At 44.7% G+C, this 215,954-nt stretch overlaps 2 protein-coding genes across 4 annotated transcripts; one reads left to right on the plus strand and one right to left on the minus strand.

Annotated features, from left to right (window-relative positions):
- The first annotated feature begins 62,100 nt into the window (after positions 1-62,100).
- PICK1 (protein interacting with PRKCA 1) lies at positions 62,101-147,758 on the plus strand. Of its 3 annotated transcripts, none has more exons than XM_030208218.1 (13): positions 62,101-62,179; positions 67,491-67,573; positions 74,490-74,601; positions 81,643-81,771; positions 99,372-99,438; positions 100,259-100,348; positions 105,153-105,206; positions 110,561-110,623; positions 112,077-112,210; positions 131,940-132,032; positions 141,337-141,387; positions 143,134-143,278; positions 144,818-147,758. In XM_030208218.1, the coding sequence occupies exons 2-13, from the start codon at positions 67,533-67,535 to the stop codon at positions 145,033-145,035; spliced, it is 1,197 nt and encodes a 398-aa protein (XP_030064078.1). In that variant the 5' UTR covers positions 62,101-62,179; positions 67,491-67,532; the 3' UTR covers positions 145,036-147,758. The 3 variants fall into 3 exon arrangements, with proteins under 3 accessions (XP_030064078.1, XP_030064095.1, XP_030064085.1); XM_030208235.1 differs by lacking the exon at positions 62,101-62,179 and adding an exon at positions 62,320-62,340 and having other exon boundaries at positions 67,494-67,573; XM_030208225.1 differs by lacking the exon at positions 62,101-62,179 and adding an exon at positions 64,392-64,413 and having other exon boundaries at positions 67,494-67,573.
- A 7,789-nt stretch (positions 147,759-155,547) lies between these two features.
- SLC16A8 (solute carrier family 16 member 8) lies at positions 155,548-189,901 on the minus strand. Its single transcript, XM_030190046.1, has 4 exons — positions 189,676-189,901; positions 187,989-188,132; positions 179,721-180,569; positions 155,548-156,183 (listed from the first exon to the last, which is right to left on the minus strand). Exons 1-4 carry the CDS (start codon positions 189,899-189,901, stop codon positions 155,810-155,812), a joined length of 1,593 nt encoding a protein of 530 aa, XP_030045906.1. The 3' UTR covers positions 155,548-155,809.
- Positions 189,902-215,954: the final 26,053 nt, after the last annotated feature.

Here is a 215,954-nt window from a genome sequence, read left to right on the forward strand (position 1 = left end):
CATCCTAATCCTTTATGGGTTAGAATGGGAGCTTTATTCTCAGAGAAGTGTGAAGATTCAACCATTATACAAGACACTTTACTGGCTAGTAAACATCTGGATAAATTACAGAAACCCCCCCAATCTTATTCACAGAGTCTGCTCCACTTTGGGCCAATCCTTACATTATAATTAACAAAACCCCAATTTGGTGGCACTCTTGGACTAAACTGGGTATTCTCCAATTGTCAGATATTATAGAGGATAAACATATAGTTAGTTTTAATACCCTTCAAACTAACCCCCTTGTTTACTAAGCCATGCTATTGGCTGCGGTGCGGTAATGCTGACACAGCCATTCATTTTGAATGAGCTGTGTTGGTGGCAGCCGTTAGCGCAGCTTTGTAAGCAGGGGCATAAATTTTCACTCCCAAACTTGCAATTTTTAAAATACCTTCAGGTTAGATCAGTAATATCTTGTTTTATAAATGATCATAATCTTCAATCCACCCCCTCCTGACATTTTCAAAATATTCAAGGAAGCTTTACTTTAAAGTAATTCAGCATCCTGTTATTATAATTTATTTTTATTTATCTATGACAATTGCAATACGTCCCTTTAACACCTTTGGTCAAAAGATCTTGATGTACCACTCACTGATGACCAATGGTCCTTTCTTTGGACTAAAACAAACAGGCCTCTATAATGTATTTCATTATGCACAGAATTTCTTGGATTCCTATTAAGCAAACTAGAATAAACAGTAACCTATCTAACCTGTGCTGGTCTTGTAAATCTGGTATAGGCACATTTGAGCATATGTTATATTCTTTATTTTTATTATTTTTAAGAAGTATTTATTAAATACCAAAAAGGCAGAAGTTAATACAAACAGCCAGGATAATGTAACAAGTCAATCAAAGGCAGCAATGGTTGGAAAAAAGTTAAAACACAGAAAAAAAAGGGGCAATAAAAGGCCCACTTCCATCCTCGGTAATAATTGGAAAAACTCATTTTGACAGCGCCAAACCACTCCGAGAAAAACTGCATTGGTTACCAATCAAAGAATGGATCACTTTCAAAATCTGCACGACTGTTCATAAAATTATTTACGGCGAGGCACCGGGATACATGACAGACCTCATCGACCTACCAACCAGAAACACCACAAAATCTACACGATCATAGCTAAACCTCCACTACCCAAGCAGCAAAGGACTCAAATACAAATCCACCTATGCATCCAGCTTTTCCTACTTAAACGCACAACTATGGAACGCACTGCCAAAAGCAGTAAAAACTACGCTCGACCACCTAAATTTCTGGAAAGCACTAAAGACAGACCTGTTCAGAAAAGCATACCCCAATGACCCAACATAAAATACCTGAACATTTGTAACACAATATAACCAAAGACCGTAACGGACATTACCTGACTCTTCCTCTCCTCTCCCTCTCTAAGTTCCCCCCAATTACCTACCATACATGTACCTCATTCTACCACAATATCACTTTGTAGTCATTCATACCATGTATTTGTTCAGACCTGAATTGGCTAACGCCATTAACAGTAAAATGTAAGCCACATTGAGCCTGCAAAAAGGTGGGAAAATGTGGGATACAAATGCAACAAATAATAATAATAATAATAATAATCATACAAAAGTAAAACTTCAAAACTTTTCATAGATTTTAAGAGAAAATTCCAAACCCCCCAGTCTACCCAGTCCCAACCCCATCCCTCCCTCAAAAATGACCAGGAATGAGGACGCCCGCTAGAAACTAAGAAAAGGAAAGGAAAACGCCCCCCTCCCCCTGTCACATTCAGGTTGAGCAGTTTCTTAGAAAAGGTTCCAAAACATATTCTTGCCCTAATTTAACATTCTTCTGGAATTCAGTTTGGCACTGAGTCTCTGAAATACTTGACTTACTTTCCCAACTCGGCTTCAAAATTGTTATTTTTCATTCCTCTGCTCTACAAAATCATCCCCTCTCTCCTGAAGGACGTAAATTGTTAGATGTCCTGTTATCACTTGCACTTAAAATTATAGGAGTAGATTCTATATATTATGCCTACAAAAATTGGCACCGAAATAAAATACACCTAGGTGTATTCTATAAAGTACACCTAGATTTAGGTATACTTTATAGAATAAGCCTAAATTTCGGCACAGTTAATAGAATACACCGAGCGCCTGTCCGCATGACTAAATTTAGTCGTGGGCCGTTATGCCAAGTAAAACTTGGTGTAAATGCTGACGCCTAAATTACACATGGACCAGGTGTATTCTAAAACAACGTGCATAGATTTCAGAAACACCCAAGATCCGCCCATTCGACACCCCTTTTCAACTATTCAACTTCCAATTTATGCGCATCACATTATAGAATACGTAAATTCTAATTAATGCCAAATAGAGGGGCATTTTCGAAAGGTCGTCCAAGTATGAATTAGGATGCCCTCGCGAAGTCGACCAAAATCAGGTAGGTATAATCGAAAAATAATTTGGACGTCCTTAGACATTCCATTATCGCACTGCGAAACACCCAAATCAGGGACGTCCAAAGTATAGTAAAAAAGGATGCCCATCTTCCAGAACCGCCAAAAGACGTCCCCAATACAAATGTTAGCAAATACATTCACTGTACTTGCCAACATTTGTCAAATGAACGTCCTTCAGTGGTTCTATGAGAAAGACGTCCTTATTACTATACTTTGGTTGTTCCGCAAATACAGTGCATGTAGTTGCAGACATCCAGGTACGGGAAATATAAGGAATATTCATAAGTGCAAAGTACAGTAACAAGGACGTGTTTCTTGCAGAACTGCCGAAGGACGTCCATCTTACTAGGCCCGTGTAAGAGGGACGTCCTTCGGCAGTTCTGTGAGAAACGTCCATTTTACTGTATTTATCACTATGAATTTTCCTTACATTTCCCGTACCTGGATGTCCACAACTACATGCACTGTACTTGCGGAACATGCAGCTATGGGGAAAATAAGGAACATACTTATTTTATTGTGTATACAAGAAAAGGTTTGCACACTTGATAATGATCCATATAAGGAAGACTCCGCACGTGTGAACACATACTCATCCAGATAAGGCCCCACAAGTGTGACGACGGTCCATACACGTCATGGACGTCCATGCACGTCATGGACGTCCATGCATGATGGCCATCCACGTGCAGACCCATTATATATGCCAGGACGTCCACGTGCTGACCCGACCATATATGGGATGGTCATCCATACATGGAACTGTGCATGTAAGGACATCCATATAAGGCGATACACGTTTCCCAACTGTTATTCACTGAGATGGCGCTCAGAAGAGAACCTAACTTTAGTACAGCTGAGACCCTGCTCTTGGTGCACCTCTGTCTGCGGTAACGTCGCAAGTTATTTCTTCACCATCTCCACCTGCCCCCCAGGACTGTCTCTATAAGAGCCTGGAGTCATATAGGAGACAAGTTGCAAAGGTAACTGTTTGTTCCCCCCACCCCGATCCTGGCCTATCAGATCCCCCTTCTGTAGCTACACATATAAGAACTCCCTCAGCAATGTAAGCACTAACTGTAGTCTGCATTCAAGGGTAATCAGTATGTGCACACGCACATTCATTAATAGAATCAATGTACTAGAAAGGAAAAACATGTTCACTTCCCAACAATACTGCATACAAACGCTACTCTCTGTCCTCATGTCCACCTCAATGACATCACCTTTACCAATGTCATGTTCCCCCCCCCCCCCCCCCCCCATCATCAGTGTTGTGTGTCTCTACAATTTGGCTGCCAAATGATTTTATGTTGTGAAGGCAAGAAGGGCCATCCCCTGACTCCTGGTGTACAAACTTACAGAAGTTTTGGCATCAGGAGGGACCTGGAGTCCCTCAGGAGAAGGATCCGCTGTGTACGGCGGGACCACCCTGACATAATCTGGAGCGTGCAACGGCGCCTCAGGGCTCAAAGTAAGTATTATAAACAGGGCACCTGTACTCCTTTGTAAATGTATTTATTTAATAATGCAAATTTCATGTTCAGTTTCCATGTGGCTAATAGGCAAATAGTAAGTCATAACACCTCTGTCCCAGATCAAGGCCTGAGGTTGTAGTTCCCTCCTATGAGTGTGGCTGTAACTTCCAACTAACCTCCTCTGAGATGAATGAGATGTCATGCCTCTCTTCTGTATCCCCCTTTCTGGGGTGAATACTGTTTCATGGTATTCTTGCCTGATGTCCTGCTCTTAGTGGATGTCATAGCATGATTTGAAAGTAATGTAAAGAAATAGTGCTTCCACCCCCCTCCTCCTCACTCCCCCCCCCCAAAAAAAAAATAAATATGGCCATCCAACCATAGTCACAACTCAAAATGCTAACATGCTGCTGAGGAATGAGTGTGCCCTGCCAACACATCTTGTGTACTCCTTTTTCAGACCAGCTTCCAGGGTTCCCTGTCATGTCATCTCATGCATCTCACACCCCATGTGTCTAGCCTAGTGCTCACCACTGACCCCATCTTTCCCTGTTCCTGCCTCATGCCAGCCAGCCAGCTCCTGCACTAAGGAAGTCATATTGAATGTGCTGATCTCAAGAACAATCCTTTTACATACACAGGGCGCCAGCAGCAGCAGGAGGAGGAGGAGGAGGCTGAGGCAGCACCAATGGTGGAAGAGGAGGAGGAGGAGGTGGCGACAACAGAAGGGCCAGACCCCTGGCACGATATGCCTCACCTTGAGGGGGATGAGGGCCCAACACCACCTGCCCTCTCCACACCATCACCAGCCCCAGCACCAGCACAATCCCCATCCCCAGCACTGCACCTCCTGCAGCAACTGGTGCATACCCAAAACCAGTTGCTGCAGGAGGTTCAGTGATGCGGCAGGAGGTGTCAGTGATGTGGCAGGCTAACGAGCAGCACTTCAGGGCATAGAGGCTGCTCCTGGTGCTGCTCATTAGCCTGCTGCACAAGGCCATGCAGGGAGGAGGACGTGGCCTCCCTTGAGAGACTTTGGAAAAAAATAATTGTAAATAGTTCTATTTTTTTTTGTTTTTGGTTAAATACACATTTCATATTTTTTTATATAACAGGGTGTGTCTCTACTTTCTGCACTACATATTATCAAATGCTGGGGTTGATGTGAGAAGAAGCAGCAATCTGGGTTGCATGACAGGTGAAGTGTGACAGAGAAACTTTGGTACATATGTGTCATAAGTGTGGCCATACAGAAGGCCACCTGTACCTTCCAAACTGCATGGCTGTATGGTAAGGGGGGGGGGGAGGATGGGTGGAGGCCCATCCAGCCTCTCCCCCCTTACCATAGAGCCCCACAGCACAGAGTTGTTTAAATAATAGGTATGTTGTCTAGCACTAGTGATCTGCCAAGTACAAACTTGCAGATAACCATAGGTAGCGCATAGACTATGTTTGCTCTCTGATCACCAGACACCCTTACCCAGAACCAAACCACATTGGTGAGGGCCAGGAAGGAGCGACAAACAGCTGGGTCACTTTTGTCACATTGAATATATCAGCAATGGTATATTTAGAATAGGAACTGTAACTACAACCCCTCTCCCTCACCATGACTTAAGGGCTCAAAGCTGTGGTAGGCACACACCTGTGGCCACCTTGAAAATGGTTTGCAGGATAGAATTTAGAAATGTTGTTGTTCCATAACTATGGAGGACTGTAGGACTGTGTTGAATAATGTGGAAAAGAAATTCAGTGCATATATGCTTCCCCCCCTCCCCACTCCCAGCAACCTTGACAATGGGTGGGCACTTCATAAAAGGGGACTAGGGTTTACCAATAAAGAAGGATGGAACCTAGCGTGGAGACACATGAGGTGCAAAGCATTCTTACATGGGCATCCCTGGGATAGTATTTAAGCGCCCTTCTCAGTATTTTCGAATCTTTGCATCGCTTTGTTACAATGGCACCAAAGCAGCCACCCACTTGCAAGGGTAATTTCAGTGACCCTGAAATTGAACTGCTGGTGTAGGAAATTCAGAGAAGGCATACACATCTCTTTGCTCCCACAGGCTAGAGGCTGGCTGCTACAACAAAGCAGAGAGAATGGGAGGCAGTAAGAGAATGGGTCAACGCGATCTTCCATGTTGGCAGGGATGTGGAAGACTGCAAGCGGAAGTAGCGCCGGCTGAGGGGTGATGTCATGAAGAAGGCTGGTGCCAACCCCCCAGCAGATGACACTAGTAACTTGACCCCCCCTAGAGTGCATCATTCATGGGCTGTTGCCCCAGGAGGGGATTCACGGCATTGGGTCCCTGTACACATCAGCACAGCCTGAGGGCTCAGCTAGGTTGACCATTAGGAAGCTGAGGTGTCTGTTGTGCTGCACTACACTCTGTTTTGCACAAGAGGGGGACAGTGTGGTGCTCCTAAGTAGGGGATGGGGTGAGAACACCACATGCAATACAAATCACTATATTACAGACCATGACACAGGGAGTAGCCGGGGGGAGGGGGAGGAGGGAGGGGGAGGGTTTCCAGCTATGTGTGTGTAGGTTACCACTGTTTCACAGCTTTGGGGGCCTTCCCCACTCCCTCCTCTTTTCCCATTACCAAACTATGCATATCTCATTCCCACACCTCTGTGCTGTAGCCACTGTGTCCTCTGCATTCCTTTCACAGTTCTATGTCTACCCACCTGCCTGTGTGGCTCTCTTGCACATCAGTCTCTGAAGTGCACTGCGCTCCTTGTCTCCAGTTCTGTACCACATACAATGACATCTGTGGCTTGCCTGCCAATCCCATTCCTGACCATCTCTTTGCTGGGTCTTTGCATGTGGGGCTGTGTATATGAATGCCGAAAAACAAAAGTGGGTTATTTTGACCAACACACTTCCTCCCCTTTTGCTATGCAGGTGATGACAGCCAGTCAGAGGAAGAAGCTGGCCGTAGTGGCCACCAGCCCCAGCACACTGAACAGCACACAGAGCAGTGAACTAGTGGGCCTGGAGGTGTGCCTGCACAAGAATGCATGCAGGACCAGTCACATGGGGTGGAACCACAGGACCCAGCAGCAGCAGAGGCTCTCCCTCCACCACCCGCAGCCTTTGCTGATGGTGGCACAGAGGAAGAAGATGCAGAAGGGGGGACACCTCCTCAGCCATCCAGCCAGAGGAGGCAGCTACTGCGCCTCGTGACACAATTGCTGGGCCACAATGTGCACCTGGAAGATTACTGGCACCAGAAATTGGAGCTGCAATGGGAAGCACTACAGGTGCAGAGGGAAGCGCTACAGGTCCAACGTGAAGCGGTACAGCAGCTCCAACGGCTGTAGCACAGCATTGAGGGCCTACACCGTGACCTGAAAGCACCTAGTACAGCCCTGATGCAGCAGCAAGTGGCATCTACTTCCACCACTGCACAGCAACCACCCGCTAAGAAGAGGAGCTTGAGATCCTCAGCCCTCCCCCCGCCAGCCATGAGTCCAGCAGCCACCACACCAGCTCCCCTTCTGGGTCCTGTGCCCAGGTTGCAGGGCAAGCCACAGACCGCAAAGTGGCCGCACTTCCACAGGGCAGTCGAGGCAGCAGGCTGCTTTCTTGACACAGAGGACAGTGGGACGTCATCAGGGGAGAACTCTCAATAGAGTTCCCCAGCAGCACCAACTGCAAAGGGACACGGTGGGAGGGGTAGGAGGGGATGGGGCGGGGCCAGGGGAGGGGGTGGGGAAAGTGATGGGACATGCTGGTGGGGGGGGGGGGTTTGGGGTGGGGTGGGTGGTAAGGGTTGGAGGGAGGGGAATATGCACAGAGCGGGTGATGGTGGTGGGTGATGGTGGTGGTGTGTAAGTAGTATGTGATAGAAATAAATGTCAACTTACTCTCACACAAAACTTGTCTCGATCAGTCTTTGCCTGGCTCTGACCCCCAGCTGGTGTGCACTCTACTCTGCTCTGTGGGCGGCAGGTAGAGGGGGCTCCTCATCCTGTTCATCTGAGGCCTTCTGCTGTGGTTGCTGTGGCTCTTCTGGAAGGGCCTGTCCTCTGCGCATTGCTAAATTATGTAGCATGCAGCAGACCAAGAATATCTTTGCCACCTATTGGGGGCTGTACAGGAGCTCCCCTCCAGAATGGTCCAGACATCAGAACCTGTTCTTAAGTTGTCCGAAGGTGCGCTCGATGATGCCACCTTTGGGGAGAAGCAGGATGAGAAAGATGAGTGTGTATTGTTTGGAGTGGGTACCTTGTGGAGGTGGGGGGGGGGGGGGGAATAGTGGGTTGTGGAGTTAGCTGGAGGAAGACAGTGCTGAGGGTTGCCTGGTGGAGGAGGTATAGGTTGGGCAGATCCATGCTGCACTTATGTAGGAGCCATCCACCGGTGATCTCCCCTCGGTCAAACCTGCGGAAGATTCCTGAGTGCTGCAATATATAGGCATCATGGGTGGAACCTGGGTATCGGGCACACACATCTAGAATCTCCCCCTGGGCATCACACACAACTTGCATATTGAGTGAATGGAATGCTTTCCTGTTCCTATAAGTGGCCTCTCTTGCCTGGGGGGGAGGGGGGAGAGTCTGAGTGCGACATGTGTGCAGTCAATGGCACCTATAACCGAGGGGAAGCGAGCTATGCCGTAGAAGTCAGCTATATTGTTCTGCAGGGCCTGGGGGGTGGTGGGGAAGGTGATGTACTCAGAGGTATGGGTAAGGGAGGCATCAAGGAACTGGGTAAGGCAGTTAGAAATGGAAGCCTGGGTGAGACCCGTGTTCACAGATAGGACAGACTGGAAACTCCCAGTGGCCAGAAAAGATAGAGAAGCAGTGATCTTTAGGTACAAAGAGATGGGGTTGTTCCTATGCAGTGCATTTTTCCTAGCAAAAAAGGAGCCGGTACTCAAATGCTAGGCCACCCTTCAAGAGTGGGGTGATCACTGAAGGACCCACTCCACAATAGCCAGGCCCCCTGCAACCAGTCACAGAGTCTATGACAAGATTGAATTGGTGAGCTCTTTCATTAAAACTTGGGGTCCATGGGTCAATTTTAACAGACAATGGAAAAGGTGCCGGTACTCAATACCCCCAAGTACCCCCTCAAAAAAAGCCCTGTTCCTATGGGTCCTGGGCTGCAGGAGGGGTTGGAGCTGGTCACAAAGGTGCTGAATGGCAGCCCTATCAAACCAGTACCTAGTGAGACACTGCAGGTCAGTGAGGTCTAGGAAACTGCTACGGGGCCTGAAAACTCTAGGGCGTGAGTACCTCCTGTGGTGCCTCCCCTCTTCCTCCAACATGTAAGCCACCTGTGCATTTAGGTCCTCCATTTCCCCACACTACAGGTACAATGCAGCAGGGGCGTAGCCAGACCTCGCCGGGAGGGGGGGCCAGAGCCCGAGCCCGAGGTGGGGGGGGCACTGTTTCGCCCCCCCCCTGCCGGCCTGCCCACGATCCCCTTCAACCCCCCTCCCGCCACCAACTCTCCCCCGCTGCCGGCGTCGAAACAGCTGATCGCCGGAACTTCGTTGAAGAAAGGTGCTACTCAAGCGCGGAAGGAAGTCTCTCTTCAAAAAAGGTATCATTTGCGGCGACGGGGCGGGCGGCGACGGCGGGGGAGAGTTGGTGGCGGGAGGGGGGTTGAAGGGGATCGTGGGGCAGGGGGCCAGGGCCAAATCTACGGGGGCCCGGGCCCCCTCAGGCCCCACGTAGCTACGCCACTGCAATGCAGTGACACCAGTGCTCACCTCTCCCTACCAACCTGGTGAAACACAGCAGCAACAAACAGAAGCTGACACCCACCACTGACAAACAATGCGGTCACACACAGCAGAGCCACACTGCAAGCACTCTCTGACCCACTAGAAACTCTCCTGCCACACCCTCTAGCCACTCACTCTCCAAGCAGCAAACAACAGTCTTCACAAACATGCTGCAGCAGCACACAGGACAAAGAGACAAACAGAGACAACAAACAGATAAGGGAATGAAATATGAACTTGGGGACAGTGAATGGAGAGGAATAGGGGAGGGGATGGGGGAGATAGAGAAAGAGTAGTGGTGTCTGGGTTTGGGGGCTAGAACAGGTAGGGAAAGCTAAAAAGGTAAAACACAAAAGAGGCAGGTGAGGGTGAAAACGTTCCAACTAGGGGACACAGACAAAGGTAGCAGGTACTGAACAAACTCTCAGCTTTCTCTCCAAACAACAATTCAGCTTTCTCTCCCAAGAACGATCTCGCCTCTCTTCAACTCCACAAAATCGCTAATGGGTCTAAAGACGACTTCCCCCTTACCCTGATCGCTTTTATTTTAGGTCTAACTAAGGACGCCCATGTTCCTGCCCATGCAAAACTATTTCACTAGCCATTATACGTTGGAGGTGCCCATCTCGTAACACTGCCCATAACACGCCCCTAACATGCCCCCTGTGGGGACGTCCATAGATGGGCGTCCTTGCGCTGAGGACGTCCTTATGGCCCTGTTTCGATTATTGGATTTGGACGACCTTCTTTCACAGGGACGCACATGTGCCTTTTGTGTCGTTTTTTGGACACCCTTCTCTTTCGAAAATGAGCCTTCTAGTGTCAATAATTGCTTGTTAAGTGGCAATTATTGGTGCTGATTGGCTTGCTAACTAATTAAGTTGCACACCCAAATCCAGATATGTTGAATATTGTTTGTACTTGCTACATATGTGTTAAAAGCATTCCTCCTTATCTTCCTCCCTATTTGCATATTTGCTGTTCTGTGTTATTTCTTATATCTTTTGTAAAGATAAAGAAAATCAATAAAAATGATTAGAACTTTAAAAAAGTGATTCTTCTTGTTTCTTTGGACCTTTCAGCTTTTGATCTCATTGATCATACTCTGTTACTGCCTCGTCTTTTTGATACTGGTATTCGGGATAAAGTTCTAAAACGGTTCTCTTCCTTTCTTTGTGATTGCTTCTTCCTCTTCACAATAGTCAAGTTATTAGTGGCATGCCTAAGGGATCCATCTTATTCCCCCATATTGTTCAACATTTTCTTAGCCCGTTAGTTACAATAATTCAAGATGCAGGAATTAAAGCTCTATTTTATGCAGATGGTATTCTTCTTTATTATCACACCTCCCCATCACAGCCGGAGATTCATCCATTACAACAATGTTTTTCTGCTGACATGATACCCTGGCTACACCCCAACTCATTATCTTTGATCTCTGGATTCACATTGTATGGTTATACCTTCCACCCTGTTTGACCCTCTATGAAACTACCAACTTTGGAATGGGTTGCCATCTATTGTAAGACAGAAACAATCTCATTCCAAACTTAAAATTCTTTTGAAAGCCTACTATTTTGAGAAAACTTTTGGACATCTGCTCTGAGAGGCCCTTTTACTAAGCTGCAGTAAAAAGGGCCCCGTGCTATCAGTGGCAGCCATTTTTGCCGTGTACTGAAACCCTTTTTACCACAGCAAAAACGCCTGAAAAAAGAAATGGCCATGAGGTAAGATTTCTCTTACTGCGTGGCCATGCTGTGGGGAGCACTTACCACCACCCATTCAGGTGGCGGTAAGGGCTCCCGCGCTTACCCGGTGGTAACTGGCACTGCCTTATTACCGCCAGGTAACCCTCTGCGGAAATATTTTTCAAATATTTCCACTAGCACCGGAAATGCGGCGCACTGGGGGTTGAACTAACACCGGCACCCATGTTGGACCGGCGGTAGTTCCGGATTGGGCTTGCCACCGCTTAGTAAAAGGGCCCCTGAGTCTCCTGTATGCCGGCCCATTCCTGGGAAGCATTTTCATTCTGTTTTTTACTTTTTGTGTGTATGTATGCATGTTTGATTTTTAGCTATCCTATTGTAAATGCTGTTCCTTTTTACTTTCTTATTATTTTTATATTTTCTTTTGTAAACCACATCGATCTACTGGACAGTTAGTTGTGGTATATCAAGTTTGCATAATAAACATAAACATACACTTGTAAATGATGATTCCAGAAAGCCACTATTTAAACTTGAAGATCCACACCGCGCAGATATTTTTAGGAGCTGCAATTTGGGTGTGGCTTGGGAAGGTGAAAACCTACAAGAATATTCCCCATCTTACAAAGAGAATGCACATATAGGGAAAAACATTTCCCATTTGTGTTTTTGCATCTGATGAGAGGCACGGACACATTTTTAAAACATGCTCATTTTGGACAGGGCTTGACATGAGGGATTAAAGGAATAATTCTTCTTATTCCCCCTGTTTATTTCTGCCTCAAAAAAAGAAATAAAAAAAAAGGTAAAATAAAATGAGGAAAGCATGTTTATGGAATTTTTTCCAACCCCTCTGCACGTGAATGCATGTGTTGGAGCAGTTGTGAGTAGTAGTTTTTGAGGATAGTGCAGTTGGTAGGGAGATGGAACAGTTTCAGGGGGACAGCTTTTCAGAGTGGGGGCATTTTGTGGATTGGTGGGCAGTTGCAGGGAGTAGGAGAGTGGAGGAATCATTTAGTGGTTTGAGCATAGGCTGACAACCAAAGAAGCTCAGTTTGAATCTCATTTCTGCTCCTTGCGATCTTGAGAAAGTTATTTAACCTTCCATTGCTTTGGGATTGTAAACCCTCTGGGGACAGGAAATACCTAGTGTACCTGAATGTAACCCACCTTGAGCTTCTGTTGAAAAGTGTGAACTAAATCAAAGTCTGTGATGTTGGGTCAATTGCAAAGGGGTAGGTTTTGGGAGAAGGGCAGTTGGCAGAATGATGAGGCAGTTAGTTGTAGGAGGTACATTTTGTGGGAGGGCAGTTTGAAAGGTGATGAAGTAGTTGTGGGTTATATTTTTGGGGGTTGGGTCAGTTTGCAGGGTGGTAGGGCAGTTGCAAGGGCAAAGTAGCTTTTCAGTTGTGGGGGTACTATGTGGTTGGATTAGTTGTGGTGGGGGGTACATTTGAGGGTTGGGGCAGTTGGGGATTTGAAAGAGTAGAGAACAGGGAGAGGCAGTTTGAAAGGAGGAATTCCCTAACTGCTATGTTTTACTCTATATACATTTCTATGCTGGAGAAACTGGAACTCCTCCCATAAAAATGCACTGCCCCTCTGAAGGGACACCACCTTGTAGTGGTGGAGGGGCTTCCGTGTTTCAGTGACTCAGGGGGCTATGCTGAAGGGTTACCCATATCAGACAGGCCTCTGAGGAAAAACCAGACAAAGAGTGTCCCAAACTAGGGAGAGTGGAAAGATGGCGACCTGAAGCTCGTACGCTCAACGGCCCAGCTATCCTCTGAAGTTCTGTCTTTGTTTACTTGAAATTTCCTCTCTGCATTTGCAGTTACCTTAACTGAGAGGAAGGGGACAATGGGGGGTCAGCTGCCGATGACCAGCGTTTTGTCCCCTGTGCAGCAAGTGTGGGACTGCTGCGCGATGAGCTGCCCACAGATGATTGGGTTGATGAGTCCTTTGATTAGCGCCAGCGAAGGAGCGTCGATGCTCTTGGACCTGGAAACAACTTCATCGCTCCTGACTCATTTAACCACCATGTCCAAAGGAGTGGAGGAGTGAGTTAGGAGTGTATGCTGAAACGGAAGTTGTTTACAGCTGAACCTGTGTCGGTGGAGCCACTCCTAAACCCGTAAGAGCTATCAGCTTGGAGTTTTTGGCTCCCATGGAGGTTACATTGAATATCATCTGGAAGGCGCTCCAGGAACTAACAGTGGTAGTAAATAATTTTGCTTCAGATATAATCTTATTAGTGAGCCACATGGATAATCGAATCGAATCCTTTGAGAATGAAAAAATTGATACAGCAAATGAAGTTAAGATTTTGAAAATGATAATAGACCAGAAAAATGTGAACAAAATGAATATTATTACAGATGATTAATAATGAGATTGTTGTTTTCCCAGAGCTCCAGGTATGACTCCTAAAGTTTTTTCCTCTGAAATGATTCCTCTTAGTATATTAATTCAAAAGGAGTGAAGCCTGTGAAACTGGGATTACCTTAATCAGTGGGAATTGGTAGAGATTCAAGTGTTTGTATTGTTAAATAATTTCTGGTTTTAAAAGAGAAAAAAAATGAAATCAAGTGTATTATTTCCACTAATATTGGACAATAAGTACAGTGGGGGAAATAAGTATTTGATCCCTTGCTGATTTTGTAAGTTTGCCCACTGACAAAGACATGAGCAGCCCATAATTGAAGGGTAGGTTATTGGTAACAGTGAGAGATAGCACATCACAAATTAAATCCGGAAAATCACATTGTGGAAAGTATATGAATTTATTTGCATTCTGCAGAGGGAAATAAGTATTTGATCCCCCACCAACCAGTAAGAGATCTGGCCCCTACAGACCAGGTAGATGCTCCAAATCAACTCGTTACCTGCATGACAGGCAGCTGTCGGCAATGGTCACCTGTATGAAAGACACCTGTCCACAGACTCAGTGAATCAATCAGACTCTAACCTCTACAAAATGGCCAAGAGCAAGGAGCTGTCTAAGGATGTCAGGGACAAGATCATACACCTGCACAAGGCTGGAATGGGCTACAAAACCATCAGTAAGACGCTGGGCGAGAAGGAGACAACTGTTGGTGCCATAGTAAGAAAATGGAAGAAGTACAAAATGACTGTCAATCGACAAAGATCTGGGGCTCCACGCAAAATCTCACCTCGTGGGGTATCCTTGATCATGAGGAAGGTTAGAAATCAGCCTACAACTACAAGGGGGGAACTTGTCAATGATCTCAAGGCAGCTGGGACCACTGTCACCACGAAAACCATTGGTAACACATTACGACATAACGGATTGCAATCCTGCAGTGCCCGCAAGGTCCCCCTGCTCCGGAAGGCACATGTGACGGCCCGTCTGAAGTTTGCCAGTGAACACCTGGATGATGCCGAGAGTGATTGGGAGAAGGTGCTGTGGTCAGATGAGACAAAAATTGAGCTCTTTGGCATGAACTCAACTCGCCGTGTTTGGAGGAAGAGAAATGCTGCCTATGACCCAAAGAACACCGTCCCCACTGTCAAGCATGGAGGTGGAAATGTTATGTTTTGGGGGTGTTTCTCTGCTAAGGGCACAGGACTACTTCACCGCATCAATGGGAGAATGGATGGGGCCATGTACCGTACAATTCTGAGTGACAACCTCCTTCCCTCCGCCAGGGCCTTAAAAATGGGTCGTGGCTGGGTCTTCCAGCACGACAATGATCCAAAACATACAGCCAAGGCAACAAAGGAGTGGCTCAGGAAGAAGCACATTAGGGTCATGGAGTGGCCTAGCCAGTCACCAGACCTTAATCCCATTGAAAACTTATGGAGGGAGCTGAAGCTGCGAGTTGCCAAGCGACAGCCCAGAACTCTTAATGATTTAGAGATGATCTGCAAAGAGGAGTGGACCAAAATTCCTCCTGACATGTGTGCAAACCTCATCATCAACTACAGAAGACGTCTGACCGCTGTGCTTGCCAACAAGGGTTTTGCCACCAAGTATTAGGTCTTGTTTGCCAGAGGGATTAAATACTTATTTCCCTCTGCAGAATGCAAATAAATTCATATACTTTCCACAATGTGATTTTCCGGATTTAATTTGTGATGTGCTATCTCTCACTGTTACCAATAACCTACCCTTCAATTATGGGCTGCTCATGTCTTTGTCAGTGGGCAAACTTACAAAATCAGCAAGGGATCAAATACTTATTTCCCCCACTGTATGTTTCCAACGAAATTAATTGACTATACACCGTCTTGGGTTTGAAGAAGCCAACCAGACGATCAATGTGGAATAATGATTCAGATAAATAATAACTGGGGATAATCAGATTAATACCACATTTTCTTTGTTTACTGTTGTTTAATTGATCTCCTTGTCTTGTTTCACTCTCCCTATTTATTTTGTGGTCTAAGAAAGAGAAAGATTGTATATAATCTATTTATCTAGTTGAGATTGTTTTCCTCTAATATTGTATTAATGTACAGTCATCTCTGTATTACTGTTTGCAAGTGACCCTTGTAAAATGAAAAATTACAAATAAATGATTTAAATTTTTTTAAAAATGCACCGGATCATATTTTTTTTTTTTTTTGGGGGGGGGGGGGGGGGGGGGATGGAGGCTATTCCTCTAGAATCCCTGGTTCAATCTGGCCTATTTTTGAACTTGATGTGTCTTTTCACCAGTTTTCCCCTCATGCCAAGTTTTATCCCATTCTGCTAATTTTTCAGAGTTATTCCCCCCCCCCCCCAGACAGACAGACAGATGGACAGACAGACATTGTTCAACCCTTTTTGTATAATTCTTTTCAATTTTTATTGGGTTGGAATGAAAGAAAAAAAATGTATCCTCAAAACTTAATTGGCAGCATTGTGTCATACATATAGGTTTGTGAAACGGGTTAGCTATATATTTAAGTTGCAAAATCAGCGCATCTACAAGTGGCAGCATATAGACTGCTGTGTTTGTGTCGCTCATTTTTTCCAATCGTAGATTTATAAAATGGTTATTCCCACTGTGGGGCTCATTTTCAACACACTTAGACTTACAAAGTTCCATAGGTTACGATAGAATTTTGTAAGTAAGAGCTTTGAAAATACACCACGTGTGTGCTAGCAAATACATATTGACTGCTGCATGTCCTTACATGCAATTTTACAAAAGGCTCTGCCCTTGGCAGAGCCTTTTGAAAAATACATGAGGAACTGAGAATGTCATGACCAGGGCTTCTCACTTCCAGACCCTATGACCTATCTAAAAAGGGCCTTTTTAATGTGTTTGCCTTATTATATTGTTATGGAGTAGCAGCAACATCGCTAAGTAGCTATTCTCCCTGTAGTCTCTCCTTGAAAACTGTAATATTTCCTTCTTGTTAGGAAAGTTTTGCTCCTTGAAATTCACCACCAGTTCAGTGGGGCTGGAATCCACATTCCCTTTGGATAATCCTGGACTCTTCCAATTTATGTTTTAATTTCAAGCAATAAAGAAGAAGACTGTAAAGTACTTTTGTTTTCTAGTAAGCTAACAGGAAATGATGCCCTGTAACTAGAAGACTATGCAGATAATTTTAGAATGGTTTATGTGTTATGAAAATCTGCTGCCATATACACATATAAAAATATATGTAAGGAGGAATTCCACAAGTATTTTTATATGTGTACAACTTAGGCATTCCTGAGGGTGGAGAGTGGACTTTGCTAAATGCAAAACATGCATGAGTCGGTCCAGAGAGCGGCTACGAAATTAGTAAGCGGTCTTGAATGCAAAAATTATAGGGACAGGCTTATGAACCTCAACATGTATACGCTGGAAGAGAGGCGGGAGAGAGGAGACATGATAGAAACGCTTAAATATCTCAAGGGCATTTATGTACAGGAAGAGAGCCTTTTCCAAATGAAGGAGAGCTCTGGAATGAGGGGGCATATGACAAAGTTAAGAGGGAATAGGCTTAGAAGTAACCTAAGGAAGTATTATTTCACAGAAAGGTTGGTGGAGGCGTGGAATGGCCTCCCGGTGGAGGTGGTGGAGTCGAGGACTGTTCCAGAATTTTAAAAGGCATGGGATAAGCATGTGGGATCGCTTAGGAACAGGAAGAATTAGGGGTTACAGAGGATGGGCAGACTGGATGGGTCATATGGCCTTTATCTGCCATCATGTTTCTATGTCTATGTATAAGCCAGCAGACATACATGTATGTGCTGAACGTACACCTGCTCCAGAGCTAATTTAAATATTCAGGTGTGCCTGCCATTGCTAGAGGCAATTTTAGAAAGGAAGCATATGTGACCAGCTCTGGGAAAAGGTGACTAACGTCACCAAAAACAAAAAATGAAGCTTCTACTCCAGTTCTCAATGTCCTCTATTTCATTTTTCTCCCAAAGCTAGAGGTAACACTGTTTATAGATGTGCCCACAATTTGAAATAGAGGACATTGAGAACTGGAGTGGAACCGAGAAACCGGAATATTGGTTGGATTTGAATGAAGAATCCACATGGGAAATGTATTCGCAGCCACATTGATTTGAGATCAGTGGATATATTGCGCAGTAATCAAGTGGAGCTGTACATCATTTTAAAAGAAAGGAATGTTGCTACTACATTAATACAACAAAATAGAACCAAGACTATTTGCTACTAGTAAGACACATCTAGCAATACTAGAAACCCAAACAATGAGCTCAAAATTATGTCTCTGTTTTTAAAATGTGTTTTCTCAAGGGTTTTTTACTTTCATACTTAAAAAAAATTTTATTTGTATTTTTTTAATTTTTAATTTTTTGAGAGTACCCTCAGCAATAACCACTGCTTTTTAGGCAATACTGTTTTATTGCCGAGTGGCATAGCACCTCTTTCATCGGGCTACTCTCATATTTTTTCAAAAGTGCTATACTTAATGTGCTTAGTGCTACTACACAATTGACTAGAATAAAAAACGCAAAACTTATCTGAAAAACATCATTGACGACTGACTTCACACTCATTTAACCATAAATGAGACCGATGGGCCAGCTTCCCCTGGGAACGCCCGACACTGCGGGTTTCAAGAAATCTTTCATCAGGGACTTGGGTTAAAGCCAAACAGAAAACTCAGCGTGGAGCTGCCTTCTCCTCACATCGCTTCTCTTAATGGTTAATGCTGAGAGTGCTCTCAAAAAAATAAAAAATTTAAAAAATACAAATAAAATTTTTTTTTTTAAGTATGAAAGTAAAAAACCCTTGAGAAAACACATTTTAAAAACAGAGACATAATTTTGAGCTCATTGTTTTGGGTTTCTAGTATTGATAGATGTGTCTTACTAGCAGCAAATAGTCTTGGTTCTATTTTGTTGTATTATTACTATATACCATAGACTGAGGAGTTGATTTGTGATTTATCAGATTGACCTACTACATTAATAACATCGATGCATCACATGGTTTGATAATGATGTAATTAAAAGCAATTACTATAAAGGACAATCCACATAATACTTGAACTGGACATAACTTAACGCTTCCTCCTTTCTATTCCCTTATGTGTCTGTCACACATGCACCTTATTATACCATAATATCACTCTGTATTTGTCATACCGGAAAGGTGATCGCCTCACGGTACCATGTAAGCCACAATGAGCCTGCAAATAGGTGGGAAAATGTGGGATACAAATGCAACAAATAAATAAATAAGACATGTTTCTGATGTCATAGTGGCTAAAGATAAGTGGATACGTTAAGAAAAGAACTTTGCAATTATTATTATAACAGCGATGCATTTGTGGGATATAATAATGATGTTATCTATGAAGCTGGTTGTATGATATGTGTAAAATACAAAACAATTGTAATGTGATAGTGAGTACCCAGGTGGTAGTATGAGAAGTATTAGTGAGTGAATGGTGAGATTGGTATGATTGGATAGTAGATTGAGATCAGAACTGTATACAATTTTATATAAGGTCATCATTTAAATATATAATAAAGATGTGAAGAAAATAATTAAAAGAAGTATGGTAGTTACCGAGGTGCCCTTTTACTAAGCTGCGTAGGTGCCTGCGTGCACCTAATGCACACCAAATTGGAGTTAACACCCGGTTATCATGTGGCCCTTGCGGTAATTTCAATTTTGGCACGCGTCCACTATGCACGTCTGAAAAATATTTTTTATTTTCCGGCGCGCGGCAGCTACACACGTCAAGTGGCAACGCACGCAGACCATTACCACCCGGTTACCGCGTGTGACCTTACCACTAGGTCAATGGCTTGCAGTAAGGTCTCAGACCCAAAATGGACGCGCGGCAATTTTCATTTTGCCGCATGTCTGTTTTTGGCAAAAAAGGGCATTTTTTGTAGGTGCGCTAAAAAATAATTCTGCGCGCACCCAAAACACGCATCTACACTACCGCAGGCCATTTTTCAGTGCACCTTAGTAAAAGGACCCCTTAATTAATATTTGATTTATACCGTAACTAGATTGGAATGGTGATACTCAGTGGATGATTTGTATGCATACTTATTAGGGATATCCTGAAAACCTGGTCTTCTTGTAGCCCTTGAAAATTAAACTTGGACAAGCCTAATACACAGGGGCTTCAGTAGATGCAAATTCAGCTTATGTAGCTTTGTTGGAGATATTCTGGATATGGGGTCACAAAGTCCCAAAAAGCACACAGGCAAGCGGTCTGCAAGATGTAAAACAGCAGAAAAGAAAAACAGACCTGCGTAGTAAAATTGAAAAAAATGTATTCAACGCAGGTACAGAAAATCAGCATATAACTTTCCTCTAACCACCCAACACGGCCATATTTCACCCTGTCAAGGGGCTTAACATGAAACCAGCAGGAACAGTCCAACATTTTCCCTGTTTAGTTAGTGCAGTGTAGCACAAAGAGTAAATCTCCCAAGCAATGAGTTGTCTTTCCCAAGCACAGCCGTCGAGAGAGCGAAACATGGCCATGTTGGGCGGTTAGTGGAAAGTTATATGCTGATTTTATGTATCTGCGTTGAATAAAATTTGTTTTATTTTACCATGTGGGTCTGCTTTTCTTTTCTGCTGTATAGGGTCACAAGAGCATGTTTTAAATCCCTGCACTATCAAGTGATATGCACAGAGCAAATATTTTTGGCTTGCTTCAGTATGTGTCATGAGTTTCAGTCTGTTTCACACATTCATTTTAAGAAATAAAGGTTTAAAGGGAATGGGATTTGGTATACTGCCTTTTGGGGGTTAAAATCAAAGCAATTTATATATTATATACAGGAACTTATTTTGTACCTGGGGTAATTGAGGGTTAAGAAGTCTTTTTACTAAGCTGCAGTAACTGAACCACTTCCGTGTGGCCATTTTGGTGGGGAACACTTTCCGCCACCCATTGAGGTGGCGGTAAGGGCTCCCACACTAACCGAGTGGCGCATGCTGCCTGATTACCATTGGTTAAGCACCAGCGCTACAAAAATAGAAAATATTTTTGCAGCGCTAGAAATGGTGCAGGGGAAGCCTGTTACTTGCATGCCAACCCTTTAATAAAAGGTAAACTCTGTTGAGCAGGGACTGTCTCTTCATGTTCAAGTGTACAGCGCTGCATACATAGTAAATGACGGCAGAAAAAGACCTGCACGGTCCATCCAGTCTGCCCAACAAGATAAACTCATATGTGCTACTTTTGTGTATACCTTACCTTGATTTGTATCTGTCATTTTCAGGGCACAGACCGTAGAAGTCTGCCCAGCACTAGCCCCGCCTCCCAACCACCAGCCCCACCTCCCACCACCGGCTCCGCCACCCAATCTCAGCTAACATCTAGTAGCACTATAGAAATGATAAGTAGTAGTAGTAGTAGACTTGCCCATGGTTATAAGGAGCTGCAATGAGAACCAAGCCCACGTTCCCTGGTTCTTAGGCAGGTGCACTAACCATTAGGCTACTCCTCCACTTTAATGCAAGTTAGAACTTCTTAACATGTGCAAATCGCCTTAACATGAGTTAGTTTGTAAGTTAACGTACCTTAAATAGTTTTGTGTGCACTAAGTGGGGGGGGGGGGGGGGGGCAATTCTATAACTGGGCACCTCAGTTTGGGTGTCCAGATACAGTGTGAGGAGTGTGTATTCTATAACAGCATCTGTGCACACACACAGTTAGGCATGCCTGAAGTTACAGTATTCTGTAGGTTGTAAGCATATGTGGGAGACACGTCCATGCTCTTCCCAAGTGCTCGTCCCCTTGCATTTATGTGCTATGGCTGTTGTGCATATATGTTATAGAACATCAATGTGTGCACAGCTCACACTTCCATGCATATATGTACGGTATCCCCCTAATTCTATAGCCAAAACTTGCATGTGCCCAATTTGAGCACACAATTTAATTGAATAACGAGCCAATCAGCGCCGATAATTGGCTTTTTAACAAGGAATTACCGGCACTAATTACATTTAATATGCATTTACATGGGTAATTTTAGGCAAAGGATCTGAGCCTAAATTTTATACGTGGACCAAAAAAGGGGGCGCAGAAATGGGAGGGTCATGGGCATTTCGGGTCAGAGCGTAGGCATTGTTTTGAGTTATGTAGGTGACTGGGGCAGCATGTGTACATTTTGGTGCGGGCATTTGTACCACCTTTTCGCTGGTGCAAAATGTACATGCGACCCCTGCGCTCAAGCAATATTCTATAAACCGTGTCTAACTTTAATTGCAGCTTATAGAATAGTGCTTTTATCAGCACCATATATAGAATTCCTCCTATATGTGCATATGTGCTAGTATTCTATAACATATGTGCACAAATGGGAGGGAATTCTATATATGGTGCTCATAATTCTGCAACGGAAAAAAAAATCGGTACTAAGCGCAACTGTAGAAAAGGCATGCATATATTTGGTCACGCAAATGTGGGTGCCATGGGGATGGTGCCTAACTTTAGGCTCCCTGTTATAGAATGAGGGTGAAAGTGTTTTAAAGTGCATTAATCAACCGAATGCGTGCTAACAACATTTTGTTCCCTATCAAAATGGACATACTGAAGCAGTCCTGGTTATACCCCATTGTATGCATGTTCTTCTTAGAGGAAAATGAACCATATATCCAGGAAGGGAATGGACTAAAACTAGGATGCGCCTAGCTCCCCCCCCCCCCCCCCTTAACATGGAGCTCTATGGTCATCCTAGCTACTTAAATTCAAATTAGAACTTAATTTTCCCTCAGTGCGACTTCATCTGCTTCTGGAGCTATGAGGATACAAAGACAGAGAGAGAGCCTGATGCCACAAATTGAACAACAAAAACAGCAGGGGAAAAAGACTGAAAGAAAGGGACAGAAGACAGAACAGGGAGATGGAAATGTATAGGGACATAAGGGGAAGGAGGTGAGGCAGAGAATGAGCAAAGGGAGAGAGTGAGGCAGACGTGGAGGAAAGAAAGGCAAGATAAAAATATCAGCAGTCTTCTGCAGGAAAGGGGACAGAGGTGCAAAGGAATTGCATGCTGGGTAACATCACAGAGGAACAATTGGGCTCTGTCCCTTTAGTGGCTGCTCCAGAACAAAAGAGACATAGATACTGCTCAGGCTGAAAATGCCATGAAGCTACCAGTCTCTTTCATCCCCAGAGCTTTAATCATCAAACCCCTTCAGGTCACATAGGTCATGGGGTCACCCTAGTTAAACTACAAGCTGAGCAAAAGTACAAATTTGGAGACCAGGAGCATGGGAGTGAATATTAACAATCAAGCACTTTGGGGGGGAGGGGTGGGAGAGAGTGCTTTATGAGTGAATTTTGTCTGCTTTTAAATTGATGAAACAAGCATAATTTTTGGTGTACTTTATTCATTTTTGCCACTAGACATAACATTCCCAAAAATGTATGGAACTTGATAGGCTAGGTCATTATTTGCCATCATTTTCTCTGTAATTTACTTAGATTTCAGCAAAGCCTTTGATACGGTTCCTCACAGAAGACACATGAATAAGCTGAGAGGGCTGAACTTAGGACCAAAATGGTGAACTGGATTGGAAACTGGTTGATCGATAGGCAGCAGAGGGTAGTGGTAAATGGAATCTGCTCAGAGGAAAGGAAGATGAGTAGTGGAGTGCCTCAGAGGTCAATACTGGGGCTGATTCTATTTAATATATTTTTGAGAGACATTGCTGAAGGGTTAGAAGGAAAAGTTTACCTGGAGGGAGTAGAAACCAAGAGAAGAGATCTCCAAAATCAGAAGAGTGGTTGCAAGAAATGCAGAGTGATGCACTTGGGGTGCAGAAATCCAAAGGAGATGTACCAGATAGGAGGAGAGAGATTGATAAGAACAGCTGAGGAGAGGGACCTTGGGGTGTCTGAGGATCTCAAGGTGACAAAATAATGTCAAAAGTTGGTGGCCATGGCCAGAAGAATGCTAGGCTGCATAGAGAAGGGTATAACCAGCAGAAGAAAGAAGGTGTTGATGCTCCTGTATAAGTTGTTGATGAGGCCCCACTTGGAGTATTGCGTTCAGTTTTGGAGGCTGTATCTTGCTAAGGATGTAACAAGACTTGAAGCGGTTCAGAGAAAAGTGATGAAAAGGAAATGAGGTATGCATCACAAGACGTATGATAAAAGAACTGAAGATCTGAATATGTATATCCTGAAGGAAAGGAGAAACAGAGGTGATGGGTTACAGACATTCAAATATTTGAAAGGTATTAATCTACAAACAAACCTTTTCCAGAGACAGGAACATGGTAGAACTAGAGGACATGAATTAAGGTTGCAGGGGGGCTGACTCAGGAATAATGTCAGGAAGTATTCTTTCACAGAGAGGGTGATAGATACATGGAATGCCCTCCCACAGGAGGTGGTGGAGATGAAAATGGTAGTGGAATTCAAAAATGCATGGAATAAGCACAAAGGAATCCTGTATAGAAGGTATGGAACCAAACAGACTTAGCAGTGGTTAGATGGCAACACCAGTAATTGAGAAGCCACTGCTGGGCAGTCTTCTATGATCTGTGCCCTAATTGTGGCTGGACAGATTTGGATGAGCTGGAGTGGGGCTTCAATGACAATTTCAGTAGTTGGAGAACAAGGCCAGTGCTGGGCAGATGTCTACTGTCTGTGTCCTGAAAATGGCAAGGACAAATCAAGATCAAGTATACATATGTAGTATCACATTATATCATATGCTATGAGTTTATCTTGATGGGTAGACTGGATGGACTGTACAGGTCTTTATGTGCTGTCATCTACTATGTTATTATGTTACTTTTTCTCTGTTTAAGTCTTTATTTACTACATATAAATGAGCGCTACTTAAGGATCCTTCTATTGTACATACTATCACTAAAAAACAGTGGGAACCAGACTCGAGCGAAAGTCGACCACTGTCCATTGATTGCCATCACCACGGACCCTGAAGCAGGTTGGGAGAGAAGAAATACCGAAACCTTGGCCATTGTTGGCCGTGGAAAGATAATGGCAGTTTGAAGATATGCACAAAGATAAGTGCTGTTAATTGAAGAATTTGAGAGATTAAATACAGACACTAACGGAGGTTTTTTAGCCTATGATGACAGCTAGAACTCCTTATACTTAAGAGCTGTGAAGCTGGAAAGTAGGAGTCTGTTGAGGCTTTTCCTCTGATACAACACACAGTATATGTATGGTTCATTGATAGGATTTAAAGTGATAGCAAGTCTTTATTTAAACATGCAATTAAATCTTAGTGATTGAAAATGTTAGCTAAATTCAAATGTGTTTCCCCCACACTTTTTCCAGTTGTTAAATGCTAGCATTGTACAATCGGGGGCATCACTGCAAGAATGTACTTCTCCCTGAATCACCTATTGGAGCATATCACTCACTGACCCCCACACAGAGGCTTCTCTCTTTGCTTGCACAAATTAGGGTTAATTGCATATTTATTGAAAAATTTAAAATAAAATGGGCTGATCCATAGCAGGCATGAACTTGCAGTTCTGATTTTCCCAGGAAATTAGAAAGGTGATACCCGCCAGTGACCCTTCTTAAGAGTGGCCCCCATACCCTGGAACTCACTCCCAGAGGGACTATATCTATCTCTACTTTAGGAAGCAGGTGAACCCTGGCTCTTCTCCCAAGCCTTTAACACATGTGGCGACTGACTAACCAATTACTCTGCATCGGGACTAGCTTGCTGTTCACCCTGTAACTTAGACCAGCTCCTCATATTTTGTTTAACTATACATAGAATTTGCCTTCAGTAGAAGGCACGTACATCATTTGGAATCACCCTCAATAATCAGATCTAATGGGCCACACTCATAAGTAAATATACAACTGAAAATATCTACAGTCTTTAATCACATACAATTAGATGCACTCCACTGTTATGGGAAGATGCGGTTCCATAAGTATAACTTCGTATGAATGGTATGCAGATTTATACAGTCACCCCATAAGGAAGCCTAACGTGGAGGCAAAACGAGCCCCGATGTGTTTGACAACAGCAGATAAGTGTTTGGCTTTTGATAATGACATTTTGAATTGTACAGATATCTCTTTTATGAGAGCTACATAGCTTGTTTTATTCGTTCTGCACAAATTTATTGAACACTTTGCATTCTAGTAAAAAAAAAAATGCTTTTTTAAGGACCGGTGCAAGATATTGGAACCAAATAAGAACAGCTGATAAAATTGATTAAAGCTGCTTTTTCTATTTACTGAGGTCCCTTTCCCATACAAGTGAAGTGCATCTGATTAAACACTGAATATTTTCAGTTGTATTTCCTTCAGATTAGCCACCCATCCAGCGGTTCCCAAACCTGGTCCTGGAGGCACCCCAGCCTGTCAGGTTTTCAGGATATCCACAATGAATATTCATGAGACAGATTTGCATACAGTGGAGAAATGTTGGACATAAGGGTGAGAGGGAATGGAGAGAGGCTGCATGGAAGTTGAGAGAGGGAGACTTGTTGGACATGGAGAGGGGAGGGGAAGAATTCATGGACATAAAGGTGGAGGGGAGGGTGAGAGGCTGCATGGAGGGTGAGAGGGGTGAGAGAGGGAGAAATGTAGGGCATAGGGGTGGCGGGGAGGGAGAGATGGTACACGGGGGAGAGAGGCAGAAATGTTTGGACAAGGTAGTAGACAGGAGGAAGGGAGAAAATGCTGCATGAGGAAGGGGGATGAGAGATTTTGGGCACAATGGAGGGAAAGCGAGAGATGGTGGACAATAGTAGAGAGGGAGAGGTTTTGGACATGGGGATAGATGAGCAGGAGGGAGAGGAGAGAAAGAGGGAGATGTTGGATCCAGAAGCAGAAGGTAGTGATTGAGAGATGCTGGACAGTGAGAGTGAGGGAAGAGAGAGAGGGAGAAATGCTGAAAGAAATGGGGAAGTGAGCAAGAGGGAAGAGAGAAGGGACAGGGAGATGTCAGGCTCCAAGAGTGGAGATGGGAAGAAAGAGGGAGCAGCTGCTAGGCTAGAAGAGTGGAGGGGATGATGGAATCATGCAGAAGAGGCCAGGAGGGGGTAGCAAGGAAATGAAAGAGAGGGATAGTGATTACAGAGAGTAGAAATATGGTAATGGGGATTAAATTAAAGATGAAAGAGAATGGAGGGCTAGGGAAGGTTTGAGATGGGTAATGGGAGAGCTAGTGGGTGAGAGAAAATGGAAATTTGATAGATGTCTGAAAAGTAAAAAGGAGGAGAACAGTGATAGAGGGTGAAATTTTAGTTGACAGAGAGCAAAAAAAAAAAAAGGAGAGGAAAGAGCTAAAAAGGAACAATCAATATGTCAGAAGCAAGTGTAGTGAGGAAATAGGAGAGAAAAGAAAAGACGAATGGACATCAGTCACTTGAAGGAGAATTAGCAGACAACAGACAGGAAAGCAGAAAAGAGAAACCAAAACCAACATAATGGAAAAATAAAATGTCCAGACCACAAAGGTAGAAAAAAAATAATTTTATTTTGAATGCTTTAAATGGAATATGTTAGCTTTAGGAAATGTGAATAGTAAATGTCTTTGTATTGTGTACAGTAGAAAAGGAAATGCATTTCTGTTTTTCTTTCTCCAGTGTTGTAGTACATGCTAAGTTTAAATACTTGGGGTTCCCAGCTCAATTTTTGTCTAAATATTTTAATTTCTAATTTGTGATCCCTTGTTTTGTATTTGGTAAGGGTCTGTCGCTACAGTGCTGCAATTTGCATTCACTGATAAGTGAACTGGTTGCTGTTTTGTTGTCTTTTAAAAACATGTTTGTTGCAGAAGTACATTTTTATGTAAAAAAAAAAAAAAATAAGACATTGATGCAAATGATTAAAAGAAATTGGAGAGCTTTGGATCTAGAATAGCTATGCACTATAGGAGATCCAATAGTTTATTTTAGAGTCATATATGATGCCTCTTTAAAAATTAAATATGTTGATGCAATAAATTGATTCATAGAGGGGTATGATGGAACAGGGCACCCAAGTTTTCCTGAGGTCATCCTTGCAGGACGTCCCCACGAAGGGGCGGGGAAACCCGTATTATCGAAACAAGATGGGCGTCCATCTTTCGTTTTGATAATATGGTCAGGGATGCCCAAATCTCAACATTTAGGTTGACCTTAGAGATGGTTTTCGACGATAATGGAAAGCGAGGACACTATGTGGAACAATGTCAAAATGCTTACTAACCAAACACACTATCAGGCTTATTTTCGAAAGAGAAGGGCGCCCATCTTTCGACAGAAATCGGGAGATGGGCGTCCTTCTCTCAGGGTCGCCCAAATCGGCATAATCGAAAGCCAATTTTGGGCATCCCCAACTGCTTCCTGTCGCGAGGATGACCAAAGTTCCCGGGGGCATGTCGGAGACGTAGCGAAGGTGGGACTGGGGTGTACCTAAAAGATGGGCGTCCTCAAGCGATAATGGAAAAAAGAAGGGCGTCCCTGATGAACGCTTGGCCGACTTTACTTGGTCCTTTTTTTTTACGACCAAGTCACAACAATGTGCCCTAAATGACCAGATGACCACCGGAGGGAATCGGGGATGACCTCCCCTGACTCCTCCAGTGGTCACTAACCACCTCCCAGCCCGAAAAAAACAACTTTAAAAACCTTTGTATGAGTGAAGCACCTCCTTCGCTATGCCTCAGTCCCTGCGACGACGCCCTTCGCTATTTATTTATTTAGATTTTGCTCACATCTTTTCAGTAGTAGCGCAAGGTGAGTTACATTCAGGTACACTGGATGCCTCCATCCCTGTGACGGCAGTTGAAGATGTCCAAAATGTGGATGTTTGTGAGAAGAACATCCATGCCTGGATGTTTCTGTGAGAAGGATGTCCATGCTTGAATGTTTCTGTGAGAAGGACATCCATGCCTGCTATGCCTCTGACACCCCTTTTGTTTATTGGGATTTTGGATCACAAGCAGCAACAGTGGGATTTGAACAGGCCACCTCTGTATTGCAAGACCAGTGCTCTAACCACTAGGCCACTCCTCCACTCCACTCCATTCCCTTGAAATGTGGCCATCCCTGTGGGGGGGCAGTTGAGGACATCCAAAATGTTTGAAAGAAGGAAGTCCACGCCTTCATTATGCCTCCACTGACACACACATACCTCCCCCCACCAGGGAACTGCATACTGCCCCCCCCCCCCCAACAGGGATGGCCAAATTTCAAGGGAATGGAGTGGAGGAGTTGCCTAGTGGTTAGAGCACTGGTCTTGCAATCCAGAGGTGGCAAGTTCAAATCCCACTGCTGCTACATGTGACCCAAAATCCAAATAAATAAAGGGGGTGTCAGAGGCATAGCAGGCATGGACATCCTTCTCACAGAAACATCCAGGCATGGACATCCTTCTCACAAACATCCACATTTCAGACATCTTCAACAGCATATCAAAAATGTCCTCAACTGCCATTGCATGGACAGAGGCATAGAAATATCCAGTGTACCTGAATGTAACTCACCTTGAGCTACTACTGAAAAAGGTGTGAGCAAAATCTAAATAAATAGCAAAGGACATCCTCAACTGCCATCACAGGGACAAAGGCATAGCATTCTTTTTAATTTGTGGGATACAAATGTAGCAAATAAATAAATATCTAACCATTACCTGCAGCTATTTTACTGCAGGTGTAGGCATCATCTATAAACACTTTTTTCAATCCACTTTAATTCAGTTGCCTAAGGAACCAATGTATACAGTGGGGGAAATAAGTATTTGATCCCTTGCTGATTTTGTAAGTTTGCCCACTGACAAAGACATGAGCAGCCCATAATTGAAGGGTAGGTTATTGGTAACAGTGAGAGATAGCACATCACAAATTAAATCCGGAAAATCACATTGTGGAAAGTATATGAATTTATTTGCATTCTGCAGAGGGAAATAAGTATTTGATCCCCCACCAACCAGTAAGAGATCTGGCCTCTACAGACCAGGTAGATGCTCCAAATCAACTCGTTACCTGCATGACAGACAGCTGTCGGCAATGGTCACCTGTATGAAAGACACCTGTCCACAGACTCAGTGAATCAGTCAGAGTCTAACCTCTACAAAATGGCCAAGAGCAAGGAGCTGTCTAAGGATGTCAGGGACAAGATCATACACCTGCACAAGGCTGGAATGGGCTACAAAACCATCAGTAAGACGCTGGGCGAGAAGGAGACAACTGTTGGTGCCATAGTAAGAAAATGGAAGAAGTACAAAATGACTGTCAATCGACAAAGATCTGGGGCTCCACGCAAAATCTCACCTCGTGGGGTATCCTTGATCATGAGGAAGGTTAGAAATCAGCCTACAACTACAAGGGGGGAACTTGTCAATGATCTCAAGGCAGCTGGGACCACTGTCACCACGAAAACCACTGGTAACACATTACGACATAACGGATTGCAATCCTGCAGTGCCCGCAAGGTCCCCCTGCTCCGGAAGGCACATGTGACGGCCCGTCTGAAGTTTGCCAGTGAACACCTGGATGATGCCGAGAGTGATTGGGAGAAGGTGCTGTGGTCAGATGAGACAAAAATTGAGCTCTTTGGCATGAACTCAACTCGCCGTGTTTGGAGGAAGAGAAATGCTGCCTATGACCCAAAGAACACCGTCCCCACTGTCAAGCATGGAGGTGGAAATGTTATGTTTTGGGGGTGTTTCTCTGCTAAGGGCACAGGACTACTTCACCGCATCAATGGGAGAATGGATGGGGCCATGTACCGTACAATTCTGAGTGACAACCTCCTTCCCTCCGCCAGGGCCTTAAAAATGGGTCGTGGCTGGGTCTTCCAGCACGACAATGACCCAAAACATACAACCAAGGCAACAAAGGAGTGGCTCAGGAAGAAGCACATTAGGGTCATGGAGTGGCCTAGCCAGTCACCAGACCTTAATCCCATTGAAAACTTATGGAGGGAGCTGAAGCTGCGAGTTGCCAAGCGACAGCCCAGAACTCTTAATGATTTAGAGATGATCTACAAAGAGGAGTGGACCAAAATTCCTCCTGACATGTGTGCAAACCTCATCATCAACTACAGAAGACGTCTGACCGCTGTGCTTGCCAACAAGGGTTTTGCCACCAAGTATTAGGTCTTGTTTGCCAGAGGGATTAAATACTTATTTCCCTCTGCAGAATGCAAATAAATTCATATACTTTCCACAATGTGATTTTCCGGATTTAATTTGTGATGTGCTATCTCTCACTGTTACCAATAACCTACCCTTCAATTATGGGCTGCTCATGTCTTTGTCAGTGGGCAAACTTACAAAATCAGCAAGGGATCAAATACTTATTTCCCCCACTGTATATTGAAGTTTGCACAGTTTAATTTGTGGGATACAAATGTAGCAAATAAATAAATATCTAACCATTACCTGCAGCTATTTTACTGACCCTTCTTTCTGCATATTGTCAGACAATCATGGACTCAGGCCATGCCACAGCCCCACCCACTTTAGCCTCCCCAAACAGCTGAGCCACTGACTGCCTATGTTGCCCATCTATCTTTCACTAAATCCCTAGTCACGCCACCCCCATTTTCCACCCGCCACCCTCAGTCCTAACCTCTCAGTTCTCATCTGGTTTCTTGACTCTCACCCCCTTCTCCTTCGTCCAAATCCTTTGCAACTTCTCTTGCATTCTATTCTCCCCACCTTCAGCTCTCATCTCACACCCTAGCCTTGTTTAACACCCCAAGCTAATACCTCCTAATATGTCACCCTTCCCCCCCCCCCACACTCATACCCTTAACCTCATATCATATCTCCCACTCACACTACCAGCTCAGTACCCATACCTCTACACTCAATAGTCCTAGCTCCAATCTCACACCCTCTAAACTCACATCCTGGTCCCACCAATCCTTATTTTGCCTCATCTCACTGGGAACCTGTGTCGATTTCCAGAACACTACAAATACTGTTCTCTTTGTAATATCTTGCATTACGGTGCATTGATTTGATTTTTTTTTTTTTTGGCACATAATTGCCTAGAGTGTGTTCAGTGTGCATTTTACCAACAGTAATAGAGATTCTGGGGGAAGGCAGTTTATACACAGTGAAGGGGTCTTTCCCTGCTGTGTTCAAAAGTGCCATCACTGTCCCTTTACTGTTCACATAGGTGTTGCCCCCCACTATGCTTCATCCTACCCTGCCCTAGCACCATCCCAGCTCCACTCCAGTTTAGCCTCCCCAATCAGCAGAATCACCAATTGCCTATAATTGCCCCTCATTCTTCTTCTACCTTTGCCTCATAGCTACCACCACACAATTACGCTTCTATTCTGCAAGATTATTGAGCCATGCAAACTGCCTACAGCTGTAAAATGGCCTGCAACATTTTTTTTGTCTCTAGATTTAATAGAATGAGGGCTTTCTTAATAGCCAGCTGAGATGAGACATCTGATCTGAAAGATCTTAGCAGGGAGATACTGAAAGAGGTAGAGAAAGGAGAATGCCGCAGTGCCCAAGCCAGCTTAACCATTAGGCAAACTAAGCTGGCACCTTTTGGGGAAGCAGCAAAAAGCATTTGCAGTCAAAACATAATAACAGATCCTGACAGCCACACAAACTGAAAGAATAATCAGGACATGGTGTTACCCACAGAGTAAGTAGGTTATTTTCAAATAGACAATTACAAAAAAAAAAAAAAACAACAGGGAGCAGAAGGAGTAAACAATGATAATAACACCAAAACACAATCTGTGTAGAAAAAGGCCAACCAAGGCCTCAACCCATTCATCTATGCAGACGACGTCACAATATACATACCTTACAAACACAATCTGACAGAAATCACCAACGAAATCAAGCTCAGCCTAAACATCATGAACTCATGGGCAAATGCATTTCAATTAAAACTCAACACAGATAAAACACACTGTCTCATCCTCTCATCCCGACACAATACGTACAAACCCACAAGTATAAACACCCCAGAATATACACTCCCTATCTCAGACAGCCTGAAAATCCTCGGCGTCACTATTGACCGTAACCTTACATTTGAAAGCCAAGTTAACTACACAACTAAGAAAATGTTCCACTCAACGTGGAAACTCAAACATGTGAAACCATTCTTCCCGAGGGAAACATTTCACAGCATGATACAATCAATGGTACTGAGCCATGCAGACTACTGCAATGCAAGTTACGCAGGATGCAAAGAACAACTCATAAAGAAACTTCAGACCACCCAAAACAAAGCAGCCAGGCTTATATTTGGAAAACCGCGATTTGAAAGCTCTAAACCCCTCCGAGAAAAACTACACTGGCTATCAATCAAAAAATGTATTGCTTTCAAAATCTGCACCCTGGTCCATAAAATTATCTACGGCAAAGCCCCGGGCTACATGACAGACCTCACAGACCTACCAACAAGAAACACAATCAGAACAACACAAACATACCTAAATCTCCACTACCTAAGCTGCAAAGGACTCAAATACAAATCAACTTATGCATCCAGCTTCTCCTACATAAGCACACAATTGTGGAACGCAGTACCAAAAGCCGTGAAAACAACGTACCACCACCTAAACTTCCGGAAATCACTAAAAACCAATCTGTTCAAAAAGGCTTACCCTATCGACCCAACCTAAGTACCTAAACCCTGCAACACAACGAAACCAAAGCTTGTTACAGACTCTGCATAATTCTTCCTCTCTACAATTCCTAATGTGTCTACAACACATAAACCTTAATCGACCACAACAACTCTTTGTATCTGTATCTCTACCGGAGACGGCGAACGCCTCTATGGTACTATGTAAGCCACAAAGTGGCCGCAGTGTGAAGAAACCCAGCGCTGACACCAGCGCAAGCCACATTTTATCACAGCTTGGTAAAAGGACCCCTTAATACCTTTAAAAAATCACCATCATAGCTTAAAAAATTCCATATATTCACAAATAAATGTTCCAGAAGTTATCACTAGTCAGGAAGTTGCCATGCCTGTTTGAGGACGTCTCCAGCCCTAGATTTTTTGCACTGGATGGTCCCGTTATGGACAGTGGTTATAATATTAATCATTTGTTTTTGAAAAATTGTTTGGAAAGATATGAAGGGTAGTAATGGTGGTCGGCCTTTTTTTTTTTTTAATTAACTTTTACAGTCATTACACCACACATAACATTCTTTGAATAGGAAACAAATAGTTAACAAGAAATTTCAACCCAAAAGTACTATAGGACTTTAAAATAAAAGAGGACAAAAATCAAAAAAGCCACAGGAAGCTGGCTTTGTCAAAATAAATTAAAAGGAAACAAAGTAATCCTTGTTACTTTATATTATGACCTAAAATAACTAACACAAATATGTCTAGCTGGAAGATTCAGTTAATCAAATGGAAACACCTTTACTTTCAAGAAAAAAAACCTTAATTGAGACACATCATAAAATACATATTTGTGATTTTGAAAGGAAATTATACATTTACAAGGAAATTTTAATTGAAAGGTGATCCCTAAAGAAATAACGTATTGATGTAAAATGGAGTTCAGCCTTAGAGGGGCATTTTCAAAAGGTCGTCCAAGTATGAATTAGGACACCCTCGCGAAGTTGGCCAAAATCAGGTATGTATAATCAAAAAAATAGTATGAACGTCCTTAGATATTCCATTATCGCAGTGCAAAACGCCCAAATCAGGGACGCCCAAAGTATAGTAAAAAGGATGCCCATCTTCCAGAACCACGAAAGGACATCCCTAAAACATTCACTGTACTTGCCAATTTGTCATATTAACATCCTTCGCCGGTTCTATAAGAAAGACGTCCTTATTACTATACATTGGACTTCTCTGATGTACCTGGTTGTTCTGTAAGTACAGTGCATGTAGTTGCGGACATCCAGGTACGGGAAATATAAGGAACATTCATAAGTGTAAAGTACAGTAACAAGGACGTGTTTCTCACAGAACTGCCGAAAGACGTCCATCTTACTAGGCCCACCGAAGGACGGCGGGCCTGTAAGAGGGACATCCTTTGGTGGACACTGTTTCATAGTATTCTTGCCTGATGTCCTGCTCTTAGTGGATGTCATAACATGATTTGAAAGTAATGTAAAGAAATAATGCTTCCACCCCTCTCCTCCCACCCCCCCACCCAAGAAATGGTCATCCTACCATAGTCACAACTCAAAATGCTAACATGCTGCTGAGGAATGAGTGTTCCCTGCCAACACATCTTATAGTGTATTCCTTTTTCAGACCAGCTTCCAGGGTTCCCTGTCATGTCATCTCATGCATCTCACACCCCATGTGTCTAGCCCAGGGCTCACCACTGACCCCACCATTCCCCATTCCTGCCTCATGCCAGCCAGTCAGCTCCTGCACTAGCCAAGCCATGTTGAATGTGCTGATCTCAAGGACAATCCTTTTCCATACACAGGGCGCCAGCAGCAGGAGGAGGAGCAGGAGGAGCAGGAGGAGGAGGCAGGACTGCCTGAATCGGTGGTGGAACAGGAGGAGGAGGAGGACCCCTGGCATGACATGTCTCCCCTTGAGGAGGAGGGCCCAACACCTTCAGCCCTCTCCACACCAGCCCCAGCACCAGCCCCATTCCCATCCCCAGCCTCAGCCCCAGCACTGTGCCTCCTGCAGCAACTGGTGAATAGCCAAAACCAGTTGCTGCAGAAGGTGTCAGCAATGAGGCTGGAGGTGTCGGTGATGCGGCAGGCTAACGAGCAGCACTTCAAGGCACAGAGGCTGCTCCTGGTGCTGCTTGTTAGCCTGCTGCACAAGGCCATGCAGGGAGGAGGACGTGGCCTCTCTTGAAAGACTTTGGGAGGGGGGGAGAAATTTGTAAATAGTTTTTTTTTTCATTTAGTTAAATATACAATTTCATATTTTTCATATAACAGGGTGTGTGTCTCTACTTTGTGCACTACATATTATCAAATGCTGGGGTTGATGTGAGAGGAGGCAGCAATCTGGGTTGCATGACAGGTCAACTGTGACACAGAAACTTTGGGACATACGTGTCATAAGTGTGGCCATGTAGAAGGCCACCTGTTCTTTCCAAACTGCATGGCTGTATGGTAAGGGGGGAGGCTGGGTGGGCATTTCTGTTGCAGAAATGCCCATCCAGCCTCTCCCCCCCTTACCATAGAGCCCCAAACACAGAGTTGTGTAAATAATAGGTATGTTGTGTAGCACTAGTGATCTGCCAAGTACAAACTTGCAGATAACCATAGGTAGCACAAAGACGATATTTGCTCTCTGATCACCAGACACCCTTACCCACAACCAAACCACATTGGTGAGGGCGAGGAAGGAGCTACAAACAGCTGGGTCATCTTTTCACATTGAATGTATCAGCAATGGTATATAGTGCTGAGGAGAAAAGGGAAAACAACAGTAAAAGCATTAGATGGATGTTTGCTTCATCACAATTGCAATATAATACATCAGGTACAGAAGGGCACAGGCCAGGGGAATTATATAGGCACCAGGCTGTAGCCACCTGCAGGTAATTTAGAATAGGAACTGTAACCAGAACCCCTCTCCCTCACTATGACTTAACGGCTCAAGGCCGTGGTAGGCTCAGTACCTGTAGCCACCTTGAAAATGGTTTGCAGGATAGAATTTAGAAATTTTGTTGTTCCATAACTATGGAGGATTGTAGGACTGTGTTCAATAATGTGGAAAAGACATTCAGTGCATATATGCTTCCCCCCTCCCCATCCCAGCAACCTTGAGAATGGGTAGGCACTTCTTAAAAGGGGACTGGGGTTCACCACATAAAGAAGGATGGAACCTAGCGGGGAGACACATGAGGTGCAAAGCGGGAGAAAAGCTACCAGGTGTGGATACCCGTGAACCTGGTGAAAATAGAGGTAAGATTTGAATGCAGAGAACATACAGAGAATGGGGAGCCCTTGACCATGAGGGATGCACACATCCATTCTCAGGGCCTATTCCCCTCCCCTCCCCCACCCCACAGGCAACCATAACTGAGTGTGTCTAATAGAGAACAAGACATCTGTACAATGAATTGGGTAGAAACAATCATGGCTTTCAGAGTCCAGTGTATTACAGTCCACTGCTGTCTCTTGCAATCCTCTTGACCAGCTGTCCTGCAAGATGCAAGAAGTGTTTGTTTAGCACCTACATAGCACAAAGGGAAGAGGTGGCTGAGAGATATGAGCTTACCTTGAACTTGTGGTGCAAGAATCTGTTGGCTCCAAGGGACCAGAGGCTGCCTGCTTCAACAAAGAAGAGAGAGAATGGGGGGCAGTGAGGGAGCACATCACACACAGCAAGGAGCTCCTGGAGTGTAGAGAATGAAGACTTGGTCAGATGTAGAAAATGCAGAGTATATGCTAAGCTACCAGCTAACACCCAGTCTGAAACTTTTGGAAAGAAAAGGTACAAAGCACACACACCACTTATCTTTCAAGAATTGGCAAAAAAGTCCTCCCCCCCCCCCAATAAAAAAACCCAAAAAACAAACAGGTGTACAAAAGCATACAGTGGCAAAAACAAGGTTTACTATAACTGAAGCTAAAACGCTTTGAAATACCACCTCGTAATCTAAAGAAAAACCTCTAAAGTGCAAGTACAGAGAAAGCCGTTTTAAAGAGGCGCCAATAAAGGGAATGCAAGCTTCCACATGGGGAGAAGAGCTGGGGACGTTTATCATTTATGGGTCCATAATCGAAATGAGGACGCCCAAAACACAGAGCAGCTGGGGACGTTTAGGGATTTTGTCAATAATCGAAATTAGGACGCCCATCTCAGGGTTGCCCATCACATTCTTACATGGGTGTCCCTGGGATAGTATTTAAGCGCCCTTCTCAGTATTTTCGAATCTTTGCATCGCATTAGTACAATGGCACCAAAGCAACCACCCACCTGCAAGGGTAATTTGAGCAACCCTGACATTGAACTGCTGGTTCAGGAAATCCATAGGAGGCACACGCATCTCTTTGCTCCCATGGGCCAGAGGCTGGCTGCTACATCAAAGCAGAGAGAATGGGAGGCAGTAAAGGAACAGGTCAACACGGTCTTCCACTGTGGCAGGGATGTGGAAGACTGCAAACGGAAGTGGCACCGGCTGAGGCGTGATGTCAGGAGGAAGGCTGGTGCCAACCCCCCAGCAGATGACACCGCTAACTTGACCCCCATCGAGCACATCATTCATGGGCTCTTGCCCCAGGAGGGGATTCACGGCATTGGGTCCCTTGACACATCAGCACAGCCTGAGGGCTCAGGTAGGTTAACCATTAGGAAGCTGGGGTATCTGTTGTGCTGCACTACACTCTGTTTTACACAAGTGGGGGACAGTGTGGTGCTCCTAAGTAGGGGATGGGGTGAGAACACCACATGCAATACAAATCACTATTCATTACAGACCATGACACAGGGAGTAGCCGGGGGGAGGGGGAGGGTTTCCAGCAATGTGTGTGTAGGTTACCACTGTTTCACAGCTTTGGGGGCCTTCCGCACTCCCTCCTCTTTTCCCCATCACCAAACTCTGCATATCTCCTTCCCATACCTCTGTGCTGTAGCCACTGTGTCCTCTGCACTCCTTCTACAGTTCTATGTCTACCCACCTGCCTGTGTGGCTCTCTTGCACATCAGTCTCTGTAGTACACTGCGCTCCTCGTCTCCAGCTCTGTACCATGTAAAATGACGTCTGTGGCTTGACTGCCAATCCCATTCCTCACCATCTCTTTGCTGGGTCTTTGCGTGTGGGGCTATGTATATGAATGCTGAAAAACCAAAAGTGGGTTATTTTGACCAACACACTTCCTACCCTTTTGCTATGCAGGTGATGACAGCCAGTCAGAAGAAGAAGCTGGCCACCAGCCCCAGCACACAGAGCAGCAAACCAGTGGGCCTGCACAAGAAAGCACACAGGACCATGAAGTGGAACCACAGGACCCAGCAGCAGCAGCGCTGCCTCTCCCACCACCACCCGCAGCAGAGGCGCTCCATCCACCACCCGCAGCAGAGGCTCTCCTTCCACCACCCACAGCAGAGGCTCTCCTTCCACCACCCACAGCAGAGGCTCTCCTTCCACCACCCACAGCAGAAGCTCTCCCTCCACCACCTACAGCAGAGGCTCTCCCTCCACCACCCACAGCCTTTGGCGATGGTGGCACTGAAGAAGGGGGGATACCTCCTCAGCAGATGCCATCCGGCCAGAGGAGGCAGCTACTGCGGCTTGCCACACAATTGCTGGGCCAGAATGTGTACATGGAAGATTACTGGCGCCAGAAATTGGAGCTGCAATGAGATGCATTCCAGGTGCAACAGGCCCAACAAGAAGTGGCACAGCAGCTCCAATGGCTGGAGCACAGCTTCGAGGGCCTACGCTGTGACCTGAAAGCACCTAGTACAGCCCTGATGCAGCAACAAATGGCGTCTACTTCCACCACTGCACAGCAACCACTCGCTAAGAAGAGGAGCTTGAGATCCTCAGCCCTCCCCCCCCCCCCCGCCACTTGTCCAGCAGGCCACCACACCAACTCCCCTTCTGGGTCCTGTGCCCAGGTTGCAGGGCAAGCCACAGACCGCAAGGTGGCTGGACTTCCACAGTGCAGCTGAGGTAGCAGGTTGCCTTGTGGACACAGAGGAGGAGAGTGGGAGCTCATCAGAGTAGGACTCTCAACAGAGATCCCCTGCAGCACCAGCTGCAAAGGAACACGGTGGAAGGGGTAGGAGGGGACGGGGATGGGGGCCAGGGGAGGGGGCGGGGAAAGTGATGGGACATGCTGAGGGGTGAGGATTGGAGGGAGGGGAATATGCACAGAGCAGGTGATGGTGGTGGGAGGAGGGGTGGTGGTGTGTAAATACTATGTGATAGAAATAAATGTCAACTTACACAAAACTTGTCTCGATCAGTCTTTGACTGGCTCTGACCCCCAGCTGGTGTGCACTCTGCTCTGCTCTGTGGGCTGGAGGTGGAGGGGGCTCCTCATCCTGTTCATCTGGGGCCTGCTGCTGTGGTTGCTGTGGCTCTTCTGGGAGGGCCTGTCCTCTACGCATTGCCAAATTATGTAGCATGCAGCAGACCAGAAATATCTTTGCCACCTTTTGGGGGCTGTACAGGAGCTCCCCTCCAGAACGATCAAGTCATTCGGAACCTGTTTTTATGTTGTCCAAAGGTGCGCTCTAGCATGCCATGTGTGGTCCGATGTCTGCTGTTGTAGTTCTCCTTCGGCCGTTTGTGGCTGCACTATGGGGGTCATGAGCCAACTCCGCTGTGGGTAGCCTCTGTCACCTTTGGGGAGAAACATAGTAACATAGTAACATAGTAGATGACGGCAGAAAAAGACCCGCATGGTCCATCCAGTCTGCCCAAGAAGATAAATTCATATGTGCTACTTTTTTATTTGTACTGTCCTCTTCAGTGCACAGACCGTATAAGTCTGGCCAGCCCTATCCCCGCCTCCCAACCACCAACCCTGCCTCCCAACCACCAGCTCTGGCACAGACCCTATAAGTCTGCCCAGCACTAGTCCCGCCTCCCACCACCAGCTCTGGCACAGACCCTATAAGTCTGCCCAGCACTAGTCCCGCCTCCCACCACCGGCTCTGGCACAGACCGTATAAGTCTGCCCAGCACTATCCCCGCCGCCCAACCACCAGCCCCAGCACAGACCGTATATGTCTGCCCAGCACTAGCCCTGCCTCCCAACCACCAGCTCTGCCAGCTCTGTAGGGAAAATAAGGGGATCTAGGGCCTTGCTCTCATACCAAATGGCAAACCGCCTCCATTTAAAAGAGTAAACACATCTTAGTGGAATCTTTCCTGTCAGCCAGCAAGACTCGGAAGACATCATCCGAAATACCCAAGGAAGCGAATTCTAGCCTCTCAATATCCAAGCTGTGAGAGACAGAGACTGGAGCTTGGGATGATGCGACTCCTCCATGGTTCTTCGGAGGATATTTCCAGAAGAAGAGGGAACCATAAATGCCATGGCCAGTACAGCGATATCAGAAACATGGTTCCACGGTTTTGCTTGAGTTTCAACAACATTTTTTCAACCAGAGGTATCAGAGGATACGCATACAGAAGACCTGTCCCCCAATTGAGGAGAAAGGCATCTGACGCTAGTCTGCCATGGGCCTGAAGCCTGGAACAGAACTGAGGGACCTTGTGGTTGATCTGAGTGGCAAAAAGATCCACCGAGGGTGTGCCCCGTGCTTGGAAGATCTTGCGGGCTATGCCCATATTAAGAGACCACTCATGCGGTTGCATTATACTGTTTGGACTGTTGGCCAGGGGGAGAAACAGGAAAGATGAGTGTGTATTGTTTGGAGCAGGTACCTTGTGTGTGTGTGTGTGGGGGGGGGGGGGGATAGTGGGTTGTGGAGGAGGTATAGTTTGGGTAGTTCCATGCTGCTCTTACTTAGGAGCCATCTACTGGTGATCTCCCCTCGGTCAAACCTGCGGAAGATTCCTGAGTGCTGAAATATATAGGCATCATGGGTGGAACCTGGGTATCGGGTACACACGTCTAGAATCTCCCCCTAGGCATCACACACAACTTGCATATTGAGTGAGTGGAATGCTTTCCTGTTCCTATAAGTGGCCTCTCGTGCCCGGGGGTGGGGTCTGAGTGCGACATGTGTGCAGTCAATGGCGCCTATGACCTAGGGGACGCGAGCTAAGGCGTAGAAGTCAGCCATGCTGTTCTGCAGGGCCTGGGGTGGGGGGGAAGGTGATGTACTCAGAGGTGTGGGTAAGGAAGGCATCAAGGAACTGGGTAAGGCAGTTAGAAATGGAAGCCTGGGTGAGACCTGTGTTCACAGATAGGACAGACTTGAAACTCCCAGTGGCCAGAAATGATAGAGAAGCAGTGATCTTTAGGTGCACAGGGAGGGGGTTGTTCCTTTGGGTCCTGGGCTTCAGGAGGGGTTGGAGCTGCTCACAAAGGTGCTGAATGGCAGCCCTATTAAACCGGTACCTAGTGAGACACTGCAGGTCAGTGAAGTCTAGGAAACTGCTACGAGGCCTGAAAACTTTAGGGCGTGAGTATCTCCTGTGGTGCCTCCCCTCTTCCTCCAACGTAAGCCACCTGTGAGTTTAGTGCTTCCATTTCCCCACACTACAGGTGCAATGCAGTGACACCAGTGCTCACTTCTCCCTACCAACTTGGTGAAACACAGCAGCAACAAACAGAAGCTGACACCCACCACTGACAAACAATGCGGTCACACACAGCAGAGCCACACTGCAAGCACTCTCTGACCCACTACAAACTCTCCTGCCACACCGTCTAGCCACTCACTCTCCAAGCAGCAAACAACAGTCTTCACAAACATGCTGCAGCAGCACACAGGACAAAGAGACAAACAGAGACAACAAACAGGTAAGGGAATGAAATATGAACTTGGGGACAGTGAATGGAGAGGGATAGGGGGAGGGGATGGGGGAGATAGAGAAAGAGTAGTGGTGTCTTGGTTTGGGGGCTAGAAGGGGTAGGGAAAGCTGAAAAGGTAAAACACAAAAGAGGCAGGTGAGGGTGAAAACGTTCTGAGTAGGAGACAGACAAAGGTAAAAGGTACTCAACATACTCTCAGCTTTCTCTCCAAACAACGATTCACCTTTCTCTCCCATGAACGATCTCGCCACTCTCCAACTCCACAAAATCGCTAATGGGTCTAAAGACGACTTCCCCCTTACCCTGGTCGCTTTTATTTGAGGTCTATCTAAGGATGCCCATGTTCCCACCCATGCGAAACCATTTCACTAGCCGTTATATGCTGGAGGTGCCCATCTCGTAACGCTGCCCCTAACACGCCCCCTGTGGGGACGACCATAGATGGGCATCCTCGCGCTGAGGATGTCCTCACGGCCCTGTTCGATTATTGGATTTGGGCGACCTTCTTTCACGGGGACTGCCATATGCCTTTTGTGTCGCTTTTTGGACACCCTTCTCTTTCGAAAATGAGCCTGTTAATGAACTTTATATATCTCCTCCTTTTGTTTTTTTTGTTGAATTATAAATAGATATACAAAGCACAGTATAATATTTAACGGAATACTGACATATAATGTACTGAAGGATCATTATAACGTGAGTAACACAGGGGGTAATTCTTGAGTTCAATTATCAGAATCTCAGAGCCGGCTAAGTTTGGTGGCCATATTTAGCCGATCTGAACTGAACTGACTGACCAAAACAGAGGAAATCCCTTGCAAACAGCAACAGCACATAACCACATCGAAGGAGACAAAGATCACACGGATGATACTCAAAGTAAGAGTTCTTTATTCACATCCACTGACTCATCATGGGCCTGTGTTTTGGCCAAATGGTGCATCTCAGGAGTATATTCATGAGTTTACAATAAAGGGAGAAAATCTTTTATAAAAAAAAGCATCATATATAAACTGTAAAACCATACTGTAAAACAGTTAATGTAAAGACCTATAATAATTATTATAATTATAGTTCTGTAAAACATATATTTTCATAAAACAATAATATAAACATTTCAATTCAAAATCATAATAAATATCATTACCTCTTATAGGATGTAACTGTAGTGTTTAATGTTTCTGTTGTCCGTAATTAAAACAATCCAGCAAAATGTTTAAAATGTATCAACTTATTTACCAACTAGAAAAAGACTAATAAGAGAATAACCCCCCCCCCTATTTACTAAGCCACACTTGCGACTTCTGTGCGCTAATGCCAACACAACCTATTCACTTTGAATGGGCTGCGTCAGCATTGCTGTGTGGCTTAGTAAACAGGAGAGTAAGAGTATAATTCAACAATCAGTACATTAAAAATGTGGTAAACATCACAATTTACAGTTGAATATTCACAAAATCATACTTATAATATCAGAATATACATAAATATTCTATCCAGAGCACAAAAGGACACACATGGCATTCTTTAATATCTAACAACTACACAATAACCTTAAAAATATTTGGTCGCCACAATAGGTGGAATAACTTTGGCCGGCTCCAACATAACCGGCCAGTTCTGAAAATCGGCTTGGCCAATTAAGGTAAACCAGCCAAAAGTTAAACTGGATATTCAATGGCAGTCACCGGAACCAGCCCGGCTTTGAATATCTGGGTTCAGCGCAGACCGCAGAAGTCAGCCTGGCTATCTCCCATGGTCTGAACATTGGGACCAGGTGTGGCCCGACCATTAGGCCACCTGAGGTGGGGGCCTCAGGTGACACTCTTCAGGAAGCGGCATCTCCCCAATCTTCGGGGAACAGCATCTTCCCCTTCCTTCCTCCACCCCATTCATGGCGTTTACCCGTTTCGTCACCTGGCAGCGGAGGCGGGTGCCGACGGAAGGGCAGGGTATGGGAATTGCTGGTGCTGCCGGCTTTGGAACGTGACTAAACAGGTAAACACCGCAAATGGGCTAGAGGTAGGAAGGGGGCAGCATCTTGACCCAAGAGGGGGAGGCATCTTGGCCTGGGGGGGGCAGCATCTTAGCTCTGCCTCAGGTTGCATCCTGCCTTGGGCTGGCACTGATTGGGGCCAAAATGTATATATAGGATCAAATTTTTAAAATGTTTCTAAAAAATCCTGGAGAAAGACTTTAGTAACCACCATTATCTGTCAGTCTCAACAGTACTGTAATAAATCTCTCAAAATCTACATGAAACTGAAAAGCAGGAGACCAGCTTGACGGATCAGTTATGGAGGAGCAAGAAGGTCAGCAAACAAAGGCATGAGGCCTTTGTTATGTGGTGAGTATTGCGGGGTAAAAATGTAAAGATTGTCCCCTCCCCCCAGATGCTGGAGATCCTTGGTATGCCACTGACTTGGATCTTATCTCCTCTCTATCACAGAATGAAGATCTAGAGGAAAGGGAAAGTGAATGTGACTCAGGACGGGGTGAGAAAATAAGTACATGGGGCTCCATTGTAGAGGGTCCAGAAAGTATGTTTGCCTACTACTACTACTTAACATTTCTAGAGCGCTACTAGGGTTACGCAGCGCTGTACAATTTAACAAAGAGAGACAGTCCCTGCTCAAAGAGCTTACAATCTAATAGGGCCTAGGGCCCAATATAGTGATAATCTAGCTCCATCCCTCTTATGGTCGCCCCCTCCCCCCATGAAATTATCCCCTATGCGCCCAAACCCTCCAGAGTGAAACTGGGAGGACAGGCTTTTAAAGGTTTGTGGCACAATGGTTAAATAGAGCATAGTTTCACACCCCTTCGAGGTGGGGCAGACTTATATATGTCCACCCCAATCTCCAAATCAAAGGCCTATCAAGTAAAAATCTCCGTTACCCCAGGTACCTCAATCTTACATTCCTTCTACTCGGAAGCCCGTCAATCCAAAATTATGCCGTACCAATCTGTTTTTCTCTTTCCTCTCCTTGGTTAAGTGGGAGGTGACAAAGGTTAGTGATACATGGCATTCACTCTGAGGATAAGGGTGTTACCAGTAGTGTGCTGCAGAGATTGGTCCTTGGTCTGGTTTTTTTTTCAACATTTTTGTGAGTGACATTGCAGAAGGGTTGTCAGGTATGGTTTGCCTCTTTGCGATCGATCCTGAAATCTGCAATAGGGTAGACACCTTCAAAGGTTGCATAATATGAGGAGGAATCTAGTGAAACTTGAAGTATATTCTAGAATTTGGCAGCTAAGATGTAATGCTAAAAATACAGGATTATGCATTTGGGCTGCAAAAATCCAAGGAAGTGGTACAGGGTAGGGGATGAAGCACATCTTTGCACAAAAGAAGAGAAGGACCTAGGGGTGGTCATCTAATGATCTTAGGGTGGCCAAACAGGTAGAAAAAGTGATGTCAAAAGCTAGAAGGATGCTTGAGTGCATAGGGAGAGGAATTGCCAGCAGGAAGAAAGAAGTGATAATGCCTCTGTATAAGTCTCTTGTGAGACCTTATTTAGAATACTGTGTACAAGTCTGAAGATCGCATCATCTCGATATGTACACTTTGGAAGAAAGGCAGGAGAGAGGAGGTATGATAGAGGTGTTTAAACACCTCTGTGGCATAAATGCACAGGAGGCAGGCCTCTTTCAACTGAAGGAAGCCCAAGTCCACCCTTGAGCCCCCTACAAATTGGAGGGCTGGCTCTACCCCTGGGCCAAGCACAGAGGATTTCTAAGATAGAGGAAGGGATTGTAGAGCTTATTAGGTGGGTATGGATGGGCAGACTGAGTAGGCTGATTGGCCTTTATCTGCTGTCAGTTTTTCTTTCTGTCTTCTATGGTACTGCCAACAAAGGCGAGGTCTGGATTATAGCTTCTCCATCAGGTAGCTCTAAGTCATGGAGCAGGTCAGATAGTATGCCTCAAGCTATATCTCAACCAAGTAGAAAAATAAATTTTGCTGCAACCTATGTGGCATTTTGGCCATTAATGTGGTGGCAAGGCCTCTCCTTGCACTAGCAAATACATCAGTGCCAGAATCACCTGTACTTGCAGACCAGCAGACAAAAGGCTAACGTGATCAAATGAGGAGAATCTAATAACAGGAACATAGGTGAATGCAAAAAAGTGCAGAGCACAGAGCACCAGTGCATTTGCTGACTACTTGCAGAGATTTTTATAAAGGAGCTTTTCACTGCAGTAAGAAGGTCAAGTAGGGTGAGAACTTCCCTGAGCAGACCTCCTCTATGGACCACTTAAAGTTGATTATTTGGAGAAATCTGCATGGGAGATGGCTGAACCAGCCATTTGAATAGTTACTATAGTGGTTCAATCAGATTGTGATTTAGTCTTGCAGAATTTCTTCAAAACAGAAAAAGAATCAATTTTTGTACTTTATTAACAGCAGGGTGTGCGGTTCTTCTTATAGCCATGTGCCCTACTTATAATCTTGTCCATCCCTAGCTCCGCCCTTCAGCTGTCTGCACTGTAGTCCTGCTTCCTCTCTGTCACCTGGTTTACAGAGATCAGTGGGATAAGAAGGAAGAGCTTTCAAAAACTTTAAACACTGATATTACCATAGGTATAAAGTATAAATCACTTGAAAAGGGGGAATCTTAATGATTTTGTCTAACTGCCAACTACATTTTCTATTAAAAAATGAACAACTTGTGCTACTATTGTTGCTTTGGAATTATAGAGGAAAAGGACCGAAATTGTTAATGGAAAATGTTCCTTCCTATGTTAAAATGGTAAAGCTACGAAATAGGGATGGGCATTTATTCACGTGAATTAAGATGCCTTAAAAATTTAGTGCACACATTATCATTTTAATTTTTTTTGTTACAGTTGTACCCTGCACTTTCCCACTCATGGCAGCCTCAATGTGGTGGGCTATGGAGGGTTAAGTGACTTGCCCAGAGTCACAAGGAGCTGCCTGTGCTGGGAACTGAACTCAGTTCCCCAGGACCAAAGTCCACCACCTTAACCACTAGGCCACTCCATTATCATTTTAATGTGTATTAACCTGCAAGTTAGTACAAGAACAATTGATTTATCTGCATTAAAAAGTTCTAATGTGGGTTAACATTTTTCATTATGTTTTAAAAGCTTCTGCTTGTGCATGTCCCTACTAGAAGACATGTCACCTACCAAAAACCATTCTCTCCACTTAATGCCTATTTTATCAAGTTGAAGGAACCCATTCAAAGTGAATGGGCTTTGTTGGTATTACCGCAGTGGGAAATGCTAGCATAGCTTGATAAAAGAAGCCCTTAATTAAGCATTTTAAAGTTAAGTAGCATAAGTTTCCATATGTTAATACTATTACTGGTTGTTCAGATATAATGACATTGTAATGGTCCAGTTATTCTGTTAGGATCAAAAAGGAACATTTACTTGTGTGATTTAATTGCTAAAAGCTTTGCAGAATTATATTCTTTTGAATTATTGCAAATATGACTGTATGACTGGGCATATTAGACCTTTTTTTTTTATTGTTCCTTTAAGTTAAAATTGAAAGCAAAATTTCATCTCACATAGGAAACAAGGAGCTGCTGTATATCAAGAAGCCACAAGATGGGGCCATTTCTCCATAAAAGACACATTAAGGGGTTGAGTTACTACAAGTCAGAACCTAAAGCAGCAGTGCCAATCATCAATATTTCAAATGTAGGTATTGCCCATTCACACATTTTTAAAAACCATAATTCAATTACCTTATAAAAATATGAAACCTTCTGGGGAATGTGACTATCCAGAGAGGGGAGGGTGAAGAGTGAAAGGGACTTGATATACTGCCTTTCTGTGGTCTTTGTAACTACATTCAAGCAGGGGCGTATCTGGACTTTGCCAGTAGGGGGGTCCAGAGCTGAGATGAGGGGGCATATTTTACCCCCCCCTAATGACCCCCCCCCCCGGCGCTGCCGCCATTGCCACCACCCCCCGTCGCCGCCAGAACCACCTCCGTGGCCCACCCGACGACCGTCTCGACCGCCGCTGACCCTCTGCCCGCTGTCGCCTACCTTTGTTGGCGGGGGACCCCAACCCCCGCCAGCCGAAGCCGTCTTCCTTCATTGTTTCTTCTTTCTGAGTCTGAGTCTGAGTCTGACGTCCTGCACGTTGTGTACGTGCAGGACGTCAGAGTCAGACTCAGAAAGAAGAATCAAACAACAAAGGAAGATGGCTTCGGCTGGCGGGGGTTGGGGGGGGTCATCCGCCAGCAAAGGTAGGCGATGGCAGGTTGGCGGCAGGAGGGGGGTTGCGAGGGCCGTCGGTAGGGGGGTCCAGGGCCAAATCTATGGGGCCCTGGCCCCCGTGGCCCCATTACAGATACGCCCCTGCATTCAAGGTGATTTACATATATATTCAGGTACTTATTTGTACCTGGGGCAATGGAGGGTTAAGTGACTTGCCCAGAGTTACAAGGAGCTGCAGTGGGAATTGAACCCAGTTCCCCCGGATTGGAGTCTGCTGCACTAACCACTAGGCTACTCCTCCACTCCATAGTTTTATCCTTCCTTTCCTAAAAAAGGAAAGGAAGGATAAAAATATGGTTGGAAAGCTGACCTGGCAATTAACAAGTGGGGAAGGGAATAGGGGATGTGACCCTAGAGGAGAGGACAGCAAGGGTTGTGTGCATAGGCACCAACATTTCTAAATGACTGGAGTGCTAGTGGCGTAGCTATGTGGGGCCTGAGGGGGCCTGGGCCCCGTAGATTTGGCCCTGGCCCCCTACCGACGATCCCTTTGAACCCCCCTCCCGCCACCAACTCTCCCCCGCCGTCGCTGCCCGCCCCGCCGCCGCATCAGATACCTTGTTTGCTGGCGGGGGTCCCCGAACCCCGCTAGCCTAAGAGAGTCTTCTTCAGCGCCGGAGTAGCGCCTTCATTCAACGAAGTTCCTGGTGCTATCAGCTGTTTCTGATGCCTTATGTCCTGCACCGTGCATGTAGCCCCGTGCAGGACGTAAGGTGTCAGAAACAGCTGATCGCACCAGGAACTTCGTTGAATGAAGGCGCTACTCTCTTCGGCTGGTGGGATTCGGGGACCCCCGCCAGCAAACAAGGTATCTGATGCAGCGGCGGGGCGGACGGCGGGGGAGGGTTGGTGGCGGGAGGGGGGGTTCAAGGGGATCGTCGGCAGGCCAGCCGGGGGGTCCAATGTGGCGGCGGCAGCAGTTTGGTGGTGGGGGGCGGCTAAACAGTGCCCCCCCCACCTCGGGCTCTGGCCCCCCCCCTCCCGGTGAGGTCTGGCTACGCCCCTGCAAGACACAATATAAATTATTGTTCTCTGAACACAATGAAGGAGTTTTCTCAATATTGGGGGCACTGAGCATCCACTGACACCAACAAATCAGGCTCCTATAGATATGTGCTGTGGGGGTGGGGGGAGAAAGCTGGGGGGGGGGGGTGCCTAGGGCGGAAAAGGAAGAGAAAACTCATGAGGGAGCAGAAAGAGAGAGAGATTGGGGACAGAAAGAAAACTTTTTGGCATGTACAGCTATACCAAGCACGCAAATTCACTAGAGAATTTGGAAGACTATGCCAGAGAATCTACAGGAGTACCATAGTAACATAGTAAATGATGACAGATAAAGACCTGTATAGTCCATCCAGTCTGCCCAAAAGATAAACTCATTTTACATGGTATATGATACTTTATACCCGAGTTTGATTCGTCCTTGCCATTCTCAGGGCACAGACCGTAGAAGTCTGCCCAGCACTGTTCTTGTACTAAGTTCTGAAGCTAATGTCGAAAACCCCTTAAAATTTACACTCTAGCCCATCCATATCTATTCAGTCATGATCAGGGTGTAGACCATAGCAGTGGCGTACCAAGGAGGGGGGGCAGTGGGGGCGGTCTGCCCCGGGTGCACGCCGCTGGGGGGTGCCGCAGCGCACGCCTGTCGGCTGCGAGTTCAAATCGCTACACTAAATTCTCTCGTTCGCTGCAGCTCCCTCCCTCTGCCCCGGAACAGGTTGTTCCGGGCAGAGGGAGGGAGCTGCAGCGAATGAGAGAATTTAGCGTAGCGATTTGAACTCGCAGCCGACAGGCGCGTGCTGCGGCACCCCCCCTAGCGGCATGCACCCGGGGGGGTGTCATTTCACCAGGGGGGGGGCATCGGCGATCTGCCCCGGGTGTCGTCGACACTAGGAACGCCACTGGACCATAGATGTCTGCCCAGCACTGGTTATGCTTCCCAATTACTGGTGTCACCACCTAATCTCCAATAAGATTCTGTGGATCCATTCCTTCTAAACAGGATTCCTTTGTGTTTATCCCACGCACGTTTGAATTCCATTACTGTTTTCATCTCCACCACCTCCCGGTGGGGGGGGGGGGGGGGGCAAGTTACATTCAAGTACACTGGATATTTCTGTGTCCCAGGAAGGCTCACAATCTGAGTTTGTACCTGAGGCAATGGAGGGGTTAAGTGACTTGCCCAGGATCACAAGGAGCAGCAGTGGGGTTTGAACTGGCCACCTCTGGCTTGCAGATTGCAAAACCAGTGCTCTAGCCACTAGGCCACTCCTCCATGCCACTCTATGCTCGTAAATTAGCTGTTGAAGAACAAAGTGAATGTGAAGGCATGTAGGCAATGTTACTTTCAAGTATTTCCTTGTCCCCAGAGGGCTTACAATCTAACAGACTAATTCTATAAAGTGTGTGCTAACATATATATGCCGGTTAGACATGTACATGTTTAGAATATTGGTATATACGTGTGTATGTGCATACACGCATGTAAATGCCAAACAGCTGTCTGAGTGCTATTCTGTGAATATACACATATCTTACATAGTGCCGTTTTGACACCTAGGTGTTCACATGAGTGGAAAATGGGCAGAGCATGGGTGAGACTCCCACTTACACTTGTAACTTATAGGCACCTCCTTTTCTATATAGAATATGTTATCAAAGTTATAGAATTACATCCCACGTGACTTGCCCTAGATCACAAGGATTTGACTCCTGGCTTCCTTGATCCTCAGCCCACTGCTCTAATTATTAGGCTGTTCCTCCAAAATAAAAAAAAGACAAAACAAGGACCTTTCAGCACAGCAAATACTAGACAAAAATGTGTAGTTTCCAGACTGAACTGTAGTTACTCACAGCAACGGCAATGTTCAGACTGCTGCTGATCACCAGTTAGCTTCAGACCTGTCTGAAGACTCTGGTTACACACTGTAAGCTTTGTTCTTCCATGAAACAAGATTGCACCTGGACACGGGGCTCATGACTGGAATCTGAGGTTTAATATATCAGCATTTATTTCATTACACACTTCTTTTTTTCCTATCAGTTTATATCCAACCTTTTCCCCCAGAAAATAACAAACATTAATGTTAAGTACAATTATTGCCCAACCTATCACTTCCCCTCTATAAAAATAGGTTATATTAATGTTAGTATTCCAATGCTATCCAATCCTTCCCTCTCTTGTATAGACGGTTTTTTATAGACACATGTAATAGACAGGTTCACACAACCTAACAAGAAGGGTGGGGGGGAGTCTTTAAGGTAAAACAGTGTAGTCAACAGTGTAGTCAAATTTGATTACAGAACCAGCAAAGAGAGTAATTTTTTTTCACCCCTAGAAAATTTTGAATGCTATTCTGATACTGCCCTCAGGCCTGCAACCTCATTTTCAAAGAGAAACTTGTGTATGATTTCCCTTTGAAAATGCAAATGGAATCCACATCCTGGGTACTTTTTTACCCATATGCATTTCAGGTGTCAGGAATGCACCTGAAAGTATGCATGGTGATTTATAAAAGCAATCAAAGTATACTTTACCATTTCAACCTAGCACTGACCATTTTTAAATACATATCGGGAGAGGGGAGGAGGGAGAAGCAAGTGTTAAACCATGATTTTATGTGGGTAAATGCACATTTACCTGCCAAAATGCTTTTAAATGTTGCCTCCATAGAAGGCAATTTTGAACCACTATGGTCAACTTCCAGGCACTTTGCTCCAAGTCAGAGACAAGCTGAACCAGTCCAGGTTTTGCCCAAACTGTTTGCTCCACAGTAGAGACATGCTGAGCCAGTCCAAGATTTGCCCAAACTGAATGCCAGAGCTTGTAGCTACAGGTTTTATCATTTCATAAATGGAATGGGAACTGCATGACTCAGGTTAATGATCAGAGCCTTCCACTTCTAGGTCATCGGTCCTAACCCCAGCTAAGATGACCCACGTGAAAAAGATTGTCCTCTTGCACCAGTTCTTGGGGCACAGCAGAAGTGTTTCCATTGACGCTGCTATCAGGTTCCTGTGAATCGGTGAATCATGCTGCACATTTTGTCACACTGACTTATGACAAGGACACTGTGAGGCAAATAGATGTTTGAGATTTCAATAAGGACCTCTAATAATTTTTTTAAAAAGGACAAATTTAGACCTGATTCAAGCTGACCCTGATGATCTGGCACCATCTAGTGATCATAGTTGGTAGTTGCTAGGGAAAATACAAACAAAAAAAAAGAAGCCTCACTAGGTGTGGGAGTACCACACAGAGTGCGGAGGTGCACTTAATCCCCACAAAACAAAGTAAGGGAAAAACAAAGAGGGGGGTGGGGATGATAGGCTCTTTTCAAACAATGGAGAAGACGTATGATTGTAAATAAAAAGTAATGTTTATTACAACAACTTGACTCAACACAGCAGTGTTTTGGCGCCGTAGCGCCTTCTTCAGGAGTCTTCCACAGGTTTTAACCGGTACTTGAAAGGTTAACACACCAGAGGTATAAACGTTGCTAGAACAGTTAACACATCAAAAAAAAGGAGGAACAAATGCACTGAGGGGTACACAGTTCCTTCTCTCCAAGAACCATACGAGATATGAGCAAACAGAATCGTGCTTACAATCATACGTCTTCTCCATTGTTTGAAAAGAGCCTATCTTCCCCACCCCTCTTTCTTTTAGGGAAAATATAAAACCTGATCGGCATTTAACACACATTAACACCCGGGTCACCATTTAACACCCGTAAAGAAGAGTTAGCAAGTTTGTTTTAGCAGTGCCCTGCAGACTTTTCCATCAACATATAAAGTTTCTGAATGAGCTGCTACGAGAAAAAAAAGCATGCAAATTTAGCTCACAGCTATAAAGTCTTGGATTAATGTGGCTGTTAATGACAAAGATCAGCTGTATCTCTGGAGCTGTACTTACATATTTTATGTTAAAAGCATGTGTGAACATCATAATTTTTCTGCTTGCTACTGCAGTGCGTCAGTGTTGAATGCTGTAGGATGATCTTTTTCTGCACTGTAATGTAGCAATGCCAATAGGACAGGTATCTATGTGTGTGATACATTAGCTCAGCAGTTCCCAAACTGTGTGCCGCAGAACCCTGGTGCGCCGCAGCGAATTCTCAGGGGTGCCGCGGTACATCGCTCCCTACATTCTCCTTCCGCAGGTCTGGCATCTGCCACTTCCTGCTTCTTCTCCTGTCGCCGCTGCAATGCTTGCAGCTTACATTTTCAGTTGTTGGCAATTCACACAGGCACTGCAGAGACTTCCCTCTGCTGCATCCAGCCCTCGCAACAGAAAGTTGCATCAGAGAGGGCCGGACGCGGAAGACTGGGAAGGCCCCAGAGTACCTGTGTGAATCGCCCGAAAATGTAAGCTGCAAGCATTGTAGCAGTGGTGGGGGAAGGAGAAGGAAGCAATCCTGGAGGGTAGCGATGTGCTGGTGTGAGAGGAGGGGGCTGCAGGAAGGAGGAGTGGCCTAGTGGTTAGGGTGGTGGACTTTGGTCCTGGGGAACTGAGGAACTGAGTTTGATTCCCACTTCAGGCACAGGCAGCTCCTTGTGACTCTGGGCAAGAAACTTAACCCTCCATTGCCCCATGTAAGCTGCATTGTGCCTGCCATGAGTGGGAAAGCGCGGGGTACAAATGTAACAAAAAAAGGTAGTGGTGTACTGGTGTGAGAAGAGGGGGCTGCAGGGATGCAGAGGTGTGCTGGTGTGAGAGGACTGCAGGAAAACGGAGACCCATGTGGCCGGGGGGTGCTGCGGAGACCCATCGGGGGGGGGGGATGCTGCAGAGACCCATCGGGGGGGGGGGGGATTCCGTGAACCAAAAACGTTTGGGAACCCCTGCATCAGCACGTAACTGATCGAAATATCCTGGAATCTGGGTACAATATTATATGGCCCAGAGCATGTTGCATTGCTCTGTCTCACAGATATATGGAGACAGTTTGGTAATGTTTTGAGGATTGACCCCAAGGCCTCATTTGTCACATCTGTATATATATCAATACATTCATGCACTCCATGCCTTACACTAGTAGTTACCAAACCTGGTCCTGGAGGCACCCCCAGACAGTCAAGTTTTCCGGATATCCACAATGAATATTCATGAGAGATATTTCCATGCAGTGGAGGCAGTGCATGCAAATATCTTTCAAGAATATTCATTGTGAATATCTTAGAAACCTGACTGGCTGGGGTGCCTCCAGGACCAGGTTTGGCAACCACTGCCATACACATTAAAGATATTGCTTCAACCATGCAGGTTTAAAGACAGGAGACAGCATGATGTCCAAAGCTGAAGCTGGCCTCCACCCACTCCACCCAAGGAGGTTCCCCAGTGGAGCCACTGCCATCTTAGTACACCCAAAACAATGTAATTGATAGAAACATAAAAACATGACAGCAGATAAGGGCCGTTTGGCCCATCCAGTCTGCTCATCTGTTGCAGGAATTACCACTATTGTTAGCAGAATCTGTGGTACTTCAGGAGTCAAACACCACACACCAGAATGAGAGAAAAGTCTTCTTTATTTGCCAGCAAACAAAGTAGGACATCAGCACTAGGTCTCTTCTTCTCTTTCTCAGCTCTCTGTGTCTTGTGGCTTCTGTCTCAGCTCCTTCTCTTCTGACGTAAGCTGCTTCTGCTCTCAGTTATATAGGGTCCTACACCTCTCTAGCCCCCCTTTCTCACCAGATGGTAAAGAATAGATTGATTACCCTGTCTTGAAATAATTATTACTTACACATTTACTCAAAATATCAGTTACATAGGTTTCAGATATTTCCTAAACTGACCTATGACCTGGGGCCTCTCAAACTAGACAATGTGGCACCTATCTCTTGCATTTTATTATTATTTCTCATATTCAGATTCCCAATCAACTTCATACTAACTGGGTTCTGGCATTCATTAAGGGGTCAAGGGGCCAATCTTGCTTAATGGCACACAGGCATAGTTTGTTATTACTTTCAGGACCAGTCCTACACTTAGCTATTCATCAAGGAGAAGAGAGTTGACTTGTCCTGACCTCTTTCACCTATTAGTTTCATACACAAAACTAGCTAGGACTGTGGATAATTCAAACCAGATGATGACCTCTTAAACTGCAGACAATCTCACTTGAAAAGTCAGCCACTGATGTAACACTGAATTGAAAAGATATTCTACATAGAAATAGAACTTATTAATTACACAGAATAAAACATATTCTAAAATAAGCAGAAATCAGAATTCCTTATAAGACAAAATCTAAATCATTTAGAATTATTTATTCTATCTCCTTCTAAACAACGTTCAATCTAATCCTTTTAATTGCCTGCGAAACTGTCCAGTATGCCTTGCTCATAATGGCCTCCAGATGTGGTAAATAATACCTTTGAACTAACATTAACTCAAAAAGGGACAAAGAAAGTTTAATTTCTCTCTGACCTTTCTAACCTCTAGTCTAGCAAAAGCTAGACTTCTGAGTAAATTAAACCCAGATGGCATTCTTCCACTTTACAGGACTGAAAAGTTAAACACCAAATTAATATGATTTCTTTGCCCAGGCTGCCTCACATCCTCAGTAACCACTAACTCCTTCTTTTCCTAAGAGATCCCACATGTCTGTCCCAAACACTGTGAATGGATGAAATCTCTCTTGGTGGCTCTCTTTATACTTGACACCTACTGATGACCATTTTTCTCTTATGTCATTTGGCAGCTTGGATATCATTTCATTTATGCTGCAGGCTGTATCCGAGTAGTACAGGGAAGCAAACATAGCAGATCAGTCAATAATACAGTTCAAAATTGGATGTTTTTTCTCTTTCAAAAATAAGCCCCTGTATGCCTTGTATGTAATACTAGCCATTGAGCCCATGTAAACGGGCTCGTTTTGGAATGGGGGGGTTCCAAGGCCTCCCCCCGAGGTCGCCGCTGCTGGCCCCCCCCCCCCCCGGCTCGAGCACTGTCTGTTATTGAACTTACATCGCACCACGCAGACGCAGCAGGCACATCAGCAAAGCTGCCATCGGGAAGGCCTTCCTTCTCTGCCTGTGTCCCGCCCTCGTGTGACGTAATGCGGCGAGGGCGGGACACAGGCAGAGAAGGAAGGCCGTCCCGACGGCAGCTTTGCTGATGTGCCTGCTGCATCTGCGTGGTGCGATGTAAGTTCAATAAGAAAGACAGTGCTCTGGCCGGGTGGAGGGGCGGCGGTGGTGGCGACTCCGGGTGGGGGGAGCGGTAGCAGTGACCTCGGGGGGGGGGAGGGCGGAGCGGTTGCGAGTACGTCTGCGGCATGCGCAGTAGAGACTTCCCGCTCTGTCCCGCCCCCTCATCACGTATTGATGCAGGGGCGGGGCAGAGAGGGAAGTCTCTACTGCGCATTTGCGAGTGAGTAAGACACTCGCCTTTTATATGTTTGATATGAACTTAAAGCACCAGGAAAAACCAACAGGGTCCATAAGATAGCATCTATATGGAAACCTCTAGAACAATATTTAGAAATCAGAGTATGAATATTCCATCATTGGGTATTTGTTATTGTAGTCATTTTATCTTTCACTATTTTTTTTCCATTTGGTTTACTTTTTATTTTTCTAATCATGTCATTATTCATGCTCATTGTTCACTACATATATTATTGAATTGACATGGTTAATAGTTATTTTCAGGATGGGAATTATTGTTTTTCTGATTGTATTGGCTAATTCTGCCACTGTTCTATTTGAAAATTCAATAAAAATTGTTTCAACTAAATGACTGGGGGGTGGGGGTAGGAGGGGGTTTGAGGTAAAAGGAGAGAAGAAAGAGTGATGCTAGACCTATGGGTGCAGGGGAAGAGAGACTGGACCAGGAAGAGAAGGTGAGCGATGCTGAACGGCAGAGCTGTGGGGGTATCAGAGCCACGGGGTGGGGGTGGAAGCTCAATGCAAAATGGCTTAGGGTGCCACACTCTCTAGACGAACATGTATTTTATAAAATAGAATACACAGGTATGCAGCTCCACCCAAGAACACCTATGGGCAAACTTCTTAAAAGTACATATGCTCTTTTAGCACATGTAGTAACACATACATATACATCCACACAATTTTATAAAAGCCATTTCAACATGTAGAACTTGCCTCACACACAGAAAAGTGTTGTGTTTACAGATTCAAAGGCAGTAAGTGTGGGAATATACAGTGCAAGTCCATGCATGTGTGCATAAACTTGGAGTGCCATGCAGGAGTGTAGAAGACACTTTGAAGGCTTATGATGCCTTTTACTGGACACATGCAAGGTGGATCTCAAACTGCAGCACTGGACTTTGATGAGACGGGAACGCCCTCCTTAGGGATTTCTAAGGAGGTTTAATAAGACAGGAAGTGGCATGACATCAAAAGACTGAAGCCATCTCCCCCTGCACAGCCGTCATATTGGTGTTACCAAAATCAACTATCACTTGCTGTATCCATATTGTCGTCATTCATTGTTATTTTATCATAGTTATAGTTATAGTTAGAAACATGCTGGCTTGTGCAGCATCCAGATGTACACAGAGGAAGTATCTCAATGGAATAACCTTTCAGCAGCTACAGTAGTAATTTGTTCTAAATCGTAATCATTGTGATTTTTTGAGGGGCTGGTTATAGAAACACCCTAGCAGGCATTGTATTGGTGCTAATATTTTTCACCACCAAAACAGTACATCATGTTCTGAGAATCAGGCGCTCAACATTCACAGTTCTTTTTAATTACAAAGGTTGTTTTAAACTTTAATTAGGTTGAAACCTGGTAACATTTAAAATCTTTTTTTTTCTGTATAAACATTGAGTCGGTCCAGAGGGTGGCTACAAAATTGGTAGGCAGTCTTAGACATAAAACATATAAGGACAAGCTTATGAACCTTAACATGTATATGATGGGAAGGAGGAGATATGATAGAAACATTTCAATATCTCAGGGGCATTAATGTACAGGAAAAGAGCCTTTTTCAAATGAAGTTAAGAGGAAATAGGCTTAGGATGAATCCAAGAAAGTATTAATTTACAGAAAGTGTGGTAGAAGCTTGGAATGACCTCCCGATGGAGGCTGTGGAGACAAGGACTGTGTCAGAGTATAAGAAAGCATGGAAGAAGCATGTGGGATCCCTTAGGAAAAGGAGGAGTTAAGGGTTACGGAGAATGGGCAGACTGGATGGGCCATTTGACCTTTATCTGCTGTCATATTTCTGTTTCTAGAAAGATGGTTTGTGGGACCATGCTCCTTTTGTTTTGTGGAATGCAGTGGTATATTATAAAAATGCACTTGATATTTTTACTACTACTAATTAAAACAGAGGTATTGAATAATAAGGGAAGTACTACCTTCATGCAGGTCTAGAGTCAGTCTAAATGTACCAGCTCTGTTGTATATATTTCTGCTTAAAGTCTGTTTGGATGTAAATGCAAACAGCACACTATTACCCAGCAAGTTCATACAAAGTTACATATTTAGAGCAGTTGCTTAAAACTTTGATGGTTTTGTTTATTCAGACCTTACCTGCACATGATATTGCGTTTTAAACCCAAAAATGAAACCTAAGGATGGTTGAACAATTAGGTATAAAGTGTGTTGTTCTGACTTATTTTGGACTGCTTTGGGTTCTACTGATCTGTACATCTGCTGTCTGGAATTTTGGAAGATGGAAAAAAGGAAATAAAAAGTAAATATTGGACGTACTCTGTTAAAGTTGTTGTTTACTTTTGAAATTTGTGTATGGATGCCTGTTCTGGTGTATGCATGTGATAATGTTTGAATAACCGTCTATACTTATGCCTATGATTTCTGAACATGCAGCATCAACTTTTAAAATGCCCAGTCAGGTATATATGCTAATCTCAACATTATTAAATTTTTCAGACTTATCTCATTTTGGATGATGATGATATCATGGGAGCAAGTCTATAGATAAGTTAGAGTTTTGGCACAGTATAAGTCAATAGTGGTTAGTGCAGTGGACTTTGATCCTGGGGAACTGGGTTTGATTCCCACTGCAGCTCCTTGTGACTCTGGGCAAGTCACTTAACCATCCATTGCCCCAGGTACACATAAGTACTTGTATATACTATGTGAAATGTAGTTGCAAAAAACACAGAAAAGCAGTATATCAAGCACCATTCCCTTTCCCTATCAGAAAACCAACGGACTGCATTATAGCCCATTTAGGGGTCCTTTTACCAAATGGCGGTTAAAGGGACCCTGCGGTGGTGTCAGTGCATGGGTTGGACCCCCTTTTACTGGCACCTGTAAAAGACTTTTTTTCTTTGAAAAAAAGGAAATGGCCAGGCAGTAAGCTTGCCTTGCTGCTGAGGCAGCCTGGCAGAGAAATCATATTTGTTAATTCTGTTTGTTTGGTTCAGTCCTGTAAAGTGGTGGAATGCCATCTGGTTTTAATTTACTCAAATGTCTAGCTTTTGCTAGACTAGAGGTTAGAAAGGTCAGTGAGAAATGAAACTTTCTTTGTCCCTTTTTGAGTGATGGATTGTTCATAGGTATTATTTACCACATCTGGATGCCATTCTGAGTAAGGCATAGTGGACAATCTCGAGGGGATCAGCAAGCAAGCTGTTTTAAAAGATTAGACTGAACGCTGTTTAGAAGAAGATAGTTTAGATATAGATATTCTAGATGATTTAGATTTTGTCTTATAAGGAATTCTGATTTGTGCTTATTTTAAAATATGTTTTATTCTGTTTAATTAATAAGTTCTATTTCTCTATGTAAAATATCTTTTCAATTCAGTGTTACATCTTTGTCTGACTCTTCAAGTGAGCTTTGTCTGCAGTTTAAGAGGTCATCATCTGGTTTGAATTATCCACAGTCCTAGCTAGGTGAAAGAGGTCAGGAAAAGTCAATTCTCTTCTCCTTGATGAATTATAGCTAAGTGTAGGACTGGTCTTCTGAAAGTAATAACAAACCATGTCTGTGTGCCATTAAGCAAGACTGGCCCCTTGGCCCCTCAATGAACCCAGCTCAAGTTATGAAGTTAACCGGGAATCTGATTATGTGAATAATAATAAAATGCAGGAGATAGGTGCCACATTGTCTAGTTTGAGAGGCCCCAGGTCATAGGTCAGTTTAGGAAATATCTCAAACCTATGTAACTGATATTTTTGAATAAATGTATAGAGATAATTAGTTCAAGACAGGGTAATCAATCTATTCTTTACCATCTGGTGAGAAAGGGGGGCTAGAAGGGTGTAGGACCCTTCATAAAGGAGAGCAGAAGCAGTTTACGTTAGAAGAGAAGGAGCTGAGACGAGAGAGACAAGACACAGAGAGCTGAAGAGAAGGAGAGACCTAGTGCTGATGTCCTACTTTGTTTGCTGGCAAATAAAGAAGATTTCTCTCTCATTCTGGTGTGTGGTGTTTGACTCCTGAAGTACCACAGATTCTGCTAACAATAGTGGTAATTCCTGCAACACTGCCATTTTGCAGGAGGCAGCTGGGGCTCTGGCGGTAACCGGGCAGTGATTATCGCTGGGCACACCCCCAGTACAAAAACATAAAAAAATATTTTCTAGTACCAGAATTGGCAATTGGTGGGAGTCGGAAGAACCTCCAGGAGCCTGGCAGTAGGGCCGAATCGCTGCGTGCCAAGCCGGCACTACCTCTACCGCTTTTCTGTAAAAGGGCCCATTAGTTATGTTTCAATAAATGAGAGATCTGAGTGAATCAAAATATTTATTTTTATTATTTTGAATTATAAAACCACATATCCTGGAAACATGCTCAAAACAGAAAAATCCATTTGTGTATCTAAACTGCAAACCTCTAAAAAGAAATGAAGATGTGATTCCATGTGCTCCCATGAAAGGAGAGTTTAATTTTCTTTCCATTTAATTTCAATAGCATCGGGCTTACAATAACAGTTAAGAGGAACCCATCAGGAAACAGGGATATCCTAAGATTTGGCCATGTATTATTGTACTGTACAGAACAGTGTAGAAAAATGAGCACAAAATACAAAGGGCCCTGTTTAGTAAGCCTCGCTGTAGGCGTACAAACGTTTTAGTGCATGCTAATAGAGACACCCATTATATTCTATTGTTAGCATGCCTACAATGTGGCTTAGTAAACAAGGCCCAAGGAGTTTATTATTGCTGATTCTACCAGCTACAATCATTTTTAATGCTGTTTTAGTGATTTTCAATTTTATTTCATAATGTATATTTGAAAAGCTTTCAAATAAATAAAAGAGCTGCCAAATTAAAAACAAAACACATAAGTGTTTGTTATAGTTTTTATATAGAAATATCTTTATTGTCATTATAAGCAAACATAAAGGTATATAGCCCAGCACAGAAATCCAAAATACGGCACTGCAAATAACAAAGTAAACTCTGGAACACTGACAAATACATAGAAATAATGCAAACCCTAGGAAAGTTAATAAAACAACATAGACTTCACAAGTTTGCTATTCTTTAAAATAATGATTTCCACTTTGTTCTGACCAACATGGCGACAAGCTCCGCCCACTGTCTTCAGCCCAGGTAGGCTCATGCCGTCTCCTATCATTAATCCAGGACGCCAATGAGGTCGAAGCAGGTAGAGAGGCAAAACGGAAGAAGCGGCTTGGTGCGAGCGACCGCCCTCTGTAGCTTTGTATCCTTCCGCTTCGCGCGCCGGTCCAGTGTGCCGGAAACAGGAAGCCGCATCAGAGGGGGGTGGGTCATGAGTCCCTACCGAGGGAAGGATGTTTGCGTCAAAGGGGGTGGGAGGCCAGCAGAAAAACGGAGGTGTCGTGTGATTACAGCAGGTAATCTGTAAAATAAGTTTGAAGGTGGGACGAAGGGGTGAGGAGTTTCAGAATGAGGGACAGGTTCCGGACTGCGGACGCGGAATTGGGGGGGGGGGGGGGGGGGAGAAGATATGCTGGACAGGAGGGAGGGGTCCCTGGCTGCGTGTGAACAGGTGTGTGAGGGCTGTCAAATGCGTATCTCTAGGTATAAGGAAATTCTTAGGGCCAGATGCATTAAACTTAACGAGCCAGCAACGTGGTTTTTAAACTGGTTCTAGCCAGTTTAGTGTGTAAGTAGTAAACCGGGACATTTTATTTATTTATTGCATTTGTATCCCATATTTTCCCACCTCTTTGCAGGCTCAATGTGGCTTACAATACATCATGAATAGTGGAATTACATGCACAAAAGGGTTCTCCGAGCCATTTTCCTGTCACGGTAGCAGCTAACGAAAACGGAATGCAAATGAGCTAATTACTGTTATAATGTGAATGCGATGCAATGCACTATCGTTTCTGAGCCCATGCACCGTGGAAAACCTAACGGGAGGTCTGCACCCCTTGTTGGGGCTGCTGTGAGTGGGACCCATGCAGAGGAGGACGCCCATCGCAAAAATTGGAAGAAAAAAAAAAACGTCCACGTGCTCGTCACAGACGTCCTTTCAAGTGCTATCACTTGGGCGTCCTTCACTCAAAAAAAAAAAAAAAAAAAGGATGTCCCTGACGAGGACTTGGATGTTTTTTTTCTTCGGATTTTGTGATGGGCGTCCTTTTTGGACGTGTTTTTCTTACGTGCCCGAAATGACCACCGCCGTGGAGAATTGGGGATCGGGATGTGCGAGGACGTCCAAATCAAAACTATTTGGACGTCCCTTTCAATTATGCCCCTCCAGGTCTCTCTCAGCCAATCACAGCGCGTTTAGCTGTCACTGTTTAGAAGTTAAGGAAAGGATGGTGCTTGGCAGATGTGCTCAAGAGTTGTGAGTTAAGTACAGCTCCTGAGCACATGCCCAGAACACCAGTGGGAAGAAGGAGGCGGACGTGCCAGATGCCCAGTGTTCCATTGCAACAACCCATGGTAAGGAAAAGGGTGGGAGGGAGAGTGGCCTGACCCAGCAGGCAGACCTCTTCCCAGGCACCTTCGACCTCTCCGCTGGTGACCCCTGCTTTTGCCTCTTACTTCCTGGCTGCTTTGAGTTCTGAAGTCACAATTCCTGCTTTGAACTTTCATGTTTGTTTCTGAGTCTTGCATCAAGTTCAGACTATGAAGGTACGTTCGGGGAGGTCACCCTGAGATTTATTTATTTATTTTATTTATTGTATTTGTATCCCACATTTTCCCACCTCTTTGCAGGCTCAATGTGGCTTACAATACATCATGAGTAGTGAAAAGTAAATAAGAAGATTGACATGTGGTATTGCAAAAGGATCTTGGGTAACATGATGATAAAACATGATATTAGTGTAACAAGCAAATATTGTAAGACAATTCTGGATATGTGTATAGGAGTTCACATTTGTTGATCTTCGTGGTATGCCTTCTTAAAGAGATGGGTCTTCAGTAGTTTGCGGAAGTTGGTTAGTTCATAGATCGTTCTTAGGTTGTGCAGCAGCGCATTCCAGAATTGTATACTCAAATAGGAAAAGGTTGACGCATGCATTAACTTGTATTTTAGCCCTTTGCAGTTGGGAAAGTGAAGATCAAGGAATGTGCGGGATGATTTCTTAGCATTCCTAGGTGGTAGGTCTATCAGGTCCGACATGTACTACTACTACTACTATTTAACATTTCTAAAGCGCTACTAGGGTTACGCAGCGCTGTACAATTTAACATAGAAGGACAGTCCCTGCTCAAAGAGCTTACAATCTAAAGAACAAATGCACAGTCAGTCAAATTGGGGAATCTAGATTTCCTGAAAGGTATAAAGGTTAGGTGCTGAAAGCAACATTGAAGAGGTGGGCTGGGGCCTCTCCGTGAATGATTTTATGAACTAGGGTACATATTTTGAACGTGATGCGCTCTTTAAGTGGGAGCCAGTGTAGCTTTTCTCATAGGGGTTTAACACTTTCATATTTTGTTTTACCGAATATGAGTCTAGCTGCAGTGTTCTGAGCTGTCTGAAGTTTTTGATTATTTCTTCTTTGCAGCCGGTGTAGAAACCTGGACAAATGGGCAGGCTGAAAAAAAACACCCAGACCCCTGACAGTCCCCTGAAAAAGGAGGACATGTTTGGGAAAGTCCAGATGTATGGTAACCCTATTACCCCCCTCCCCCAATTCATTCCTTAGTATCGGCATTTGAGGGGAGAAAACATCTCTTCTCTCTACTTCCCACTATGTAGCATTTTCTTTCTCTCTCTCCTCCCACTCGCTCACAGTCATGCTGCATTCCTGGGTTTATGCAGTGGCAGCAGCAGTGGTAAAAATAACAGGAAGACAAATGCAACCATCTCCGTGCACCTGGTGCCACTAGTTCTTTGATGTAAATTCCTGTATTAAGGGGTGGGAACAGTAGAACTAGCGGTGTCACGTGCAGAGAGATGGTTCTGCATGTCTTGTTTGTTTTTTTTTTAATTTGCATGAAGTCTTTATTGTCAAAACAAACAGTACAAAATACAATATGAAATCATTAGATACATAAACACAAGCCAAGGCGCCAGAAGGTACGTCACTTAGTACTGTTCTAATTTGCAAAAGACAACAGGGTATAACTTCAATATTTTATAAATTCCCCCTCCCCCGAATCCCAAAATCTCCAACACCCCCCTCCCTACTACCCCCACCCCCCTAAGCTAAGCAACTCACATCCCAGGCCCCAACTGCCACCGCCATGTGCACTATGCATGAATGAGAAAAGGTTCCCAATTTTTTTGCTATTTATGTGTCTGGTTACGCCGCTCCGCTAGGAGCCTCTCCATCTCGCAAACACACCTCAGTTTATAAAGCCATCTCACTATTGTAGGAGTCTTAGACAACTTCCAACAGGAGGCAATTACAATCCTAGCCGCACTTGTTGCATACTGTGTCAGTGCCTGCTGTTCATATGTAAGGCTTGCCTCCTTGGCTGAAAACAGAAAAAAGGCAGAGTTCCAAGGAATCGGGCATCCCAGCCACTTTTGTAACCTACTCTGGATCGATTTCCAGAAGACCCTGATCTTTACACAGGCCCACCAGATATGCCCCCTGGTGCCCTTGACACCACAACCTCTCCAGCAGAAGCCTGACGATGCAGGGTATATACGCTGAAGGCGATCAGGTGTCAGATACCACCTGAACAAAACCTTTATGGCGTTTTCCTTGAAGGCTACATGAGTGGACACCCCCACCGCTGCCCTTTCCATCCTCTCCCACTCAGCCTCTGTCAGCTCCAGGCCCATCTTCCTCTGCCAGCTCCTTCTATGAAGTGTGTATCGTGATGTTTGCAATTGAATACAACTATATAAGCGGGAGATTAACCCACTCATTGTTGCAGATTCTTCACATACTGCTTCCATAGGTAATTTCTCCCTAGCAACCACCTCCCAAACAGCTCTGGTAGTAAGGAAATGAGATACTTGTCTGTAGGCAAATTCGTCCTTCTCCAACCCCGGGAATCTAGCCACAGCCTCACTAAAAGATAACAATGAGTCACCCTCAAACAGCTGTCCCCACGTTTTCAACCCCTCTCCATTCCATCTGGTAAATACTCCTTTTTCGGTAAAACATTGGGTTATAAGCTAACGGTGACAAGCGTGATAGCACACATTGTTTTCGTGGAAAAAGACTATCCCAGTGGGAAAGCGTTACCAGGATGGAAGGACACGCTCCCTCCCCAAGTGATCTAAACGAGCTGGGAAGCCACATAGGTGTCCCAAGGGTCTCGGCCTACAGATTGCTGCTCAATGTGCACCCATTGCCTATCAGGATAATCCTGGAACCATTCGACTGCCGCATGAGCTTGGGCTGCTCGATAATACCAGACCAAGTTGGGAACCCCCAACTCCCCCCATCTCCTATCTTGATAGAGATATGAGAGCGATAAGCGTGACCTCTTCCCCGCCCAGATGAAGCGCACTATACGATCTTGCAGAGTTGTAAGGAATTTTCTAGGAATCGTTATCGGGAGGACTTGGAATAAATATAGCAAGCGTGGCAGCACATTCATCTTGACAGTAGCTATTCTGCCAAACCAAGATAACTCCAAGTTCACCCACCTGTCCAAGTCCGCAGATAAAACTCTAGCCAATCCTTTATAATTTACTGTAAAAAAAGGTCAGAGAGTTTAGCCGTTAGGTTCACTCCCAGGTAACGGATTCCCTTAGGGGCCCACCGAAAAGCATAAGACAACTTTAAGGACTCCACCAACTCCTCGGGCAAGGTTACGTTCAGGGCTTCCGATTTCGTCATATTCACTTTGAAGCCCGATACCCCTGAGTATTCATTAATAGTTCGCAGAAGGTTCGGGAAGGCAACCAGGGACTTTGTGACAGAGTAACACGTCATCTGCGAACAGAGCCATTTTATGCTCTCTCCCCGCCACATTGACTCCCGGATTATCCCGACTCAATCTCACCCTGGAGGCAAAAGGTTCCATGACCATGGCGAACAACATAGGGGACAAGGGACAACCCTGTCGCGTTCCTCTAGAGAGCGTGAACATATCAGAATTGCCCATATTAGAATTGCCCCCATTCATTCTCACACAGGCCCTGGGGGAGTCATAGAAAGCTCGAATCCAGCCACAAAAACGCGGCCCAATCCCAAATGTTTCCATTACCTTATACATAAACGGCCAGTGGACCCTGTCGAAGGCCTTCTCAGCATCCAAGCTGAGAAGACCCAAGGGCCTCCGATTTCGCTGGGCCAAGTACATTATATCCACCACTCGCCGTATATATGTCTTGTTATTTTTACTGCTGCATCTGGTACCGTTGCCAATCCAGGAAGGCAATAGGCCTGGTGGTGGCGGTGATAGCAGGAGAGAGGAGAAGTTTATGGTTTGGCAATGCTGTGCCAATGGCTTGCAACCCCAAAAAGGATATTATGACCCCAGTTGGGACGTTTTAGGAACCACTGGGCTATTGGAAAAGTTTTGCCTTTCTGCAGATGATACCAAAATCTGTGACAGGATAGACACCATGAAAGTCTTGGATGATATGAGAAGGGATCTAGAGAAGGTATTTAGAGGATTTTCTCAAGATAAGCAGAGTTGGTTATAGTGGTGAGAATGGATCTTGAGTCTACAGATTTCATAGCACCTTGCTATTCCACTGGCAGCATGTGTTTAAATATATATTGTTTTTAATACAACTGAAAATATGAGATGACTGTAACTTTTTGTCTCCAGATGAGGTTCTGAAGCTGGCGTTTTCCTGAGAACGGCAAGATGTTTGCTGACCCAGATTTTGACATTGAGGAAGACAAACTGTGAGTAGACACTTTCAGTTGAAGGGGGCTATCATTGAATTGATACTGGCTAATGCCAGCATGAACATGACTTTCCCATGCCAGACCAGTTCAGTCAAGTGGGTTTATCTCCCTCTGCCCTCGATACCATGGTATAACAAAGAACTGAAAAAACTAAAAACACAAGTTAGGAGGCTTGAACGAGCATGGATAAAAATAAAGGATGAACACACACGCAACGCATGGAAACAAATGCAAAGGAAATACAAGTACGCAATAAGGCAAACCAAAAGGTATTATTACAAAACCAAAATAGGGCCAGACTACAAAGACACTCATAAACTCTACCAACTCATCAACAAATTACTAGATACCACACTGGTTACCACAACCAACACAGACACCCCATCGGCAGATAAACTTGCCAAATACTTTAACGAGAAAATTGTAAACCTACGCAATACGCTACCACTGAACACCAGTGACATTGAAAAATTTACTGACTGTTTGGACCCAATCCTAGGTGAGTACCCAGCAGACCGTATCTGGACAAACTTCGCACTCAACGCTGAAACAGTCACCCAAGCTATTAACAGATTCGCCAGATCCCACTGTAAACTGGACATATGTCCCAACAACCTAATAAAATCTGCCCCGCTACAACATGAACTCTTTCCTATGGACAAAGCCAATATACTACTTACCCCAATACCTAAAGACTCAAAGAAAAAAAGCAAATGATATTACCAACTACCGCCCAGTAGCATCTATCCCTCTGGTAGTTAAACTACTGGAAAGCATGGTAAACAAGCAACTTACTGACTACCTGAACAAATTTTCAATATTACACGAATCACAATCTGGATTCCGCTCAAACCACAGCACTGAAACAGTACTAATCACTCTCCTAACCAAATTCAAACAAGAAATTGCAAATGGCAAAAGTGTACTTCTCCTTCAATTTGACATGTCGAGTATGTTCGACATGGTTAACCATAAAATACTACTAAACATACTAGAATACTTCGGGATCAGTGGAAATGTACTCAGTTGGATCAATATCTTCCTAACCACAAGAACATACCAAGTGATAGCAAACTCGAAAACATCACTACCATGGAAACCAGAATGTGGAGTACCCCAAGGATCACCGCTATCACCGACCCTTTTCAACCTAATGATGACCCCACTAGCCAAATCCTTATCCAACCAAGGCCTCAGCCCCTACATCTCACATCTCCAGTCTCTTCCCGTCCATCTCGTCTTCTGAATCTGTCGATACGGCTGTCTCTACCTACAATGAAATTCTCTCCACTGCTCTGGATACCCTAGCACCATCTGTCTCTCGCCCCACTAAGCGCATTAATCCTCAGCCCTGGTTAACCCCATGCATCCGTTACCTTCGCTCCTGCACCCGATCTACTGAACAACTCTGGAGGAAATCTCGCACCCTGTCAGAATTCACCCATTACAAATTCATGCTATCCTCCTTCCAGTCCTCCCTATTCCTTGCCAAACAGGAATATTATTCTCAATTAACCAATTCTCTTGGCTCCAACCCTCGTCGCCTCTTCGCAACCCTCAACTCCCTACTTAAAGTGCCCTCCGCTCCCCCCCCCCCCACTCTCTCCTCAAACATTAGCTGACTACTTCCGCGATAAAGTGCAGAAGATAAACCTTGAATTCACCTTCAAGCCTTCTCCTCCCTGTGACTTCTTAACCCACTCCCTCAACCAACCTAACCTGTCCTCCTCCTCCTCCTTCCCTGAGATCACCGAAGAGGAAACTGCTCGCCTTCTTTCTTCCTCTAAGTGCACCACCTGTTCCTCTGACCACATTCCCACCAATCTGCTTACCAACATCTCTCCTACAGTTAACCCCTCAATCTGTCACATCCTCAACCTCTCTCTCTCCACTGCTACTGTCCCTGACACCTTCAAGCACGCTGTAGTCACTCCACTTCTTAAAAAACCATTACTTGACCCCACCTGTCCCTCCAATTACCGCCCCATCTCCCTTCTACCCTTCCTCTCCAAATTACTTGAACGCGCTGTCCACAGCCGCTGCCTTGATTTCCTCTCCTCTCAGGCCATCCTTGATCCGCTTCAATCCGGCTTTCGCCCACTACACTCAACAGAAACAGCTCTCTCCAAAGTCTGCAATGACCTGTTCCTTGCAAAATCCAAAGGTCACTACTCCATCCTTATCCTCCTCGACTTATCTGCCGCCTTCGACACCGTCAATCATAATTTACTTCTTGACACACTGTCCTCATTTGGATTCCAGGGCCCTGTCCTCTCCTGGTTCTCCTCGTATCTTTCCCAACGCACCTTCAGAGTATTTTCTAATGGCTCTTCTTCCACCCCCGTCCCACTCTCTGTTGGGGTTCCCCAAGGATCTGTCCTTGGACCGCTTCTTTTCTCAATATACACCTCTTCCCTGGGCTCACTGATCTCATCACATGATTTCCAGTACCATCTCTATGCCGATGACACCCAGCTCCACCTCGCCACTCCCGACATCACAGTCGAAACCCAGGCCAAAGTCTCGGCCTGCCTCTCAGATATCGCCGCCTGGATGTCCAACCATCATCTGAAGCTGAACATGGCAAAGACTGAGCTCCTTGTCTTCCCACCCAAACCCTCCTCTCCTCTTCCCCCACTCTCTGTCTCTGTTGACAACGCCCTCATCCTCCCCGTCTCGTCAGCCCGCAATCTCGGAGTCATTTTCGACTCCTCCCTCTCCTCTGCCCATATCCAGCAGACAGCTAAGACCTGTCGCTTCTTCCTCTATAATATTAGCAAAATCCGCCCATTCCTCTCTGAACAGACCACCCGAACCCTCGTCCACTCACTCGTTACCTCTCGTCTTGACTATTGCAACCTTCTCCTTGCCGGTCTCCCGCTTAGCCACCTATCCCCCCTTCAATCTGTCCAAAATTCCGCTGCACGTCTTATCTACCGCATGAACCGATACTCTCATATCACCCCTCTCCTCAAGTCGCTTCACTGGCTCCCGATTCGCTACCGTATTCAGTTCAAGCTTCTCCTAATGACCTTCAAATGCACTCAATCTGCAGCCCCCCATTACCTCTCTACCCTCCTCTCCCCCTATGTCCACACCCGTAACCTCCGCTCTCAGGACAAATCACTCCTATCTGTACCCTTCTCCACCACCGCTAACTCCAGACTCCGTCCCTTCTGCCTCGCATCACCTTATGCCTGGAACAGACTCCCTGAGCCCATACGCCATGCGCCCTCCCTGCCCATCTTTAAGTCCTTACTCAAAACCCATCTCTTCTCCCTTGCTTTTGGCGCCTAACCACCTTCCCCATTCATGATACACTGACTACATAGTTTGTTACCTTTAGATTGTAAGCTCTCTTGAGCAGGGACTTTCCTTTCCCATGTTTTAACTTGTACAGCGCTGCTTAACCCTAGTAGCGCTATAGAAATGCTAAGTAGTAGTAGTATCTACGCAGATGATGTCACAATATACATCCCGTTTAAACGTGACCTAACAGAAATCACAAACGAAATCAAACTTAGCCTCCAAATCATGAACTCATGGGCGGATACATTTCAATTAAAACTCAACACAGAAAAAATACACTGCCTCATCCTCTCATCACCACACAACAAGAAAAAATCCACACACATAAACACCCCAGACTACACCCTTCCTGTTTCAGACAGCCTGAAAATTCTTAGAGTGACAATCGACCGAAATCTCACGCTAGAGAGCCAAGCGAAAAATACAACAAAGAAAATGTTTCACTCAATGTGGAAACTTAAGCGAGTAAAACCTTTCTTCCCGAGCGAAATATTCCGCAGCCTGGTACAGTCAATGGTTCTGAATCACCTAGACAACTGCAATGCAATTTATGCTGGATGTAAAGAGCAGTTCATAAAGAAACTCCAAACTGCCCAAAACACCGCAGCCAGACTCATATTTGGCAAAACGAAATATGAAAGTGCCAAGCCCTTACGAGAAAAACTACATTGGCTCCCAATCAAAGAGCGAATTGCATTCAAAATCTGTACCCTGGTTCATAAAATCATTCACGGCGAGGCCCCAGTTTACATGGCAGACCTTATAAACCTACCAACCAGAAACACAAAAAGGTCTGCACACACATATCTAAATCTTTCTGAGAAGTTCCGAGAGAAGAGGACATTTCTCTGGTAAGTGAACGCTATTTTGCTTTGTGCTTTGGGAACTTAAAGATTGGGGTTTAAAGGAGGAATTGTAGGTTAGTGTTAGGCAAAATAAAAATATAAAGAGCAATTTTATCAATCAGTAATAAATAGCACCTCCTTAAAAATATTTAGATATCCATACTTCAGCAGAAAGCAATTTTGTATAAGGAAATTTCAAAATTCTGATTCCTGGCTCTTAAGTGAGTTTTCTAGCCACTCCAACCCATTATGAGTGCTAAGACTATCTTTAATCGCTATTGAGCCAGTATCTGTAGAGGCTTCATATTTGGGAGTTTCTTTTCCACCAAAGATTTTTTTTTTAATTTATTTATTTTAAGAGACAGTCTTTTGAGAAAACTGACAAAGCTAGCTCACTATTCCTCCCATCTTGGCTTCAATTCTAGTCACAACATTCTGTGTATCTTTCAATGAAACATCTTGCGAGACAGTATCAAGTCCAGATGTTTCCAAAGGTAGAAGCAAAACGTCTTTAGGGATTGGGACCAGACTCCCATCTAGGAGTCTGTAGATAGACCAACCCCTACAGTGGGTGCTCTGTTAGGAGGAATAGAATCTGGTTGGAAGGTACTAGGCATAGGGGGAAGGGGTCAAGTATAACTTAAGGATGCCTGTTACTGCAAGGAGCCTGGAGTCTAAGGCCTGGCTTTTGATTTTGGAATAAGATGTTTATTGTTACCTCTATGATAGGACCCTGTTGTGTACTTGATGCTGTGGAAGCTTTTGATTTCCCCATAGTAAAAGTAGATTTACAGTTACCTCAGTATAATTAAATGCTTCCCAGGTTTTCCTGTAGGGCACGCCCATATTGCAATGCTCTGCGGCCACACCACAGGCAAGGTGTGCTTTTATATTTATTGAGCCCGTCCTTCTGACAGCGCCCAGAACAAGTTACAGAATGACATTCATAATATGATAAAACATCTAACCACATAAAATAAACTTAAACAACGGTTCCAGCCTGACAATTTCAACTCATCAAATTGCTGGATTAAAACAAGTAAGTTTTAACAGCCTTATGAAGTCCAGAGAGCATAGCCAATCGTTTTTCTGAATCATGGGAAGAAGGGTGCCCAGGGAAACCATCCTGAACTTTTCTCGGACTAGGTATTTGCTCAGGGCCCTTAGGTCTAGGATTGGACGCATCCCTCCCTGTTTTCTTTTGCACAAGGAAGTACCTGGAATAGAATCCCAGCCCTTCATTGGCGCTGAGAAGAGCGGAGAGTTCCTATGCAAGTACCCGCCTGTGCTGGAAGCTGAAGGACTGAGCTCCCGATGGGGACTTTGGAGGTTTGGAGATCAAATTGAGGGAGTATCCCCACCGGACTATTTGAAGAACCCACCAATAGGAGGTTACAAGAGGCCACCTTTGGTGAAAAAATTTTAACCTCCCCCCCCACCCCCCGACCGGTAGACCGTCCGGCACGGACACTTTGATTGCGGCTATGCTCGCCTGGAGCCAGTCAAAAGCCCGTCCCTTGCTTTTGCTAGGGAGCTACAGGGGCTTGTCGAGGCACACACTGTTGACGTGAACGAGCGCGCTGGGGTTGAGCCTGAGCAGGCTGGTGTGAAGGTGGATTGTACCTACGCTTATGATAAGTATAGGGAGCATTCCTCCTTCCCCCATAAAAACGTCTACCTGATGAGGTAGATGCTGAAGGCGCCCGGTGGGAGAGTTTGTCGAGTGCGGTTTCCCGCTGGTGGAGCTGCTCTACCATCTGCTCGACCTTCTCGCCGAAAATATTATCCCCCCAGCAAGGAATATCCGCAAGCCGCTGCTGAACTCGATTTTCCAGGTCAGCGGCACACAGCCATGAGAGTCTGCACATCACTATACCCTGAGCAGTGGCTCTGGACGCCACATCATAATAGTCGTAAGCACCCCTGGACAGGAATTTACGACATGCCTTCAGCTGCCTGACCACCTCCTGAAAAGGCTTGGCCTGCTCTGAAGGGAGCTGATCGACCACACGTGAGAACAATCAGCCTGCTGTCCTCGGAGAATACCTGCTACAGGTAAGTAACTTCACTATACTGCACATGGATAGAATGGAGAGGACAGGGGGACATGCTGCTCAGGGATGTTTTGCTTTTTTTTGGAAATGTACATATTTTCTAATTTTGTATTTAGCAGAGTATGGAAGGAAATGTATTTCTGTTACTTTTACCAGTATTTTCACTGCTTATAGAATCTGACTTTCTTGGGGCGGGGGGGGGGGGGGGGGCCAAGGTGACTGTGCGGCAGGATGCGGTGTGGTGGGACTGGGGGCGGCATTTTATTTTTTGTGTCCTTCTTTTTTTGTCTCCGCAATTATGGTAACCCTAGTCCCGCCCCTTCTGATGCAACTTCCTGTTTTCTGAAGGGCGAGATGGTTCAGAGAGAAAGCCTTGGTGCAGGCTGCAGGCAGCTTATGAGTGCTGCTGGTGCTGCCTGGTCGAAGACTGGAGGTGATTTTAAGATACGGGGGGGAGAGGGAGATGTGGTGTGAGATGCATCCCCTGATCAAAATTCCTGGATGTGCCACTGTTTGATATAAAACACAATATTGCAGGTAGCACTCAAAATGTTCCTTATCTTGGACAGAGAATATATATGAGCCAAGTACTTTGGCTCTGTTTCCATTTGCTAGCAGGGGGATAAGCTGACATCTGGCAGGACTGAAGGAATGACAATTATCAGGTTAGGATAACTCTTCTCTTGGTTTCCCTCTTTCTTGCAGAGGAATTCCTACTGTTCCTGGGACAGTGACACTGAAGAAGGACACCCAGAATTTAATCGGGATTAGCATCGGAGGAGGAGCCCAATACTGCCCATGTCTGTACATTGTTCAGGTAAGCATTTACCTCCCAGTTCTTGTCCAGAAAGATGTAGTTGGAGTACTACTCTATGCTGAAAGTCCAAACCTCCCTGGCCCTAATCATAAATTGAAGAATGTGGAACAGTGATTAAGGGAAACTGAAAAGACCTCTGCAGAAATCCACAAGAACAACACAAAGCGGAGACGGCAAACAACAAAGGCATGACGACAAATCGAAATAGCAGGATCTTTATTCGCTGATCCTCACAATGCCTTCATAAAGTGATAAACATAATAAACATAATTCATTATCCAATATGACATAATGCTGCATAAAACATACACATGAAAATTTAAAAAGCATCATAATATTCAGAATGCAAAAATATATAAAAATGCCAAAACATATTAAAACACAAGGTAAAGACACAAAAGGTTTGATAAAAATGGAATAAATTGAACAAAAAAATATTATTAAAACAGAAGGTATAGCATGGAACCATGTAACAGACTAAATGTCCAAAAAGAGGAGGTGTCAGACATGAAAAAAATAGGGTTCCTTTTCCAAAGCAGTGCTACCAATTAGAAGTGCACTGAATGCGAAGAAGCCCATTCAGTTCCCATGGGCTGAACATAAGGGTTGCCATATTGGGACAGACCGAAGGTTCATCAAGCCTAGTATCCTGTTTCCAGCAGTGGCCAATCCAGGTCACAAATACCTGGCAAAATCCGAAAAGAATAAAACAGATTCTATGCTGCTTATCCTAGAAACAAACAGTGGATTCTCCGAGGACAAGCAGGCCATAGTCTCACATTTGGGTGATGTCAGCCACGTAGTCCAGTGCGGAGTATTAAATAGTTTATATGCCTTTAAGAGCACATGCAGCACCCCCACCGCACATGTATGAGTGCTTTCCCACCAGCCACAAGAGCGTAGACCAACATCTCTTATCCACTGTGAGGAGAGGACGCACAATTCGCGGCTCCTCACATTATCTGGTGCATGAGTTGACTTTTCGAGCATGTTGTACCTTTCCTGGGATACTTTTTTTCTCCTGTTTTTTAAAAAAAATTTGTGCTTTTTTTCTGCTTTCCCTTATTGTTTTAGGTATTTTTTCCTCACTTTTAGGGTTTTCTTGTTTGTTTGTTTTTTTTGTTTTTTTTTGCGTTCTTTAGGCCCTCTTAGGCTTGAGCTCTGGTCGGGACTTGTTCCCTGTATTTTTTCATGTGTTTTGCCCCTTTTTCTGGCACCATTGAGCCAATTGATTTGTCCACAGCTGTTTTCCCTTCCCAGTGGCTTTAAGTGCTGTACCCGGTGTAATAAGACCATCTCTGGAAAATTCTTTGTGTCTTCAGTGTTTGGGGCCTGAACATACCCCTTCCAGTTGTGTTCTTTACCTTTGTATGTAAAAAAAGGACTCAGCTGGCCAGAGAGATTGAACAAGAAAAACTTTTTGGAGCCTGGTCCTAATCCTCGATGCCTATATTGGCATCAGCATCGACGTCGAGAGTTGCACCGGCATCGGGTGCATTGGTCCAAATGACTTCTAGGCCTGTCTCAGACACTGGAAGTGAATGTGCATCGAGTATGTCTCCACCTGCCTTCATGTCAACTGCTGTGCAGGGCCCCAGGACCAGTCAGCATTGGACCCAACCCCGAGGCGATGTAAGGATTCAACTTCATCACTGTGGATTGTCAATGACTGGCATCGGGTGAAGCCAAAGAAGCATCAGCATCAATCCCCTTTGACACATGGTGCTGGGACTCCGAGGCAGCAAGGGATCCTCCAATCCCTGAGAAGTGTCGGCGCTGGGAGGACTGCTCCATAAAGGAGATGCCAATATGCAGGTCTCCATGCAGCCAGGACCAGGCACCTACTTCAACCCTGGCAGTTCAGCCTGTCTCTGACCCGATGCCCCAGCTTTTCCCGATGGGCTCTCTTGATGAGTGCATCTGATCCATACTCCATGAGCATTTGGCAGGGCTCTTACTACAGAGTGCATCAGAGTCTGGGTTGCTTGTGCCTGTTATGCCTCTTGCTGCTGCTCCGTAAGGCCCTCAGCCTGCAGTTAGGTCTCTGATGCTGGTGCCACATATCGCCCGTGCTAGCATTGTCTATAATTTTAGCTATAAGCTATAAAGTTTTACTTCAGGTATACTGCATTACTTCCCATCCACCATCTCTCTTTTCCTATCAGCCACATGAAGGAATTTCTGGCTGGTCACAAGCTGTGATGGTGAAAATGTCGCTAAGGCAACTCAGGTACCTGGTATATCCTGTTAAAAAAGTGATTTACTGAAAAGAGGTGTGGCAAGGACCAATTATACAAGCTTCCAGCACATATGAAAGTCCTAATTACAAGTCTCCAGCCTATATGCAGCACCTATGATTGGTCCAGGGTAGAGGAGAGGTGGATGCTCACCACAGCCTATAAAACCACGCTGCAGACAAAGGAACTCTGAAAAACTAGGCTTGGAGAGAGAGTTTCAGATCCGTCCAGTGGCCTATAGTTTTTCCCGAAGGGGTTTTCTTCCCCCTGTGAGGGGTTCCTGAGAGGACGGTCGCAGGGAAAGCGAGAGCGGCCCAAGAAAGAGCGAAAGAGGCAAGCACATGTCCCGTATGAGCAAGAACTTCGCCCCCTGGTGGATAAAGGATTGAGGGAAGGGAGGAATAAGGCTAGGAGCTACCGTCCCCATAATGCATCTGACCCGGAGCAGCACTGGCAAGCAGTGAGGGAGGAGGAACAGGATTGGGAGATGATCTCCAATCAGGGTGGTGATGAGCAGCTGGGGGAGTCTGAGGTGGAGGAGGATGTGATGGAATGGGATAAATTGGAGAATGCCCTCCCGCTGGAGGTGGTGGAAACGAAAACGGTAACGGAATTCAAACATGCGTGGGATAAACATTAATTAATCCTGTTCAGAAGGAATGGATCCTAAAGAGCTTAGACGAGATTGGGTGGCAAAGCCGGTGGCGGGAGACGGAGATGGTGCTGGGCAGACTTATACGGTCTGTGCCAGAGCCGGTGGTGGGAGGCGGGGATAGTGCTGGGCAGACTTATATGGTCTGTGCCCTGAAAAGGACAGGTACAAATCAAGGTAAGGTATACACAAAAAGTAGCACATGTGAGTTTTTCTTGTTGGGTAGACTGGATGGACCGTGCAGGTCTTTTTCTGCCGTCATCTACTATGTATGTTACTATGTAAATTGGAAGAGTCAGGGGAGAGGGAGGAGGAAGGAATGGAGGTGTCTGCATGGGCTCAGACTAGAGGAGCCAAGGTGAGGGGTTTATTGGCTGCTGTCTTTCCTAAACTAAGGGGAATTGGAAGAGGTGAATTGAGGCAGCTGGGGAAGAAGCTGTAGCAGAAAGTAATCCAGAGCCTGAGGTGGAGGAAAGCGTGAAATTGCCTGCTGGGTGAACATTGTCATCAGGTTGGCATGAATACTGCTGGGGGAGAAGGGAAGATAGCCTTGAATTGCTGTGAGTTATATGCAATAAGCTGGAGGGTAAACCCAGCCGGATCACTGTGAACATTAACAAAAGTCAATGACTGAAATGTGAACTCTGTGTTGCAAGCTAGAGGAGGAACCCTTATGGAACCCTGTGAATTTTAAAAAGGGTTAATGATAAAGGGTGGAAAAGTGTCAAGTATTGCAAGAAAGATGAACTCTGATATGTGAGAAATAAAGTGGAATTCTTTGAATGATATGACTGGAGTCTTTGGTCATCCTTTGGGGGAAATACTATCTATAAACCCCGTGGGGGGATCCCCTAGCTGAAGGAGGCTACGGAGGTGGAGGTCGGAATGGAGAGTTACACGGTGGCAGACGGAGCAGGAGCCGGTGTTGGAATAGCCTGGCTAAGCAGGGTCGGCCATGGCCAAGGAGTGGAAGGGAGACCTGCTAACACTCCCCCTTCGTAGAATCTAATTCTCTATATCTAAGAATCTTTCTTTTATTTATTCTTTTTCTCTGCTTTGACCTTTGTATGATTAACAAACTCCTCTTCCTTCTTTTTCTCTTCTTTATATAATTAGCCTAATTACTTATAATTACCAGAGGTACTGATGTTAGATTTTGTAAGTTTTGTTATAACTTTACAACTGATAGATTCTGTGATAGTGGGTGAGTAATTAAAGACTTTTAATTCTCTCTAATTCCTGTACAATTTTTTCTGTAATATTTTATAAAATTTCATAAGTTGTTTTAGCGAATAGCAAACCAAAATGTGCAGCCTAGTACAGCATCCCATCAACATCGATGGAACAAGCTTCACCGGAGTCGAGGGTGAAGCAGACAGCTTGACGCCTCTCTCGAGGACATGGTTTCTCTTATTGAGGCAGGCTGAGTCTTGGCCCTCCCATGAGGAGTTCTTTACCGAGTCTGATGAGGATCCATGGTACTTTTAGGAGGAGTCGTCCTATGGTATCCCATCTGACCTCTCCCCTCCTGATGCCATTCTCTTTCATTGGGGGACCGGTCTTCTGTATGTGTATCTTCCCTTCCCTCTTGTGGGGAAAACATTGCTGAAACTCAGTAAAGATAGATGAACCATGATCCCGATAGCTCCATACTGGCCCAGGCAGATCTGGTTCCCTCTTCTTCTGGAGTTGTCCTCTGAAGAACCTCTGCCTGTGTCAAGGGACCTCAACATCATCCTCACTCAGCAGATGAAAGCTCCTTTTCAGCCACTTGATTCCTGTCATTTGAAGTACTTTACCCGGAAGGTCTTATTTTTGGTGGCTGTTACTTCAGCTTGCATGGTCAGTGAGCTTCAGGCCTTAGTGGTAGATCCAACTTACACCAAGTATCATCACAACAGAGTAGTTCTCTGCACACACCCTAAGTTCCTGCCTAAGGTTGTGCTGGAGTTCCATCTAAACCGGTCGATTGTTTTGCCAGCATTATTTCTAAAACCTCATGCCCGTCTTGGCGAAAGTACATCGCACACTTTGGACTGCAAACGAGTATTGGCCTTTTACTTGGAGTGGACTAGGCACTACAGACAGTCCACCCAGCTCCACCCAGCTTTTGTTTCTTTTGATCTCAACAGGATGGGAGTCACCATCGGGAAATGCACAATCTGTAATTGGCTGGCAGATTGCATTTCTTTCACTTACACCCGGGCTGGGATGACTCTTGAGGGTCATGTCAAGGCTCATAATGTCAGAGCTATGCTGACATTGGTAGCCCACTTGAGGTCAGCCTCTGTTAAAGAGATTTGCAAGGCTGCACCATTTCCTTCAGTCCACACATTCATGTCTCATTATTGTCTTGAGCAGGATACCCAACACAACAGTCGATTTGGACAGATAGTGCTGTAGAATTTGTTTGGGGTCTAGAATTCAGCTCCACCCCTCCTAGACCCATTTTGTTCTGTTCAGGCTGCACATATAGGTTCAGGTTAATCAGTATTTTGACCTCGCCATTTCAAGGTCCAATTGACCAATGGTTGTTTTTGGTGAGCCTGGTAGCTAGGGATTCCCACATGTGAAAATATGGTCTGCTTGTCCTTAGAGAAAGCAAAGATACTTACCTGTAGCAGGTATTCACCGAGGACAGCACATACTCTCCCACCTCCCCTTGGAGTTAATTCCATGCTATAGTATTGTACTGCTGGTCCCATGCTCTCACAGTGGGCGATAAGGCACCTATGCATACGCAGTGGGGATGCTGTGCGTGCTGTTAAGGAATATTAACTTTTTAATGTTCTGCACTGTGGGATGTGGATGACGTCACCCACATGTGTGAATGAATGGCCTGCTGTCCTCGGAGAGTACCTGCTATGATAAGTTATCTTCGTTTTATCCAAAGTCTATCCTAATAATGGCTTATGGACTTTTCTTTCAGGATATTATCCAAACCTTTTTTAAATCCTGCTAAGCTGACTGCTTTTACCACACTTTCTGTCAAAGAGTTTCAGAGTTTAATTACATGTTGAGTGATGAAGTTTTTTCTCCGGTTTGTTTTAAATTTACTACTTAGTAGCTTCATTGCGTGCTCCCTAGTTCTAGTGTTTTTGGAAAGAGTAAACAAGCTGCTTTGCATTCAGTGCACACTGATTGGTTGCACCACTTTGTAAAAGGAGCCCATATGATGGCTTATCCCTTTTTTTTTTCATGTCTGACACCTCCTCTTTTTGGGCGTTTGGTCTATTAGGCATATTTTCAAAGCACTTAGCCTTCCAAAGTTCCATAGAAACCTATGGAACTTTGGAAGGCTAAGTGCTTTGAAAATATACCTCATTATGGTTCCACTGTATAACTTCTGTTTTAATAATAATATTTTTTGTTCAATTTATTCATTTTACCTATTTTGGTAAATGGTTGTTTATCAAGCTCTTTGTCTTTACTTTATGTTTTAATATGTTTCAATATGTTGTAGCATTTTTATATGTTTTTTTGCACTCCAGATATTAAGATTTTGAAAATTTTTCATGTGTACATTTTATAAAGTATTTATGTCGTATTGAATTATCGTTTATTAGCATTTGTTATACTGCCTTTATTAAGCACAAATTAGAACGGTTCACATAAAAATACAAATTTAAAAGATAGAATTGGAACTCCGTGTTATAATGACAGGAAAGTAAGAACACAAGCACACAATCATACAACCTAAAGTTCTTAGAGGGGTATGGGTAAGGGTTCATAGAAAGTGGGCAAAGGGTTAACAGGAAAGGTCTGAGGTAAAAAGAAAATTTTAAATAAAAAGATGTAGGGGAGTACTAAAATGAGGTCTGCTGTATTTCTAGTCCTTTGACTACTCTAGTGCAATATCAAAATGAGGAGAAAGTTAAATAGGTAAGTCTTACGAGATGAGCAAAACATTGAATAAGAATTATGTTTATTGCTTTATAGGACCCCCAACACAGGCATTGTGCTGAAATACGGTTGTGATGAGTCAACTAATAAAGATCCTGCTATTTTGACTTGTCATCATGCCTCCATTCTTTACCGTCACCACTATGTGTTGTCCTTTTCTGTAAGATTAGACACATCATCTTGCTTTACCTCATTTCTCTGCATTCTGAGGCTCACTTTCTTTCCCTGACCTCCTCTGCTCTTTTGTAGGTGTTTGATAACACACCTGCAGCCATTGATGGCACCCTGGCAGCTGGCGATGAGATCACTGGTGTTAATGGAAAATCTGTCAAAGGGAAAACCAAAGTGGAGGTGGCTAAGATGATCCAGAATGTAAAGGTCAGAGTGGTTGTGCATGGGACACTTGTAAACTGTTAAATGTTTGTCAGAAAAGGGAAGAAAGGGAGGAGAAAGGTTATCAGAACTTGCTTCTGGGAATCTGTGTGCTCCATGTGTCTTATGGGAGTATTGGTTCAAAATGAGAATTTACAGCAACGTGGCCCAGAGTTTTGGGAAAGCTCATGAAAATTGCTCCATGAGAGCATTCCTTGTTATGAGATTGTTTCCTGAAAGTGAGGTGTCTGTTTTTATTTCTTATTCAATCAAGTTTGACATGTAACAGAGGAAATGAACCATGAGGAACAGAGTGTTAAGAACCAACCAACAGAACAAAAGCATAAATACTGTCACACCTCAAAAGTCTAGTTCCCCCTTATTCCAAACATTACCCCTACCCGACCCCTTCCCTCCTCAACCTTCACTTGCACAACTCTAAATCCGTGCTCACTTTGTTTCTTCAGTGAGGTGTAAGGTTTTTTTTCACCATTGTTTCTTCCATATCATCATGCTGATCAATCCATAGACTGGTGGGTTGTGTCCATCTACCAGCAGGTGGAGATAGAGAGCAATCCTTTTGCCTCCCTATATGTGGTCATGTGCTGCCGGAAACTCCTCAGTATGTTCTCTATCTCAGCAGGTGGTGGTCACACACAGCAGCAGCTCTGGCTAGGCCTCCAAGCCTAATTTTTAGGTTTTGTTGAGTGCCTGGGGTTGAGGGCTCTTCTTGAGCAAGTGCAAACCTGGTGGCGCCAGGCCCCTCCTTTTCTCCCCCCTCCCGCTGGCTCCGTTAAAAAAAAATAAAAAATTTTTGGACGTCCTTAAAGGCGTTTATTTCGACGTTTATTTAAACGTTTATTGCAGCTACTCACTGGGACACCAGGTCGTTACAGCTCGGAGCGAGAAGCAGGTAATTTTTACCTTTTTTATAGCGGGCAGGGGGTTCCCCGATTGATCTCCACGTGACCTATGGCGTCGGAGGGCGAGGGCGCGAAGAATCGCTCCCCGGACCGCGTGTGCGCTCCTAGCGGGGATGCGGGGGTATTAAAGTCTGATTCGCCCTTGTTGGGTGTCAGTTCGGAGGCCGGTCAGTGTCCCGGGTCTTCCTCCAGTGCGGCGGTTTTTCCCGCCATAAACGCCCATCCCCCGCTGCTCGCCTCTGCCATTTTGGCCGGCCACTCTGCTCGGACGGCTTCTTCTTGGGCCGCCCTTGAGCTGGGAGACGTTCATGCCATGGCCGCCCTTGATTTGGGCGACGGCAAAAAAGCGGCTAAAGTTAAGCGCCGTTCTTCCCGCGCGGCTCCTTCGCAGAGTGTCGCGCCGGACGCCATCTTTGATACGCAGCATGTGGGGGTTTCTCCCCCGAGTTTATTTTGCTGCTGCATCAGGCCTTCCTTATGCAGAACGCTGCCCCTTCTCCCTTGTCCGATAAAGGGGTTGAAGCCCCCGGAAGTAAACGCCCTCGGGTGGATTCCCAGGCCTTAGAGGACGCTGTTTCCTCTGATGTAGATGAGGGCAGCGTATCTGAGTTCTCCCAACGGTCCTTTGGGGATTCCTTGGAGGAGACGGATTCCCGCTCGGATGGAGCGGATGACCCCTCTGCAGCACGGATCTTTCGCTCAGAGGATTTGCCCAACCTGTTAATGCAGGCCATGAGCATTTTAAAGATTTCCTCTCCGGAGGACGTCTCTCCCTCAGCCCCTGTTGGCTCCACCATTATGCTGAGGACGAAGCGCCCGCCTAGAACCTTCCACGTGCATGATGCCATGCACACCTTAATTTCGGCTCATTGGGATGTCCCGGAAGCGAGCCTCAAAGTGGCTAGGGCTATAACCCGCCTCTATCCTTTGCCTGAAAGTGAACGTGAGGCCTTTCTTTGGCCTACCGTGTATTCTTTAATCACTGCGATGACTAAGAAAACGGCGTTGCCGGTGGAAGGTGGCACAGCCCTAAAGGACGCCCAAGACAGAAGATTGGAGGCGGCCTTAAGGTCGTCCTTCGAGGCGGCTGCCTTAAGTTTGCAGGCCTCAGTTTGTGGCTCCTACGTGGCCAGGGCGTGCCTGACGATTGTGCAGCGGGCTTCCCCCTCGGATCCTTCCTTGAGGGCTGATTGGCCGGCCCTGGAATCGGCTTATTTGGCAGACTTGCTGTATGATGTCTTGAGAGCCTCGGCTAAAGGTATGGCTCAGACAGTCTCTGCGCGGCGGTGGCTTTGGCTGAAACATTGGTCTGCGGACCACGCCTCTAAGTCCCGCCTGGCTAAGTTGCCTTTTAAAGGCAAGCTGCTCTTTGGGGTCGAGCTGGACAAAATTGTGACCGATCTCGGCACGTCTAAGGGCAAGAGGTTACCAGAGGTGAGGGCTCGGGCCAGTGCTCGCCCCGGTATCTCCAGAGGACGGTTTCAGGAAGCCCGTCGGTACCGCCCGGGCAAGTCGGGCTCCTCTGCCCCCTCTTCCTTCAAGAGGAACTTCTCCCCCAAGCAGCATTCCTTTCGCAGAGACCGCCGTCCCGGAGGTGCGCCCTCCGGTCCTCCCCCAGGGTCTCGTACCCAATGACGGGGTCTTGGTCCATGGCCCAGTGCAAATTGGAGGACGCCTGTCCTCGTTTCTGGGCGAGTGGACCAGGGTAACTTCAGACGCTTGGGTGCTGGAAGTCATCAGAGACGGCTACAAGCTAGAGTTCTGCCGACCCTTAAGAGACGGGTTTGTACTCTCTCCCTGCAAGTCTCCGGTCAAAGCTGTGGCAGTGCAGCAGACCTTGGACAATCTGATCCGCCTGGGTGCGGTCGTTCCGGTGCCAGAAAATCAGCTTGGCAAGGGACGTTACTCCATTTACTTTGTGGTACCAAAGAAAGGAGGTTCTGTACGGCCTATCCTCGACCTCAAAGAGGTCAATCGGGCCTTGAAAGTTCGGCACTTTCGCATGGAGACTCTCCGCTCTGTTATAGCGGCAGTGAAGGCAGGGGAGTTCCTGGCATCCTTGGACATCAAGGAAGCGTACTTGCATATTCCCATCTGGCCTCCTCATCAACGCTTTCTGCGTTTTGCAGTCCTGGGCCGACACTTCCAGTTCAGAGCCCTCACGTTCGGGTTGGCTACTGCTTCGCAGACCTTCTCCAAAGTAATGGTGGTCATCGCGGCCTTCCTGAGAAAGGAAGGAGTACAAGTCCATCCTTATCTGGACGACTGGTTGATCTGAGCCCCCTCTTATGCAGAGTGCGGCAAAGCTGTGGACCGGGTGATTGCTCTTTTGAGCTCCCTGGGGTGGATCATCAACTGGGAGAAAAGCCAGCTGCGCCCGACTCAGTCCCTGGAGTATCTGGGAGTTCGATTCGACACCCAAGTAGGCAGAGTGTTCCTGCCGGACAATCGGATTGTCAAACTTCAGGCTCAGGTGGACCAGTTCCTAGTAGCCTCTCCGCTCCGGGCTTGGGACTATGTGCAGCTGTTGGGCTCTATGACGGCCACGATGGAAGTAGTGCCCTGGGCCAGGGCTCATATGAGACCACTACAACACTCTCTGCTGCAGCGCTGGACTCCGGTGTCGGAGGATTATGCTGTGCGCCTTCCCTTGGACCCAGCAGTGCGCAAGGCGCTGAGCTGGTGGCTGCAGACAGACAAGTTGTCTGCAGGGATGCCTCTTGTGACCCCGGAGTGGATTGTCGTCACGACGGACGCCTCTTTGACGGGCTGGGGAGCCCACTGCTTGGGAAGGACAACGCAGGGGCTCTGGTCTCCTGCAGAGGCAAAGTGGTCTATCAACCTCCTCGAACTCAGAGCCATTCGGTTGGCGCTTTTGGAGTTCCTCCCGGTACTGGCGTTGAAGCCAGTACGGGTCCTGTCGGACAATGCCACGGCTGTGGCCTATGTCAACCGCCAGGGAGGTACCAAGAGCGCCCCTCTAGCCAAGGAGGCCATGAATCTATGCCAGTGGGCGGAAGCGAACCTGGAACAGCTGTCAGCGGCCCACATTGCCGGAGTCATGAATGTCAAGGCGGACTTTCTCAGTCGCCATACCTTGGATCCCGGAGAGTGGCAGCTATCTGCTCAGGCGTTCTTGGACATCACGAAGCGCTGGGGCCAGCCGAGCCTAGATCTGATGGCGTCATCGGCCAATTGCCAAGTGCCGCGCTTTTTCAGCAGAGGACGGGACCCTCGATCCCTGGGAGTAGATGCTCTTCTCCAACAGTGGCCGACACAGGAGCTTCTCTATGTGTTCCCGCCCTGGCCCATGTTGGGCAGGGTGCTAGACCGGGTGGCAAAGCATCCGGGCCGGATAATCCTGGTGGGTCCGGACTGGCCCAGACGTCCCTGGTATGCGGACTTGATCCGGCTGCCAGTGGAGCGGGGCCTGTTGCATCAGGTTCCCGTGGTGATGGAGGATCCCTCCCCCTTTGGTCTTATGGCCTGGCTATTGAGCGGCAGCGTCTGAGAAAGAAGGGCTTCTCAGACAAGGTCATCGCCACTATGCTAAGAGCAAGGAAGCGCTCTACTTCTACTGCTTACGCCAGGGTTTGGCGTACCTTTGCAGCATGGTGTGAAGCAGGCTCACTTTCTCCCTTCACTGCTCCAATTTCTTCAGTGTTGGCGTTCCTGCAAGGAGGTCTGGAGGAAGGCCTGTCGCTCAGTTCCCTTAAAGTCCAGGTAGCGGCTCTGGCTTGCTTCAGGGGCCGCCTGAAGGGTGCTTCCCTGGCTTAGCTGCCAGATGTGGTGCGCTTTCTCAAGGGAGTTAATCACCTGCGCCCTCCTCTGCACTCAGTGGTGCCTGCGTGGAATCTCAACCTGGTGCTAAGAGCCTTGCAGAAGCCGCCTTTTGAACCCTTGTCAAGGGCATCTCTGAAAGACCTGACATTGAAAGCAGTCTTTTTGGTGGCTATCACTTCAGCCAGAAGAGTTTCCGAGCTCCAGGCACTCTCATGTCGAGAGCCCTTTCTGCAGTTCACTGAGGCAGGAGTGTCTATTCGCACAGTGCCTTCCTTCCTGCCCAAGGTTGTTTCTCGCTTCCATGTGAATCAGCAGCTCTGTCTCCCTTCCTTTCGTAGGGAGGACTACCCAGAGGAATACTCTGCTCTCAAATATCTGGATGTGAGACGAGTCATCATCAGATACTTGGAAGTGACCAATGATTTCCGGAAGTCGGATCATCTGTTTGTCCTGTTTGCAGGTCCTCGTAAGGGTCTGCAGGCTGCTAAGCCTACAGTGGCAAGATGGGTCAAGGAAGCCATTGCAGCGGCTTATGTGGCCGCGGGGAAGGTGCCGCCTATCCAGCTGAAGGCTCACTCCACTAGAGCTCAGGCGGCCTCAATGGCAGAGGTCGGGTCCGTCTCCTTGGAAGAGATTTGCAAGGCGGCAACTTGGGCATCGGCCCATACCTTCTCCAGGCATTACCGCTTGACTGTGGCTGCTTGGGCGGAGGCCCGGTTTGGAGCTTCAGTGTTGTGGTCAGGGATTTCTATGTCCCGCCCTGGGTGAGTACTGCTTCGGTACATCCCACCAGTCTATGGATTGATCAGCATGATGATATGGAAGGTAAAATTATGTATCATACCTGATAATTTTCTTTCCATTAATCATAGCTGATCAATCCATAGCCCCTCCCAGATATCTGTATTGTTTATATTCTGGTTGCATTTCAGGTTCAAGTTTAGTCTTCAGTTCCTGTTCAGGAGGACTTCGTGTTCAAGTTTTTCAATGGATTCTTCAAGAGTTGAGACGAATTTGTGTTACAGTGAGCTGTTGCATTCCTCTCCCCTCCGTTTTACGGGGCTGGATTGAGACATAAATTCTGCCGGCGCTCCCTCCCGCTTCGTGCGGCAGTAGGGCAGCTTTGTACCCCTCCTGCTTCGGCGGTGTTAGGGTCAGTCAGCTCCTCCCGCGGTTGCGGTTGCAGGATAAGCCAGATCCCCCCGCATTGGCGGGTGTGGTGTCCCTCCCCCGCTCCGCGGGGATGAGCTGGATGGATTCCCCTCCCCCACGTGTGGGAATGAGCTGGGTTAATTCCCCTCCCCCGTTTCGGCGGTGGTGAGCTGGGCAGAGTGTTGGTGTAATTCTCTAAGTGCTGAGTCCTGCGGATGGAGCTTGGATATCGACATACTGAGGAGTTTCCGGCAGCACATGACCACATATAGGGAGGCAAAAGGATTGCTCTCTATCTCCACCTGCTGGTAGATGGACACAACCCACCAGTCTATGGATTGATCAGCTATGATTAATGGAATGAAAATTATCAGGTATGATACATAATTTTACCTTCTTTGTAGTTAAAATATTCAGTTCTATGGCTGATCTGATTCTACACTGCTATGTTATTAAAGAATAATAATTAACCATAAAACTACTGAAGTGCATGTAAATATCAAGATTAAAAAAAACCTGATTCTCTTGTGTGTGCAAACCTTTTTTGAATTTAGTTAGCTTATTATGTGCTTTTAGTCTCTGACTCAATCACTTGCTTGTTATGTTTCACTAATGTGCTAGTGTGACATGTAACTTGGTGAGAACAGCAGATGGAGCTAGAGAAAAATAGCTCATAGCTGACCACTCCTGTTATTGGGGGCAGGGCTGGTCTTAGCAATTGCGGAGCCCTGTGCAGACCAGTTTGGTGGGGCCCCCTGCCCCCACCTAGCCCTGCCTCTTGTTGACAAGATGTGTTTTAAAAATTTTTTTATTTCAATTAAAGACAAATCAAACAAAACGTACAGAAAAACTAATTCAAATAAGCACAATGCTATCATAGGAAACTTTTAAAAAGCAAAACCATCATCCAAGATGGCGACGAGCAGATGTGACCTCACGAAGCTCCTGAATACCTTAGTGGTTTGATTGGAATTTTCCCGGTGTTAACATGGGGAAAGGGAAACCAAGGATATTAACCTCCTCGAGCCCTGTGGAGACCCCAACCATCCGTCAAACTACCCTGGAAAATTTGGGGATTCGGAGGCAAGGAGAGCCGGTGTCTGCTTCGATGGAATCCGCGACTTCGGAAGCGAACCGTAGCGTTGAGGGAGTTTCTCTTAGTCCTCCTTTTTGCACAGCTCCTCCAGTGCCGGGTACTGGACGTATGCCGATGGGGACGCAGTGTGCAGGGGCGCCCGGTAGGGGTTCGGCTTCTGCCACTGATAGAGGAGGACCTGTGGCTGCGCAAACCCTGAGAAGAGATACTTCAGAGGTGAAACAGGCATTTCGTCTTGCTTCCCCTCGCAGCCAGGGTTCTACTCCCAGAAGCAACGGAGAAGTGATGAGACCAGCTGTGGTAACATTAGAACTTTTAAGGGATGTGATCCAGGGACTAAATTCTTCTCTCCTTCAGGTATCTAACACCTTTAAAGGAGAAATTGTGGAAATGAAACAATCTTTTCAAACTTTGTCTGATAATGTTGATAACTACTCTCAGAGAACTGTATCATTAGAAGGGGAGCTAGCCCGTCTACAAAGTTTTTCCTCATTGGCTATTAAGGACAGAGATGAACAAGCTCGTAAGCTGGAGTTCTCGCAGGCATATTTTCAAAGCACTTAGCCTTACAAAGTTCCTTAGGCTCCTATGTAACTTTGTAAGTCTAAGTGCTTTGAAAATGAGCCCCCAATTGGAGAACCAAGGAAGGAAAAACAATTTGAGGTTCTTAAATTTCCCAATTTCCCTAAGTCACCACTCATCTCAGCGCTTGATTTGCTAAAGAAATATTTTGGGGAGGTATTGGGAATACCAACTGAGGGTTGTCCACCCATAGTCAGAGCCCAATACATTACGGGCACTTCCAGACCTATTATAGGACTTCAATCTGATATGAACTTGACCGAATTTTAGAAAATTCTTTGGAAGTGATAACGGAATGGACTACCCTTCTAGTGATATTTGCATTAGAACCAGACAAAAATAATATTTTTCGAATTTATTTTCGCCATATGAAAGCAGAGTTTTTGGGAGCAAAAATTAAAAAAATGTCCTGACCTAGCCAGGGAAACACAAAAAAGAAGGACAGAATTCTTGGTTTTAAAACCTAGAGTTTTTAATTTAGGTGGTACATTTATGTTAAAATTCCCTTGCAGGTGTTTAATTTTGTTGAACTCAAATAATGTTTTTTTTTTTTAATCCAAAAAATCTGCTGGAGTATATTAATTCTAAGGAGGAAGTTATAGATACCTTGGTTACATCTAATAATTGAACTCACTGTATATTGGCTGTGAACATTTGGCTCTCTACTGCTGTATTGATAATTTTTTTGTATTTCTTTATTTCTTAGTACTTGGATCTAAAATTGTGGACAAAGTAGAAATAATTATTATTGCAATTTATTATTATTTTTCTTGTTAATTAAGTTGTGATATTGCTTAAACATTTATGTAAATATATAAATGTTAAATAAAATATATTGAAAAGTAAAACCATGTGCATGTAAGGACTAGATAAATGAATTTATTTATTTATTTGTTGCATTTGTACCCCACATTTTCCCACCTATTTGCAGGCTCAATGTGGCTTACATAGTACCGTCAAAGGTGCTTGCCCAGTCGGTTAATAACAAATACAAGGTTGTATAGTGATCAAATGAGGTATATGTGGAGGATCGGAAGGGATAACAATTGCATAATGTCCAATACGATCATTAGTAATGTTATGTTCTGGGTGAAGAGGTTTACGTTGGGTCGTTGGGGTAGGCCTTTTTGAAGAGGTTGTTTTGTAGTGATTTCCTGAAGTTCAGGTGATCATGGATTGTTTTCACCGCTTTTGGGAGGCCATTCCATAGTTGTGCGCTTATGTAGGAAAAGCCGGATGCGTGAGTTGTTTTGTATTTCAGTCCTTTGCAATTTGGGTAGTGAAGGTTTAGGTATGATCTTGACGATCTGACTCTGTTTCTTGCTGGTAGATCTATAAGGTCTATCCTGGGACTATGCTGTATATAATTTTGTGGACTAGAGTGCAGATTTTGAAGATGATCCGTTCTTTGATTGGGATCCAATGCAGCTTTTCTCGAAGGGGTTTGGCACTTTCGAATCGTGTTTTGCTGAATATCAATCTGGCTGCTGTATTTTGAGTGGTCTGGAGTTTTTTTTTGTGAGTTGTTCTTTGCATCCCGCGTAGATTCCATTGCAATAGTCTGCATGACTTAGGACCATTGATTGTATTAGGTTTCGAAAGGTTTCTCTTGGGAAGAAAGGTTTTAGTCGTTTCAGCTTCCACATTGAGTAGAACATTTTCTTTATTACAGAGTTTACTTGGCTCTCGAGAGTAAGGTTGTGGTCGAGTGTGACTCAGAGTATTTTCAAGCTGTCTGAGGTAGGGAGGGAGTGTCCTGGGGTATTTATGGTTGAGGGTTTGTACTTGTTATGTTGAGAGGAGAGGATGAGGCAATGTGTTTTTCCAGTGTTCAGTTTCAGTTGGAATGAGTTTGCCCAGGAGTCCATGATGTTCAGGCCATCGATTTGATTGGTTATTTCTGTCAGGTCATGTCTGAAGGGGATGTAGATTGTGACATCATCTGCGTAAATGAACAAGTTAAGGCCTCGATTGGATAAGGACTGTGCCAGTGGCATCATCATAATGTTGAAGAGTATTGGTGATAATGGTGATCCTTGAGGTACTCCACAGACAGCTTTCCATGGTGGTGATATGTTTGAGTTTGATATTACTTGATAAGATCTGGTGGTTAGAAAGCCTTTGATCCAGTTAAGTACATTTCCTTCAATCCCGAAGTGGCCAAGTAGTCTTAGTAGTATACCATGTTGAATGCGCTCCATATGTCTAACTGGAGGAGGGGTATGCTTTTACCTATGGCTATCTCCTGCTTGAATTTGGCCAGGAGGGTGACTAGGACAGTTTCGGTACTACGGTGGGATCGGAATCCTGATTGTGAATTATGTAGTATTGAGAACTTGTCCAGGTAATCTGTAAGCTGTTTAGTCACCAAACTCTCCATCATTTTTACTACTAGTGGGATAGACGCAACTGGGCGGTAATTGGTGAGATCGTTTGTGCTTTTCTTGGTGTCTTTTGGTATTGGGGTGCGTAATATGTTGCCATATTCCTCAGGGAAGAGACCTTGTTATAACATGAAGTTTAGGTGGGATGTGAGATCTGCTATGAAGCGGTTGAAGATGACTTGGGACATGTGTCCAGTTTGCAATGAGTCTTGGCGAACCTGTGAGTTGCTTGTGTAACTGATTCAGTGTTAAGGAGGTTAAATGTTGTCCTTATGCAGTCAGCTGGGTATCCATCGGAGGTTAGGTTCAAATCGTTAAAGAAGTTTTCGAAGTCGGTATTGTGTTGAGGAAGTATGCTGTAAAGTTTTATTATTTTTTCATTAAAGTAGTTAGTGAGTTTGTCTGCGGTTGGGATATCTGTGTTGGTTGTGGTGATAGAGGCGGTGTCTAGTAACTTATTTACGAATTGGTATAGTTTCTTCATATCTTTGTAATCCGGTCCTAGTTTGGTTTTGTAGTTTGACCTTTTGGTTTGTTTTGTTGCATATTTGTATTTTCTATGTACTACTACTTATCATTTCTATAGCGCTACAAGGCATACGCAGCACTGTACACCATACACAAAAAAGACAGTCCTTGCTCAAAGAGCTTACAATCTAGATAAGACAGGCAGACAGACAGAACAATTAAGGGTAAGGGAATAAAAAGGTAAGGATAAAAGGACAGGGCAAGTGAGCAGTGGTTAGGAGTCAAAAGCAGTGGTAAAGAGGTGGGCTTTAAGTTTGGACTTGAAAATGGCCAGAGGGGGCTAGACGTACAGGCTCGGGAAGTTTATTCCAGGCGTGAGGTGCAGCAAGATAAAAGGAACAGAGTCTGGAATTAGCAGTAGAGGAGAAAGGCAGATAAGAGAGATTTATCAACAGAACGGAGTAACCGAGGGGGGGAATAGGGAGAGACAAGAGTGGAGAGGTACTGGGGAGCGGCAGAGTGAATGCACTTATAGGTCAATAAGAGAAGTTTGAATTGAAAGTGGAAACGGATAGGGAGCCAGTGAAGTGACTTAAGGAGAGGGCTAATGTGAGCATAGCGACTTTGGCGGAAAATGAGTCGCGCAGCAGAGTTTTGGACTGATTGAAGAGGAGAGAAATGGCTAAGAGGGAGGCAAGTACTATGCGCCTGTCTTCTGTTTGCTACTGCTGCTGCTGTTGCTGCCTGCATGTAGACCTGGGGAAGCAGGTTTGGAGGAGGGGCCAGGACAAAGTGAGTACAAGAGGGCAAGCTGAAAGGGAGAGATACCAGCAATGTCGGATGGTGGTGGAAGGGGGGGGGCAGAGGCAGATCTTAGCTACAAGGCTTCATATTTACCAGCCTAATCGGTCATGGAGATCAGCTGACCAATTTTTGTTGGAAGTCCCTTCATTTAGTGTTGTGAAATTGAATGAATATAGAAATTCAATTTTTAACATTGCAAGCACTCTAGTTTGGAATGGGATACCATTAAGATTAAAAAAGCAGGAACATAGGTGAGTTCAAGCAAGAACTGGAACCTTTTTTGTTTACTCGGGCTTATCAGAGAACTGAAGAAGGAATGATGAAGGCAATACTGATGAAATGGTAGCACTATATAATAATTTGTACCTCCAACGTTCCATGGCTGACTGGCTGCCTGGGTTCGTAACATCTTCTGACGTCAGCCAGCCTCCAGCGCTCCACTCCCCCCCACTGTCCCGCCCTCGCGTCAAGACGTAATGACGTCAGAGGGCGGAACAGTGAGAGGGAAGGGAACGCCGGAGGTGAGCCGACGTCAGGGGATGTTACAAACGGAACGGAACAAAGCCAGCCAGCCAGAGAACATTCAGGTACAAAGAAGAATAGAATCGCGGGACATGGAGGGTAGGGCAGAGCAGAGGAGAATCGATGGGAGGGGAGGGGAGGATCGCGGCACATGGATGGGAGGGCAGGGAAGAGGAGAATCGCTGGACATGGAGGGCAGGGGAGGGAGAAAAAATTGCTTACAAGACAGCCTTCCTAGGGCCAGTTTCATTGTTGAGGAAACGGGCTTGGTTCCACTAGTTTGTTTATAAATCAAAGAAACTGGTGATGTCTTGTATTGTTTGTTATTGAAATTTGTCGATTGAAGAATATATAACTGTGCTGATTATGTATGTATAATTGTGATCCGTTAAGGACCCTGGGATTAAGCGGAATATAAGTTTGTTTTTTTTAATAAATAAGTGGTCACTAGCAGTTATCAGATGATTACCGATATTCAGACTGGTGCCTTGGATAACTAGGTGAATAAAATTAGGATAGCCTTTTTGCTGTTCTAATTTTATCTAGGCACTAAGCCAATCAGCATTGCCCTGCCTCCATCCCAAACACTGCAGGCTATCCTGCCCAGTTTTGAAGTTTCTACGTTTCCAAGTAAATTTTTGTGATTTTATGTTAGTGTCTGTGGTTTTATGATTGGCATATGATGTTGTAAACCACTGACAGAAAGCATCACCTAGATAAGTATATTACATCTACTATAATAATTTGCACCTCCAACGTTCTGAAGCTCTCAGTTCGTAATGTCTGAAGCCTTCCGGTGACGTCACCGTGTTGCCAGGGAAACCACGACACGACAGCTTCAGAACGTTGGAGGTGCAACTCCTTTCCACCCCCCCCGCGAAAAGTGATGGCTCTGTTCCTCCCCCCCCCCCCCCCCAATCTGCAGGTGTGACATCGCTTCCTTCACCCCCCTACCCGTGGTTTTGGTACCTCTCTCTCGCTTCCTCTTCCCAACAGTACTGCACAGTGTATGGGATTCTTCGGGGCAGGCAGGAAAGATCCCCAGTCCTGCCCGCCCGCCAACCCTCCCCCGCTGCCGGATCGCTCTTCAAAAATGGCCGCCGAGACTTCCAGCAGCGGCCTCACGAGACTTCTGCTGAAGCCTTGGCGGCCATTTCGAAGAGCGATGCAGTAGCGCTGCGGGAGAGTCAGTGCCGGCAGCAGGCAGGAAAGACTGGGGACCCCCCCCTGCCTGCCCCAAAGAATCCACTGAACAACCTGGGCAGGGCCGCCGAGAAGGGGGGAACAGGGAGGACAAAATTCCCCGGGCCCAGGCCTCCAGGGGGGCCTGGCGCCTGAGTCCCACCCGCCTTCCGTCATCAGGACCTCACGCCTCCTGGGCCCCGCGGCGCTTCCTGGCGCTCCCTCCCTACCACATTGTTGCGACGCTCAACTTCATTTTTTCCAGCCGCCCTGCATTTAAAAAGCCGCAGCGGCGGCGGCGAAAAAGCAGGCTCGCCTCCTCTCCAAGCCCCTCCCTCTCTCAGTGTGCACTGATGCAATTTCCGGTTTCCGCGAAGGTGGCACAATGCATGATGAGAGAGAAAGGGAAGGGCCCAAAGGAGAGGCGAGCCTGCTTCTTCGCCGCCGCTGCAACTTTTCAAACGCAGGGCGGCTGGAAGGAAGGGAGGGCTGTGGTGGAAAACTGAGGGCACAGCTGGGGCTGGGAACTGAAACTCGGGGGGGGGGTGAAAAGGGGGGTACGTTGGGGCCTGGGGGAAGGGAGGGAGGACAGGGAGCAAAGGAGAATTACTGGGGATGGGTAGGGAGGGCAGGGGAGCAAGGAGAGTTGCTATGGATGGATGGAGGGGAGGGGAGGAGAATGCTGGACATAGATGGAAGTGAAGGAAGACAGGAAGGAGAGGCACATGGATGGAGGGGATAAAGGAGAGGGCAGGGGACAGAGGAAAATCACTGGATGTGAATGAGAGGGGAGGACGGGGGGCAAAGGGGAATCACTGGACATAGATGGGAGGGGAGGGCAGAGGAGAAATGCATGGGTAGGGAGGGCAGGGGAGAGAGGAGAGTTGCTATGGATGGAGGGGAGGGTAGGAGAAATGCTGGACATGGATGGAAGTGAGGGAAGACAGGAAAGGAGATACACATGGATGGAGGGGATAGAGGAGAGAGGAAAATCACTGGATGTGAAAGAGGGGAGGACAGGGGGCAAATGAGAATCACTGGACATAGATGGGAGGGGAGGGCAGAGGAGAAATGCATGGGTAGGGAGGGCAGGGGAGAGAGGAGAGTTGCTATGGATGGATGGAGGGGAGGGTAGTAGAAATACTGGACATGGATGGAAGTGAGGGAAGACAGGAAAGGAGATGCACATGGATGGAGGGGATAGAGGAGAGAGGAAAATCACTGGATGTGAATGAGAGGGGAGGACAGGGGGCAAAGGAGAATCACTGGACATAGATGGGAGGGGAGAGCAGAGGAGAATTGCTGGACATGCATGGGTAGGGAGGGCAGGGGAGAGAGGAGAGTTGCTATGGATGGATGGAGGGGAGGGTAGGAGAAATGCTGGACATGGATGGAAGTGAGGGAAGATAGGAAGGAGATGCACATGGATGGAGGGGAGAGGAGAGGAGAAATTCTGGATACGGATGGAGGAGAGGGGAGAGTTGAAATGCTCGATATGGATGGAGGGGAGGGAAGAGAGGACATGAGATGAACATGGATGGAGGGCAGGAGAGAGAGGATAAATGCTGGACATGGATGGAGGAGAGGGAAGAGAGAGGAAGGAGATGCATCCTGACGGAGATGAGGGAAAGGGAAAAGAGGAGAAAAACTGCAGATGGCTGGAGAAAACAGACAAAAGCTGGATCCATTCTATACCTCCTCCAGTCAAGTCCACGGAGGACCCAGCTTTTACCTATGGATGTAGGGCAAGAAATGAAGAAGAAAGGAGGAAAGTAAAGAAATAAATGGAAAGGAAACCCTGGAAGTGGAGTTAAGGGAGCAGATAGAGAGCAGCAGAATCAGAGACTGGGACCAACATGATCTGAAAAACAGTCACAAGACAACAAAGGTAGAAAAAAATCATTTTATTTTCATTTTAGTGTTTGGAATATGTCCAATTTGAGAATTTACATCTGCTGTCTTATTTTGCAATGTATAGCAATATTCTGTTTTTCTGGTATTGTGCTGCATGCAGAATCTGTATGCTAATTTGTTTCCATGCGTTGAGCGTGTGTTCATCTTTTGTTTTTCTCCATGCACGTTCGAGTTTCCTGGATTGTGTTTTGAGTTTTTTTAGTTCGTCATTGAACCATGGTATAGTGTTCTGTCTTTTTGATATTCTTGTTTTTAAGGGTGCTATTTCGTTTAGTATGCTGCTGCATCTGTCATCCCAGCGGGTGAGATAAAGTGTGGAATTAGTTCGTGTAGTCCAGTTGTTGTCGTGTATCTTTTGCCAGAATGCATGTGGATCGATTTGCCCTCTTGTGGTGTAAGTTGTATGTTTTGGTGTGCGGTTTGAGCCCTTCTTCCGCCAATTTAAAGTTAGGTTCAGTTTGTAATGGTCGGTCCAAGATGTTGCTGACCATTTGATGTCTGTTATTAGTAAGTTATGATCTGTGGACAATTTATTTTATTTTATTTATTTATTTATTTATTTATTGCATTTGTACCCCACATTATCCCACCTTTTTGCAGGCTCAATGTGGCTTACAGAGTGTTGTTATGATGCAGTCATTACATGATCTTAAATACAGTCGATAATAGGCTGAAGGTAGGTGTAGTGAGAGGTGTTTTTGATGCACCTGAGAAATTATTACAATTTATGTGATAGGAGGTCCAGTGTGTGTCCCTTGATATGGGTAGTTTGCGTGTGAGGCCATTTGAGATCCCAGGACTGTAGGAAGTCTTTACATTCCTGTGCGTTGGTGGAGTTGGGGTCTTCTAGGTAAAGGTTAATGTCGCCTAGTAATAGTATGTTGGAATTGTTTACACAGTTGTGTCCAGAATTAAAACAAATGCCCTTAATGTGTAATACTTGGTAGCAATAATGAAACGGTGATTGAATATTCACATAGCAAGCAGCTTGAGCCAACAGATTTATTTTCCACTGAACATAATTAACGTTGTATGAACTTGAAGGCTAATAGTGTGCTGAACTGGACAATCTTGGCACATTTAGACTGACTCTGGACAGTTCTGCAGGAAGGAAACCCTTCCCTCATTATTTAATACCTTCTCAGCTTGGTAAAACGTCATGGCAAGTAAAGGAGGTTCTAGGAGGACTGGATATCCTCGTAGAATCAAGATCAACATTCAGTCTCCTGTGCATATTCCTTCTTGGGAGCCTGGATATGCTCTAAATCGTTTTCTGAAGGAGCTGGTCAGGAGTCATACTTCACCTTTTCCCCCAGTCAGATGATTCCTGCATAGAAGATCACTTCCATTCTCTTTACTTCTTTGGTTGTTGAGAGAATATGGCAACACAGAAAGGATATTTAGTGTTAAGTGATACAACCTTTGATGGTGCAAAAGAGGACTGTCTCGTTCAGTTTGGGAGTGAACACTATTCCCCTTGAGGGATCTACTTCTACAGCCGCCTTCCCCTACAAGGCACTGGGGTGAAGGTAAACTCAACTCCCATATAGGACAGAAGCTGGCTCTGGGACATAGGCACCAGCATGCTAGACTGGAAACTGGCTTTAGTCCCAAGGGCTCAGTCCTCACTACCTCTCAAGCTTAGCAAGGTAGCATCTCTTAGGTCTTGGACAGAGGTTACTCTCCTTGGGTAATTCCTACCACCCCCTCTCCCCTCCCCTTCTGATGATGGTGTTTTGTTTTGAAAGAATAAAGCTTTCTGTCTTCTGATGATAAGAAAGAAAGAAAAGTCTGTTGTCTGTCCCCTTTGAAATGTTAAGTGCCCAGATCCTTTTAAGGTCTGAGTTAGTGTATTTTAATTTTTTCCTGTTGTTGTGTCCTAATAAGGCACAGTGGTCTTTTTAAGGCATTGATTCCAGGAGGAGTTAAGATGGTGCCAATTCTTATTGGTGTGGTCAGAGGTGATCAAGTCCCAGAGAGTTGATTAACCCACTCTTAGTGCATGAGAGGCCTCGTAGGCAGAGGTAGACTGTGTCTTCTAGAGGATACTGGTAGGACTGTGCCTCAGTGTGTGTATACAGGTCTGGGTGTTCAACTCCTTAAGCCCTTAGGAGTTTTGAGAACTGCATGTCTGGATGGAACTAGGGCACATCCCACTTGTCTTGACTGGTCTGGCATGAACAATAAGGAAGGGGAAATTTGTACTTGCTTGCTAATTTCCTTTCTTTGAGTCTTTCCAGACCAGTCTAGAACCCACTCATGGGAAGCCATGACAGTCAAGGGTTCTTGGGACTGACAAATTCAGGAATAACAATATATGTTGTAACCCACTGAGAAGGTAATTGTGTCCTTGGTATATATTCTTAATTCTCATTTCTGGGTTAGTGACCATGAACTGATGATTTTGACTGTACCAGGTTTGCCTTCAGGAGTGAATTAGAAACCCAAAACTAAGAACTGCCTTCAGTAGACTTAACTTGAATGCAGCATACTAAAAGGGGAGTAGTCAGCTATAAGCCATTTATCTCTGGCTCCATATGCTGGCTGGGGGGACATAACCTAACTCATCTGGTGTGGCAGAACTCAAAGAAAGGAAATTAATGGGTAAGTCCAGATTTCCCCTTATGTTGAGGAAGCTGAGGTGCTGAAAAAGTGGCTTGCTTGGAAGGATCTGTTTATAGCTCTATACACATACCTAGTTAGAGAAGGGATTAAAAACCAGTTTGTACTTTGCATCCCAGCTGGCCTTTCAAGTGAAGACTTTAAAGATTTTCTGTGCTTTCCTGTTCCTCCTAGGCTGAAGTCACCATTCACTACAATAAGCTGCAGGCTGATCCCAAGCAGGGGAAATCTTTGGATATTGGTATGAAGTGGTTTATTTCATTTCCCTGCAACCTTCTCCTCTGAAATATAGTTTTTATCTTTTCAGGGGTCATTGTGCTCCTGGTAAAACATCCAGAGATGGGATTTAGCCAGACGAGAAACCTAAAGTAGCTTTAGTGGTAGAAATGGAGCAGGGCTATTTTCACATGGTTCTTGAATTGTATGTGGGAGACAGCTAAGAGATATAACAACCATATGTCATGAACAGTTTGCTCAGATTTACTTCCCCATCCTGAGTAGAAACACTGCCTTTGATGTTTTTAGTAGAAGCGGTATAAAAAGATCAATAAACATAAAACATTGTTCAGAGACTAGGTTGCAGCTACCTTGGAGCTACTTTACTGCTTTATGATCAACTAGAGATATGCGAGTGGCCCTATGAGAGCAGTTCTTGATTTACCTCTGCACTTAAAGGCATACAGCAGTAGTACAGCAGCACATCCAGCCTGGGGAACCCAAACTGAAAGTGCAAAGGAATGAAGTTAATGCTGGGCTAGCAACAACTTATTGGCAATTAAAAATCAGGCTTATAGCCTGCTTCTGTTAGGTAGATGTCCAAAGTAAGGAACAAAGAATAGAAATCAATATGGTTATAACATTATAATCATATACATTCCTAACTATCCTAAATCTAGCAGCTGGCAAACACAGAATTAGCGAATTAGCTGTTCAACCCATCGAGCATTTAATTATTACACAACTCATATTAATATACCAGCTGAGTTTTTTTTCATGTGGTGTGTTCTCGTTTGTCCCTAATGTACAGTTTATGATATAATATTTTCCCTGTGTTTGTTTAGTGCTAAAGAAAGTGAAACACAGACTGGTGGAGAACATGAGTTCGGGAACAGCAGATGCCCTAGGATTGAGCCGTGCCATCCTGTGTAATGGTAAAGACCAATGGCTCACATTGTACAACGAGTCAAAATAAACAATCAACCGGGTCATATAGGCAGTGGTTAGTCTAGTTGGGACCTTTATACTCTTATTTAATGTGTTTGGCCTGAATTGCATACTGCTAACGAAAGATTCATTTCTGCTGGTGTCTGCAACCATGTAATAGTGTGGACCTTGTGTGTATATTTCTAGACTGAGCTCTGGAGACAGAAATGACTACTTAAAGTAGTTCAGTGGCTTCTTGTTTAAATGCCCTCAGAAAGCTTGAGGGTGTTATCTGTAGTGAGTATATGCCAACTCATCAAAACAGACAGGAAAAACAACAGGAAAATCAAGCCTCACATGGGCCAATATATATAATATCAAATCAAAAATGGGAAACAAATACAACAAAAATACCATAAATAATTCTATTAAATTAATTAGACGTGGTTAATGAATTGCAAAGCAGGGACTCACGAAATATCCTCAAGCATCTCATTGTTTTTCTGCCCAGTGAGCTTCAATGTTACCAATCACAGAATTATAGTGTTTCCCAAGCCAAGCCAAACTTTTTTTTTATAAATAAATTGTAGATAGTACACAATTTTCAAAATTATTGACAAATATATCAAAACTGTCCACATAAAAGAAAAAAGTCATTATGGGAGTATTTTAATACGCCGCGGTAGTGTTTTAGTTCACGGTAGAAATCAGCTGGCGGTAAACCCTGAGAAACCCATAGGAATATAATGGACATTTCAATGTTTACCGCCAGCTGATTTCTACTGCAAGCTAAAAATTCTACCGCAGCTTAGTAAAAGACCCCCTAAAAAAAAAAAAAATCCTCCCCACTCCCCAACACCACTGCTTCGTTTTTTTTGTCTAAGGACAAACTCACATGAGCTCCTCCCCAGCCTATTGTGAAATGGATTTCTTGATGGGAAAGTTGACTTTTGGCTGTCACCAAGTATAACATAAGATCCATTCCACTAGCATGGAATCATATTTACCAGCATAACAACAAATGTACAACTTTAACAGAAATAATAGATGGAATTGAACTCAAATCCTCATTAGGCATTGCATTTTTCTCTTGAAGTCTTTGCTGAACTACATTTATTTTCAATTTGTATATACTGCCTCATCTAAGCAGTCTTAAAATAACTGCATAACAATCATAAAAACACTGAAATAATTATCAAATTAAAACAATCCAAAATTAAAAATTTAGGTATGGTTGGAACTGCCTGAGAAGCTGCAGTTTACGCATCTTACCCTGAACTGAGAGATATGTGGCTCTAGGGTGGACTGTGAATCCAATAATAGAAATATAGAAATTTACAGCAGATAAAGACTGCCTATCCATACCAGCTTTTAAGTTCTACAATCCGCTCCTTACTGTTCCACACATCCACCATCCTTTCCTTAAATATTTCCTTAGATTACTTTTGAATTTATCCCCTTTCGCATTCATCCTCTGACCTCGTTCAGAGCTTCCTTTCAATTGAGAAAGGCCTGCCTTCTGTTCATTTATGCCATGGAGGTATTTAAATGTATCTATCATATCTCCCCTCTCCCTCTTTCTTCCAAAGTATACATGGTAGAGACCTTTAAGTCTGTCCCCATAGGTTTTATGGCAAAAACCACTGATGATTTTAGTAGCTGTCTTCTGGATCTTGTTTTATATCTTTTTGAAGTTGTGTTCTCTAGGACTGCACACAATACTCCAAGGTACTATTGCTTCGTTTCTCCTTCGTTTGCATCCAAGCATCCTCCTGGATTTGCTGTCACCTTTTTTTATTTGCTTGGTCACTTCAAGATCCTCAGATACAGTCACCCCCAGGTCCTCGTCTTGTGGACAGAAGAATTTCATCCCATAAATATATAAGTATTGCCATCCTGGGACAGACCAAAGGTCCATCAAGCCCAACATCCTGTTTCCAGCAATGGCCAATCCAGGTCACAAGTACCTGACAAGATCCCAAAAAAGTACAATGTATTTTATGCTATTTATCCTAGAAATAAGCAGTGGATTTTTCCCAAGTCCCATTTTAATAATGGTCTATGGACTTCCTTTAGGAAGCCATCCAAACCTTTTATAAACCCTGCTTAGCTAACTACTTTTACTATATTCTCTGGAAATGAATTCCAGAGTTTAATTACACGTTGAGTGAAGAAACGTTTTCTCTGATTTGTTTTAAATGTACTACTTTGTAGTTTTCTTTGTGTGCTCCTAGTCCTAGTATTTTTGGAAAGAGTAAACAATAGATTTCACGTCTACCCGTTCTACTCCACTGTCCTGGGGTTTTGTTGGCCAACTATATGACCCTGAATTATTTTTTAAAGCATTAAATCTTACCTGACAAATTCAAGAACAACTTTTGCTAGATCCCTCATGTTATCCACACCATCCAGGATATCTGCTCTACAGATTTTGATGTCATCCACAAAGAGGCAACTTTGCCGGGTTCTTGAAGCCTGGATTGGCTGCTGTCGGAGACAGGATGCTGGGCTTGATGGACCCTTGGTCTTTTCCCAGTATGGCGGTACTTATGTATGTATGATCAAATTCTTTGGTTACCCAGTCAAACATTTATCTGATTCATCTGACAAAACCTACCTTTAGTAAAACCATTCTGCCTCAGATCTGCAATCCATTTGGATTCCAGAAACTGCACTATCCTCTCTCTCTTTTTTTTTTTTTTTTTTTAAAGCTGTTTCTATAATTTTACTCGCCACCAAAGTCAGACTAACTAGTCTGTAGTTGACACCTACCTTTTTACTTACACTTTTGCCCCAATGCCCCTAAATCCTATACTTCCAGTGAGGATGTGATGTCCAATCCCACACTTAACAGGGGTCACATCCAAATACCAAACATGAAAGATCACTGGGATCACATTTGATTAAACAGTAGGAGAAAAGGGCCAGACCACAATGAGCGGGGGCTGTTCAGACTATCCACAGTTCTGAATATCTGTTTTCTGGTAGTTAAAAACCAGTTTATTCTCCCAGAATGATGTCTCAGTCCAGGGCTGTCGAGAGACCAAGACAGGCCTGGGGCAAATAATCTTGAGGGTAGCCCTCCACCCCTCCTGGCTCCCACTTGGCGGTAGCTTACTGCTCACTTGGTCTGTTTCCTGCTTCTGTGTGCCATGTTATTGTGTTAACACTGCTCTGCAGGCCATGGGTCCTTCTACCTGCTGCGTCCCCTCCTGCCTAATCAAAAATAGGAAGTACTTCGCATAGGAGACGGGACATGGCCAGCAGATCAGGGTTAATGTGATAACCTGGCACACAGGAGCAGGAGACCAATCCAGCCTTCTGCCTGTGCCTGCCACTGGAAGCCTGAAGAAAGCGGCTTTTCTATTGCTGGTGCTGGGCCCCTCTTTGAGGCTGTGGGGAGGAATCTTCTCTCCCCCCCCCCCCCCCCCCTCTTGGTGGCCCTGCCTCAGTCTTAGATTATCCAACACCTTCTGCAATGTGACATTTTGGTCCTGTTCAGAAGCATAAAAATATGTATTTTATCAGCATAAATGTGCCCCCGTAAGGTCCAAATCCCTCAGTAGTCCACCCTGCAGCTGGAGGTAAATGGTAAACAGTAATGGGGGGGGGGGGGGGGGAGAGAGAGAGAGAGAGAGAATGCTTGAGGGACCCCCACATTTCATTTTCATGGGACCAGAGAGGGCATCAGTTAATATCTCTTGCTCTAACAAAAATATTTCTACCCACTTCTACCAGAACCTCTTAAACCAAGAGGTTTGCATCTTTCCAACAGAATCGAATGGTTTACTAAATGTTAAGCTGAGCCAAGGTCCAGCAATATTAAGAGGACATCTGCCCTTATCCACCCGTCTCAAAATATTAACATGCACTTCAAACTATGCAGTTTCAGAGCTATGTCCTGTTCTAAACCTCGCCTAAAAAAACATGTAAACACATCCCTATATTAGTGGTACTTTTCGATGGTGATACATAAAGCACCTGCTTATGGTCTCAGGTGATGACCTATTCACTTCAGGTTTGTAAGTCATTGTTTTTAAATTGGACCATAAGGCATTACCTATTGGGATGCTTTTGTTCCCTTACGGTGGATGATTCAAACTATACCATCAGAAAGTATCTTGGGCCCAAAGTGTAGGTAAAGAGCATCAAGAGAAGGTGGAAAGTACATTGGGATATTCAGTGCCAAAAAGACACAGTGAAGGCCACCTTAATAGTGTATGCTTCAGTGGAGCCTTTTTTTTTTTTTTTTTAAATCAGGGAAATGTATGGACTAGTGACCACCCAAACAGTTCCAAAATGTCCTTTTGTTGACTTAGACGTGACCTATAGGAGAGACAGTATGGAACTGCAGGAGTGCAGGTGGATCCCGATTCCATTTGCCAGAGGTGGTGTGAAAAGAGGTGCCCTTTTTGGTTTGGCTAGCCATAGCTGCCCTTAAAACTTCAATCACTTCACCACTATGTTCCAGCTGCTAGAAATATGAGGCAGTTCCTCCCTCCTAGCCCATGTAGAAACGTTAATATATTTTCAGTGTATTTTATACACTGTATAGTGTTTCTGGAGTAGTTTTTCTTTGGATGGGACACACAGCTTCTGTTTCAGACCATAGGTCTGGAATGTATTAGGATGTGAACTCGTGGCAGCTATTGACGAATAATAGTCTGGGTTCCCAGATGTTTCTACAAAGCAGAGCCGTGTATGTCCATCAGTGTTTTTTGGGCAGGAGCTGTAAGACCACCAAGCTTAAATAGGAGTTTTCTTCTTCCTCTGGATATTATATGCTTAATCCTCACAATTTTATATTTACAGATGGTCTGGTGAAGAGACTAGAAGAGCTGGAGAGGACAGCAGAGCTGTACAAAGGTGACACAGCACATGCATTTATGTTTGTCATATCATTTATAATTCAAAAAAGGCACATTCCTTTAATCCAAGATGTTACTCAAAACAATAGCAAATGAACACTCCTCTAGAATATATGAATTTATCTGTGTGATGGACCATCAGCAGTGACTCTCAGGAGCCAAGTAACTTTCTCCGAGATCTGTTCACCCAGTTTATCATAGGTCCAATACACTACATATGTATTTTTGTGGGTTTTTTTTAAAATATCTCCACAATCTTGATATAACTATTATATTCAATTTTATAGAAAGTGTTAAAGAAAAATACTTGTGTTTTGCTATTATCTGTTTCAAGGATCATCCCCACTAACGTGCCAGCCATGCCATATTGGAACCTTCATGTAGCTGTGTTTTGGATTCCTCTTTCCTATATGCGTCACTTTGCACTTGTTCACAAGGCTTTAGACCTAGTTATAGTACCAAGACAGTCTTGACCACTTTAATATTTGATTTTAGGAAAGTAGTCAGTTTAGGCTTTAAGTATTTAGTGATGCAGTTCAATATGTCAAGTGCCTTTGACCTCGTTGATTATGAGTTGCTTTTAGGCCTGTTGAATCAGTTTGGAATGTGTGGGAAGGTCCACCACTGGTTCCACGGCTTCCTAAAATCTAGATCGTATCAGCTAAAGTCAATTCTTTCTCACCTTCCTGGTCTCCTGACTGTGGGGTGCCACAGGGCTCACCGCTTTCTCCAATCCTATTCAATGTTATGATGGCTCCATTAGGTGAAAGGCGGGGTTCTTCACTTTTATTTACGCGGACAATGTCACAATCTTTATCTCTTTCAAGACTGGTCTTCCAGAAATTGTACCTAAGATTAGGCTTGGTCTGGATTTGTTGGAATCCTGGGCTTCCAAATTTAATTTAAGTTAAATAGAGGTAAGACTAAACTTCTTGTGGTAACCAACCCCTTTGACCGTACAGCATATGATAATTTTACTATTGACAAAATGTCGTACCCCCTAGACTTTAGGGTCCTGGGTGTATTAATTGCCAGTCACCTCACGTTAAAGCCTCAGGTTTCCTCAGTAGTGAAAAAATCCTTCAGGTCTCTTTGGAAGCTGAGGAGAATCGGATCATATTTGTTGCCAAACATCTTTAGACTGCTAGTTCAATCCTTGGTTTTAACTCGGTTCGATTACTGCAATTTCATGCTGGATGTAAGGAGGGTGTCCTAAAAAGGCTACAGATGGCCCAAAACCTTCATGTAGGCTTGTCATCAATTTATCACGTTTTGATAGTCACTCCATTATTATGCAAGCTGCACTGGTTGCCCATTAAAGCCAGGATTATTTTTAAATTATGTGTTTTTGTCTTTCAGATATTATATGGCATAACACCGGATTATATGCAGCCTTTAATAACTATTCCCTTAGCAGTACAACCTCTGGTTCTAGGGTCTACCTTAGACTTCATCTTCCAGATTGCAATAGAGTGCATTATAAGTCAGTTCATTCTGCTGACTTTAGATACCAGGGTGCTAAGTGGTGGAATTCACTGCCAATGGCAATCAAGGGTCAGCCTGATTACTTGGTATTTCGTAAAAAACTGCAAACTCTCCTCTTTGAGAGGTTTCTGTCCATTGATGGAGCATCTTAGATTACAAGTGGACATCAGTGGTCTAGCCACCTCTTCCTCTTCACCCTTTAACCCACTCCCTCAACCAACCAACCCAGGCCTCCTTCTCCTCTTTTCCTGATATCACCGAGGAGGAAACCGCCCACCTTCTTTCCTCCTCGAAATGCACCACCTGTTCCTCTGATCCCATCCCCACTAACTTACTAAACACCATCTCTCCTACTGTCACCCCCCCCATCTGTCATATCCTCAACCTCTGTCTCTCCACTGCAACTGTCCCTGACTCCTTCAAGCATGCTGTAGTCACACCACTCCTCAAAAAACCATCACTAGACCCTACCTGCCCTTCCAACTACCGCCCCATCTCCCTCCTACCCTTCCTCTCCAAGATACTTGAACGCGCCGTTCACAGCCACTGCCTTGATTTTTCTCTCCTCCCATGCCATCCTCAATCCGCTTCAATCCGGTTTTCGCCCTCTACACTCGACAGAAACGGCACTCACTAAAGTCTGTAATGACCTGTTCCTTGCCAAATCCAAAGGTCACTACTCCATCCTCATCCTCCTCGACCTATCCGCCGCTTTTGACACTCAATCATAATTTACTTCTTGCTACACTATCCTCATTTGGGTTCCAGGGCTCTGTCCTCTCCTGGTTCTCCTCTTATCTCTCCCACCGTACCTTCAGAGTACATTCTCATGGATCTTCCTCCACCCCCATCCCGCTCTCTGTTGGAGTTCCTCAGGGATATATCCTTGGACCCCTTCTTTTTTCAATCTACACCTCTTCCCTGGGCTCGCTGATCTCATCTCATGGTTTCCAATATCATCTTTATGCTGACGACACCCAGCTTTATTTCTCCACATCAGACATCACTGCAGAAACCCAGGCTAAAGTATCGACCTGCTTATCTGACATTGCTGCCTGGATGTCCAACCGCCACCTGAAACTGAACATGGCCAAGACCGAGCTCATTGTCTTTCCACCCAAACCCACTTCTCCTCTCCCTTCACTCTCTGTTTCAGTCGAAAACACCCTCATCCTCCCTGTCTCATCTGCCCGCAACCTTGGAGTCATCTTCGATTCCTCCCTCTCCTTCTCTGCCCATATCCAGCAGACAGCCAAGACCTGTCACTTCTTTCTCTATAACATCATCAAAATTCGCCCTTTCCTCTCAGAGCACACCACCCGAACTCTCATCCACTCTCTCATTACCTCTCGCCTTGACTACTGCAACCTACTCCTCACTGGCTTCCCACTTAACCATCTATCCCCCCTCAATCCGTTCAGAACTCTGCTGCGCGTCTTATCTTCCGCCTAGACCGATATGCTCATATCACCCCTCTCCTCAAGTCACTTCACTGGCTTCCGATCAGATACCTCATACAGTTCAAGCTTCTCATACTAACCTACAAATGCTTCCGATCAGATACCTCATACAGTTCAAGCTTCTCCTACTAACCTACAAATGCACTCAATCTGCAGCCCCTCACTACCTCTTTACCCTCATCTCCCCTTATGCTCCTACCTGTAACCTCCGCTCACAGGACAAATCCCTCCTCTCAGTACCCTTCTCCACCACCTCCAACTCCAGACTCTGCCCTTTCTGCCTCGCCTCACCCTATGCTTGGAATAAACTCCCTGAGCCCATACGCCAAGCCCCCTCCCTACCCATCTTCAAATCCTTGCTCAAAGCCCACCTCTTCAATGTCTCTTTCGGCACCTAACCATTGTACCTCTATCCAGGAAATCTAGACTGCCTCAATCTTGATTGACTGCACTTTTTGTCCTTTAGATTGTAAGCTCCTTTGAGCAGGGATTGTCCTTCTTTGTTAATTGTACAGCGCTGTGCAACCCTGGTAGCGCTTTAGAAATGTTTGATATTTTGTTTATGGCTTTGTAAACCATGTCTGTTTTTTGTTTACTGTTAGCCACATTGAACTCAAGTATGTTTGGGATAATGTGGGGTATAAATGTCTAAATAAATAAGTCATCTGCCATTTGGATGCCCAGTCTTGTAAGATCCTCTTTCAACTTTTCACAATCCTCTTGCGATTTAACAACTCTGAATAACTTTGTGTCATCAGCAAATTTAATTACCTCACTAGTTATTCCCATCTCTAGATCGTTTATTAATATGTTAAAAAGCAGAGGGCCCAGCACAGACCCCTGGGGAACCACACTATCTACCCTTCTCCATTGAGAATACTGACCCTTTAACCCCCTACTCTCTGTTTTCTATGTTTTAACTATTCCTTAATCCACAATAAGACACTGCTTCCTATCCCATGACTTTCTAATTTCATCAGGAGTCATTCATTAGGTACTTAAACCTTTTGACAATCCAGATATGCAATATCAGCTGGCTCACCTTTATCTACATGTTCATTCACCCCTTACACTAAAGGCCCTGTTTACTAAGGTGCGTTAGTGTTTTTAGCAAGTCTGCACATAGCGTGCACGCTAACCATGTAGGCGTCTATAGGCCCGTACATGGTTAACGTGCATTAAAAACATTAATGCGCCTGTAACACCGCTGCTTAGTAAACAGGGCCCTTAATTTCATCGCAACATAGTAGTTCCTAGCATACATCCTAAGTTCCTTCCTAAAGTAGTTGTTGGACTTCCATCTTAGTCAGTCAGTTGTCCTTCCATCATTTTTCCCAAAACATCATCCTGGTGAAATTGCACTGCACACCTTGGACTGTAAGCAAGCGTTAGCTTTGTATCTGGAGAGGACTAAAGCCTATAGACAGTCCACCTGGCTTTTTGTTTCCTTTGACCCAAACAGGATGGGGGAAGCCATCAGTAAACGTTCTTTATCCAATTGGCTAGCAGACTGCATCTCTTTCACATATTCCCAGGCTGAGCAGGGAGTCTAGAATCCAACTCAACCTTCCTAGGTCTACTTATTTCTGTTCCAGGCTGCTCCTTCACAACAGGAAATTTTATGATGTTATTGGTTCTGTTTGGCCTTACTGTTGCAAGCCCCTATTGACTGTTGGATTTGATATACCACCTTTCTGTGGATACAACCAATGTGGTTTATATATATTATTTGCATGTACTTTTTCTGTCCCTAGTGGGCTCATAATCTAAGTTGTTTGGTTTTTTGGTTGGTTGTTTTTCTTTTTTTGTTTACCTGGGGCAATGGAGGGTTAAATGATTTGCCCAGGGTCACAAGAAGATATAGTGTTCGAACCCAGTTCCCCAGGTTCTCAGCCCACTGCACTAACTACTTCTCTATGTTTCAGTGCTATGATGAGAACAAAAGCTGAACTATTGTGGTGAAGTACACTGGACCTGGTTAGAAAGGAGCATAGCTGGATCAGTACCACCTTTCCTGGCACTTTAGAAATGGTGTATTATTTTGCCTTTGGTGTATATGGAATTCACTGTCAGTGTTTATGATGTGTGAATGGGTCCATGTACACAGTACATGCATATATACATGTGTCCAGCTATGTGTGGTATTTTTGCAGTTTTGGTGTGCGATTTACCAATGCAGAGTCTGAATGGCCCTTACTCAATGCAGTCTGGCCCTTTTCTCCTTCTGTGCATTGAGCAGGGGCCATTCAGACTCTGCATTGGTAAATGGCACATCAAAACTGCAAAAATACCACACATCTTAAAATAACTAAAGTTTCATGCTCTGTCTTTTCTATGTTCTGTTTTTGTTTTTATGTTTTTTATTTCTGTCCATCACTGATGATTATTTTCATCTCTCCCCCTTCAGGGATGATGGAGCACACTAAACGACTCCTGCGCTCCTTTTATGAGCTGTCTCAGACCCACAGAGGTAAGCAATCTAGGTACACTTTCAGGCCTAGTGTTCTGTCTATATACAGAGAAAACTGACCAGACAGTATGCTTCTTACTGGTCCCATTGTGCTTTGTCAAAGAAAACGTCCATTTGACCTTTTTCTGCTCTTTGAGCTGATTGTGAATAGCATTCGGCCCATGACAAAGGGGAAGTGAGAGATGATGTCTGCTTACAATGTATCTGTTGCTGTCATCTTGCAGACCAGTGACATGAAAAGCAGTTTTAGCAAGCTGCATTTTGCTATTTATTACATCTAATTGGTGGTTAGAGACGAAATGAGAAAGAGGAAGACAAATGATCTGTCACCTGTTTTCTTAGCTCCCACATGACTAGGTTATACTGCTTTCCTTTAACAAGTTTTTTTTTTTCCAGAAAAAAATGTTCTCTCTTACCATATTAAGGTTAATTGGTAACTTATAACAAAATACCTACTGCCTACCTGAGCCTTCAGCCTATTGAATCCCTCAGCCATTTACAGTTGGGATGAGGGTGGTAGATTGGAGCTGAGACATCTTGGGTGTTCATTTGCAGCCACTAGGTACCTTTTCCCTAATTAGGTCTTACCCTTCTCTCTCTATAACTAAGTTATCATAGACAGTCCTGAGTAAGGATTCACATATTGACTCTCCCTTAAATCCTGAATCCTACCCATAGTGGCACTGTTCCACAATTAGGATACATTTTTCCCCCAGAGACTCTGAGCGCTGCTCCCACAGTGTTCCCAGCCTGTACTGGTCAAAGGAGCAGAAACCACATTCAGGAATCAAGGTCTGATTTCCTATAAGGTGGAGGAGTAGCCTAGTGGTTAGATCACTGGTCTTGTAATCCAGAGGTGGCCAGTTCAAATCCCGCTGCTGCTCCTTGTGATCTTGGGCAAGTCACTTAACCTTCCATTGCCTCAGGTACAGACTTAGATCATGAGCCCTCCTGGGACAGAGAAATATCCAGTGTACCTGAATGTAACTCACCTTGAGCTACTACTGAAAAAGGGGTGAGCAAAATCTAAATAAATAAATATAATGAACTGCATTATCAGTGAACCATTAGGTCAGTGCCACAAATAAGGGCTACTGCTGCTTCAGGTGGAAATACTAATTTCTACATCATTTTTTTTTTTTGAAAATTCCACTTGAGTGCCCTTGGGTATCACATAGGGTGTGGTTGGAATAAAAGGCAGAGGTACCACAAACACTTAGGGTCATTTCTCTTCTTAGATTTTTTTTTTTTTTTTCAGTTTTCTTATGGTGCAAGAAAAGCATTCCTAGCCACACAAAGCCAGGTGTTATTCTGGGTCTATGAATCCATGCCTCAAGTAGCTGGTGTCCCTCAGCCTTGAGCCTCCATGTCTGAGGCAGCAATTGCAGGCCCACTGCCCCCATCTTATCCTCATTTTGATTTGTCTTTTACCCTATCTGCTGTTTTGCTGCAGGATTTGGAGATGTTTTCTCTGTGATCGGCGTGCGGGAGCCCCAACCTGCTGCCAGTGAGGCCTTTGTAAAGTTTGCTGATGCACACCGCAGTATTGAGAAGTTTGGAATCCGGCTGCTGAAAACCATCAAACCGGTAAATACAATAATGAAGAAACAACAAGGAGGTGTGAATTTTGCAAGTAACACTGCTATGAGATATAAATCTTCCTTCAATAGTCCAAACCTTTAGAGGTTATTAGATTTGGGGTAAATATTCAGCCGACGGTGGTCAACATTTTTTGACCATTGCTGGTGTTATGCCCGGATATTCAGTGTTGGGCCATGCCTTACACCAGCATTGAATATCTGGGTTTGTGGCTACCCCTTATCCAGTTAAGTTATTCAGTGTTTAACCACTGAAGTTAAAATGGGTAAAAATAGGACTGTGTTTTATGCAGTCGTATTTGTCCAGTTAACTTAAATGGTTAAGTACTGACTCTGCCTCCAGATCACCCACAGAATTGCTGGCTTTGTGTTTAGTGGTTAGTACTGATATTCAGCAGCTGTAACTGCTTAAGTGCCACTGAATATCAGCAGATAGCCCTGCACAAACAACTTAACTGGGCAAGAGCCTCTCCTGTCCAGTTAAATCACTTTGAATATCGACCCCTTTATCTTTTTTTGCATATATTTATAAAGAGGGTAGGATGGAGAAGACTCCAAATAGACCACAACTATTGGCGGCAACCATTAACTTCTGTCTCTCTTTCTCAAACATCGGTCAAAACTCCATATGTGTGATGCTCTAATCCTTAGAGATCAAAAAGGTGGCAATGTAGAATTCGGAAAGCACTTATTATGTGTGGCTAGTTTGTTCTGGCAGAAAACAGTTGTGAAGAAAACATTTATTCTCCTGCTTTGCCAGCGTTTCATAGCCAGCAGCTTCAGGGGTTCTCATCCTTCTAGACACGTCACTGCATATTCATGTTGTCATTTGACTTTTCTGGTGTGAATTGTGTAAAAATCTTTATTTCCTTAGCAGCCATCCATACTGGCCAAGACGCTTGGGTTATGCACATCTACCAGCAGATGGAGATTGAGAACACTGACTCTGAACACTGAATATAACTCACGTAGTGGGCGCAGGCAACAAGTAAGCCAATTATCTGAGCAGTTCTCCGAGGACAAGCAGACTGCTTGTTCTCACGACTGGGTTGACGTCCACGGCAGCCCCCACCAACCGGAACAAAAACTTCGCGAGCGGTCCGCACGCAGGGCACGCCCACCGTGCATGCGCGGCCGTCTTCCCGCCCGTGCGTGACTGTTCCCGCTCAGTCTTTTCTTTTCCGCGCTGGAGAGAGACGTGTTAACGTCTCTCTCTCTGTCAGCCCCGGAAACCGGATCGCGTTGTTCGCGAATCTTATTTTTATTTCGTAGCGCGTTTCCCTTTAGTTTTCTTTAAAAAAAAACGCGCTGAACTTGTTTTCCCTCGTCTCTTAGCGGGGGCGTCGCGTTGCAGCCTTGTGGCCGCGCGGTCGATTTATTTTCGAGGTGTGATTTTTACCGCCACCATCGACGACTTTCATTTTGCCGACGCAATTTTTCCGTCGATGTCCTCGAAGGTCCCGAGTGGATTTAAAAAGTGTGGTCGGTGCGGCCGGCCTATCTCGCAGACCGACACTCACGCTTGGTGCCTCCAGTGCCTCGGGCCGGAGCACGATACCAAGTCGTGTACTTTGTGTCTTGGTCTCCGGAAACGGACACAAGTAGCGAGGCAAGCTCTTCGGGACCGTCTTTTTGGAACTTGCGCCGGCCCCTCGACTTCGACGGCATCGGTATCGACGGCCAGTTCTTCGGTACCGGTATCGATGTCCACGAAATCGGCACCGATGGCATCGACCCCAGGAGCACAGGTCCCGTTGGCCCACCGGTCCTCCGGTGACGGCAGGGGTGAGAGGCCACGTGGGCAATCGGCCCCGGTCACTCCCTCTACCCAGGGCCCTCGGGACCGAACCCTGTCGGACCCGGTTCCTCGAGGCCGAGGGGGATCGACCTCCTCCTCCTCCATTCCACCTAGCGCCGATGACGGGCACCGCGGCCTTCGACGCCGACGCCGGTCTCGACCGCCACGCAGGTGGAGTCCCCGTCGACGTCGATGGGGGGAGCTTCATCCCCGCCGGCGCGGGAGTCCACCGCTCGACGACACCACCGAGGCCTCGGTGCCTCGACGTCGAGCCGGGCCCGGTTGAGGACTCAGCTGCACGAGCTTATGTACGACACCGAGGAAGAGGCCTCGTGGGGGGAGGAGGAGGACCCCAGATATTTCTCCTCAGAGGAGTCTGTGGGCCTTCCCTCCGACCCCACTCCTTCACCAGAGAGGAAGCTCTCGCCACCTGAGAGCCTCTCTTTTGCCTCCTTTGTCAAGGATATGTCTATTTGCATTCCCTTTCCCGTGGTCTCTGTGGATGAGCCGAGGGCTGAGATGCTCGAGGTCCTCGACTATCCATCACCACCTAGAGAGTCCTCCATGGTACCATTGCACAATGTCCTCAAAGAGACACTGCTTCGGAACTGGTTGAGACCATTATCTAATCCCACCATCCCCAAGAAAGCAGAGTCCCAATACAGAATCCACTCGGACCCAGAGTTAATGCGGCCCCAATTGCCTCATGACTCGGTGTCGTGGACTCTGCTCTGAAGAGGGCACGGAGTTCGAGGGATACCGCCTCGGCGCCCCCGGGGCGGGAGTCTCGCACTCTGGACTCGTTTGGGAGGAAGGCCTACCAATCTTCCATGCTCGTGACCCGCATCCAGTCTTACCAGCTCTACACGAGCATCCACATGCGGAATAATGTAAAGCAACTGGCGGACCTGGTTGACAAGCTCCCGCCGGAGCAGTCCAGGCCTTTTCAGGAGGTGGTCAGGCAGCTGAAGGCATGCAGAAAGTTCCTGTCCAGGGGTATATATGACACCTGTGACGTGGCATCTCGTGCTGCGGCCCAAGGTATAGTGATGCGCAGGCTCTCATGGCTGCGTGCCTCTGACCTGGACAACCGCACCCAGCAGAGACTGGCCGACGTCCCTTGCCGGAGGGATAATATTTTTGGCGAGAAGGTCGAGCAGCTGGTGGACCAACTGCATCAGCGGGAAACCGCTCTCGACAAGCTCTTCCACCGGGCGCCTTCAGCACCCACCTCAGCAGGTGGACGTTTTTCCCGGGCCCGGCAGGCTGCGCCCTATACTTTTACCAAGCGTAGGTACACCCAGCCGGCCCAAAGGCCTCGTCAGGCACAGGGACAGTCCCAGCGCGCTCGTTCTCGTCAACAGCGTGCGCCTAAGCAGCCCCCTGTGCCTCCACAGCAAAAGCCAGGGACGGGCTTTTGACTGGATCCATGGGAACATAGCCGCCCTCAAAGTGTCCGTACCGGACGATCTGCCGGTCGGAGGGAGGTTAAAATTTTTTCACCAAAGGTAGCCTCTCATAACCTTCGACCAGTGGGTTCTCCAAATTGTGCGGTGCGGATACGCCCTGAATTTGACCTCCCTGCCACCAAATTGTCCTCCGGGAGCTCAATCCTTCAGCTCCCATCACAAGCAGGTACTTGCAGAGGAACTCTCCGCCCTTCTCAGCGCCAATGCGGTCGAGCCCGTACCACCCGGGCAGGAAGGGCAGGGATTCTATTCCAGGTACTTCCTTGTGGAAAAGAAAACAGGGGGGATGCGTCCCATCCTAGACCTGAGAGGCCTGAACAAATTCCTGGTCAAAGAAAAGTTCAGGATGCTTTCCTTGGGCTCCCTTCTGCCAATGATTCAGAAAAACGATTGGCTATGTTCCCTGGATTTAAAGGACGCATACACTCACATCCCGATACTGCCAGCTCACAGACAGTATCTCAGATTCCGTCTGGGCTCACGGCACTTTCAGTATTGTGTGCTGCCCTTTGGGCTCGCCTCTGCCCCACGGGTGTTTACAAAGTGCCTCGTGGTGGTGGCGGCGTATCTACGCAAGCTGGGAGTGCACGTGTTCCCATATCTCGACGATTGGCTGGTCAAGAACACCTCGGAGGCGGGAGCTCTCCGGTCCATGCAGTGCACTATTCAACTCCTGGAGCTGCTGGGGTTTGTGATAAATTATCCAAAGTCCCATCTCCAGCCAGCCCAGTCTCTGGAATTCATAGGAGCTCTGCTGAATACCCAGACGGCTCAGGCCTTCCTTCCCGAAGCGAGGGCCAACAACCTCCTGTCCCTGGCTTCACAGACCAGAGCGTCTCAGCAGATCACAGCTCGGCAGATGTTGAGACTTCTGGGTCATATGGCCTCTACAGTTCATATGACTCCCATGGCTCGTCTTCACATGAGAACTGCTCAATGGACCCTAGCTTCCCAGTGGTTTCAAGCCACCGGGAATCTAGAAGATGTCATCTGCCTCTCCACCAGTTGCCGCACTTCACTGCACTGGTGGACCATTCGGACCAATTTGACCCTGGGACGTCCATTCCAAATTCCACAGCCCACGAAGGTGCTGACGACGGATGCATCTCGCCTGGGGTGGGGAGCTCATGTCGATGGGCTTCACACCCAGGGACTGTGGTCCCTCCAGGAAAAGGATCTGCAGATCAACCTCCTGGAGCTCCGAGCGATCTGGAACGCACTGAAGGCTTTCAGAGATCGGCTGTCCTGTCAAATTATTCAAATTCGGACAGACAATCAGGTTGCAATGTATTACGTCAACAAGCAGGGGGGCACCGGATCTCGCCCCCTGTGTCAGGAAGCCGTCAGAATGTGGCATTGGGCTTGCCAGTTCGGCATGCTCCTCCAAGCCACATACCTGGCAGGCGTAAACAACAGTCTGGCTGACAGACTGAGCAGAGTCATGCAACCGCACGAGTGGTCGCTCCATTCCAGAGTGGTACGCAAGATCTTCCGAGAGTGGGGCACCCCCTCGGTGGACCTTTTCGCCTCTCAGACCAACCACAAGCTGCCTCTGTTCTGTTCCAGACTTCAGACACACGGCAGGCTAGCGTCAGATGCCTTTCTCCTTCATTGGGGGACAGGCCTCCTGTATGCTTATCCTCCCATACCTTTGGTGGGGAAGACCTTACTGAAGCTCAAGCAAGACCGCGGTACCATGATTCTGATCGTGCCCTTTTGGCCCCGTCAGATCTGGTTCCCTCTTCTTTTGGAGTTGTCCTCCGAAGAACCGTGGAGATTGGAGTGTTTTCCGACTCTCATTTCGCAGAACGACGGAGCGTTGCTGCACCCCAACCTTCAGTCTCTGGCTCTCACGGCCTGGATGTTGAGGGCGTAGACTTCACTGCATTGGGTCTGTCTGAGGGTGTCTCCCGTGTCTTGCTTGCCTCTAGGAAGGATTCCACTAAAAAGAGTTACTTTTTCAAGTGGAGGAGGTTTGTCGTTTGGTGTGAGAGCAAGGCCCTAGAACCTCGTTCTTGCCCTGCACAGAACCTGCTTGAATACCTTCTGCACTTATCAGAGTCTGGCCTCAAGACCAACTCAGTAAGGAATCACCTTAGTGCGATTAGTGCTTACCATTATCGTGTGGAAGGTAAAGCCATCTCTGGAGAGCCTTTGGTCGTTCGATTTATGAGAGGCTTCTTTTGTCAAAGCCCCCTATCAAGCCTCCTGCAGTGTCATGGGATCTCAACGTCGTCCTCACCCAGCTGATGAAACCTCCTTTTGAGCCACTGAATACCTGCCATCTGAAGTACTTGACCTGGAAGGTCATTTTCTTGGTGGCAGTTACTTCAGCTCGTAGAGTCAGTGAGCTTCAAGCCCTGGTAGCTCATGCTCCGTATACCAAATTTCATCACAACAGAGTAGTGCTCCGCACTCACCCAAAGTTCCTGCCGAAGGTGGTGTCGGAGTTCCATCTTAACCAGTCAATTGTCTTGCCAACATTCTTTCCCAGGCCGCATACCCGCCCTGCTGAACGTCAGTTGCACACATTGGACTGCAAGAGAGCATTGGCCTTCTACTTGGAGCGGACACAGCCCCACAGACAGTCAGCCCAATTGTTTGTTTCTTTCGATCCTAACAGGATAGGGGTCGCTGTCGGGAAATGCACCATCTCCAATTGGCTAGCAGATTGCATTTCCTTCACTTACGCCCAGGCTGGGTTGACTCTTGAGGGTCATGTCACGGCTCACAGTGTCAGAGCCATGGCAGCGTCGGTGGCTCACTTGAAGTCAGCCACTATTGAAGAGATTTGCAAGGCTGCGACGTGGTCATCTGTCCACACATTCACATCACATTACTGCCTCCAGCAGGATACCCGACGCGACAGTCGGTTCGGGCAGTCGGTGCTGCAGAATCTGTTTGGGGTGTAAATCCAACTCCACCCTCCAGGACCCGAATTTATTCTGGTCAGGCTGCACTCTCAGTTAGTTGTTCTTCGTAGGTCAATTTCTGTTATGCCCTCGCCGTTGCGAGGTTCAATTGACCTGGGTTCTTGTTTTGAGTGAGCCTGAGAGCTAGGGATACCCCAGTCGTGAGAACAAGCAGCCTGCTTGTCCTCGGAGAAAGTGAATGATACATACCTGTAGCAGGTGTTCTCCGAGGACAGCAGGCTGATTGTTCTCACCTACCCTCCCTCCTCCCCTTTGGAGTTGCGTTTCATCATTTTTGCTTGTCATTCAACTGAGCGGGAACGGTCACGCACGGGCGGGAAGACGGCCGCACATGCGCGGTGGGCGTGCCCTGCGTGCGGACCGCCCGCAAAGCTTTTGTTCCGGTTGGTGGGGGCTGCCGTGGACGTCAACCCAGTCGTGAGAACAATCAGCCTGCTGTCCTCGGAGAACACCTGCTACAGGTATGTATCATTCACTGTATATGTTGGATCTTGGGTGGCCTTCAAGCTAATAGTTTGGCGTTGGGGTTGTCCAGTGCTGAATTTGATGGTGATGGCACACAATGCTCAGGTTCTGCGGTTTTTAACTCTCTGGCGGGAGCCGCACTCAGAAGAGATCGATGCTCTTATTCTTCTGTGGCCAGGGGAGTCGGTTGTATGTGATTCCCCAGTGGCTACTGGTAGGTCAAATCCTGCTGTGTGTAGAGTCACTTCCCGGCTTAGTGATTCTGATAGCACTGGATTGCCCTGCAGACCTTAGTACACAGATCTGGTGTGCCTGATGGTGGATGACCTGCTGAAACTTCAGGGGGTGGTCAGTCTACTTTGGCAAGGGCCAGTGGTGATGCCGGATCTGTCTCTATTCTTGCTTACGACGTGGCTCTTGAGAGGGCACATCTGAAGAAGAAAGGTTTATCTGGTAAGGTGGTCTCTACCATGTTGCAGTCTCATAAATGGTATACTTCACTGGATTGGCGTATTTTTGAGTCCTGGTGCCAGGAGAGGGGCTATGGACCACTCAGGGTTCTGTGGCGTAGATTTTGGCATTTCTCCAGGAAGATTTGTATAAGGGGTTGGCTATGACTTCCCTTAAGGTACAGCTGGCAGCCTTGGCCTTTTTGGCATTAAATCCGTGGCGTCCATTCTTGATGTGGTTTGCGGCATCCTTTGGTACCTCCTTTGGACTTGAATATGATTTTGGAGGTGTTAGTGTCTTCGCTTTTCGATCCTCTAGCTTCCTCAATGCTGAAGGACTTAACATTAAAGACGGTATTCTTGGTCACTATCTTTTCGGCATGTAGGATGTTGGAGCTGCAAGCCTTATTCTTCTAGCCTCCATTCATGCAGATTTCTGAAGAGAAGTTCACTTTACGGATGATTCCCTCCTTCATGCTTAAGATTGTGTCAGCATTTCATGTGAAATAGTCTATTTTGTTCCCTGTGTTGGGGAATGTTTCTGGTGATAAAGAAGAGCACTGTTTGGCTCATTTGGATGTTAGAGGGGCATTGCTGGAGTACTTGCATCAAATGGAGGAGTTTCATAGTTCAGACCATCTTTGTGATGTTTGGTGATTCCAATAAAGGTGCGGCAGCGTCAAAAGCCTCCATTGTGAGATGGATCAAAGAAGTGATTGCTTCCGCTTATCTCCTTAAGAAGTATGTAAGTTCCTTTTTCCCTCAAGGCTCACTCCATGAGAGGTATGGCTTCTTCTTGGGCAAAGAGCAGTTTGATTCTGCCCCAGGATATCTGTAGAGCAGCGGTATGTTCCCCTTTGAATTTCTTTGTGAAACATTACCGTATTGATGTGCAGGCATCTAGGGACGTGACCTTTGGTGCCAGAGTGTTGTTTCTGTGCTCAGTGGGTCCCACCCTTGAGTATACTGCTGTGGTACTTCCCAAGCGTATTGACTGGTCTGGATGGCTGTTAAGGAAAGATAAATCAGATCTTAACTGCTAATTTTCTTTCCTTTAGGGCTTCCAGATTGGTCAAGAGCCCGCCCAGGTTTTAGTAGAATATGAGAACATCTTCAGCTTGGTGCATGTTGTTGGCAGACGGTGTTTCAGAGTCTGCTGTTGAGCGATGGTTGTCTGTTCTTGCTTGTTTTATGGTATTCAGTTCTTTCAGAAGCAGAAAAGAAACAGCGAAACAAACTCTGATTGAGGTTGCAGTACAGAGGAACATCTTTGTTGGTGGCTGAGCTTATGGCAAAGAGCAGAGGTTCTACTGGCCTTGTTTGTTAATGAATTGCTGCCTGGCTGGCAACTGCACAGGGGTTATATACAGTGTTCAGAGTCAGTGTTCTCAGTCTCCATCTGCTGGTAGGTGTGCATAACCCAAGTGTCTTGACCAGTCTGGAAGGCCTAAAGGAAGGAAAATTAGCAGTTAAGATCTAATTTGTTCTTGATAAAGGTCCAAAGAAGGTGAAAATATGAGAAATGAAATAATTTGAAGCAAAGAAAGGAAAGGAGAACAAGGAATAAGCCAGAAAGGAAAGAGTAAAGGACAAAAAGTTGGCAAAGTACAATACTCAAGATTTTACTCATCTAGATTTATATTTATACATATACAGGTTAGTATAAAACATGTCAATAGCTAATGTCTTCATTTGAGCTATTGTGGTGTATATAATAAAAAAAGAATTCCCCTTTAGCCTGTACTCATCAGGCATTGTTTATCCCATAAATCTGTGCAGCGAGTACAGGAAATCAGCATTAATAACTTCTCCACAGGAACGTGGCCAGCAACAGCAGTCAGCTTGGAGTATTTCAGTCAAGATGGCCAGGTTGTAGAAATATTTGATTCAACCTCCCTTGATTTATGCCTTTTAATTGAGGGGGTTGTTTTAGACAGGAGTCCGTTTCAGGTATGGTATGTACAACATTAGGGTGCCAATGTTCTCTACAACTTAAATAATACAGTTCTTTGTTCTGAGATACCGGTGACATTAATACAAGCTTTGTTTTGGAACAGTGGGAAAGATGGGATTGTATGTGTGTGTGTGTATTATGTATGTGTGTGTGTGTGTGTGTGTGTGTATATATATATATATATATATATATATATATATATATATATATATATATATATATATATAACATTGTAATCATAAAGTGCGACATGCATTTTATCAGAGTGTGGGTTTCTAAGCAAAAAAAAAATTCATGTAAAATTGCCATGTAACACCTCAGTGCTGCTACCCTAATACCCCGTGTATGCTTGCAGTGTTCGGCTTCACTTGTACATGTGCTTCTACACTGGCAATCTCCCACCCACCAGCTGGGCTCCCGCTTGCCTCTGGGCAAGTACCCTGCTCTTCAAGCTATTTCCTGGTTGCTTCTAGAGTCACTGAGACCCAACAAAACCCAGGGGTCACTCAGGTCCTAGAAATTACACCTATAGAATACAAATAATGAATGTGGATAACAAAGCAGCTACTGGCACAGAACTAATAAACTAAAATTCCTCAGCGACCCTCCAGACCGGTCAAGACGCGTGGTTATGTCCTCCTACCAGCAGAGGGAGACTGAGAAAACACTAAGCTTTTGAAGCCTGTATATATAACCTGTGCAGAACCTCCACTAGCCAGTATTTTCTCAGTCTCAGCAGAGGTAGCAGTTGACAGCCTGTGCAGTCTCCAATAATCTGGTGAGGTAGTTTGTCATTGGGTCGTAGGATTTTTTCCTTCCAAACTTTATTCTGTTGCAGTACCCTGTACGTGTGTGTAAAAAAAAAAAAAAAAAAAAAGTGCTTTGGGGCCCTGGGTCTGGTGGGGCCCAGTTTTTCCCCCTGGGGTGTTACACCTATGTTTGGGTCCCTCCCCCTGTGCTGCTCTCTATTTCTGTTTGCTTGGCAGCTTTGTGCCTCGGCTGCTTTCTCAGTATTGTAGCCTTGAGTGCCTTACAATTTCCAGATGCCAGAATTAGAGTACTGTGCCTTTAAGGTCAGTTATTCTATTTCGTTTTGCTTGGCAGCTTTGTGCCTCGGCTGCTTTCTCAGTATTGTAGCCTTGAGTGCCTTACAATTTCCAGCTGCCAGAATTAGAGTACTGTGCCTTTAAGGTCAGTTATTCTATTTCGTTTTGCTTGGCAGCTTTGTGCCTCGGCTGCTTTCTCAGTATTGTAGCCTTGAGTGCCTTACAATTTCCAGCTGCCAGAGTTGGAGTACTGTGCCTTTAAGGGCATTTATTTCTTTATTTTCAGCGGACCGAACGGGGGTTTCGATTCCTTGCTGGAACGAGAGAGCAGCGCTTTCTTCAGTGCTTTTGCAGTGTGAGGGAGTTTTTGGTTTGGCGCGTTTGCGGAACAGCTTTTCCCTTCCCTCGTGGTTTATGGCGGCCCAGCTCCTCCGATGTCGCGCGTGCTCGTGGCGAGGGGTAGAGGCGCCGGGTGCTCAGTGTAGCTTTGCGGTGCACCTATAAAGGTGGCTGCGGCACCCCCCGACTTGACCGCGGAGGGATCGATGGTGTCGGGAGTCTCCGGGTCAGCGGGAGCGTAGGCAGGGCCGCTGTCAGCGGGAACAGTTTCGGCGGGAACAGCCGCCATCTTGAGTCTGACGCGGCCCTTGGAGCCAGCTGTTTTTGGGCCTGCGGCCTCCGTTTTTGGCACAAAAGGGCCTAATGACGGTCCAGGAATGGTGGGCTTTCCTCCAGATTTTGTCTGGACGCGGTATCAGGCCTGGAGATCGGGACCCCCCCCCCCCCTAATTGGAAGAGGGGGCTATTTCCGTCTTGGCTGAGAGACCACGGTTAGAGTGGTCAGAGGACAGGCAATGTTTTTCTCCTGTAGCTGCAGAAGCTGTGCTTAGTGATCTGGGGGAGTCAGATGGAATTGACGGCTCTCAGGAGCAGGATTGGTGGATTCCTGGAGAGGATCCTTCAATAGTGCGGATTTTCCATAGAGATGAGCTGTCAGAACTCATAGATCAGGTGTCGTCCACCCTTCAGTTTGGTCCTGAGGTGGCTTTGGGGGAAATTGTCCAGGATCCGTTGGTGAAGGGCATTCAGCGTCAGGCGTGATCCTTCCCTATGAACAAGGATCTCCGGGAGATGATTTGTCAGGAATGGGATTTGCCGTGTAAGGTGGCAAAGGCAATGGCGAGGCTTTATCCCCTCCCTCAGGACGATAGGGATTCCTTTAAGGCTCCCACGGTAGATGCAGTAGTGACGGCAGTAATTATAGCTACGGCTATCCCGGTTGATGGAGGAACGGCCCTCCGTGATCCTCAGGATAGGAAGTTGGGATCTTTTCTCAAGCGTAGTTTTGTTTTGTCGGCTCTAGCCCTGCAGGCCTCGGTTTGTGGGGGTCTGGTAGCTCGGGCATGTTTTCGTTGGGCCGAGAAGCTCCTGGATGATTCGGTAGATGTTGGTTCTTCTGGGGGTCAGGAGTTAGCCGACTTGGACATGGGTTCATCCTTTTTGTCTGAGGCTTTTATGATTTGTTGCCTACTTCAGACAAAAAATATGGCTATGGTTGTGGGTCTCTGCCACTTAAGGGAGCTATGCTCTTTGGAGAAGATTTGGACAAGTTAGTGTGAGGTCTTAGTGATACCAAGGTTCTATGGCTTCCAGATTTTCGGTTCAAGGCAGGGGCCAGAACTAGTTCCTCTCGGGGACGGTTTAGGGAGGCTCAGCGGTATAGGCCGGGCAGATCGAGTGGGACCTACCCCTAGCTGTCTGTTTGTCTGTCCAATTTAGATTGTGAGCTCTGTTGAGCAGGAACTGTCTTTTCATGTTAATTTGGACAGCGCTGTATAAGTCTAGTAGTGCTATAGAAATGTTTAATAGTAGTAGGACCTCTAGGGGTCGGTTTTTCCAGCGCGCACAGTTCTTTCGTGAGAATCGTCGCGGAGGGCGTGGCTTTTCCGTAGGAGGTTAGTATTCACGCCGCAATTCCCAATGAAGGTGTGCGGGCTCAGGCTCTGGTGCATGTTGGGGCTCGGCTGAGTCTGTTTTACCAGAGCTGGGCCCAAATCAGGTCAGATCAGTGGGTTCTCAAGGTGTTTCGAGGCGGATATGCGCTGTTCTCCCGAAGTGTTTCTGGAATCCCTCTGTCGGTCTTGGAGCAAGAGGGCAGCAGTGAGGGACACTCTGCGGTGGCTGCTCGCATTGGGAGCCGTGGTTCCTGTTCCTTCAGATCAGCAACGCTCAGGGTGCTATTTGATCTATTTTGTGGTCCACAAGAAAGAGGACACTTTTCGTCCCATTTTAGATCTCAAAAAGGGTCAATGTGGCACTCAAGGTGCCCTCTTTCCGGATGGAGACGTTGCGGTCGGTCACTGGTGCGGTCCGGAAAGGAGAGTTTCTCACTTCCCTGGATTTGACGGAAGCTTATCTTCACTTTCCTTCGTGCAGCCTTTTGGTTCCAAGTTACAGGGTCCGATTTGTCGGTTCCTTGCAGAGAAGGCGCCGACGGCCCGTACTTATCGTCAGGTCCTGGGCCTGATGGCGGCGACCATAGAGGTAGTTCCGTGGGCCAGGGCGCACATGCGTCAGGTACAGTCAGCTCTGTTCAGTCGTTGGTCCCCTCTGTCGCAGGACTTGGAAATGTGTTGTCCGCTGTCGGTGGCCCCTCGTCTCAGTCTCCGCTGGTGGCTCAACCCGCGCAATTTGGGAACAGGAATGCCGTTGGAGTCCCCACAGGGGCTGGTAATGGTCACGGATGCCAGTCTGCAAGGTTGGGGGGCACATTGTCTCGGTCAGGTAGCTCAAGGCCGGTGGTCTCGGGCAGAAGCAGAGTGGTCCATCAACCGGCTGGAAACTCGGGCCATTCGGGTGGTGCTCCAGGCCTTGACGTCGGTGGTTCGCCACAAGGCAGTCCGAGTGCTCTGTGACAATGCCATGGCAGTAGCATATGTCAACCGTCAAGGGGGGACGAAGAGCCTTGGCGGCGCAGTTGAACTCATCTTCAGGCTCTCTTGGCAGCGCATGTGGCCGGGGTAGGTCACATAGATGCAGATTATCTCAGCAGGCACACTCTAGATCCCAGAGAGTGGTCTTTTCTTCGGTCAGTGTTCCAGTGAGTTGTGTCGGTCTGGGGACTTTCGGTGATCTTAGGGCAACGGCTCGCTATGCGCAAGTTCAGAGATTTTTTTTTTTTTCAGTCGCTGAAGAGACCCTTGAGCGGAGGGAATCGACGCTCTTCTGTTGCCTTGGCCTCGGGAGTGACTGTATGTGTTTCCTCCGTGGCTGTTAGTCGGTCGAGTAATATAGCGCATCGAACATCACTTCGGTCGGGTGATTCTGGTAGCTCCGGATTGGCAGCATCGACCATGGTACGGAGACCTGGTGCGGTTGGCAGGGGCGGCGGCCCTGCCTTTGTTGGGATCAGTTCTGTGTCAAAGCCCGATAATCATGCCGGATCCGACTCGGTTTTCGCTTATGGCTTGGCTCTTGAGCGGCACAAGTTGAAGAAGAAGGGGCTTTCGTCCAGTGGCTTTGCTACGATGTTGAGTTGCCGTAGACAATCCACTTCCTTGGCGTATGTCCGGGTTTGGAGAATCTTTGAGCACTGGTGTGAAGACCATCGAGTTCGGCCGTTTCGCTCTTCGGTGGCGGAAGTTTTGGAATTTTTGCACGATGGTGTTGATAGGGGTCTGGCCTTGTCTACACTGAAGGTTCAGGTGGCAGCTTTGTCATGTTTTCGTGGGAAGCTTCAGTGAAAGTCCTTTGCGTCTGTGCCTGAGGTAGTGCGTTTTTTGAAGGGTGTTAAGTTGCTGCGTCCACCTCAGTGACGGATGGTGCCTCCGTGGGATTTGAAGCTAGTTTTGGATGCTTTGATCAGGCCTCCGTTTGTGCCGCTGGTATCGGCATCTTGTAAGGATTTATCTTTAAAGAAGGTCTTGTTGGTGGCGATTACTTCAGCACGGAGTGTTTCAGAGCTTCAGGCTTTGTCTTGTAGGGAACCATTTTTGTCCTTTCTGAGGGAAAGGTTTCGTTGCGGACGGTGCTTTCCTTTTTTTGCCCAAGGTGGTTTCCGAGTTCCATGTTAATCAGGTCATCTCTCTGCCAGTGTTGGGTGATATGGCTGGAGATTCGGAGCAGCGTGGTATTGCCAAGCTGGACTTCAGAGCCTCTGACCGTTTGTTCGTTCTTCATGGTGGCCCAAAGAAGGGTGCAGCGGCTCCTAAGGTGACCATAGCACGGTGGTTGAAGGAGGCGGTTGCATCTGCTTACTTGGTGAAGGGTCCTGTGGTGCCTAGGGGCTGGTCTGCTCATTCCACTAGGGGAATGGCAGCCTCGTGGGCGGAGAATAGTATGATTTCTCTGTTAGATATTTGTTGGGCTGCGGTTTGGTTTTCGTTGCATTCCTTTATGAAGCATTATAGGATTCCTGTGCATGCAAAGGACGAGGTGCGCTTTGGGGCAGCAGTTTTGACCTCTGGCCTTAGTAGGTCCCTCCCGTAAGTTAGTTACTGCTCTGGTACGTCCCACGCGTCTTGACCGGTCTGGAGGGTCGCTGAGGAAGGTGAAATTAGATCTTACCTGCTAATTTTCTTTCCTCTAGACCCTCCAGACCGGTCAAGAGCCCGCCCTGTCTGTATTGGAGGCCAGGAGGTGTGTTTGTTGGATAATTCTTGGCTGCTGTAGATTGTTGTTTCTCTAATTGCAGACTGTTTATTTCTGTTTTGTGATAGGAGTCCGGGACAGGTGGGGCTCTTCTTTGATAGTCCACCTGTAGAAGCCCAACTTTTTTATCAAAGGCAAAGGAACATGTTTCCGTAAGAGCAAGCGGAAGATGTTTCTTGTTTTTGCAGTTTACTGTGACCACGTACAGGGTTGCTAGTTGTTGTTAGTGTTTTTTGTTTCTCTGCTTTGTCAGGGTTATACTGGCTAGTGGAGGTTCTGCACAGGTTATATATACAGGCTTCAAAAGCTTAGTGTTTTCTCAGTCTCCCTCTGCTGGTAGGAGGACATAACCACGCGTCTTGACCGGTCTGGAGGGTCTAGAGGAAAGAAAATTAGCAGGTAAGATCTAATTTCACCTGTCTTACCATATAAGTGCATAAGTATTGCCATACTGGGACAAACCGAAGGTTCATCAAGCCCAGCATCCTTTTTCCAATGGTGGCCAATCCAGGTCACAAATTCCTGGCAAGATCCCAAAAAAGTACAATACATTTTATGATGTTTAACCTAGAAATAAGCAGTGGATTTCTCCCAAGTCCATTTTAATAATCGTCTATGGATTTTTCCTTTAGAAAGCCATCCAAACATTTTTTTTTAACCCCGCTAATCTAACTGCTTTTACTACATTCTCTGGCAATGAATTCCAGAGTTTAATTACACGTTGAGTGAAGAAGAATTTTCTCTGATTCGTTTTAAATTTACTACTTTGTAGCTTCATTGTGTGCCCCCTAGTCTTAGTCCATGTCTACCTGTTCCACTCCACTTATTATTTTATAGACCTCTATCATATCTCCCCTCATCCATCTTTTCTCCAAGCTGAAGAGCCCTAGCCGCTTTAGCCTTTCCTCATAGGAAAGCCATCCTATTCCCTTTATCTTTTTCGTTGCCCTTCTCTGTACCTTTTCTAATTCCACTATATCTTTTTTAAGATGCAGTGAGCAGAATTGAACACAATATTCAAGGTGCGATCGCACCATGGAGCAATACAAAAGCATAACGTCCTCATTTTTGTTTGTTCTTTATGTTCTACCATAAACAGTTGGAAACTGTTTTCCATGAAAAGTAAGATGTAATTCTGCAAACACCCAACAGGTAAATTAAAACTGAATCTTATACCTATCAGTATTTGGACAAGTTTCCCTGTCCTTAGGCAGTGCTGGGGAGAGACAGAATAGGCTGCCGTGAATTGGATGTGTAGAGGTGGGACAGGACCTCTGCATAGGTCTGCCTCCTTTGCACTCCCAAGCCAAGACTGCAGAGTGTTATCCAGTTCAGAATTAGTTCTCAATGGGCTGTGTCTGAAGGATGAGACAGGGCACAAAGCAGTAGCTTCAATCAGTAAGACTATATCAGTAAGACTATAGTACGTTACAGACTTATAGGTAGAAAGCTCAAATCCAGATCCTCTAGGGTAGCATTTTCTGAAATGCTACCTGTTCCACGTGCAGGGCCTAAGAGACAAGCAGAGCTCCGGAGTCTCAATGCGTGGATGAGACGATGGTGCAGGGAGGAGGGTTTTAGATTTGTTAGGACCTGGGCAACATTTTGGGGAAGGGGGAGCCTATTCCGAAAGGATGGGCTCCACCTTAACCAGGGTGGAATCAGGCTGCTGGCATCGGCATTTAAAAAGGAGACAGAGCAGCTTTTAAACTAGAAATGGGGGGAAGGCCGACAGTCGCTCAAAAGCGCATGGTTCAGGATAAGGTATCTTTCAAAGATATCACCAAAACAGGGAAGATAGGGTATCCTGATAGTGAGGTTGCAAAAGAGACCGTAGTAGATCAGGTGTCCCTAAATAAAAATCAGACAAAAGGTTGCAAATTAGTACTGGCAAGTACTAAGCATGATGTAAAGAGGAGCAACAAACACAGTTTGAAATGTCTATATGCGAATGCCAGGAGAGTTAGAATATATTGCACTAAATGAAAAATTAGATATAATAGGCATCTCTGAGACCTGGTGGAAGGAAACTAACCAGTGGGACACTGTCATACCAGGGTACAAATTATATCGTAGTGATAGGGTGGATCGAATTGGTGGAGGGGTAGCATTGTATATTAACAAGAGCCTTGAATCAAATAGATTGAAAATCTACTACATTTCTTTGAAGGGGTGAACAAACGTGGATAAAGGTGAGCCAGTTGATATTGTGTATCTGGATTTTCAGAAGGCGTTTGACAAAGTACCTCATGAAAGACTCCAGAGGAAATTGGAGAGTCATGGGATAGGAGGTAGTGTTTTATTGTGGATTAAAAACTGGTTAAAAGATAGAAAATAGAGAGTAGGGTTAAATGGTCAGTATTCTCAAAGGAGAAGGGTGGTTAGTGGGGGTTCCCCAGGGCTCTGTGCTGGGACCGCTGCTTTTTAACATTTTTATAAATGACCTAGAGATGGGCATAACTAGTGAGGTAATTAAATTTGCTGATGACACAAAGTTATACAAAGTCGTTAAATCGCGGGAGGATTGTGAAAAATTACAAGCGGACCTTATGAGACTGGGAGACTGGACGTTTAAATGGCAGATGATGTTTAATGTGAGCAAGTGCAAAGTGATGCATGTGGGAAACAGTAACCCGAATTATAGCTATGTCATGCAAGGTTTCACGTTAGGAGTCACGGACCAAGAAAGGGATCTAGGTGTCATCGTTGATGATACGTTGAAACCTTCTGCTCAGTGTGCTGCTGCGGCCAAGAAAGCAAATAGAATGTTAAGGTATTATTAGGAAAGGAATGGAAAACAAAAATTAGGATGTTATAATGCCTTTATATCTCTCCATGGTGCGACCGCACCTTGAATATTGTGTTCAATTCTGGTCGCCGCATCTCAAAAAAGATATAGTGGAATTAGAAAAGGTGCTGAGAAGGGCAACGGAAATGATAAAGGGGATGGGACGACTTCCCTATGAGGAAAGGCTAAAGCGGCTAGGGCTGTTCAGCTTGGAGAAAAGACGGCCGAGGGGAGATATGATAGAGGTCTATAAAATAATGAGTGGAGTTGAATGGGTAGTTGTGAAGCGTCTGTTCACGCTTTCCAAAAATACTAGGACTAGGGGGCATGCGATGAAGCTACAATGTAATAAATTTAAAACGAATCAGAGAAAAGTTTTCTTCACTCAACTTGTAATTAAACTCTGGAATTCGTTGCCAGAGAATGTGATAAAGGCGGTTAGCTTAGTGGAGTTTAAAAAAGGTTTGGACGGCTTCCTAAAGGAAAAGTCCATAGACCATTATTAAATGTACTTGGGGAAAATCCACTATTTCTGGGATAAGCAGTATAAAATGTTTTGTACATTTTGGGGATCTTGCCGGGTATCTGTGACCTGGATTGGCCACTGTTGGAAACAGGATGCTGGGCTCGATGGACCTTTGGTCTTTCCCAGTATGGCAATACTTATGTACTGGAGGAACTGTCCAAGCCTCACTTTGAATTACAGCATTTACAAAGATCAAAAATCTCTTAGAGATTAGCCTAAAGCTGGGTTTCCCAACTTTTTTGCATGCAGGGACCTTCATCCGATGCTGAAGTCTACTCACTGAGCCTCTCCTTCCCAGTCTATTGCCCTAACTCTGAATCCCTCCCTCACCCAGCACCTCTCTCTCTCTGTCTTTTCTCCAACTCTTCCCACCATTTCCTTCCCACCCTGTACTTCCCTCCAGGCACTGTTCTCAAATCTTTCCCTCCCTATGTCACCAATCGTTCAACTCCTTGGCCCTCCTGACCAGTGTCTCTCTTATCTTAGCTCATTCACCCTCTAGCTTCCACATTTCTGTCCATTACCTGCCCACCATTCTCTCCTCTCCTCTGTCCCTCCCCACTATTCTTTCTCTCATATGCTTTCCCTCACTAGTGTTCCCCTGCCCTCATATGTTGCCAGGCCATTGTTTTTTCTTTTTCTCTCTGTCATCCAGTCCTTCACCACCAGTTGTGTTTATACCCTTGCCACCAATCTGCCTGTCCTAGTCAAGCCCCAACCACTGTCTGTCTCCAGTCACTCTTCACTAAGTTCTCTCTCTATCCTTCTCCATATCTTCCTCACTAATCTCTCTCTCTCTCTCGGGCTGGTGGTGATTCTGGTACTTTATCCCCACATGTAAAATCTGTGGATACTAATCAAAATGATCCCTGGTGACAGTTTGCCTCCTCCCACCCTCTGCCTTGATCCGTGGCAGTCATATCTCTCTCCTGTCCTCCCCAGGACCATTCCTGGGTTCCTTCCTTTCTGTCCTCTTCCCTCTGTAGTCCTTTCTCTCCTACCCTGCTTGCCTTCACCCTCATCCCTTTCTCTCCTGCTCTTTCTCTTACAGCCTCTTACCATGGTCCTCTTCTTCTTGCTTTGCCCCCATAGTCTCTTCCTGGGTGCCTTGCCTCCTGCACGACTCCCCCTCATGGTCTATTCCACAGTACAGTCCTTTCTACCCATCTATCTCCTACATTCTCCCCACAGTCCTTTCTTGAGTGCTGGTCCCCCAAGGCTTTTCTCAAATGCTGTTTCTCTTGTCCTGTTTTCCCCATCCATGGCTCCTTTCTGAGTGCCTTTTCACTCTTTCCTCCTCTTCCTGCTTTCCCCTCTGTGGCCCCTTTTGGCATTGTACTTTTTAATTGATATGGAATAAAAATGAAAGAACTCGATCCCATGTGCACTGCCTTGGTAGTAACAGGAAATAATCTGTCCCATTGCAGTCACTGTTTCATATAAATACAAAGGTTGTTTTCTCCTATATCATCTGCCATGGAATAGCAGGAGTGTGTGTTCTGTAGTAAGTCTGCCTTGCAGAACACAGCCTTTGCAACATAATGTTGCTGTAATATCTCCTTTGACTTCAAGTGAGTTTGTTCAGGTGTTCCGTTCCCTTGAGCAGGCCAGTTTTAACTGTTTGCTTGTTTGTGATGCAGATGCTGAATGACTTGAACACTTACCTTAACAAAGCCATTCCCGATACAAAGCTGACGATCCGAAAGTATCTGGATGTTAAGTTTGAGTACTTGGTAAGTAGGCCCTGTGTCTGTTCTCAGTAACCATAATATTCAGAGAAGCTGCAGGCTAGAATTTTGGGGGTGAATTCTATATATGGCGCCGAAAAAATTGCCATTCTATAAACCGCACTTAAAGTTAGGCGTGGTTTATAGAATAGGGTTTACACCTGTGAATTGCGCCTAACTTTAGGCACAGCTATTTGCACCAACTGAAACGTGGTGCAAATGTATGTGCCTAATTTAGGTGCGTATTCCCGTTACTCTATAACAATGTGTGTAAATGCTAGGAACGCCTCTGTTCCACCCATACCCTTTCACTTCCACATCCTTTTTGTTATTTTTAGAAGAATGTTATTGAGAATTCAGACACAATACAACCATTAGAGCACAGCTCAAATACAAATGTGTCCAAAAGACTTCCAACAAGCAGAAATACAATGATAAGTCTTCAATCTTTCTATGAATATGTATCAGTGGAAAAATAAAATAAAAAGAGAGAACAGTAGCAACGCTGAACAAAATCCCCATCCCTCCCAAATCCCCCTGGATGAGAATGAGACTTCAATCAGCCAGTACCAACCAGATAACACAAGAGCTCCCTCAAAATAGGAATGTAAAGACAAATAGGGGCCATCTCTCCCCAACCATTGATGCAGAGCAAGTTCGCACAAATGGTGTCCAAATATCCTCTCACTTCAATTGTATATGCTGTGAAATCCTGGTCAAACACGCCATATCATATATGTACCACAATTTGTTAATCTGCTGCAACAGTGGAGAGACCCCCACATATCTCCAGTGCTTGGCCAAATTCAAGCGAGCAGCCTGGCAAGCATATCTCACCAATAAAGACTGGTGTTGAAGAAGGCCCTGTGTTTTTTTACCAGATAAGAACATCGTAGGGTGCCATTGAATGGAGCAGCAAAGCCAACCCTGCAGTCTGGCACGAACTGCTCTCCAATAAGCCTGTGCCTTGGAACAGGACCACCAAAGGTGGCCCATTATGCCCCTGTCAGGACAGCCTCACGAACAGGAAGGTGAAGCACCTGGAAACATATGGTGCAGTCTGTCTGGAATAAGATACCAGCAATAAAAAAAAAACCTTTATAGCATTTTCTTTAATTGACACTGCACCACCCTACATAAAACGAAGCCCGGACTCACCAGCCCGATAGACTGACTGAACAAGCTACCCCCCCCCCCCACCAATGTGGAAGAACGGATCAGCACCAGAGCAGCACAGAACCAAGACAAGCCCGAGTTGAGACACACTGGAGGACCGACTTGCTCGCCCAAACACGCACACTTGGAGCAGAGTCGGGGGCTCACCCAGCAGTGAAACGCAGACTCGATCTAGCCCCAAGCGGAGCTGCACCAGAGCAACACCTGCAGGAGTCCAACAGAGTCCCATGACACCAACGCAGACCAAGCCAGGTGGAGCGCATAGCAGAGAGTCACCCACCCAGACCACTGTGAAAAGGATTGTCAAGTCAGACAGCCTTTGCTGGACCTGAACAGCAGATGAGAAAACACACTGCTACCAGAGACCCACACGTCGATCATGAGAGAAGGTGAGGCGAGCGACGCAAGGGGTCCAAATCTGGGTAACTTAACTTTAAACACGCTACAGTTCCACTTGAGAAAGGCCAAGGACCAGGGCATTGATGAATGCATAGGTAAACATCACACTATCTGAAAAATGAAAAGCAGAAATCCCAGCCCACCTAGAAGCGTTGGTAATATAATACTTTGGATTCTACACAAATCCTATTAAACTCGCAATTGTACTGTCCCTCCTGATGGTCTCTTTCTACTCAGGAGATCAGCATGCATTCAGATAACAAAGTAAAATAATAAAAAAAATATGGGGGGGGGAAAAAAAACAAAATTTGCCTATAAAGAAAAGATTTTAACATTCGATGAAAAGATAGGTAATTTTCCATACATCTTACTCTCCTTTTCTTCTCCTCCTTCTCCTTCAATTTTTCAAGCTTTGAAAAAGGTCAGTGTTCATGTAGACAAAACTTCAGGCCTGAAAGATCCGTCCATAATAAGACTATACTGATACAAGACCTAATTGTACAGCATAACTTTGACGTGTTCTGTGTTACAAATTGTGGCTCTTAAAATCAGACTTAGTAGTTAGACAACGCTGCCCTAATGAATATGGTTGTGCGATAGTACAAAAGAGGAGTAGTAATATTTTTTTCAAAAACACTGTCACTTAAACTGCTTGATGCAGAATCATCCGAATTTGCAGAATTCCTAGTGATAGAATGCACATCTACAGCCTTTTGCTTATTCTATTGTTCACCAGGAAAAATAACCGCTGACTGTTCACCATTCTTAGAATTTCTATCGACTTTACCAGTTGAGCTCCAGAAAGTATGCATATTAGGTGACTTTAATGTGCCAGGTGAACTGTTCATGCCTTAGTAATGTTTGAATTCTCAATGAAAAATTTAAAGAGCAAAAAAGACAGAGAAGTTAAAATGCTACAAACAAGGACCAAATATGAGCTGGCAGACCTAAAAACCTGTCTAGCAGATAAATTCTCAAGTCAGTGCAGACAAGAGCCAAAATGATATGGTGGACCACTGGACAAAATCAGTAACAGAAGCCTTAAATCAAATAGCAACAAAAAAGACAGTAATTGGGTCTTTCATATGTGTTGGGGGCTTGCAATTGGTGTCCTTGCCATATCTCTTCTCAGTAAATTACATTTGTAACAAGTTATACCAGGTAGCTGAGTTTCCCTAGCAACATGAGGTGCCATCACAGCCTATGACCAGCCAGAAATTCCTGCATGTGGCTGACAGCAAAGAAAGATGGGGGATGGGAAATAGTGCAGCATACCTGAAGTAGAACTTTATAGCTAAAAATTTATAGACAATGGCCGACAAAGCTGCAAAGGTAAGATATTCGTCATCGTCAAAAAGCTGGCTCCAGGTATCCAAGCCCAAGCATGCCCATCGAGGGAAAACACCCACACCCGGGGGGGGGGGGGGGGGGGAGGTGGAAGGGGAACAGAGAGTTAACCACTGTAGGTGTATGATGGGATAACAAGTCCTGCAGGGAAGCAAAAGAGAATCCCGGTAATAAAAAGTGGCAAGAATGGAGGGACACAAGTCATCCGGCAAAAAGCGGTATTTGATATTTTAATAAACGCGGCTCAGTCATTTGCTGTTCAAGGTAAATCCACTGTTTAGATGGAGACGTATGAAATCATTCAGTCACAGCTCTAGCTTATGCTACATGGTAGTACCAAATCAAATTAGGAACCTCCAGGCCACCCAAATGTTTGCCTTTATAAAGAAAAGCCTGAGGAAGCCAAGGATGTTTATTATGCCAGACAGAGCATCAGATGATCTTGAAGACCAGACAAAAAAAATCTCGAAAAACGCAAGGGCAAGACTTGAAAGAGCTACAACAAACGAGGAAGAATGTTCATCTTAATAGTCGCAATCCGACCTAACCAAGAGAGTTCTAGTGATGACTACCGATCTAGATCCCGAGTCACCTCGTGGACGAGTGCAGGATAGTTGGCCTAATAGAACCCCACCACCACCACCACCACCACACACACACACATACACACATCCCAGGGAAGCTGAACACTGAGATAATGTATAACCTCATCACCCATTTAAACAGAAAGGAGGTCTGCAGAGTCTCTAGGAGAGTGGAAGAAAGGCTAATAGCCAGTCCCACTGACTTAGTGCCATTTAGTTTATAACCCGAAACCGCTGAAAAAGCCCTTATTTCCTTAAGTAAATTAGAAAGTGATATCAAAGGGCGACAGAGAGATAAAAGAACATCATCAACAAAGTGCACAATTTTAAATTCAGAATCACCCCGCACCACTCCAACTATATCCGGGTTCTTTCGAACAGCCGCTGCATAGAGTAGCGGGGAGAGGAGACACCCCTGATGAGTACCACGAGTAAAGGAGAACAAGGCCGAGTTACACCCATTAATTTGAACACAGGCCTGCGGACAGTGATAAAAGGCCTATTTCCAACCCCTGAAAAACTGGCCCAGCCCGAATTTAGACAAAACTCTTATCAAGAAAGACCCAGTGTACCCTATTAAAGGGCTTCTCAGCATCCGGCACAAAGGCATTCCCTCCCTCTGAGACAGATAAAGCAGGTCAGCTGTGCGCCTCACGTTGTCCATGGCCTGGCGAGTAGCCACAAAACCAACCTGGTTCGAATGCACCAGTTCGGGAAGGAACACAGCCTAGCTGTTAGCCAATATCTTAACCAGAATCTTAAGATCGGAATTTAAGATGGAAATGGGGCGATAAGAGGCACAATCAGTCTTATCCTTGCCAGGTTTTGGAATGACAGCCACCCACGCCTCCATCATGGATGGAGGTAAACAGGCCTCCTCTCTAACTGAGTTCAAGATCAAGGCCAAATAAGGAGCAAGATCTCCCCCAAAAGCCCTAACTCATTGGTAAAACCATCCAGCCTGGGGAACTTACCAGTGGGGAGATTCTTAATCACAGACATAACCCCCAAAGCTGCAATTGGAGCCTCCAAGGCCTCCACCTGCACTGGGGATAAAGAAAGGAAGTTGCTTTGTATGTAAATAGCCATCTATAACAGGTAAACTAATATGAGGATCCGCAGTGTATAAAGCCTCATAGAAATGCTGAAATTGCTTCCAGATCTGGGACAATTTAGTCAAAAATTGCCCATCAGCAACCTTCATACGCAATATCTGCCTATCAGCCCTCACCCGCATCAGCTTCATAGCCAATAATCTGCCAGTTTTGTTACTAAATTCATAATGAGTTTGCTTTAATCTAGTGTTTAAGAATTGCAATTGTTCATCATAAATGGTAGCCATCTCTAGTCTAACCGATAGTAGCTCACAGAGGTCTGCAACAGTGCCTGAAGACTTATGACTCTCCTCCAAGAGCCCCAGCCAGGGCAGACATCAGGCCAAATGGGCTTTCTGCTGCCTAGTGCAAGCACTAGCCCTTTGAAGGAAAAAAAACCCTAGCCACAGCCTTAAAGGCGTCCTAGACCATGTCTAGCGAGGGCCCCGAGTCCAGATTAAGATCAAAATAGTCCCGAAGGACCTTATGAAAGGACTCACAAGCAGCCCTGTCCTGCAATAACAAATTATTCAGTGTCGAACGTCTGTCAAAAACTTCTCCAGATAATGAAGGGATAGTCACGCACACCAGGGCATGGTCAGAGATAGTAATATTCTCTATAGCAGGAGACCAATCCACGTCTGGCAACGTCTTGTCTACAAAGATGTAATGAAGGCGAGAATAGATAGCATGTGAGGGGAAAAAAAAAAGTATAGTCTCAGGTAGTCGAATGGGGCAATCACCAAACATCAGACAGCCCGAGAGACTCCACCAAATGCACTGTTGCTCGGGACAGCTTCATGTCACCCACAGAAGGGGGCCCCATACGGTCCAAGGCAGGTTGCATAGTTGCATTAAAGATACCTGCAAGAAGAAGCCTACCCTGGGCAAAACCCTGAAGGCAGAAAAAAGCTGAGAAAAAAAAGAGAGCCTGATGCTCGTTTGGTGTATAAATAGAGGCTACAGTAACTTCCTCCTGATCTAGAAGCACATGCAAGAAAAGGAAACTACCATCAGGATCCTGCTTAACATGAAGGAGCTGAACGGAAAGAGACACATGAAATAAAATGGCAACACCCTGTTTCTTAGTCCCATCATTATCCAAGGCATCTACTGTAATAAAAAGCACCTCCAATGTTCTGAAGCTGACTCCATGGCTTCAGTGAAGGGTATGTAACATTCGTAAGTCTGTCATCTCTCTCTGCCCCGCCCTCGCGTCAAAACGTGATAACGTCGAGGGCGGGTAATCAGAAGGCAGGACTGAGGGAACGAACTCACTTCCAGCGTTCTGAAGCTGACTCCGTGGACGGCCAAGGCTTTCAATAACGCCACCGCTTCGACGGAGCTAATCTGGGGACACAGTACAATCACTGGGTGGCTGGAGGTGGGGGCAGGGGACAGGAGAATCACAGGGTGGCTGGAGGGGGGGCAGAGGACACAGGACAATTGCTGGGTGGCTGGAGGGGGGCAGGGCAGAGAGCACAATCGCTGGGTGGCTGGAGGGGGGGCAGGGGAGAGAGGAGAATCGCTGCATGGCTCGAGGGGGGGAGGGGAGAGAGCATAATCGCTGGGTGGCTGGAGGGGGGCAGGGGAGAGAGGACAATCACACACTCTCTCTCTCAAAGATACACTCGCACCCAGTCTCACTCTCTCTCTGTCACACACACAGACTCGTACGGTGCTGCCAACCACGCAGAGGGGGGAGAGGCAGGGGATCCTGAGACAATAGGGGAGGGGAGGGGAACGCAGAGGGCGGGGGAGGGGGTTAGACCTGAGAGGGGGGAGGGATCCTCAGACCAGAGGGGGAAGGGGTCCTCAGACCACAGAGGGAGGGGGGAGGTATCTCTGTCACACACACACTCTCACAGTCAGTGTCTCTCACACTATGTCTCACACTGTATCACATTCACTCTCTCTGTCACACAGTCACTCTCACATATTCTCAGTCTCACAGAGAGTCTGTGTATCGCACACATACTCTCACCCTCTCTCTCACACACAGTGTATCTGTGTGAAACACACTCTCTCTCAGTCACTGTGTCTCACATACGCACGCGCGCACACTCTCATTCAAACACACACACTCTCTCTCACACACACATTCTCTCTCTCACAGACACACTCGCACCCAGACTTACTCTCTCTTTCTCTGTCACACACACACACTCACACATTCACTCTCTCTCTCTCACACACACTCTCTCAAACATACACACTTCGAGGAAAACCTTGCCTAGCGCCCGTTTCATTTGTGTCAGAAACGGGCCTTATTTACTAGTAATAAATAATAGGATAACAAGAGTGAGACAGTAAGCCTTCATGTTGTTTAAGAAAATGTGTCTCTTGCAAGCATACTAAATGGGGTTGGACTTGCAACAACTCCCGAAAAAGAGAGTGCCGTTTATAAGGGAAAGTCAAGTAATAAGCTGATACAATGTGAAAAAGGGGAAAAATAAAGAACATACTGAGGCACTCCACCACTCTCATCCACAAGGTTCCCTACCTGACTCAATCCCCCTATCCAAAACCACTTCCCCAAATAAACCACAATCCTACAGCCCTCCAACAAAGAGAGAGAGAGAGCCCCAGGATGGGAAAGAAGGGCATGAGCCCTTATCCAGACACACCATTCATCCTCCCCAATCACCCTAGCAGCTAACCCTAAAACAGTCATACTAATAGCCCTCCCACCAAATAAGTGAAATATGCAAGGCTACAAAAACATCCCAAAGTCTAATACCAGGTCCACACTCATCTGCAGCCTAATCAAGTGCCAGGCAAAGTAAAGGAACAAGTGACAGTGAGGTCACCCCCCCTCCCCTCCCGAGGGTGAGTCTTGCGTCCCTTATCCATTTGCTGCCAGCACTATAACTTCTCCCTCATCACTGGAGCCACCACCATGGGCGGCGGGAGCACAAAAGAGGCCACTCTATTAGCAGACACCAGGAGATCTAGAACAATCTTCATTGCCCTACGTTGCTGCAAAGTGTAAACGGAGACATCTTGATATACAGAAATCCTCGCCTTGTTGTAAAGCAAGGCAAGCACTTGTCTGCTAGAAGCTTCTCCTTATCAGTTTAACACAAGAAACATGCAACAATGTCCTGAGGAAGATTATCCCGGGACTTCCCCAAGGCACGGTGAACCCATTCAAAGAGCCAGGGGTTCCTTCTCCCCTTTGGCCGCTAACAATTGACGACATAGAGTCTGCACAATCACCAAAACATCTTCTGTGTCCCTTCCTTCCGGGACACCCCAGTAAGCACAAATTCTGCGTCCACGATTTTCCAAATTGTCAACTTTGTACAGCAGCTCCTCATTTTGTTCAAAAAGCTGGGTGACTGTTTGCTGAGATGCGGTCAGTTGCTCGTCATGCTCCTCAGCCTTGGCCTCCAATTCCACCACACGATTCCCCAAATCCCGCATGTCTGCACAAAGATTATCGATACGTTCAACAATATCCTCCCTGGAAGCCTTGATTTCATCTTTAATTTGTGCCAGGTATTGCTTTAAGCGCCGAGAGTTGCCAGACTCGCTTCAGATGGCCCTCAGCGAGCCAGCAGTGGAGAGAGCAGAGTTGGAATCAGACTACAAAACCAGAGCCGACTAGACATGGTGGTGGGGTGTCCTAGCTGAAGGCTGGGTCATGACCTTCTTGCCCTTGTTAGCTGCCAAATTCTGAGACTTATTCATGGAAAGGCACTTGGTAAAACAACTGCTAACAGTTCAAATCAAGTTTGAGTACGAATGAGTGTGGTTGGAGGGTGATTGATGCTAGAATGTACAGGAGCTAGGGAATCACGCCGCCATCTAGTCGAGTGATGTCACTTCATCTATCCCACGTCCCTTTTTTTTTTACTCACGTGAAAACTTTAGGCGTGCAAGTTCCAATTAAATCTAATTAGCTCCAATAATTGCTTGTTTAGCCAATTACTGGTATTAGCTCGTTAATTTGATTAAATTGCATATGCAAATTGGGTACACACCCAATTTATAGTTACTTTTATAGAATTTGGGAGGTGGTGGTTCACTTACCTATTGCCCTTTGCCTTTGACTTGCATCTGGTTCTCTCTCCTTTATGTAACACCACTCCTAGCTGATACCGAGTCTTTCTCTAGTAGCATATAGTATCTTTTTTTCCTTCTCAGTAAGACTACTCAACCTAGAGGCTCTGGGTTCTCTATTGCTATGGTTACACCACCCCCCTTCAATATTAGTTACTTTGGAGTATGTACTGGATCTGTGTTGCTGCCCCTCTTGTTCCCAAGCACACACCTCTCCTTAGCGCATTGTTTCAGTGCCAGCCATTATTTTGAGATATTAAAAACAACATGAATTTCTTGTGAATAGGAATCTTTGCTTAGACAAGGTTTCCAGAAGTATGCACTGAGTTATGATTAGGGTTTCCTCCAGTAGGCAGGCTGATCCAGTTCTGGTATTGCCTAATTATGTGGGAAGAACAGGGCTATAAATCCTTGGATGCAGTTGGTTCAGATGACAGCCCTGCTTGCAATTAACTTTCTGAAAAGTGTGCATCACTTGAAAGCTTGTCTGAAAAAAAATATAGCATATCCATCTAATAAAGCATTTCCATGCACTTTGCCCATTTTTCTATCTTTCTCCCGCTGTGGTGTGATTAGCCCTTGGGGTTTCACTGTGAAAGGGAGCTGTGGATTGCTCTGAGCCTTTGAATGTTGTTGTTGTTTCAGTCCTATTGTCTGAAGGTGAAGGAGATGGATGACGAGGAATACAGTTGTATTGTGAGTATTGGCACACATTTATCTTTAACATATGCTTATGTTGTATAGGATACCTAACCTAAGTACATTTCCAGAATGAATTACTGAAACTTAGCAAGTTAATAGGGCTGGAAGAGGCATGGAGAGCCTGAGCCCAAGCTCTGAGTCAGCATATTGTCCTCATGGGATGACCACAAGTACCTTCTCCTTTTTATTTCTTATATATACTACCTGCAAGCCCAAAAGCTATTGAAGCGGTGTACATTCAAATACAGTAAGTGTTTTTCTGTCTCTGGAGGACTCACAATCTGAGCTTGTACCCGAGGCAATGGAGAGTTAAGTGACTTGTCCAAGATCACAAAGAGCTGTAGTGGAATTTGAACCAAGCTTCTCTGGTTCTCAGCCTGCTGCACTTACCTCCACTGCAGTATTTTGCTTCCACTACTGCTGGTTCTCGCTCTCCTCTCATAGCCCAGAAAAACACAGTAGAAGATGTTATAGTCCAAACAATGGCACGTCTACCCCTTGCAAATGGAAAAGTGTGTTTAGTGATGGAGAGGAAGAAGAATTAGGAAAGTGTGGACAGGGCAGATGGAGAGACAATAAGCTAGGTAGTAAAGAAGCAGTAGAGTAATAATGGGGTTGGGTGAGATAGAGGAAGGACAGAAGGGAATATGGAAGAGTTGGGGAAAAGACTTGAGAGATGAAGGGCAAATTCTGAAGGTTATGGAGGAGAAATAGTGGATCAAAGACAGGTGAACATGAAGGGAGGAATAGAGAGGCTACTAATCTAGTTTATTAAGAATTTACTATACTGCCTAACCTAACTGGCTAACTAAGAATGCTGAATATTGAGAACTGTGGAAAGCAGAGAAACAAATATGTGCAGAAATAAGAAAATAGGGACCAGAGGAGCTGAGGAAAGCAGGAAAATTTAGATTCAGATCAGAACTGGAAAAACAAACAAGAAAAGAAGAAATAGGATAAATAAAATACCCATCAAAAGTCTCTTGAGGAAATTGATTTTAGTTAGAATTTATTAACTTTCTTTCTGGGCTGATTAAATTGGCTATCAGAGCTCTCGACTTGGTGTTGGCTCAGCTTTTCTTTCTCGCTTGCCTATCTCTTTTGCTCATGGCACTGCACTGTATTCTCCAGTTCAGCAAAAACTGGAAGCAGAGACCTTGTCTTTCAAAGATGGAGGCCTTCTGTACTCCTGAAGGCATGGCCAGAGTCACCTTACTTGGCCACAGGTCTCACTTCTGGAAGGTACTTGGCATACCCTGTACTTGTACAGTTTTCAGAGCTGTAAGTATCTTAGTCATTCTGTAAGGGGGCATATACTTTAAGTGGTAATGTATGTGCCAACTTTGGGGCATTTTAATCATATATGCACGGATGTAGCAACATACTTGTGTAAATGACTCCTTACAGAATACTCACTTGTTAATGTGTACACCATGACATGATAGCATGTACTTTGCCAGTGAGCTTGCATGTGGTAAAGTTTGGGCGGAGCATGGATGGCATGCACAAGTATGTGTGTGGATCATAAAATGTTATAATTTATGTGTATACCTGACAAATTGTTGTAAACACTTGAACTGGTGTAAATATCCACACTTACCACTTACACTGGAATTTTGTAAAGTAGGTCTCTACTTTTCTTTATATGCCTCTTCTTACCCTCTTATCCTAGGTATCCTGTTCTAAAATTACCCTCTTAATGTGTTCAATTCTTCTGCCTAATACATTACTGTCTGACAGGCCCTGGGCGAACCCTTGTACCGGGTCAGCACAGGCAACTATGAATACCGTCTAATTTTACGCTGCCGACAAGAGGCCCGTTCTCGATTTGCCAAAATGAGGAAAGATGTCCTGGAGAAGGTTGAGCTCTTAGATCAGAAACACGGTAAGTCTGGCTTGTTTTTGATTTGCCCCCCCCCCCCCCCCCCCCCCCCCCCCTAAAATATTGCCAGCATGCAGAAACTAGAGAGAGCTGTAGGTGTCAAGTTTTCTGCAGAAACTCACTTGTAGGGAATTGCTTGCAGTGCTAGGGCTGTGCTTAGTGATGTATATTCTGGAGTCTGATGTGCTATCTGTGTGGGGAAAATGGGTGCTTTTCTTTGTTTTAAATGGTTAGAGATGTCATCTTGTGCCATCTGTGAAGAAGTGTAAAAATGGCACACTATCTCTCTTATCTGCACCCTTCTCCTCCACCGCTAACTCCAGACTCCGTTCCTTTTATTTTGCTGCACGTTATGCCTGGAATAGACTCCCTGAGCCGGTTCGTCAAGCTCCATCTCTGCCCGTCTTCAAATCTAGGCTAAAGACCCACCTTTTCGATGCTGCTTTTAACTCCTAACCCTTACTCACTTGTTAAGTACCCTTATTTTATCATTCCCACCTTTGTTATTACCTTATCTCTTATTTGTCCTGTTTGTCCTAATTAGATTGTAAGTGCTGTCAAGCAGGGTCTGTCTCTTCGTGTTCAGTGTACAGCGCTACAAACGTCTTGTAACGCTATAGAAATTATAAGTAGTACTATCCCTACAGCGGCAGGTTCCCCCCACCTTCCCCATCAAAGTCAGGCCAGAGGATGGGGGAGTGGTCATTAAAGAACAGAGCTGGATCTGCAGTACTGATGCATGCTCCTGTGGTCCAAGTTACAGAATCTGGTATATATGCAGTCCTAGACCCCTGACTTAGGCAGAATATGCCGGAACACAGCTGAGTCAAATTGAGCTGTATGGCTGTATCTTGGGTATTACAATAAATACTTAGAACTTAGACAGACTCTTGAGTCCTTTGTTTCCCTTCTGGTCATCATTGCTTCTTTGTGTTGCTAAGTAAAGGAATGCAGAATTCAGAAGCTATTTCTGAGACTATAAGGAACAGGCTGATAAAGAGGCTTCATCAGGTTATAATTGTACATGTTACAGTAGCAAAGGGCCCTAAACTATAGCGCAAAAGCCATATTCAGACTGCCAAACAATTTTATCCAGCCCACAGTAGTTTCTCTTTCATCCTCCCACTCCCTCCTGAATTGTCACAGAGTGGGGAATAGCAAAAACAGGAGATGCTTGAGACTGAGAAGAGAGGTGGGGGAAGGGAGGGCAGAGTATTATTGTGTAATAAAAGAATTCTCAATTTTTAGCCCACAAATGATGCTCAGGCTAACTTACAGATCCTTAGAATTCAGTTATAATAAGCTCCTGCCGCAACAAGTTTAGTCTGTGAATGATTGCAGCAGAAGGAGACACAAATCATAACAGTCTACAGGGGGGAAAGAGATGAGGGCTTGTGCTGAAAGTACTAAAAAAAATGATGATTGCTTAGAACTGTACCTGCAGCTGGGTTAGGTGACGTTGCTTGGCACATAAAGGGGAAGGAAGGTTGCTGTTGCCACAGTTTTCTATAGTAACTGCTGCTTCCTCTTCTGTGCTCCTAGTGCAAGACATTGTGTTCCAGCTCCAGCGCTTTGTCTCTACCATGTCCAAATACTACGATGACTGTTACGCTGTGCTGAAGGATGCTGATGTCTTCCCCATTGAGGTGGACCTTGCCCGCACCACCCTGAGCTATGGGCAGAAGGACATCTTCACAGAGGGTGCTGAGGAGGAAGAGGATGTGGAAGAGAATGAGGAGAAGCTCATTGATGATGCTTAGATGCACTGTGCAGGGATCCTATGGATTCATGGTCCCAGCAGAAACAGCACAGGAAGCTGCACAATTCCAGTGCAGGAAGGTCACACTATATATGTTTTGTTGTTGTTGTTGTTGCTTTTTTTTTTTTTTTTTTAATTTAGACCTTTCTTCACCTGCCCTGTTTTCCCCTCTATTTTTTCTGACTCTATTTAGGAGGAGATTGCTTCATAATAAGTTTGTTGTATGCTCAGTCATGGACAGTTCTGTAGAAATGACTGAGGTCCATATTTTGCCAGATCCTCTGTGACTCCCTGATGCTCACAGTGTGGTCCCACTCTAGATTCAGAGACAGGTTAGCAATTAAAGCTAAGAGTGGATTCTTCCATGCCAAGGTATGTTATAAGACTTTGTGCTGTGGAATTTTTTTTTTTTATACCAGTTTCACTAAAAGGCAAGCACAATCCAAACAGTGTTGGACTCCCTAATCTTTAAACAGTTTGATGTTTCTGCAGTCTGCTTGCTCTGGAGAGACAACAAAACATCCCATTGTATGGGAATTATTAGATGGGGGTGAGGAAGAGAAAATCAGAGTCTCTTCTGTTCTGCTCTGGAATAACAAACATTATCCCTCTGCTTCAGCTATAAGGAATGTTTAGGAGCCTTATATATATATTTATAAGCCATAACGTTTCTTTTCATTAAATTAAAAAGAAACCTTTTAGAAGCTGTAGTGGAACACTCCCATCCTTATGGAGTTTGTTCCTACATATCAGATACGACCAAAAACCTTGCAGCCTGCCCCAGTGCTTATCACTGCAGCCTGCCCCAATGCTTTTTACTTTGTCCCAAGTGCTTTTAACACTGAAACATTTTACTTGTCCCAAGTGCTTTTAACATCTACGGCTTCAGGCAGAAATGAGAGCTTGGCTGTTGCTATCTACTATCAGCTTTGTTTTTCCAAGATGAGACCAAAAATAATACCTTTCCAGTACAAAACATATACAGCAGAATACATCTTGAGTACATTAAGGTAGGGCAGCCAAGCTTTGCAAGGCCGGATGGCACATAGGTGCATCTTTGCCCATATCAGTACAGCAAGGATAGTATACCTTAACATTATTAGAACAATCCCTGCACGTCAGTAAAGAACAAGATCCTGCATTCTCTGAGTAGATGAACCATACAGTCCCATAGGAGATAATGTTGTATTTTATCTGCCTGTAGTTCAGCATATAGTGGGTATTTCTAGGGATCCTAATTGGGCACAAGGTAGAAACAATTCCTGTTTGCCAATCAAAAATTCCTCGGTAAGAGTAAGTGTCATATTCTCTGGATTTTCATAGAACTTCTAGATCCATAACGATGGGACTGTGAAGAGAGAGAGAGATTTTAAAAACTAAGGGGCTCTTTTACTAAAGATTAGCTGAAATTATCTGCAGCAGAGCCCATAGGTATACAATAGGCCCTCCTGTAGATAACTCTAGCTAATCTTTAGTAATAAAAGACCCCCTAAAAGCTTTCATTTACCTTAGAAATAAAATGGAACCACATCTAAAACCAGGAAACGTTGCTGGTTTAATTTTGAAATAATTCTTCCAATATAGCTACGTCAGCTATATAGTTGGGCAGAACTCTACAGTCTTATTTTTTATATGGAAATATAGGGTCAGCAAACAAGCTTTAGGTGGTATCTTTTTATTGAACTAATACATTTGAGGCAGGCTCTTGCTAAAGTCTGCACATGCATAGGTTAAAGCCCTTTTGTAATTGGTTCCCTTGGCTGCAGCCATAGTTTTTATTGATCGATTTGTAATTTGTTCTGCCGCTGGCAGCAGGAGCCAACACTGTTTTTCAGCAACATTTCTAAGGCAGCGATTCTCATGTTTCTTTTTCTGAGTAAAGTGCATAATGCTACTGAGAAATGCTACATACCCTTCATACATGTGGCATCTAGGCCAGCTGAAAGCATAGTTAGCTGGTATGCGTTGGAGTTAATTTATTGAAATGTGTATTTTTGTGTTGGGAATATTTTCTGTTTTCTGTTTTTCTCTGTCTTTTTCTGTGCTTTAAAGGGCAGTGAGCCCTAAACTTTCTGTTGCAACCTGAGTTCCATAACTTGGAACACATCTTTTCATTCCAGACCTCGGGACACATCAGCCAGTCAGGTTTTCAGGATATCCACTTATAGTATGCATGAGATAAATTTGCATGCACTACCTCCATTGTTTTGCCAATCTATTTCTTGTATGTTTCTTGTGGATATTTTGACTGACTGGGTGTGTCCCAAGGACTGTGTTGAAGACCACTACATTGGAAAGATGGAGTCCTGTAATGTGGAGTTTAGTTGGTTTGTCTTTTATTTATTTAACTTTTTTCTGCCCTTCTTTTCACCCAGAACTCATAGCACTGCTTCACTGCTGTGCCTGTGATCTGTTCCACAGAAGGCATATATTCAGTCAGGGAGTATCCTGGTTGTTGGTGGTGAAGTAGTATGTGAGGCTTGGTAACATTGTGTCTCTCAGGTTTGAGGGGTAGAATTCTTGATAGACCAGCCTCTTTGTGCTGCATATCTGTTCTTGTTCAGGCACCAGTGTGTGCTATAAAAGTGATGTAGCCAAGGTGGTTCATGAGTCCTGGTTTCCCTTGTGGAAGTACTTGGCAATACACACTGGACCATGGGGGTCAACCCCAATGTTATTCTGTGACACTACTGTATATGTCTAATAAAAGGAGAAATGCTTGAGGATATTGTTTGACTGTGAATTGAGTTACTTCTTAGCCTGGTTTCTAGACAGTTAGCAACATTGCACAGAAACAGAAAATAATGGCAGATCAAGATTAATACAGCCCATCCATAGAAACAGCTTATCCTCCAGAAAAAAAAGCATTTGAAATGGTAGCAGAATTGAAGATAACCACAGCGTGCACACATCCAATGACATAGTCAAAAGGTCCTATAACAGAAACATTCTGCTGGGGAACATTTATTCAAAAGCATTAACTGGGGGCAAATTGGGATCCTTGGTTAGCAGGAATAACAAACCAAATTCATAGTAGTATAGGAGAAGAAAGAAGGGATTCTAAATTGATGTCTTCCAGTTAAGAACAAGTGCAGCGATTATTATGAGAGGGGTGATGGCATCTGGCAAGGACCATACTTGAGCTATCACCTGTTCATGTCAACAGAAAGGAAACGTATGTCATACAACCAGCTTTATTGCATGGCTCAAAATCTGTGTGCAGTCAGTATTGGGCAAGCTACAGTACTTTCATTAAACAAGTTACTGTGAAAGTAATATGTTACTTGTAGTTACTTTTTATTTCTTGGATATAAACAGTTGTTTCAACATAACATAAAGCAATTGGAAATCCATCCATTATTAAAAAACAAAACAAAATATGTTAACAGAAAATGCTCAAGTCCTCAAACATAGGGATCCAATACAATGTAGCGCGAGATTTAAATCAAATAAGGAAATAAAACCGCGTGAAAATAGCTAGCTGAATGCCTGCATATCTTCTACAACAATGGTCATGAGATGGTCATCAATTTGAGTGTGTTTGATGTTATAGTTAAAAACAGCAGTTGGTTAACATGGTTTTAATTCTCTGCCAGCATTGACTCCACTTCATCACTCTCAGGTTTGTGGCTTACCGGACACAACTGGCACTTAACATAAATATTGCTATCTTTTTTGCTTAGTAAAAGATTTGACATAACAAAGATGGCTGTACTAGCACTGTTTATTACCTCTTGCTGCACACTTGAACAATTTCACTCAAAAGGAAGTTTGCCAGAAACTGGAAGCAGCCCAATAATGGGCTAGTGATGCAAAGAAAATCAGATGGGTGTCGCTAAAAAGCATTTATATAAAGTAAGTAGACATTATATTACTCATTCTCTGAGGACAAGCAGACTGCTTGTTCTCACGACTGGGTCGGTGTCCACGGCGGCCCAGGAACAGAAATCTTCCATAGCAACAAAAAAGTTTGGTAGAGCCTTCCAGCGCGCGCAGCGCGGCCATCTTCCCGCCCGTCACGCGAGAGCCCCGCTCAGTTCTTTCTTTTTCCGGGGTAGAGAGTGACTGCTTGTCGGTCTCCTCAGCCCAGTGAAAGAGCCTTCGGTTTTCGCTGTCTATTTCGCCATATTTTTTTCTCTCCCTCTTAGATTATTTCTTACCCTGTTTATACAGTTTTTTTTTTTTTTTTTTAAACCTCCTTTATTAGTTTGGCCCCTTTAAGTTTCCTTTCGTTTTCGTTGTGGGCCTCTTAGGCCGCGCGTACGCGTTTTTTTCATTTTTGTGCCTTTTTTATTGGCACAATTGAGAATTTTGACTTCGCTGCCGCTATTTTTCCGTCCATGTCATCGAGAACTCCCAGCGGCTTCAAGAAGTGTACTCGGTGCAACCGGACAATCTCAGGTACCGACCCCCACGTGTGGTGTCTTCAGTGCCTTGGGCCCGACCATCGCCCAGACGCATGTAAGTTGTGTCTTAGCTTGAAAAAGCGGGCACAGACATCAAGACAAGCTCTTCGGGACCGACTTTTCGGAGCTTCGTCCAGTTCCTCGACGTCGACAGCGGTACCGAAGTTGGTGGCGTCGATGTCGGCACCGGGGATGGCATCGACTTCAGGAGCGCAGGTAATGGGTGTCCGGAGACCATCACACGCTGGGAGCAGTGAGCCGTCGAGTGGGTCTCCACCTGTCTTGAAGACTCCTGCTGGGCAGGCCCACCGGGACCGACCACTCTTGGACCCGACCCAGAGGAGGCGTGCGGATTCCACGTCGGTACCAAGGAGTATCGATGACATGCATTGAGCGAAGACTAAGAAGCACCGTCATCGGTCTCCTGAGCACGGTACTGGGAGCTCCGTGGCGTCAAAGGATTCGGCATCCGTGAAGTGTCAACGCCGGGAGGAACGCTCAACCTCCATCCAAGAGGTGTTGGTGTGTCGGTCTTCGGGCAGCCCGGTACCGCCTCAACCTCTACAGATTCTGCTGCTGATTCCTGCACCGATACCGCAGCCTTCTGCGACAGCGACTCTGGACGAGCGCATCTGAGCCATTCTTCCAGGTCTTCTGGAAGGGTTGCTGCGTCAGTCTGCTCTAGTACCGGGGGTGTTTGCGCCCTCTGTACCATCGATAGAAGCGGCAGCTGGCTCTCCGCCTGTGGTGAGGTCTCCGATGCCGGTGCCGCCTGCGGCATCGGCCTCAGCTGCCACCCAGGTCGACTCTCCGTCGATATCGCTGGAGAGAGCTTCATCACCGCCGGCATGGGAGTCGACTTCTCAACATCGCCATCGAGGACATGGTTCCTCGGCATCGAGGCGGGCCCGGTTTCGGACTGCAGTTAAGGAACTCTTGTCCGATACCGATGAGGATGCCTCGTGGGATGAAGGGCAAGATCCCAGGTATTTCTCTTCTGAGGAGTCTTGTGGTCTTCCCTCTGATCCTACTCCTTCTCCAGAAAAAAAGCTTTCTCCCCCGGAGTGTCTTTCTTTCTCTTCATTTGTCCGGGAAATGTCTGTGGCTATTCCCTTCCCAGTGATTTCTGAGGATGAGCCCAGGACTGAGATGCTCGAGGTCCTTGACTATCCTTCGCCACCTAAGGAGTCATCCACGGTTCCTTTGCATTATGTGCTCAAGGAGACTCTTATGCGGAACTGGATGAAACCCCTAAGTAATCCCACTATCCCCAAGAAAGCTGAGTCCCAATATCCGATTCACGGAGAACCAGAGTTGATGAAGTCGCAGTTACATCATGACTCTATGGTTGTGGATTCCATTCTCAAGAGAGCCAGGAGTTCTAGAGACTTTGCCTCAGTGCCTCCGGGGAGAGAATCTAGAACCCTGGACTCTTTTGGGAGAAAGGCCTATTAGTCCTCTATGCTCGTGGCCAAAATTCATCTTACCAGCTCTACATGAGCATTCACTTGCGGAACATGGTGAAGCAACCGGCGGACTTAGTTGATAAGCTCCCTCCGGAGCAGGCCAAGCCGTTTCAGGAGGTGGTCAGGCAGCAGAAGGCGTGTCGTAAATTCCTGTCCAGGGATGCTTACGGTTCTTTTGATGTTGCATCCAGGACCGCTGCCCAAGTTAAAGTGATGCGCAGACTCTCATGGCTGCGTGCCTCTGACCTGGACAATCGAATCCAGCAGCGGATTGCGATACTACTTGCCGGGGGGATAATATTTTTGATGAGATAGTCAAACAAGTGGTCGATCCGATCATTCAGTGGGAAACCGCTGTGGACAATCTCTCCCACCGGGCGCCTTCTGGTACTACCTCATCAGGTAGACGATTTTTCCGGGGAAGGAAGAATGCTCCCTATGCTTATAACAAGCATAGGTACAATCCTTCTCGACAGCCTTCTCAGGCTCATCCCCAGCGCGCTCGTTCTCATCAACAGCGTTCGCCAAGGCAGGCCCCTGCAGCTCCCCAGCAAAAGCAAGGGACGGGCTTTTGACTGGCTCCAGCTGAGCATAGCTGCTATAAAGGTGTCCATGCCGGTCGACTTGCCGGTCGGGGGGCAGGTTAAAATTTTTTCACCAAAGGTGGCCTCTCATAACCTCCGATCGGTGGGTTCTTCAAATTGTCTGGTTAGGACACTCCCTCAATTTGATCTCCAGACCTCCAAATTGCCCACCGGGAGCTCAGTCCTTCAGCTTTCAGCACAGGCAGGTACTTACAGAGGAACTCTCCGCCCTTTTCAGCGCCAATGCGGTCCAGCCAGTTCCACCAGGGCAAGAAGGCAGGGATTGTATTCCAGGTACTTGCTTGTGCAAAAGAAAATGGGGGATGCGTCCCATCCTAGACTTAAGGGCCCTGAACAAATTTTTACTCCCACAAAAGTTCAGGATGGTTTCCCTGGGCACCCTGCTTCCCATGATTCAGGATAACAATTGGCTATGCGCTCTGGACTTAAAGGATGCTTATACACACATCTCGATACTTCCAGCTCACAGGAAGTATCTTCGATTCCGTCTGGGAGTGCAGCACTTCCAGTATTGTGTGCTGCCCTTTGGTCTGGTGTCTGCACCCAGGGTCTTTACAAAATGCCTGGCAGTAGTTGCAGTGTCACTACGCAGACTGGGAGTGCATGTGTTCCCTTATCTCGACGATTTGGCTGGTGAAGAACACCTCAGAGGCAGGAGCTCTACAGTCCACGCAGATGACTATTCAACTGCTGGAGCTACTCGGGTTTGTTATAAATTACCCCAAGTCCCATCTTTTCCCTGTTCAGAAACTGGAATTTATAGGAGCTCTACTGGACTCGCAGACGCCTCGTGCCTATCTTCCAGAAGCAAGAGCAGACAATCTTCTGTCTCTAGTTTCCATGGCCAGAATGTCTCAGCAGATCACAGCTCGGCAGATGTTGAGACTTCTAGGCCATATGGCCTCCACAGTTCATGTGACACCATGGCTTGTCTTCGCATGAGATCAGCTCAATGGACCCTAGCTTCTCAGTGGTATCAAGCTGCAGGGGATCTAGAGGATGCAATCCAGCTGTCCACCGATTTTCACAATTCCTTTCAGTGGAATTCGGTCCAATTTGACCTTGGGACATCCTTTTCAAATTCCTCAGCCACAAAAAGTGCTGACAACGGATGCATCCCTCCTGGGGTGTGGAGCTCATGTAGATGGGCTTCACACTCAAGGAGTTTGGTCCCTCCAGGAAGAAGGTCTTCAGATCAATCTCCTGGAGTTGTGAGCGGTCTGGAATGCTCTAAAGGCTTTCAGAGATCGGCTGTCCTATCAAATTATCCAAATTCAGACAGACAATCAGGTTGCGATGTACTATATCAACAAGCAGGGGGGCACCGGATCTCGCCCCCTGAGTTGGGAAGCCGTCCAAATGTGGCTTTGGGCTTGTCGTTACGGCATGTTTCTCCAAGCCACATATCTGGCAGGCGTAAACAACAGTCTGGCCAATAGATTGAGCAAAATAATGCAACCTCACGAGTGGTCGCTCAATTCGGGCGTTGTATGCAAGATCTTCTGAGAGTGGGGCACCCCCTCGGTGGATCTTTTTGCCACTCGGGTCAATCACAAAGTCCCTCAGTTCTGTTCCAGACTTCAGGCCCACGACAGACTAACGCTGGATGCCTTTCTCCTACATTGGGAGAAGGGCCTTTTGTACACATGTCCTCCCATACCTCTAGTGGAAAAGACTTTGCTGAAACTCAAGCAAGACCGCGGAACCATGATTCTGATTGCTCCCTTCTGGCCGCTTCAGATTTGGTTCCCTCTTCTTCTGGAGTTGTCCTTCGAAGAGCCGTGTAGATTGGACTGTTTTCCAACCCTCATAACTCAGGACAAGGGGGCGCTTCTGCATCCCAACCTCCGGTCTCTGGCTCTCACAGCCTGAATGTTGAGAGCGTAGAATTTGCTTCCTTGGGTCTCTCTGAGGGTGTCTCCCGGGTTTTGCTTGCTTCCAGGAAAGATTCTACGAAGAGGTGCTACTTTTTCAAATGGAGGAGGTTTGCCGTCTGATGTGATAGCAAGGCCCTAGATCCTTGCTCTTGTCCTACACAGACCCTGCTTGAATACCTTCTACACTTGTTAAAGTCTGGTCTTAAGACCAACTCCGTATGAGTTCATCTTAGTGCAATTAGTGCTTATCATCAACCGGTAGAAGGTAAGCCTATCTTTGGACAGCCTTTAGTTTGCTTCATGAAAGGTTTGTTTTTGTCAAAGCCCCCTGTCAAACCTCCACCAGTGTCATGGGATCTCAATGTTGTTCTCACCCAGCTGATGAAGCCTCCTTTTGAGTCACTGAATTCCTGCCATCTGAAGTACTTGACCTGGAAGGTCATTTTCTTGGTGGCTGTTACTTCAGCTCGTAGAGTCAGTGAGCTTCAAGCCTTGGTAGTGCATGATCCTTATCTAAAGTTTTATCACAACAGAGTAGTCCTCCGCACGCACCCTAAGTTCTTGCCGAAGGTGGTGTTGGAGTTCCATCTGAACCAGTCAACTGTCTTGCCAACATTTTTCCCTGTCCTCATACCCACCCTGCTAAACGTCAGTTGCACACCTTGGACTTCAAGAGAGCATTGGCCTTTTACGTGGAGCGGACAAGCCCCTTCAGACAGTCCGCCCAAATGTTTCTTTTGATCCCAACAGAAGGGGAGTCGCAGTCGGGAAACGCATCATTTCCAGTTGGCTAGCAGATTGCATTTCCTTCACTTATACCCAAGCTGGGCTGACTCTTGAGGGTCATGTCACTGCTCATAGTGTTAGAGCCATGGCAGCGTCGGTGGCCCACTTGAAGTCAGCCACTATGGAAGAGATTTGCAAAGCTGCGACGTGGTCATCAATCCACATATTCACATCTCACTACTGCCTTTAGCAGTACCCGACGCGACAGTTGGTTTGGGCAGTTGGTGCTGTAGAATCTGTTCAGGGTTTAGAATCCAACTCCACCCCCCCTAGGCCCATTTTTATTCTGTTCCAGGCTGCACTCTCAGCTGTTGTAGTTCGTAGGTCAATCCTTGTTATGTCCTCGCCGTTGCGAGGCCCAATTGACCTTTCTTTGTTGTTTTGAGTGAGCCTGGGTGCTAGGGATACCCCAGTCGTGAGAACAAGCAGCCTGCTTGTCCTCGGAGAAAGCGAAGATATTCTCTGAGGACAGCAAGCTGATTGTTCTCACAAACCCGCCCTCCTCCCCTTTGGAGTTGTCCTTCTCCTTGCTATTGCTTTTTGATCTAACTGAGCGGGACTCTCGCGCGACAGGCAGGAAGATGGCCGTGCGATGTGTGCGCTGGAAGGCTCTGGCAATCTTTGTTTATTTTTACTTTGAAAAATTGCCGTTCCTGGGCTGCTGTGGACACCGACTCAGTCGTGAGAACAATCAGCCTGCTGTCCTCGGAGAATACCTGCTTACAGGTATGTATCTTCGCTTTACTGAAAAATGTAATATATTACAGTTATTTCATTACATTTGCACAAAAGTAATCATTACAGTTACTCGTTGCTGCCCCCATGAGTGATAAGCATGACACCCTTCCCTTTGGGGACTGTGAACAATGGCTTCCATAGCATCCTCAGCCACAGCTGAGCCAGGGATCAGAAGAGTTGATTTGGGAATAGAACTGGAGACTTTACACATGGCAGTGCTCACTGAGCCGCTGGACCAGCCCTGTTTCTAACATTCTATTATCGTTTATTATTTGTTGACCCTATAGTTTCATCTTGACTTTGAACTCCCAGTTCAACTGGACCAGGGCTAAGATTGGGCATCATGACTCCTCGTTTGCACCTACACAAGGATATTTCCCTTATTTCCTGCCAGCTTTCATTAATCTAGTCACTGAAGCAAAGGTCTGCTGCCAGGGCCGACCTCTAGAATACCCTCCAACACCTTGCAATCGTGGGTCCTAAATTTGGCCACTAGGTGTCACCGTTATTCAATGACTGGATCTTTGGAATGCATTTTGATTGCCAGTGCATTCTAGTTCACTGTTTTATGAGAACTATCACAGTGTTTCCATCATCTCTTTCCTTAATAAAATGGTCAAGCATGAGCTCATTACTCTGTATAGAAGTCTGATCTGTTTTGTGCATCGCTTTCTAATTAACAACATTAAACTTCATCTGCCATTTTATTACAAGCTACCTTAAAGGAAAACTGCTATTTTTATGATTTTACCAAGACAAAGACTGCAGGAGTAACTAACGCAAGCTGCCACTGGTGAGTCTACCAGCTGCTCACAAGCCATGTACAAACACATTATCTTCTGCTAATTCTCTGCCTACACCCTTTTTTGGATTACATGTATTCAACTGCTGTACAAACTAAGATGAGCTTCTCTCAGCTGTCTGGTCAAAACTACCATTCTGGCCAGCACCCTCCTTAGCAGGAGCTCCCTCTTCCAGCTGGTCTTCCTCTGCTGCTGTTCTATTCTCTGAGGGTCCAGGGTCAGTCTCTGGTTGCTCTACCTTGGTCAGGTTCTGCTCCCCACTGTGTTCTTCTGGAGGCTCAGGAGTATCTGGTTGTTCTGGAAGGTCACTGGCCTTCCTGTGGTTCTCTGGTGGTGGGGGTTCTGGCTCTTGCGTCTTTCTCAGGCAGTAATATGTTGCAGTGGCCAGGAATAAGGCCGAGAAGGTCACTGCCACACCAGCCACATAGAAGATCAGCTCGTAGTTTTTGTAGGCATCCACCAGCCGTCCTGGGAACAAAATAAATCAGAAATCAATTTCAGAAAACAGACTCCTCTTTTTATTTGCACTAGCATGGTCTAAGTCTAATAATCTGATTGCAAGTAATGGAGGCAGGTGACTCCTAACTTTTCCAGCTCCTTGGAAACTCCCAGAATGCTTTATAATAGGGACATTCTACTTGGTTTGGTGACTTTTTTGTATTTAGAAATCAGAAAGTACTATATCTCCTAAACAAAAATGGCTTCAAATAAAAATGTAAGGATTGATCTACCCCAGAGAAGGGACTCCATCTGGCAAAGCAGCTGGATTTGATGCTTTAGCAAATATCTACTATTGTTTATAAGGGAATATTTGACCACTGCTCAATGTATTTAGGAGCAGGTAAAAGTTTATGGGCCTGAGAAAAGACATTTGGAGAACTCAGCAGCTGAAACCATTCTATATACCCTTTATCATTGGACTGCATTCTCCCTTTGACTCTCCCCCACAGGTTGTCCATCCACCTAGATACAGTGATACACAGGTTTCATTATCTTCCCTGAGGCCAATACCCTGAAGAGATGTACTCTGGGTCTCAAGGCAAGAGAAAGACCAGGTAGCCTCCCTTTTATCGGCACATCTCCTTTGATTTCCTATGGGAAGGGAAGTAAAATGTATTTTCCAATATCATGTTCTCCCAATCAGCCTGTTCTTCCCTTTTTGTTTCTGCAATTTCATTGGAATGGAAATGGCAGAGAGTATTGGGAGGTTATTATTAACGTTCCCTGAGTCCAGGGCCCGACCGGGCTGAAATCCCCCAGGACAGACTCCGTTGGTCACTGGGAAGAAAAACATTAATGGGTGGGTTTACCATCTTCCAGGAAAATCCAAAGAGATTGCTGTGAACAAGGCCGTCATAAGATTTAACAGTTCTATTGAACTATGTACAGGTTTTTTGCTATACAGATATATAAAGGCGTTGAAAGATTAGTCATGTTTACAGCTTTGTTATGAGATAACCACTGAAATGTGTAAAAGACTAAACCATATACCACACAGTCTAATACCAACACTCCTAACCAATTACTTTTTCTTATAGCCAGTACTCTTTTGACCAATTAGTTCAGCATTCTTTTAATCCTTTAGTCCTTTGCCTCAGCAGCAACTCCTGATTCCTTTCTGTCACTCTAGACTGAGTCTTTGTGTGGGTGTGGCAGTGTGGCCTGTGCCCCACCCCTTACTCCTTCCTTGTATCCTTCCCTGGTCTTCCCCCACCAAGTCCTCAAGTCTTCCTCTCTTGCTGACGTACTCTGGGCTGGTGCCTGCTAAACATCCAACTTAGTCAAACTGACTTGGCCTGTCCCCACTGCCAAGCTCTAAATGCTGATTCCACTTCCTGGGGCTGCCTCCTCTGCTTTGCTCCTGGTGTCGATTGTACCCTGGAAGCTTTTCGCCACTGGGCCTTTGGCACCCCCGAAGTGCCTCTCAAGACCTTGCTCTGAGTTGGCTCCCAGGGGCTGACGTGCTCTAAGCCCACTCCCAAGGGTCTCCTATGCTGCTGGAGGTATATCATTTTCCTGATATACCTCTAGGGTTCCTACTGTGGGCCGGAATACCAGCTCTTAGAAAAACTCCATGACCAACAGTCCCAGGGTTCCCCTTACAGAGGGCAATCTCTTCTCTGCCAGTCTTCAGGAAGAGCTCATAGGGTACTTTTCCCTGTTGTAGCCCAGAGTACCAGCTCTTAACAAAGCTCTGCAACCAGCAGTACCAGGATTTTGCCAATAGCAAACTCCTGGCTCAACCACAAGACGACACAGAATCTCTAACCATCAGAGACCTGAAAACCCAAAATATAGTTGTAACCCGCTCCTCTCACCCAGAAGCGGGTTTGTGCTCAGGAGGTGGACTCCATGAGCAGATCTTGGGGATTCGGGAGACTGGGTGTGCACTACTCAAACCAGGGTCCCTCCAGATCACATGCAGGAACCACACAGTCGTCAGGAGAGTCAAAGAAAACAACAGAACTTTATTAAACCAGAAGCAATCTGTAACAAAGGTCATGGGAATTCACAGGATATGACTGATGGTACTCATCTCTGATCTTATAAAGTCACATGAGCACTTAGTCTTTCCTTATTGGGCTATGCACTCATACACAACACCTTTCACCTGACCTGCAACCAGTTGGTATTCCACAATCACTCTCCCCAAGGTAGGTGTAAGTCACCATCAATGGAGAATTGGATCCAGCATTCACTGTCTAAGCCTTTCAGGGCTTCACCCTGGAAGGAATCACCAGCTGCAGGCAGACAGCATCCTACATTTAAGTTCAGGTTGTGATGAGACTCTCCAAGCTCCAGGTCAATACAGGCCAAGCAATTAACAGCAAAGCTTAAATCATGCTCCTCTCTCAAGGTTCTTAGCTCTCACACTAACTCTTCAGCTCCAACGGGTCTCTTGGTGGGGTTATGAGATACAGGCAACCAAGGACAAGTTTACACACACAGCACTGCCCTCCCTTAAATAGCAATTTATCAGCTCCACCCCACACAGGACTCTACAAATCAGGACATTCTCCAGTATGATGGACTCATGATGCTGTCTATGCTGGGTTCCTTCCATACAGGGCTCAAATAGGACAGTGGGTTACACAATTCCCAGTCAAAAGGTCACTGTCAGTATGTTCCTCTGTTAGTAATTCTCTCTGGCTCCCTGATTCGCTTCAGTTAACCTTTGTGTGCTTACATTACTAAACTCACTTTACTTTTGTTCCCTTTAATGGATAATATTCCCAACGTGTGTACATATGACTCCATCAATCTGCCTGTCTTTCCTTCTGTGAATAATTAACATCAGGTGCTGCCCACCTCCCTCTCCTTAGATCAGTGATGTAACATTTCATGAAATTGATACATTTTTCCTACAGGGTAGCTGCCAAGGCAAAATGACAGAAACCTCTCTTAAATTTTCAGTATAATACAGAGAGAATCTGTAGGCCCTTTCTACCAGAAATCACCATATTATTGCTTTCTAAAATCATTAACAAAAGAAACTCTGTTAGTTTAAAGTAATGTGTGCAAAGTGATAAAAATGCTGAGTCAGGGAGAGAGAGAAGAAAGGAGGGGTAAGAAGCCCAAAGAGCTGAAACTACAATGTATCTAAGCATGAGACCATGAAGCTGTAAGACTATGGACAAAGGGGAAGGTGGAACATGCCATGTGCTGAACTATGCAAAGCTCTCACATAAAGGTTTAAAGATACAAAAATGCAAGCCAAGCAGAACTAACAATGGATAGAGACTTAGCTGCTTGGGTGATGGAAAATTTTTAGAGGACTGTCATGATAATTAGCAATGCTGTATTAGGGGTTGGTAAATGTGATCAATATCCAATGGGAAACTTAGGGGCAGATACTTAATGTAACCAAAAAGAAAGGGTATATAACCTGTAAATGTTACAGAGGGGTGCGCCTCTTGCTTCTAGAGGCACCCATCTTTGCAAAGGTGTATTTTGAAATAATAAATTAATTAAGACTTGTTTCACCAAATCTGGTTTCATAAGTTCTTTTTGTATAAGTTCTCAGGTTATCTGGGGGCTATTTATAACAGTAGACATTACAACTGAACCTCCAAAACCATTATCTATCAGAATTTCATCCATTATATATCGGAGATGCCAAGGGTGGCCCATCCCTGTTGCAAAATAACTCTCCTCTCGTGTGTCTGGGCAAAAAAACTCTTTATTTGGGAGTCAATCCCCTTCTTATATACTCTATGAATATTCATGGATATTACATGTATTATCATTACTATTGGTTACATTTTTCTTACACAACCATGATCATGCATTGCTTACAAGAACAACTCTACATGAACAGCTCGTGAACCTGCTCAGGAATGTACAAACATCACCTGCTATTCTGCTACTTTCTCAGGAAAGAACAAAAACATCACATGCTAGATTCTCAGGAATATACAAAACATCATCTGCTGCCTGTATCCAAATACATTCTATCTACATCTCCACCTTTTTTTTTTTTTTTAATGAAATCTCCGTGGTGTGCCAGCTGGAGATGGAGGTGGAGATGTTTGTAATAGCTTATAAACATATTGAGCAGAGTGACGTGTTGGAGCGAATGGACGAGGAAAACATAAAGAAAAAAGGTTAAGAATGCATTGTATACAACAGCAAAAAATAGTGAAAACAAAAATACCAATGACTAAATACTGGATAATAGGGCGGAGCCAGGTCCAAGGGATCCATTGCCACAATTGATCCCATACATCAGAGAGTAGGTTATTATGAATAGTAATATGAGTAGTTAAATTCCGTAGGAAAGCTAATTGTTTGTCAATGGCCTTTGAATTGTCAGATAAATTAAAACAGCACATGTCCTGAAACTCTTCGCAACCATGATGGTTAAGTAATAAAAGATAATCAATGGCTGCTCGATTTTGTAAAACTCCATGACGTAATTGCTGTTGCTCAGCATTAAGTAAACTAATAGCAGTGGAGGTTGCATTGATTGATTTAATTGCCCAACAGGCTAATTCACGAATATTTTTTGCATTTGCCGCTGCCAATGCAGGGACACCTATTAATGAAAATGCAAGTGCCAGATATTCAGTTTGACTCAGAAATTTAACATTATCATTGCAATTGGCAGCAAGGGTCATACGCTTGGATCGCATATGTGAGGAGTTAGAAAATAAAATATGTTTACTGGGAAGTACCATAGTGAGTCGACTTAGACAGCATGTAGTACCATCAGATATATTAGCTGGAATATAATTAAAGGTATACATTCCACATGACCAAAACCAGCCAGGGGGTAAATGAGTAAATTTATAAATATATGAAACATTTTCGTAGGAGCTACAATTTAACAAAGTTGGTCCAAAATTAACACAATTTGATCGGGTACAATTAACCATACGAGCACATGTCATATTGATACTAGCTATTTGATTGGTTCTCACATGCATTGCCAAAGTAGGCGGCAACAGGGTTTGTGTTCCCCAATTATGGTATTCATAAGAAGCATTTCGATAGGATGAATTAACAGGAAGCTGTGAATAAAACCAAGTATCATTTTGCATATCTTTAGGATCATGACATACTGGAATCAGGCAAGTTGCCAAAACTTCTCCAACTGCCTTTTGATGAGAAAGACAGAAATCAGTTTGGTTCAGTGAAATTGCAAACGCTTCCCAAATATTTTTTGTGGGAAGTAATTGTGACTGTCCACAAGGTATGTACAAACAACAACACAGTAGAAGCAATGTAATGGAATTAGCATTAAGCGCTGCAATAATAGCCACTACGAAGTTATCATCAGTCTTTTCAATATGAGCTTTTTCTAAAGTCTCTGTAGCTTGTTGACTCAAGGCTTTAATTTGTCCCCAAGTAACAGGAGCATTAGGTTGACGAGTCACTGACCGTTTGCGTGTTTGCATCTGCGGTCCTTGAAGGGTGAGTGTGAAATTGGGAATTGGGTTGTGAAGACCTTGATGCCACGACATGAGGTTTCACCCACTTTGCTGGAATCCACACCGGGCCAGAATCTGTTTGAACAGCAGCGTAACCACGACCCCAGGTAAGGAGAGGCACAGGGGAACTCCACTGATCAGAAGGTAGTTGTCGGTATATGACCAAAGGACGAGATAAAGGTGGGGCAGGAGTACGAAAATGTTGTTCAAATCTGGAAGAAAAAGTTTTTGTAGCAGGATTATTGATGAGATTGAGATGATTCAGTGTGTAAAGGATTTGTGCTAAGCATTCATCAATGCTTACTCTATGACGGAGAATACCGTCTTTTTTTGTAGTCAGATTACTTAAAGCAGTTTTCAGTGTGCGATTAGCACGTTCAACAATAGCTTGACCAGTGGAGTTATAGGGGATACCAAAAAGGTGCTCAATATGCCAGAGGGTCAGGAACTCCTGTAAGGAGGTGGAAGTATAAGCAGGGGCATTGTCTGTCTTGAGAGTTTTAGGAACACCCATGACCGCAAAAGCTTGGAGAAGATGAGAGCGGACATGAGATGTAGTTTCCCCTTTTTGTGCAGTGACCCACAAAAATCCAGAATGAGTATCAACAACCACATGAAGCTTAGACCATTGACCAAAAGGGGGAAAGTGAGTAACGTCCATTTGCCAGAGGCTATTAACTTCCAGACCACGAGGATTAACTCCAGGAAAAAAGGTAGTAGGAGCTGAAAAGGAACATTGTGGACAATTTTTGATAATAGCTCTAGCTTCTTCTAAAGAAATTTGAAACTGGCGAGCTAGGCTAGGTGCATTTTGATGATGAAGTTCATGACTGCAGTGTGCTGTGGAGAAAAAATGAAGATGGCGATCCGCTCGAGCATTCCCTTCAGACAGACCACCAGGAAAAGGTTGATGACTGCGGATATGACCTATAAAGAGAGAAGAAAGGCGATTCTCCAAGTAACCTTGGAGGGTTAACAGTAAAGCATAAAAAGAGGCATCCATTTTGAATGATACATAACTGTCGGGCATGCGACGGACAAGATTAGCACAATATTGACTGTCAACAATAAGATTCAGTGGTTGATCTGAAAATAAAGAAAGAGCCAGGATGATGGCAGCAAGCTCTGAACGTTGAGCAGAGGTTTGTGGAGAGGTAAATTTGACGTGCCATTTGTTCAGATTGTACCAAGTAACCACCCCACGAGTGGGACTACCATCTGTAAAGACGGTGAGAGCAGTAGGGAGTGGACGTAAAGAAATGGGATCATGAAGAGTGATTGGCAAAATGGATGTGCCCTGTATGCGAGGGTCTTTAGGATAGTGGCAATCTATAATACCAACATAAGTGGCTAAAATAAATTGCAAGTCGTCGGAGAACTGAATCATTTTTTCCCACTGCCACAAAGAATGAGGAATGATGAGTTTAAGAATGTCGAAACCAGTCATGAATGTTGCTCGCTCTCGAGCTTTAGTAATCAGCAAGGCTAGTTGCTGGGGCCATTGTGTAATAGTAGAATGGAGAGTATTCTGTAAATAGACCCATTCTATCAATTTCGGAGGAGTTGTATCTTGATATAAGACACCAAACGGTTGTCGGTGGGTGGGGTCTTTGAGAACGCAAAAACAAAAAAGGGCAAATGCATCTCGTCTATCTGTCCATTTTGTTTGTAAGATTTGATCCAATTGTGACAGAATTGTTTGTTGCGATGCAGTGAGTGTAATTAATTCAGCAGGTGTTTTATGACCTTTTAATGCGAGAAACAGGGGTTGTAAAAATTCTGTAGGAAGTTTCAAGTAGGGACGTAACCAATTGAGATTTCCTAAAATCTCTTGTAATTGATGTAATGTCGTGGGAGACTGTAAATTGAGATGAGGAGCGACAGGTTGGGCTGCAGCTTTAGTCATACGGAAACCTAGATATAAATAGGGTTCCTTTTCTTGAACCTTCTCTGAGGCAATTGTTAATCCTGAGGAGGCCAAGATAGAAATTAAAGTAGATTTCCAAGAAGGGGGAAGAGTTATCCCTGCAATTAGTATATCATCCATATAATGATATACCAAAAGTTGAGGGAAATAGGCACGAAATGGTTGCAAGGCTTGATGAACATAGTATTGACAAATAGTGGGTGAATTTAACATTCCCTGGGGCAAAACTTTCCAACAATACCTAGTAGTAGGGTGTGCATTATTGTAAACAGGTACAGTAAAAGCAAAGTATTTATAATCTTTTTCCTGGAGAGGAATTGAAAAAAAACAATCCTTCAGATCTATAATAGCTAATTGATAATCATAAGGAATCAAATTAGGATTTGGAATACCACATTGTAACGGGCCCATTGGTTCTAAAATCGCATTAATAGCTCGTAGGTCATGTAAAAATCTCCATTTTCCGGATTTTTTCTTGATCACAAATACCGGAGTATTATATGGAGAATTGGTAGGCTCAATGTGATTTAATTGTAATTGTTCTTCCACCAATTGATGTAAAATCAACAGTTTTTCTCTGGTAATCGGCCACTGCTCTACCCAAACAGGTTTGTCAGTTTTCCATTCCAAAGGAAGAGAAAAAGACATATTTATGAACTGTTAATCAGGTAGGATCAATGATGCATCTAATTGTTCCAAAAGGTCACGACCCCATAAATTAAAGGGTACTTGTAAAATACAGGGCTTAATATGTCCTAGAACCTTGGTATCGTTAGGATATGTAATAGATAACCATTGAGAACTTTGGGAGGCTGACTGAGTTCCCCCTATTCCTGTCACATGTGAAGTATCTTCAATGGGCCATTCCACAGGCCATTGTTTATAAGCTATGACAGAAACATCCGCCCCGGTATCTAATATACCAACAAAGGGCTTTTGTTGCAATAAAAATTGAGCAGTGGGTCGTGCATTAGAAACCGGTTTTAAAACTGCACTTACCTGTCGCGTAGATCCAAAGCCCCCTGTACGAGAGACAGTAGAAGGAATAGGTGCTGTAAAATATGGTAAAATAATTAATTGTGCCCACGAGTCCCCGGGAGAAATTGTTAAAGGTGATGAGGACCATACTTGAATTTTAACAATGCCTGTGTAATCAGCATCAATAACTCCAGGGATAACATGAATACCTGCCTTCGATGCAGAGGAGCGAGGTAATACTAAACCTACAGTAGCCGCTGGAATGGGTCCTTTAAAGGTAGTATTATATACCAAAACTTCATGAGGTAAGATGGCAGTTTTACATTCCGCTGCAATAAGGTCAATTCCTGCACTACCTTGTGTAGCAGTAGTACTATGAGCAAAAGACCCTTGCACTCCCTTTGGACCGAGGTTAGGAGTTAACCCGGAGCAAAGTTTTTTGGGGGTGGCGGTGTGGAATTAATTGGATTAGAGCGACATTGATTGGCCCAATGATATCCTTTTTGACATCGAGGACATTTTCGAGAAGGTCGAGAAGGTCCTTTTGCAAAGTTGGCACCCCCTCCTGGGGCTCTACACTGAGCTCGAAAATGTCCTGGTTTCTTACAATTAAAACACGTCCCCTGTGGCTTATTACCTTTTTGTATAGCTCCTGCTAACAAATTCATAGAATAACCATGAGTCCCCACATCTGCACATGCGCTCAATAAATCTGCTAAAGTAATTCCTGGGCGATGAGCTACAGTCTGCAATGCCTTTTTGCAATCTGAATTTGCATTTTCTTGGGCTAATTTAATCAATAACTCTGTTTGCGCATCAAGATTATCAATTTGCCTAGTTACAGCTTCCTGCAATCGATTAACAAATTGAAGGTAAGATTCGGTTGCACCCTGTTTAATTGATGCAAAAGATTTTGTTGGTTTATTCCCTTCTGGTGTTCTTTTAAATGCTCGCAAGATACAAGTGCCTATGGCTTGAAAACAGGTATCGTTTTGTTGAATTTGCATATCAAGGGTTGAAAATGGTCCCGATCCATAAATTTGATCAGGCACCAAATTAGTCCCAGTGATAAGTTGTGCTGCTTGCTTATATTCATTATCCCACACTACATATTGCGCAGGAGTTAACAGCATACGGAAAAGGTCTTTCCAATCTTTTGGAGTCATTAAGTAACCGTTACTAATCCCTTCTATCATGCCTTGAACAAATGAACTTTTTAAACCTGATTCTACGATAGCTCTACGTAATTCTCTCAAAACTTGATAAGGTAGAGCAGTCCATTCTGCATGATGTGTTTCGTTCCCTGCCTCTATTGTTGTAGTTCTAGTAACTGGGTATAAATTAGGATTAGGTTCCGAATTATCCCATAGATCATCGTTCCAAATGAATTCACCATTTTTTCGTGCTTGCTGTATACCTAATTGAATTAAACTAGGTCGTTCTACGCTCTTTGGTGTTTTGGTAATAATAACGCTATCATTAGCGTTGTTGTTTTGGATATTTTCAATTGGTTTATTAGGGGTAGTAGTAGTAAAGTCAGGAGTTTTGTTTTGCTCTTCCCTTCCCATATCGGTGGCCAGCCGACAAGAAGGAGGAGAAGGTGTAGGTCCAAGAGTCGCGGGAGGTAAAAGAGACCAGGTCTTGCCTGGCAATTTGTTGGATATATTTTCGTTAGTAATGCCTGTCAATCCAGAAGAGAGAATTACTATAGTAGAATATATCTCTCTCCAAGTCAATAATATAGGAGTCGAAACTCTAGGCTCTAAACGAAACTGCTGCCCTATCTTTTCCCATGTTTGAGGATCGAATGATCCCTTCTCTGGATACCAGGGACATTGACAAACTATTTCCTCAATTAAACGCTCTATATCTTTAAGAGTTATTGGATTTCGGGAGGAACCATATCTTTGCGTTATAGTATATAGCTCCTGTGCATGTTGTTTATGTGATGATGTTAAATTTCCCCCCATACTTACAGTGTTCCGTAGAAGGAATGGCGCGCTGACTGTTCCAGTCGTAGTAAGTACGTCACGTTTTCACCGATCACGTCGGGGATCACCAGATGTTGCAAAATAACTCTCCTCTCGTGTGTCTGGGCAAAAAAACTCTTTATTTGGGAGTCAATCCCCTTCTTATATACTCTATGAATATTCATGGATATTACATGTATTATCATTACTATTGGTTACATTTTTCTTACACAACCATGATCATGCATTGCTTACAAGAACAACTCTACATGAACAGCTCGTGAACCTGCTCAGGAATGTACAAACATCACCTGCTATTCTGCTACTTTCTCAGGAAAGAACAAAAACATCACATGCTAGATTCTCAGGAATATACAAAACATCATCTGCTGCCTGTATCCAAATACATTCTATCTACACATCCCAATGCTGGAGATTTACCACTGTAATGCTGGAGATTGAAAGTCAAATGAGTGAGATTTCTCTTGTGGGCCACAGCCATGTCTAAAACTAGTTCTGGCAGATGCACATTCCAAAAACTGACATATTCCAATCAATAAATAGAAAATACAGTTCTTTTTTCTACCTTTGTTGTCTGATCATTTATTTTCCTTGTCATGGTGGTTCCAGTCTCTGGTTTCTGCTTTCCTCTGACTTCTCTTGTCTTGCCAGGGCCTCTTGGTCCATTTGCCATTACTTCTTTCTACATGTCCACTATCCATCTTCCCTCTGTGTCACTATCACTCTGTTTAGTATTTCCTGTGTCCCTGCTCCTATCCTCCCACCATGTTAAGTATTCCTCTTCTGTGGGACCAGGCTGCTGGCATTGGCATTTAAAAAGGAGATAGAGCATCTTTTAAACTAGAAACTGGGAGAAGGCCGACAGTCGCTCAAAAGCGCATGGTTCGGAATAAGGTATCTTTTAAAGGTATCACCAAAACATGGAAGATAGGGTATTCTGATAGTGAGGTTGCAAAAGAGACCATAGTAGATCAGCAGGCTCATTTTTTTTAAAGAGAAGGATGTCTATCTTTCGACATAAATCGGAAGATGGACGTCCTTCTCCCAGAAACGTCCAAATCGGTATAATTGAAACCCGATTTTGGACGTCTCCAACTGCAGTCCATCGCAAGGACGTCCAAATTTCAAGGGGGTGTGTCGGAGGCATAGCGACGACGGGATTTGGGTGTGCCTAGCATTTGGACGTCTTTGACCCATAATCAAAAATCACAAAAAGGTGCCCGAAATGACCAGATGACCACTGGAGGGAATCGGGGATGACCTCCCGTTACTCCCCCAGTGGTCACTAACCCCCTCCCACCCTCAAAAAAACATCTTTAAAAACATTTCGTGCCAGCCTCTATGCCAGCCTCAGATGTCATACTCAGGTCCATGACAGCGCATGAAGGTCCCCGGAGCAGTTTTAGTGGGTACTGCAGTGCACTTCAGACAGGCCCATACCCCCCTACCTGTTACGTTTGTGGAGGAAACAGCGAGCTCTCCAAAACCCACCACGAACCCACTGTACCCACATCTAGGTGCCCCCCTTCACCTGTAAGAGCTATGGTAGTGGTGTACAGTTGTGGGTTTTGGGGGGGCTCAGCACACAAATTAAGAGAACAGCAGACTAAGGGGTCAATTCTCAAAGGTTTGAGGTAGAATCCTCAGTCTACCAACAACTTAGCGCACAAAAATAGCTGCACTGCAGCAAGCTCAAACTAATAAGCATGCAAATTACTGCTGCATTAAAATTGCAGCAGTAATCTGTGGCTTAGAACGAAATGCCAAGTTTCCTGTCAGTGCCTGAGTGGTGATTGGCTCAGACACTGACAGGAAACTTGACATTTAAAAAAAAAAAGAAGAAAAAACATGCTGCAAAACGGCCGGCCTGACCCCTCCCCCCCAATATAAAAAATATTCCTGGGTGGTCTAATGGCTGCCTTCCCCCTCCCTCCTACCCACATATCCACCCATTAGTGTTATTAATCCCCCATCCCAAAAACCTCCAATAGTCTAGTTCCCCTGCCCCTCAGTCCCATAAAAAGAGACTTCCAGGGTAGTCTACTGCCCCCCACTCCATGACTCCAACCCAAGGTGCTCCCCTAATCCTGGAAGAAGTGAGATAGGCACAATGCCCACTTGCTTCTGTCATTGGGCACTGTCATCTTCCAAATAGTGGCCACCTGCCCGTGCAGTGCATCCTGGGAATATTTTTTAATATAGAGTTGGGTCTCAGTCAGATCAGGCTTGCGGCTCGGGGGGGGGGGGGGGGGGGAATAGAGGAAGCAGTCAGGGGTAGGGTAATCAGGTTGGAGGGAAAAAAGCTCCTTTACCAACTCTTCTATGATGCCCCAGATCTGGCATAAAGTTTCCTGCTGTAAATGTGCTTGGGAAACTTTTTTTTAACATTGCATTTAAATGCGGTCTGAACTAATGGTTTCAGTGCCTGCACTGAAACCATCAGAGAACTTGGGGCACACTAATGCCAGCGCTAGTCTGGCACTACTCACCTTTAGTGGAGACAAACAAAGCAGATCAATCAGTGATATGGTTCAAAACTTTATTTTCAGAGATTCGCCCAACACAGACTGTGTTTTGCCCACAAGGGCTGCGTCAGGGGCTAATAGTCCAAGCAGGACATGAGATTGAAATGTAAAAAACCAGCAGGGTGCTTTCCTCAATCAAGGTGAGGACATCAGCTCAATACACAGGGTAAGTCTGGTCGCATCTCTCAGCTGTGGAAAAAAAAAAAGAGAGATGCGACCAGACTTACCCTGTGTATTGAGCTGATGTCCTCACCTTGATTGAGGAAAGCACCCTGCTGGTTTTTTACGTTTCAATCTCATGTCCTGCTTGGACTATTAGCCCCTGACGCAGCCCTTGTGGGCAAAACACAGTCTGTGTCGGGCGAATCTCTGAAAATAAAGTTTTGAACCATATCACTGATTGATCTGCTTTGTTTGTCTCCACGTTGGATTTTGCGGATCGCTTGCCATCTTGTTTCTTAGGACTACTCACCTTTAGTACTGGAGTTAGGTTCTGAGCATTGAGGCCTGAGATTCAGGGATACCAGGATTCAAATCCCAGTGATGCTCCCTGTGATCTTGGCAAGTCACTTAACTCTCCATCGTCTCATATACAAAATTATTCTAAGCCCTCCAGGGACAGGGAAACACCTACCATACCTGAATGAAAAAAAGTGTGAGCTAAATCCAACCCCCCCCCCCTTTTCACGTTTTAGATATTTGATGTTGTACCTTGCTAGAGTACTTTGTATTTTAACGGGTAATAGCATTTTAAATACATAAATAGGGGTTTATATGCTTATTATCACCTAATTCACAGTTCCTCAGCCTCCCACACAGCTTCTGCTCAAGCTTTGAATCCTCCCGTCTGTCAGACTGAATGAATCAAGGTCACCCTGTGGAAGATGCACTAAAAAATCGTTAAAGCCCTTCCCTTACCGATTCCCTTAACGAATCGGTAAGAAACGGGCATGCACCTAGGAAAAGGAATGCAAATGAGCTGCTCGTTGTAGCTCACTTGCATTCGCTATTCCATCAGTAACCAGTCGGCCAGCTGAGTATGCGCAGAGCAGCCAAGCGTTATGCTGGCTGCTCTGCGCATACCAAGGACGTCCTTTATGGACGTCCACTCAAAAAACAACAACAACAAAAAAGGATTACAAACCAAACTTCTAGCTCATTTGAGTCTGGTGCAAAACGGCAGCCTCTCACCTACCTCCCCACTCACAAAACGAGTATGATCTGTACAATTGCTGGAACAGATACTTATAAAAAGGTTATGGATTTCTGTCTGTCCTGTACAGCTCTATAAGCAATAAGACTTCAACTTATTATTGGCTTTCAGTAGGTAACTGGTCAAATTGGCTAGTATGAATGTCTGCTTTGGAAAAAAGTTGTAATTGTTATGAAAAGGGATATGACAGGACTTTTTACAGCTGTTTCCAAGCAAATTTTGAGTATTTCAGATCTTATTCGCTGATCTGCTAGAGTAACTTTTGTACTGCTTTGCTAATTGTTTCTTGGAACCTAGCATCAAGTAGATATGATTTGGATTATTCTTCCCAATGTGTATCACTTTGCACTTTTCCACATTAAATTTAATCTGCCATTTGGATGCCCAGTCTTCCAATCTCCAAATGTTCTCCTGCAATTTCTCATGATCTGAATGTGATTTAACAACTTTGAATAGTTTTGTGTGTCATCTGTAAATGTACTTACCTCATTCATTATTACCATTCCCAGATCATTTATACACACATTAAAAAGCACTGGCTCCAGAACAGATCCCTGGATCACTCCATAATCTACCTTCCTCCATTGAGTGAGTTGGCCATTTAACACTTCTCTCTGGGCTCCTTTTACCAAGCTGCGGCAAAAGGGGACCTGTGCGGGCTTCGGCGTGTGTTTTTGATGCACACTGAGGCCCCCTTTTACCACAGTGGGTAAAAGATAGGTCTTTCTTTTTTTGAGGAAATGGCCATGCGGCAAGTGAAGCACTTGCCGCACAGCCATTTCAGGAGGGGGAGGGGAGCCCTTACTGCCACCCATTGAGGTGGCGGTAAGAGCTCTCACACTAACCTGGCGGTAACCAGGCAGCACATGGCATTGCCCAATTACCACCAGGTACACACTGGCACTACAAAAATAAATATTTGGCCTCATTCCATTCTTTTTAGAGAACTGTTTGGCCCCTAGAAAAAAAAAAGATAGAATTCTCAGTTTCTTATGTGTAATTTTTTTCCAACACAATGAAAACTAAGCCTCAAACAACTTGTCTTTAGCGGCTTGGTGCTTGGAGAAATAGTGGTTGATTAGTGTTTACCTTTAGATTTTATACTTTTTTATTCTCTGTCTTCTCTCACCCAATTTTTCCTCTACTAGTACTACTACTACTTACCATTTCTATAGCGCACTTGAACATGAAGAGACAATCCCTGCTCGACAGAGCTTACAATCTAATTACTACTGATTCATTTTTACCCTTTCATCTGCTCTCCACCCCTCACCCTCTGTCTGTTTTTTCTTTACCTCTGTTGTTTTCGCTTGGTCTTTCTGACTCTCTGTTTGCCCTCTTCATCCTCACTGAACTTGTCTTTGTGTTTCCTACCACAGACAGAGAGAGAACCAGGCAGATGAACAAAGGGGTCCTTTTACTAAGGTGCGCTGAAAAATGGGCTGCGCTAGTGCAGGCGAATGTTTTGGGCGCGCACAGACCCATTTTTTAGCACTCCTGTAAAAAAGGCCTTTTTTATTAGTTTTGCCGAAAATGGACATGCGGCAAAATAAAAATTGGCACTCATCCATTTTGGGTCTGAGACCTTACCGCCACTCGTTGACTTAGCGGTAAGGTCTCACACGATAACTATGCAGTAATCGTCTACGCACATAGAATGACAATTACTGCCCAGTTTCCGCTGTACGTAGGGAAATAAATTTTCCGACACGTGTAGCGGACGCACATAAAAAACAAAATTACCACCCGGGCCACGTGGTACCCGGGCGGTAACTCCAAATTGACACATGTAGGTGCCTATCCTGCTTATTTTCGAAGGAGATCGCCGGCCATCTTCCGACACAAATCGGGAGATGGCCGGCCATCTCCTGAACCCGGCCAAATCGGTATAATCGAAAGCCGATTTTGGCCGGCTCCAACTGCTTTCCATCACAGAGCCGGCCAAAGTTAAAGGGGGCGTTTCCGCAGGGTATGGAAGGCGGGACAGGGGTGTGGTTATGAGATGGCCGGCTTCGGCCGATAATGGAAAAAAAAAGGCCGGCTCTGACAAGCACTTCACCGGCTTCACTTGGTCCATTTATTTTTAGGACCAAGCCTCAAACAAGTGCCCCAACTGAGCAGATGACCACAGGAGGGAATCAGGGATCACCTCCCCTTACTCCCCCAGTGGTCACCAACCCCCTCCCACCCAAAAAAAATTAAAAATCATTTTTTTACCAGCCTCTATGCCAGCCTGAAATGTCATACCCAGCTCCATGACAGCAGTATGCAGGTCCCTGGAGAAGATTTTAGTGGGTGCAGTGCACTTCAGGCAGGTGGACCCAGGCCCATCCCCCCTATCTGTTACACTTGTGGTGGTAAATGGGAGCCCTCCAAACCCCCTCCAAAACCCACTGTACCCACATGTAGGTGCCCCCTTCACCCCTTAGGGCTATGGTAGTGTTGTACAGTTGTGGGTAGTGGGTTTGGGGGGGATTTGGGGGGCTCAGCACAGAAGGTAAGGGAGGTATGCACCTGGGAGCAATTTTTGAAGTCACTGCAGTGCCCCCTAGGGTGCCCAGTTGGTGTCCTGGCATGTGAGGGGGACCAGTGCACTACAAATGCTGGCTCCTCCCATGACCAAATGCCTTGGATTTGGCCGGGTTTGAGATGGCCGGCATCGGTTTCCATTATCGGCGAAAACCCAAGCCAGCCATCTCAAACCCAGCCATCTCTGACATTTGGCTGGCCCCAACCGTATTATCGAAACAAAAGATGGCCGGCCATCTTTTCGATAATACGGTTCGGGACCGCTGTTTGCGGTGCCGGCCAGATTATGCCCCTCCACGCAGCTTGGTAAAAAGGCCCCAATGATACATAACCTCCCCTCCCCCCTATTGAGCCTATAGTGGTTTTAAAGCTGCTGACTGCCACAGGCTGAATCTAAGCCAGGTATTCAATGCTGGGAGCCACCATTGATTGTCCAGGTCAGTTGCTGACCCAGAAATTAAGTGGGTTCCACCTGATTGATATTCAGTGCCAGCATCCACATAGCTAAGCAGGCAAAGATATTGCTCAAGCCCCTGAGCCAGATGCCTACAGTGCAGCCTCTCTATAGAAATGGAGCCATCTGAGCAGCTGAGGAACATTGATTCTTAGAGGGTATGGCTTTTGCTGCTCTTCCTTTGCTATAACTAGCATCGTAGTGTCTCTCCTAATGTGATGTTCAGTATCAGTGGCGTAGCCAAGGGTGGGCCCAGGCAGTAGCAACACACCTATGATGTGGCTGTCAGGGATCCCCAAGCCCCACCAGCTGAAAACTCTCAACAACTGTCCCTCCTGCATACCTTGTAAATAGAAGATCTTGGCCTGCAGCGAGCAGCGACTGACACATACTGTTCACACCAGCCCCACAGTCTTCCCTTTGATGAATTCCTGCCTATGTGGAAACAGGAAGTTGCATCAGAGAGAAGGCTGTGGAGCCAACATGAGCAGTGCGTTTTAGTTGCTGTTCGCTGCCGGTGAAAATCTGCTTTTTAAAAGGTATGCAGGGAAGGGGGGATGTTTGAGAGACCATATCACATGCAGGAGAGAGAGAGGGAGAGACGAAATCACTCGTGGGACAGGGTGGAATTCTGCCCTCCTATCTTGGACCCAGGCCCACCCAAAATTGGGTGTCTGGCTACACCCCTGTTCAGTATTGGTAAAACTACCATGATGTACTAGCATGCCTGGAAAATAGTCTGGGCAAATGACGTGTATCTCTGGATATCAGATGTCATGCTTGTTCCAAAACACTCCAAATGCTTTAGTCTGAGTGTTTTGGGTTTCTCTCTATTTTCCATGTTAATGATGCCTAATAAGTTGTACAAATAAGAGGGATCTTTAGTCAGGCAAAGTTCTAAATGTGTAAAATATGCCAACTCTGTACCCTAAACATCCGGCATTTTTGGTTGCTGCTTAAAAAATGGCTATCGTGATATATGTGTACCAAAATTATGGAGCTGGTATTGTGTGTCTTGACCTTAAGGTTGATATTGTGTGCAGTGTTGTTCAAAGTACTTAAGTAAAAAATAAATGTATATTTTAATACTTAAGTAGAAGTAAAAGTACAATGAAGAACACATTAAAAAATTTACTTAAGTAAAAGTAAAAAAAGTTACTGCCTAATATAGTACTTTTTGAGTAAAAAATAAAAGCTCCGTAACTACAGTGAATGCAACTATTGTTAACATTCTTAACCCAACAATTTTATTGCTCTACAATTCAATATACTTTACTTTTTGTGAAATTAAATTTAGAAAATGACTGTCACTCATGTGAATGCGATTGTGAGTCTTTAATCCACCACAGCTAAAATGGTGTTTAACAACTGCTCTATCAGGAAGAGGATTGTTCAGTCTGATAAAAGGTTCCTTCAAATCAGGCCAGGCCATAATATTACTGATACCTTTTAACTGGGTCAGCAGGTATTGATCAAAGGAATCTCTATCTAAAGCACTTGACTTCCTTATAGCAAAAAAATGCTTTTATCATCATGGTTGTCATTATCATCTGCATTAGTAGCTCTAATTCATCATTTGCATCTTCATCTTCATCTTTGTTATCATTGTCATGCTGTCCAATTACAGAGAAGGCTTTCTCAAAGTTGAAATCATTGTCTGTTGTTGTCCTAACTATTTTTCGTCTGATGGCCAACTCTGAATATCTTCAAGAACTGATGCAAGAATGTCAAATATATGGAAACTTTCCAGTCTTAAGGTCAGTCATGCCAATGTAAAATTTTCCGTGGGATGTCCAGCAGTCTGTTGTGGTAGAGGCACAGGTCTGTTCACCAAGAATTGCAACCAACTTCAGCTTCATCTCCGCTTCAATGTGACTGAACTCACCGCTGTTCTGTTTGGCTAGAAACTAGTAACCAGTTCAACAAGCACAGGCAACTCTACTGTTCTCATAGGCTGTATTCCCTGAATACCAAAATGTAAGATGAGATGATCCACTGTTTGTGTGATGAGGTTTGCAACAGCAAAATCCTGTTCTAGGTTTTGCTGCTTCATTTGGTTTACTAAGCAATCATCATTCAAGTCTGTCTGCCACTTTTTCTTTTTACTTTTAACTGCAAGCATCAGAAATAACTAGATACAAGTAGTAAAAATTGGTAAAATTATTACTTTGATAAAAAAGTAAAAGTAACAAATTTTTCCTGTATTTCTTTACAGGTAAAAGTAACAAAACTTTTACTGAAGTACAGTAACTAGTTACTATTTACTTAGTTACCATACAATACTGATTGTGTGACATGTTCAGTGTCTACAGGGAAGGACCTTGACCTACACCTGTGTCCTGTAAGATGTTTGCTGCCTAATGCCACAAGCTGCCAAGTCAGGCTCTGGCCATGTATGTTCTAATCTGACAGCCTGTCATTTTTCAGGCCTGTTTGATCCCATTCCATGCGGAGACTGGGAGTTCTGACTGCCCTCTGCCATTGTCTTACCAAGCTGAGGCCGCAGGACCATGTGGCCATAGTATTGGCAGGCTTGGAATGAGGTAAAGCACAGCCCAAACTAGCAGCTCTGCCACATGACTTGCCAGGTGGGCAGGCAAATCCATATGTTGTGTTTTTATAATGGCTTCCAGCCCCAGGACAAAGTTTGGGCTTTCTTCAGACCACCTTAGTGGTACTTAGACAGAGGTGAAAAGGAAAGCTGAGTCTGGCTGTTCGGCTCATTCTTGTACAATGCCTGTGTAACATATGGCCTTGTTCTATTGTCTCCAGGATCCCCAGTGCTTTAGGGAGGAGGGAAGGTTTCAAAACTGTTTGAAATGTATAGCTCAAAAGTTATTAAAAAAAAGAAAAAGAAAAGCACTTAACTGGCAGAAAGGTGTGGCTATTACTTCTGCTAGACTCTCTCTTTAAAAATCTTTACTGAAAGCATCAGTATTGAAATGTAAACACAAAAGGTCAGATATTCAATTTCTACCCAGATATTCAAAGCCGGGCTCTGAGTGGGCTTCGGCTTTGAATATCTGGTTATTTTTAAGCCAGCTAACACTCCATGAGGCATATTTTCAAAGCATTTAGACTTACAAAGTTACATTAGTAACCTACGGAACTTAGTAAATCTAAGTGCTTTGAAAATGAGCCCCTATGAGCCACTTAAGTTGATATTCATCACTTAAATGACAATGGGTTGCTGCATAAAGATAGGACAGACTTTTATGTAGTCCTATTTATGCGGTAAACCTGGCTGCTTAAGGGCTGAGTATCAGCATTTAAGTGGCCAAGTGCTAACTCTGTCCCCCCAAACACCCCCAACATAGCCAGCTTTGCGTTTGGTACTAACCATGATATTCAGCAGCATGCAGCCAGTTAAGTGATGCTGAACATTAGCAGCTAGCCCTGACCAAGCAATTTAACTGGTCAACAGCCGGGTAAATCGCTTTGAATATTGGGCCCACAGTTTATAAATACCGAAGCCCATTTAGGCAGCCCTTTTTCCCAGCACATGCATCCTCCAACCTAAATAAATGTGCCCCCTTCTTGACCAGTTTCAAGAGCTAACACACCATGATAATCTCAGGATTAAGTGCAGTGGCCTGCATTTTTACAAATGCTGCTGGCTGCCACAGGTTAAAAAAAAATCCAGATGCTCAGTGGCAGTTCCCAGATGGTGGCTGCTGCTCAATATTTGAATACTGCAGTGAGTGCCTGGCACTATCCAGGTAGCTGTTAAATTATCTGCAGAGCAACTGTATTTATCCAGATTCACTTGGGGCTGCTTTTCGCTGTCCCGTCTTATCCATATATGGGGATGGGACTTGATATACTACCTTTCTGTGGTTACAATTAAAGCAGTTTACGTATTATTTACAGGTACTTATTTTGTACCTGGGGCACTGGAGTGTTAAGGGGTCCTTCTACTAAGCTGCGGGTAAGGGGGCCTGCGCTAGCGTCAGCTCATGTTTTTGATGTGCGCTGAGGCCCCTTTTACCATCGCAGTAAAAAGCTGTCTTTTTTGCTGGAGAAGAAATGGCTGTGTGGTAAGTGAACCACTTGCCGTGTGGCCATTTCGGGAGGGGGGGAGAGGGAGCACTTACTGCCACCCATTAAGGTGGTGGTAAGGGCTCCCGCAGTAACCCGGCGGTATTACCACCAGGTAAGCACCAGCACTACAAAAATAAAAATATTTTTGTAGCGCCAGAAGTGGGATTGGCACATGGCAAGCCTGTCGCTGTGTGTCAATCCTTTACTAAAAGAGCCCCTGAGTGACTTACTGAGAGTCACAAAGAGTTGCAGCGGGAATCAAACCCAGTTCCCCTGGTTCTCAGGTCACTGCACTAACCCACTCCTTATACTTATCACATGGCAGCACTGAAAATCACCAATGCCTAGATAACTTTGGTCTCTGCCCCAGCTCCGTCCAAGGACCACCCTGGCACTATCTGGATAGCGCTGGAGCTGTCTGTAAAGATATTCAGCTATAATATTCAGCCACTGAATATCTTTCTCACTGGTATTTATCCAGGTAGCAGGTGCTGCTACCCAGCTAAATACATTCAAATATCAACCCTTAAATACATTAAAATACTTTCTTTTTTTTCTAGATTGGTTTATTTATAGATTTATTGTGTTCTGAAACCAGGGCACTACACAAACAGCCACATAATGGTCAGTGGACTGAAGGGGAGTGCACATGAAAGGCTGGGGAGAATAAAGGGCAGCGTTAGAAATTAGGTTATGATTCCTTAAACAGGCTTTGAGAAGAGGACAAAGGTGTGGTACCAATATGTGTAGCATTTTGAATTTCAGAAGGAAATAGATTCAGGGGTATCAGGTGAGTGCAGAGAAGATACAGTCACAGGAGGTATGAAGAATGGTAAGGGCTGTGTGGGTCATCAGTCAAAAAGTGCTTGAGGCATATATTTGATAATAAAGCAACAGATGAAAGTGGGAGCAAGACCATGAATGAATTTCAATGTGAAAAATAGTATACTGAACAGAATTCTGTTTCTGACTGGGTGCCAGTCTGATTTTGACAGAAGTGGGGTGGTTTGGTCAAAGCAAGGTAGACGTAAGAGTCTGGCAGACGTAAGAGTCTGAGTGATACAGAGCGGGGGTAAAGCTGAGTCTGGGAGGGTGGCCAAAATTCAGTTGGCTTCTTCTAATCTGGAAAGAAGATGGGCCTGCTGGAGTACTTGGCAAGACTCAAACGAGAAGGAGTTTCACATTCTTGTGATATTCAGTAACTGGAGCCTTTGTTGGTGGGGGTTGGAAAGAAGGAAATCTGTTGGTTGTTTGACAGGTTTCAGTCCAGGAAGATGCTTAAATTTATGGCTGTGAAAGACAGTTTGAGAGATTTGTACTCAGTGGTAATAAAACCAGGACAAGAAGTGAATTTGCAGAAGGTTTGGTTAGCAAAGCCTAGCATCAGGATGAGGATTTTTTGCTGGTGGGTACAATTGAACCCAAGTCATTTTTGTGGGTATCAAAGAGGATCTCTTATGGTAGCTCTCATTTTGTCTCATCTTTCTATACCTCCTTTCCATCTCTCTCTCTCTCTCTTTTATCAGCCTTTTCACTTCCCTCCTGCCATTCTTGCTCCTTCAGGCAACACTCCCTCATCCCTTTTCCTTATCTCCTCTATTCTCCCATCCCGTTATCCCCCCCTCTCCTTCTAATTTGTATGTTTTCACCTTCCTATCTAACATGTAATACACATCGGAGCAATTCTATTACTAAATTTAGGCACCCAGTAGGTCCTTTTTACTTTTATAGAACATTAACATAACTGGGAATATATGCACATATGTGGTTAGTTTTGAGCACTTATGACAGTGTAGAGATAATGTAAGTGCTCACATCTAAGTACTGCAACTTAGAGAATACTATTTCACCTGCCCCACTGCTGTCATGTGCCATACATCAAAATGGCACCAAGGATAACGCCATCTTCAGGTCAGCTAGAGCCATTTTGACATATGGCAGTGGTTGGGTAGGAGCAACCGTGGATTACGCGTGTCCTGTTGGACCCCAAAAGATGGGATAAGTGGAGGGGAGTAATGACAATGCTTGGGGGTGGTGGGATGGTGGTAAGGAGGTACTTTTGTTCTAGTGTTATAACCAGATTAGATTAGGATGGGGAAAGAGTGTCAGAGCTCACATAAATTTAAAAAATACAACCAAAATTGCACTCATTTTTATTTTCATTATAAGATGAAAACTGAATGCAGCAGGAACTGCTCTTGACATTTCCTAGTTCATTTAGAATGAAAACACATCCCTAACTCAGAGGTGAATAATAGGGTCAGAGGTGGAGTCAGTAAACCCAACAATATCTGTCCATCTCTAATGTTAAGGTATTCCATATTTTTGGTTAGTTCCATGACCCCATACTAGAAATTAGATAGGAAAGTCAGATTATAGCAAAAGCCTAACAAATTTAAGTAAAGAAATAAATGTACCTGCTGAAGGAGGACCTATAAGCACTGCAACTGCTTCAATGAGGAGGACCAACCCAATAGCGCTAGAGAACTTCTGGGACCCTACGATGGCCATCAGCACCTCGAACTGCAGTGCCCCAACCATTCCATAGGAAATGCCAAAGAAAATGCAGAAAATGACTAGTCCCTTGTAGTCTGAAGCTCTGGCACTGCAGATATCAGTCAAGCCATTAAAGAGTATTGCAATGCTAAATAAGTAGGTCACCCGTGGCCGCACCCACTTCAATCCTGCAATGATGCCACAGGTAGGACGGGCAAAAATGTCAATGAAACCAATGATGGAGAGTAGGAAGGCAGCCTCGGTGTCTGGGATACCTATGTCTTTGGCGTAGTTGACCAGTAAAATGGGAGGCACAAACAGCCCGAGAACCAGGAAAAACTTAGCAATGGAGTAAATGACAAATCCTTTGTTGGAGAAGACAGAAAAATCAAGCAGTTTCTTGGATTTCTTTGACTTCTCTTTCTTCTTCTTGGTGTTGTCTCCGGTGACATCTGCAGTACCTTCCTCAACTTTGCCAGGTGATAGCATCTCCTTGCCCTCAGATTTGTCTTCAGTCTTTTCTTTGGTTTTGGCCTTCAGGGGTCTCATCACAGCTCCACAGGTACAACAGTTCAGGAGCAACCCACCCGTGATGAGGAACCCCCCTCTCCAGCCAAACTTTTCAAGCAGGAATTGCCCCAAAGGAGAGAGAGCAGAGAGGAAAACAGGGCTTCCAGCTGCCGCCAGCCCATTTGCTAATGGTCTTCTTTTATCAAAATAGGCACCAAGCATTATTAAAGAAGGTTGAAAATTCAACGCTAAGCCAAGACCTGGGTGGGGAAAGAGAAACAAGAGAAAGATATATATTGATTTGGATATATAAAAATCAGTTTATGTCAAGAAATTCTCAAACCATGCAGTTGTAGAACATGTGCTTAGCGCTCAATTTTTTGGCACCCTTTCTTGAATCTACCCCTTAAGAGCCTGCTTACCCAACGTGTGGTAAGATCTTAAATTTACTGTGTGGTAACTGACAAAAATAAGGTGCAGTAACTGTACAATGTCTGCTTTAAGTGTTTTGGACATTCCCACATCTTCCCATACAGTTACTACTGTAGGGACTTCTTTTCTCATGCATTAACTGCATTGCAGATAACAAGATACAGTTACCTGCATCTATTCAAGTGGCTTAACTGTGCCACATTATCTGCTCTGTTAATTGTAAGGCACAATTCCTGTCCATTCTCTACTCATTCAAGGTCAGCTCAAAGGCATCTCACATACTAGGCAAACCTTCAGCCAAAGGGGCAGCTTAAGCGCCATCCCTCTCCCTCATAGTTCACATCTCCCTTTCCCTTCCCTATCCTCCCCTTCCCCATGTCCAGCATCCCCTTCTTCTTTCCTTAACCCCCTGTGTCCAACATCTCCACTTTCATATCTCCTCCTGTGTCCAGCATCTCATCTTCCCTCCCCCTTATCCAGCATCTTCCCTCTCTTTCATTCCCCCTACTGGGCCTGCTACCATCACTGCCAACCTACCATCTCCAAGCTGGAAGCTGCAGTGAGACTCAGTGCAGGAACAGACCTTTCAGCACATGTTCACATAAAAACGCTGCTGCTTCATTCCCTCTCTCCAAAGCAGACTTCCTGTCAGAGGTTGGCAAGACATGGCAGGCCTTGACTGCAGGCCTGTAGTGAAAGACTCCCTACCAAATTGAAGCACATTAAAAGTGCTGCTCTCCTGCCATGTGGATGCTGTGCCACTGTCCCCAAATTCTGTCAACTGGACATCTAGTACTGACTCTGCACCGATTCTCTACCTATTCTCCACCTCAATCCATGTCAGCTGTTAACAGAAATTAGCACTAGTTCACTACCGAGGTGCCATGTTAACTGTTAGTGCACCTTAACTGCTATATTAACAGTTAATGCAGTTTAATAATTAGGGCTTTTAGGCTTGAAATACAATGTACACATGTTATTTTTGAATCCTACACACACTGTACCCCAGAAATGCCTCCTCTAAATGTGGCTAAAAGTACATCCATTGTGGGATATAGCATGCACTGTGGAAAGCCAATATTCAGCAAACAATTTATGCGGGTAAATGGTTTTTGAAATTGTTCCTATGAGGGTAACTTTAAAACAGGGCATCTAAATGAAGAGTCCAAAAAGGCCTTGATTTAGTAAAGAAGACACAGGTGCCTATGTTGAATAGCAACTTGTCTCCTAGTTAGATGATTTTAAATTATTTTTCTGTTTCAATATTTCTCTCTCTAAATGTAAAGTAGTGTGGTAGCCATGTCAGGCCACTTTAAAAGGTAACAAAGATACATGAAATCTTGAGTTTAGGCAAACAGCTGGTGCTCCTGCAATTTGATATATCATGAACATTTGACTCTGTAGATCGTGCTAAACTTCATGAAAAAATGAGTTAGGTATGGTTGGTCCAGTATTTAATTGGTTTAAGAGTTTTCTGGAAAATCAGTTACTATGTTTCAAAAATGGGAAGTGTTCCAATATTTGGAAACCACTATGCAGAGTCCCTCAGGGGTCTCTGCTTTCTCCGTTATTATTTAATCTCTTCATGTCTGATTTGGGATCTATTTATTTGTTTATGGGTTCTTACCTCATATCATATGCTGATGATATTTTTTTTTTATTGCCAGTTCACTCTGATCAGTTGTTAACTTTTGTCAATATTGATCTATGTATTACTAAGGTTAAAACTTGGGCTCCCAGTCAGTTACTTAAACTTAATGCAGACGACTAATATACAGTGAAACCTCGGTTTTCGTTGACTTCGGTTATCTTCGGTTTTCGTTGATTTCTTCAGTGAAAAATTTGTCTTGGATTTCATTGGTTGCCTCGGTTTTCACTGCTAATTTTGCGAAAACAAAGGGCGACCCATGCATTCTCCTGCTCATTGTGGCGTTGTTTCTCGTTATGTGAGCATCACCCCCCGCGTCTAATGCAACACACGCAAGATAAAATCACATGTGCTCAAATCTCATTTTCCCTGTTAAGTATTTCCCTTGCTAATAAGTTAACCCTTTCCCTTTAGTTCCTTCATGGGACTATATTTATTCTCTATAAAATGTGTTTTTGGTATGTATTTTGGAGTGTCTAGAACAAATTAATTGGATTTACATTGATTCTTATGGAAATAATTGCCTCGGTTTTCGTCTGTTTCGGTTTTCATTGATTGTTTTCGGACGGATTATCAACGAAAACCGAGGTATCACTGTGCTAAGGGTTAGAGTAATTCACCTGTTTCTTTATCTAATGAGATATCTTTATCAGTGGCTCACTAATCTCGAGTTCTTGATGTTATTTTAGACTCAGCTCTGTCCTTTGAGCCCCAGATAAACAGTCTGATAAAGAAGGTATTCTTAAGTTAAACAATTAAGACATCTGTTTTTCTTTTCACGAAGAGCATTTTGCTCTGGTGATTCAAGCTATAATACTTTCCCTTCTAGACTATTGCAATTCAATATGAATAGGTTTACCCTTGAAGTTATTGACTAGATTACAACTACTCCAGAACATAGAGGCAAGAATGATTTTTCAGTGTGCTAAATATGAAAGAGTATCTCTTTTGTTAAGTAATTTCCATTGGTTTCCAGTACAAGCAAGGAGCATGTTTTAGGTTATCTGCCTTCTCTTTAAGGTTTTTCACAGCCTGACTCTTGATTCTTTGATTAATTTATTGAGATTTTCTTCTTCTAATTACATATGTTGTTCAAAAAATAATTTCTTACTTTTTTTTCCATCTCCTATTGGTCTCCGTTATAGTAAGCATTCGAAGGCCTCCTTTTCATATTTTTCAGTTTCTGTTTGGAATGATTTGCCTTTAGAAATAAGGAGAACTTTTTCCTATCATTCCTTTAGGAAAGATTGAAAATGTATCTTTCTGAAAGATTTTTAGTAGTTTAGATGTAAGATTATATTAATATGTATTGGTTTTAAGCATTATTAATTTTTTTGTACTATCAGTCCACTTTTGTTTCTTGGACTTTGATATTTTCTTTCTAAACCACTCAGGACCAGCAGGATTGAGCGGTCTAGAAATTTCTAGATTAGATTAGATTAGGTATTCAGAACCAGCCCCTTCAAGCACAAATTTATACCTGTTCTGAAGAAGGTGTGAATGTGTGCGTGTACTTTCTGGGAGAAATTCTGCCAAAAAAAGCGCTATTCTATAAACTACACTAAAAGTTAGACGTGGTTTATAGAATACCACTTATGCACAGGGTTTGAGCCTAAATCTAGGCACATCCATTTGTACCAACAAAAACATGGTGCAAATATCGGCACCTAAATGTAGGCGTGTTGGCCCAATTGCGTACGTCATTCAAATCCACACCCACGCTCCGCCCCAAACCACCCATGACTCTCTCATTGCCGTGCCTCCTTTTCTGGGACATGCATAAAATTTAGGCGAAGATCACATGCCTAAATCTATGTGTGCACACCCTAATTGATTTCAATTAGTGCCAATAACTGCTTGTTTAAAAGTCAAATTGGCTGAGCACGCAACTTTAGTCGCCATTTATAGAATCAGGGGTATGTGTGCATTTGTGTATTTCATAAACTGCACCCTCCCCCCGCCCCTGTTCCTTCGTGTATGCCTAGGTACAGATTGCTATCTTGCAATGCACCTACGTTTTACATGTGTATCCCGGTACACAATTTACTTCACATGTAGAAAATGCTTTATAAAATTAGTCCCATAGAGGTTGTGCAATAATCAGTGGTTTACTACTGGAAATTCTGCTCTCAGTGTGTAAAGGATTGTGATCCTCTAGATAAGGTTTAGGGATGCCAATAGACACCAGGGTCAACATTCAAAGCAATTTAACCAGTCAGAAAGAGCTCCTGACTGGTTAAGTTGCTTGTTCAGGGCTAACTTGTCATATTTAGTGGCACTTAACCAGCTAGTGCCACTGAAAATGGTTAGTGCCCAAAGCAGCTATTTTGGGGGTGTTTCAGGGCAGAGTCAGCACTTGGTCAGTTAAGTACCAATATTCAGCCATGATAATCACATAAACAGGACTACAGAAAAGTCGTGTACATGCTCGGTTTTAGTGAAACTGAGCATGTGCAACACTTTGCATGTTCAGTTTCACTAAAACCGAGCATGCACATGATGTGAGAAGAAGCAAGGTAGACAATTTGCAAAGAACAGTGCTGGAGAAAGGCTTCAGCTGGTAGGGTTGGGGACCCCCACCAGCCAAGGTATGTGGGGTTGCAGTGAGCGGAGGTTGCGGCAGGGAGGCAGGCCAAACTGTGCCCCCCCACCCACTTTGGGCTCCAGATCCTCCAAACATTGAGTTCTGGCTATGCCCCTGTTCCTTCTGCTTGCATTACAAGACAAAACCAGCACTTTAATGTGAAAGATAGACAAGAAACCCTCTCTGCAAAACCTTCTACGCTACCCCAGACTCTCTTGGAAAAATTTTCAAGAATTCTAGCCAACACACTAAAAACATTTTCACTGAATATCACAATACCACAACTTTCACTCATTCTATGGCTATGTAGAAAGGCAGTCTGTTTCCGTATGAACTCAATTTTGAAAAAAATGTACTTGGTAGGTTTTGGAACTCACCTCTTCAAATATATATATATTTTTTTGCTTTTTCCTCTTGCTGCTCACTTCTCATAGCATTGCAGAGGGCTGGCTTAACCACTGGACCAGGTGAGGCTCTAGCCCAGGGTGCCAGCAATCAAGGGTGCCAAAATACCCAGCCTCTGACCTCACCTGGTCTATAGGTAAAGCCTTTTCTTCCCTCCCCCCACCCCAGTGCAGTCTCTTCCCTTCTCTTCTAGCACTGCTCCCTCATCTCTCTCACTCCCCCTTGGTCCTATAAAGTTTATGTCAGTTGCCACTTGCCAGCAGTGGTGGCAGCAGCATAACAGGCTGCCTTTGGCCAGCCCATGGGTTTTGGCTGTGCTGTGTCCTACCCACATGAAATTGTATCAGAGAATGCAGGACCCCGCAGAAGGAAGACTCAGTGGCTGGCCAAAGGCAGCCTTTCACATTGCTGCTGCTGATGATGATGACAGACCCATTGGGGTGGGGGTAGGGGGTAGGGTGTGTCGGAAGCTATGCAATGGAGTGAGGGTGGGGTATTGTCAAAGCAAGTTGGTTCAGGGTATCCATATCCCTTGAGCCGGCCCTGGCATTGCGCATTCACTTAAAAAAAAACCTAAACACAGAGATTATGTGTGTTGGGGGGGGGGGGATGAGGAGGAAAGCCAAACAGAGACAGATGGAGGACTAGAGAGAGGTGGAAGGTGAGGAGGGGGAAGCATCAGGGAGAGTGAGCTACAGAGTAAGAAATGGGGTTGAAGCTGCCACACTAGAGATGTACTATGCAAGCTCTGACACAGATAATAAATCTGTTTTATTGTAGATAACAAGGATCAGAACAAAAATAAAAAGCTAGCGTGCATAAATATATGTCTCTGTCAACAAATAAATCACTAAAATTCAATAATAATTCATGAGTTACGATGATTGTTTTTCCTTAGAGAAAACTATGCACTGCATATTAGCACAAGTGCAAATACAGCCCTCACACATGCCAATCAGCTCTAACTTTCTTTTTTCCTTACAAAGAGATATTTCTAGATAACCCAAACCATAACATTGTTTCCAAATTACCCAGGTGAAGAAATTCACTCTTCCCTCAGCTTGAGCTGTTTTTTTTTTTTTAACAGTGAGCCAACTCTGCCTAAACAAGATGGTTCGGAATGCAAGAAATGCTTCTTTGCTCAGCCAGAAAGGGCAGAGTTCATCAGCAGATGTGGTCCCATGCACAATCAATCTGCAGCATTTTCTCTGCAGCTGCAGAAAGACGCAGAGGTCTTCAGCTGAAGAAGCATTAAGTGCCAAGGATTTGATACCTGAAGTTGTCAATTCAGATAACATAAAGAAAAGCTTTTTTGATCTGTTAGTGGTTGATCTTATCACTGAAACATAATAGGTTTGCATGACTAAAAATTGATAGTTCTGTGATAAAGACTGTAGGCAGCTTTGTAGCTTGATAGTGCTTCGGAGTTCTACGTTTTCACCACACCTTGTCCGCTTGGCGAGTCTGGCATTAGAGAAGGAAAAGACTGTCATAATACCACGGTTTGTGTCGCAGAGAATGCTTCACTATTCATTTGAATGCTAAGCATTCCTTTTGCGAGTTTAGAATAGAAGTCCAGGTGGTTACTTGAGCTTCGAGGGGCAAAATCCCAAAGTTTGGGGGAAATAGTGATCCAAGTGAAGGAAAAAAATGGGAGTCAATTCTTGAAAAGCTGGTGGCAGAAGAGTACGAAGTAGCATTGTGTGAAGGGGTTGATAGGATATACAAGATAAAAGTAATCAAGAAATGATCTGACCATAGTATTGGTCAGTTAGATAGAAAGCTAGATAAGAGGAATGCTTTATCTTTAAAAATGGAGAGAACCAGGTCTAGTATATATCCCACAACATGGATGGGAGAAAGAATGTGTTGTGTAAGTCCTAAATCTGAAATAAGCAACAAAATGCAGGTGTCTTGGAGCGTATAGGGTTATCAATGTGAAAGTTGAAGTCACCAAGTTGCTGCATCACATACTGATTGGGCTAGGTTTTCCCAAGACATTGCATCAGCAGATGGAGGAAGGTATATTAGAGAATGTGAAGTAGAGTAGGTAAAAGTATTATTATCAAGAGAAGCTCATGATATTGAAAGGCGTCGGGTTGTAGCTCAATGAGGGAGAGGGACTTTGTTGTTAAGAGGTCCACTCCATCTCCTCTGCAGGAGGTCCTATGTATAGAGAAAGCTGAATATTCAGATGAGAAGCATTGATTAAGAATCAGTTCCTTCCCCCTTTGAAGCCATATTTCAGTTATACAAAATATGTTGCTCCCTGAAGAGACTAGAGTGTCGTGAAGTGCTACCATCTTTGAGCAAAGTGATCTGCAGTTAAGTGCCACAGATATAGTGGTAGTCAGTAATGAACTAAATGACTGAAATGAGAGGTGGAGCAGAGGATAGACAATGTGATGGTATACATGGAATAAGATACATTTACACTAGGTTATACTCATATTGTTATATAACCAGTACTTTTAAAAGTTTTCAGCAGGACGTCAGATGGTAAGAAACACAGCACATCATTTTGGGTCCTTGTTCAAGAATGGATTTTTCCACAGAACAGAATGGGAAAATGTCCTCTTTAAGTAAAGACATTCATCTTATTTTTCTTACCTGTAAATACTCCTGCTGTCAGGTAGAGCTGAACAATATTTTTACAGAAGGAAGCTATAATCATCCCAGAAGCAGCCAGCAACCCTCCAATGAGCATCACAGGGCGACAACCAAACTGGTTCACCAAGATACTGGAGATGGGTCCTGGGAAAAAAGCAAAAGGGACAATGATGCAATGCTGTACTGTCTCACTGCTCCCTCAGCTTCCCCATATTGGGTTCTCATTTTATTTATTTATTTGTTACGTTTGTATCCCACATTTTCCCACCTATTAGTAGGCTCAATATGGCTTACATAGTAGCGGAGAGGCATTTGCAGACTCCGGAGTGAACAAATACAATGTGATGTTGTGGTAACATAAATTTCATGTGGCACAACCACATTAGGGCATTGACTAACGGAAGATTTGTGTTATGTCCACTTTGCCTAGCTGGTTCACTGAATCTGGCTCCTATCGGAGCAAGGATCAAGAAACATAGAAGCCCTGCATTTATCCCACAGCGGGTAAAAGGTTGCCTTTTTTTTTCTAAGAAATAGCCATGTGGTAAGTGAACTACTTGCTGCACGGCCATTTCATGGGAAAGCACTTACCGCCACTCATTGAGGCAGCGGTAAGGGCTCCCATGCTAACCTGACGCCAACCAGGCAGCGAACGGCACTGCACAATTACTGCCAGGTAAACACTGGTGCTACAAAAAATGTATATATTTTTATAGCACTGGAAATGGTGTGCACTGGGGGTGGGAACTACCACCAGGCTGCTGTAGTATCAAGGCGATAGTTCCAGATTAGCAAGCAGTAAACCCAGGTTGGGCTTACCGCCGTTTAATAAAAGACCCCCTAGGATAACTGCATAGAACAGAATAGTATCTTTATGCAATTCATTGTAGCTGGTTAAATGCTGAATATCGCACTTAACCAGCTTTATGTTATCCGTCCATGTGTGCTGGGGTATTCAGTGCTCATGCTGGAAATGGCCCAGCATTGAATATCTGTTTCAAAAACACCATTGGCTTCCCATAGAGTATCAAATTTTATTTTTTATTTATATTTAGCTCACACCTTTTTCAGTAGTAGTTCAAGGTGAGTTACATTCAGGTACTCTGGGTATTTCTCTGTCCCAAGAGTGCAATCTAAGTTTATACCTGAGGCAATAGAGGGTTAAGTGACTTGCCCAAGATCACAAGGAGCAGCAGTGGGATTTGAACCAGCCACCTCTGGATTGCAAGAAGACCAGTGTGCTAACCACTAGGCCACTCCGCAAAAGACCACATGAACTGGGCTTGTAACATTAATTCAGAAGTGACAGTGCTGTAGTTCCATATCTGAAGCTACTTCCCTGCAGTGGCCTGCAGAGCACACTTCAGTCTTTTTCACAAGTACCATTTTGAAACTGAAAGGGGAGGATTTTTTCCAGTCAGACGTTATTTCTAAAATATCAGGCTTTTGTGGTGATTAGAGGGTTCATACCTGGTAATCTTAGCAAACAATACATGCACAGCATTTCCCTTTAAACTGCCTTCTCCTTTGTTAGTACAGGAGGCGGCCATCATGAAACCAGGAATGTTGTCACATGACCACATAACGGATCTGTTCTACTCACTGGAAAATACGCTTTTTTCAATTAGAATTATATACTGTACTGCGCTGTATCCTATATTTTGTTTGGAGCATGAATGATCCTCACCTGTGCCATACAGCATAGCCAGGATAATGGAGGAGATCCAGGCTGTGTCACTGTATCCCACATTGAAGTTATGCATAAGCTCTTTGAAATAAACGCTAACAGCCTTCGGAAAGGCATAGGAGAAGCCAGTAATGACGAAACAGCCAAGAAGTACAATCCAACCCCAGCCTCCATCTGGGGGCTTGACCCTGGGTCCTAGGGTGCTGTCTGGGACAGGTATACCCATCGTCCAACAGGTAAGGAGTCAGGTGGCACAGAGAGAGGCCCAATCACACCCTCTGCAAAAAGATAAGATAATGAGATATAATGAACGCCCCTTACAATCACAGTCCTCTAGACCAGGAGATCTCAACCCAATCCTCGGGACTCACCTAGCCGATACCCGCTATGAATATGCATGAGAAAAATTTGAATGTACTACTTCCATTGTATGCAAATCTATTCATACATATTCATTGTGGATATCCAAAAAATCTGACTGGTTTGGTGTTTCTTGAGGACTGAGTTGAGAACCCCTTCTGTTGACTCTCAGGAAATGATCAGACTACATCAACAGCTGCATTCATCTGTAGTCAAATTAGCTCCAGGTGCACAATGTCCTGCAAAAAAATCACATAACCAATCTGAGGTAGGTTGGATTTGATAAACTGGGACTGCCTTGGTCTTCACTCCCAGTCCTTGAGAGCCATCAACACACTAGGTTTTCAAGATATCTCTAATGAATATGCATGAAAGAGATTTGCATGCCTACCACATCCACTGTAATCAAATTTCTCTCATGCTCATTCAAAATAGGGGTAACTAAATTCCAATATACTGTAGTTGTAACACACAATAACTGTACTATATACCCACAACTATAAATTATCTTCAATCATTTATTGTATACTGCAAAATCAGTTTAAAAACTACAGTATCACAACCACAATTACATCATTATCCTAAGTGTAGACAGCACTATAATGATGCAATTCTGGTTGTGATAGTTTCTAAACTAATTTTGCAGTATACAATAAATGTTTGAAAGTAATTTATAGTTGTGGGAATACAGTACAATATGCTTATTCAATAGGGATATCCAGAAAATCTGGCCCATTGGTGGCCCTCAAGGACTTGGAGTGAAGTCCAAAGGCTTATATTATTGCAACCTAACCAACTCTCTAACATGGCAAACAGATTTAATTAATCAATCAATAGTTTTTTTGTCTTTTACCTTCCAAACTCTTGAGCAATGTAGATGCAGAGGGCATCTTTGTCCTGCTAAAGGAAACTAAGGAGCACATCATGCAATGACAGTAGGATTTTGTGGCAAATGCCATGGTTAGGTGTCACATGGTGACAAAGCATTTCATCATGAGGACCATGTAGCATTAAGGATTTCTTTCCACTGGGGCTTTTAGTTATTACTGTACTTGCAGCCTGCAAGGCAGACTGAACTACTAGTTTAAATCTATCATTGCACTGTAATTCTGCCTCGCCTCACCCTATGCTTGGAACAACCTTCCTGAGCCCTTACGCCAAGCCCCCTCCCTGCCCATCTTCAAGTCTTTGCTTAAAGCCCACCTCGTCAATGCTGCATTTGGCACCTAACCCTTACCGTTCAGTGAATCCAGACTGCCCCAATTTGACTGCCCCTATCGGACCGACCGTTCACTTGTCTATTAGATTGTAAGCTCTTTGAGCAGGGACTGTCTCTCTTTGTTAAATTGTACAGCACTGCGTAACCCTAGTAGCGCTCTAGAAATGTTAAGTAGTAGTAAGTAGTAGTAGTAATCTAATAACTAATGTTAATGTGACTGTTGCCCAAACATCTGGGTCTCATTTTTGTTCTTTTCTTTGAGTTTTCTCTATTTATCTTATATATTTTTGATTCACATCATTGAAGATGGTTTTTCAAAATGGGGAGCCTTCAGTTTCTTAATAAATACTTCCACAGAAAGAAAATGACATTTGCAGAAAACAAAGAAACAATAAAGCTCAGAAATGTCCCCATGAATTGAAAAGCTCTTGATACTTTTTTAAATATTTTATAGAAGTCTGAACTTTCATCAAACCTGTACCTAGCCAAGGCTGGAATTCTTCCAGCATTAAAACATCTGAAAAATTCTCATTTATCAAATTCAGAAGGCTTTATCTCACTATGTTGACACTTCGTACGTCTGTCTCCATGTTGTAACATCTTTGTGTTTCCATCTGTAGCATATAAAATATTTTAGATCTAGAGACATAAAAATTGATTACAGATAAGGTGCTCTGTGCCCATGTAACCTGCCCATTTCACTACCTGCTGCAACACCGCAAACTTCCAGGGGATTTCTAAAACCCAACAGTACCGCTGCTTCTTATTCAGACTAGCCAATGAACAAAAGGGGTGAGAGCAGGATAGACCATCACTCTAAACAAAGAGGTCCATAAGCATTGCTATGAGTTGGCAAGTGCTATTCCCACCCTCACCCCCCCAAATCAAAAAACCAATTCCAAACATCAGATTGGACTTAAGATAACAAACACATGCCCATTCTAATGGGCAGTGGAGGAGGATAGTGATGGTGCATCGAGGAGAAGGAGAAAGAATGAAAGGGAGAGACCCCACTCTCCAAAAGCTTGTCTGAATAGCCAGGTTTTCAAATTTGCTTTAAAACTTTTGAGGGACAGGTTGCTACAAAGGGAGAAAGGGAGATTATTTCATAAATGGGTGGAGAGAAAAAAGAAAGCCCGGTGTCTGGTTGTTTCAGGTTGAGCAGATTTAGGACTTGGTAGTACCAGATGGTGGTCATTTAAAGAACAAAGGACCCTTGCAGGTGAGTAGGTGATATTGTTATGAGAGAGGTAATCAGGGGCACCCAACAAGAGAGCTTTGAACGTTAAGGCAACTTTATTGATGGTTTTTTTGGTGGAGTGGAGGAGTGGCCTAGTGGTTAGAGCACCACGCTTGACATCCAGAGGTGGCCAGTTCAAATCTCACTGCTATTCCTTGTGATCTTGGGCAAGTCACTTCACCCTCCATTGCTTCAGGTACAAAATTAGATTGTGAGCTCTTCAGGGACAGAGAAATACCCAGTGTACCTGAATGTAACTCACCTTGAGCTACTACTGAAAAAGGTGTGAGCAAAATAAAAAATAAAATTTGATACTCTATGGCAGGGGCGTAGCTACAGGTTGGCCCAGGCCCACCCAGTTTTGTCTCAGGCCCATCCTCACCTTCTCCCACCCCCGCCGTAGTGCTGCCTCCTCTCCTGCACGGTCTCTGTCTCCCACCCTCACGGCAGCGCTTTCAATTTGCTATCAGCGCTGCCTGCCTGACAGCTGACAGACGCGGCGCGACGTCCTCCTGCTCCGGGGCCTTCCCTCTGCTGCGTTGATTCAACTTCCTGTTTAGGCAGGGCGGATTGCACGCGGCAGAGGGAAGGTCCCGGAGCAGGACGTCATTGCGCCGTGTCTGTCAGGTGTCATGCAGGCAGCGCCGATAGAGCGCTGCCGCGGGGGTGGGAGACGAAGACCATGAAGTGCAGGAGAGGAGGCAGCGCCACGGTGGGAGAAGGTGAGTGGAGGCAGCGCCGATAACTTGAAATGTGCTGGACCGTGTGTGTGTGTGGGGGGGGGGGGGTTGTAGTGCCCACCCATCCAACCCGCTGGCCCACCCAAAAATTGTCTTCTGCCTACGCCACTGCTCTATGGGAAGCCAATGGTGTTTTTGAAACAGGGAGGACATATGATCAAAGTGGTAGACGTGGCATAGCAGTCTAACAGCCATGTTCTATAAAGTTTAAAGCTTTTTGAGGGCAGAGCGAGGTAAGCCTGCATAGATGATGTTGCAGTAGTCAAGGCACAATGTGAAGAATATAAGAATGAATGTGTGAAAGGTTTCGTGATTGAAAAGATTGTGAATGGCGAGCAGCTGTCAAAAAGTGAAAAAGCAGAGCTTGAATAGATGTGAGATTATGTGGCAAGAATGAGAGAGAGAGCAGTTGAGAATTACCCCCAAATAACAGAATTGTGAGACTGGGGAAATCGTAGTACCAAAAATGGAGATAGGAGGTGTTGCGGAAGCAGGGAACCAGAAAGCAACTATCTTACCTGTGTTGAGGACTAGCTGTTGTTTAAAAGGCCACACAGCAATAGCGTCCAAACTGGACTGAAGAGGCAAAACAGAGAAAGAGATGGTGTCAGTTGGGTAAAGGAGAAGAATATCGTCAGCATAGAAGTAAGCAGAAATTCCGAATGATTGAATAAGCCCCGCAAGGGGGTTTAAGTACAGATTGAAAAGAAGAGGGGAAAGAATTGACCCATGAGCTACTCCACGGTGGATATCACTCTTCTGAGAGGTAGAAGTGGGGATAACAACCTGGAATGAACGACGAAACAGAAAAGAGGTGAACCTGCAAAGCACATCACCAGAAACACCTAACAAAGCCAGGTGAGAAAGCAGAAGGGAATGGTTAACGAGGTTGAAAGCAGTAGATAGGTCAAGGGAAACAGCCAAAACTGATTCATGTTGATCATAAGAGTGAAGTTCACTCAAGAGAGCTGTCAAAACTGTTTCTGTACTGTAATTTGACCTGAACCCGGACTGACAGGGATGTAGAGCAAAAGTCAGAAGACTACCTTTTCAAGGACTTTGGATATAAAAGAGAGATTAGAGACAAGGCGATAATGACTAGCAATTGAAGGATCCAGAGTTGCCTTTTTCAAAATGAGATGGACTATTGCTAACTTCCATAGAACTGGGAACTGGGCAGTAGTGAGGTTTAAGTTGGTAAGTGATAACAAAGTGGGGAGTAAGCCTAGTGCAGGGATCTTTAACCAGGCTGCAGGAATGGGATCAGTTTGGCAGAAAGTAGTTCTCATTGAGGACATAACGACTTTCAGAGACTATGTAATTGGAAGGCAGACCAGGTAGTAGAACCAGACTTAGACAAAGAGCAGCCTCTAATGGAAGGATGGTCGAAGGAGGAGAGGTTTGATGGGATGGGAACGGTTTGAATAGGTCTCAATTTTATCAAAGAAGAAGAGAGAGAGAGGGATCTTCTGCAGAGGAGACCAAACAAGGCAAGGTAAAGACTGAAGGAGATGAAACCTGTTGATAGATCAAATAAAGATCTTGTGAGGGATTTGGTGATTTCAAAAGTCTACTGTAAATTTATGATTTTTTTTAGCTTTTCTGAGGTGGAGGCTATACTCATGATGGAATGCCCTGCATTTCTGTAAGTCAGCTACGGATCTGAATTTTTTTCAGAGCCTTTCAGCATGGCAGTATTGCCATTTGAGTAACTGAAGCTCAGCTAAAAACCAAGGTTTGTCCTGAGGAGATTTGGATATAAGAAAAGGTTTTGGAGCGATCGCATCCAGGCTCTTCTCAAGGATGGAATGCCAAGATTTGATTTGTTCATCTAGGGAACATGTAGAAAAAGAGGGAGGAATGGCAAATAATGATGGGGAGAGAGACTCAGCCTCAATATGGGATAGTGCTCTAGTCCAGTAGCCTAAGGGTGGTCATGGTGACCGAGTGGTGGGAGGCTGAATGAATTGAAACTAGAGAAAGAAATGGCCTGTCCAAGAGAGAGGATAAGAAACTAAATTGCCAAGGAGCAGTCGAGAGTCATGTAGGGTGAAAAGGATGCCTAGAGTATGTGGGTTGGAAAAGGAACCCATTGTTGAAGAGAGAGAGCTCGCTTAGGAGAGTCTGAAAAGACCTAGCCTTGTAATCAGAGGGGTTATCAACAGGAACATTAAAGTCTCCCAGGACAAGCAGGTTTGGGAAGCGAAACAGCATAAGGAATGACAAGTCAAATGCAAAGTGCTGATAAGGAAAGCAAATAGAGACTTTGAAAAGAAGATTGCATTGGAGGCAAAAACATATAGCGAAAACCTTTCTAAGTATATTAAAAACAAGAAGCTGGTAAAAAAAATCAGTTGGACTGCTAGATGACTGAGGGGTAAAAGGGGAACTCAAGGACAGACTAAGGGACCCTTTTACCAAATTTTAGTGCGTGTTTATGGACATTAGTGTGCGCTAAATGCCATTTCTCTGATTTTATACCTATGGGCCACATATGCTAATGTCTACTAGTGCATGCTCAATTTCAGTAAAAATGCCCCTAAATGAATTTGTTGCTTCAGTCTTCACTGAAGAAGATGTGGGGGAGATACTTGTGCCTCTCCTGCCCAGTTAAATCATTTTAAACATCCAGGGTATTTTTTGAGAGAAAAGCAAAGATAAAACGCTCCTTTTATTATTTTCTGTAGTGTCAGATACGGTAATGTCTAAACCCCAGCTGTTCTTTTTTTTAAAATCATTTATTTATAATTTTTCATTTTACAAGGGTCACTTGCAAACAGTAATACAGAGATGACTGTATATTAATACAATATTAGAGGAAAACAATCTCAACTAGATAAATGGATTATATACAATCTTTCTCTTTCTTAGACCACAAAATAAATAGGGAGAGTGAAACAAGACAAGGAGATCAATTAAACAACAGTAAACAAAGAAAATGTGGTATTAATCTGATTATCCCCAGTTATTATTTATCTGAATCATTATTCCACATTGATCATCTGGTTGGCTTCTTCAAACCCAAGACGGTGTATAGTCAATTAATTTTGTTGTAAATATACTTGTTGTCCAATATTAGTGGAAATAATACACCTGATTTCATTTTTTTCTCTTTTAAAACCAGAAATTATTTAACAATACAAACACTTGAATCTCTACCAATTCCCACTGATTAAGGTAATCCCAGTTTCACAGGCGTCACTCCTTTTGAATTAATATACTAAGAACCCCAACTGTTCTTCATGACTTGTTCATAGCTGTGATAGGCAGGAGACAAAATTCCCTCTGTGTCTGTTGGTCAGGGGTAAGGAATTTGATGTACCGCCTTTCTGTGTCTGTTCCTAGTGGGCTCACAATCTTCCCCTTCTAGATTCTAGGTACCTGTGTGGAGGGTGATATATGAAGCAGGAATTTTCCTCTGTACCCCCAGATCACTACAGAAAGCAAAATAAAACCAGCATCTGCCAGGAAACAGAGAGGGAGAGAGTAGCATACTGACGAAGAGAATAATGTGAAGAGAGATAGATGAAGAAATGGGATGAGAGAAAAGAAGGTTGAAGACAAGAGGAGGGAATGAGAAGAGGGGTAAAGAAGGAATGACATAAGGGGCACTTGAGCAGAGTGAATGAGTGAGGGAAGGTGAAATGAAGGAGAAAAATGAACAACTGTGAAAGGGGACTGATGAGAGAAAGCTGGAAAAGAGACTGAGAGAGAGCTGAGGGGAAATGAGAGATGTCAAGGGAGAGATCTGGTGCTTTCCCACCCAAGCTAACCTGGTAGCTCAGCACAAACCCCTCCCCCACCCCAGCATCCTTCCTAACACAAATATTAATTCTGTCCCAGCAGATAACAGGTGACATTTTCCTGTTGGATTACCAGGAAACTAATTTGTTTTTTTAAACTAGTGAGCATCAAGAATGTACTTCTCCAAGAATGGATTCTACTGATTCTTTAAGACTCTCTAGTTGCAAGTTGTCTTGTAACAATAATTTAAGACTAATGATAGCAAGAATGATCACATAACACATCCCAATACTTATGTACTGACCTTTGGCCAGCAAGCTACTGTACTTCTGTTGTAGTCCTTGGGCTACCCTCTCATTTCTCCAAATCAGACTGCTTCGGGGCCTTTTAGTCACGCTCCTTCCAGCCTCCAGCACGGCTCAGGAGAGTTTGAGTTTGATTGTCCTACTTGCTGTCTCTCTGTGAGGTAAGAAATACAGTATGGAGCACATTGGAGAAACAAAGGAACAATGAAAATTGAACTGAAGCAAAACTTTAACCTGTTTCAAAGTACATCACTAACCGAAATTGATTGGACAAGTTTAGCCTTAGGGTGACTCCAGTTCAGCTTGTGCTTTGCTAGGTGTCACAGTCAGAGCGCTTTGGGCACCCCAGGCAAATCCTGTCTTTTTTAAAATTAATTTTGGTAATTTAATGTTTATTTTTACAAAACACAGTCATCAGAAGAGTAAACACAGTGTTTTCTGACATTATGAACATGACTCCCCTTTCTTCCCTCTTAAAACTTCAGTGCTCAATATTCAAAGGCACTTCTCAGATTATCAGATTAACTGGATATTGCCCCTGGATATTTCTGCCGATTTTCTTGACACTATCCGAATAGTACCAGAGGTCGGGGGGGGGGGGGCAGAGGGGAGCTGAAGGGTATCTGGTTAGCTGGTTAGCCGGGACCAGAAATGTTTCTGATACAGAGGGGTTCTCACCTATCAGTTTCTAACTAGTAGCTCCCAAAAAATGAGTCTCACTTCAGAGATGGTATTTTTTAAACGAATGTCACTTTACTGAAATGGTCAAACTCCAACTCAAGAGAAAAATAGAACTATTTACACAGTCTCTAGGGAAACAGGTTCATTTCACAAGTCCCCAAAGGTTTTTCAAGTCTTTGAATGCGTGAATAAATATGTGGATAAAGGTGAGTTGGTTGGTGTAGTGTATCTAGATTTTCAGAAAGCTTTTGATAAGGTTCCTCACGAGAGACTCTTGAGAAAATTAAAAAGTCATGGGATAGGAGGCAATGTCCTTCTGTGGATTAGGAATTGGTTATTGGACAGAAAACAGAAAGTAGGGTTAAATGAGCATTTTTCTCAATGGAGGAGAGTGAATAGTGGAGTGCTGCAAGGATCTGTACTGGGACTGGAGCTATTTAACATGATCTGGAAATCAGAACGACAAGTGAGGTGATTAAATTTGCAGATGACACAGAACTATTCAAAGTTGTCAAAACACATGCGGATTGTGAAAAATTGTAGGAAGACCTTAGGAAACTGGAAGACTGGGCATCCAAAAGGCAGATGAAATTTAATATGGACAAATGCAAAATGATGCACATTGGGAAGAGTAATCAAAATCGTAGATACCTAATGCTAGGGTCCACTTTAGGAGTCAGCACTCAAGAAGTGGTATACGTAGCTTACTTGCCACCTGGGGAGGGTCACTGCTGCACCACCCGTCCCAAGGCGCATCACACATTCCACCCCCACAAGCACATCACCTCCACCACCCTTCCTCCTAGCAAGGGGGTGCACGGAGCAGTTGTGCGGCTGTAGGCTCCACCAGTCCCTTGCCCCATCTGATGTTACATCCTGTTCCAGGGCAGGGGACCAGTGGAGCCTACAGACTATTAGGGCAAGCAGTGGCTTCTTCCATGTCCATCTCAATAACAGACTATGGACTTTTCCTCAAGGAACTTGTCCAAACCTTTTTAAAACCCTGATATGCTAACTGCTGTTACCACATCTTCTCGCAAAGAGTTACAGAGCTAGACTATGGACTTTTCCTCAAGGAACTTGTCCAAACCTTTTTAAAACCCTGATATGCTAACTTCTGTTACCTCATCTTCTCGCAAAGAGTTACAGAGCTTAACTATTGTTTGAGTGAAAAAATATTTCCTCCTATTTGTTTAAAAGTATTTCCATGTAACTTCATCGAATGTCCCCTAGTCTTTGTACTTTTTGAAAGAGTAAAAAATCGATTCACTTTTACCCTTCTACTTCACTCAGGATTTTGTAAACCTCAATCATATCCCCCCTAACCCATCTCTTTTCCAAGCAAGCAGAAGAGCCCCAATCTCTTTAGCATTTCCTCATATGAGAGGAGTTCTATACCTTTTATCATTTTGGTCGCTTTTTTTGAACCTTTTCTAATTGAGATACAGTGACCTGAATTGAATGCAATACTCAAGGCACTAGATATCTTCACAGACTGCTGTGGATAGTGTCACAGTATTCTGGGGGGGGGGGGGGGGAGGAGGAGTCAGGACAAAGTCATAATTTATCTGGATAGCAGAATTTACAGTGCCACTTTATGGATAACTATTCAGACAACTTAGGTCAGCAAGTAAGCTGCCCAGGGTTATCTGGATAAGATATTGGTGAATAACACCGCTCTCAGGAGAGTTCTGGAGCCTCACCACTTTATCCAGATGTTCAATGGCAGCCACTATCCAGATAGTGCTGCTGAATATCTGTATTTTCTTCCCTACAGGATCCGGCCTTTTAAAAAATGTTGACCACTGTGGGCTCAAAATCGGCAGATACATTTTTATAAGGCTTCTGAATGTAGTATATAGAAGGGACTTAAGCAATCTCAGAGGCTTGCTACTTTGAATGCCTTTCAGCCATGCCAAAGTACAGCATCATCTTAACTCACATTGGGGTCCTTTGAGTAAGCTGCACTAACAGATTTAGTGTGTACTAGGGGTGTAGCTATGGGGTCCATGGGGGCCTGGGCCCCTGGTTTGGCTGGCGGGGGTCCCCAAGCCCCACCAGCAAAGGCATTTGCGAGGCGAGGGGGTGCGAGGAGGTGCGAGGTGGTGGCGGTGGGGGGGGGGGAGGTGAGGCGAAGCGAGGTGAGGCGTGGCAATGGGGGGGGTGGTGGCAGGGTGGCACTCAAAATGTGCCCCCAACCTCAGGCTCTGGCCCCCTCCCACCGTAAGGTCTGGCTACGCCCCTGGTGTGTGCTAGGTATACAGTGGTTTGCATGGCCTTTAGTGCACACTAAATTCATCAGCACAATTTAGTAAAAAGAGCCCTTTATGTCCTGTGAGCTAGCCCAATATTTCTCTTCTTCCTCACAACACCATTTACTGTTATTAGCTCCTGTTACTAGAAGTATATGGACTCATGAATGTTTACAATAGCACAATCCCTAAAATGTCATGTTAATTTTTGGTTATCTAAGAATGACTTCTGAAGGAAGGTATTATTTTTGTGAAAAACAGGCCTAATCATTTATTATGAATGCACTTAAACCGTCAATTTAGCACATTATTAAGAAGAGAAAACAGTGTACACGATATAAATGAGTTCATTTTCGGACAAAAGCATTTATTTATTTTAAAAAAGCTATTTTTTAAATGCTCTATAAGGTTCAGAGACATTCGTGCTTGCATACAAAGGATTTTGAAAGGTGCATTTATCGGAACAAGGACTTAATTACATATTGTAGCACTTTCTTAAAATAGGAACCTGTCACACTGATTCTTTGCAAAATAACTACATTTGAATAGTCCTAATAGTCACTGTGCTTTAAAATCAGTGCCCAGCATAACCCGTGCGAGGCTTACACTGGGAAGCTCTGGGAAACTGAAACATACAGGGAACTGCAAATCATTGAAATTGCGTCTGTTTGTCAATCCTTAGTGACAGTAACCGGATTAGTGACAGGGACTAGTTATGTCTGCAGAGATGGAAGCTTTGAAACCAGAGTATTAGAGCCTCTTTCCAAGGATGTGGGGACGAAGGGTACAGACATTCGTTGTACTATAAAAATTGGTCCAACTCCCCTGCATCTTTTGTGGGCTATGATTTTCCCCGAGCTGACCCAGACAGCCTCTATGCCATGGTGAAAATATTTATAAGAGAGCTTTAAAGACAAACCTTGGATATTAGGCAGGTGTGGATTCCTGCCCCCCTCTTCTCCAAAGCAGACGTAATCCTTGTGTCCTTTCCTCTGCCACCGTCCCCCTCTACCCCGAGAGAGAAGGGCACCTTTTTCACCCCGATCAGATGCTGCTCTCGGTCCGTTCTCACTTCAGGTCTTCGGCTCTGCCCTTCTCCTCAGGTCCCCTTGCGCAAAGCATTGCGCGTCTTCAGAGCTGCTCAGATGCGCTACCTTCCTTGTGAAGGAGCTGGGGGTGAAGCCTTCGGTCTTTTCTTTTCTTCTGGAAATCAGCTTGCTGTGCCTCTAAGGGTCTCAGAAGCAGCCCCTGCCCCTGCTCCCCAGATCAGATCTGTGCGCCGTGCATAGTCCCCTTTCCAGCCTAGAGAAATTAGCATGATCTGTGTCTCCTCTTTTAAGACGCTTGGGCTCGGTCGGGGGGGGGGGGGGAGGGAGGGAGGGAGGGGGTATCTGCTAGGGTTAGAATCTGCCTGGTAATGTGCCTCTTGTCAGTACAGCAGACAGGAGCGGTGAGCACACCTGGAGAGCATGTCTCTCTGACATCACGGTCTCCCCCCCCCCCCCTTTCCCCCTCTCTTCCTCCTCCTTTTGCTCTCTCAACCGTGATAATGTTGTCATTTCAGCATGGGATGAAAAAACACAGAGTCAGAAATACCAGGAATTATTCTCTTGGGAGAAATAGCTTAGAACGTCTGTCACCCTTAGTGTAGAAAATTACCCCTACTTCATATCTCAAGGGAATCACAGGATTCTTCTCTCTTCACTCATTACACATTCCTTATTTATTTATTTACGAACATTTATACCCCACTTTTTTCCACATACATGCAGACTCAAAGTGGCTTACAATGTACTGAAGAATCAATTACAATAACAGTAGATAGGGTAAAAGGAACAAAGTAAGAAGAAAAAAAAGGGAAAGGGTGAGAGAGTCTAAAATGGACTGTGGAAATCCAGATGCTGAGATCATTGGAGCCGACTCTGTGGATGCTGTGGGTGCTTGAGCACCCCCAATATTGAGAAAATTCCTTGTATGTGTCCAGGGAGGGGTTATTTTCATTGGGCTTAGCACCCCCAATAATTTTGAAAAGTTGGCTCCTATGGCTGAGATGGACCAGAGTGGACCGAATAGCTCTCGGCAAGGCAAACCAAAATTGGGAACAGCTGTAAGACCCAGTAGGCGCAGACGAAGTGCAGAAGCAGCAGCAGTATGCGGCCTGGAGAGTGGAAGAGATTCCCGGAGGCGAAAGACAACAGCAGGAGGCCGATAATGCCGGCGGGGCCCGAGATGTCAATGGGCCCGGCAACAACACCGCACAGGAACAGGGACCACAGCCAGCAGGAATCAAAAGCAGCAGACCCTCGTAGCATCCGGCGGCTCAAAAGGAAGCAAGACCCACACAAGGTGCAGCCATTCCCAGAAAGTCTCCCCAACGGGAAGCAGGCCTTGATGCCCAGCAGCCGGCAGCAAGCAGTGCAGAAGACAATCGCGGTCAGACGGTCAAGCTGAAACGCCAGCAGCCCGATGGAAAGTGTACTAAGATAGAATAGGAGGCATGAACAATTAACAGAAATCCCACAGGTGTAGTAGGCACCAGAGTCTCCTGACCTAAACAGCTTACAAATTAATTTCTTCATCCCAGAATTTGTTTTTATTTATTAAGATTTATTGACCACCTTTATGAAGAGATTTCCCCAAAGATTCCAGCTGCCAAAAACTATATGTAGGCCAAGATGTGTCCTCATGGCCGCACATACCAACATAGACCTATACTAGTCTGGTTTCAGATTACATCACTGCCATGATACCCCCAAACCTTTCCTCATCCTCCCCATATACTAGAATTAGGGTTTGAATTTCTAAGGGGTTCATAAATTGTAAAGCTAGGTATTTATTTTCCAGTTAATTGGGGGTTCTTTGAGGGTAGAATAACTTGTTTGTTTTTTTGTTTTGTTTTTCTGTTGTTTTTCTTTTTTTTTTTTTTTTTACTGGTGCTTGTGCAGCACAGCACAGATACTGTTAGCAGAATAAAATTCATACATTTGTAAAGTAGAGGAGCTAGATCCGAAAGCAAAGGAGGACAGGGCTGAGAAAGTACTAAGGGATATGGTCTTTTCTAGTAATTTTCCCAGCAATGCAGATTTTTTAGAACTCGGGGTGTGTCAGTGTTTATCGGTTAAAACATACAATCAGAAGGTTCAACTACAACAGACCATGAAGAAAACAATGTTTTTTCTAGAAATTTTATTGAATTTTCATTAAAGAAAAACAAACTAACAAACAAACAAACAAACAAACAGACAGACAGACAGACAAATGCTATAAAATACAATACATATTATTATGCATAAGAAAAGGTGCCACATTATATTGTTTACAGTAGTGGTAAGCCTATTATATTAGTTATTATAATGAGTGAATATAGTCTCTGAGAGGAGGCCATATCAGAGTCTTCTTATTGGAAGTTTCAGTGAGGTTCACTGAAGCTAGTTCAAGTTTATGATAAAGCAGGACAGACTGCTACCAAAAGTGTTCATTTAAAAGTGAGGAACTTTTCCAATTTGCTAATATCATATGTTGTCCTATGGTGCCTAATATATCAAATAGTGCTTTTTGATGATCTGGTAAGTAAATATCAAGTGAACAAGATTTGAACATTATTAATGATATATTGAGATGTACATTGATTTTAAGTATACAACATATGATTTTCCACATGGATTGCCAAAATGGTTTAATCTTTTCATATTCATAAATCATATGAACTAGTGTTGGCACATGTTCGAGGTTGTTAATGTTGCATTATGCATTCTTCGTGGGGTCCATACAGCTCTATGATATAAGGAGGACATTGATTGCATAAGGTTAGCTGAAGCTAATGGCCTAATCAGAGATGACCATAGTTTGGGTTGCACAGAATTCGAGATCTGCTGATTGGTATCTTTTTCCCATATCTCTTGCAGTACATAGTTATTTTTCTATTGAAACAAGAGTAATTTCTTATCTATAGTTGAGGCCATTTGCCCATTATTTATCAAACACAGCGAGTTGATACATAGAAGATTCGTGAGGATTGGCTGTTTTCAATATATCTGCTTTTTTTTTACACAGTGTGACAATTGCAACCAATGAAAGTATTATGTAACAGGTAGATGAAATTGTGTTTGAAGCTCTTGAAATGATAGCAAGTTGTTGCGGGCTTTATTACATAAATCTTTAACAGTCCAGATTCCACAATTAGCCCAAGCTTTCCAGAAAAAGGTATTTTTGTTAATGAGAAATTTAGAGTTGTTCCATATAGTTATCTGTACTGAGGAAAGAATATATGAATCTGATATTTTGTCTACATTTTGCAAGCAGGCTTTGGTACTGTTAATTATAGGAGTATCAACTTTAATAGTAGCAGGGGACATAGATATAAGCAAGTGTAATGGTATTGGAGAAAATATAAGCTGTTCCAGTTGAAGCCATATGGGTATATATTCCTTTTCAACAGAAAACCAATAACAAACTTGTTGTGTTATAAATGCTTTGTGGTATAATAGAATATTTGAGTTTTTTTAGAGAACCATACAAGGTTGTAAGGTTGAATTAAACTGGGTACTGCATGTATATTTAATGATAAGACTTCTGTTTTAGATTGATTGATTGATTTTGTAACCAGAAAATACCGAGAAGGACTGTATAAGAGAAAAAAGTGAGGGTATAGAGGTCGTGGGATTAGAGATGCATAATAGTATGTCATCTGTGTACGCGGAGATTTTAAAATGTATGTTTTGATACATTATTCCTATTATATTAGCTTGAGAGTTAATGGCAAGTAGAAGTGGTTCTAGTGCTAAACTGAACAAGTAAGGAGACAGAGGATATCCTTGCCGTGTGCCTCTTTGTAAGAACATGATATATGATTATCTACTATAATAAAAAGCACCTCCAATGTTCTGAAGCTGACTCCATGGCTTTACTGAAGGGTTCGTTGGTTCGTAACAGTGTAGACATCTCTCTCTGCCATGCCCTTGCGTTTAAACGTGATGATGTTGACCCTCGCGTCAAAACATCCTGTCGAGGGTGGGTAAAACACAGTTATGAACCAACGAACCCTTCAGTGAAGCCACGTAGTCAGCTTCAGAACGTTGTGTTCAAAGTTTGGCAAAGGTATGAGGAACTTATCGCTGGGTGGCTGCAGGGGGGGCAGGGGAGAGAGCAGAATCACTGGGTGGCTAAAGGGGGGGCAGGGGAGAGAGGAGAATCACTGCATGACTCGGGGGGGCAGGGGATACAGGAGAATCGCAGGGTGGCTGGAGGGGGGGCAGGGGACACAGGACAATCACTGGCTGGCTGGAGGGTGGGTCAGGGGAATAGCTGGGTGGCTGGAGGGGGGCAGGGGAGATGAGAATCGCTGGGTGGCTGGAGGGGGGGCAGGGGAGAGAGGAGAATCGCTGGCTGTTCAAAATCAGTACTACGGCATTTACAAATTTTGCAGAATGAGGCGGCAAAATAGTTTTTCCGTAAGTCAAGTCAGATCATGTTATATCTTTATTGAGAAGCCTCCATTGCCTTCCATTAGAGGCTCATTGTCAGTTCAAATTATGTACTTTAGCACATAAGGCATTTTATAGGTTTGTTCCTGATTATCTGATAGATCTCCTATGCTGTAGAAATTGGGTCGATCTCTTAGGTTGTGAGACCAAGGTTTTTTTGCAGTTTCCTACACCCAAAGAAATTAGATATGCTATATATTTCAGTGTAATGCTGGAATTCATTGCCAATGTGACTCATAATTTTTAAGTTTTTGTATACTGCTAAAAAACAATTTGGATTATATTTATAGTTATATGTATGAGGTATCCATTTAGTAGCTTTTACTACTTATTTAATTATGATATTACTTCCTAGGGTTGCTTAGTCTCTTTTTAATTATTATGATCCACATGGATCCAGCAATGGTATGTAGTGGAATATAAATTTTTATTGTATTGTATTGTAAACTTCACATACAACAAAGAATCATAACTGACAATGATCTGTCAAGTTTTCTGAAGTTCACCAAAAGGCAGAGCCATTGCTAGTTGAATTCACCAGTAGTTGATGCCCAATTTATTTATTGCATTTGTATCCCACATTATCCCACCTCTTTGTAGGAAAGTTCTGTTTTACTTATTCCATCATAGTTAAGTCAGCATTCCTTTCTATATTACATTTTATAGAGTATAATTAACCCACATGTCTTCCTTTGCTGAATTTCTCAGGTACGCTTCCAGATAGGAAGCAAGATACTTCCATTTTATTAAAAGAAAATGATTGTTTTAGGAGTGAAACCAAGAGGTTCCTGAAGACTTTTGTCATGGCACTTTGCTTTGAAATTACAGACCTCTGTATGACACACCTCACAGGATCTGATTCAGTGTAAGCCCCTGTCCCTCCAACTCCTGTGTCCTGAAAGATGTCACTGTCTCTCCAAGTTTAAACTTGTAATCTATAGTCTTGACAGACAAGTTGGGACCTACAAGACAACCTCACAAGGAATATTCATGGACTTTTGCTGTGCGTTCCTAATTGGTGTTTTGTAGCGTAGGTAGCATACTAGTTCACCCTTGCTGACTTGTGGATCCTATCTTCATGGATGACCCAACAGTGTCATCTGGACCAAATCTTTCAGCAAGGTCAGACAGTAACATTTTCCATAGAATGAGAAGCGCATGGGTCCACATATGAAGCTGAAAAGAGGACTCAAACAAAAACATGAGAATATTTCTCTTCAGAATGAAGGTGGTGGGTCCAACTTGTAAAAGGGGTAGTAGTAGACAAAACAGAGACACAATTCAAGGCATATAGGGATCCAGAAAGAAAAGGGATCTAAGTGGTAGGGGAAAGAAGGGAGAGGAGTAATTAAGATCTATGGTAGCCCAGAAGGCAAGCAAAACCAGATAGTCTGGGTGAGCCAAATGTCTTCTTGCTGGCAGCTCTGCTTCTTTGACAGCCTCAACTTTATGAATAATATGATGTCCGTGTGAAGCCCTGATTTCACAAACCTTATTCTCTACCTATATTGGGCCACACCTTTCATTTGTTCAATCAGTAGAAGTTGATAAGAGACATTTGTGCATTTAACCTTAGATGATCTCAGCAGCAACATCTATTGAGCATTAAAGGTGAGATTTATTATGAGTGAGTGCTCTAGCCCCCTGTCTTTTCTGTAGTTTCTGTTTTGAGAAGCAGCCATTTTTGCCTCCCTGGGTCTCTGCTGATTTTCTGTTCATTCTTGCTGGGGCAGAGGCTTGTTGTTGTACATTTTCTGTGCAGGGAATGAATAAAAAATTGTTCTCTTAGGCTTGAGGCCTTCTTTTTCTTCTCCTGGGAGGAATTATGGAGACATCAGAGGCAGGAACAGCCTGATTTGTAGAAATCTCATCCTTATTGCAACTTCTGAATTCAGAACATAAAAGAGTGGTTATTGATGAATTGTGTTGGATTTTTCCACATATGAATTCTTTGTGCTAAGAATTTATTTTACCATGTCTACATTTTTACTGTGGTAACCTGTCAACTGAAGGGATTTGTGATGTGATACCCTGTTTTATTAAATAAAAATTGGCATTAATGGAATCACTCAAAGTGTATGCCATACTCATTTCAAGGGTCAGGCTCACCTGGGATGGACACTGCCAGTGGACTGTAACTGGTTGAAAAAAACAAACAGGGTGCATATCTGTTCATCTGTAGGAGAGGAAAGGTTTTTGTCCAGCAAAGAAATTCTTCTATAAATCCGTTGAGCTTGGTTACTACACTATCTGCACAGCCACATTCAAAGAACTTCAGTGACCAGGGATGGGATTGGAACCCTACTATCTGAATGGGTTATATGTTTTGTGCCTCAAGATGTGGTTACACATGCATAACTATATATTATCAATTGTATATGTATTCTGAAATGGCATATGTCATGATGGAAATTGTAAGCCACATTGAGCCTGCAAATAGGTGGGAAAATGTGGGATACAAATGCAATAAATAAATAAATTAAATCTGAAGAAACTGCACAAAGAGCCTGATTCATCAAGACACTTTCCCATACACACAGAATGAATCAGGCTCAAAACATGACTTTCAAAAATAGAAGCATTTCCATCTCAAAGTATTCTAACAATCACCACTCATAAATTAGAAAAGAAATTGTCAAATGACAGTGATTTCCAATAGCTATTGTCTAATTCATGGAGAATTATGGGCAAAATCATTGTCAGAAGGGAAAAAAATGTCATGTTCCGAAAATCTCAAGGGAGCTATCCATGGTGCTGATTATTTCATGGCATGTACTGGATGAGCATTCTTGTCATCAGCTGTCTCATTATGATTCTATACATCAAGTTTCCCACAGACCGCTCTGTGTGGTAGTTTTAATTTTCAAAATTATTTATGCAGTTAAAATAGTTTTACATGCAAAAATTGGCTTTTATAAAATTACCCCCCCACCCCCACTCCCACCCAATGCAGGTAAACCTATGTGCTTAATGCCTGTATACATGTAACTATCTGAATTGAGCAGAGGTAGGACCGGGGAGGGGTATGGATTTATGTGGCTTTTTATGTATATGTACTGGGGGGGGGGGGGAGGAAAAATCATAAGAGTTCCAGCTTCTTAAGCACAGACTGATCATAATGCAAGTACCTCTCCTACAGCCCCCAGCTCACCTGGATAACTCTGCCTTGCTCAGTTTGGTCTCTTTTCTTTGAATCCCTATGGCTCCACATTCTTCTTCTCTACGTATAACTCTTGGTGGCTCTAAATGTGTGAGGATCTCATAGTGTGAGATAGCCTCCTGCTGCATGAGATGTGACATGCCCGTCAAAATATAGACCTGTTAGAGGTATTATATTGTACACCCATAATGAAGACATGATCCTCTGAGACTTCATCATTGTGAACCACTTTTTTTTTTAAATCAGAGAAGCCTCTTTAGCTTTTTGAAATTGAAGTGACTATTGGATATAGATGTACCAAACGTGAAGTTATGATTCCACCACTTCATTTCTGCTAATAACTTTGATGAGGGTGAATTACTTAGCTAGACTCAGGTTTTAGCTGGTAAATCTTAGCCGTTCAAAATTTCCCACTCCAACTAAATTTGGGGGGAGGGGGAATCACTACACACATATATTTGGGGGGGGGGGGGGAATCACTACACACATTAATTTATCCAGGTAAGAAAGGGGCTGGGCCAGTGGGTTCCTGGTGTGGAGTTTTCAATTTTAACCACATAGCGGGATTTGCAGTGCTAAACTGCTAATTTGGCCTGACAAATTTAAGAACTGCAAGAGCAGGTCTAAATCTGTCCAGCCACTATGTCTCCCTCCTGAATGGAATTCAAAAAATTGTCTACATCCTAAATTTCCTCCCTATTCCTTCTTGACATTAAAAAAACAGTGTCTAGTATCTGATTTTCAACCCTTTCTCCATTTCCCTACCATCTGTCAGCCCTCACCAGATAGACCTTTGGGCTCCTCCTGCTCAAAAAAATGCCCAGTGCCACATCCTCTGATTCCTGTTCACACCTTCATTATTTCCAAAAAGGTTTCAAAGGCCATCACCTTCCCAATACCACCCTCCCAATAGTTCAGGAATGCCAAGTTCTTCTGCTCTCCCTGTTATCCCCTCCTTTACCATTGGAATCTCAAATAGTCTCCAGGCCAAGCCAAGAGAATGTAGGCTTGCCATACTGTCATCATTCAGCATTGATCATAAGAACATAAGTGTTGCCATACTGGGATAGATCAAAGGTCTATGAAGCCCAGTATCCTGTTTCCATTAGTGGCCATTCCAGATCACAAGTATCTGGCAAAATCCCAGAACAGTAAAAAAAAAAGATTTTATGCTGTTTCTCCTAGAAATAAGCAGTAGATTTTCCCACGTCGATTTTATTAATGGCTTAAGGACTTTTCTTTTAGGGAATAATCCAAACCTTTTTAAAACCCTGCTAAGCTAGTTTTCATCACATTCTCTGGCAATGAATTTCAGAGTTTAATTAGATGTTGTGTGAAGAAATATTTTCTCCAGTTTATTTTAAATTTACTGCTTAGTAGGTTCATTGCATGCCCCCTAGTCCTAGTATTTTTAGGATGAGTAAACAAGCAATTCTTGTCTACCCCTTCCAGTCCACTCATTATTTTATAGACCTCTATCATATCTCCCCTCAGCTGTTTCTTCTCCAAGCTGAGGAGTCCTAGCCACTTTAGCTTTTCCTCATAGGGAAGTTGTCCCATGCCCTTTATCATTTTCATCGCCCTTCTCTGTACATTTTCTAATTCTTCTATATCTTTTTTTCTCTAGATACTGTGACAGAATTGCACACAGTATTCAAGGTGCAATCGCACCAAGGAGCAATACAAAAGCATTATAACATTCTCATTTTTGTTTTCCATTCCTTTACTAATAATTCCTGATATTTTATTTGCTTTCTTAGATGCCGCTGCACACTGAGCACCTAAATGACACCTAGATCCTGTTCCTGAGTTGTGACTCCTCATATGGATCCTTGCATCACATAGCTATAGTATAAGTTCCTCTTTCCCACATGCATCACACTGCACTTGCTGACATTAAACGTCATCTGCCATTTGGATGCCCAGTCTCCCAGTCTCATAAGGGTCTCTTGCATATTTTCACAATTGTGATTTAACAACTTTGAATAACTTTGAGGGGCATTTTCGAAAGAAACATCCAAGTTGCGATTTGGACGGCTTTGTAAAATGTCCAAATTCAGGGGTGGGGAAAACCATATTTTTGAAAAAAGATGGATGTCCATCTTTCGTTTTGAAAATACCATCAAAGATGTCCAAATCCAAGGACGTCCTTAAATTTGGACGTCGCTAGATTTGGATGTCTTTGACTTTCGGCAATTTTGAAACCAAAGATGTCCAAGTCAAAAACGTCCAAATGCAAGCCATTTGGACGTGGGAGGAGCCAACATTTCTAATGTACTGGTCCCCCTGACATGCCAGGGCACCAACCGGGCACCCTAGGGGGCACTGCAGTGAACTTCATAAAATGCTCCCAGGAACATAGCTCCCTTACCTTGTGTGCTGAGCCCCCCAAAACCCACTACCCACAACTGTGCACCACTACCATAGCCCTTACGGGTGAAGGGGGGCACCTAGATGTGGGTACAGTGGATTTGTGGTGGGTTTCCTCCACAAATGTTTCCTCCACAAATGTAACAGGTAGAGGGGGTATGGGCCTGGGTCCGCCTGTCTGAAGTGCACTGCAGTACCCACTAAAACTGCTCCTGGGACCTTCATGTGCTGTCATGGACCTGAGTATGACATCTGAGGCTGACATAGAGCTGGCACGAAATATTTTTAAAGATGTTTTTTGAGGGTGGGAGGGGGTTGGTGATCACTGGGGGAGTAACAGGAGGTCATCTCCAATTTCCTCTGGTGGTCATCTGGTCATTTTGGGCACCTTTTTTGCCTTATTCGTAAAAAAAAAACACATCCAGGTGAAAACGTTCAAGTGTTCATCATGGACGTCCTTGCGTTTTTCGATTATGGGTCAAAGATGTCCAAGTGTTACGCATGCCCAAGTCCCGCCTTTACTACGCCTCCAACATGCCCCCTTGACATTTGGACATCCTTGCGACAGACTTCAGTTGGAGACGTCTAAAATCGGGTTTCGATTATACTGATTTGGATGTCTCTGGGAGATGGACATCCATGTTCCAATTTATGTCGAAAGATGGACATCCTTCTCTTTCGAAAATGAGCTTGTTTGTGTTGTCAGCAAATTTAATTACCTCACTAGTTACTCCCATCTCTAGATCCTTTAAAATATGTTAAAAAGCGGCAATCCCAGCACAGACCCCTACAGAACCCCTCTATCTACCCTTCTACATTGAGCCTGCCATGAGTGGGAAAAGCTTGAGGTACAAATGTAACAAAAAAAATACTGAAGTATTTTTGTGCTTATTTTGATTGTTGCTATCCCATGGTTACAAATTATTAGTTTTTTAGACCTCTGTCACCCGAGACCTCTACCAGGGTTGAGGTGAATATCTCACATTACTCCTCAAACCCTCAAAGGTCCCCAACTCAGTCATAGAGTGGTTATGAATGACAATGCCCCTCAGATGCTGAGGATTTACATTAAGGATACAGCAGAAAAGCAGTTATGGCCAAAAGGTAAGGTCAACAGACTGCATAAACTCAGAACATGTATAATACTGCCATTTCCCATGGTCCATCCTTTTTCTTCATATACATTTCCTGTTTCAAAGTGGAAGTACACAGGAGAAGAGGAAAGGGACCACAGCAGTGGTAGTGCTGTGCATGTTTGAGTTTCCATCTCATGCTTATGAAGGAGAGTAGGGGGAAGAAAATGAAGCAGCAGTGGGGGAAAGAAATGGAGAAAAGAAATGGGTGAGGAGAGCAATGAGTACAAGGAGAGGTGATGAGGATGGTGAAGTCTGGGGCTGGATAAAAGGAAGAAGGGGAAGTGAGATATGGGTGAATATAATAGCAGAGGAAGGAGGGAGGTGAGATGAGGGGAAGGTGTGAGGAAGAAGGAAAGAACTGGATGTAGGAGGTATAAGTAGGAAGGAAAGAACTGGAAGGGGGAGGTCTAAGGAGTAAAGGAAGGTGCAGGGTAAAGATGGGAGAAAGCAGCAGAAGATAGGGGGAAAACAAGAGATGAGAAAAGGAAGAAGAGGAATGATGAGCGGGAAGGAGAGGAGAGGGAGGAGACAGAAGAAGGATAAAGGGAAAGATGACTATCCAGCTTATTTTCAAAGGAGAAGGGTGGCCATCTTCCTACACAAATCGGGAGATGGCCAGCCTTCTCCTAAGGCCGGCCAAATTGGTATAATCGAAAGCCGATTTTGGCCAGATTCAACTGCTTTCCATCGCAGGGATGGCCAAAGTTCAAGGGGGCGTGTCGGCAGTGTACCGACGGCGGGACGGGGGTGCGGTTAAGAGATGGCCGTCCTCGGCCGATAATGGAAAAAAGAAGGCCGGCCCTGACGAGCATTTGGCCAACTTTACTTGATCCCTTTTTGTTCACGACCAAGCCTTGAAAAGGTGCCCGAACTGACCAGATGACCACCGGAGGGAATTGGGGATCACCTCCCCTTACTCCCCCAGTGGTCACCAACCCCCTCCTACCCAAAAAATAAAAAACATTTTTTGCCAGCCTCTATGCCAGCCTCAAATGTCATACCCAGCTCCATCACAGCACTATGCAGGTCCCTGGAGCAGTTTTTAGAGGGTACTGCAGTGCACTTCAGGCAGGTGGACCCAGGCCCATCCCCTCCCCCTACCTGTTACACTTTTGGTGGTAAATGGGAGCCCTCCAAAACCCACCCGAAACCCACTGTACCCACATCTAGGTGCCCCCTGTTACCCTTTAAGGGCTATGGTAGTGGTGTACAGTTGTGGGGAGTGGGTTTTGGGGGGGTTGGGGGGGCTCAGCACACAAGGTAAGGGAGCTATGTACCTGGGAGCAATTTCTGAAGCCCACTGCAGTGCCCCCTAGGGTGCCCGGTTGGTGTCCTGGCATGTGAGGGGGACCAGTGCACTACAAATGCCGGCTCCTTCCACGACCAAATGGCTTGGATTTGGCTGGTTTTGAGATGGCCACCATTAGTTTCCATTATTGACGAAAACCAATGTCGGCCATCTCTAAGGGCGGCTCAAATGTTCAGATTTGGCCGGCCCCGACCATATTATCGAAACGAAAGATTGCCGCCCATCTTGTTTCGATAATACAGTCAGGTACGCTGCTTTATGGGGCCGTCATTAGAGATGGGCATCCTTATAGATGGGCGCCCCCGTTCGATTATGCCTCTCTATGTGGAGGAAAAGATAAGGAAAAAAGGTTAGAAGAAAAGGGGAGAAATAGAGAAAGTTGGAAGAAGAGGGTGGGTGAAAGAAGGGGAAAGGAGAAAGATGGGGGGGGGGGGGGGGGGGGGATGGCTGCGTTCCACTTCACCAGAAACCCTAATAGAGATGCACTCTGTCCATCTGTACTATGAACCCAGAACTATAACTCCCTCTTTTGTGTGTGAGCAATGAGCTAGATGGGTACATAAGAATAACAAAAATTCTGAATAATAAAAGGGATGGTGGCTTACTGCTTTCCATATTTCTATTTTAGTTTAAATTTAAAGACAGCATTATTGGGTACACCTGACTTAAAACTTTGAGAAAGTAGAACAATAGGTTGCTAACAGATTTTTGGCACTTGTTCTTATTAGCAACAAAAGCAGAACTTAGGTGAAAAAAAAGCTGATCTACAGGTAATGGGTACCTTTAGAGACTCAACTTCCTGTATGTATCAATATCCAGAGTTTCTATTTACTTGACTTAGGTCAGATATAAAACCAGACAAATATTCTGGTAGATTCCTGGAGGCTGCGCCTATCTATATACCTTGCCAGTTCTCAGAGCCATGAAAGAAAGGCAGAGGAAGAAGAAAGAGGAGAAAGAGCAGCAGCAGCAGACGCTAACATTTCAAAATGATTAAGAGTGCCAAGCACACTCCCTGGACACAGTGAAGGAGTTTGCTCAATATTGGGGGTGCTCAGCACCCATGGACATGGCTCTTATCACTAGTACCACAGAGCAGTGCCATTATTGCTGCCACTTCACACAATAACAACCACCCTGTCTCCTTCCCACCCTATCTTCATCTTCACTCCCCTCTTCCCCACACTCAGTGCAAGCTTCATGTCTGATCAATGGTGTATAGTGGGGCAATGGAGAAAGAGGACCTACGATGAGGATATAGAGCCTGGCCCTGCTCCGCTCTGAGGAGATGGGTCAAGAATGCTAAAGATGAGGTGATGGGGCATAGGAAGCCAGGGAACAAGAGAGTGGAGGACACAGATAAGGCTAAGAGAGGTAGACATTGATATAATTACATTAAGATTTAGGGAAAAAAGGAAAAACACATACAAAATCTTTTTACTAATACATTGTCCCATAACCACTTAAGTCAACTGTGTCCAGTGAGAAGCTTTATCTATGCATAGCATTGAACCCTCAACTTGACATATGCTTTAGAAACACCTGAACTGGAAGACATTTGCATAAGTACATAAGTAATGCCACACTGGGAAAAGACCAAGGGCCCATCGAGCCCAGCATCCTGTCCACGACAGCGGCCAATCCAGGCCAAGGGCACCTGGCAAGCTTCCCAAACGTACAAACATTCTATACATGTTATTCCTGGAATTGTGGATTTTTCCCAAGTCCATTTAGTAGCGGTTTATGGACTTGTCCTTTAGGAAACCGTCTAACCCCTTTTTAAACTCTGCCAAGCTAACCACCTTCACCACGTTCTCCAGCAACGAATTCCAGAGTTTAATTACGAGTTGGGTGAAGAAACATTTTCTCCGATTTGTTTTAAATTTACTACACTGTAGTTTCATCGCATGCCCCCTAGTCCTAGTATTTTTGGAAAGCATGAACAGACACTTCACATCCACCTGTTCCACTCCACTCATTATTTTATATACCTACTTCATATCTCCCCTCAGCCGTCTCTTCTCCAAGCTGAAAAATCAACAAAACCCCAAAAAATGCAAAGTTGACGTGGTATTTTGTTGCACACACACTGCAGTAGAGAGGCTTGCCACAGAGATTGCCTTTCTAACAGAGCTGCTAAGTCAGAGCTCTGTGATTTCTCAATCAGGCTTTTCGCCTCCAGCAACGTTGCTGAAGTTCTCTGCCTCACTGTTGCTTTCAGATCACTACATTTACTCTGCTGGGTTCTGGTTACTGAAACTGTACTACCTCAAGTGGCAG

This window comes from Microcaecilia unicolor, chromosome 1 (genome assembly GCF_901765095.1).
Source record: "Microcaecilia unicolor chromosome 1, aMicUni1.1, whole genome shotgun sequence".
NCBI lineage: Eukaryota > Metazoa > Chordata > Amphibia > Gymnophiona > Siphonopidae > Microcaecilia > Microcaecilia unicolor.

What these genes read in the sequence shown, in the direction of transcription:
- SLC16A8 (XM_030190046.1), bottom strand. Translation starts at nt 189,901, where the DNA reads ATGGGTATACCTGTCCCAGACAGCACCCTAGGACCCAGGGTCAAGCCC. An exon ending in GGCTATGCTGTATGGCACAG is followed by an intron (nt 188,133 to 189,675) that starts GTGAGGATCATT and finishes CTTTTTTCCCAG; the next exon opens with GACCCATCTCCAGTATCTTG. An exon ending in GACAGCAGGAGTATTTACAG is followed by an intron (nt 180,570 to 187,988) that starts GTAAGAAAAATA and finishes TTCCCCACCCAG; the next exon opens with GTCTTGGCTTAGCGTTGAAT.
- PICK1 (XM_030208218.1), top strand. Translation starts at nt 67,533, where the DNA reads ATGTTTGCTGACCCAGATTTTGACATTGAGGAAGACAAACT. An exon ending in AGATGATCCAGAATGTAAAG is followed by an intron (nt 81,772 to 99,371) that starts GTCAGAGTGGTT and finishes TGTTCCTCCTAG; the next exon opens with GCTGAAGTCACCATTCACTA. An exon ending in GGGGAAATCTTTGGATATTG is followed by an intron (nt 99,439 to 100,258) that starts GTATGAAGTGGT and finishes GTGTTTGTTTAG; the next exon opens with TGCTAAAGAAAGTGAAACAC.